We start from the raw sequence: 288,358 nt of genomic DNA on the forward strand, positions 1-288,358 counted from the left end.
AGAAGTTTGGAATGTTTGGAAGTGTCATCCCAGCCCCTGGTCTGGGAGTTGCCTTGGTTGAAGTACAACTCCTAGCCTGCCTTGCGTTGACCCCTCCCTGGGGAGGATCAGGACCACTCCCACAGGCTACTTATGCTCCCACTTGAAAAAGGAACACGTGGTTTGCCTGGGCTCTTCTCCCCACTATGCTGTTCCAGTCCACCCAGGAGTGCAGCATTTATTAAACATGGACATTTTTAATTTGGTCTAATGTGGTCTAATTGGAGTTATCTTTGCATCGGCTGAGAGGCTCTTCTTAAGAATTTTCCTAACACCACCGAGTCTGGTTCATTGACTGGTAGGGGTAAATTAATACACATACATGTAATACATGAGGAAGGAGGACCCCTGGGTCCCTATCCCCAAGAGCTGCATCTGTTACTGGCTGCTAGGACATGGAAGTTCGTTTCTCTTAGGAGTGTGGGCATGGGTGGGTTCTCAGTGCCTCAGAGGGTGACTTCAGTCCCAGTGCATGTAAATAGCATTAGTTGAATTCCGTGGGCTAAATAAATGATAAAAACCATTTGAAGTTGGAAGGGAGGTGTGGGGGGAGGAATCTTTGAGGGTGTTGATGGCTAGAGAGAAAGGAATGGATCTGATCGACATATATTGTATACAGGTATAAAAATTTCAAAAAAGAGTGATGAATTGTATATGAACTTATTCCAACAATCTTTGGGGAAAAGTAAGAACCCTAAGCAAAGCGTCTAAGAAGCACTGTTGTGTGCTCTGACCCGCCCCCAAGTGCTGATGAGGCTTCAGGTCATTTCTGAAAAGGGTCAAGGAAGCAGATAGCCCAAGACTCCTCCCAACGACTCTGGGTTTCCACTGACTTTGCACAATAAGCAGCCCTGAAAACTGGGGACCCTGGCTGCTGATCCGGGTTTGAACTCCAAGTCTGAAGAGTCACTAATGCTAGTTCCTGGTAGTCTCTGAGCTCCGGCTGCTGCTAAGTGGCCCCCGAAGGGCAGGTGGTACCCTGCTGTGGCTGGGAGGAGACTGGTTTTGCAGAGGAGCTGACAGCGTCTGTCTGCCGCCCGGGGAGAGGTGCCCAGACCTGTTCCACAGAAACCTAATAGCAGCTGCTCAGGTCTCCGCCCACTGCTACCCACTGCCGGGCTATGCAAAAGGAAGACCTGGGCGGCAGAGACTCTGCAGAAGAGCCGGTGGTGACAGGCCAGCTGGCTGATTCTGGCCCTTCTTCCTATCCCTGTGGAGGGGCGTGGCCAGGGCTGGTGCATGGGCGGGGTGAGGACTTGACTCCCTCGGGATCACCACCCCCCTCGCGCTCCGACCTGCGACCCGCCGTAAGGGGTGCAAGGCGGTACACCCGCGGGGGCGGAGACTCAGGACAAGGTGACTAGTGCCCACAAACAGGGAGACCCAGGCGCGAGCCCCTGGCGAGCTATCCCTGCCCATGGCCGAGGAGCCAGAACCAGACCTCGGGGCGGCCGAGGACGTAGTGGAGCCTGCGGTGGAGATGCCAAGCTGGAAGGCTCCAGAGGACACAGAGCCCCAGGTAGGTGTTTTCCAGAGCCTGAAGGGGTTGCTTCTGGACTACTTTATCGTGAGATCGAAGAGTGCCATCGAGTTAAGTAAAAAGTGCTATTTCATAGCCTGCATAAACCAGGCAGGAGATGCTTTGTTTATCTGACGCCTCAACCCCGCCGCCCCCCAGGTGAGAGTCAAGCCTCCACTTCCTGTCTGAGGTGGAAGAAGTGGAGAGGAACTGGTTATTATGCAGACCCAGTACTTCTATATAAGGGATGCTAGTTTCATTTAACATGGCCTTAGGGCAGTATCAGCTCCCCTATCCCATAGGGAGATCTCCAGAGAGGCCCTTCTTAAAGACTGGAATCTCAGGCTAGACCTTGAGGCCCCAGCAATTCCTTGGTCAGCAGTCTTCTGGTAGGCTGGGGATTAAGGCTGCCTGTATTGCTACCTCTCACATCCCAATGCCCAGGAGTTGCTACTGAAAGTTTTCTCCTTTCCATTTTAGCCCGGAAGTTATGAGATCCGACACTACGAACCTGCCAAGTGGGTCAGCACTTGTGTGGAGTCTATGGACTGGGATTCAGCCATCCAGACTGGCTTCACAAAACTGAATGGCTACATTCAAGGCAAAAATGAGAAAGGTGAAAGTACCCGCTGAGATCCTCAGACTATTGAGTTTAAACGTAGCGAAGAAATCCTCGTTTGTAATAGATGAATAACCAGACCATTGGAAACCTCATGTTACTGTATGCGATTGGCCTCAGGAAGCTTAGTGTAGCTAGAGGAAGGTGCTGCTTAATTCTATTCATCCCCAATTTTTGTTCGATGAAATGGTGGTGGTGGGGGGGGATTCTGTGACTAGGGAGAAATTCTTACCTATGTGGCAAGTGTCGCTAATAATTTGTGAATGCTAACTAGTGGTACCAGGGGACAGGGAGATGTACAGGAGCATGAACCGCTAGTCAGAACTCACTGTCTTCTCTCTCTTTCTCCCTCCCTCCCTCTCCCTTGCCCCCCCCATGTGTGTATTTGTGTATGTATCTGTATAACTTTGCAGGTCTCTTAGCCTATAGGACCTCATTTTCTGAGTTGTAAAGAGAAAAATGATTAATTGTCTCATGTTCTCTGTAATTTCTCTTTTATGTTTGAAAATAAAATTCATTAACCCCAGAACACAACACTACAGAAAACATTAATGTAGATTATAAATAATTGCCATTCCACCGCCACCCATTTTTAAAAGATGAGACATTATCTCAAGGGGGCATATTTATATTGGTGCTATAAAGTAAGTCAAAAATTCACATAAAGGTGGCTTTTAAAATTCAGATTAGCCGTGAACACACTGAAGGTGATTTCCTTTTTCCATGCTGCAGAGATGAAAATGAAGCTGACCGCTCCAGTGACGAGCTACGTGGAGCCCGGCTCAAGTCCTTTTAGCGAGTCTACCATTACCATCTCCCTGTGCGTCCCCTCCGAGCAGCAATCCGATCCCCCCAGGCCTTCAGAGTCAGATGTCTTCATTGAAGACAGAGCTGGGATGACTGTGTTTGTACGGTAAGCGGTCAGGGCTCGCTGGCCACCAGCCTGTTTCACCCGTGTGTGCTTGCCATTTGCCCCCTAAGCAATTTCAGCAGACTTTTTGCCCTTCCATAAGCACAGCCTAAGGCATTCATGGTGTTTTCCTACTAACTCAGTTTTAAAATGTCACTCAAATCTATTTATTGAAAAGTCTATTATATACCTTCCATATAAAACATAGCACCAATTATATCACCCAGAGTATAGGGCCACCATGACCATAATCTAGGTAGACCTGAACAATAATACCTTTTTTTAAAAAAAAGTATATAATGTTATCTTAGTCTGCTTGAGCTGCCAAAACAAATACTATAGACTCTGTAACTTATAACAAACAGACATTTGTATTTTGTAGCTCTTTCTAAAAGCTGGGTTCAAGTTCAAGGCACTGAGAGTTTTAGTGACTGGCTAGGGACCGTTCTCTGGTTTATATGAGCACCTTGGATCCCTTTGTAAGGGTCATGTTCTTTTTCATGAGGGTTCAACCCCCATGACCTAATAACCCTCCAGAAGCTCTTAAAACCATCACATTTGTGATTAGGGAGTTCAGTATGAATTTTTGAGAGATACAGACATTGAGTCCACAGCATTCTGTCCCGAGCACATGAACTTTGTGTCTTTCTCATACAAAATGCATTCAGTTCCATTCCATTAACCCAGGGTGTAGTCAGACTTTCCTTTGGGTCACCAGCTCACAAATAACATGGATACTTATTATTAATTATGAAAGCTTGGCCTTAGCAGGCTTTTCCCCAACTAGCTCTTACTACTTCAATTAACTTGTCTCTATTAATCTGAGTTCTGCCATGTGGCTCTCCTCGTTACCATATGTCCAGCTTCTTCAGTATCTTACTTGCATCTCTCCTGAAGTCCTGCCTATTCTCTCCTGCTTAGCTATTGGCGGTTTAGCTCTTTATTAAGCCCGTCACCGTGACATATCTTCACACAGTGTAAACAAATATCCTGCAACACCAGAATTTCAGCACTGACTCAGAAGACTCATTTAAATATCATCCAAATGAAATCTGGCTGAGACTCAAGGCATGATTCATCCCAAAGCAAATTCTTACCAGCTGTGGGCCTCTAAAGTCAAACAAGCTATGGGCTCCAAGGCACAACACCGTGGCACGCATGGGAGAGACATCCGCATCCCATATGGGGAACTAGTCATGGGCCCCAAGACCCAAATCTCAAGACTTTAGATTCAACTTTTTGAGTCAGGGCTTTGCTCCTCAGGTTCATTGGACTGGAGACTGGACCACCAAAGCTGTGCTGGACAGGGATTAGGCCCTTGATGCCCCCACCCAGCTGTATCCCATGAGTTTGGGTGCTCGCAAGTCCAGCAGTTATCATGGGGTAGAGCAGTGTGTCACAACCCTTTGAGATGTGTGTGTGTGGGGGGTGTCACACATCGGAAATCCTGCATATCAGATATTTACAATTCATAACAGTAGCAAAATTATAGTTTTGAAGCAGCAGCAAAATAACTTTATGGTTGGGGGTCACCTCAGTATAAGGAACTGTATTAAAGGGTCATAGCATTAGGAAGGTTGAAGACCGCTGTTTTAGAGTTACCTCCCCATAGCTTCTATCAGGCTACAATCACATACCCGTCCCTCTTCTAAGATGATGCGCTATGCCCTCTCCCACAGTTCCATTAGGTATAGCTATAATGGGGATTGGCTGTGGTGGCCCAGCCCTTGATTACCATCTGCCACTGTGCCTCTCGGTATGGGGAGACATTGTTGACTTGAATAGACATGGTCTTTGCTCTTCTTTGAAGGATTATGTTTTATCTGAGGCTGCCAGACCGGTTCTTTTGGTTTGGTTGGTTGGTTCTTGCTTTTGCATTGGCACATTTTTAAGAAAACTTATACCAGTGAAGCATATTAAAAATACTCTTTGTTTCTCATTTTTCACCTTCTAAGTAAAACCCACTGTCCCGACATGTCCTGTGTTTAAGCAGGTCAGTGTGCTGCGGTGACCTTGTCTGGGGACACTTATGTGCTTGACTAAACTTTTATCCTCTTTCCCTTCCTGTCCTTGTAGCATCTCCATCCACTAATCTGTCCTGTCTCTCGCCCTACGTTCTTACTCAGATTTCATCAGCTTCCTCTCTGCTCAGCATCGTGTAGCATAGTCCCGGAAGGTCATAGGTTAATATGCAAAGGTCTTGCTTCTGGCTTCACCTCTCCTTTTGGATCTCATTTTATGCTTTCCTATGATGGTGTTTTTACTTTATCCTTCCTTTGTTCAGGAAAACCATCCTTCATTCTAAGACCAACTCAGAAGACACCTATTGGCCTGGACTGGTCCCAATCCTTAGTATTCCTAGAGCCCTTTGGTCCTATCTCTGTTAAAATACTTTCTCGGGATGTTCGGGTAATGCGGTGAAAATGTTGATCTCTTTCATTTGACTACAGATGCATAGGCATCCAAATTATATTGTATTCATCTGTAATCCACTGTGTTCTCTTTGCCCCAGAAGAAGAAAAGGGGAAGGCATTTGACTGAGTATCTGAATTGGGTTTGTTGACACACTCTTGTAGTCCCAGGTACTTGAGAGGCAGAGGCAGGAGTTAAGTTAAACCTGAGAGTTCTGACCCAGCCTGAGCAACTAAGACTCCATCTTAGTTGCAGCAACCACAACAGAACGCAATGAAGTCCAGCGTGATGGCACACTTCATAATGCCAACATTGGGGTGGTAACATAGTGTAGTCAGATTTTTCTTTGGGCCACCCACTCACAAATAACATGGAGACATATTATTAATTATGAAAGCTTGATCTTAGCTTAGGCTTGTCCCACTAACGCTTATAACTTAAATTTACCTGATTTTATTAATCTATGTTTTACAATGTGTTTTTTTCACCTTTCTTTCTTCTGGTATCTCTTGTTTTCTGTCCATGTCTCCTGGCGTCTCCCCTGTGCCTCTGTCATCTCTTCCCCTTCCTTTCTCTCTCCCCAGAAGTCCTACCTGTCTCTCCTGCCGAGTTATTGGTTGTTCAACTCTTTATTACACCAATCATAGTGAATACATCTTCACACAGTGTACACATAACCCACAATAACGTAATGCCTCTAAGGGTTGCCTGAGCTATATAGCAAGACTCCCTGATGTATAGTGACTTTCAGGGTATATAAGAGGAAAAGAAGGAAGGGAGAGAGGGGGTTGAGAGGGAGATAAGGGACATGGAGTGTGGAAGAGGAGTGATTGTCTGGGAGAGTTTCTGTGTGGTTCTCTAAACTGAAGCGTTAGTTTGTTTCTGGGAAGTTCCTAGTAATGCACTTGGGCCCTCTCCGACACACCCTCAATGTACATTTTCATAAGGTCCTAGGGTAACTTTTGCCTATGTTAGTCCACACAAGAAGATGCGAGTTCCAAATAAGTCAGTGGATGGTACTTACGAGTGTTCCTGGGCCCCTCCTAAGGGAACTTCATGAGCCGAGCCATGAAGGTCAGTGGCTGCCTGGAAGCCACTTCCTGCGGCTTTCAGGGCACCAGACCCTGCTGTTCATCTCAGATTAGCATTGGTATCCATAGTACAGCCCCTCATGCCCAGTCCCTTTCTCCCCTCTAGGTCCTTTGACGGATTCTCCAGTGGCCAAAAGAATCAAGAACAACTTTTGACATTAGCGAACATTTTGAGGGAAGAAGGAAAGGTTTTCAATGAAAAGGTCTTTTACACTGCCAGCTACGGCAGTCCTTTCCAGACAGTTGATAGAAATCATGAGGTGTGGCTGCTTCAGAAAGATGAGCCCTCCCAGGAAAACGAGTAAGAAAATGAAGATCACCGCCAGGGGCCGAACTTCTGTCCAAGGCAGACATCAGCATCGTAAGTGAAGTAGCTAGTGTCCTCATAACGTAAATACTTGATCTACAGGATATCTGATATGTGACTCCGGCCCAAGGCGGGTCGCAGCTCACAGATTGGGAACCGCTATTCTAGGGTATCTTACCCTAAATACCATCCCGAATCATGCTTATTTCCAATGTGCCTTTTGAGAAGCTTTACTTAAGTACAGGGTATATCAAGACAGATTTGTCAATGGGTCATAGGTTAGATGGCCTCTCTCTCTATGAGGATCCAGGGCAATTCCATGCCATTTCCCTCTTATTCATGCGATCACCATCAAGTTGCCTCCTTCTGCTTGTATTTATGACATTTGAATGCTCTAACTTCCATGTAATAGAAAAAAAGGTTACAGTTTTGTCTTGTGTCGAAATAAAATTATGTTGGATACAAAAATATCTCTTTCTGCTGCCCCTATTACAATTTTCTGTTGAGTCCTTGTCCCTGTCCAGCTCCTGGCCCCTGCATAAAGAAAGCTCTGACCTTAAAGTGCTGACAAAATTTGGGGGACAGAGAATAGATAGATGGTGTGGCGAGACTTCCTCTGCTACTCGACAGGTGTGCCTTCTGAAGAAATACATACAAATACATAATTTTAGCATTCACTTGGATTTTTTTCAAGTACTTCATGTAGTCTTTCTAGAGGGTTTAAGGAAATTCTTCCTCTTTCCAATGTGGGTTGGAAATTAAGGAGGTTGGAATGTCTTGCTTCCTTGTGTTGTCGGTTCTTATTGTTGGGAAGATGAAATCACATTCCGGTTCCTGACCACTGTCTCCACTCCATTGTAGGCTCCTGGGATGCTGGCTTTCGGAGCAGGGGTAAAGTAGGTTAGATCTCGGGGATGTCCTGGTAATTGAAACGGCTCACCAGTGGCACGGCTTCTATTTCTCATTGGCTGTATAAGCAGAGTTGCTTCCTGAGAAATAGTCATAGAAGAGGCTGAGGCGCCAGTAGATTGGCTGCGGCTAAACAATGTAGGAGATCCAACTTAAATGTCAGAAGGTATCTTTGTGAAATTAAACTCTCCAGTAGAACAGTGTTCTCAACCCTCCTAATGCTGCCATGTTGTGGTGACCCCCCAACTACAAAGTTATTTTCATTGCTACCTCATAACTGTAATTTTACTACATTTAGGAATCATAATCTAAATATTTTTGGAGAGAGAGGTTTGCCAGAGTTGTCCTGACCCATAGGTTGAGAAGTGCTGCTATAGACCATGTTCTGTCCCCATAGTTGCTGGTTTTTACATAGTTTATTCTGAATGCTTCGTCTGAATCCTCATGGTCAAACTGCAGAATACATGTGAGCATCAGTATTTTATAGAAGGGGAAACTGAGGGACAGCAATCTTAGCTAAGTTTCCCCCGACAAAACTGTAGGGACACAGGTTGACCTGTTTTTTTCTGTCATTCCCTCACCTGGCCAACTGAGGCAATATATTTTCTGCACAGAAACCTTTGAGATGGTCATTTTTTATGCAAAACAAGCTACATTTCTGTTTTTCAAATGATTGCAGATATGAAAATCTTTAATTCTCGGCATTATTTCCTTGAGTTGCATGTTGGATTTACTGATTTCTTACATATCTATGCTTGCCAAAAAGAAATTATTTTTATAGCATGGAAATATATGATCACTAGCTGGGGGATGCCCTTAGTCTCTCCTATTGACGAAAGTCTACAGTACTAACTTCTGCTGTTAGGAGGCTGCAGTATTTAACCTGCAGCCCTGTCTGAAACATGCATAATTTCCATTTTAAATAAGAGGAACCCATTGCTGATGGCTAAAATGAAAAAATGTTTAAAAAAAAAACCTGTGTTTTGCTCCCATTCAAGTTCAATGTATTCCATTTTTCTCTTTTCTTCCTTTAGAAGCTAAAACCGTTTCAACCATAAATTGGTAGATCCAGACAGCGTTTGTTTTTTGCAGCAGCGAATTGGTTAATTTCGTCGCTGACCCTGACTGTGGAGCTTCCTTTGCGCTAACATTTCTTCTTGTGTCTTCTCTATGGGACTTTTTTTTTAGGTCATAGCCTTCCTCTTTGCTGTTGGTCTAGTTTTGCTCCATGAAAAGGATCCTGTCTTCTCTGCAAACTCAGTGCCCCCAATAGCTGCACCCAGAACGAACTCTGAGTTTGGAAATCTGATTCCCCCACAAGAAATCCTACTTTTTTCTTTACTCTCATGTAGGACAGTTCCCGGCTGGCTTGCTCATAGTACCCCACCACCTTGTCCCTTTATCTAGTTGCCCTGGAAAGAGTGACCAAAGGTTTCCTTGGAGCTTTGTACCATAAGGCTACACCTCAGGAATTAAGGTGGCTGGTCCCACGTACCCTTTGCCATCTGTGTCTTCACAGGTGAGGCAAGTTTTTGAGAAGATTGTTCACTGATAAGAATTCACAGAAACTCATAGTGTTCATTCATCTCTTTACAGTCATTACTTAGCTTATTAAAAATCTCTAATCTGCCTCCCCCAACACACAAGCAATTCCGCATTTATTTTCATGGTTCAGATCAGTATGGACCGCCAACTGTCCCTGGGACAATGCTCATGGCCGCTCATCATTGACTTGCTATTCATCAACATGGTTCATTTATCTACTGGGTCCAGCTGCCTGCTGAAAATACAGTAGAATTCCTGAAGGATGGGGGCCCTGCCTGAAGAGACTTTGCTTCCTAGACAGTGAGGAAGTTCTGTGAAATAAGATGACTTGAAATTATGGCATGTGCTATCAAGAAATAAGATGAGGGTTGCTTGGGAGAGAGTTCCATCAGTAAAGTGTTGGCTATAGAAACAGGAGAACCTCCATACAATGTTCACATTAAAATGAAGACAGATGAAAAAAAAAAAAACTGGATGTGGTGGTGTGCCCTTGGAAGCTCAGTGCTGGAGAACTGGAGATGGGCAGATCCATAGTGCTCTCTGGCCAGCTGTGAGGCTATTTATTTGGTGAGTTCTAAGCAGTGAGGGACCTGGTCTCAAAAACAAAACAAAACAAAACAACAACAACAACAACAAACCCACAAAAAAACAGAATACCAGAGTGAACATCCCCTGATGAAAAGACAAAGTTGTTCTATGACCTCCAAATGTAAACCATATTTATACACACTCCCATATACATATGTGCATGTTCACATATAAGTAAACACATACACACACACACACACACACACACACACACACACACACAGAGAGAGAGAGAGAGAGAGAGAGAGAGAATTGAAATGAGCCTGTGAGACATGGAAGACTATGTGGCTGTCTTACAGCATGGCCAGAGAAGGTCTTCCTGAAGGAGAGCCCTGGGAGCCAGGGACCAGAGGGTGCATCCTAAGTAGATGTGACAGTGGCAAAGGAAGAGGCTGTGTTTGGTGCCCACACTAAAATGCTGTACATGCTGCTTGCTGAATGGGACCAGCTTCTGGGGCACCAGCTCTAAGGATAAAGAAAACTGCTGACCTCATGTAGGTTTTTAGGAAACCTAGAGTCCAGGGATTAAAGGGCTTTCTAAAGCATGTATGGATTGAGCTGTGTAGCTGAAGAGGTGCAGTTCCCAGGGCTGGGACGCTGCTGAGTGGCTTGTTTTCAAAGCGGGGTACTGATGTGAGGCTGGCATCCATCCTACTTGTGCCTTGTTACTGTGACCTGAGAATGGCCACTTCTTCTCTGAAGTTTGGAGTTGTGGCAGAGATTCCCCTTCAGATGGGCCAAGGGAGGAACCCAAAGCAGGAACATGAAGCAGAAATCATGGAGGAACACTTGCTGCCACTCCTAGCTGGCTCAGTTACCATTCTTGTACAGCCCAGGCTCACCCGCCCAGAGTTGGCACTGCTCATGGTAGGCTGGGCCTTCCTATGTCAGCTCAACTAGCAACCAAGAAACTCTTCTCAGGGGTATGCCCACAGATCAATTTGAGGAAGGCAACTTTTCAATTAAGGTTCTCTCTTCCCAGGTGTGTCAAGTTGACCACCAAGATCAACATGCCCGTTATACACAAGTGCCTAGGCCCTTCCCCCAGCACCTCAAGAAACAAAGAAAGAAACAAACAAACAAAAATCCCATGGACCTGAGGTCAATTCTGAGGACCACTTACAATTTTCGGATGTGGAGCTTCACTCTTGCATGCCTACTGATGAGCAGGTGGACTCAGGAAGGTGAGATTGCCGCAGCATGACCGGCCAGCTTAGTCTACATCACAAGTTTCAGGTCAATGGAAGCCACTGTCTCAAAAGTTAAGGTGACAATACTTGAAGAACAACAAGGGCTCTGGCTTCCACATACATGTACGCACATGAACTTGCAGATGTACGCATAGGCACTGATGCTCACCCAAAATCAATGCTTACAAGTCCTTTCCCCATAGAGCCAAGTAGAAAAATCTAAAGGTCATGTGTGGACTCTGGTGGTAAAACTAGCTGACTGCCAACCAGCCATTGTCCAGCCAGGCCAGGTCTGTGAAGCCCAGATAGAATCAAACATGGGAGGCTAAAACATAGTGAGGACAGGCCGATAGATAATCACCACCACCTCCCATTGCCTCTTTTCTTAAAGGCCAGGTCTCTAACCCAGGCTGGTCTTGAATTCCTTGCTTTCATTCCTGTTCCATTGCTATGTTGAGTCACCATGGCCAAAATCAACTCACAGAAGACAGGGTTCATTTGCGCTTACATTTCCAGAAAGATAAGAACCCAACCATGGATGTAAGAGGCAGGCATTGGGGCGGGAGCAGGAAGCTGAGCGTTCACATCTTCCAAAAGGCAGGAAGCAGAGTGAACTGGAAGTGGCAAGTGGCCAAAGCCTCCCTCCAGTGACATACTTCATCCCGCAAGGCTCCTAAGCCTCCCCAAAGAGCACCACTAACTAGGGACCAAGTGAGCAGAGCTTTGAGACTAGAGGGCATTCTTGTTTAAACCACTATGCTGAACAGGACCTTGACTTTCTGATCCTCTTACCAGCTGGGTACTGAGATTTCAGCCCAGCGTCACTGTTGTACAAAGCTATCCTCTGAGACAAACTGCTGCCATCTTCAGGAGTCTTACAATTGGGCTTGTTGAACTGGTAACGAGAGGAAGGGTCATTACCCTCACCTGACTAGCCACCCCTCCCAACCAGTTGTATCCAATTCTTCCCTAATTGCTTGTGATCTGAGTCTCTGGGAGGGGCTAGAACATGTAGGTGGGGAAAGATGAGGGGAAGGGCTTCCATGGGGAAGCGGCATTATCATCCCAGCTGGGTGCAGACTTTCCAGGGTGGATACTTTAAGGTCTCCCACACTCCTGTCTGTAAGTAAGCCTAAAACAAACAAACAACAACAAAAAAAAACTATTGGCCCTCTACTGGGTGGGTAAACTTTGGCAAAACCAAAGTTGGTGCCTCAGGAGGAGAAGTAGACATTGTTTATCACTTCCCAGGGGAAGACAGCAACAACTAATCCACCTAGTGTATGAGGTACTAGGGCTCAAATCTAAGCCTTGATACACAGTAAGCAAGGATGCTAGCAGCTGACCTGCATCCTGGCCCCAGCCGCACAATTTTGCCTCCCTAGAAGATTGTGAACATCTTAAGCCTTCAGGAGGACCACTTTCAGTCATTAAGATACAGAGCTACCCAAGCCTCCATCTTCTGCCCGAGCCCAAGGAAAGTCAGTGTGAAGCTCTTTCCCACCCAGAGCAATAGGCACGCCTCAAGAACTGGCCCCGCCCCTTCTCTTGCCTTCTCGGTTTGTAACCAGACTTTAATTCCACCATAACCTGCTGAGGCTGTGCTGGCTCTGATTAAGAAATAAAGGGCTATGTGCCGAAGATGCCGCAAAGCTGGGCCACCATGTCCTGGAAGTGGCCTGCTTGGGGAATTCTCCTGGGACTACATTCTAAGGCAGCAGTTCTCAACCTGGGTGTCATGACCCCCTTGAGGGTCGGATGATCCTTTCACAGGGGTCACTTCAGACCCCTGGAGAACACAGATATCTACATTATTATTTATAACAGCAGAACAGTAGCAAAATTACAGTTATGAAGTGGTAACAAAATAATTTTATGGTTGGGGTCCCCACACCACGAGGAACTGTATTAAAGGGTCGCAGCCTTGGGAAGGTTGAAAACCACTCTTCTAATGATACTTGATTAAAGACATCAGTTTGTGACACTAAATAAGGTGGGGAGGGGACTTCTTGGGATATTTTTTCAGGAAACAGGATTTAGCACAATGAGCTACCCCAGAAGGCAGTTCAAACTCACAGCCTAGGGTGGCTCCTAAAATCTTAGAGGTGACAGAAATATTGAAAGACCAAGATGTGGTGGCCACACCCCAGAGGACGGACCAGGGAAGAAGGCGTGCTAGAAAGGGGACACCGAGCTAGATGTCCCATCAGAGGATTCTGTTTGAGGGCAGGACCTCAATATTCACTAGGACCATGGTGAGAACACTGGAAGGAAAGACTGAGATGGATCTCAGCTGACTTACAGGAGCATTATGATGAGACCATAATGGGTCCGGTATGATGGTAACTGAAGAAGGTAGGCATGGTGACCATGTAATGCTGACCTTAAAACGGTGGTCAAGGGGCCGTGATCTGTAAAGTCTTGTGGAGATTCTTAGGAGAATGGACGAAATAGGGACCTAGTCACAGAAGAAGTTATCTTACATGCCTCAGTGGAGTTAGGAATGGATGAGAGTTGGGCAAGCGAGATCATACCCATTCATCAGGCAGTTCCCAAAGTGAAGTCAGTTCTCTGGTCACAAGTTCAAGACTGAAGGGGTGATTGGATTCCAGGGGAAAGGTCATTGCAGTATTTCAGCATGTCTGTTTGTAAAAAGAACCTGCAAAGGACAAGGAGGCATCCAGGGCACCTGCATGGATGAGCACACACTCAAAACCCAGAAATCTCAAGAAGTCATTGCAGTTCTTTGTTCTCATGAAACTGGGAGAGGCATTATGGAAATTAGAACAGAAGGGTAATTCTAGACAAAGTTTAGCCTACAAAGTTTAGTCTACAAAGTTTAGACTACAATTGGGTCTATGGTCTCACCGCTGCTCCTTCCCCAGTCTTTTTTCCTTTTTTTTTTTTTTTTCTATTTTCACATGAACATACGGTGTCCATGTGAAGACCCACGGTTAATGTTGGGAGCCATCCTGAACCACTCTTCCACCTTATTCTCTGAAGTGTGGCCTCTCAGGCAAGCCTAGAATATATGATGTGGCTAATCTTGCTTGCCAGCTTGCTCTGGGGAGCTTGCCTCTGCCTTCCAAAGCTAGAATTCCAGGTGGTCGGCTACACCAAACATTTATATGGTTTCCGGGGACCCGAACTATGGTCCTTATGCTTCATAAGCATTTTAACCACTGAGCCAGCTCCTTAGCCATCTAGTCTTTGTGACAATTGACTCTGACCTGCTTGGCAGGTAAAGTAACCACATAGTGTTTTTCCTCTTGGGGAAAGTGTAGTCGTCTAAACCTACTTGACCCCAACCAAAGTAGTAAACAACAATAACAACAACAACAACAACAACAACAAACAAACAAAACAGTGTGGTCTTGAGTAGTGCCTTTTAGCTGTCTTGTGGGGCAACATCTGCTTCTGGCTATGATGGTAAAAACAAGAACGCAATTTACCCTTATATCTTAAAGGAAAATTCCAGACAAAATATGTAAAATAATTGTGTCTAGACATTGACGCTCACCAGGTATAGAATGTGATTTTTCAGAGAGGGAGGAAATGACGTCACCACGGAGGACTGCCCAGGCTCATGTTCTAGGCATCTTCTATGCAGCAAAGGAAGGATGGGGAGGCAGAAACCAGCCAAGGCAGTGAATTGAGAGACAGAAATTAGTGTCACGGGAAACCAGTGTTTGTGGAGTTTGTTTGACATAGTAAGCACAATTAAAGGGGGTGGATGGGCAGGAGTGGGGTGAAGAAGGAATGCAAAAACAAGCAAAAGAAACCCAGGGGGTAGAGCAAGATCAATAGAGAAAACTCTTCTGTGGATCTTCTTGGGTAGTAGTTGCACTTGACTATGTGGAAAAATGAAATGAAGTTACCCCAAATTAGAAGTTACCCAGACTGAAGAACTGTAAAGTAGCTCAGTAAGTAATTTACAGATCTTGGAGCTGGAAGGAGTTTGTGTCCCCACTAAGCCAGAGTGGGGATAGTATGCTTAAGACATCAGGTAGAGTCCCCACGTGAATGTTGTCAGAGTAGAGAGGTTGAGTTGTCGTTAGTTGAAAGGCTTCTTTGGAAGTGACAGATGTAAAGGAATTAGCCACCTGGGCCATATGGTTTGGTAGATCCTGTGGTGCCAGAGGTATCTTTGGTTAAGAAAACAACACATGGGGCTGGAGAGATGGCTCTGCCATTAAGTTCAATTTCCAGCAACCACATGGTGGTTCACAACCATCTATAGTGGGATCTGATGCCCTCCATTGGCATAAAGTTGCACATACAGCAACTTTACATAAAAGTTAAAGCACTCATACATAAACTTTAAAAATTGAAAGACAAGAACGCACAACCGACTGCATGTAGTGTGTACTGAGCATGAGATCAGAAGGGAGGGAGCTGAATCTGCTGGGAACATGCTTCCTACACAAGCATGAGAGCCTGGACTCAGAGCCCTGGCACCCACATAAGAAGCTGGGTATGGCACTGTGCACCTGTCATCCCAAGACTGGGGACGGAGAAACAAGCAGAGCTCTGGTGCTCGCTGACCTGACAACCTCACCCAATCAAGCCCCAGGTTCAAAGAGAGACCCTGCCTCAAAAAATAAGATGGAGAGCAACTGAAGACATTCAACATCAAACCTCTGGCCTCCACAGCCATGCACATCTGGTCCTAAAAGCAGGTTGTACTACCTATAAGACTGAACCAATGGCTTCTGGAATACCATAGGATGCTGGGGGAGATGGAAACACGGGACTGTAAGTGGTATGGTGCCCCCAACTGGTGTTACTTAGATGCTATAAGAATCATTGCATCGTAGAGTTGGCAGAACTAGCAACACCCATCATAAGATACAAATGATGGTGGGGGGGGGCTGGAGAGATGGTTCAGTGGTTAAGAGCATTGCCTGCTCTTCCAAAGGTACTGAGTTCAATTCCCAGCAACCACATGGTGGCTCACAACCATCTGTAATGAGGTCTGGTGCCCTCTTCTGGCCTGCAGACATACAGACAGAATACTGTATACATAATAAATAAATATTTTTTAAAAAGATACAAATGATGGGATGTCATCGATATAGACACTTATTTCCATGTAGGCTGACACAAATATTCATGCACAATGGGATCCATCTAATATATCCTGCTTCCCTGGATACTAGCTACAGAGTGCCAGGTATCATCATCAGTGGGTGGAGAAAATAGAGACACCAAAATTACCCCTTTTCTCTTTGTAATTTGTTCTAATTCCTAATGAACAGTTATGAAATGCCTAATATGAGACTCACTCATGAAAAGCAAGCCCAGCCCATCCTCTTCTCAGATTGTTTTGATCTGTAGTTAGTTCACTTTATGAATACAGGACTCATGGATATGGTGAACAAGTGTGTGTGTGTGTGTGTGTGTGTGTGTGTGTGTGTGTGTATTCATTCTTGTCCCTATATTTCAATTAAAATTATTCAGAAATACTGAGGATGGCATGCCACTCGTTGTTAAGACTGTTCCCAACAGACAGATCAAATACTCACTTATTTCCCTCTAATTCTTAGAAAAATGAAGTGGACAGTTAGCCCTGGTGCTTCTTTCTCTAGCTCTCGGGCATGAGAAGAGCCATTCACTCTGCTCCCATGAAGCTTGGAGTATGACCTAGGTGCAAAGCCAAGGACAGGCCTTGGAGTTATGACTAGCAGAAGTGGTCCTCACTCCAGGGAAGCAGCAAAGCTGAGGACACCACGAGTCAAGATTCTTCTGTCCCTGTCTGTTACCCACATCTGTGAAACCACATCCCTCCACAAACCACAGCAGCTAGACCACTGGTCCACCCATCACTCAACACTTTAGGATGTTCACTTCAGGAGGGTTTCCTTATGTCTTTAGAGGCGCTGCCCACAGCCTGTGATGTTCTGTCTCCTTTCTGCCCCCACCCCCTGCACCGTCTGGCTCTCACCATTTTTCACTTCATATCCAGTCAAGGACTCAATGATTCTGTAGTAGAACAGCCACAAAAAAGTAGGAATAAAAATATCCAGGGGGATCAGGAATTAGTGGGAGGGAAGTAGGGAGAAACGGGGTATAAGGAAAAATATGTTCAACTTATAATAGGTACTTCATCGAAAACTTAAAAACTTTTAAATGCACGAACAAACAAAAAAGTTTCAAATATTGACTTTACAATTGTTTTATTCAAACAAACTTAAAAACCTAATAAATATCTTTAAAATGGGGATTTTAAAATCATTTTATAATTAGTTCTAATGCTCCTCATCTTGCCTTCAAACAAATATTGATATATTAAGTTCAGGATTTCTGATAACCACATACATTCTAATTTTTTTTTAATAACACCATTTTAACTTTTATTGTATACAGCGTTCTGTCTGCATGCATGCCTGCACACCAGAAGAGGGCACCGGGTTTCATTATAGATGGCTGTGAGCCACCATGTGGTTGTTGGGAATTGAACTCAGGACCTCTGGAAGAACAGCCAGTGCCCTTAACCTCTGAGTCATCTCCCCAGCACCATTCGCATATTTTTTTAGGTATGCAGAACCCAACATACAAGCTTTCTAAGATTCACAAGAAATGATCTGTGTGCCCTGTGTAGTTGAAAATTGATCCAAAGGATTAAAAAAAAATCCCTGTGGTCATGTGTCAAGCTGTCATTGTGGCTTTGAGAGGTGCTGTTTTTCATAGAGGGTGAGAGGCATTTTCTTCCTTCTCTCAAGGATGTATGTAAAACATTACCAAGGGTTCTGCATAGGACACCTCGTGGTGCTTTGGCCTGTGTGGTTTAACTTCCACATATTGTCACAAGCTGTCAACGGTGGCTGCAGAAGCTTGGTGTAATCACTAGTTTATTCTGGATACACAACAACCTGGGACAGAACAAGGGGCACAGGGCATTATAGTAAAACAAACACTTTGCACACTTTTATCTCAGTTCTTAAGCATGCTGAAATTCTGTTGGGAAGAACCTGGAAGGGACTTAACTCATACACAAATATGAAAAAAGATAATAATAAAAAACCACACAAATCAAATGGTGCAAAAAATCTTTTTAATCTAAAAACTCATTTCCCGGGGCTAATTAATAGCCAAGCCCTACCAATTTTATCAGTTTCTTTCACTAACAAGAGTCAGCATTTTCTTCAAAGTGAGATAATATATAATAGATTTTGGTAAACCTAAGTTAGGACATGATGCTGCAAGCAGTTCAAGGGGGGGGGGGTAAAATAGCTGTATTATTTTTCTTTGGTATAACCAAAAGGAGATCCAAAAGTTAGCAAATATTGACATTTCAAGTGACAAGCTGTCACACGGAAGTTTAAAGTCTGGTTTTTAAACAAAACTCTCTGTAAAGGAAAAGTTCCACCCACAGCTCTACAGTGCACGTTTTCTGAATTAATCCTGAAAATATTTTATTTAATAAGCAGGAACCAAATCCAGCAGCATCACTCACTACCCTACCTCTCCTCTCAGAGACCCTGCTCTTCTTGGCTCTCTCACCCCATTCCGCAACTCGAGGGAATTCATGTAAAAAACAAAACGAAAAGCATCCACCATGCTTCTGACATCAGGCTAGAAGTGTGTGCAGTAGGCACAGGGCACAGCCCCAACACTTCCTCTTGAGTTATTTTTACAAAAGAAGGAGCAGGAGGAAGGAGCAGCCACAGCGGCAGCGGCAGCAACAATAGCAAAGCCCCTCCCCCGGAAAAGTACCTGAACCAATGAGTTGCTTAGCCATTTCCCAGCCTCTCCCTGGCTTCCATGTGTTCCATGTTAAGAATCAGCCCCACTGCCTCTTAGAAGTAACAGCTTCGAATCTCTCCTTAGTGAACTTACTCATTTCCATACCCATAATGCTTTGAAAACAGTTACCATCATGGTCTAGAAGTCTCCATGACGTTCTACCTTAGCTCTGACTTTTTCTTTTACTTCTATACACAATGTTAGTGTGTGTACGTGTTAGAATGAAATGTTCCAAATGCACATATCCACACACCCGGCATTTTTGAGAAAAACAAATGACAAAAATCTTCCCCAGGAAGCACTTTCAGAAGTTGAAGCTTCTACTTGCTTTTTAAGCCACGTGGCGAGTGAGTCCTAAGACCCGCAAGGCCGAGACCTCCCCAACACCAATGCTGAGTGGGGTCCCCACAAGCCAGGAAAAGGCCACATAGACTTCCAAGAGTGATACACTTCCCTCCAACCTCACTCTAGAGAGGCAGGTTCTGACCCTAACTCTTCGGTACCCCCACAGTGCTCTGAGAGACCCTTGCCCTCTGCCCTTCCTATTCCATCCACAGAGGTGGACTCCTCCCTACACAGCAGGCTGTCCCGGTCCACCTTCTGCCCCTCCAGTCTGTCCAGAGAGCATCCCCTGGCAGCATCCAGGGTCCTGTGTGGCTTGTTGTCTGCTGGCTCGGCAGGTTCTCCCTCTCCCTCGGAGATGACGGTCATCGGGCTGCTCTGGATGCGGTTCCGCATGCTGTACCTGCTGCTGGCCGCAGAGGGTGGCGTCCGGCTGCGGCTGTACCGAGGGCCTGAAAAGGACAGACTCCGAGGCATCAGGCCTTCGTTCTTGGCCCACTCCTCCTGGGCCCTCCTGTTCTTGTTGGGGGAGCAGCTAGACGGGCTGTCTGGGACGTCTGGCGCAGGCTCCGACCTGGATCTCTGGAATCGGGGGTCGGTGGACTTGAGCATCTCTGCAGCCGACATGCGGGCGCTGGTGTCCGAGCGACTCCCCTTCTTTAGGAGCAGAGCTTTGAAGTTGTCGCTGCTGGTGGCACTCTTTTTCATGCTTCTCTGGATGGAGCCGACTTGCTTCGGAGAGGCCAGGCTAGGGGCAGCGCCTGTGGGTGTCACTGGCGGGGAGGGAGAGTGATTTCGGGTGTGATCATCTTCTGAGTCTTTCCGGCCAAGGACTTTCCTTTTGGATCTACAATAAAACAAAATTGAGATTGAAAGTCGATCCTTAGCAACCCATGCGGCAATCACCTGTCATCTTCCTGTCACACCTTGTGGAAGACACACACACACACACACACACACACAAACACACACACACACTCCAACCATTAAAGAGGAGCCCAAGAGCTCCTCTGATATTATGTACCACCCATCAGGGCACCAGATGTCTCCGCCCCCATGAAGTGTGCTGAACGTTTTTTTATTCAATAGTTCTGCACAATGGCCAACAGGAGCAGCGAATGAAGTGAGAACAGCTTCAGATTTCTGGAGCCGGCAAAGGGTTCGCAAAGGGTCTAGTCTAACCGTGGATTTAAAAAGAAACTGAAATCTAGACAACGATCCCCCCCACCCACACACACATACACACACAGAGACATACTTAGTACAACTCAGTCTTGATGGACCTTCTCCGCGTGTAACTACACATCTCTGCCGCTTACACTGATTGCCACCGGAGCGCCTCTGCCTTCCTGGTCTTCTAGACACTAGCCTGTTTTGATTTGCTTTTAAGTGGTCAGAGGGTGCTGAGACACAAAAGGCCCCGGCCATACACTCTGAAATCTAGGGCCTTTAATTGTAGATAGTAGAAGTAAAAGAGATGGCGAGACTTAGAAAACAAACGAACAAAAAATGACTGCTCTTTCTCAGGGGGCAGCTGCCTCTAACAAAGTGAGTTAAATTTAAACTTCTGTTGTCTCTGCATTCTGTGTGTGTGTTGTGTTTTTTAAAGATGATGGCTATAACAGGCATTAAAATAGTTAACAGCGGCTTGAAGTCTGATTACTTCAATAAATATTAAAGTTTCACACCTCAACTGGAGTTCTACACTTCCCATCTGGCCTTAAATCTGAAGAGAATTAATTTGCATGATAAAACTTGAAAGCTATGCTCCAGTTTGGGTAGTCTTTATTTGACATTTGAATTGAGATGCTGAAGGACATGAATGTCAAGTTCTAGGTGTCCCAGGCTTCAGATGGACTTTGATTACATCTGCTAATTCGCTATTAATCCCGACAACAGAAACCAGCATATAACTGAGCTCTCTCTTTTTAATCCATTCCCGAGGCTACTTGGCCTTCACTTTTGTCCCATGTGTGCAGAGAATAATACAAAACGGGCTGATTTCTATATCTGTAATAGATGGCACTGTCCCTGAAGCAGAAGCCACACATTCTTCAGTGCCTTCTGAAGGTTGCCAAAATAAAATATAGAAAGGACCTTTGGAATATTTTTAGGAAAAAAATCTGCAGTAATTTGGCTCCACAGCAGTTGGATTTCCTTGAGACCGGGTATTTGGTGCACACAGCTACTTGGCAACACACACCCCTGCGGCTTGTGATTATAAATACAGATTCCTGTATATTTAGAAACCCGGTGCATTCCATCCTAGATGAAAGACATTCGGTCTCAGAAGAATTTCCTAACAGTTAAGTTCCAATTGGTTTCAATTAATTCAGAAGATATTTGTCGAGGGCTTATTGTGTGCCCAACACGGCTACAGTTAGAAGCATCTGTGTAAACCACTACAAATGCCACTTAATTGGCTCTCGAAAGATGCGTTTCTCATCTCCCTGTTTCAAGAAAGAACTGGGTAGCTGGCTCCTTTTTAATTTCTAATGAGATCAAAGAAACCAGAGAAGCAACGGTAAAGTGGTCTTTAGGGTCTATTAGAACAATACTACAGCTGAGAGACAAAAATAAAACCAAGAAAAGATAGACATGTGTATAATTTCTTTGTCAACTCGAGTTGATAACTCAAATCCCAGCTTGCTTCTGCTGCTCTTCTGCGTTGCACAGAGTCCCAGGGAAGGGTGGGACGTTCTTCTACCGCATGCAACAACCTTTTTATTTAAGCTCTCTGGGAGCTGTGCTGGAGAATCAAATGATTCTATAGGGTATTTGGTCTCAGAAAGAAAATAGGGACCATCACTCAGGTCAAAACAAAGTCTTGACAGCCTAGAAACATTACAAGAGTTATCAGAAACTCTGGTAGTAAGGAAAGCTAAGTTGCAAGAGCATTAAAGTGCTTGTACATATTCGATCTTAGCATTTGCTAGTATGATACTGCTATGCAAAGACTAAGTTGTATACAGACAAGCAACGTAATAAGTGAAGCTGCAGTGTGCAACCACCATTTAAACACAGGTAACAATTCCCTTTGAACAATCGACTGGCTGTACTTCTTTTAAAAGCCAGCAGGTGGCGCTAAGAGTATATAGTAACTAAAGAGTCGCCCCCCCCCCCCCCACCAAGAACCATTACTCCTTGAAAGACTCTGGAGTGCTGGGTCCTGCATCAGGACCAGCAAAGCTCTGGGATGTGGAAGAAGCAAGTGGAAAGACTATTAGATCTAGATGTGATGGACGACTTTAGGGAAACAGCATTTTCCAGACACAACAGGGCAGACCTGCGAATGAACTTAAGTCTATATAAAATGTGCATAAACTCAAGCTGGACAAAACCCAAGGAAAGAAGAGGGCAAGTGGCACCAAGTCACACAGCACATGAAGAAGCTATTCACAAATGACAGCTGCTTGGAGAGGCAAGGCCAGTTTTCTTCAATGTAGCGATACTGGGTATATCAACCACATGCCAGGGCAGCTCAAGTGGCTCAAAAAAAATTTCTTTTTTTTGAGAGAGAGAAAATATGAAAGCTGGCCAGAGGCATATCTGGGAGGAGTTGGGGACTAAAAAAAAAAAAAAGAAAGAAAGAAAGAAAAGAAACATACTCTTGACGAAACATTGAAGGAGCCAGAAAAGAAAGCACTATGAAATTATGGGTTTTCTAAAACAAACAAACAAACAAATAAGCATTCTTAGGAACATGGCTCTGTAGAACTAGTCTGTGTTCCCTAAGTTCCCAGAATGCAGTATTCCTAACACTAGTTCAGAGCCAAATCTTGTAAATAAACACTGGGTCACATGACTGACACACTAGGTGTCTTGCCACCCACAGCTGTGTCTACCAGGAGGTAACACACTGTCCTCAATGTCATCCCGGAAATCAATGGAACAAGTAAAACAGAAATCAGACTTGAAATGAAAGTATGAGAAAGACATCTAAAAATGAGTGGAGTTGAATACCTGGTTACAAAGGAAACTCAAGACAACGGAGGCGCCATCTGGAAAGAGGAAATTAGTATATTAAAGTGCACCAAAGGAGTCTGGGATACCTGTGAATGGCTGCAAACAGGTCCTCTGTGGTTCTGGGCTTAGTGGGGGTCATCACGCCATCACTCCCTTCTTCCTTAGAGAAGTCCCCGGCGACCGAGGAAGCAGCAGCTGTGTTGGGCTCCAGCAGCCCAGCTAGAGAGAAGAGAGATGGGCAAACACGAGATGTGATGACTGGCACTTGAGTCCTTGGCGGGGCTCTGAGATACGCTGCTTCCCTGCCTTTCCTGACAACGTGAGAGCCGGGTGGGTCTGCAGTTTGAGTTTTTACAGAAAGAGGGAGACACAACACTCAACTGACAGAGTCAGGGCTCAGTATTTGCTGCAACAGACTTTGAACTAAGTTGCTCTTAAATTTTGTTAGAATGTTTCTTTGTAGCGCGTCAGTAGAGAGATTACTCCTGCTACTCGGAACCCAGCCTGCTGCACGCGCGCGCGAACACACACACACACACACACACACACACACACACACACAGAGCCTTTCAACAATTTCACGAAGCAGCTTGGTGTGTCAGAAGCCCACACAGTGCTGGCTTTCGCCTATTTCTGGGCTGCTTCACCTGGCTCCACTGAGTGTTGAGCAGCCCTACTTGGCTCAGCCCCAGAGCGCCAGAGGAGTACAGCAGAGGGCAGCCAGGCTTACCTTCTCTGCCCTGTTGAGACAGGCAGCTCTCCGCATTGCCCTCATCATCCACGCTGCTCTTGGCTGACTCTTCCTGTGTGGGTCCCAGTGAGGCACTGGGCTGGACCATGGGGGCATTGATTTCCACGCTGCCAGGGGACAAGGACCCTGCAGCTCCTCTTTCCAGAACCGGACTGCTGGGGGTGGGGGCCGTAGCATGAGAACCAGCTCGGGATGCTGGACTAGCTTTCTCCTCTTGGCTCTGCACAGCCTCCCGGTCTGCCCTGGTAGGGCTGGGCACGCCTGGGAAGGCTTCGCTCCCGTTCTCTGTGGGCTCCGCTGTGAAATCTCTCTGCGGAGGTGGTACCACCAGGAACAGTTTGGGCTTCTTGGAGATGGGAGGTGGCTTCCTGCTGGGTGAAGAGTCCGGGAGCAGAGTGGTCCGGAGGCTAGGCCCGGGACACGGAGCTCCATCACTGCGGCTCAGAAGTCCCCCACACTCGGTTGCACTGTCATGGTCACCCTGACTCTGGCTCTTGGCAGGCGTCGGGAGCGAGCTCGTCACAGAAGCAGGCTGGCTTTCACTCTCCATTTCATTTATGCTATTTCGGGATTTGAGGAGAGCAGATGGCTTTAAGTGATACTGTGGAGCAGTCGGAGTTCGTTGTTCCTGAGCTGATGGTTCAGAAAACAGGGCTGCCTCGGCGCCTGAGTTCTTTCTCACTGGCCTCAAGTGCACCATCTGCAACGCTTCCGTGGTGATCAGGGGCATGGGGGGTCGGCAGCCTTCCTCCTTGTTGGCAGGCCGCCGGAGAGCCTCCCTGGGGAATTCGGACTGGCTAGAGTTTTTGAAAAAAGGCTTGCTGTCTTTCATGAATTTGGGGTCCAGGGGTGGGGCGGGAGGGGGTTCCGATGAGGGCAAGAAAGGTGGAGGAGGTGCTGGCAAAGGAGGCGAGGCTCTTGGAAGAAGGGGGCTAACAGCTGTGGGGGGAGGAGAAAGGCACCTGTCAGTGGGGGAGCAGAAGGGAACAAGGGCTTCTGGAGGTGGAGGGGGGAACACCGGAGAGGGAGGCAGAGGAGAGCCCTCTGAGCAATCTGCTAGGGGAGGAGGTGGTGGAAGAAAAGAGGACTTGTCTGCCAGACAGGGAGAAGGCAGAGGGGGGAGAGGAGGAGGCGGAGCAAGGGGTGAGGCTAGGGCTGAATCCAATTTCTTCATGGTGCTACTTCCTTCGGTAGAAGTATTAGAGGAGAGAGAAGTGGACGAGGAAGAGACGGACATGGAGGAGATTAGAGACGACTTCCTTTCTGGTACCTTGGGCTTGGCCTTTCCCTTCCCATTTGCTGGTGACATTGACTTTAAAAACACAGGCACGGGGGTGAGTGCTGTGGGTGTATTCGACTGGCTGGAATACCCACTGGATGGAGAGGTGACTCTCTGTGACTTCTCTGGTGAGGTGATCTTTGGTTTAACCGAGCCACCAGGCACTTGGGGCATTGGGACTCTGGAGCCCTCTTGGATGTGACCGACGGGCCCATTTCCAGTTGGCACCTCGCTGCTAGCTGAGCAGCCGCCTGAGGGGTTCCCTGGATCTTCCGGCAAGTTTGTGTAGTCAATGTAGTAGCCCCAAGGGTCTGTGTACTCCGACTTGACGCTGCTTGTGTCGCTCTGCGATGGCGTTGCCCCGCACAGGGCGTACACATTGGGAGCGGTGGTGGACGTCATGCTGCTCCCCTCGCTGACAACGCTCTGGCTTCGGGACCGAGGGAGCCAGGCTTCCTCGCAGTCGCTGCTGGGGCTCTGGGAAGGAGAGCTGCTGCCCTTGCCAGCGAGGCTTTGCTGCAGCGAGTGCTGGAGCGAGGCGATGAGGCTCTCATTGAGCACCTGCCCATTGGACTGACTGTTCTTCTTAGGAACCCTCCGCAGGGAGTCCGTCCGGGATGGGGGCGGAGGGGGTTTCTTTGCTTTCTTCAGAGAGATGTTTCTGGAAAGGGATTTATCCTGGGGAGGGGCCTGATCCCCTTGGCTTCTTGGAGCCCTGCCATCGAAAACATTGACCATGCTGTGCCTGGGGTTCCCAAAGCCGTCACCGATACTGTACAAGTTCCCAGTCTCGTGTCCAGCATCACTGGGGGTGGTCATATAGTAACCATCGTGGTCCTCGGAATACAGGGACCTGGCATCCTCCTTGACAGACGTTTGGTCCAAACTGCAGCTGCTCATGTTACTCGTGGGAGTAGAACAACTAGGTGTGGCCAGGTGTGGCTTCAGTGGGGATGCCCGCCCATTGCTGGAGGCTTTATAGTCCCAGGGCTCAGAGCCGCCATGCCCCCTGTCCCCTGAATAACTAGACTCGCTCTTGCCATCCACATCTTGGGGGTGGGCAGGAAAGTTCAGGCTGTTTCTACAATGATACGGTATGGCTTGAGGCCCATTCTCCCGATTGGCTGGGGCATTTAGAGAGCCCTCTGAATCGCAGAGGGCTAACAGTGTGGTGGCACTGGGGGCAGAAGAATGAATGATATGGCTCTCACTCCAGTGGTGACTGGGAGACAGGTGGCCATCTTTCACAGAACATCGGGGCGCAGGGCGGTCTCTGGGTTTTATCTTTGAGTATGTGGACGAGCCAGGCATTCTACTGTCCAGCTGCCCGGCACTCTGGGCAGTGTGAATAACAATGACCTCTGAAGAGGACAGCAGTGTGGCATTGGGGATGACGCTGGTGGAGTAGGCTGCGTGAGGGGAGACCACACAGGCTGGACTTGCGATGTTTTCACTCTCCAAGAATGTCAGTTGCTGCGATTTGGGCCGCGAAAGCATTCCAGACCGCGAGGCACCTCCCAAATGTGCAAAGTTTTCATGTCCCTGTGAGCTACCCCTCTGGTAGAGAGAAGTGTCCTCCATATCGTCAGCAGAGCCCAGGGCGCCCATCCTTGCCTCCAGTGAATAGGAGCTCGCTCTCGCGCCAGAACGTGGGAGGCTGTGGAAATCAGTATCACTATGGAGGCGAGACGGGAAGACAATACCGGCGGAGTCGCTCAGCACAGACATGTTGCCAGAGGAGCCCGAGAGGTGGCTCATCTGGGCAGCAATGCCTAGCCCTTTGTGGGCCCTGATCCTCCTCATCGATGGTGGGATGACTTTCACATCTTCGGTCTGACAGCTGGAGTCCCTGGTTTCCGAGCACTGCCCTGTAGACCGATAGCTATCAAGCCTGCCTAGTGTGGAGTAGTGGTCTGGGGTGTACTTCAAATGACCACTACCATCATCATCTTGACCAGTGACTGATGCTGGAGATAAAGCAGAAAGAGGCCTGTTATCTGAAAAGAGAAAGCCATACGTTACTATCAGGTGTACTCTCAGTACCCTCTGATTCTGTTGTAATAAAACAAAAAGAACACCATCGACAACAAAATCCCACAATCTCTTCTATTTGATTTGGTACCCAGCTGAGTTTAACTATTCCCGGTGTCTCCAAACTATTACCATCAATTTCATGTACTTTTATTTTTAATCAGCCCTGTAAATCATCCTATAACATGACTGACGCACATAGCATTCTTGTGTGCTCCTTTTGAGATCATGGTTACTGAGTACTGATGTGTGATGTCCTTCTGTATATGTGTTGCTTTTATTGGTTGATGAATAAAACTGTTTTGGCCAGGTAGGAAATCCGAACAGAGATATATAGAGGGAGTAGACAGAGTCAAGGAGATACCAAGTAGCTGCCGAAGGAAACAGACTTCAGGACCTTACCTGGTGAGCCACAGTCTCATGGCAATACACAGATTAATTGAAATGGGTTAATTTTGGTTGTAAGAGTTACTTAATAAGAAACCTGAGCTAATAAGCTAAGCAGTGTTGGAATTAATATAGTTTCTGTGGTTATTTGGGTCTGAGCGGCCAGGAGAAAATGAGCAGTCTCCGTTTACAGAGTACTATGGGAGATTTTCTTTTCAAATAAGTGGTTTTTGCAGAGTGTGGTGGTGCACACCTATAATCCCAATCCTGAGGAGGTAGAGGCAGATGATCTTGAGTTCTAGGACAATCTGAACTATACAGTGAGCGATACCTTATCCCCATAAACAAGAGCACCTAAGGAGAGAGGTCAGGAAGTAAAGCGCTTGTCACCCAAACGTGAGGATCTGACTTCAATCTTAGAAACATTCACAACAGCCCAGCATGGTGGGTAGCCACCTTGGCTAGGGAGGTAGAGTCAGTTGATCCCAGGACCTACTGGGAAACCACTCTAGCCTATTTGGTAAATTCCAGACCAGTGATTGACCCTGTCTCAAAAAGCAAAGTGGGTAGGTCCATTAGCCTCCACATGCGCACACATATGCACGGGCACTTGCCCCCCCACACACACATACCCACACCCCATATCACAAACCCTTCACACATCCACACCCCAAGCAACAAGACCCCCCCCCCCGCCAAATAACTATTAGTAAACACGTCAGTGACAGCGCAAAGCGCAGCATCCAATAAATAGAGCGGTCAGACAATGGGGCCATAGAGAAACCATTCAGATGATGTTGGTCTGAAATCAGTGTTAATTACATTGATTCTTCAAGTCAGAAGGAAGTCCTAAGAGAAAGAAAACCGATTTACGGGCCCATCTGTGTTTCAAGCATGTCATTATCCATCTTAAGCCATTATCCGCTGTCTGTTGGTGACATTCAAAATTCAACAGCAATCTGTTGTGTTCTAGGTGGGGGAAGAGCTAAGGAACCGATCCAGGGAACATTTCCTCAAATTAGGGATATTTACTTCTCAGAGTTTACAACCAACCAGAGAGTAGTATGTTCAAGAGGAAAAGAAAGAAACACAAGGAGGGATGAAACAAGAAGGAAGTGGACGGTAAAACTGTAACTATAAATAAGCAGATGTCAAGCCACATAGGAAGGAACAGAGCTTAAAAAAGAAAAATCACAAAGCCAAGAACTTATCCAAAACACCCGAGGAAATAAAACCAATTCCCAGTACGAATCAAATCCTTAAAAATGGTGGCAAAACCATGGCTTCATGTTTTTTTTTGACCAGTCCGTATGAAATATGTATGGGAAGAGAAAACAAATATAATATACATAAAATAATTCTATCAGATTGTAAAATATGAAAACTCTTAACATGATATTCACATATATTATGACATCATCTTGGGACTAAGGGTTACAGGTCATATGAAAGGGGAGCTTTAGGTAGGGAGGAGGAAAGGATAAAAACCACTCAGAATGTTTGAAAAAGTCATAGGGAATCATATTTTACATTTCCCTAAAACCGTACATAACGTTTATGTGTTGCGCACATGGGTTTAAGGAAGTTGGTTAAGTTCACAACACTTGGGGTGATAATGCTCTCCCAAGGAGTTACAGACTATATCTAACAAAAATATTAGTACCATGCATAAGAAACCTTTCAAATTGTTGGTCAGGGGAGTCCAAGCAACTCCCCAAACAATAAAGGGAGGGCATTGCTGTTGCCCTCAGTTGCCTCCCACAAGTGGAAGGTAAGATCCTATTGCTGAAGACATCACACACTTTGGACACAGGACTTGGAGGCACGGAACTGATAGCCTCCTTTAGGATGAGCCTTCACAGTACTGAAACGTGCTACGCAAGCTGCCTAGGGGAAGAGTCATCAACAGTCCTCCCCGGCTGCAGTACCTAACAAACTACAGCAGTAACTAGCATGGCAAGATATCCCCAGAATGCAACAGCGGCACTCACATCTAAGTGGAAACCACCAGCTGTTTAATCCAGCGGTTCTCAACCTTCCTAACGCTGCAGCACTTTAATACAGTCCCTGATATCGTGGTGACCCTACAACCGCAAAATTATTTTTATTGTTACTTCATAACTGTTTGCTACTGTTATGAATCATAGTGTAAAAACCTGTATTTTCTGATAGTTTTAGGCAACCCCCGTGAAAGGGTCCGTTGACTCTGAGATGGGTCACAACCCACACGCTGAGGACCACTGATTTAATTGGTCCTAAGGGCTACTCAACAGAAAGGAGATGAGGCCTGATACTGTAAACCTTCAGGTATCCAGGTCTGGGAAAGGTTTTACCCAAGAACCTAATACTTCTTCATCTCTAAACTCACGTAATTCCTAACGAGGTTCACAATGCTTATCCTTATACCCGCAGGTAAGTGTAGCTCATAGGAAAGAAGCTGCTTCTGTAGCAGGTGGAGACAACCTCAGAAACCCGCACCTGGCCAAAGTGCAGAGAACAATTAACTGTGGGGTGCCTAGACCCAGCTGATAGCACAACCAGTAACACCCAAGGCTCGGGAACATCAAGGAAAAGGGAGTGCAAAGGTTGTAAGAGCCAGAGGACCAGGAAGTCGGCTTCATGGTAATATCCTCTATCTATATACATAAGGGAAGCGTCACCCATGAAATCTGAATACTATGACGGCCTAAGCACGACACAAATGATGACAGCACCGACTGGTATGACATTGTAGGTGGGGGCAATCTCAATGGGTCATCTCTAGAGGAAGAGCTACAGGCAATTAATGCCTTCTGAGGGAGAGAGGGAGGAGAGGAGAGAGAGAGAGAGAGAGAGAGAGAGAGAGAGAGAGAGAGAGCGCTCCTGAGTGGTTATCCAACACGAAGCGGTCAGTCCTAAAAACACACAGAAGAGCAACACTAAATGAACTCAGCAGGGTGTATTAACACATTCACAAGTGTATGTGTATACACAAACACATACACACATATACATATATATGAAATTGTGAATTTGTAATGGGGCCATGGGAAGGGGGGAACAGTGTATATACAGTATACATATGAAAAAGGAAAAGAATAATGAGAAAGGTAAATCTTTTTCTACTCCAAAAAGGGAAAGCAACAAGTTATAGGTCAGCAGATATGCTCTGGACATAAATACTAAAGGAATCAAGACCCAGGCTTTGCTGAGCACTGCTGGCTACCTTCAGAAGGACAGGGGTTGGGATCCCTAAGAATTCCCCTGCCCATAAAACATAACCATCATAGTGTGTGCGTGCGTGTCTGTGTGTGTGTGTGTGTGTGTGTGTGTGTGTGTGTGTGTATTCTCATCAATCTCAGAGATGTCACAGTACAAAGAAGGCTCCCTAGCAAAAAGCCCTTTCCTTCACTGTGACAATGGAGACTCATTTTACACCTGTGTTGTTAGCAGAGATGACCTGTCACCTTTCTCTACCCTCTCCCGGGTATTCACTGAAAACAGACAGACAAACATATACATACAGGGGTCTCTCAGCAAGAGTGCGACGGGCCTGACTCAGCCTCATCAACATCCGACCCTGAGAATGAGCCTATAATAGTTAACAAATAATATGTGGCCCCTACATGCTCACCATGTGATGCTTGGCCCACAGGAGGCACTGTTAATGCTAATGCTGGGAAAGAAGCTGTTTTAGCAAAGGCTGATGGGCTATCTAGAACTACAGTGGTGTGGCGAGGCTGGGATGTTGCTGGTCCACAAGCTGCTTACCTTATTCTGAGCAAGCTTTAGACCCATCAACAGTCATTCCTTGCCTGCCTCTGTGTTGGAACTAACACCCTGTGACTAACTGATAAAAAACCTTTTGGGATCTATTAAGTTATCAGACCACTAACTTCTACCAACCCAAAGCGAAGAGTTTCATCAAGATAGCAAGTAAGGCCTATAGAAAAGCTTCCCCTACGTTGCTGTAACCACCCCAGCAGGAGGCTGGCTTGTGCGGGTACAGTTCAATTCTGAACATTCAAGGATATCTCAATTTCCTTCCATAACAGGCCCTTTTCTTTAATATCACGGAAGTCACCTGGAGATACAGTTTGGGGATAGAATTCTTTCGTGTTTAATACATGAGGCACAGGGCTTGATCCCTGCGTGTGGGGGGGGGGGGCGGTTAAAAAGTGCAATCCCCTTCCCATAAATCTGCAGAGTTTTGTGGTAGATTTTCAACAATTGTTTGAAATCTGTATCATCTACTGCTGGGCTACAGAGCTCTTCTTAAAGCAATATTTCTTAAAGATGCTATAAAAATGGATGAGACATAACTAATAGAAAACCTATCAGAAGGACCACAAAACTTCTGCTCCCAAAACAAACTCTCTCATAGTTTCAGTGCCGGGCGGTGGTGGCGCACACCTTTAATCCCAGCACTCAGGAGGCAGAGGCAGGAAGATCTCTGTGAATTTGAGGCCAGTCTGGTGTACAAGAGCTAGTTCCAGGACAGGCTCCAAAGCTACAGAGAAACCCTGTCTTGAAAAACCAACACCCTCCCCCCTGCAAAAGAATGAATTTCAGTTGTCTCAGTACAGGGCACAAGATGAACGCTATATGATTGGTAAATAAATAAATAAATAAATAAATCTAATGGCTGGGCGCTGGTAGCACATGCCTTTAAATCCCAGCATTTGGGAGGCAGAGGCAGGCGGATCTCTGTAGATCTGCCTGGTCTGAGATCAGCCTGGTCTACAGAGTGAGTTTCTGGACAGCCAGTGCTGTTACAGAGAGAAACCCAGTCTTGAAAAACCAAAACCAACCAACCAAACAAACAAACAAACAGAACAACAAAACAAAACTAAGTACAAAAGGAAGACTAGGAATAAAGGTCAGTCATTCAGGTGCCACACGAGCTCACAGAATTTATTTGAATTTAAAACATGTAAGTAGAATCTTACTCAAATGTTACTTCTCATTATACCCACCAATCCTGCTAGTCAATATTTAAAAATAGAATGTAATAAAGGCCTTTTGAAAAGCCATATGGAAACTTACTACTATAGAAGTTCAGACAGACAGACAGATAGACATAAAAGAATTTAAATGCAGTAACCATAAAATATGGAGAGAGAATTCCCCAACTAGACACTATATACTACCAATTAAAATCCCTATTACCAGATATTGGTTATTTTGTTGAGTCATTGGCCAAATGGTTCCCCCAGACCCTCTATCCTTGCTAAACGTCATAGGCTATTGCCATTACTATTAGTTACCTCCACACCCTGATGGTAAGACTCTATTGCTAAGGACGTAGCATACTTCTCTATCAAACATGGAGAGATGGAGCTGGTGCCCAACTAGACTCTTCCCCCTTGCTGAATAACATTCACAGTGCTGCAAAGCACTCTCCAAGCTAGCACAGGAGAAAGCAGTCATCAGTCTTACCCAGCGATGAACTCCTCCAGCGACATTAGCAATCTGCCTGCATGATATCCTGGTGTAACCTAACCAACCACTTGCTGATTAGATTTAAAGCCCGCTTACGGGATGGAACCCATACCCGATACGGCTAAAGTGGCCAAGTTTTCTTCTACAAAAGGAACACAGAAAAAGATCGACTCCTGATGACGTACTGCTATACCCAGAGATGAGTGCCTTGCTCAGCCCATATCAGAGGCACTTCTTGCAGTGTATGGGAATTAACACAGAGACCCACAACTGGACAATATGTGAGAGACTTTGGAAGACTCAGTCTTACATGGGATGTTTTCACCAAACCCTTCTCTCCAGACTCAGAAAAGAAAGTGGAGAGGTTGTAAGAACCAGAGGTGATGGATACCTCCAAAGAATCAGTGTCTTCTAGACAGAACACAATTGATGCACATATAAACTCACAGAGAATGTGTCAGTTCATACAAGGCCTACACAGGTCCAAGACAGACGCACAGAATCCCAGCACTGAGCGGGGGAAGTGGACAAAGGCTCCCACCCCTAGCCGAGAAGCTATGCCCAAATGATACTTGCTAGGAGAGGGAAGATGAGTTTTTTAATGGAGTAACAATGGAGCACTACACTCAGGCTCAGGAGCCATTGGCCAATACAAAATAGACTCCATGTTGGGCATAGCTGTGTGTGTGCACACGTGACTGCACACATGTGCATTTTGTTTTGTTTTGACAAAGAACATGAAGTTAGGTGGGTAGGGAGAAAGGGAAGTTCAAGGAAGAATGGGTAGGAGGGGAAGAATGAAATTTATTATATGAAAAAATTTTAAGAACTAAATTAAAGTTATTAATTAAAATTAATAAAGAATTGTTATCTAATCATTTCCTTTAAAAAAAAAAAGTTTCCTCCCATTGCAGCCCAGATGTGCCTCACACTTTCTGTGTTGCTGAGGGTGATCCTGGACTTCTGCCTGCCTGCCTCCCCTCCTCGATGCTGGCTGGGATTACAGGCATGCATCATCACCTCTGTTTTAGATAAGGGTGATGATCAAACCCAGGGCTTCATGCATACCGCACAGGCACTCTACCATCTGATCTACATCACCAGCCCCAACTGTCCTCTAGTTTGTTTTGATTTCCGCCCCAATATGGCAGATTGAGTCTAGGGCCTTGGACATGCTAGGAAAGTGCGCTACCACTGAGCTACACACAGCCCAGGCCCCCTCAGCCTTCTTCTGGATTTTTAACTTTGAGGTATTCTTGCTTAGCTACCTGCACTGACCCTGAACTCATCCTGTAGTCCCAGTGGACATTGAACTTATCATTCTCCTGCCTCGGCTCTCCTGAGCCACCTGCTCTTAGAGACACAGTGCCCCCTAGCAGTCACCCAGGTACATCGTTGGCTGTACAGTCATCCCAGTTGCCTCCTATGTGGCAAAGGCTGTAGAATAGGTAACATGGCGAAGGTGATCACTACTGGTCATCCCATGTCACATGCAAAAGAGAAAGGAACTCTTCATCAGTTAAAAAATAATGTTATAATTGCAGAATGTGCACTTGACTTTGATGGACGTGATCATTTCAAAAGAGCAAATAAGCAACTGAGCGACTGGCTGTTCCTGGTTGGTTCAATAATGCAAGCGATTGAAGACCCTAGTTCTCAGGTCGCGGAGTCGACTCAGCAGGTAAGTGCACCTGTTGATCTCACACAGTGCCCGGGTTTGATTCCCAGCACCTACATAGCTGCTCACAAGCCTCGGAAAGAACTCTAATCCCAGGGCATTAGATACTCTCTTCTGACCTCCACAGGCACCAGACATACATGTGGTCCACATCCATATACACAGATAAAACATTGATACACATAAAATAATAAGATAAATCCCCCAGAATATCCTAACTATCAAGTTTTTGGTTTCATGTAACAGCCATTGGAGGACAACTCATAGGGAATACTTGTGTGGATATGTATCTTTATCTGGGCCAAACTATTCTTACATGCTGTACAAAGTCACCTAGAATCTACTGTTTGGGTTGGAAAGGCAGCCTTGGTGGCTTACAGAGAGCTGCTTATGGCTGCTCCTCTGAAACCCATCTTCTCCAGTTCACGGAGAAGCATTGCCTAGGAATCCCAAGACCCACCAAATAACTGCTGTGCTTCTGGACACTGGTTATTTTCTCACAGGTAGGAGCTGCAGCCTCAAGAGAAGAGACGATTTGAGAGAATGAGATACAAGCAAGCTTTGGAGAAAGAACAAAGTGTGCCATTGCCACTAGTGCACAGATTGCAGACAGTTCATGAATGCTGTGCGATGCATAGATTACAGAGAGTTCACGAATACTGTGTAGTGCACAGATTACAGACAGTACACGAACACTGTGCAGTGCACAGATCACAGACAGTTCACGAATACTATGCAGTGCATAGATTACAGACAGCTCACGAACACTGTGCAGTGCACAGATTACAGACAGTTCATGAACACTGTGCAGTGCATAGATTACAGACAGTTCACGAACACTGTGCAGTGCATAGATTACAGATAGTTCACGAACACTGTGTAGTGCACAGATTACAGACAGTTCATGAACACTGTGCAGTGCATAGATTACAGACAGTTCACGAACACTGTGCAGTGCATAGATTACAGATAGTTCACGAACACTGTGCAGTGCATAGATTACAGATAGATCACGAATACTGTGCAGTGTATAGATTACAGACAGTTCACGAACACTGTGCAGTGCATAGATTACAGATAGATCACGAACACTGTGCAGTGCATAGATTACAGATAGATCACGAACACTGTGCAGTGCATAGATTACAGATAGATCACGAACACTGTGCAGTGCATAGATTACAGATAGATCACGAACACTGTGCAGTGCATAGATTACAGATAGATCACGAACACTGTGCAGTGCATAGATTACAGATAGATCACGAACACTGTGCAGTGCATAGATTACAGATAGATCACGAACACTGTGCAGTGCATAGATTACAGATAGATCACGAACACTGTGCAGTGCATAGATTACAGATAGATCACGAACACTGTGCAGTGCATAGATTACAGATAGATCACGAACACTGTGCAGTGCATAGATTACAGATAGATCACGAACACTGTGCAGTGCATAGATTACAGATAGATCACGAACACTGTGCAGTGCACAGATTACAGACAGTTCACGAATACTGTGCAGTGCTTCAACCTTTCGAGCGCTGGGATTACAGGTGTCAATCACCATGCCGAGTCCTGCCTTTGTTCTGTTTTGTTTGTTGTGGTCCTTTGTTTGTTTTATTTCCTGTGTGTGGGCACATGCATGCACATTCACAGGGGGATGTGCAAGAGATTGCAGGCGACCTTGGAGGCCAGAGCTGTGGGATCCCAGGCGGTCGTGGGACGCCTGGTGGGAGTGGGAACCAAACTCGGGTCCTCTGTAAGAGCATTGAACTCCCTTAACCTCTGGGTTATTTCTCCAGACCCTGCCTTTGCTTTGAAACCCTTGCACTGGCACAAGGTCACCGGAGCTCTGTGCAGCAGAAGCAAAACACTACCATTCTTATCCAAATGTTTCTATGGCCCAGAAGCGAGGGCGTAAACACTCTAGGACTGGATGCTGGTGAGGGGGAAAATGCCAGTTAAGGAAAAGTGGATCCATCCTTCCTCCTACAAGGTATTTAAACACCAACCCCAGAGGGAAATGAATACATGCAATCTCTATAGCCCTGGAAGCTAAAACAGGACCTCGAGCCATGTAATTAATATATATCGCTGCTGCTAGGGTAAGCTCATTTTGACTCAAAGACTTGTAAGCAATTTCAGAGATAATGACTCTTGCATTTCTCGAGTGTAACCTTCAACAGTAAATAAAAGTAAATTAAAACATCAGGCCAGGGTAACTATTATAAGTCCACAAGCTGACGAGGAATAAGAGAATTTCAGGACAGTAACATTACATCCCACAATAAGAACAGTGACCATTACAGTATACCAGGGACCAAGTACATCCTATATATAAAAATTCATTTGGTCCTCAAACAATCCAATGAGAGAGATTCTATTAAGGTCACCATCCCATGTGACCTTAGAATTAAGAAGAGGACCCAGAAAGATAGTGATGTGTCTATAGATACTCAGAGGATGAACAAAAGACAGGATTCAAATGGGAGCAACCTGGCGCTAGAGTGTGCTAAGCTGTCCCTGCTGTTGCTCCTGCTGGGCCCCACTAAAACATGAGGGGAGGAGCTGGTTCCAGGAAGTGGATGAAAGCAATATCATAGCGTATGGAAAAATAGCATGAGCGCAGTGGGCAAGCCGACAGTGAGCTAACAATTCCACCAGCCTGATTTGTTTTCAAGTTGAACAAAAGAAGCTTGTGAAACTGTTTGCTTTAAATGGAGGTAGTGCCAAACATATGTGAACATATTTTACACTTTTGTTGCATGTATTTGTTACACATGTGCACATGCCACGTGTGCCGGGGAACATATGTATTGGTCAGAGCACCAATTTTGGGAGTTGAGTCTCTCCTACTTTGTGAGTCCCAGGGACTGAATTCAGGCCATTAACCTTGGCAACAGGTGCCCTCATGACCACTCTCTACAGTATTGGCATTCACCATTAAATAACCTCAGACTGCCACTTCTTAGGACAACATGCCACCGGTATTGTCGGACAACCTAGCCAGTGTTTCTCCAAAGGCAGACTCTTAGAAAGAGGTTTCCATCCGTGAAAGCCCAAGAGCTAAATAAAAGATCTACAAAAAAAGTCAAGGTCCCCAGAGAAGATGATGGAGGCCCTAAATTTCCACGGTTCTAAGTTTCCATGGCATATCTTCCCCATCCCACTTCCCCAAAGCAGCTCCACCACACAGGGACCATTTCCCCTAAGACCTCACCCAGAAGCTGGCCACCGGAACGTGTGGCACTGACAGAACCACATGAGGTTAGTGCGGTAAATTGGAGCAGCAAGGAGGGGCAACAGAACGCAATGCTGATGAACCGTACCTAGCTCCTTCTGAATGATGTCAGGGATTCCTGAAATAGTCTTTCTCCTTTTGACTTTCTTCGGTCGTCTTACCAGAGTGTCTGTGTAAATTAGAGACCGCCGAAGGCTGGCCTGACGATCGAAATTCTCCCCTAACGTAGAATAGTAGAACAAGCAAAGCAATGTTATTGTCAAGCAAGCTGACACCATGCACGTCCTTCCAGAAGCTTGTAAAATGATAAGAAAGTATTAATAATGAGGTTAGCCAGTCACATGACGATGGAGGATGAAGGACGAATAAAGACAGGAAGCACATTATCATCAGAAGGCTGTTTCCAGGGTCTACTCTGTGTTCTCCCAAGGAGGGCCCGTCCGTCTCGCTTCCAAACGAGCTCCAAATTTGCTAACAACACACTGCCAGGATGATTGTTTGTCACTGGAGAATGAAGGGCCTGGCAAGTGAGTGCTTTATAAAGAGATCACAAGGATCACTCTACAGCAGTGTGTATGTACCGGGGGCAACAAATCCGTTGTACGCATCTGGTCATCCGATAGAGACCAGTATCATGATTGTGTGTTAGAGCAAGTGGAAGCCGGAGCTTATCAAATGTCAGTCAAGAAGGCCAACAATTTGGATGCAAGGTGAACGTCATGGAAACTAGACTGCCTTATAATGATAAAGCCCTTCCACCGTAGTGAGACCCAGCAACACTGCTGTTGTCAAAGCTCAACTCTCCCTTTATTGTTCATAATTTCGTAGGGTGCCAGGGCTTGAACCCAGGGTCTGTTACAGGCTGGGCAAGTGCTGCACCCCCACTTCCTAACTGCATCTTTGAAAGTTAATCCCATTTCAGACTGTGGCACCCCAGGACCGCATCCACAGAGCAGTTTGTCCGAGTCCAAGCAGATTAGCACACTGTGAGAAACCAGAAAGTAACAAGGTCTCTGCCGCATCAGTTACAGACTCATTTGAATGATTTGCCATTTTGGATAAAAGAGGTTTTAGGGGAATTGGGCTTTTTACACAGTTATTCTCTTAAAAATGAGACTTCTAAAAATACACACATTCATAGAAACCCCATACTTCTAGCATCATCCTGTGCATGAGAGAGGTATGAACTGGTCACTCTTGGTTAATAATATTGTCGTATCTTTAAAGTAGACACGCGGCAATCAATGAAACTTCTACTTCATAGGAATGAAGTGTGAGCCTGGCCTCATTAAAACGAGGTAGCTTTTAAACACGCACCACCCACTGAGGAACAGACTAATAAATACATATAAGCTTGCAAATCTTTGCAACTTTGCTCTGAACAGAGAAAAGCAGGAGCAAATTCAGAGCAGGGTCTGAAACAGCAGTAGGTACCATTCGGGGATAAAGAGACCACACAGACACAACAGCTTCACCAGCACTGCAAAGGGGAAGTCGCTCAGTGCTTTATTAGTTTCCTGAAGCCAAAGAAAAGATATTCCCTCTAGGGAGGCATCCAATGTGGGCAAAATAGTCTCAGAAAGTTGCGCCTAGTTTCCAGTTTTCTGGCCTTGTGGGTGGGATAGAAATAAAAAAAACAATCATCACCCAATCACTAAGAAAACTGTGTAGCAATGAGGGTGAAAATCTATCTACAACATTCTCATTGCTTTACACTGTGACCCAGAAAGGGCTCTGCCACAGGCTAGGCTCTACACATTTCCTTAAGTAGAGGCTGTGTCTTGTGGACCCTGGCATCCTCGACAGTACCATGTCGTTAGGAGATAATTATCTGTTGAATTGAATTGTTCCCCATCACTGATACCCAGCATCAGCCCAGCATCAGCACTAAACAGTTTACAAATGCTTTCAGAGCGTGTTGACCTGTACACTAATCGTTTAGGTGAAAGACTTGATCCGTGTGGCAGACGATGGAGCACACAGTCTCATGTTCTTTTTATTTAAAACATTTCCCCTGCTTAACCTTTAGAACATACCAAGTCTCTGAAAGACTGTAACTAAAGGGATTACATTCCCTTGCAGGCCAGTGGTTTGCTGCGTTGAGCCACTGGCTCACTGTTCTGTATCTCTAACCCTGCTAGGCACCACTCTGGATATGAAGCCATCGACGTATTGGCATTTGTTTATCCAAAGCCATACTGAAAAACAAAGTGAGCGGGTCAATATCACCAAAATTCAGAATCACATGGCCATTTCCTACAGGCAGTGGCTTTTTTATCTAAAGAAATCTGGAATCTTAGAAATAAATAAAGTGTAGGAGGCTGAAGAACCTGTGCCAGCCCAACCACTCGGAGTGAAAGCTTTAAACTTACTGCTTCTTTGGACCAGACTAGAGAAATGCATCCTTCAGAAACACGTGTGTCTATATGAACACACAGATGCAGACAACAGATCCATATGTATACAGCGGTTACGTTAATGCTGGCGCTCTGTGAAAATGCCAGTCACTCAATTAAAAACAGATTGTGTTTTACAGGTCTAGGCTGTCCAGTTCATTGTCAGCAGTCATTCACCTTGGGTGGGTGGCATTTGAAAGCCTCCTTGGATATCTATGTACTTCCTCTCTGTATAGCAGCCAGACAGGTAAGAATGTTCAGAGGAACACCTGGGCAAGCCATCTGCAAGGACGCCTTTCACTGCAAACACTGCTTTCTGCCTAAACCCCTCCTCCGTCTAGTTTCCTACCCCTCACTTCAAGGCAGAACCTTAAAGGGCTGTCATGCTTCACGACATAATATGCATAGCTTATCATATTATTTTGATGCTTTCTACCACCTAGTCATATTTCTTCTGCTTTTCATCCATCACATGACCCATGTTCTTGTGGAAAATATAAGCTTACGGATGCCTAATGACGTAAGGATTAAGTACCACACTGCTCTCCAGCATAGCTACTTAGAACAATAATATTTTAACGACGTGAGCTAGGTGGAAGGGAGGCACGCTCACAGACATCAACAATGCTGTTTACGAAAAAAAAAATGGATTAAAATGTCATGCTGTTTCTTTAAGGCTTAAGTTTGTAAAAATGTAAAATATGTGCATGGAATTGGAAGTAATTCATGTATTTATTAAATTTCCATGAAAATCTACACATAATTTCTAAATATACTCTATTTAAAAAAAACACATCTTATCTAAATGTTATTATGCCTTGCAAGTTTACTGGTACCATGGTAACAAGTCTTCCAACAGCAATAGCCTCAAAAGATAGAAGGATGCTATAGGCTTTCATCCTAATTGTTAATGAAAACTTCTTCCTCTCGGTCAGCCAGTTTTAAGGACATAGAGAGAAGACTTTGTGTAGATTTTGTGTATATGACACTAATCACTTATTCCTATGTAATACACCAACATAGTTGATGCCACTATGAGTTCATGCATGTGGACATACACACACACACACACACACACACACACACACACACAGAGGACTAAACTCAGAGCCTGGTCCAGCTACTATGAACTCTTTACTGCTGTAGGAAGTCTTACAGCCAGGGTTACAGGCCCACTGGGGCGTGGCTTCTTATACTACATAAGCTGATGTAGAGCATGTGTCCCCTCTCTTTCGGGTTGCTGGATTCGGTTTCTGTTCTTCATCCAAGCAGAGGATTCTGATTTATGAGTTTACCCCTAAATAAATAACCATCTATTTCTCAATTCTGAGCTAGTGTGGGATTTCTTTTACGCGTCCTTCCACACTTTACCATTTTGCATTTTTTGCTCCTTCACTCAAACTGCTTACCAGTTCTCTTGGAAGACACTGGCGGAATAAAGACAGCAAATCCGGGCTCTTTGTGAACAATTCTTCTAAAATTATGCTCGGCTTGGAGCTCTCTGTGTTCCATTACTTGTTGCCTTAATCATCTAAAGAGTCGATGATTCAACTCAACAATTAGTAGCCACAGTATGGCCAATGGGCCAATTCTTAAAATCATTCCCTTGGCAGAAATGAATCTTTACTTGAAGATTGAGACTCAGCTTTTAGAAACTGAGGGAATACTCTTATCATTCTACTGAGATTTTTTTTAAAGATATGCTTTAGTTACTAATTTAATTGATGCCTTTATCTCAAACATTTCTTCTTTTCCATTTGAACAAACAAAAGGTAAGAAAATAATCAGTATGAACAGAATGAAATATTTCCTTTTCATTTCTAGAAATATTTCTTATGATAGTATACAGCTTTTGCCGCTAAGGACCACAAAGACAGGATATTCCTACGGAACCAAAATCTTAGTTAAGAACAGTGCAATTCAAAAGCCATCCCTCCATGAATGGCTGAACCATCGAGTTCTCCCTTATTTAACAAACAACAGGGTTTTTTTTTTACATACACACATATAGTTCTAGTGTTTTCTTCATCATATAAAGAGTAGGAGGCCACCCCACAGCTCTTCACTTGGATGCATAAAGAAAACGCTGACAGCGTAGAGCAAACAAAGCCAAAGACACTCTCCCAAGGACACCCTGACTCTGTTCACCTTGCAAACATACCAGTTATGTTAATAGGAACCACATCAGCCTGGACTGCCTGGGCTTGCTGCCGCGTCTTCTCTTCTGGTGTTGGCAGCGGCAGGGACTTGGTCCAGTTTGTCTGAGTGTGAAGGTCGGAGACGTCAGCTGAGGTTGGCGTTCGAGGTCGCCTGATGCTGATAAATCTTTCTTCTTCAGATGAAGAGACAGAACACTGCCGTGGGAGAGAGAAACAGTGTATGTAATTAGCTGTTAGGGACCGCTACAAGCAGTTATTTAAAAAATGAGACTAACTTCAAGCAAGTCCCCAAATGGTTCCCCTTCCAAGAACAGAGCAATAATCTCCCGTTGCGCGTGACCTTCCACACATGATTCGCTGCGTCCTTCGTCTGGAGAATGCCAGCATAGCAGAGGTTCTGCTGACCTACAGAACCTTTACAGTTTTGCTTAACTCCACCATAGGTTAAAAGCCTATGGATTCCGTCTAACATTAGAAGCCTGGAAAAAATGTCACCGCTAAGGCCATCACTTTCTATCTGTATTAAAATTCAGTTTTGCTCAAAGTAATTTCTAGTTTCAATCCTATTTCCTTTAGGTTCCAGGAATGCTTCACACACAGAACGATGGCACCGTTGTTCAACTGTTTGGTGTTTATAAAGCTATCTATATGGGTTAAAAAAAGTCAGTGTGAAATTGTTAAGTTCTAAGAGGCAGGCTAAAGCTGCACTCTGGGCCTTATCGGAATTCCAGGACAACATTTCAGCTGTGTTTTCTTTGATATAGATTAGCATTCTCCCTGAAGAGGCCTTCTTCCATGCCCTTCCGTGCAACACCTGAAGACATGTAAGCAAGAAAGCTGTGTTGGCAAGCATTTTAAACATGACTTCACCAGAGCTCCCGGGCAGCTAGTTCTGTAATGAGGATGGCCCAAGAACTCAAAATAAATGCACCATTCTTAAAAACAAAACAACAACAACAAAGTAGCTGGCTTGTTGTGAGCCATTTAAGATATACAATAAATGTAAAAGGTCTATTCAAATTTATAGATTTAAACTGAAATACCACTATGCAAATAAGGTGTTGAAGAAGAATTCTACTGAAGAAGAAAGGGTTCTCTCTTGTCTGAGACCCCCGGAGCAAAGGTAACTGTTTTGTTATTTAGTATTGGTAAAGAAACTTACACTGTCAGCGTTCTCTCTCTCTCTCTCTCTCTCCTCACTCATGACTTGTTTGCATTTGTAAAGACTTATCTAGCTTTAAATGGCCTGTCTGGATGTCCTGTAGGATGTGAGAAACACAGGGAAGAAATAGAAATACAGAAAGACATCGGTCCGTCACGGTTGTGTGATATTTTGACTGTATTCTGACAATAAAGCTTGCTTTGAATCAGAAGGTGGAGAGAGCCAAAGCTGACCAAAATGAAACATAGAGGTTTTGGAGGACTGAGGACAGATGGAGAGACAGAAGCAGGAAGGCAGGGCTTAGAAAGGCAGCCCTTTTGGATGGAGGAACAGAAGAGAGAGGAGATCACTGATTGCTTCTCCACCTCTTCTCTGATCATTCAGGTTCTTACCCCAATATCTGACTCCCAAGTTTTTATTAATAAAGAATCATTAGATCATCATGTCACCTCAGACACAAGGCCACTGCCATCACTTGATGTGGGATGTTCCTCTGTATGCAATGAAAATGTTTTATTACTATTGGTTAATAAAGAAACTGCTTTGGCCTATAGCAGACCAGAATATAGCTAGGTGGGAAATCCAAGCAGAGAGACAGAGAGAAAGAAGGCAGAGTCAGGGAGACAACAGTAGTCACTGGGGAAGCAAGATGTGAAGTAACAAGTCACGAGCCTCATGGTAAAACATAGAATAATAGAAACGGGTTAATTTAAGTTGTAAGAGCTCGTTAATATGAGCAAATTTGAGCTAATAGGCCAAACAGTTTGTAGTTGATATTAAGCCTCAGAGTGGTTACTTGCAAAATGGTGGGCAGAAGAGAAACCTCCAGCTACAACAACCGTTTACTGCTACGAAAAAAGACTGCCTGAAAAATACCCATCCCTTCTACTGCTTGAGGGACACAAACCTGAAAAACGGTCTAGGGACAAGGCCGAATGGTACAAAGTTCCAGCCTCTCTGAAATGTTGAACTTTCCTTTGCTGGGAAGAGCTGCACAGCCCCTCTTCTGTGCCTGAGAGACTCTTAGGTCTTAATAAATGTGCATGTGTCATGACTGCTAAATGCAATGGCATGACGGACACAAAAAGCCAGGGATACACAGAGAAACCCAATCTTGAAAAACATGTGTGTGTAATTAAATATCTCAATATCTATGTTTACCATTGCTAACTTGCAAAACACAAAAAGACCATCTAGTTTCATTTTAAACTAGAACAAATGTGGATTAATATTTGTAACTAGACAAACAGACTCTCTGTATAAGCTGAGCGTGTGTCACTGACAACAGACCATGGCACTAACCTAGTATGATGATGAGATCACACACAGATCCTTACGAAATCCCCACTAAGATGACTTAGTGGGTACCGGTACTTCCCACTGCCAAGTTCAATCCCAGGAACTCATATGAGAGGGGAGAGCCAAGTCTTGCAAGTTGTCCCCTGACCTCCACTTGCCACACTGTGGCATGTGCTAGCTCACACTCGTACAAAAATAAAATAAGTAGGCCATGAAGTTGATCAAATGGATTTCTGAGGCATCAGAAACCAAGCCCACTGGTGTAAACCCATCGGTTCCAGGCTTTTTGCAGTTTCGACACTCTCGTTAACTCGGACTTTTAACACTTGTCTCTATCTGCAAGGTGCAGACACATATAAATGCATATTAAAATTGATTTCATTGGAGAATGTCATGGCAGTTTGTAAAACAGTCACGTGTCTGGGGTGGAATCTCAATCGAGTGAGTTACAAGTCTACTCCAGCAGTACAGGCAGCATAAATTTGGAAGGTAGAAAGCAACTCCTGGCAAAAAGCTGGTGGACGACACATGAGTTCCTTTCCCAGGTGACATCACCAAGGACCAGCGACAAGCACCACTCTTGTCTCCTCAGCACCCGAAGGAGGCTCTGCAGGCCCACTAACCTACTTTTCCGGATGATGTCAGAGTGGACAGCCTTCACAGAGAGGCATAACTTCCCTGCAGCTTTGGTTGCCATGGGAGGATCCCCAGGGCTGGTTACAGTGTGACAACTCACTCACAAAGCAAATCTATTTTACCAAGCTCCCGAAATCCTCTCTTCTCTGGTGAGCAGATTTCCTAGGCAAGTGGAACACGAAATCAGTATGCAAATGTGGCTGTTTCTCCGTACCACCATCCAACCCAGAAAAGGCCAGGGTGGATGACTTTCAGAAGGATCCAACTCCCAGACCCAATCTGTTTACAAACATTGCAGTGACCAGAAACCCCGCTTGGAGTCTCAGCGACAGTCTTTCCTATGGATGCTATTAAGAAAGATGTGGTCTGGATGGTACCCACCCCATGTGTTACACCTCATGTGTCAGAGGCCGCTTCCCAGCTTCATCCCACCTAACGATGTTGGGACTGTTAGGAGGTGGGGCCAAGTGAGAGGATTTGGGTTCATGGGGAAAATGCTCTCAAAGGGGAGACGGGAACTCGGGCTCCTCCTTCTGTTGATGTATTTGTCCTCTGGCTACACGTAGATGGATGGTTTTGCTTGATTCTTCATTTCTGTCATGAAATTCTGACTCTCCATGGGCCCCACAAACAAGAAGACCAACCATTTGTGGGCAGAAACCTCCAGTCTAAGAAACACTAACAACCTTCTTCTTCTTACAAAAGGTTACTTAGTATTTGTTATAGCGACCGGAGGATGACTAACAACATCTCCTACACCAGCCCAGTAGCTGGCCTCGTCTTCCTGTTTCTGCTCATCACCCATCCCCACCCCTCCCTTTCCAGCAGTATAGTCTCTTTTCACACTGCAAGTCACGCCAAGGTGCTCCTCTCTCCGAACCCTCTGGAATCCTTAACTAGGAATGCCAGACCAATCAAAGATGGAGAGAGAGAGAGAGAGAGAGAGAGAGAGAGAGAGAGAGAGAGAGAGAGAGAGAGACAGGCCAAAAACTGGCATAACGGAAGTGAAGAAACTGGGGGAGGGGGCAGGTTGGCCATGCCACCCTTTTAATAAGTAACACGGTACAGTAAAAAGAATTTGAGTCTGAGATGCCCTGGACCCATCCTCTCCCTGACGCCTTCTAGTTGTGTGGTTACGTCAAAGTGTTCCTTGTTTCTGAGTCTCAGATTCCAAACCGTTAAAACAACAGTCACAAGCATCAAAAGACCCATTTGGTAGGATTCTTAAGGAAAATGGGAGACGATGAGGGGACAAATTCTGGAGAAGTTTTAAGGTGTGCTGCTAGGGTTACAAAGTTAGAAACCGCAGGACTGCTGGGGGGAGCTGTACATACGGATGGGACGACCTGTAAAGTCAGGATAATCAGATCTTTTTTTTAGTAGCTGCCAAAAGCTCTCAAATCCATTGCTTCAGGCAGAAAACTCCATGTGGGCAGAATAAGAGACAAGATGATTGGGAGGGTGGCCAAATTTTCATAAAGCAGACATTGTCTATTGTGCCATGTTCTTTGATGTCTGGCTTGGACAGTTTAATAAAAGTAATCATCATTACGTGAGCACACAGTATGTCGTTCCGGGCACTACACACAGGGCTTTCCAGACATCCATCCGCTCACCCTTATAACGCTCTTTGGGGAGGGAGGGGGATAGAGCACAGTGAGATACCATCTACATCAAAACTCCAATACCTTTGAGAGCAAGAGCCGAGCTATTAATAATTACACAGGCGAGCAGCTGCAAACCAGGGCTGTCCCCCGCGAGCCACATGTGGCTTCATCTCTTTACAGTTAAAGAAACCAAAGCACACATAAGGAAGCAAAGGAACCGGCTAGAACAGGTGGGGAAGCTATCTCGAACCTGTGCTCTCTGCATCAGGTCCAAATGAACCTCCGGTGCACGGTTACAGCAATGAGCGAGGCCCCTGCCGCTGTCTTCAAAGTCTTTCTTTGCTTGAAGTATTTCCTTTAACGAAACCTAAAACACCCCCAGGGTGCTGGTTCAGAAAATAACAGGAACTAGAAAAGACAATTTCAGTTTCTGTTACTACCACCAAGGCCAGCCATTTATTGCCAAAATTCCAATCCAACTCATCACTCTGGGGATGTATTTTATGCAAGAGATTGAGTAACTGGCACCTGGTGCCCTTTCCCTAAGACAATGGAGCCTCTGTGCACGTTCCCAGAATCCACGAACACACCGTCCAATGCAGCCCCCCACAATGGCACCTGGAGAGCCCGCCTATCTACCTGTGGGATGCATTCTGGCACCTGCAATGGATCTCCCTACAAACCTTACATGGACTGAGCACTGAAGGGAAGAGCCAATACAGGAACGAAGAGCAGGGAGGGACTTCTGTGATTTCACAGCCGAGACACAAGGGCATTTTCTGGAATGTCTGAATACCCTCTTCTGATGGCACTTTTTGCTCACGCATGTTTGTCCGCTATTTAGATACGTGCAGCACAGACAATTGGAAATCATTTAAACGTTCTTCTTGCCACGCCACATTACTGCTTTTAATATCAAAGATGTGTGGCTCTCATTAGCAAATTATCTTTCTTCATCCCTTAAACAGATTGTCGAGCCTTACATACGGCGAGAGTTCTTGCATGGGGAATAATTAGGATAATTATTCTAGGACAATTAGCCCCAGTAAATAAGCAGAATACACACCCCTCGGGGTCTCTTTTCTAAGGGTTTGGCCATCACCCTCTGCTCTATCAACAACTTACATTTTAGGTCAGAGCCCCTACCCCAAGCACTTCAGGAAATGCAATACTTGCTGGATGCAAATCAGATGCTTTGCACTAGCCCTGTAAAGCATGTGTTAGCTCCTGCACTTCCTATATTCTTCAGCCTTCCCTCACCAGGCTGCCCCCAACCACCCTAGGAAACACAACAGGGTTTTTCCCAAAAGAATTTGCCTTGAGAGTAGCTTCTTCTGCACTTTCTAAAGTTCATTTGAGAATGAAGTGTTTTGTTTTGTTTTTTTAAACATTGTAAGAACTGAATTGCAGCCTTGGCTGTAACATGAGAGTGCAGAGATATGACATAGAGCTCCAGCTTTGTTTACAGAACTCAGTCTGATGTGAAGCATCAGCTGGATGATCTACGACACCCAGTGAAGACTTACTCCATTTCTAACTATATTCTGGTTTTGGTATCAAGTACTGTTGGCCCATGCATGCAGGGCCCACACTGCAAGATTCCCAACTGCTTACAAATCTTCACAGGCAGCTTCCCTTCCTGTTGCTCTTCTGTTTTCCAGTCACCCCAGCTACCAGGGCCTGGGCCCAGCTTCCCCATGGTTCTCTTCCAATAGCCCCAAGACAGAACAGAGCAAATCCACTTCCCTATAGAGTTAACTTAGCAGATCAACTCTGGAAGAAGTGACAGTGTTTATGCACTGAGCCCTCTGCTCTGAGAACATTTCCTCACGTCACATTTCTGCTCTTTCATACTATTCTAAAGCTTATTTGTACAGACAGCATACACTCCCAACTAAAGTTACCTTTGGTTCCTCTTGCCCTGACTATAAATAGGGAAGCTACTGGTTTCTGCATATTAACTTGATAGCTTCCTAAATCATTGCACTGCATTATTTATACTAGTTTAGAATTTGCACTTTTTTTCTAAATTTAACAAGTACACATACTTAAAATGGGCCAAGAGTAGCAATATAACCTCAAACGTTCCAAGTTGTGTGCTTGTTTCTGATATGGGATATGACGTCTGTTTTGTTTGTTTAGCAGTGCTGGGGATTGTACTCGGGATCTCACAGGAGTGCCTAGAAAGCACTCAACCACGGAGAGACAATGCCTGCTGGAGTACGGCTTTTCTAATTGTGCTGGGCAGTTCATCCCCTTCAGGGTTAAGGAGTGACCCTGGCAGTGAGCATCCTTCTCTTACGTCGCATTCTGATAGGACCAGCATACACACCACAGCATGCACAGCGAGGCCAGAGGAAAACATCTAGGATTGGGTTCTCTCCGTTCTTTTATCTTGGGTTTGGGAGATAGAATTCAGGTCATCAGGTTGGCATGGGAGGCATTTTACCCTCTTCGGCCATCTCCCTGACCCTCACTCCATTTTGGGGTTTTATTGGGAATGGTTGCTAAATTGTCGGTATCTACTATGTTGAATTACATGATTTTTATCCCAAGATTTATTAATATAGTCAGTATTAATAGTCAATTGCCATACTTTAAGTCCATACATCGTCATTAACATAAACCGCAGTTAACTGTGGAGTACTTGTCTTTTAATGAGCTCCTGGTTGTGTTTCCTAATGATCTATGATTGATAAAGCTGACCTTCATCAGCCGGACTGGCCAGTCAACCTGCTTCCTACAGTCTCTGGCAAGAGTTGGCTTTGTGTTAAACTAATCTGTTAAGAAGAACTGAGCTTGGAGCTGGAAGATGGCTGAGCCATTAAGAGTCCTTACTGCTCTTGCAGAGGACCTGGGCTTAGTTGCCAAAATCACAAGGCAGCTCACAGCTGGTGGAAACTCCAGTTCTAGAGGATTCGGTGCCCCCTTCTGGGTTCTGTAGACACTGCACTCACATAAACACACACACACACACACACACACAATGCACATACACACATGCAGGCAAAACACTCCCACACATGGAATAAAAATTAATAAATCTTAAAAAAAAAGAACTGAGATTTCCCTTTTGATTGGGAACAGTTTCAAGCCATGGAGCCCACCCTGCCCACTTTCCATAACACAGGCCTGTAAAAACATTCCCTCTCTTCTGGGGTCAGATGTGATATATCACGTAAGTTATAAAATCAAATGTGAATGATTTCCGACTATCCATGCAACAAGTCAAACTCCTTGACTCTCTCCCCATTGTTTCTGTTCCTACTGCAAGCCAACTCAGTACACAGAGAACTGACCAGCTCAAACCCGAGCGGTCCTCACTAGCTCACCTCTCCCCTGCCTCATACCTGCTCTCATGGCCCACACGCCGATTTACGCTTTTCAGGATGCCCACATTTGAGGGCTTTTATTTCATTTATTTGTTTATTTGTTTTGATTTTTTGAGACAGGTTTCTCTGTAGCTTTGGAGTCTATCCTGGAACTAGGCTGGTCTTGAACTCACACAGATCTGCCTGCCTCTGCCTCCCGAGTGCTGGGATTAAAGGTGTGTGCTACCACCGCTCAGTTTAAAAAATTTTGAGATTTTTTTTTAAAGCCAGTTTAAGAATTAGTAATTCCACAGAGTTTTGTGACAGTGGTAGACAAAGCAGTCAGATGTGCCTGAAGTTTCTAGCTGAGAATCCTGGTAAGATGGTGTGGGTTCACCGAGATGGAAAAAATTATCGTGACTGAGTTTCTTTTGGTGTGTTTTTAAGAGGGTTCTGAGAACCACATAGTTGGACTTGGATAAATCTACAGTGAGGGAAGATGGACAGTCAACAGATAAATGTTTATGTTCAGGCAAGAAATTGATATTTAAAGCTGGGCAAGAGAGCCCACATCTGTAATAGCAATATTCAGAGACTGAAGCAGTAGGGTCAAGCCACATGATGAGTGTCAAGTCAACCTGGCTATAGTGTGAGATTCTGCCTTTTAAAGAAAAAAATGAAATTTAGAAAATGTCAACACATGAGATTTAGAACTAAGGGGATCTACTGAAATCACCCAAGGCATGAATCTGTTACAGAGGAATAGAGGCATGTATTTGAGCCTACTGTATCAGTTTAGAAAGACATCTAGAAGAAAAGGAGAAGTCATGACTAGGAAGTCATACAAATGAGAGACAGGGAAACCAGGAAGGACTGTGGTGTTCTAGAAGCTTAGTAAAAACTCCAAGAAGATTCACCAATGATGTCAAACGCTGCTGACAGGAGAAGATGAGCCACTGGTGTGGAACCCCAGAAGTGCCTACTGGGCACGAGGGTAGTCTCAGTGGGGAGCTAAGGGTGGAGGTTTGGAGGGCTTCAAGGGAAACTCTGAAGACACGGAGTGGAGACAGCAAGTCTAGACAGTTCTTTGGAGAAATAAAGAGGAACGGAAAACCTGGTGGAATTGGAGGGAGATGAAAGGTTACAGGAAGTTTCCTTCAAGATGAAAGAAAGTCCGGGGTGTTCATCTAATGATGATTATGGTGCAAGCAAGTAACATGCCATCAGGCCAAAGAGGGAGGGGCACATTGCACATCTAACGTTCTCTAGAGGTTGGCCTTATTCGTTCCATTAGGAAGATGCTGAGTGCCTATTGCATGCCAAAAACTGGGCACTTGGGATACAATGGGAGAGAAAATGACTAGCAACTGCTTACCCATTGCGGTGGCAGGACAGGTGAGTGTATATAGGGACAGGTGCAAGCAGGGCTGTCACAGGATTGGGGGAAAAGCTACTTTCTGATTGCCTTGGCTTTCCAGAGACTGCACCAGCCACGGGGGTCCAGGGTTTGGAGATGTAAGAAGGCATGATGTACAACTTGAGAGAGCAGCAGCAGACGCGGATGGGTTAGCATGTTAGAGTGGCTTAGGGTCATCCGCTAACAGTGCGACTCACATGCCCTGGTGCTTCTCTCTAGCCCTGTCGAGATAATTAGGCTGGAAAGCAGGAGGAAGCCTGGGTCAAACTGGGGGTGAGATTTCGCCGGTCACGTGACAGAAGAAGAAACACCAGCACAGCTGAAAGAACACACAAAGGAGGGGCTGTGAGGACGGGCCACATGGCAGAAGCCAGGGACAGAGGGGCACAGACGTGGAAAGGGTGGGGCCAATGGGCTAGCCTCCTGTAATAACGAGAAACAAGGATAAATTCCTAATGAGCATCTCGAAGGATCAAGATGAAGAAAAAGTACAGATTCATCCTCAATTAGTTTAAATTCAGCAAGCTCCACTTTAGAAACAAGCCTAGAGCCTCTACCACTGCCACCTCTGTCCCTGTCCCCACGCATGTCTTATTCCTTGGATTACGGCAGTCGCCTACTGTCTGGTCTCTTCACATCAGTCAATTCCCTACGAGCTCATCGTCATAAACCACATTAATTAGCCATCCAGAGCACATTACCACCTTGCTCCACTCACCCGGTGACTTCTCATCGCACCCAGAATCAATCAGTCTGAGGTCACTGGCTGCCTCTCCCACAGTCCTCGTCACTTCTCTCCCCCTTGCCCAATACCCTCCTGCCCTTCTCTCCAGCTGTTCCCACAGGAACCACGCTACAGTCTCCGGACTTACTGTCTGTCCTTCTTAGAGGGGTATTCAGAGTGGGTGTTCTTATACTTCACCCCAAGCTCTGCTTTAATGACACCTTCACTGCATCCTTGGTGGATGCCTCCATCTAATACGGCAGTCTTGCTGCTCTAGAAGGATCCCAGACGTTGCTTTCTTTATCCTCACGATCTCGTCACACTGGTACTCACTATATTATACCAACTGTTCACTGCTGTTATTCCTTCAGTAGCAGGATGGAGCCTTAGGACACGGAACAATGCTTGGTGTTATTGAGCTGCCTCATAAAATATTTGCTATAAGTGAATGAACTGTCTCTTCAAAAAAAATCAATCTTATTCCACGTTCAACATTCTTAATAGGGACACGAAAGCCTTGCATGGCTAGAGAAACAGTGCAGCAGAGATGACTCCTGAAATTGCTCTCCTAATAATAAGGGAACTGTGACGCACCGCTTCTTCAACACTTCCTGGATCTAATTCCACAGTTATCTCTTCCCTGATGCAACAGCTCAGGTCAGAAGACTTTCTCTTCCAAATATTACTAAAATACCAAACACCGAGGTGCTCTAAGAGCACCAGACTGGGTATACCATACTGAGGTGCAAATGAGTGATTGAAAAAAATGTTAGTTATGTGTGTGTGTGTGTGTGTGTGTGTGTGTGTGTGTGTGTGTGTGTAAGCCAGAGAAGAACTTTTGTAGGATCCTGTTCTCTCTTTGGGTTCTGGGGGTTGAGCTCAGGTTATCAAGCTTGGTGGCAGGCACCTTCACTGCTGAACCATCTCACTGGCCCCAAGTAAGTATTTTTGTGCTGCCCAGAATCTAAAAATTACCAGAGTTAATCCAACATGGAAAGACTTAGCCCAAAGGCAAGGGTGTAAGGAGGGAAGGAAGAAGGAAGAGAGGCAAAGAAGGGAAGAAGCAGGATAATAAGAAAGCTAAAGGGTGGGCTAAGGGAGGGAAGAAAGAGAACCAAAAGTAGATGGGAAGGGACACGAGGTGAGGAGGTGGAGGGTGGAGCAAATGGGAATACGGTATAGTGTCAGCTGTGTATGATAACAAGATGAAACCTGCTACTTTCTATCCTAACCTAAAAGAAAATAATTTTTAAAACATGGGAAGAAGAGAAAGGAGGTTGAATATGTTGGTGGCATGGTTAGTTTGAGTTGTTAACGAAATCTAGACAATCTAGAAGGACCCGGGAATAGAGTCTCGATGAGGGGTTGTTAGACTAGGCTGGCCTGTGAGCTTGTCTACGAAGAGGGATTTTCCTGACTAATGGGAAGACCCACCCACTGTGGGCGGCGCCATTCTCTGGACAGGGGATTGTAAGAGAGTGAAGAAGGCAAGCGGAGCACTAGCAGGAAGGTATTCATTTATTGCCCTCAGCTGTGGACGTGATGTCACCAGCTGTTTCAAGTTCTTGTCATCCGACTTCCCAACAATGGTGGGCAGAACCTGCAATAAACCCTTTTTCCCTTGAGTTTCTTTCTCCGGGTACTGTTGTCACAGAAGCAAGAAAGGAAGTTGGCACGGTTTATTGCGATTGAATTAATATGTATCTAGCTGACACTAACACATTTTATAATACAAGACAACTTGATATTTATTTTATTCCGAAACACATGTATTATGATCTCTCTTGTGGGGGAGACGTTGGTCATGACTGGCAAGCATTCTTCCTTTAAGCTATTTCCTCAGACCTGAAGCGAACTGCTTAGCAAACTGAGATAAATTCAGACGGAACAACCAAAACTTGGTAACACTTAGCTTATACTGAAAGACAAGAACAGTTCCTTTTAAACGACAGTAACATGTATTCCAAGGATTTCAAGCCAATGAACAAACATTAACCTGGATTTTTTTCAATTGCAAAAGTAACTAAACTTTATGGGAGCAAAGAAGGAAGATTTTATGACTGTGTGCTTTCCTGAGAGCTCAAATATAGAAAGGCTGTGGTATAGACACTTTCCACGTCTGTGACACAGAGGGAGCGTCCGAAGTTCTTAGAGAACAGCTTTTCCAGCACACACGTCAGGGAGCCTATGATCCATTTGCTAAGAAAGAACATGAGAAGGTTCAGTGGGTAAGGAGCTTACTGTGCAAGCTGAGAAATTACGGTAGAAGAGGACTCCCCAAAGTTTATCTCTGACCTTTACATGTGTGCATCTACACACACACACACCATCGCACACACACTACCACATCTCACACACACACACACACACCATCACACCACCATACACATGCACACACACCATCACAGCATCACACACCATCACATGCAACAATAAATAAATATTAAATTTTTTAAAAAGGAAAGAAAAGAAAGAACATGTAGGCTTCAAGAGCTCTGTCTGTGGTCACACTTTCTGGTTCCTGGTCCAGGGGAGATAGTGCAATCAAATCTCCCTGTGTTGTCAGGGTGAGTAAGCAGCCAGTAAGAATTTAGAAATCAGGTCTCCATTCTATTAGAATCTTGAAGAGTTGCCAAGATAAACCAAGTTGCTGCCAGGGACCCTTTACGCTTGGATACTCACGGTTATACAACCGTGCCACTCTCAGACACCATTTCTGGATCATTCCTAGGCGCTATTTCTGGGCCCACCATTGGCTTTTCTTCCTGTGGGGATCAGTGGAAGGCTGGGGTCTCCCTGGATATATACAAATCTCACTGTACACTTCACCTCTACTTTTCATTTTCCTTATTCATGCCAATAAGAAGAATAAGATTCAAGAACAGATCAACTTTGAAATACCTGTTTGTCTCATTATATAATAGCAAGCAACCATTTTTGTATGCCTTAGCAAAAAGACGAACCTGATATGTCAACATACGCTTTAGGAAACACACACACACACACACACACACGCACACGCACACGCACACGCACACGCACACACACACACATCACTATCCAAGTGGGGAAGAAGGCAATGAGATCTGACGCCCTCTTCCGGCCTCTGAGGCAACAGCACGCTGTGTACTGAAATACATTCCAACCTCATACGTGCATATAAAGTAAAAATAATAAAAATAAATCTTCAAAAAGTGCTTTCTAAGCCAAACCCAATCCCCACATCTTCCTTCAATTAGTTTCACTGTCTGTCTACATCACATACTACAATGAAAATGAGACACTGAAAATAAAAATCTCCACACACTTTAATTCCCTCGTGTGTATTTAGAACCGAGGGAGCATACTCTGTGATGTCGCTTGCGCGTGCGGCAAGAGGCCGCATGAGGCAAAGGAACCCAAAGGTACACAGAGTCGCCAAGTGAACTGGCCACTGTAACAAAACTAAGTAGAGGCATTACTTCCCCACCTGGCCTATTCCCACATACCAAGTTGTGAAACACGGGTTTTTATGTCCGCTGTGGTTTGTGCCTCTACGGCACAAGTTTGCAAACTCAGTCCTAAGAGAACGGTTCCAGGGAAGGGACTGTCGAACAGCCAGACTACAGCCAGACTACTGCGAAGTCGACAGGCCGTTCAGGGTGTGCTCTGGAGAACTAATGTAGTTTTTGTTGGATCCGCCCAGCCACTCTCCTGCATCCTGTTATGAGATGTGACCTGTTCTCTGGTACCTTATTCCTGTCACTACACCCAGCGTGATGGAACAGTCTAGAGGACTCTCACCAGAACTGTGTGCCATGTCCAGAATCCCTCAGACTGTGATCTATACAGACCTATACAGACCTCCTCTGCTCAGGTATGGCTAGCTAGCACAGAGCTCTCTCAGAGGTGACTGGACTCCGGGTCATAAGAAAAAACAAAACATTTTTGCAATAGCCAGTAGATATTCAAAATGTACAAACATACAGAGTAAACGCTGCTTTTTGGATCATGGCCTTGCCTCTCTTTTGTGTAAAAAGTAGAACATTTTACACTTGAGGATAAATTTCAAGCAGAGTATTGAGAGCTCCTGGGGGGCTCTTCACCCATTGCCCCATCTGCATGAGATCACACATGAGTCAGCTGTGCTTCGTCAAAACCAAGAAATTAACCCGTGCCAACACTCAACTAGGAGGAAGGGTTTGTCCTGGGTCTTTTAGCTTTCCTCTGCTGCAGAGTGCAATGCAGACGCCCGCGCTGCAGGGGCCCATGCTGCAGGTACCCGTGCGGGTGCTAGCCTCACCTTCCGCTCTGTTTCCACATCCTCATCTTGATAATCATCGCACGGGCTGGAGCTGGCTGCAAAGGTGGGTCCCTGAGAATAGTACTGAGAACTTCGGCATCCATCCCGCCTCAGCTTGTCACATTCTGCAGAAAGAACGGGCAGCAAGGGCAAGAAGTCATTAGAAACCAGAATTTCTGGGAGTCCACGTTACTTAACTTTTCCAGTAATATTTTCCTAAGCAAAATAGAATTTCAAAGTAATGCTATAAATGATTAAGGGATATTAAGGAACTAAATAGCGCATCAATGCACTTCAAGTGGGTCTTCAGAGCGCACCACGACCCTACGCAGTAAACACTTGTCAGCACCTCTGTTCCCAGGAAACTGAAGGTTAGTGTAATTAAAACATATGATCAGTATGCTGGGCAAGGAAGGAGTAAATCAGAATGTCACCCCAGGGCCTTCTCTACTGTACTATATTTGCCACAGAACTACTGATCATATTATAACAGTTTTTCCAAACCAAAACACAAGTGACGGCCAAGCCACGCTTGTTTCCAGGACTTAGCATCTAAGGACTGTGATATTATCACTTTCCAGATAGATGGGCGGGGCAGGGGAAGGAGGGAGGAGAGTGCAGGGTCCTGGAAATGAGACTCACCGCCCTGAAGATGCTAAGCAGGTGCTGTATAACTCAGCCTGCAATTTAATTTTGATATCAAATTTGCTGCGTGGAATTTCACTGGAAGTGACGTGCTAGCCCCAGATATCTGCCAGCCCGCAGAGGAATGCCTGGCAGCAGCATGGTCTAGGTGCCCTGACAGGCAAGAGGCTGGGGTCACAGACTGAGGTCACAAGGGACACCGACGCAAGGAGTACTCTCTGGGCTAGTGTGTGGGGACGGCACCAATGGCTTCTCAAGGCACCAGGAGCTTTCCAAGTTATTAGCCAGACCCATTAAGAGGGCATTTGTCAGGCAAGAGGACTGTAGTGTCGTTCCCTTCAACTTCAGAGGCAGCAAAAAAGGTGCTTTTCTAAAGGTTTTCTTATAGAGCTTTTAAAAAACCATAAACCTAAAAGCCCAGAACCAAACTAAGACCTCTCCACAGTTCCTGTGTTAGCACAGAACCTACACAGACCCTCACTAGAGAAGGACACTCACTTCGGTAAGAGGTAAAATCATGAGGTTTTTGCTGTTGTTTACGAACAGAAAATAAAAGTCCTCTTTCTTCTTTCTTGCAAGGGGAATGGATGGAGGAAGTTCCTAATTCAGAACAAGGAAAAAAAAAAAAAAGAAAAGAAAAGTCCCTGACAACAGTCACTAAGCTCTCTGAAAATGTCAAGGTAACTGGAAGACGAACACCATGAGATAGCTAAGGAACAGCGTCAGCCACTTATGGGCTGGCAAGTATTCATAACACTTTCTGAAGCACAGTCTCCAAGTGCCTGAAGCTTCCAGAAGCCAAACTATTTTTAAAATTAGATTTATTTATATATTTATTTATCATGAGTGTATAGATGAAAATTCACTCATGCAATCTAGCCCTTTAGGCAGAGAAATATTTTCACAGCTCCCCAACAGTTATCAATTACTCTGAGATAAATACAAATGGTTTATAGCCTTCGTCTACTGAGGTGATGCTAAAGGAAACACGAAGGGTAGCTTTCAAATGGTATTCTCTGGAGATTTCTGGGACTCTTGAATATTGGATTTGGTTTTCTTTAAATACTTACCCTAAGGGAGGGACAAAAGTGGTAACACTCAGTTCAACAGTTTTACACACGATACCTTAGCACAACCCAGTGGGTTCGGCATGTAATGTGCTGCTAGGTTCACTTTGCCATGACACTAGAAATGGACCATTATAATCACCTCTGTATCACTGAGTCTTCTAAGGGCTGGGGCAAATCTTGCAAGCCCAGCCACCACAAATTATGACCATCTACAGCTACACGCCTCTGCAACGCCAAGTTTTTCAAATACCTAACAAGGAAAGGAAAATAAAAACAGACGCCGAAGCCTTTAAGCGAAACTCTTATTTGCCATCATCGTTTCTGGCCACACTAGGTAAGCAGGTGAAGAGCATGAACTGGTATGGTGGCTTATCATGTAATCCTGGCATGCAGGAGGAGGAAGTTCAAGGCCAGCCTGGGCTAACCAAGACAGACCACGCCTCAAAACAACAAACAAAACAAACCAACCAAACAAACAAAAAGACTTTAAATTTTATTTCTGTATTGATAACATGATAAGACTGTATTTGAAATATAAGATTTCTTTCCCTTGGAAGTAGGGACTCGTGGGCTAGCCCAATTCTAAGAGTGACATTAGTTCTTATCTTGGGAGAAATGCCTAAGAATACTGAACTCAGCTAAAATGACTGACACATGTTAAATCTTAAAAGTCCAAGTACTTCAGAACCACCTCCCAAACACTAAGAATCATGGGAGGTTAGCAACTATGAGTTCTGTCCATCCAATTGTGGTGCCCCAGTGCGGAAGACAGTGCAAGCTGTTCCTACCATGACATTCAACTCAGAGAAATGTGGACACTGAGGTCCAACCAACACTACTGTAGGTTTAGGGATCGGCAGATTGGTGTGGGAGAATTGTCAGTATTCTGTCAATCATGTTTTAAATAAATGTTGATTGGCCAGGCAGGAAGCAGAGGCAGGTCAACCAGACAGGAAGCAGAGGAGGGGTGATGAGAACAGGAGAAGGCTAGGAAGGAGGAAGCCCATTCCTCCATTCCTGCCCAAACCACAGAGAAGCAAGATATAACCTGCCCCCGCTGGAAAAGGTACTGAGCCACATGGCTAACACAGACAAGAATTATGGGTTACTGTAAGATGTAAGAATTAGTTAATAAGAAGACCGAGCTAATGGGCCAATCAGTTTATAACCTAATGTAGACTCTGTGTAATTTTCTTTGGGACTTGCCAGCTGTGGGGTACCAGGCGGGACAGATACCCAAACAAGCCAGCCCTCATGCTACAGCAGATGATCTTTTTTTTTCCCCCTCTCTGATCCAATTTCTGAAATAAAGTAAATTCACAAAACTCTAGTGTTACTTATTCCAACCCTAGGGGAAATTTAGGAGAATTTCTGTTATCAGCTTGCAGTAGGTCTTTGGCTCTGTTCATTAAGACTAAATGTATTGTGTGCTAATAAATGAGATGAGAGTAGACCAAACCACCATGAATAAACAAAGACCTTTCAAACACAATGAGAGTAACTTAACTGCAAGACAGCCCATAATTCACAGCCAGGTTTTACCAGCAACTACAAGACAGAAACAAGCCCTGAAGACAGGAGCAGACCCATCTTTAGCGCACACTCTTGAAATAGAAATGAAGGCTAAAACTAAGTTAATGTTCTCAAAGGACTGCTTGAATAAGTATCACTGTTGAGGCCTCTGCTTTCCCACTTATGAAATTTCCCCTCCTTCCTTTTATGAAGAAAAACAAGTTCTTTAGCATAGGGAACATGTGCAAACATTTCCAGTAAGCCAAACTTTTAAACACAGAAGGAAATAATCCTAAACAAGACAGCCGTCTAACCAACTTAAGAATTTACCTTAGAAATGCCAACAGAATCTACTGCAAGTAGGAGGCGTAACCAGAGCATGCGTCCTCAGCATAAATATTAAACGCTGAACACAGCACACACACACACACACACACACACACACACACACACACACACACACCTGCAAGCCCAGTACGGAGGAGGCAGACAGGAGGTGTCGAGTGCTTGCTGGCCAGCCAGTCATTTGGCTGGTTCAATGTGAGACTCTCTTAAAAAAAATAAGGTAGAAGGGCTGGGAAGATGGCTCAGGGGGTAAGAACTCTTTCCACACAACGGAGAAGATCTGCATTTGGATTCCTAGAACACACGTGAAGACAGGTGTGGCCATGCATGATTAGCTCCAAGTTGAGTGAGAGATCTTGTCTCAAAGAATAAGGTGGATCTCAATAAAGGAAGACATCTGGTACCCATGTCTGGCCTCCATATGTCCAGACACAGTGCACACACAGTGCACACATACAACACACACACAAGTTGGGGAAGGACTGAAGATACCTGATGTCAATCTCTGTTTTCACATGTACCTGCACAAACACGTATGGACACGCTCGCGCACACACACCACATAAAATCTGAAAACTAATCTATTATGATAAGATTCCGAGAGCTAATTTCACAATTTATTTCTCTCTGGGCACTCTTACTGACTTCCCTCTTTCTGTATTACTGCTTCTAAATGTACTTGAGCAGTCACAATGACCTAGAATACACAGCAGCGACAGATAGTCCTGGACTCTCAGTGGCTTAACACACATATTTCAAATCTCAGTGGCAGAAGGCAGTTATACTCTCCTCACAGTCAGAGCTGGCGGTGGGTCTGGTCACCATCTCTACCTCAGGGCAGGCAGGCAGAGGTCACCTCACCTGGGACTTGCAGTGAGAACCTGGTGTTGCTCACACTGGCTCTTCTGCCTGGAAGTTATAGGAGCTCCCTTGTTATTAGCTGAGTATTAGTTTAAGATGAGGTACATTCGTTTATGCTATGGAACATTTGTTTCAATGATGCAAAGATGTGGAGCATTCTTTTAGGTTGCATTTGTTTAACTCTGTGAAGCTGTGTCACTTTGCCCGTTTAAAACACCTGATTGGTCTAATAAAGAGCTGAATAGCCAATAGCTAGGCAGGAGAGGGATAGGTGGGGCTGCTAGGCAGAGGGAATAAATAGGGGGAGAAAAAGAGAAGAGGGGCTAGAAGAGAAGAAGAAGAGGATTCTGGGAGGCAGGTACCCAGCCAGAGGCGGAATAAGAAGGAAAGAAAAAGAAGGAAACAGAGAAAGGTAAAAGTCCCGAGGCAAAAGGATCTTTTAAGTTAAAAAAAAAAAAAAGCTGGCTAGGCAAGGTGGTGGTGGTGCATGCCTTCAATCCCAGCACTCAGGAGACAGAGATGGCAGACCTCTGTGAGTCTGAGGCCAGCCTGGTCTACAGAGTGATTTCCAGGACAGGCTCCAAAGCTACAAAGAAGCCCTATCTAGGAAAACAAAAACAAAAACAAAAACAAAAACAAAAACAAAACTGCACTCTACCAACTCCAATGTTGTTGGATAAAACAAACCAGACAGCTAGTCCTAACTTCAAGGAAGTTAGGGAAATGATAATATTCCAGAACAGCTCAGAAGAGTCTACTACATAGAGGAACGGCATTGACGATACTGTCCAGGTCTTTGTTACCTCGTCTCCCAGCATGTTATTTCAGTCCTTCTAAAAAGAGGCAGAGAGACTTCTGACAAGCAATCCGCAACTTCAGTGAAAATCAACCCTTCTGTTTCTGTAAAGGGGAACTGATTATTACGAAGACTGTTAGAGTCTTCAAGTAACTGTCTGGGATCCAGACAGACTTAACACGTAGCTTACTCTGTGAGAGCTAGGGGGCAGCCCCTGGGTCTCGTAGGAATGCAGATTCCAATCTGTTGAACCACAACATTAGAGTTCCATTAATGGACATTAATTTAACAAAGACTTTCCAATCCTCTGTCTGCTCGGGCACTGTGTTAGACCCTGGGGTACAAGAACTTCCACAGAGCCCACTATAAGGAGTGTGTGCAAAACAATACCCCCCAATACCCACTGCTGTTAGACTTCTCCCGTAAATCATACCTACTCTGATTCATTACTGAAAATCAGCAGGTAACTGCATAGCTAGATTGGCCTGTCTGGCTGTAAAATTATTATTATTATTATTATTATTTATTACCAATTTTAGCTACACCATCACCAAAACACCACGAAGCTGAGAGCACTTCTTTCCCTAAGAACGCAAGACACTTCTAGGAGAGTCCTCTCACTGTCAATGGCTGGAACCTTTGTAACACCCCTCAGTCCAAAACAGGGCTAAATCATTCAAACCGACATAACTTCCAAACTTATAAAAATGATTATACATCTAATCAATTTTACATGATGCAAAGATTCATACTTAAGAGTGGTTTTTCTCTAGAAGAGTGTCAGTCCGGTACCTACAAAATATACGGATACTTATCAAAGCAGAGAAGAAAAAATGGAGGTTCTCTGGTCTAAAAATATGACTTATACAGTGAACTGTGTCCTTTCAAAAAATATAGAGGAGTCTTCAGTCTGTATACCCACGTGCTTACTTGGAAATGAAATTCTTCCTGAGGTTATAATAAGGTTGTTAGAGTGGAGTCTGGTGAAATACGGCTGATGTCCTTAGAGGAAGAGGTGAAGAGACAGGAGGGCCCTCTGAAGACATAGGGAAAGCAACCATATGAGGCTAGAGGCAGAGTTTGGAGCTGGCTGGAGCCACCAGGAACTGGATGGGGCAAAGAAGGTTTCCCAGAGAGGATGGAAGGAGCAAGCCTTTGCCACCAGTTTAACTTTGAACTTTCCGTCCCTACACCTATGCGATAAAACATTTCCTTTGTCCGAAGTCACCCGGTTTTATGATAAATTGTCACAACAGCCTTGAAGTATTAAAAGAGGATAAGCCAGGGGATGCCAAGACCAGGAAGAAATGAACGAAGACTTTTCTAGAAATCTGTGTCGAGAGGTGGATTCTTGACAATAACATCAGTGCGTCACATGGAAAGACACTTCACAAGAACTGGGCACGACAGGCACCCACCTAGCTACGCAACAGCTGTGTAACCCTGCTAATGTAACTTCTGCTTTTCTACAATTTCATCTGCAGGTCCCAAGAAAAGCGATTCTTCAGAAAGGAAAGGGCTGGTGGGAGAACTCACAAAAGTTGTAAGAGTAACTGCCATGTGTTCCTTACACCCGCTTTATAAGCTTCCTGTCACTGCCCTAAGATCTCTCACTACACATAAAGTCAATTAGTCTTCACGACCCTAAGACATGTGGGCTAGAATAGTCACACTGTACACAGGAAAACTTAAAGAGACAAAAATGTAATGTGTTGTGCCGCGCATGGTGGGACCACCAAATGGGACCCAGGTGCTGCGGCCCCGGAGCTCATTTTTCTCTCCTGGGAGTAATAACATGCGTAACTGCACTGCTTAGGATGGGAGGTTACATCATCCTCATTTCTCCCTGGACCTCTGCTACGGCTTAGATGCTCCCACCAGACATGCTGAGATTTAACTGCTGCTCTGATGGTTCCTGAAGTGGGAGCTTGAAGAGGTGCATGGATGCTTTGGTTATGAAGGCTCCACTCTCACACACAAACGTCATTATCCCGGAAAGGGATAAGGCAGCAGGAATGGGTACCCTCTCTCTGTCCTTGTACCTATCACTTAGAATAGCAAGAGCCCATTATCAGATCTTGGGCTTCCCAGCCTTCAGAGCGAAGAGCAAAATGCCACCTGCCATTCTGAGGTCGTTCTCAAATCCTCAGTTGTACAGAACCCTGTCTCATGACTCCAGCCCCACCCACCCACCCCTGTGCTAGGGTGAATCTGTCAGAATCACAGCGGTGATTCTACCTTCAGGGCTTATTTCCTGGGACAGTTGCCTTCTACTCCCGAGCCACTGCAGTCACCCCATCTTCATTAATATTAATCTCCCTTCCCTTCTAGGCTTTAGGGGATTCAAAGGGAGAAGTCATAGCTCATGCCTTGTTAGGTCCTACTGTGCCCCACATGGTACAAAGGTTCAACGTATGCCTTTTGAAAGAAGAGATAGAAGCTCACGAAAGCATAACGGTGATTACTGCCAAAGAAGCCAAACCATGGCTGCAGGAAGTCATCAGCCATGGAGACAGGTTTGTGTCCTCTTAGGTATGATGACTTCAGGGCACAGCACCCCTACTTCATGTACCTACTAACTCAACAAGCAATTTTTAAGCGTCTGCCACCTGCCAAGTATTGTCTCAAGCCCAGACTTCCACAGTGAGCAGAAAGACTCAGGCCCACAGAGCCTATGTTCTGATGTGTAGACAGCAAATAAAAACAGTACTGTTACAAGGTCTGAAGTGGGAAAATGAAAACAAGGCAGGGGACAAATGGGGGGGGGGGGGGATAGGGTTGACGATACAGATGGCATCTGGGCTTTGGGGAAATGCGACATCCGAGAAAGGATGGTTTCTACGTCCTTGAGAAAGAACCAGAGGTGAGCGTGGCTAAGATTAAGTGAAGGAAAGCAAAAGGAGGGAGATGATGTTTGGCAGGGCCATGTGAGTTACCATCTGAACTCTGGCCTTGAACACAAAACTTAGGGGTAGTCTTTGGTAACTCAGGACAGAAAGGCTGTGCTTGCTGTCGCCGTCTTGTCCCCACCAAGTCTGACCTTAAAACCCTGGGATTCAGTTCAGACCACACAGAGACATGAAGTCGAGAGACATGGGGAGAGTGTGAAGGAAAAGCAGTTCCGAGTGAGAGCTGGAACAGCACATGGCATTTGTCACTAATGTTACAACTCATCGTAAGTAATTTCTTTCTCATAGTAAAAATCTGTGAACTGAGATTCAGGGCAGGAGGACCTGTGTCAGGCATTCTCGAAAGCTGACTGTGGAGAGCTAGAATATCCCCTTGGCTCATCTCCGGTGCTCTCATTAGACACATTGCCCACCTCTACGTGGGACCTAGTGGCCCAGTCACAACTCCGCACGCCCTTTTGGAATGCACAGAGTCCCCCAACTTCCACCAACCCGAAGACTGAGAGTGTCATCAGATAGCATCTCAGGCTAGGACAGGTGTCCCTAACTTGCATCACTCACCTACCTGAGGCACCAACCAATGGATGTTAAAAAAAAAAGCTTTGATTTATAACTTCCTTTGTTTTGTCACTTATGAAAATTTCAAAAAGGGCTGGCCAGATGGCTCAGAGGGTCAAGGCTCTCTCACCCAATAGTACAAGTTCAGCAACCACAGTTCAACCTGTAGAGCATATGTAAAGGTGGCAAAAGAAAGTCAGCTCCACAAAGGTCTTCCGCCCTCCACATGCAGGCTGTAGCACCCATGCCCCACCCCATATCAGTAATCATAAAGAAATTTAACTTAATTTAAAAACCTTCATGAAGTTGTTTTTCACAATGAAACATGGCGTTTGTGGTATTTGTGCCCCCGTCATGGTTATGGGCTACAGAATAGAGTCTCTCCTCCTCCTTTAATGTCAGGGCCCTGTTTCTCTGCGTCGACCAACCTCTGCTATGCATTAAACTGTTTCTAGGGTCTGGAGAGATGGCACCACAGTTAAAAGAACTGGCTACTCTCCCAGGGACCCAGGTTTGATTTCCAGCACCCATATGGCAGCTCAGAACCATCTGTAATGCCACACCTTCTCATGTACCAGGTATGCACATGGCCCACAAATATATATACAGCAAAACATCCAAGAAATTAAAAAAAAAATATGTTTCTCGAGGCTGGAGAGATGGCTCAGCAGCTAAGAGCATTAACTTTTCTTCCAGAGGAACTGGGTTCAGTTCCTAGCACCCACATGATAGCTCACAACTGTCTGTAAGTCCAAGATCTGACACCCTCACACAGATAGACGTATAATCAATGAACATAAAGTAAAAATACAGAAATTATTTTTAAAAATTAGAAAAACGTTTCTTGACACTTTACAACGACTTGGAGACAGCCTGAGAGAAAGTTTTCAACTTCAACAGACAGCAGATGCCTGTGACTTCAGACTGAAGACGTGGCTCAGGGGACAACCCCTGCCTGGTGTTCACAGGGGCAGAGGCTCAGCCTCTAGGACTGAATGGGAAAGTACACCCTCCTTCAAACAAGATGCTGGGCGCTAGAGGCAAGAAGAGGAGACAGAGAGTGAATGCGTATTGGGAATAAAATGGGAGTGCTTTTCTAGTCTCCGAGAAGATAATATTGTAATACGAGTGGGTGAGTGCTAACATACACAGACACACAGACACACACACACACACACAGACACACACACACGCACGCGCGCGCGCACGCGCTAAACCATGTGAGAGAGACAAAGGAACGATGAAGGAAGAGCTTGCAACCAAAAGGCCAAAAGGACCCAGGAAGTTTCCAAACTTACCGGTAGTTCTCAGTGGAGTAGGGACAGTTTATATGAGGATGGATGCATTCCTTGGGGATTTGGGAGAGGCTCGGGTCCAAAGCACCTAGATTCCACAGCAGCACAAGGTTCTAGACAGGCCACATTTTAACATCTGAATACGGTTTCTCTTTAATAGTATTAAATCTTTCATAGCCCTCTTACTAGGATTCAAGGTCATAAAACTTTGGGCGAACTCCAGTTCCAGAGTTAATTACAAGGATGATGGTCGTCATTCGCCGCTTCAGTGGAGATGCCCTATCAGAAGCCAGCAGCTAAAACGCTCATTGTTTTCAGATCGCTGGTTTTTAAGGCCAATAACACCTGGCATTTAAAAAAAAAAAAAAACCAGGAAGTCCTTTGCTCTCATTACTTGATATGTGTTTAAAATAACTGTGTGAGACTTAAAGGAGGGTGGGTGTGCATTTCACCGTCTCCTATCTCAGGAAATCCAGATGCAAAGTCTCTCGTAGTCCAGGGTTCTCTATCTCTATCCCAGTTATTTTCTACCAGATTTAGGATGGCAAGGTCTAGGGCCAGCACATTTTCATCCAGAGCCAGAAGAACTGAGAATGCGTAGGCTACAGGCATTTGGGTCTAGAAAAAAAAAAAATCAGTTCCAGCCCAGTGTTGTGCCAGGTATGATACAGCTAAGATAATTTAGTTTTGTGCTTTTAATGAAGCACAAAGGAAAAACTGACTGCACTTACATATCATCCTCAAAAAAACCACCACAAAATACGTTTTTAAATTGACCTCTCACTTCATTAATTTGTTGGGTTTGACGAGATTGTAAAAGAGACGGAATCTAACTGATTCCATATGCCACTTACAGATAACAAATTTGCCAAAAACACATTTGGATTTTCCAAAAATCCTTTAAAGCAGTTTACTTCAATTTATTTAAATTGTCTCCGAGCACCAACAAACTTGAAGATAATTAAGAGTCTATGGATGTGCCAGCATTTTTCAAGCGACTCACTCATTTAGCCAACTTAGTATGAGTCTTGTCCATAGGTATTTGTTTTCTAGATAATGACAGAAATTTTAAATGCTAAGAACTCAGATGAATGTACCCTTTCTGTTTACTGTGGGACTAATTAATGATTCTTCTTCTTCTCGGCTTTAAGTAAGAGTTGGTATGCAATTATACAGGCACACTCAACAGTAGCATCCAAGCACATTGCTGTGTTCCAAGTACTCAGATCAGAGCGATCCTGCAATGCAAGTATATTCAGCGCAGAGACCAGTTTCTCTCCAAGCATCATTTCATAGATCCTCAGCATCCAAAGCAACATCAAACACAAAAGGACAAAGCAAAAACCGTATGGCTTTAACAGTCTTGCCTATGTCTTGGCAAGTTTCTAAAAGTGAGGGTCTGTTCCTGGTATCCCAGCTGACAGGAGTCAGATCTGCTTAGTATTAGGTGAAGAAAGCCCAGCCAATCCGAGAGAAGGCAACTCTGGCCCAAGTGTCAAGTGGGTTGGGCACTCTGGAGAGGAATGAGTCTCACATTGTCTGAAGAGGGGAGGAGAGTTAGCCAGAGTTTTGTTTCAGAAAAGGCAGAAGGCAAGTCTCGCCATGGGGTCTGTCTGTGATTGTGTTGACAGATTCTCTCTCTCTCTCTCCCTCTCTTTCTCTGTGTGTTTGTGTGTGTGTGTGTACATGCACACACATGCGTGTATCTTCATTTATATGTAGGTGCACACACACATGGGGGCTGAAAGCTGACAAGTGCCTTCCTCAATCACTTCTCCACCTTAAAATTTTGAGACAAATCTTCCACTAAATCCATTTGGCCAGCACGGCCCATCAGCGAACTTCAGGGGCTGCTACTGCTGCCTCCCCATACTGGGATTACAGCTATGTAACCCTGAGTCTGACTACTCTCCTATGTGCTAAAGATTGGAACTCAAGTCATTTCTGTGCGACAGGCCACCCCCACAATGCCTTGACCCATATCTTAGTAAACCTCTAAATGTCCTTCTACATCGGAGGCCATGCTAACCTTAGGGGAAACCAAGGAAGCCGGCAGAGACGCAAAAGCCCAGGCTTCCAAGTCACTGCCGCAGGATTGTGGGTTTTGTTAAACTCAGTTGTTTAATTAAATTCCCCTAACTTGGACAGTATTTCTCCAGATTGAGGTACCTCGGAATCCCCAGGAGGGCTCATTAAGGCATTGTCGGGTCTATTCCCAGTGCTCAGTAGGTCTGGAGCAGGGCCCGAGAACATGCATTTCTAGCCATCCCCTGGGTGATGCTCATGCTGCCAGCCCAAAGGCCACCACACGACAGCAAGGCTCGGAGGCAGATGACGCTCTACAGAATTAAAGGTGGCTGCTGTGACACCACGTAGGGGAGGACAAAAGTCAGTGAGGTCTTCTCTACTTGGAGGAGGCATCAAGCAGGGACTCCCCAGCCAAGAGGACAACAGAATTTTTACAGTTGGAGACTTTATGCATATTTCAATGTAAGAAATTATTTTAAGGGGTGAAAAGATGGCAAGATTATTCATGTCCACGTTTGCACACACACAGAGACACACACAGAGACACACACAGACACACACCATTTTTTAAAGTTCCCAAAGGACAGAGGGCGACCTTAATGTCATTAAGCCTCTCAGTAGACAGTATCTTAGCAAGAAGACAGGATGAAGCTGAGTCTGGCTGACAGGCTACAGATCTGGGATGGAGGAAGAACGTTGTATCTGGTATCTACTTTTATCTCCTGTTTTGTTTCAGGAAAAGTTTTAATTCTTGGAGATTAAAGACATCCTTAAAATGTTTGGTGGTCTTAACTTGTATTTGGTATCCCAGTTCACCTCCAAACGCAGAGGCAGCTTCCTGCAGGCTGTTACCATCCTGTACCTGAAAACTGCCTCCCTAAACTTTCAAAAAAACTTTCAACATGGTTAAATACAGTGAGCCATTTAACGAGCCCAAGATCTCCAAATCCTAAGCAAATTCACTCAGTGTAGGTGCACAGTAGGTATCTAGGTATCCAGTGAGTTATCAAATGAAAGATTTCCTGTATTCACTTAGTAGTGTACCCTTAAAAGGGTCATGAATGCAACCCCAACAGAAGTAAGTGTTGGCTCCATCATTCATTACACATTATCCTGGGCCTTAGTTTATCCAAGGTGTATGGCCTGTCTAGTTGATAGTCTAAATCGTCAGTGTATAAGGACACTTCACATTTGAGGGGTGGTAAGGGCATAGGTTGGGATGAGGACCAATAAAGAACTGAATGAGCGCCCAGTGGATGAGGCTCAGAGTAAGAGAGGAGTAGAGAACGAGAAAGCAGGGTGAGGTGATGACATTCAAGGCCTCGTCAGGATGTCTACCCAAAGAAATGGAGCCTCGGTACAACTCCGGGAGAACTGTTATCGCTTGGAAATGAAATGCCCCCAGGGATTCATGTGTTGAAGGACTGGTCCCTAGGCAGGGTTCGAAAGTGGAACTTTAAGAAAATGGCAGGCTCGTGGGGGCTCTAAATCAATAGGTTACTAAACCATTGATGGGTTCATAGCTGAGTGGACAGTTTAGGAGGCAGAGATTATGAAAGATGGGGCCTGGCAGAAGGAGGCAGGTCACTAGAGACCTCCCTTTGAAGGGCACAGCTTGTTTCCTAGTCTTGTTCTTTCTCCCCGCTTTTCCAAACTGTGAGGTGATCAGTCTGCCCTGTCACCAAAATTCTACGCCTTACTACTTGCCTAGAAAAAATAAATAAATAAATTCAGTTATCTAGCCAAGAACTGAACCCTCTGAAATGCTGGGCTAAAATACCCCCACCCTGGTCCCTATAAAGTCTATTACTTCGTGTATTTTGTCAGTGAGGAAAAACTAACATACTAACCACCCAGATGCTAAAATTAAAAAGTTAAGTACATCATGGGTAATTCCCAGAAACTATCTGGCCAGCCAGAACAGATAGATGTCCCAGGAAAATCAAATTTCCGGAGAAAGCACCTGAGTCAGTTTTGGGGAAGAACAGAATAGGAGGAGAGGACAGAATGACACCATTCAAATAGACGGGTTTTCCTGCTAAGGGAGACAAGCCAAAACATATTTTTACCCAATTCCAAGTGACTTCTCATTTCAGTTTATACAGTTCATTCAGCAAAACGCAGACTAAGACAGGGAAGATGGAGGTCGCAGAGAGAGAATACACTGCTTGTTGGTCATCAGCTCAACCGTCAAATGGAAGTAAATCTGCTGACTAATGTGTTAGCACACTGTTTATCTTGTCTGCTAAGGCCAATATCACCCCCACTGACATTAAACACCACGGGCAATTTCAGGCATACAAATAATTGTATGTACATATATACTTATGAGTATGTACATGTGTGTATATATATATATACACATATGTAATTTTAAATTCAGATTCCATATATGAGAAAAATATGTGGCTATGAAGGAGCTTTTTAAAGTCATTTTGATTCATATCTCTTTATAATTAATGAGGTGGTCGAGGGGCCTTAGTAAGTAAATACCAGTACCTAAGCCACTAATCCTTGGCTTTTTTTTTTTTTAAACATACACCATCAAAAGCATTACTATTAAAATGTCATTTGTTGTCACAGAAATCCAACTTCCACAACCTCTTCTCTTCACATTCCCAAATTAACTTAAGTAGGCTTGCAGAGTGGACTCTTCTGACTGGCGCCCATGACGAACGCTGAGTGTGTGAAAGGTTGGCGTCCTAGCCGAGCACAACCAGAGAAGTCGCAGTGCAAGCCATCTCCCTTCACGTTAGAATCGGGACGGTCATCTAGGCAGCTGAGGAGACCAGCCAGGTCATTCAATACAGGCAGCCGCAGAGATTCTCAGGCAACCGCAGAGCCTTGGCTGAACGGGGAGCCATGGCGGCCCTTATCGAGGGACCTTCAGAGTAGCACTTTTTCTATCACAGGGACTGAGCACAGAGGCCACTTGAGTTACTTTATCAGCAGTGAAAATAGAATTGCTGAGACAGCAGACTGGCTGTGGACACAAAAACAAAACAAAAAGCCTTTGTTCAAACAATCCATGGTGCTTTGTTAAGGCCCGGATCATCTGAAGGTCTGTACTCCTGATCTGTCTTTTGTGTGTTAGTAACTCCCATTAAAATGGGAGCAGAGCGTCCTCTTTATCTGAAAAGCAAGGATGCTACACTTTCCCAGCCCCCGACGTCCCTCTCACAAGTTACACCAAGGAAAGCACCCATGGGCATCCTTGTGTATGAAATAGTTACTGGAAGACATCAAGTCCAACAGGTCACATTAACCAGACTGCTTTCTTCATAATTAACACTCTCTTAATCTCATATTTCTGTCTTTGTTCCTCTATATTTCTTAAAAAGGGATTTAAACCCCTGTTTCGAGCATTTTTCCCCCAACGATGAACACTCCAAGCCTATTGAATGCCGGACACATTAAAAAAGGAGGAATGGCTTCAGCTGTGTGACCGATGTCCTTTGAAAAGTCAGCCTAACTAAACTGACAAGCACAGGGTACAAGATTATCAGCTGAAGTCATCTTTCTCACCAAAGGGCTAACAATGCAGCGCAGCCACGTTTTCAGCAAGTCTCCAGCACCTCTGTTATGGAGCCACGTAATTTCTGACTCCAACTCAACCCATGCTTCTCCAATTCTCTAAGTTGACAGGGTCACACCTCTGGTGCTACACACTGATCCCCGATTTACTGCCTTTAACTGCCTTTAACTGCTCTTTCAAGGTCACCAATGACTTCCTAGGCCGGTCTATAAGCACCAGGGTGATCGCCCTGTTCCGGTGACTTTCTCCTTCCCCAATTTCTCTCTTACACCTTCTGCTGCTGCAGACCTCAGAAGATATAAAACAATTAGGCTTCCAGGGTAAATTGAACTCCACCGCCAGCCCTTCATTCTCTCTCTTGTTCCTACCACAGTCTCACAGTTGTTCATTGCTTTGACGCAGCTCTCTGAAGTTGTAGGTGACTGGGACTTAAACAAATGAAGGAGCATTTCTAGTCCCATGTGCCAGACTGTGGGCTGGGGATACACGGGACAAAGTCTAGCTCCTGAAAGTCTTGCTTTAGAGGGTGAATAAATGTGGAAACATAATTACACGACGGGTTTAAAGCTGTTTGAGTAGAGCGCAATAAGGTTCTGTGGGAACAGGAGGAAGAGTTGAAAAGGATTGCTGGGAAGTCCAGGAGAGTTCCAGGAGATTCAGATGCCCACGGGACTATCAAAGAGCGGGAGGCAGCCAGGTATGAGAGGCCATGGTTCAGAAGGGCAAAGAGTGCTTGGGAACACACGGTGGGGGGTGGGGAGAGCAAGAGAGCATTGGAGGAAAAGAACTTTATCAAACTTCCTTGTAAAATGATAAAGACCTTACAAGGAGGGTCAGAGGTCTGCGAAGGAGACAGGGTGATTTGGTACAGGACACAGGGGTCACTTCACACAGGCCGTGGTCTTAAAGACCTGACCGGAAGCTAGAGAAGAATTTCGAATTAAGCAGAGGAATGATTGAGTTTATGTTTTAAAGCCTACACCCCAAGGGTAGGGTGAGGCTCACTAATACTGCCATCGTCAACCTTGTACCAGTTACTCATGCAGTCTTATCTCTCTGGCTGGCTTGAAGCGGCTGGAAGAAAACAGAGTTACTCATCTCTGGCTCCAGTACAACATCCAGCCCGGTGACTCACTTGCGAGACTTGCCTAGAAAAAGCAAAAAATCTATAGCAACAGAAACTTGATTTTAAACACCCTGATTTGTCAGGGCTTAGGCTCAGCAGTCAGCATGTCTCTTTGCCAATAAGCTGCACGCATGTCACCCTTCCAGAGCTGAGGCCGATCGGAATTTTGGAGCTTAGAAAGAAACGGAGTTAAAATTGTAAGCTGTTTTCCAGAAGCCAGGAACAAAATTAAGATAAGATTCTCAAGATGTGTACTAACAACCCTGAGATCAGAACTCTGCCCCCCCACCCCATCTCGGTTTCTGGAACACTTATTGACCGCAGAGCAAGACTCTAACCCAGTGCTGCTGTGGTCGAGAGAAATAAGATCTCATGCCTCTGTTCTGTGGCTTTTTCTGACTAACATTCTGTGGTCGCCTCTTGTCAGAGGCCATCGTTAACCTCTGCCCCAACTGTATACCTATTTTTGCCTAAATTAGAATATGGGAGCCAGGCACAGTACTGTGTGCTTGAAATCCCAGCACGCTGGAGGGTGAGACCTAAGGATCACTATGACTTTGAGACCAGGCTAGGCTGTATAAACCCTATCTCAAAATAACAATTAGAAAGTGATTTTGAATAATATGTAAATAAACGTAATTTAATATTACTTGCACATAAGAATTCAACATACTTTTTCTTTAGCTAGCAATACCCTGCTTTCTTGGAAATATCAATATTCTGCAGGAAGTCAGAAGCTAGTCAGAATACCAGCTACAAGTGGTAAGTCATTTACCTATTATTTCTAAACTTTTATCATTGTTCCTCAGAACATATACTTCATATATGTTAAGTCTATTGAGGCATTAGAGCCTGGTATAACCCTAGAAACAAGCACCAGTGGCGTTAAGATGCGCAGGTCACACCTGACATCACATAGTGCTTCTTTGTTTCCCTTGCACTAATTTGAATGTCAATAACATTGGCGTGAGTGAAGAGAAGATGTAGCAACAACGATGAGGCTACCTTAGGCTACAATGAGCTCATTGAAATTGCCTTAAGGGACTGCCTCAAGAAACCAAATCCGCCTTGGACCATTAAACTCCCAGGGTGAACCCGGTCCCTGTGAGCTTGCAGGAAGTTGGCAACTGGCTAAAGACACACAAAAAGAAGTTTCCTCAGGATGCCCAAGCGGTCTGAGGTCATAATAGGCCTGCAGAATGGATATCGCTTCTCAGGGTTTTGGTTTGTCTGTCTACTGATTGTGAGGGATGGCTGACCAGAGGGCTGACAGGTTCCTCCCAGCTCTCTAGGTGTCATCCAGAGGCTGGGGAATGGGGACAAATGCATCGTACTTATGTGGATGACAAAGAACCACAGCATCATGTCTGTGGCTTTCCCTGCCATCTTCCATCTCTCCTTGGTCTACTCCTCTCTACTCCCCATCCCATAGTAGAGCTGGGAGTAGAGCATTCATGGAAAGCCCTAACTAAAACCTGGCAGCCATTTCAGAAAGAGGCCCGTGTCCTGCTAAGTTCTATCGGTGTGCCACCACACTATACTAAAATACTTTGAGATTCTTTACATACTGAAGTCCATTTTATTCTCATGAAAATATACTAAAAAGAAATTTATAGATGAAATGGAAAAAGAAAACTAACTAAGAGACAAACTCAAATACTGAATGCCTGGTATAGACATGTCAGGACTGGGTTACACATGTGACCTACACACTTTCCATTTGAACCCGCCTTCTCTTAGATAGCGAGAATAGGTGCTTCTACATTTTAGCTGGCATTCTATTTTTCTTAACTTAGGAATGGGTAGAAGAGATGTTCGCTTTAAAATTATTTGTGAAACTGTACCTGTCTTGTGTATTTTATGCTACATTATATTTTAAAAATTATTTTACCATTTTTAAAATTACGAGTATGTAAGGGGATGCATACGCGTACAGTGCTGGTGGAGGCCAGAAGAAGGTGAGGGATCCCTTGAAGTTGAAATTGCAGTCAGTTGTGGGCTACCTCATGTGGGTGACGGAAACTAAACTCAGATCCTCTTAGAAGAGCTGTGCATGGTCTAACCTGCCGAACCTTCTCGTCAGCACCTCAAGTCCTAATTTTTTTAAAATGTGAAAGAAAGATAAAAGATGAAGAACTAATGTACTTAGCACAAGTAAGTAGGCCCTCCCCTGGGGCCTGTCTGCAGTGCTAGGCACGTGTGTTATTCTAAAAGTGAAAGTGTTCAATCAAGGCCTACAAAGCCACGCCTATAAAGCCACGCCCACAAAGATGCCCGTCTCAGGATCTCCAGGACAAGAATCTACTGTCCAAGGCACAAAGTGTATCTGTGAGGTCTCAGAGACCCACCTGCCCAGAGAAGATGGTACAACAATTGATCTTTCTCATTAGATCCAGGGAAAAGACTGGACGCGGAAACCTGGTGGGCCCTACGAGAAAACTGGTCCGTAATTTGGAGAAAGCTATTCCCCGCTGAACATTAGACAGGTTGACATGTGAATACACACACTTATCTCTAGTCATCTGAGGAAAGCAGTTGCTTTCTCACATTGTAAATCTGCAGCCCTGTCCTTTCAGGTGTGATGAACATGACTCCGACCTGACAGGCACACAGGACAAACCCAACACTCCCCACCCCACACGGGGCTTGCGCTTCTGTTCCTGGTAGAAGTGCATGTCTGTACCTGTAGCCATGGAGCAAGCTGACCTGCTAAAATGAATTTCGCAGCAAGGAACTGTGACTACAAGAACATTCCTGATGCCAACAGCAGATGCTCTGTGAACTAATTCAGGCAGTAGTGTACACAGCCACAGTGACTAAATTATCTGTTAAACATACTGTGAGAAACCGTATTTATCTCTCCCAAGTTGAGCTTTTTGGAGACTTAAACAGGATGCCTTTATTTCAGTCTTTAATATGCTCATTATCGTCAAATGAAGTCTTCAAACTGTGGAGAAACAAACAAGGACCCCCCCCTCTCTCTTGGAGTTTCCGGTTCCCCCTTCCCACTCAACTAGAACTCCTTCTAGAAAGCTAAAGACAGTGCAGATAAAATGTGGTTATAAAGAAGGTATCTTTCATCAACACTGTCTCCAATAAAGCCATAAAGGTTCAAGGAGCTATGGAGATAAAAGGGTGGAATCTTCTGGAAATTAAGTGCAATGCTAAGAGAATTCTTCACGGATAATGGAGCCATCTTCAAAACCTCACTCTTCTCGGTAAGCCAGGTGCCTTGATAAACCAAACAAGGGACTGGAATAAGGGCTCCAGAGATCTGTTCCAACTACCCACATACTGACTTACAACAGTCTGCAACTCCAGCTCCAGGGAATCTAACACCCTCTCCTGGCCTCCATAGGCACCAGGCACATGTGTGGTAACATGCATTCATACATACAAAAATAAGCACGTCAAAAAAGAAAAAAAAAGGAATCCAAGAAAGAAACCAACCAAACAGCAAAATACTATTTTTGAATCCAGGTAACATGTTTTAGGTTTCCTATTGCTGTGAAGAGACACCATGATCACGGCAACTCTTACAAAGAAAGCATTTAATCATGGCAACTTGTTTACAGATCAGAGGTTCAGTCCATTATCATGATGGAGAACATGGCAGCATGCAGGCAGACATGGTGTTGGAGTATGATATCCCTACATCTTTCAAGCAACAGGAAGTTGACTGATTGTCACACTGAATGAAGCTTGAGACCTCAAAGCCCTCCCCCACAGTGATGCACTTCCTCCAACTAGACCACACATACTCCAACAAAGCCACACTCTCTAATAGTGGTACCCCCTTTATGGGCACTATTTTAAACCATCACACATGTATCTTCAGGGGTAGTAAATCAAGACCTAAATCACTAGAAACACATCAACAAAACCAGCATTTGATCTACAAATGTGGCCACTGTTTTATCAAGCAGAGCAAGACGCTATCTAAAAGAATAAGTGAACAGACACGCAAACAAACGATTAAGTACAAGACGGATGCTCAAATATCAACTAATGTTGTCTATTACCTGCCCTCGGGCATCATCTTAAGCCTAACCCTTGCATAGCACACTTTTCAATAAACATGTGCCTTCCATAGTGACTGGACTGACCACTCAACACTCCATGTTGCCTGAAGAGTAACCACTTACCAGGTATTTGTTACCCCATTAGTATGATTTCCATTTGCACTTTGTAGTCCTTACAACTAGGCAAGTCTAGCTTTCTCCCCTTTGAAGAGTGACGGAATAATTCATAAGAGTACTTGAGTCATAACGAGACAGCACTTGTCTATTTAGCAAAAAGAAATGCTGGAACTTCTTTAAGATTAAAGACAAGATCACTGTGAGATTAGGAGGCAGAACAAAATAGACTGTACACTGTAGATAATTACTTTTCTAAATTTCTGAGCAAAAGAACGTTCATGGAGAATTAACTTCAACTGGTAACTCATTCAACATCAAGTCTTAATGGTATGCATATGTGGAAATACTCAGGAACATCATTAGGGTTCCCCCCAATACCCTGAATCTTCACTTGTGTGGAGGCAATGGATGCACTTTTTGTGTTCTCTCTGTTTGCTGAGAGGATGCGGGGGAAGTAGGACACAAAATTCTGTGTGGATCAAAAGCGATCAGAAGTACATACTGAACAGAAGAGAACCCAGAAGTTTTTCTTCATTCCATCCTACCCATTAGCAGTTCACAAAGCCGTATTTTAAACCTCAAAAAGAAATTTGAAAATCCAGACTTTAAAAAGTGCAGGCCAAGAAATTTTCCAAAGTTATCAATTTTATGACAAGAATATCTCTTTGATGGAACTCTTGAGGGCATTGAAACAATTACAAAAACTATCTTGAAAGGCTCTTTTCAAAATAAAATTCAAGTTTTGGGGAAACTGGCTGTGGTGGTGATGACATCTCCTGTGGGGAACTGAAGAATCAATAGAAGATGCTCAGACTCCTAAGGGAAGGACAGTCCTGATGTGGGACTTGAAGATACATGAGCTGGAGAGTGAGGCACAGTTTCCTGGAGAGAGATCAAGGACCAGGTGGGCCCAAATCTTCAGGCTCACACATACCTTCCCAGGGGAGCTTTCTACAAGCCAGCCCATGCGATTGCTTGACTGCTCAGGAGCTGGGCAGAGCAATGTGTAAGAGGTACGAGAGAGACAGTGCCTAAGGAGCTGTCCTGGGAACCGTGCCACCTTCTCAGTAACTACCTGGGGGAGGGAGGAGAGCTAGGAAAGTAGAGATGTCACCGGCTGAAACTAACTAAAGAGGAACCGCAGGGGGCTGCACAGTCCTTGACTATGGTTAGATGTATGTTTGCTAAGCAATCAGTGTCACCAAGGTGATGAAGTTCAAAGTCCAACTCCAAGGTCATGCGAATGAACAAAACGTTCTCATTTAAGCTCCTAGTCATTAAACATAAGTTGCTCTGGCTCAATGAAAAAGAGAACCCCACAAATGCCCTAAGTTTTAGAGTCTAAAACAAGATACCCTGAGACAAACAAGATAAGGTATGCACCATAAAAATTAAAGGGGGAAGAGGGTGGGAAGATGCTTCAGCAGGGAAAGGTGCTTGTCACTAAACCTAAGGACCTGGGTTTGATCCCTAGGACCCATATGGTGGAAGGGAAGAACTGACTCCCACAAATCAGCACGTTGCCCTCTGACATACGTACATTTGCAGTGGCACATATATGTATATATGTAGGTAGATAGGTAGGTAGGTAGGTAGATAAACAGATAGACAGATAGACGACAGATGTAAAATAATTAAAGGAAAACAAAACAGCAATAATTTAACGGCAAATCTACTGACTGTTATCTGATTGTCTCCAAGCAGAAGTTATCTGGATTTTTGTTTGTTTGTTTTCATTCCCAAAGAGCAGTTTTTGGCACATCTCCTGAATACTTTCCATGGTGTGATTTGTACTACAAATTCAGGTCCATGTTTAAGTCCTGGTTGTTGTAGCTAACTTAGAAGTGCCAGGCGAGTTTACCTTAGTGAATTATTCCTTTATCTAGGTGCAGTGAGAGTGACCGTAGAATGACTCTGAAGATTAAGTGAGATGAGACATCCAGGGAGCTTAGTCTAGTCCCTGGCACTGTAATAAACTGCTCAATAGGCATGCACCTGTATCGCTGTGCTGATACATTAAATAATAAATCTCTTAGTAAATGTCTGATACAACAGTAAAAATTCACATAAAGCCAGAGGTTCCTCACGGGGCTTTCTCCTTGAGTCAGTGACAGAACTAACTGTTCAAGACTCAAGTCTTCCACAGTGGATATTAGAAACAGTTTCATTAAATTTCAAGGAAACCACAAATACTTCTTTGGGTTCATTTATGTCCCAAATGTTGCATGGTAAGACATCCAATTGGAACAGTACACCAAAGGGTAAGAACTTTGGTGTGTTGTCCAATTACCAAGTCTCTACTTCCAAGTGGACCCTTTACCTCGGAAGAATCTCCTGGCCTCCCGCTTTATCACTTTTGCGAAGATCCTTTCGCTATTTGCTTGCTATTTTCAACATCAACAATTAGTTAAAGTGAGAGTTGTGTACTAGCCGTAGGAATTCACACCTCTTACACTTCCTAGCAGACACTGCCAACAGAATCTATGGTCAGAGAGCCCTGCTGCACATTACCCAACTTTGGATACCTCAACTATTTAGCATCATGTCAAAGTCTACATAACCCCCACCCCAATTTCTAACCATGCAAAAGAACCAGCTTTAACAAAGTTGCTTTCCATACATAATGCAGCTTTAAGGGCAGGGGCAAGGGCTAGCTCCCATGTTTATTTTCTTTGGATTAGATTAATGCTGGTGGTTTGGACATTTGGAGGAGTTTCTGAACAGCATTAGGTTCATTTAAAGGCAAATGTGCAAGTCAGTAAAAAGGGTCTTCCAAGGACCAGAAGCTTTTCGCCATATGTAAGGATGTATCTATGGAGACATTCAAAGTCCACACCTCTTCTTTTACAGACCATAATTAAACTGATGCTGTCAGTTCTTAAGAATTAGCAATTAGGTCACGCAAGCCCAGAGAGATGGCTGCCTTACCTCTCAGCACTGATTTGAGGTTCAGTTTGGCTTGGCGGTGCAGGTCCTCAACACAGGGGGGTCTTGTAGCGGGAAGGAAAACATTCTCCTGCTGATGCCATGGTGCCGTGTAGTGGACAGTCCATCGGCTCTCCTCGTCTAGGTTGGAAACCGCTACAGAGACAAAGAAGAGATTCACATGTCAGCTGTTGACCCTGAATCGGTTACATTAAGATAAGGTCTCAGTCACCAGGCATGACAGCTCATGCCTTTAGTCCCAACCATTAGGACACAGGAAACTGAGTTTTCCAATGGTACAATGTGGCTGCATCATTAAGCAAACCAGAAACAAATTCCCCACCATGAGGTTGGGAACAAACATCTATCTTCTACTGCCTAACTTAAAAACACCATTGTTGCGAACACACATAAAACATTTAGGACTTAGTGTATTCAGTTTGAACAGCATCTGCACTATAAAATTCTCTCATTTATGCTTTCATGGGCTACTTCCGCTGTAATTTTTAAAATGTCTAATGCAATTGACTTTACCCAACACAAAGCAAGTCAATTAGATTTTCCCAACACAAAAGAGTCCAAAGTCTCGGTAGGAGGGGAATAAGAGGCACACTGAACTCAAGCGGGATCTCTAAGATAATTTGCTTACACCCCTACTAGGGCTTGAGATCGCTTTTACTTCCATATTTCCCAACAACACAAGTTATGCTGGTGTATGCGTAGAACGTAGTCATCAGCAACACTTTAATACTTTCTATATGACTGCCACATACTTATGCATAGAAAGGACTAGACAGACCCACGTAAAAGGAAGCCCCTGGACAGGGCATTTACCAGGGTGGTAAACCTAACTCATGTAAAGCCAGCAGACGTTAGGGCGGTGAGTCAGAAGTCAGTCTACCCTGACCGTGCCCTACAGAGAACAGTTGCCTGAAACAACAGAATGTCTGCCTGGGAACTAGATCATAAAACACAATCTCAAAGGAACATGAAAAACAGAATGAACTAATGACTCTGTCTGAACATATTTAGAATTAGCTAAATGTACCCCATACACAGTAACCAGGTCTACAGTAGAGCGCGGATGGACTAAGGTTGCTCGTGAAATAACCCGTGTAAAGCAAGACTGGGGAAGAGACAAGGAATTCTGAATGAGCCCCCAGCACTCTTCCCATGGAGAACTGCACCTTCCTTAGCCTGGCTCCCACACACCTATAACCCACGTGTCCAGTAATTTTCCTGCAGCTACCACATTTTAAAAGTCTATGGATCTGAAGATTTAAGGAGCTGCTTTCTCCACAAATTGCTAAACGGCACATTTTGCTTATAATGTTCAACAAAGGCAGCATATAAACTAGGCCCCTATTATTTTACATATTGGACAAGAGTTCTGCATGGTTCATAATGCCATCTGCCTTAACATATAAAATCTGAAAGCGTGGTCTTCACTCTGCTGTATGGTTCAGGGAGTAACACAGCTCCAAGCAGCCAGAAGTCCCTCAAAGTACACACAGAATTGATTACAATGGCTTTTGCTAATGCCTATTTATTTTTAAATTTTAATTGCCTTAGCCGGGGGAAAATGGAAACTTCCCCCTCTTCGCTCATTACAAATCAAATCCAAGTGCTGGCATCTGAGCCCCTGTAATTGTACCATCGGCCCCAGGGCACAGACAAGAACTGGTTCCTCTGAAAGAGCACTTGTCTCTTCCCCTCTACCTGCCTCCTGCCAGAGCAGATCTGTATCATCCCCTCAGCAGACAGACTTCGAGCTAGAGAGAGGTGGAAAATGGGCCCAGAGTGCTGCCCTTTGCTGTGTTCCCCAAGGTCTGTGAGCAGAGACATCCCACCCCCCACTCCCTGGTTGCACATTTATCCAGGTCATGTCACTGATCAAATGGCGACGCAAAGCCCCTCTGAAATAAGTCAATAGGGGAATAAAAAAAAAAACACCCATGTTATTGTAAAATTGAATTTTCACGGGAATGAAGAGGCACCGAGATTAAGGAAATTTAAGCTGACAGGAAGTACACAAAGAAGCCACAACGCAAGAGCTCACTGCTTTACGACAGTCACTGATCCGTCTAGACAGTGTGTCCTCCAGCTCAGAAATCCATAACCGAGAGTACCAGGGGGCTTTAGAGGATCATCCCCACCAGAACAACGTGACGCCTTACACATGGACCCCTCACCTCAGCCACTCAGCCGGCTGAATGCCCAGAAACCACACACTGTCTATCAAGGCAGAGCCAACACAAAGGCCTTCTCTTCCTTAAAGGGCTTCTTGTGAGAAACATAAAAGAGACGAAGTCACTTAAACCCCAAATATAAATAAATAAGACAGAATAAGACCGCATCATACTCCAAGGCGCTGCAGCGACCGGCATACAGTGGAGGTCAATTCATTTTCTTTCGCTGTGATTTCAGAACTCAGAAGGGCACACAAACACACACACACACACACACACACACACACACACACACATTCCCCAGAACTTACTTTTCTTCTTGAAACGTTTAAAGAAAGATTTAATCTTTGCATTAATGAAGACCACCATTTTCTGTCTGCAGCCCCTACATAGGTTCGAAATTCGAAGTCACTTTAGAAGTTGGGTCCAGCAGGTAGGTGGCAAATGGTCCTCTACAGCCCCCGATTCTAACTTTCTTCATCAGGTCTCAGCCCTTTCGACATCCGCCTCCCTAAGCTGCCTGTAACTCTGAGGTCAAGTTTATAGTCAGGTGGTTACAAACCATAAGCAGGTCCTTGAACAAGAAAAACTCCCACTGAAACCTGATCTGTAGGCTAGGAGTGGCCGGTGACAACAGGAAGAGAGAAAGCCAATCACAGCACTCATTTGCATAAGCACCGCTCGGCTCTCCGGCCCATTCATTCCATTTCCTCTGCACACATAGGCGGCAGATTTTGTTTTCTGGAAGCCTTGTCAAGATGAAACAAACGGGTCCCCCGCTTTCACGAGGCCACTGTGTACATCCAGATCGGTTTGTTTGTTTGTAAGTCTGAGCGCAAGCCCAAGTTGATTCTGCTACTTTCCTGCCCACTGGGGAGTAAGGAGTGAGGGCTGAGACAGGGGAAATGAACCAATCTTTGTTTGCCAACCACACCCCCAGGCTCCGCTTCCCAACAGAACTTCCACTAGTTTAGAAAAGAATCACCAGGGAACTCGGCCACGACTTAGTGGCATTTTTATGCAAATGAGGGTGCCCTGTCTTCTCACCGGCTGCTAGTCACAGCTCTCAGCACCAGGTCTCCGGAGACTGTGATCTCATTTGCATCTAGCTGGCACCACTCTTAAAAAAACAAACAAAACCCCTTAACTTCCCAACTCCAAAGAAGAAATTAGATAACATTACCCAAATCACTTTAATCTCTTTTAAATGCAGTAATTACCTAACAGCCTGGTTCTAGCGATTCCACCACAGTTTTACTGGGTTGTAGTTTTAAATAAACATTATTTGGATTACTCTTTAGTTCAAACGGACTTCAGTTCTGGACTGAAGAAAGACAAATGCAACCGGAGGGAAATCAAGGCACTGTTAGAAAAATACAGCCCAGGGGGAAAGAGAAAGACGTGAAAAGCTGAAGACAGATGAGGGGTGGAGGGGAGCACGGGACACACACCTTCCATTCACCCCACTGAGCACAGAAAAGAACCTCTTAGTTCATAGCTTGGGGCCAGACTTGTAACTGAATGGAAAAATGCAATAATCCTCTAATTCAAAACATTTACTTTATAACAAAGGCTCTTAAGTCAAAGAATGGCAGTTTATTTAAGGGGCTTCCCTAGGGAAAGCTTGGGGGTGGTGGCCCCTCAAAGCTTCTCTTCCCTTTAACCACAGCATCTGAATAACAAAAGTGAAGAAACAAAAACCGAAGAAACTGTAACATCACAACATCACACGTGGAGAAATTCTGCTATGCGTTCTTTCCACGACTTCCCTTAAAAGTCGGCAAAGTGCTAGACGGCAAATGAGTTACCAAGGCGGTAACTCAAACGACACGCTGTCTTACAGGGAGAGCAAAGTTCCTTTTCAGACTTATCAGTGACTGAGACCTTGCTCTGTGCGTGGCATTAGTGACAGGACGAGTTCCAGTAGGTAAAGAAACAATCTAATTCACCATCTACAAGGTTTTTGAAGTTCGATGCCACTCTGAAGTTCAGAGACAACTTTCCACCTGAAAGTAGAAACGGTTCAGGACAGGAGACCGTGAATACACTCGATCACGTACAGCGCACAGCTTCTGGCACACACAGGAACAGCATGCAAACGCAGACGCATTCGCTAACCAGGTAAGTATTGAGAGTCTACCATGGGCCTGTCTCGTCAGGCTGTGTTATTTCACAAGAAGCCAATTGTATGGCAGGCCAGAGAGTGGTACGTCCAGTGAGCAAATGAAAAGCTGGGCAAAAGTAGGCAAAAGAGGATGGGAAGGAGGTGGGTGGGTCTGGGTGGATTTTAAATAAGTCAGGGTGGTCCTCGCTGAAATAATGGGGTTTGGGTGCAGGCTTGAAGGGAAAGATGGCAATAAACAGAACATACCGGTAAATCCCACTGGCTCTCATTTTCAAAACAAGACTGTTCTTCAGGCTGGGGACCCACATCTCCAACCCTCCAGGGCTAAAGAAGTGCTCTTCCCCTTCTTAGAAGATGAGCTTCAACAAGAGAGGAGCCGTTTCCTTCTCTGTCCAGAATGCCCAAGCTAAGTCACCACAGTTAGGGAAGATAAGTCCTTATTTGGTTCACACCAGTCAATGATGAACTCAGGGACAAGAGGCAGGGCTTCCAGCTGGGAGCCAGGGGCACTTTATCCTCGGCAAGCATTTTTTTCTAGTACCATCACATGGTAATTCTCAAAAAGTTTTCAGGTTAGAGAACTGGCTTAGTCAGTAGTGTGCATGCTGCACAAGCATGAATACGTGATCAATCCCCTTGCTCCCCTGTGAAAAGAGCAAGGGCAGCAGTGGACACCTAGAATCTCAGCACCGGGGAGGCAGAGACAGGGGGATCCTTGGGACTGCAGACCATCCAGGCTAGCTTCCGGTTCAGTGGGAGATCCTACTTCACAAAAGGTAAGTGAAAAGTGATTGCAGAAGACATATAACATCGGCCTCTGACCACACACAGGAACACACACAGAGAGAAAGAGAGAGAGAGAGAGAGAGAGAGAGAGAGAGAGAGAGAGAGAGAGAGAGAGAAATTAAAAAACAAAACAAAACAAAAACTATGTTGCAACACTGGTTGAACAATCCTGGTTGAACTGCGGTGGGTGAGATGCTAAAGCACTAAGCTCCAACGGTGTCGCCTCATTCTGACACGGAATTCTGGAATTCTGTTTCCAGTACTGTGCCGTGAAATATGCATCCTTATTATAAAGCTCTAGCTGCTCTGCTTCTTCTTTCACATTAATAAAATCTTCTTAGGAATAAATGTTAAAGATTTTTCTTAGCGGAGCGGTAGGTAGTGTACAACTATATTCCCAGCAGAGGCAGGCGGGGTCTCTGTGAGTTTCAGGCAAGTCTACTCAACAGAGCGAGTTCCAGGAGAGTCAGAGCTACACAGAGAAACCCCATCTTGAAAAATCAAACTAACTAACTAACTAACTAAATAAATAAATATTTTTCCTTTTAGGCCACATATGGTGATATACGCCTCTACTTTCTGCTATCCAGGAGGCAGAAGGCTTGTGTGAACCTCTGAGTTCAAGTTCAGAACAGCCTGAGCAAAGGACTGAGAACAACTTGTAACAACATATGTTCTTCAGGGCAACATCTTAACACCTCCCTGGTGCGGGAGAATTGTCTGTATTCTGTCAATCATGTTTTAAATAAATGCTGATTGGCCAGACAGGAAGTATAGGCAGGTCAACCAGACAGGAAATAGAGATGGGGCGATGAGAAGAGGAGTATTCTGGGAAGCAGGAAACTCCCTCCGCACTCCTGCCCAGACCACTGAAGAGGCAAGATGTGACCTGCCCCGCTGTGAAAGGTACCGAGCCGTGGCTAGCATAAATAAGAACAATGGGTTAATATAAGCTACAAAGAGCTAATAAGTAGCCTGAGCTAATGGGCCAATCAGTTTTATAACTTATGGAGATCTCTGTGTAATTTTCTTTGGGGTTTGCTGGCTGTGGGGTATCGGGCAGGACAGAAACCCCAACAAGCCGGCCCTCCATGTTACACCTCCCCAGGCAGGTACCTCAAATAGATCAATTCAAAAGCTTACTTAAATGCAACAGTGGTTTATGCCCAATCTTTTAACAGTTTTATGCCAGGCACTTATGAGTTTCCTTGTGTCAGATGTCCAGGGTAAAGGATGGTCATTCATGGACTATCAAGGTGCACATGCCTATAACCTCAGCATGCATCAGGTGAAAGTGACAAACACTGAGTTCAAGGCCATCCTAGGCTACACAGGCGACACTGTCTTACAAGTTAGTATATAGCTCAGTAGTTAGGTGTGCACCTGGAATGGCTACAAGGTCTGAGATTTGATTGCCTCAGAAAAAAAAAATGGTCACAGTCCAGTGGAAAAGACAGGAAGACACACCCCAAAAGATAAAAATGGTGGCAGCAATGAGGAAGTCCAGGAGAAGAGGGAAGGACAGGAAGCTCCTATAATATGATGAAGGAGCCCTCGTTCCTCAGAAGAGTCTCAGTGGAAAAATGAAGGGAGGGCACGGTCGTCAGACTTAGGTCTGTGCGTACTGTGTGGAGGCTCTCGGGATAATGGTGAGGGAAGACCAGACTAGAGCAGGACAAGAGCATACCCAAAGGCCCTTGCTTGTCACCAGGGGCTAGGTGGCACTGAGAAAGACAGCAGGGAGGCCTATGTGTGTCACAATCCATGCTAAAAAGGTAAGGTCGAAAAGTCATCTGCAGCTAAGTTTCTTCACAATGCTTAGGTTTCTCTGCCTATGTTGGCAGTACATGCACCCTCAACATCCTTAATGCTGAACATCTCTACCATGAAGCAGCCCAAAATCTGAAGCATTTTGAGCTCCTATATGATGTCACAGTAGAAAATTTCACGCCTGACTTTAACACAAGATGGGGCACAGTCAAAACGGAGGTGAAGCAAGAGTATGATCCAGAGATGCCTTCAGATTGTGTGTAGGGGTGGACAGAAAGTGGACGCTGAATTCTAAGTGCAGACTTGGGTACCAAAGTATCTCACTGTGTATGTGTATGTATTTGGAATCTGAAACACGTTTGCCTCACAGCACTAAGAGCACTATAATATGTTTTAATCACAGATACCTAACGTATGAATTAAACAAACAAACCAACAGGGTGGTGAGGAGGTTAAGTCAGGGTTGGCATTTTAGAATAAGCAAGGCTGACTGGGTTCTACCTAAAACACCACAGTGGGTGAAGGAAGGGGACAGAGACCCCAACTAGACACTATCTGTTTATATCCCAACCATTCTTTCACCTAGGCACAACCATATCATAGACAAAAACTATATGATAAAGTTAAAAAATAAAAACAAAACTAGGAGGTGCTTAACAGCAAAGCCATGGAAGCTTCCAGAACTCCCCCACAGAGCCTCTACTGCATTGCCTCCCCATTCCCCATTTCATAAAATGTCAGCTCCTTGGTATATTAAATACAATGGGACATTAGAAGTTCTCCCAACCTCTGAACATCCAGGCTGCTAGACAGCACTGATTAAAAAGGGACATTTTCTTTTCTCTTTTTTCTCTCTTTTTTATCTATTTTATTTTATTTGAACTATATATTTTTCTCTGCTCCCCTCCCTGCCAGTCCACTCCCCTTCAACCCTTTCCCATGGTCCCCATGTTCCCAACTTACTCAGGAGATCTTGTCTTTTTCTACTTCCCATGTAGATTAGATCTATGTATGTCTTCTCTTAGGGTCCTCATTGTTGTCTAGGTTCTCTGGGATTGTGATTTGTAGGCTGGTTTTCTTTGATTTATGTTTAATAACCACTTATGAGTGAGTAAATATGATATTTGTCTTTCTGGGTCTGGACTACCTCTCTCAAAATGATGTTTTCTAGCTCCATCCATTTGCCTGCAAATTTCAAAATGTCATTATTTTTTTTCTGCTGTGTAGTACTCCATTGTGTAAATGTGTCACATTTTCCTTATCCATTCTTCAGTTAATGGGCATTTAGGTTGTTTCCAGGTTCTGGTTATGACAAACAATGCTGCTATGAACATAGTTGAGCACATGTTCTTGTGGCACAGCTGAGCAGCCTTTGGATATAATATATTTTTTTACCCAAAGGTGGTACAGCTGGGGACATTTTCAAATGTTACACACAGGAGTTACATGTAGCAATTAGACATAGCTCTCTCTCTCTCTCTCTCTCTCTCTCTCTCTCTCTCTCTCTGTCTCTCTCTCTCTGACACACACACACACACACACACACACACACGTACACACACTGAAATCTTCAACAATAAAAAATAAAATATATAATTGTCAAAGAGTACTGTGTTTGACTGGGTTGTGAAAGAAAGGAAAGGCAGATGTAAGTAAAAAATTTCATACATAACATACATTTCTGGTTAGAGTTATGTAGTACAAGAGAAATATAACACATCTCAGAGAACTTCAGCTCTGTAAAGAGCAATCTTCTCATCCCAACCCAATCTATAAGTAGTGGGTTTACTGTTTGCTTACCTTAAGCCATTTTTAAAAAGCAAGTTTAACATCTAAATTAGAAAACTAGAGACTGGAGAGATTGCTCAGTGTTAAGGGCATTGGCTGCTCTTATACAGGACCAGGATTTGATTCTCAGCACCCACAAGGCACTTCACATCTGTTGATAACTGCAATTCCAGGGATCTGCCACACTCTTTTGGCCTCTTCAGGCACTGCATGCATGTGGCACACATACATACATGTATGCAAAACACTTACCAAAAAACATTGTTTTCAAAAATAAATTAGAAGACTATATACATCTTCTTTAGATTTACTCATTCATTACCTTTATAGATAGCTAAAATATAATCTAAAATTCTTACAAATAATCACCCATTGTGTTATTCGGGAGCTCTTTGAGCAAACTGAAAATTATCATACAACATAAGCCTTCCAGGTCAATTAAATTAAATTATATGGACATACTTGGCAAGAGATTGCAGAAAATGCTAAAGCTAACATAATTTACTTTTCGCACACATACCTATAAAAGGTAATATCTCAGAGATACTGTTCCCAGAATGAAAGCATGTGGCAACCCTTCACGCACTCTCATTAATGGTATTTCACAAGGCGCATGTAAATTCATCAAGGCTCCAGAACTTCGCAGGATATGTTTCTTCTGTTTCCAAATGAATTTTTAATGGCGTGCCCATGACATGCTGCAAGGGACAAGTGGGAAGCCCCCTCTACCAGTAGACGGTGGAGGTGGTGGGCGGCAGAAAGGGAACCCGTCAGAGATGATAACACATCTGTCCTTTAGGGGGAACTTGATCCGCTATCCACTCTGCCAGCTAATGCGGATGCTGAGAAACCCCCTGCACTCTGCATGCGGAGTCTGGTTAATAATTTAACCTGATCCCACCGTTCCCATCTGCTCAGCCCATTTCACAACCCCGGCTATCTATTGCCGTAGCTAGTATAGGCAAGCCATGATATTCGTGTTACAAACAATGAGCAAAGGCAAGGCGAGGCAGTCAGAAAACATGCCGCAGGAAGAGAAAAAGAACCCCTGTGCTGACAAGGAACATTCAAAGTTCAATTGGCCTGCAAGGGTGCAAAGTCTCCCCAGCATAGGGTAGGGCCGTCCAGGGGCTATCCTCAGATGATAGAGAAGAGTGGCCCACAGGAAGCAGGTTTGTCAGCAGCAGCCTGGAGTTAATTGTGTGCAAGGACACTGTCTGGGAAGTCCAAAGGGGAGTTTTCAGGGACACCTAGAGTCAGAGTGGAGCTAGAAGGCACATCCTGTCTCCTTGCTTCTGCAATAGCAGCCGGCAGTGCAGCACGGGGCCACTCCCCACTGAACTGAATATCTTGTCTCTAGTTTGCCGTATCCCCCGTGCTGCTTGTGTTAGGAAGGGGCCATGTGGCTGTGGAATCGGCTCTCATTTTTTTCCCTCCACATCTTTAATAGGCTATTAACCTCCCTAGAAGCCTGATCCCTGGTCATGGCTCTATTCACTGTTCCAATAATGGCCAAAGCTTAATCTTCCTGAAGAGTTCCTTGACAAAACTTTAATAACTTTATTTTAATACAGCATTGTACTTAGAGTACAGCTTGAAGGAAAAGCAACCTGTGGGCTGGAGAGATGGCTCAGCGGTCAAGAGCACTTCCTGCTCTTGTAGAAGACCTGAATTTGGTTCCCAGCATCCACACGGTGCTTATAAACTATCCATAAGTCTATATCCGGGAGAGCTGATGCTCTTTTCTGACCTCTGAAAGCACAGGCAGGGCACACGTATGTGGTGCACATGCACACAAACAGGCAAAACACTCCTTCACAGAAAATAAACATAAAAACTTTCAAATAATTTTTTAAAAAACAGCAAGATGCACCTTACAGAAAGAAAATGAACCATTTTGTTAATTGTAGCCCCTTACACCTGAGTCAATTATTCTTTAGCGTGTTGTGTAGCTCATATCCTTGTATCCAAGAAGCACTGATGCGCCAATTCATTCTACCAACCTATGAGCTACATATAGGCTTCCTGAAGGAGAGAAACAGTATATATGGGCAGAGCTGCATATGAATGAACTTAATTGCAAAATTAACTCAGTTTACTGTCTGAATACATATTAAGGGGTCTCACCATTCTGGTCTATCTCAGTGAAGAGAATCATGTTCAATGATTCGAAAATTAAAAAATACTTTTTGTCCTATTTAAACCTAACGTAATTATATACTAAGAATAAAAACTAATTTAAGGGAAATGAATTCTAAAATCTAAAAGGAAAAAAATATGATGTCGTTTCTTGGTAAAATCTTTAGGGGGCAAAAAGAAAATCCCAGCATAGAATAAAAAGCCAGAGTATAATAGGGTAATCCTGGAAATCTAATTGAAAGCAGCATGTGATTAGTGAACACCAGATAATATTAAGGACCTGACTGATTGATGGTGTTACCAAACCTACAAAGAATCTATAACTGAAAAGTATTGAAAAGATTGAAAGAGAGGAAGAGCAAAAAAAGACTTCTTAAAAAAGATTAACAACAACAACAACCAAAACAAAAAAACAAAAAACAAAAAAACTACCTGAGAGAAACTGACAAATGAAGATGAGACACGGGGACATTGCCACCTACAGGGGACACCAGGAGGGTGCGGGTTAGGCTGGCAATGTGACAGTGACCTTGGGCAGCCTTTGACTCTAGCTTTCTTTTACCCTCAGAAGAATTCCTTGTCTTGGGAGGGGGTCTTCTATAATTTCTGTGCCCTGTGAGCTTGAATTTGAATAAGGTTGACACTGTACTTCCAGAGAGACGAATGGATACTCATAAACCAAATACCATCTGCAACCAAGCCCAGTTAAAGAAGTGCTTAGTGTTTATATTATATAAGTATTAGTACTTACATTATTACGAAAAGGAGATCGGGTTACAAACCCAGGTCCTCCTCATTCCTGTATCACAAGTACCCACACACTCAGCCACATTCCCAATCCTAACAATGGGGTCGCTTGGTGTTTGCTTTTCAAGTCAGGGTTTCTCTGTATAGCCCTAGCAGTCCTAGAGCTCACTCTGTAGACGAGGCTGGCCAAGATCCACCTGCCTCTGCCTCCAGAGGGCTGGGATTAACGGCGTGCACCATTACACCCAGTTTTAACAATGGGGTCTTATGTAGAGCTTTCATCTAAAGATGGCTCGGAAACACTGTTCAAAAATAGGGAGAGCAGTCAAAGTGGGAAAGGAGAAATCAGACAGCTCGCTGCCCAGTTCTTCACAATCCATGATTATTACATGTGAACATTGAAAGGACACTAGAATTGGGGTTTGAGATGCTTAGGATGGTGTTCGATGCCTCAGGCATGTGAAGTGGGGCTCTGCCCCTCAACCACTTCCCTATCTCTTTACAGCCAAGAATTTTACAAGCAGTGGCTGGGTCCCTTATGAACTTGTGTTCTGCCGAGTTACACAACCATCGAGGCTTCCTTCTCTCTTTTTCCTGTGATTTCTTATATCATCGCACATATGGTCCTGATGAATGTTACAATTAATAAGCTGGTGTGTGCAACTGCTCTTGCAGAGAGATGGGCTGCCTCACATGCTAAACGATCCTGTGGGGGGTGGTTAAAATGAGCTGTTTGGGTTTGCTGATGAACCGACAGTACTCACAGTTAAAAAGTCCCACTGTATTTGGTTTTCTAGGAATGAGAAAGGTTCATCTGGGCAAAGATAATGTCCCTCTGAGCAGTGTAGAGCTTCTTCTTCTTCTTTTTTTTTTAATTTGTATTTTCCTAAATGAGGGGAAAGACAGCAGCGAAATTCTTCAAACAGAAACCATAGTCCCTTATTACATGTAAGGGCTCCGGAAGCTTTGCAAAGCTGCTGGAGGTGAGACACAGGGCAAAGAGCGGCAGCCCAGCAGAAGCGGACATTTGGAATTCATCTGGACTGCAGAGGACATCCATCAGTGAGCCAGCCGAAGACTAAGCTAATCAAACCTTCCCAAAGTCGCACATCTTCAAAAGTCCTTCACTAATTTTTCTTTGCAATTCGTACAACTAACCATTTTGAGTAAATAAACGACAAATGAGAAGGACCAGAACCAGAACAGCATCGGGTGGCGACAGGTGGCCCAGCATCTCCGAACCTGTGTAATTTGTACTAACGCTTAACTTCAAAGGGTAACTTTTTGAGCTGACACAGGAGCAGCACTGGCTCGCTTGTTGGCCCCTCCCTGTTAGTGGAGGGCAATGCAATTAGGGCACAGCTGCAAGAAGGGGCACCCTATCAAAATGGCAATCAAAAAAGAACGGCTATGCTAGGCAACTGTCATGATTCTCAGAATGCTTATGCTTGGCCCCTTCCACTAGTATCATGGCAGCTCAAAATAAAAGGGTTATTTCCTACTTAGCTCACAAAGTAATCATAGGCAAGACTAAGAAGAACCACCTTCTTTATGTACCTAACAATATGTTTAACTTCTGGTCAAAGGGGCGCGTTCACAATTTGGATCATTGTTTTATTAATCTCTTTTCCTTTGCTCTTTTGAGACGAGGGCTCAGTAATTAGCCTCATCTGGCTGTAACTTAAGACCTTCCTGGTTCAGGCTCCCAAGCGCTAGGTTACAGAACTAAGTCACCTGCTATCTGTCTTCCATTATGAAAAACAGTGGGGAATGTGGGGAAAAAAATTACTGGAAGACCTTAGCCAACAGTAGGCCGGGGTGATGGCTCAGTTGGTAGTGCCCCCCACACACAAGATAAAGGCCTGAGTTTGGACCCCAGCACCCTTTTAGATAAAAGCTGGGCACAGCTGTGCATGCCTATAATCCCAGCCCTAGGAAGACAAGACAAAAGGATCCCTGGACCTTGATGGCCACCAGTGTAGCCAAATCAGGCCAGTGAGAGAAACTATCACTAAAAATAACAAGACAGGGTCTGGATAGATGGCTCAGCAACAAAGAACAATGGATGCTCTTCTAGGAAACCCCAGTTTTATTTCTAGCACCCACACGGTGGCTCATAATAATCTGTAACTCCAATGCCAAAGGACCTGATGCCCTATTTTGGCCTCGGTAGGTGGTACCAGGCATGCACAAGGCGCACAGACATACTTTCGAGCAAACACCCATATATATAAATATCTATATCTATAATAATTTTAAAAAAATGATCAAGTGGAATGTTCTTGCCTATAAGCACACAAATACAAAATACACACACACACACACACACACACACAGAGAGAGAGAGAGAGAGAGAGAGAGAGAGAGAGAAATACACATAATTAGAAAGGTTTAAAAAGAATTTAGCTAACAGTTAGGACAGAAATAATCAACCCTAGAACCAGAATAAAATGGAATGGAAGATATCCAGGGAGCTAGGCCTGGTGGTATTCGCCAGGAAATCCCAGTGCTTGATAAGCAAGAAGTCTGAACTACACACACAGTGAGCTCCAGGTCACCTGGGCTAATAGTGAGACCCCGCCCCACACAAAGAATCCAAAGGCAAGACATTTAGAAAGAAAATAAATAAAGTGGGATCTTACAGTACCAGATAGTTCTCCCAAATCTCTCTGATACTATATAAAGCCTCTTAAAAGGGCCAAATGGACTTAATTTTATCAGGAGGTTCGAGACACCTATCTCTTTAAATGCAGCACGCCAGAGAAATCACCACATGATAAAATTACAAAGCTCTGGGTTGGATCCTCAGCGCTAAGCTAAAATGAAATAGTTGCAAAACCGCCATCATCACTTTTCATTTGCAAAGTCTATTTAATCATCTTCTCCAGCTATCAGTGTGGTTTAAAATGCTTCTACTTTCCCACCCTTGCTAGACGTTTATACGCAATCGTTTCTAATCTGATTGACATTTAATTATTTCAGGCGGAGAGGCACATACTCACCAACGGCACCCCACTGGATAGTGGAATCAGCCACAGTCTCTGGACCATATATTACACTCATTGTTAGAACAAATTCCCAGCGTTGACGCGAATCACACTTCACCAGGACGTTCCATGTTAGGAGACTGTAAACGGGAGTTCTTCCCTGGCTAACCCCCTGTATCTCAGTTACAAACCCAACTCTTCGACAGGATCACTCTGCATTCTGAACTTTTTGCTTCATTGAGATGGCATTTTATACACATCACACATACACACACCCTCCAAAAAAAAAAAAAAAGCCTCTTCATTTTGCAGCTGCTGACCGCTACAAATAGCTTCTTGTATAATTGGACTTAGAATGCACCCCGGACCAGACATGTTGAATGGCAACCTGAATGCTTCATTCATAGAGACGACAAATGTAGAGAATGTGCTGAAAACATCACGGTGGTGAAGGGGACCATTGGGAAGTCTTGGGGCCGAAGATTGCTTTTCAGCAGCACCCTACAAATTCTTCTCAGGTCTATGCAAATGGCGCGAGAGAGGTTTAGGAAGATTCCCACAGTGATCAAAGGAGGACTAGAGAATCCCCCCTCTACCCCGCCTAGATGGGGTCTCCCTGGCCATGACCTCCGTTCTCCACAACAAACGCATACTCCTAATGAAACATGCTTGTCCTGAATCCATTCACAGCGCAGCATCCCTAAACTTGAGCATTTTTAAGCAGCTTTATTTTATGTCCTATACACGCTGCACAGGGCAGGTCATCTTGTTTAAATTCCTTAGAGGGCCGGAGTCAAATCCGCGCCATTGACTTTGCGCAGTACCAACCTCAGTGCCAGGCCCAATGGACAGAATGTGAAACAAGGGGCTGTAACAGAAATGTCTGGGATCAGAAGGAGCCTAGAGAATGCAAAAGGAATACTTGTTAGGGTGCCATGATTTTCTAACTAGTATAAAGTTGTCCCTTAAGAAACTGCTTATGTGGAGAGGGATTATGATTGGATAATAAAAATGGTGAACCTCCAAGATGGCTGGCTTCTTCTTCACCTTCCTGTCCCAAGACAAAATCCTGGAAGTTTCAAATGAAGACCTGGTGGGATTTTTCTCCTACTAGTAGAATCCCTGGGCTGTGGATCAGTCTGACAAATTCAAGACCAGACCAAGATGTGTTTACACCAAAACTTGTGGACTTATTGGCCTCCTTGGATTTCTTTGCTCAAACTGACCAATCCTAAATTGGTGTAGGAAGACCCCCTCAGAGACCCTTAAAATCTCCCAGCCTTCAAGGAGAGACCAGCTTCTCCTCCTGAGTCCCCTTGTGTTTTCCCACTGAGTTCTCTGTGCACTTACTGTTTGTGTGTGTGCTGTTCACTCAGCCCCCAATAAGAGCTTTTCATTATTGACAATCACACCAGCACAAGGCATGGCCAGCCAAGTGAGAGGACTTCGTGAGGAAGCACTCTGAGGGTGGAGGAAACCTTGGAGCACCTTTCCACAGGCTCTCTTCCTGCTGTCCTGTGGGTCTCAAGAATAGTTTATTTCGTGTGTGTGTGTGTGTGTGTGTGTGTGTGTGTATGTTTTGTGTATTGATTGGTTCTTTGCCATGGGTGTTAGATCCCCTGGAACTGGAGTTACAGACAGTTGTGAGCTGCCATGTGGGTGCTGGGAATCGAACCCGGGTCCTCTGGAAGGACAGTCAGTGCTCCTAACCACCGAGCCATCTCTCTAGCCCAGTTTGCCATTTCTTCAGACAACAAATCTCTCCTGACCCCTGAACTCTGATGAGACCTGTCATTCCTCTCAGTTATTATACCTCTCTTCTATACAGCTACCACTTGTCTTTGTTTAGTGACTAAATCCCCCAGTTACAAATGACCTTGACCATACCACAGAGGGCAGAGTTCCCTGATTCCTCAGGTCTAGAAGTATGACACCAGAGTTAACACGTGTAGGCATGTAAATAACATCATTTCACTAAACTAATAAATTCCTACAAACAAAGAACCAAGAAATTGGAGATACGACTGGATGGCTAAGAGCACTTGCTGCTCTTGCAGAAGACCTGGGTTTGATTCTCAGCACCATGTGGTAGCTCACAATCTCCTATGACTTCAGTTCTAGAAGATCTGACACTCTCTTCTAGCATCCACAGGCACTTCACACACATGGTGCACTTACGTGCATGTAGGTAAGACACTCTTACACACAAAATAAAAATAAATAAATCTTTATAAAGAAAAGAAACAACTTAAAGATAACAGCCCGAGGGGATTCACTCTGATGGCGTTACAAAAAAAAAAATAATAGCATTAAAGTACTGTGGGCTCTCAAATCAATAAAAAGCTTTTAACCAGAGGAAAAGTCAGGACAAGAAAATCATTCAATTCATTTGCAGTCCTGTAATTCATTAAGGATTCAACACACCAAGCACTGCCCCAGGCTCTGCGGATTCTTAGGGGAGGACGATTTCTTAGGAAGCTTTTCCTTGCCTCCCACCTCTGGGTCGCTTCTGGAGCGAAGCATCCACTCCTCCATCACATAGCTATGCAATTACGATGCTCCTCCAACCCAGGGCTAGGACTGTACTCCTGGAAAGCAGGAACTACCTCATACTGGCTTTGGAAATTCTCGTTAGTGTGTCCATCAGATGATACAAGAAATGAGCAGTCAATGAAGAATCCCATTGGCTGAAAGAAGACATATAAAATAAAATAGCATCTAGGCATAAATTAGAGAGTTCATAGCCTGAATAGGAGCCACGCAGAAGTAACATCAAGGAAATTTTGATGTAACTGGTGATTCATGCGCTAGAGACCCTGATGAGGAAGAGTTTGCTAGAGGGAGCATGTTATACATGCTACACAGGAAGGAGAGAAGCGCAAGCAGGAAGAAGACAGCAAGTGACTGGTGAGCTGGGAACATGGAGTCGTGGATATCCCGTGGTGCACACGCTACCTCTCATAGTCCCAGACAAGTTGCCTTGTGGAGAACGTTGCATTTTCTGGACTTTCTTGCAAGAAGCTGTCAGTGCCTAGTCTAGAATTTGCAAAGTAGACGTCCAAAATGAACTCCGTCATTTCTAGTGATAACTTGGACTGCTGAAGTCACTGAAGTCTCTGAACCTAACCTCTATGGAGGCAGAAGGTGGGCGTGTGCCCCTGAAGCTCCGTGGTCTTGGGCTCAAACACTGGACACCAGGTTTGGCAGCAGTAAGGGTCAGCTCCCGGGGCCAGTCTGCTCTGAAAGAGTCATTCCTGAAAGTTAGGCGTGGGTCTGACCCCCAGCCTCTTCTGTACATCCTGTAAGTACCACATACCCTTCTACTCACATTGCTGTCTACATCTGACCCTCCTCAGACCACGCGGTGGCCAGAAGGATGACAATGTGGGGTTCGCAGGGAGAACTCCCTAGAGTGGGATCATGAACAGTGGTGAGGAACTCTGCCGGCTGGGTTTCACTCAGCTGGAAATAGTTAAACATCAGGGGTTTTGTGACATATAGAGATCTACGTACTGAAAAAGAAATTAAGAGGGCTGGAGATATAGCTCCATTGGCAGAATGCTTGATTAGCATGCATGTATCACCGAGCAAGAAGTCAAAAGTCACTGTGTGCTCACTCGCGGTCCCAGCACGTGGGAGATAAAGGTAGGAGGGACAGAAGCTCAAGGTCATCCTTGGCTACACAAGAACTTTAAGGCCAGCCTGGGCTACCTGATATCCTGTCTTAAAAGGAAGTAGGAGAGACTGCCAGAAAAGTCTCAAACCCGAGTTCAGCCCCCAGAAACCATGGCAAGTTGGAAAGAGAGAACCAACCCACTCCCCAGAGCTGTCCCCTCTGGCCTCCTGCATCCTCATCATACACATACACACTTCAAAAAAGGAAGACTTCAGAGACGGGTGAAAGTGGTGTGGAAAAACAACCGAACAAAAGTGTGCATCCACAGTGAACTAATGCTGACGAGAAACAACAGAGCAAGGTGGGGCCCCCAATGAGCCCCCTTTCGGGTGGGGATTGCAGAAACTGCAGTCACGATCAAAGTGGCTGCCATAAAAGGTTTATTGGATCTTTATTAAAATGCTGATTCCCGGCCAACCTTAATCACATACAACTCTCGGGTACGCCAAAATTTTTGATAAAGAACATACACCCAAATCAAAGCCGTATCTGTATTCTGGGAAGAAATATCAGATCACTGACCCAAAACAGACAGCACTGCTTAAAGGCAGATATGAAGGAAAGGCTGGCGGACAACGTGACAAACAACCCAAGCCACTCTAGTAATACTGAGAATAAGACGCTGAGAATAAAAACGACATGCAAGCAAATATGCACCACAACTCATAAAGGATCTTAATCGTCTTGCCAAATCTCTAGGCAGGGCAGAGAATAAATTTACCTGATACCCAGCCAGGGCTGCTACAGCAAAATGCAGCTGCTGCCACCTTCTGGTCAGCAATGAAGTCTGAATACCACTCCTAGACTGGCAGGAGATCAGGGCTGTGCTACTTCCCAGTAGATCCTAACAGCCTGCTCAGTTACTGTCTAACACTCTTGTTATGGCATCCAAATTCAATACGTGAGCCTGTTGGGAGAGCCTTGGTTGCAAACCTGCACAGGGTTGCAAGGATGCCTGGAAGTCATGCCAGCCAGGTAGGATGCAAAATGAACTAGGCTGTGAAAGCCACCACCGCAGGCCAAGAGCTGCATCAGGAGCAACTCCTGACGTGCTCCAAAATCAACTGGGACATGGAGGTGCCCCACCCATCAAGTCTGATCTAAATCCAGTAGTACTTATCTATACTGAACCTCTTGGATCAGAAGCTAGGCAGGTTAGAGCAACCTTTTGCTCAAATTACATTAATAGCCCAACAAGAATTCACGCAACTGTGTTCAGCAACCCCAAATTCTAAGTGTGTCCACTCAACAAAGGTTTCTTCATATGAATGGCATTTTATAAAGAACTGAAAAGCAAAAAAACAAAAATCAGTTTTTAATACAAGCTCCAAACTCAAAATTTTAAGAAGGCCACAGAAGAAAGGATACATATTTCATAGAAATGACTTTCTGAACAGGAAAGCTCCCAATGGACTGCTGTACCCCACAAAGGAAACTTGTGATTCTAGCAGCCACCCTATGAAATTAAAGCCAAGAACAACTGGGAATGATAGGATAAAGGGTTGAATCTACTTTTAGGCTAAAAAGAAACTGTTAGTCTCAAATATTTCACATTGGAAAAGACTGTATACAGATACAAATTGAAGATTATTTTTGTCATCTGTATGTATGTTTCTGCTCTTGGTTAAGATATTGTACCTATGCAGCTCATTTAACAATGTAATGTATAATTAAGAAGTACAGGTTAGTAGTTAGTCATCTATAATAATCAAACTTGTAATCATGCTAGGTATGTTTTCAAGGTTGACAACAGAGATATGGCCTGGCGGTGGTGGTGCACACCCTTAATCTCAGTACTCAGGGAGGGAGAGGCAGGCAGATCTCTGTGACTTTGAGGCCAGCCTGGTCTACAAGAGCTTCCAGGACAGGCTCCAAAGCTACAGAGAAACCCTGTCTTGAGAAACAACAACAAAACAAAACAAAACAAAAACCCGAAAACAAAAAAAAGCAGAGATACGCTTTAGGTTGATTAAAAAGCAGAGATATGCTTTAGAGAGATGATTTTCAAACATTTGAGAGACCTACAAAATATGGCATTTAAGATGTTTTAATAACCTAAAGCTTTTCATGACCTTGAGGCACGACTGCTCCGGGCAGCATCAATTTACCTCAAAAAAGGATGATGGGCATTGAAGAATTTCCATATGGAGTTTACTTTCATTGTGACAAAGTTGGCCACTGGGCAAAAAACTGTCCTTGCCTCAACTGCTGACGGTATGCTGTCCTAATTGGATAAGCAAAACACACACAAGACAGTGACTGCTTTGCCAAGAACTTTGCCAAGACAAGAAATGTCAGGCCTTCAAATTTTGCTGCTTCATAAAAAGTGTGTCAGATATTATAGGCCTGTAGGCTGAAGATGGATGCCCCAACATTACAGAGGAACCGTGGGTGACTGTCCAGGAAGCCAGATGTTGCTTTAGTTTCTATAGTTTTGGAAGTTGCTTGCTCTGCAATTCCTGTTTACTCAGGCAATATTATACCCTTCTTGGGTCTCTGATGGGGTTAAAGACTAGATGGTTTTCCTTGTTACCAATTTCAGAAAAGAAATTCACAAAAGAGATGTAAAGTGTTGAAAGACATAAAAACCTGTTGTTTATCTAAGAAATATTTTGAGGTCTAAAAAGATAGTTTTAGGTTGTTAATACAAGTTAGGATAAAAAAATGATTTAGGTATAAAATGTTGTGCTCATCAAGATAGAACAGATAATAGTTTCTCCAAATTTGTCAAATACACGTGAACTGGACATTGTAAATGTAATACTTGATAATTGTTCTAACTATATAGTTTTACTGTGTTAGAATTAAAACCGTTTCTTTTTATTTAGACAAAAAGGGGTAAATATTTGCACAGAATATTTGTACACTTTAGGAAGATGTGTTGCTGTGTTTGGTGTAATAAAAAGCTGAATGGCCAATAGGAAATCAGGAGAGAATTGACGGGATTTTGGGGAAGAGAGAGGAGGAAGAGGAATCTAGGCATGGAATTTGCGGGCAGACTAGAAGGAAGTGGGACATTCTGTACTGAGAAAAGGTAAAACCTCCAAGGCAGAACATAGATAAATAGAAGCAGTTAATTTAGGTATAAGAACTAGTTGGGGATACGTCTAAGCTAAAGGCCAAGCTTTCATAATTAATAAAAAGTCTCTGTGTCATTATTTGGGGGCTGGTGATCCAAAGATAGTCTGGCAAGAAAGCTTGCTCCAGACAAATAACATAACTGCAAGTGTTTACTGTTGACTTTCTGTGTGTTCCTATGGAAAGGGGCGGGCAGCCCAAGCTTTGACACAGTAACCTTCTTAAAATGTGCACTTTTACACACACACACACACACACACACACACACACACACACACACACATGGCAAGGCCTCTCCCCCACCCCCATCCCACATCATCTTCTTCTACACCTTCCCACCAGACCCTTCCCCAGGCTCTCTCCTGCTTTCATGTCTTTGGTTACTCACTTCATCATTAGGGCTGCTGGCACCAGCATGGATCAGGGTTATTTGATTAAGTGGCTTCATCACTGAGGAATGTCGCTCCCGCCTCGCTCTGCAAACTTTTACTGTCTATAGCTCCTCTGGGAGGGGGAGGGCCTTATGAGGAGACCCTTCAGTGACATAACAACTTTAACATTCACACATACAAAAATACTAATAGAGGAAAAAACACTTCATGGCTAAGCATCTATTGAGAAAACACGTTTTTTCCTAAGTATCACTGCATAAATAGGTCTCTCTGACTAAGGCTGAAAAAATGCTTTAACATAACATATATGTTAATATATGCCACTGTAGTAACAGTGTCAACAGCAACAGTATCTTTTCCAAAGCATAATTTACCAGGAACATACTCCAAAATGATCTTGTAAAGAAAATTTTAACCACCCATCCAATATCTCGTTGGTTAAGGCAATTTTGTTGTTTAAGTTTTACTAGAAAGCTAGCCATGGTGGCACATAGCTGTCACCCCAGTACTCAGAAGGCAGGAGGATCAGAACTCCCAGCTAGCCTGGGCTACAAAGCATACTCCAGAGCAAGACCCTGCCTCAGAAACCAAACCAAATCAAAACCAAAGTGAAGGCTGGAGGTGAGACTCTGGTACAGTGCTCACCCAGCATACTCGAGGCTCTGTTAGGTGCTCAGCACCACGAAAGCAAACCAAGATGACAATACTACAAAACAAATGGATTGTTTAATGTGTCTCATAACTCAAAAATATTGGTTTCCTCATAAACATCCAAATATTATAATGAAACATTAAATATTCATACTCCTGTTTTCTTTTAAATCAGAGAAATGTCATCTTGGATGAAGAGCATGCTTTGCAGCCACCATCATCCAATCCACGATGGCTAGAATGGCATTTGCACAGCACAGATTCACCCACAGCTCAGCAGGAGAACACGATAGGTGGGGGAGATGAATCAGTGACATCTACAGACCAGCATAGGGTCGACAGGATGAACCAAGTCAGTTGTACTTCAAGACCCTTTACACCAGTAAGCGGCTCTAATGTGTCGTTAGAGAACGATCCAGAACACTCGCATGGGTGGAGCTTTGAATTCTCTCAATTTGGACTTTCAGAGTGGAGTAGCAAGTATTTGTTCCACTGCCAGATGACGACGACGATGATGATGATGATGGTGATGGTGATGATGGTGACGCAGAGCTGGGGATCATACCCAGGGCATCCTGTATGCTAGGCAAAGATCCTACCACTGAGCTATACCCCCCGTCCCTGAAACACTGTCTTACAAGGAGACAAGGAAATAACTGCAAACACTTTCAGAGCCATTCTTTGAAAAGCCAGTAGGAAGATCAATTAAATTTTCCCTATTACCTTTTAAATTTTTTTCACATTCAGTTTTTCCGAAACAAAAGGAACACTCTCGGGGCTTTCGATCATAAACTCTGACACGCGGTGTAAATTACTGCCCCAAATTCAGTTATGTCCTGTGATAGGTTTAATAACAAAGCATAATAACAATAACATAACAAGGCTCAATAGCTCATTCTAAATGAAAATAAATAAAATATTAGTCCACAGAATTTTTGCCTACAAAGAATACTGAATAAACAAACAAAAATCTTAAGAATAAATCAGTGACCTTCCAGTTAGACACAGCTTCCCTCAGCCTGGGGGCTACAGACTGCTTTAATCCTGGCGCTGCATTCGGAGGGCGCCTTGGGCAGAACCTCTGATCTCTGTGCTGGTAAACCCACAATGGTGATTCTGAAGACTGCTTTCCAAGTTCACATTGTACCTGTCCTGCCTGTGAACAGAGGCCACTTCCACCTTGACTCCTTCAGAAGCAATTGCATGAAGTGCAAAAGGCTGTAGGTATGGAGGGCTAGGGCATTCTTGATTGGCTGTGCGAATGGGAAACCATCACGACTGCTGTAGCGATGCAGACAGGCAATGTGGGGCATGAGTCTTCTGAGGATTTAAGTCTTGGAGCGCCCAAACCCAAGGAGATGGGTCTGTGCTACAGGTCTAGCCTGAGGACAGATGGCAAGATTGCTTCATGTTTGAAGAAGCACAGAATACTCTTTAGGGAAAGAAAACAAAAATAATAGCTAGAAGCCAACAGTTCTTCTTCTAAGCTGAGCATTTTGGGTGCATTATCTCACCGAGATCTCATCACACCCAGGGGTGTGCCAATTCTTCCTGGTCCCATTTTTTTTGCAATGAAGAAATGGAAAATATGTAAGAAGCTAAGTGATCTTCGAACGAACCAACTTGCAGTGGGTCAAGCAGTGGGTGAGAATTTCAACCACATCCAAGACTCTGGAAGCCATTCTTTACGACAGAATAAAATACTTACCTAGGTGACTAAGAGCCCCACTCAGACAAAGCAGGAGCTATGAAAGCTAAAAACCAAACCTAAAGGCCAAGCACACTTTACTCTAGGGGACAAAGACACACACAAGCTATGTCCAAGTCTCCATGACTCAGCACACAGCAGGGGCTGACATACTAGCTAGCACACAGGGCTCACGCTGTGGCAGTGAGTAATCTACCCCCCAACTGAACCACCATCCTGACTGAGCCAGCATGATTATCCTTGCTGGTTTTCAAGCTTGACGCCTAGAATCACACTCTTCTATGTCTGTGAAATTCAGCTGTGTGGTTGCATGAAACAGCATGACATTTATTCTTACCATCATATTGTATGAATGTGGTGTGGTGTGGTGTGATGTGGCGTGGCGTGGCGTGGCGTGGTGTGGTGTGGCGTGGTGTGGTGTGAAGACATTGCATAAACTTCCTGTTGCGCTGCTAACGGATGTTTGGTTTTAGCCAAGTTTCGGGTGTTTGGAAAAAGCGCAGCTATGGACATTCTGATACCCAGCACTTGGGCCGGCACAGGTTTGCCCTCGGGTGGGACTGCACCTGGAAGAGGATTGTCCTGGGTCAGAAGGTGAGCGCACAGCTGGCTTTCGGGGAGCCTGCCGTAGGATTTTCCAAAGAGGAAACACGCCTAGAGTGGCTCACGAGCTTTCCTCCCTAGCAGACAGGCACACAGGGGGGCAAAAAGAACTTTAAAAATTGAATATAACAAGGGCCAGTTAAGAGGGCTCTTCCAGAGAACACAAGCTCAGTCCCCAGCACCCACAGTGGGCAGCTCCAGGGCATCCGACACCCTCTTCTGTCCTCTAGGGACAGCTGCACAGTGTGGCATATATGCCGCAGGGTGGGGGTGAAAAAGGTCTCAGCGGGGTCTATGTGAAACAACAATTGGGCAAACTACAAACTCTGGTGGACAGGCGCCTTTGAATGAGCACAGAATTCCCTAGTCTCCACTGTGTTCAGCGAGACCAAAGTGGAGTCCCCGTCCTCCTGGGCCTTGGCCTTTTTCACCTCTGCAATCACTTCAGTGATGACAGGGTTGGGCTAGTAAGCTCCTCGTTCTATTTTAGGCACTACATTGTGTGGCACAGATAAGAGAGTGTGTCTGGCCTCCGAGAGAAAGAAAGGACTCCGTCTGACGAGTTCACTATAGGATTCACTCAAAGCTAAAACATAAGAACCGGGAAGGTACTTTATTGCAAAACACAAAACTAACAGTATGACAAAGAAGGTTAGCTAGCCTGATACACCAGGACACACAGGGACGTTCTAACATCAGCTCAGGACCAGATAAAGAAACTTTTAGGAGGAAAGGATTTAAAAATATTTGGCTATAATGATTATAATAATGAAAGTTAAAATGTAAATACACTCTCTAGTACTCAATCTATGATATTAAAACATATTTTCCCATATCCACTCCAATCTTCTTCTGTTACCAGGGTCATACTTCTATATTCTCTTCTACCAAGAAAATCTCCAAATAGAAGAAACAACTCAGTGTCTGCCATTTCTCCTCCTTTTTACCATAAGCTTCCCCCTCCCAATAGCTATGTTCTTGTATATTTTTTCCCAAGTTGAGACCTTATATTTTTTATTTCTTTGTTATTGTTTGAAACTACACTTTGGGTCACATGTCATTACTTCTGAAATTAAACTTTCTCTGATCATTTTGAAAAGAGCTTTTGGACTTAAATCTTTTTCCTTCTATTTTTTAACTGACATAATAATGAATTCTAAAATAAACTGACGCATGGTTGTGTGTCAAGCAAAACTCCATCCTGGGAGTATGGATACATCTCTGTTATTCTTGTTAGCATTGAAAATTCCACCGGCTTCTCTCCTGCTGCTTGGTACTTCGAGATAGTCTTTAAAGGGGACTACACCCTGTCATGCGTCTAACATTTGCTTCTTTGTCTTTGCTTTGTAGTGTTTAAACAAGAAAGCAAATCGAGCCAGCTGTATAAGCAACATGGAAATCCCTGGGGAGGCTCTTTAGCCTCCACTCTTTAACCTGTTGACACAGAAGGTCAAGACCGGAGCTGGGGGTTGGGCTGCATTCTGTACCGATCAGAACATCTTTTGTAGCTCTGGATTTTGGAAACTGAATGAAGATACAGAAGGGAAAAAAACCACCACCCAACACCAGAGCTCAGAAGATGGTTAGGTAGTCGTGTGAGCATGCTCAGAACAGGGTTCTGGGAATCTGACCAAGGAAAGGCAAAAGTGAAGGGGGGTGGTCTTTTCATTTTAAATCTAGAATGACAAAAGAATGTAGTCAGGTTTCTGAGGCTGGCAGCGGCCTCATTTACATCTGTGGATAGGGGCTGATTCATGGCTGAAGAGAAATGGCATGTCAGAGGGCAGGATTACCCTGTCCTGGCATTTGTGGGCACATTTACATATGAACAGGAGAAAGGACCGGTGCCCACTCTGCCCCATAGCAATCCACTTAGGAAACTGAACACCCAAGGTGAAAAGAGCCGTTGGTGTTACAGTGTGACAAATACTGCCAAACGTTCAGGGGCCCCTTTTAACACACACAGAACAGCAAGCAAGGTTAACAGTTACTGGGAGTAGCCAAGTCTAGACAAGCTGTGCATGCGTTACCCCATTGAAAATGGGTTACGGATCACCCATTTAAGAGATAAAAAGCGCTGAACCCCGGGAAGTAAAAAGACTTGTCCCATTTGCCATGTACTTCTACTGATGGAGTCAAAGGTATTAGTGATTAGAAAGCCCCCAGACTAGATGCTAAACCCTGTTCCCCAGCCGTACCTCTTCTAAGACCTCTGAAGTCCAAGGGCTATATTCCAGTGGGTATTCTGAAATCTACTAGAAACTAGTGAATTATACACATAAGACTCACATGTAATAATTATGCAGAGAAAACAAGCTATTTTGACATAATTATAAGGCTGTATAAGTAAACATAATTCCAGATGATTACATGATAAGCCCCAAATACCAAGCCCCGTATGTCTTACATTACTCTTTAAATATATTCACGAGACTCGGAGAACTGCTCTAGTGATGGAGAAATAAAAGAGGGTGGAAGACTAGAAGGAAGGGTGAGAAGGTTTCTATTCAGAGGGAAGATAAAAAAAAAAATGCTCTTTGGAGGGGAGAAAAACTCAAAGCCGAGCTGTGTTATCAAGGGTGCTGAGTGTTACAGCTGAGCAAGAAAGGAGCCAGAGAGTGAAAATTACCTGCCAGCGTGGCCTTCAAATCTGAATGCTCAGGAGATGTGCTGTACACTAAATAAGGGCTTCTTTCAGGGGGTGGGGGGATAAATCTGCTAAGATAGGAGAGTCTTCAAAAGGCAGGAAGAGGTATGTATACCCTACCTAAAAGACTAATGTGCAGTAACCTTTACAAGCAGGGATAAAGCTGGGCGGTGAGACACACGCTTAGCATGTGCAAAGTCCTGGGTTCAATGCCAGCACATATGCATGCACACACGCACGCACACACACACACACACACACACACCCCTCCTCTATGATAAGTTCATTTCAAAAGTGAGGATAAGTTTTCTAATTCATTATACATGTAAAATGACAAGCAAGCAAACAGCACATTTGTTTTCATAACCTTGTAGTCAGCAGCCTGTCTTGAATTTTTATTCTCTGACTGACCATTCCAACGTTTTTCTAGCCCGTGTTTTAAAAGGAGTAATTCATGATTTTTTTTCCCTCTAGGCAAATGTACTCACTAGTCACTTGATTTCTACAGAGGTGGGAGCGGGGTGGGAGTTAGCAACTCTATTCAGGTCTAGCTGCTGTCATCATCCGACACAGACATAACCGTTCTTGGCTTTGATATTAAGCCAACTGTTCCACCAACTGCCAAAGACTTGGCCTATCCTGTTTATAACAGTTACAAATGAATGGCTCTTAGAACTGCAGAAAGAAAGTTCAGTTAGAGTTTCTAAAGGGAGGTTAAAAAAAATCAAATTTGTGTCTGATTGACAAAAGATTAGTATGTTTCAAGTATCTGAGGTTTGAAGGGGACCCTTGACAAGAAAGCCCTGCTCTCACAAGGCAACATTAGAAAAACAGTGTTGCCCAGAAGGAAACATCTCAAGCATGCTTCAACAAAACATGTGGAGATGTTGAGAATGAACCTTTGATATTTTACCACCCCAAACCGTTGTGCCTCCTTTGATGTACTATTGTTAAGGTTCCTGAACAAAGTTGGCAAATAACAGCATCTAGTGTCTTTGGTTGCTTTTCCAAGGAAACCCTCAGAAGTCTGAGATGCACTCTGGAGTGAACCTTGGATGTTCCAAAGGTTATAGAAAGATCTTGGATCAGTCAGAAATAAGTGCCTCAGACAGGTGTCAGAAAAGGCATTCAATTTAACGCCTGTCAGAGATTCAATATTAAGGCCTTGTGGAAGTGAGCTCTTCTTAACAGAAAGGTTCACGTGGAGACAATCCCCTTCCCAACCCCACTTATGGTTAACTTGGTATATTCATTTTCCATAGCCTGTAAGAGAAGCCATTCTCAATCAGTGCTGTCTTTATGAAAGTCACATACTCTCAGGCCAAATTACCATGAATCTATCACCTTGAAATAATATCCCTTTATTGCCCTACATTCCTGTAAGCTGGTGATTCAATGGCTTGGCTGGGATCTGTGGGGGCAGTCTCATAAGGCTTAAATCAAGGGGTGGGAAGGACAGGCTTCAGCCTGGGTGCCACGAAGGTGGCGCTCTTCCATTGCCTATTCAGGTTGCTTTTCTTGACTTCCTGGTGCCCTGCTCCTTTGAGCCTCAGGACACAGATTCTTCCCAATGCTCAAAATCTCTCTTCCCTTCCTGTCATCAGCTGAAGGCAGCTCTACTTTGAAATGTTCCTGTGACCGCATCAGGCCAGTCTGGATAATCCAGGCTAATCACCAGCTTGTAATGTTACCCCTTTATTACAGATGCAAAGTCTCCTTTCACCATACAGCAGAACATGCTAACAGGCATGACACCAATGGATAAAGATTAGGGCGGTCCAATACTTTCCCCACTGCAACTGGCACAGTGAAATAGAGAATGCTCTGTGACTCATATCCACTGATTCCAGAGAACACACCGAGAGCCTTTGCTGTAATAATCAATTACAGATTGCAATGGAATGGAAGTTTGTCCCCTCCCAAATTTCCCCATTGAAACCTTAATCCCTAAAGTGACCAAATTTGGAAGAGGTGAGGTCAGAGGGTGGCGCCTTCATAAACAGGATTCTGGATAGTTCTCTCACTCTCTTGTCACATGGAAGTAAGAGAAGAGGCTACAACCTCAACACTGAAAACTCTGAAGACCCCTGCTGGTCCTCCATCTCAGCCTTCCACCCTCCAGAAACAGCAGAGCCGTTGGTTGTTTGTAAGCCAACCAGTGGATGATACTTTCTTATAGCAGACTGACCCAGGAAATGAGTCAATCATCCAGTTATTTACCTGCATTGCCATTCAGGACAAGAAACATTATACACCTTGCTTTGGATAATAGTATCTATTGCATTCTTTCTGAACTAGAATCTTCTCTTTTCAAGATACATAATCTTAATGGGAGATCTTTGTTTACCTGTACTTCACAAGCAATTATTTACAGACCAGAGAGAGTATATGGTGGTGCTACTCCTGGTCTGACTAGCATGTAACTTCTAGCAGGGCGTAAGCTAACGCTCTCTATTTTGCTTCTAATACTTATCCAGATGACATGCCAATATTCTCCTTTATATTTTTCATGATTTTCCAATTAATAATTAATTGATTCAGCCAATATTTGTGGGAGTCTTGGCATTGAACCCAGTCTAAAAAAAAAATCACAGACCCTGCTTTCTAGGTTCTACAGGACTGGCACAGAAGGTAGCAGAACGGATAGGAATTCAAAATGTTGTGGAAAGCATCCAAGAGGAAGAACCATCTGAAATGAGTCTTCCAAGCCCCATCAAAACACCAAGGTCCTTTTATGCTAAGACAGAAGGTTGTAGGACATGAAAAAAATGGTGGAGAGCAGGAAGGAAGATGTCAGCAGAGTAGGGGCTGGAGGAGAAAACCAGCAAACATCCTCCTACAAAAGCCCCTCCGGGTCATGGATAAACTGATACCTTATCCTGAGAGATATGGGGTGGCAGTGGTTGAGACTTGCAGACCTGCAACCAGAGAAGAAAGACACTGTGGTCTGGTGTTCCTGTCAGGATGAACTTCGCCGGAACTAGGTAATGAGTTGAGACTGTGTCGGGAATCTCGCTGTGTTGAGCAACAAAGATCTGAGCTGCTAAGGCAGTGGTGGCTTGGAGGATGGGGAGAGAGACAGGGGACTATGAATGAGGGGCCATTAGCAGAGGGTAGAGAGGAGGCCAAAAGTATTCCTAGTCTCCAACCACCTTCCAGGCACCTATCTCTTTTTATCTCCCATGAAATCACCCCATCAGGTAGGCTGGCAGAGCATTTATTTCTTCTTATTTGAAGAGAGATGCAACTGGAAGTGGTTAAATAGCTTCTTCAACACCAGCAAATGCTAGGCCAGACCCGGGGTCTGAAGCATTCTCTGATTCTTAGGTTAAGGGTCTTCCGCGTCACAGGAAAAAGTCTTGTAATATACAATATCAGAGAAGCTCTTAGGCTCATTCATCTTTAACATGTGTGTGTGTGTGTGTGTGTGTGTGTGTGTGTGTGTGTGTGTACATGAGCACGTGCACACATATATCTGGGTGTTGACACAGGACTTTCCTATATACCCCAGGATGGCTTTGAACTCATAATCTCCCTCAGTCTCTGATTACTAGGATTTTAGAAGCATCTTGTCATACAAATGACAAGTCTTTTTGACTCAGTAAGATTTCTACTTGGCATTAAAATAATGGATCCCGTTTGAAGACCAAAGTTGCAAACAGAACCTGTCAGAGGTCAGATGATCCTGTATTTGTTAATATCCATAGGAAATGGGAATAGGTGCTGTGGGAGCACATTCTGCGCCTTCAGCCAATAGCATTTAAGATACCAGCCCACTTGGGTGTGGTCTCTTATACTGTAAATACAGTTTAAAGCATGTGCTGGCCCTCTTGATTCTGGCTCTCACTCTGGCTGCTAGACTCTGTTCCTGTTCGCACAGAGGACTGTTATCTAGGACAGTGATCTATAAGTTCCCCTTAAATAAATAACCCTTTATTACTCATAATTCTGAACTGGTATGGGATTATTTTGTGACTTCCGCCTTCAGAGGAAACTTCTTAACACAAAGGGGTATGTTTGCCCTAAGTGAATAAATCCTCAGTCCTTTGGGAGGAGAAGGTACCACTTCTGAGCAGTTTGAGAGGGGCCAGGAAGCAGCCATTTCCCAGAGGGTGGCCAGGCACTTCAAAGACCAAGTGCTCACCTGGGTCATGTCTCCTCCAGCACACAAAGCCTGGGCTCCTATGCTCAAACACTGGACTTCCTAGAGACACAGTGACCTTTCTTCCCCTCCTCTATTACCAGCTCCTCTTCCTGCAACTGTGATTCCTGTAATCAGTGATTAAACTGTCTCGTTACAATTTTCTCTCATTACATTTTTCTGTTTCTTGGTGGTGGTGGCGGTAGGATTTTTTGCTTTGTTTTGAGGCTGGGTCTCATGCAGCCAACACTGGCCCCAAACTCTCTACATAGCCAAGGGTGATATTAAACTCTCCATCCTCCTGCCTCGATCTTGCAAGCCCAAGGATTACATTTGTATGCCACTATCCTAGATTTCATTGGGTTTTCCTACAGGGTTGTTCTAGTAAATAAGATTCACAAAATAACAATGTGAAATTCAGAAAAATAATAGCATTTCTTACTTTACTTAAGGCTTGTGTACTTTCGGTCCTGATGAGAATAGTCACCTCTCTTTTATATTTTAAGCTATCCTTTAAAAAGCGTGCTCACACAAAGCAATGGCTAATGTCCTTTTAAATATGCCATTAATGGCAGGTATCCAGAGACCCTTCTTGGTTAAGTTAATTAGCTAAGCCCTGGAGGGACCTACTTAAACACTGCTAGGGAAGCCACAGTGCCTCATCACGTCCACACCACATAACAGAAAGTGGTCGCTGTCCCAAAGAGCATCTAAATGCCACTCTGTGAGCCAGGGTGGAGCCTGCTACTAGTGAAGAGAAAGTCACAACAACGTTCTGCCCTGAGTAGCTTTTGTCGTCTGACCACACACCAAACTCAGCCCACCAGACATGCATAGACCTAACACCCTGGCTGTGAAGAAGCGTGTGAGCTGGGCTTTCCACTTTAGACACACTCACACCCCTACATCCCATCTGGATCATCATCAATAAAGCCATTAGAGCCAATTTTTCAGGATTCCAACAAAAATTCTATTCAACTTACTTAATAAAGCCCCAAGGGAAATCTCTATAGCTGCATTTAGACATTATTCTCAAGGATAAAATGAGATGGAGTGATTTCCCCCACACACAATGTAGGAAAGTGTGACATCACTTTAAAGACATCCCTTCCACGAGAATCAGACAAGAACATGGCTCGCTTGAGACTAGTTATGGCCGAGAAACCTTTGTCTTTTCCTCCACAGTATCAGACGCAGTGCAAGTTCTGAAGCTTAGAAAACACCGCAGGACACGTATGGCTTAGCTTTGGTCTGTGACTGACACTCTCAAAACAGAGAATATGCCAACAGGAGCCTTGAGAGTGTGTGTGTGTGTGTGTGTGTGTGTGTGTGTGTAAAGGTCTTAGGCGAAGGGGCAGCCGCAGTCCCACTGAGGCTTTAAAAGAATTATCCAGCTACTGGGTTGAGAATAGGCTGTAAAGGGAAGCTGTTCCTGTGCCCCGGGAAGACCCAGGCAGGGCGAGCAAAGGCGATGAGAGGTAGTCAGGTTTCTGAAACCATTTCATAGAAGCCAGTGGGCTGGAATGTTAGGTAATGACGAAAGGGCAGGATGTATGAGCTCAGGTTTGGGGTATAAACAACTGGTGAGATGGATTTGCTGTTGAAACAAGGAAGGCTGTGGTGGAACATGGGTGTGCTTGGGACTACGGAGGCATTATGTGGAGTTTCCATGTTCCTGATGTGTAGTCAAGGCAGCTGCGTGGAGGAGGTGGCTGGATATCTGCGTTGCAAACATCACAGACAGGGTGGACTACTGATACAAACTTTGGAGTTACACCAAATACTGAATTATCTAGCTAGAAAATACAACAGAACTCTCCGCCCTTCCTAAAACATTCTTTTTTGCGGGGAGGGGGTTTTGATTTTGGTTGTTCCCCCCCCCAAGATAAAGTTCCTCTGTAGCCCTGGCTGTTCTGGAGCTTGCTCCGTAGACCAAGCTGTCCTCAAACTCAGAAACCCGCCTGCCTCTGCCTCCCGAATGCTCAGATTAAAGGTGCACCACTGCTGGCTTGACTAGAAAATTCTAAGCATGACACTTAGAGCAAGAATCACTCCGCCTCAGCAAGGAGCCTGCCTCTCATTTCTCCGGGGAACATCTATACAATCTGACCCAATTTTAGACCACACAGAGGTACTTGCTTGCGGTCCAAGTCAAGGCAGCTAGCTGCTCATTAAAGGCCCAGAACTTGAAAGTCACCTTCCGAAACTAAGAACAAAAAAATGAAAGTAAAGGATCTCATTAAATGAGTCGGCAAGAGACTCCTTGGGTACGTTCCATACCAAAGCAACCCCATCTACTGTAAGGGCTCCAGCCTCCTCCCAGCTCACAGATATCTTTTTTTCAAAGAACATTCCAACAATGAATTCGTTCTACAGTTTCATGGAGATAAGTGAGCTCTGGGGAATAGCTAAGACACCCTCATTCTCAGGCAGATTGTTATCCTAAGTAGGAAAAAGATGTACAGCCTGTAATATTTGCCAAAGCAGCACAACTGTCTTGGCAGCAGAAAAGACAATTCTAGCATCAGAGGCAACAGAAAGACTAACAGGAAACTATCATGTAAAGAGCTGGCCTTGCAAACCTATCCCTAAAACTGGTGACAAATATCAAAGTGATATTTTATATTTGACATGCTTGAAGTCACTGAAATGTACTTACTGGTATCCAATCATTATAGCATTTATCAATGTTGTGATGAGAGAGAGAGAGAGAGAGAGAGAGAGAGAGAGAGAGAGAGAGAGTGTCATCTCTTTATGGATGCATAAGGATTTGGTCCTGAAATACTCAGGATCAAAAGCAGTTCAGAATTTTTATTTTTTTTTTTAATTTTTGGGGGCTGAGGTTGGTGGTGTAGTGAGACATGAGACGGCTTGCGGTAGGACCCAAGTCTACGCAAGAAAACTCAAGCCCTTTGTGTATAAAAGTAATTGTATAGGAGTTTTGGTGCCACCTGTGGTTTTGACTGTGACCCAGTCCATGATGGCAGGTGTGGAATTTTCCACTTAGAGCATTGCTTTGGATCTATGAGCATACATTATGGTTTGCTGATATTAACACTCTTTACTCTCAGATGCAAAGTGGGCTGTCTGTCACCGACAGAAACATACAGAGTATAACTCTCATGTCAAGAGGAGCTCATTATCAGTCCCTAAGTCCAGCTCTCAACCTCGAAAGGTAATACCGAAGCTGTCCACCCGCACATTCCTCTCATCTGGATGTGGAGAGGTTTTGTGAAAATAAAACCCTTTTATGAAAGGCACCATCTGAGCATTCCAAATCTTGCTTTAAATTTTTATCAAGTGTTTGTTCTGCCAGGAAACATTTTCAAAAGCGAAAGGTTTTGTTTCCGTTGCTGCGGCAGCAAATGCTTCCCTTGGAGCAGTCAGAGAACAAGCAGGGGGCTCCTCCAGCACTCATGGCTTTCAAAGTATCGTTCGAGTCTAACACGCCTCTGCCAGGATATTCGACTTGGGATGCTTTTCTCTTCATCTGGATGTATTTATACAACTTAGAGTCCAGAAAACTTCACGAGAGCGGTGTGAATACGCTGCCGGGGAAAACTACATCTGCTGGTGTGGAACCACAGTTCTGCACATAGACTGTGAAGCTGTCTTTATTCCACAAGGCACAAGTGTGTCTAATCAACAGCTCTTTAGAGCACCTGAATCAAGCTTAAACAAGACTGCTGCATACTTCATTCAGAAATGCTCAACTTCTATAGAGTCTGCTGTTGAATCTTCAGTGTTTTAGGTAGACAGCGGCTCAGGAGATCTTCCCCCCACCGGGTTAAACTCATCTGCTCAAAGGATAGACTTGCAATTTTCTTCACTAATGGATGTTAATCTTTTTAGATATCTGGGTCATGATTATCAAGGAACCCATTTTAAAAGACTCTGATGGGGCTAGAGAAATGGCTCAGTGGTTAAGAGCAATGTTTGTTCCTCTAAAGGACCCAGGTTCAATTCCCAGCATTCACACGGTGACTCACAATTGTCTGAAACTCCAGTTCCAGGGGATCTATGGTACCAGGCATGCTCAGGGTGCACATATATATATCTACGCAGGCAAAATACCCATACACATGAAATAAAATAAATACATCTTTTAATAAAAAAAGACTCAGGCTTTGCTTTGGTCCAAAGTCGGTCTTGGTGAAGGAAGTGTCCCCAAGAGCTGGCATGAGCAAAATCACCTGTAGGATGGACAAGAAAGCAGCCAGGAGTCTTGGGATCTAAAGAGTTTCAGGCCAGGCTGTGGAACCATCGCATCAGGGCTAAGTCAGAAGGCTTTCACGAGGAAGGGGTGGTTATGGTAGTCAGTAACAGTAAGTTAGCATCCACACCCAAATTTTATCAAAGGTTTGCACTAAACTTAATGAAATTCAGAGGTGTTTAAAATAGCAACAAATTCTGAATAAATCTAGACCTATACATTAGTTGTCCTGGGACAATGTTTGGTTTTGTTGCATAAAATAGTGGATATCCTGGATACTCTACCACATATTCAGAAAGAAAGAATGGACCAGAATGTCTGTTAAGAGTCTGCTCAGAGAAAAAAAAAAAACTTAGTAGGACAAGAAGGGACTGAGTGACAGCTGACAGTGTCCCTGGGCAAGAAGCCTCCACAGATTCCATTTTCTTCGCAATGCCTCTCCTGTAACCAGTCCCCTTTCTCAGTTAAGAATGACAGATGAGAAAAGTCACTATTGTCAGCGTTGAGTCACGTTAGGATCTAGTGTAATCTGGTTTCCCTATCATCTTCTCCCTTCTTGGCAATCTCCTGAGCACACCAGCCTGGCTCCTTGGAGGTTCCTCTGCACCCTCTGCCTTCTCTTTCTCAAGGAGACCCCTCTCAGGCTCTGACTGCATCTCCTTCCACCTGTCCTCCCTATACTTTCCTGTCACGACTTGTCGCTTGGGTTAGGTCATTCAGGCCGGCCTGGAACTCACTACACGACTCAGATCAATCTCAGAATCAAGACGGTCCTCCTGTCTCAGCCTCCCCAGTGCCAGGATCACAGTCCTGAGCCAACACACCAAGCTTTGTTTGTCGTAACTTTATTCTAATAGTTTGAGTAGCACCAAAGCTGCGATAGATTTAGCTCAGAAATGAACCAGTAAGGGACCCACACAGCTTCTTTCCATCACAAAAGAGGACGACTTTCTTATTGTTTTTAAAGCTGCCTTGCAAAACTTGACTAGAACAAGGTTGGAGTCTTTAGGAAAACAACTGCCCGTGTACATACATGTTCGGGTATATGACATCGCAGCTCATGGTTCCTAGAGCTCACTGTGTGCTGTCCATGTGTTTGTCACTAGAAAGTACTCAAAAAGTGGTAATCACTAGACAGAAAACTAAACTGATGACATCTCAAACAGTTTGTTAGGCACTGTTGCCTTTAAATAAATAGATCTTAATTTTAAGTGCTGTGTATGATCTTCTCAAAGTTTACATCTTTCAGAAATATTCCTTGTGTCCTCAAGACAACATCTTGCCCAACTATGCCAAAGCTATCGCCTAAAGACTTTTAGACTGTTCTCGGCATTCATTTCTCTGGCTGTTTAGAATAGCAAGCGACATGTCCCTGAACACCACTGTGTGCAGTCCATGGCCGTAGCATGATGGCTTTTCTCACATGCTCTAACCACCCTGGCCTCTCTCCTACCACTGTTACTAAGGCATGCTCAGACTACTACTCATGCAATTGTACTAGAGCAGAGTCGGCAGGATGTCGGTATCACTGAGAACCTCTGACAGTGTGATCACACTAATATGAAATGTCTATAGGCTCATGTGTTTGAAAACTTACGTCCCCAGCAGGTGGAACCTTTAGGAAGTAGAACCTCACTGAAGCATGTGGGTCACTTGGGAGCAGGTCTAGAGATTTTGTATCGAGGTCCCATTTCTTGCCCACTCAGTGCTTCTTAACTATGGAAACAATGTGAGTGACTAATCACCCAAATAATGACATGGAGACTTATTATTAATTATGAGAGTTTCACCTATAGCTTAGTTTTGTTCCTAACTAGCTCTTATAACTTAAATTTAACCCAATTCTATTAATCTACCTGCTGCCATGTTGCTCGGGGCTGTTCTCTCTCCTCCTGCATGCCTCTTTCTTTGTTTGCTTTTTTGTTTTTTGAGTTAGGGTTTCTTGATATAGCTCTGGATGTCCTGTAACTCACTCTGTAGACCAGGCTGGCCTTGGAGTCACAGAGATCACCAACCTGCCTCTGCCTTCCAAGTGCTGGGATTAAAGGCACGCGCCAACACTGCCTGGCCCTATGTGGTTTTTTTTTTTTTTTGTTCTAATCTCTTGGAATCTTTCACTCATGCCTTGGTTCCTCTCTCCCAGAAGTCCTGCCTATACCTCCTGCCTAGCTATTGACCGTTCAGCTCTTCACTGAACCAATCACAGGAACACGTCATCACACAGTGTACAAATAGCCCACAACAAACCACCTTGGGCTCCTGCCTCCAAGCCTTTTCCATTCACGTGGTGAGTTGCATCCCTTTTTAAACTGCAAGCCAAAAGGTGACTTTTCTTGGGCATTTTGGTACAGCAACAAGAAAAATAATTAATGCAGGCTAGTAGAGAGGAAGACAGAGAAGAGGTGAATAGAAAAACAACAGAGAGACATGGAAATCCACAAAGAAATGAAACAAGCAGAGGTTAGAAACGGAGATAAGGATATAGTTCCCATGATCACATGTTTGCAGAGCATTCACAAGGCCCTAGGTTCTATCATACCCAGTGTGGCAAAAAATGAATGGGTCTGATGGCCCACACCTATAATCCCATCACACAGGAGCCAGAATTGGGAGTTAATTCAGGGTCATCTTCCACTACACAGTTGAGTCCCTGCCCCTCGGCCACATTAAAATAGAAATCCAAGCCATCATTTCTAGGACTCTATATAGTCACTTGCTTCAGTTCCCCCAAAAGATCCACAGCTTCATCTTTGCACAGAGCAGGAGGTACAAATGGACAGATCTGAAGGCCTGTGTACTATGTGCAGCAAAGCCAGACACTGTTCTTTCTGCCCTCAGGACAGCATCTCTGGAGTACACCACAGCTCAGCAAGGTGATCTGGCTTCTGCTGTAACGGTCACACCAACAAGGACAGATCTGGCTCCTTGTAAACCACATGCTTCCCTCTGGTTTCACAAATACAAGATCTCACCAGTGTATCCATTAAAAGTGCTCATTTAGCCTGGTGGTGGTGGCACACGCCTTCAATCCCAGCACTTGGGAGGCAGAAGCAGGTGGGTCTCTGTGAGTTCAAAGCCAGTCTGGTCTACAAGAGCTAGTTCCAGGGCTCGTTCCAAAGATACAGAGAAACCCTGTCTCGGGGGTGGGGAGAGTGCTCATTTAAATTGCAGATACAAATTCCCCTTTGCACTGCAAATCGCTGCCTATCAATAATAGGCAGTTTTTAAATGAGTGGAGAGTGAAGGAATGAGGGACACTTTACGAGAAATGGTCTAAAACATCTGCTAATTTATACAACGCTCAAATCCTGAAAGCATGAAGTAAAGTAAAATGCCCAGAATTCCACAACTCTGACAGTCCTGCCTTCAAATGATGCTAAGAATCAATGGAGAAAACAGCAGGCACTCGGCTTAGGGACTGTTTGATGGCTCACTATGGAACTGAGAGAAGTGTAAGGGCTGAGTACGGGGCACACCTAAAATTCCAACACTTGAGAAGAGGCAAGACAGAAGGAGTGTGAGCTCCGGGCCATCACGGTGAGCCTGTCTCAAACAAAGCAGGTGGGGGTGGCGAGAGACCTTCCAAAGCAAATGGTGGCTTGTTAGCACACTTGAAAAATGCACTTGTTCCAGCACAGAAAAAACAAATCTGTTTCTGATTCCTGACATTGGTTTCTAAATGCTGCCAAGAAAGGAATCTAAGGAATTCTTCTGCATACACAACATACATGGAGACAACTGGAAAGAGGCCTGCGCTCCATCCCAGGGAGCGCAGCTAGGAAGGAGTGGGGGCTGTTTCCAGCATGAACTGCCCTCCGAGCACATGCCTGGAATGCTTCACAGCCATGCTCTTGCTCTCCAGCATAACTCTTCGATATTATGAGACAAGCTGGAGGCTTTCCTAAATCTGTAACTTGTGACACAAAGAGTACCTGCAAGACTTCCCTGCAGAGCAGGCAGGCGGCGGAGACACACCCCACTGCACAGAACTTACGACTTTCCCGCTCCATCAAACCTGCTTTCAAGATCTTGGAAGACACCCTTGATGCTGAGAAGGAAAAGCACCCAGCCCTGCACCAATCCCTGCTTCAAAATCCCTGCAAAAAGTGAAGAACCAGGAAAAATCTAATTTAAAATTCTTTAATTAAGGCCTACAGTACACCTTAAAGACTGAATTCATTCTTAGTCAGTAAGTAATATCCGCATTCATCCTTTCCATAGTACTATCTTTTTCTACACATCGTTTTAATTTTCTAACTTAAAAATAACACAAACAAGAGAATTCTGAAAGGTAAATCATCTAATGGCATGAACTATCTAATATGGTTGTTTAAAGTTTTGGCTCATATTGCATTGGCTGAAGCAGGCTTAAGTTCTATTCTTCCCCCCTTCTCAACAGGATAAAAGTTCATGAAGGAATCAGGATCGTGTCATGGAACTTAAGAGCAAACTTTTTATTTTGCATGGCTGGGCTTGCATAGATTTCCAATCCATCTCTGCACAAATTGGCCTTAAACATGCATTGTCAAGTTTCAAAGCCACCTTCAAAGCAGCTGTGTTGGGCTCACCGTACCCCAGCACCTCACTTCTAAAGCAAACTCAGTTCACAGATTTTATCTGTGTTCTGCTACACAGGCTTATATGGCGTCCTCCCAGAATCTATACCCACCAGAACTTCAAAATAGGGCCTTATTGGGAAACAGGGCCCCTGCAGATGTATTCATCAAAAAGAGGCTAGACATGTTAGAGTGGGCCCTGATTAACTGGTGTCCTTATGAGAAAGCCACTCAACACAGAAACGAAAGAGTAACATACAGAAAAAGTCTCGTGGAAACAAGCAGAAACTGCGGGGATGCTGCTACAATAGATGGAATACCTGGGTCCACCAAAAATAGAAGAATCGAGAAGACTCTCTTCTAGAACCATGTTCCATGACTTTTACTAGGAAGATGTTCACAACGGTCTGTTCACTCCAGAGATCACAAACTGATCCCACACGTCTAATAGTGGATCGCTGAGGTTACTGGGATTCTTTACAGAAGCACGGTGACGCAAAGGTAGCTGGATCTTTGAAATGTCCATCCAAGCATGGGTGACAGTTCACAAAAACTACGTTCTTAAAGAGCTTCTGCCCAGGGTGCATTGCAACTCTACCAGGGATCTCCTCTTTCCCAACAACTGCTACACACACACACACACACACACACACACACACACACACACATACACTGGGGAAAAGTCTTCTGAACCTTGTAGGTTTTTTTTTTGATTGTGTGTTTTATGTGGTATGTAATGTAGGAACATGTGTGACTGTGAATGTACATAACACAACACATATATGACAAAAGACAAGCTCAGTCGCTAGTCTATATATTTCACCTTGTTTGAGACAGGGTCTCTTATTGTTTCTACCCAGGCCAGACTCCCTTGCCTGCAAACCTGCAGGGATTCTCTTGGTTCCACCACCCATCATGCCTTAGGAGTGCTGGGTTTATAGACATGCGTTATGGCATCCAGATTTACAAGGGTTCTGGGATCTAAACTCAAGACCTCACATTTGCAAGGCAAATCCACTAAGCTGTCTCCTCTGCCCAAACCTTACCATTTTCTGAACTTCCTAAGCCTCGAAAGTTCCCATAGCTTCTATGATACCCCTTGCTTCTCTCCCACAGTGAATGTTTCATTTGGGTAGAAGTGTCTACATGACAAGGCAATACCCCATTTCAGATGTCTGACCTGTAGACCTCTGTAAATAATTACAGCTGCTTTAGTAAATTAATGCAAACTTTTCTGCTATCAGCACCATGGGGACAATACTTTGCTGAAGTCCAAAACTCAAGTATGATTCGTGTGTGACATCATAGTGACGTCATGCAACACATGATTTAATGTTTATGAGACACCATATGTTTATGTGATGTTTATGTGATAGATTAGAAAACCTTTAAACATCTATTCCATATGAGAAAAGCATTTAAAGAAATTACTTGTAAAATGAGGCTGATGTACTGTATTTCATAAATTTCTAGTTTTAACCATCTTAGAGATAACTGTGTTCTGTGTGCTTTTAGTGGTAAATACTTAATTGTTGCTGTTTTTTTAAAACAGTCATCTGTGACTATACACATATGTGATTAAACACATGGTAGCTTGCTATTAGTGACACTGTTTGGTGAGCCAGACAGTTCCATCTTGGGTCATGATGGATCACTGACTAGACAATGCAGGCCAGGCCTTTGTTAACCATGGGGGCCTTGGTAGAACTTCAGAAGGCATCCTCACACAGACCGGGGCTCAGGTGTTGCTCAGACAAATTCAGTTGGGTGGGGTGGATATACTGAGACACTTCAGTGGTGACAGCAAACAGCGATAGATTTACTAAAGAACCTATCAGCTTCACAGATACAGGACAACTGCAGGCTATTCGAGCAATAGCCATGGCGAGGGTAACTTCTCTACAGACAGTTACTAGCACTACAGTGACTGAAAGCCAAGAAAACATGACTTCAGAAAAAAAAAAAAGAGCCTCAATTTAAAAAAAAAGGAAAATTGCGTCAGTGTGGAAGCCTATCTGATTAGAATGCCTTTTTTCAGCAATTACGAGAAATACACAGGAACACGATTTCAACCCAAAGAAAGACAATCATGTTTCCTCTCAGGCCAATGTTATTCACAACCACATATTCAATAGCTCCCAGGACATGAGCCAGCAACAGAAATAAGCCCATTATTGAAAGCACACCCCCTTTCCCAAGTAAAAACACCACCCACCAACAAGTGGTCCTCAATATTCCTGACTTTAATCTCACTTTATCATGGGTCTGCCTCAGTAGGTCGCACACAGGGCTATCTACAATGCATTACTGTGTACCAACAGGCTTAAAGCACAGGAAGAGTGTGAATTATCAGTAGTTTGCCTGATGCTTAGAGATCCAGAGGAGGGCTTTATTTAAGTTGTTCACGTGAATTCCATGTTTAAACACATACACGTTAGCATCAAAGGACTTAGCTGTCATAGGATGTAATAGTCTTTGTTTTTAAGTTGACACAGAGACTAAGGCCATGGTGTTGGTCAATTCTCTAACAAAGTGAAATTGGTGGTAAGGGTTGGGCAGAGGAAAAAAAATACATTGTGGCTGTAGAGGTCAACCCAATGACAGTTTCGCACCATCATTCAATTAAAATTCTTAACCTTGAGCTGTCACTAGATCGGAATGACATCAACTGCACTGTGGAATCATACTAGATAGCAATAACATTGTTGATGTCCTACACCTTCATTCCACAAGAAAAAAAAATCAATTTCAAAGAAATGATTTCATAATCCCTTTCATCAAAAACTACTTTTTAGGAATATTCAAATTCATTTAGATTAAGTCTCCCAAGAAATTCATTACAAATCTCTGTTGTAAGAATTAATTGAGGCTGGGCAGTAGTGGTGCATGCCTTCAATCCCAGCACTTGAGAGGCAGAGGCAGGCGGAACTGAGAGGTTGAGGCTGGTTTGGTCTACAAGTTCTAGGACAGTCAGAGCTACACAGAGAAACCCTAGAGAAGAAAAGAAAAGAAAAGAAAAGAAAAGAAAAGAAAAGAAAAGAAAAGAAGGAAGGAAGGAAGGAAAAAAAGGAGGCAGGGAGGGAGAGAAGGAAGGAGAGGAAGGGAAAGAAAAGGAAAGAAGGGAAGAAAAAAGCCAATAATATGAATTGAATGTTTAAGAAGAAAAAAATGTGATATTCTTTTCATTCTTGTCCCCTCATTTGGCCAACTCTGTACCTGATCCATCAACAATTATCTCCACCTTAAAGCAGAACATTAAAGACTCTGATAAGTCCTAAGCTGGACTTAAACTTAGCCTTAAACTTAGGCTGGACAAGGACAGAAAGAACCCCCACGAGCCATGTCTACACCCTATTAACAGACGGAGAACAATGGAGTGATCTACACAGCAAACAAAGCAGGGACACCTTCTTTCCCCAAACTGAAAAACTGTCAAGAGTTTAACATCACCAGAATGACATAAACAGAAAGATATGAGCAACTTAGCTTGCTTCAGTTCCAAGAAAATTCATCCTTAACTCCCTCCTTTCAACAATCTCACAGAAAAAGCACAGTTTCACATGCCTCAAGTAAAGACGTTGTGACAAGACCTGGAAAAATAGTAATTCAAGGAATAGAATGATCGTCTAACAAAGAAAACCTTCAGTTACCCGTGAATCATTACAATACCCAGCTATTCCTCATGCTTGGGAACTCTTACGACTCATATGTAGCCAGAACAAGAAGAGTCTTCTACAGCACAACTGGTTTCAATCCTGAATTCACACGTTGAGGCTGAAAGTTCCCTCATACCCTGCTCTAACTTTGTGTATGAGTAACTCTTAACATGAAAACATCTCTTCCAGGACTCGCAGAACATCACTAAACAATTCTTGCATTATGGAAATTATTTAAAACAACAACAACAACAAAACTTTCATCTTCAACTTTTAACCGCTCTCGTCTATGACAGAACACACACAAAACACATTTAAACGGAGAAATCTTTCTGTCTAAAAGAATTCCAACTCTCCGGCAGGAGGTCTTTCTTCCTGTTTGCGACAAAAAAAAAAAAAAAAAAGAAAAGAAAAGGAAAGAACAATGACTTTTTTACTTTCATGCTTACTAAACTCCCTCAAATTCTAACTGCAGTGGATCCAAGCCTGTGGCTTGAATGACAGTTTTCCCAGAGAGACATAAAGCCCCCTCACCTTTCAGGCAGAACATTCTTCAGCAGTTCCATGGAGGGGCTGGTGCTGTAGGAGCCGATGTGGCCTGCAGTGCTAGGCACAGCTGTCTCCCACCCACCTCTTCAGCAGCCACCGCCAGAGAGCTCAGGCAGCCAGCCAGCCAGCGCCTGTTACTACAGGAAGCCACTACCCAATCCCAGCTTTCTGGCCCCCGCTGCTGACACCTCCCTATCTGTCCGTTATTTCACGCCAGGAACCAGCCCGGGATCTCCTGGAGAAGTGAGGGGAGCTCAGGGTCAGCAGTGGCAGTCCATCCTGTCCAAAGCCGCCTGCGACCACGGAGAGCCCATTTGTTTGTGCTTATGGCTCAGCATTTTCCACCGCAGCCGACGTGGCTCTTCCCGGGATCAACCACACAGAAATCACTGGATTCCGTGTAACTGTTTGCTATTAATTATCACTTCCCACCTTGCCGTCCCTCTTCCTCTTTTGTCATGGGCTCGCCTCTCTTCTCTGATGTGGAACAATCAAATGCTAGCATGCAATTAACATTAAACATTAGAATATTAAATGCTCCACATAGCTGAATATACATAAACCAGTGAAAATGTATGCAACCAAATAGTAAACCCCATGTACATGTGGACTCTTGTTCTTCACAGCCTACTAGTGCTATGGATAAGTGTATCAGAATAGAAATGTGAACTGTGTCATATGTCTATGACACTGCCACTTTTTCAGATACAAAAGGGAAGTTAGTATTGGAGTGTATTTCTATTACGGCACAATTGGGAGGTTCAATCTCTTCACTTACAATAGAAGGCTAAACGCACCCTGGCAAACTCTCCATCAGAGGGTTATAAACGAAAGAAAGGAAATAGTCTTACAGACACAGGCTCCAGGGCACTCTGAGAGTTCCATCTGAATCCTGAGTGGTCCTAGGGGTCCTTTCCCACATACACTGTAAAGTCCCCTGACTGCAGGAAGTGGCCATTGTTCACAGGCCCAGCTGCTGCTGGCAGGTCTTTCTCCGGACACCACAGGATGCAGCAAACTGATTCACAGACCCACTGTATCTGCCTATCTGTGTACTGGGGGCCCAGTTGCAGCCCTTGCTGCCTGTGTAGATGCTCTATGCGCCTTTGCCTTTAGGCATCGGTAGATCCCTGTTGAATTGCTCGTCGCTGTCCTGTACCACAGACAGCAGTCAGCCGATAAGTTGCCTGTCCCAGGAAAGTCATCGTACTTCCTATGATCTGAAGGGAACAGAAAATGAGGTCTCTGGCCAGAAGAAGCTAAGACACAAAGAACTTGGATGTGAAATGATAGGCTGGGGCAGCAACTCGGAACAGGACTGCAAGAGTCTTCAGGTCAGTTAGTCCAGAAAACTAGGAGACAATCTATTTACCTAAGCAGCAGCAGCAGCAGAAAATTAAAAACCACACTGGGCAGCTATAGGGTCACCCTATGACCCTTACTTAATGCGTTGGGGGGTCATTGTATCTTGAGAGGTATCTTGATGTACGGATCACAGTGATATTCCTAAAATATTCTTGTAGGTGTGAGTCAACTTTTCAAAAATATGCGTTTATTTATTTTTGCTTTATATGTATGGGTGTTTTCCCTACATGTTATGCCTGGGTAGTAGGTATGTGCTGTACCCACCAAGGTCAGAAGAGGGCATTGAATCTAATGGAACTGAAGTTACAGGCCACTGTTAATGGCTCTGGGGGTGATGGGAACCAAACCCAGGTCCTCTGGAAAAGCAGACAGTGCTGTTAATAACCAAGCCGTCTCTCTCGCCCCAGGTTCAACTTTTCAAATGGCACAGCAGAATTCTTACCTTGGAGAGTTAAGGCTCTTGAACACAGGCTCAGACAGGTGGTCAGGAAAGTGGGGTATCCTTTGTATTTAAACGTACTTTATGACTATCCACAGACACCTATATTTTAAACCTTTCTTCTATTATACATGACTTTATATACAGGAATGTATACTGTGGTAGAAAAAAGAGAACCTAATTCCAATAGTACCCACATCACTATATAGATGGTGTCTAAGCAGTTCACTGCCTGTAAACGTGAAGACTATGAAATGCACTGGCAGACTTAAAGATTCTAGCCTGCTTCAATAATCTTTGGTATAATACACAGATTATTACCGTAATAAATACTGTTATTATACGTAATAACAGTACGTATAACAGATGCGTACTGTTAGGGATGCCATGCCAGTTTGAAAGAAAGAAACAGTTTGACTTTTTGTGGTTTAGTGGAAGAGATGAGAGGAATAGAGGCAGGGCTATATTTCAGTGTTGCCCTGAACCCCAACATCGCGAAAGTTAGGGGGAGGGCAGAAAGGGGGAGATAACTTGAACAAATAATTAGGAGTCAATTCAAGTAAAACTAAGCAATAGAAGCCCAAACTCATAATGATCAATGATAGGTTCTTGCCTGTTAGCATCTAATTTACTTATTCTTGTGAGGCGCTCACAATAAAGTAGGTATAACTTGGGGTTCGATTCACAGAATGACTGTACTGGTTTGGATGCACAAAGCACTGGATTCTACCTCCAACATCACATAAGCTAGGTGTGGTGGAGCAGATAGGAGAAGCCAAAGTTCAAAGTCACCCCTAGCTACACATTCAATTTGAATGTTATCTCTAGTGCAGGATACAGGAGATTCTGTCTCAAAGAGAAAAAGGGAGGCAGTATAATTCTGTGAAACGGTTAATAGTGCCCACCCAAAATCCTCTTCTCTCTTCACGATGTGACATCACGTTCACAATGGGACCTCATTTTGAACACGGTCTTTACAGATGTGACTAGACTCAGGATTTAGATGATGTGATCGGATTGGGTAGTTGGCCCCTGTATCCAATGAGAGCATCCTCTTCAGAGAGAGAGACGTGCAGAAATGGAGAAGGGCTGTGACATCATGTCAGACAGTAGCACGATGTTCCCACAGGCAAGAAACACACCAACCACCAGAGTCTGCGGAAGGCAGGCAAAGAGCACCCCGAAACCTTCACAAACAATGTAGCCCACTCCCCCTGGTGTCTACATATGTTCTCATGAACTGTGACATCATAAGCCGCTGCATTTGGGTAACTCAGTAAAGAAGCCTTATATTTAATAAAGTACAAATCATGGAGAACGGGACATTTTTAAAAATTATCTTCAATGTATGCTTAAAGAGAGGACTAAAATGTCTTTTTTTTCAATGTCCCTTTATTTCTACACTTTTACTTGGATTTTTAAAAAGGAGGTTCCTTTTTAAATATAACACCGCAAACAACACCAACACCATCTTTTATTAAATTCGGGAAACTACAGATATCACCACTTGCACAGTGCACAGTCTTCTCAAGTCATGAGCAGCTTTCTGTTACTGAAGATTAGCATGTTCAAAATCCCTTCTTTGGAGCTTGCTGTAATTGCTCACACCTTTAATGACAGCACGCAGGAGGCAGAGGCAGGTGGATCTCTGTGAATCAGAGGCCAGCTTGGTCTACAAGAGTTAATTCTGGGTCATTCAGGGCTACAAAGAGGAGCCCTGTCTTGGAGAGAGGGAGGGAGGGAGGAAGGAGGGGAGAGGAGGGGAGGGGAGGGGAGGGGAGGGGAGGGGAGGGGAGGGGAAGGGAAGGAAAGGGAAGGATGAATCCCTTATTTCTGACTATTCAACTATAAAAGTAGCTAAGAAAAAAAGCATGATAAAATACAATGTTAAAACTTTGAAAAGAAATTAAGGACTATGAATTAAAATTATTCTGCCACTACTAGTCACTGTTCCTGAGGGAGAAAACAAATAATTGTCCAAACTCCTGCACAGAGGAACAGGCTGGAATGATGCACAAGGCACAGAATTCAGTCCTTTGGACAAAACAAAGGTCTTCCCTGCCAACACTAAAGTCAGGGCGGCAACCTCTTTGTTCCCTTGTGGGATTACAACATCCAGCCTCATGTTAAACTTCAGCGTTAGCTCCACCGGACAGAGTGGTAGCCAACACACAGCCAACCTTTTTGGAAGTTATTTTCCCAAGCACTCCAGTGATAGTTGCTTGGTTACAAGAATTTTGATTTCAACAGTATGATGAGGATAAATTAGGGATGAATTTACATAACACATAGAATCAGTGACTAAAGATTAACTCAAAACTCTTATTTCATTCCTGAAAAAACAATAAAATTATGGAAGAAAAATAGGGCTCTTCCTCTTATCAAAAAAGCCAAAGAGGGAGTTGGAAGGATGACTCAGCAGTTGGGAAAACTGGCTGCTCTTCCAGAGGACCCTGATTCAATTCCCAGCAACCATGTGGCAGCTCACAACTGTCTGCAACTCCAGTCCCAGGGAATCTGATACCCTAGCACAGACATATGTGGGAAGTCCTTCTGTATATATGTTGCTTTTATTGGTTAATGAATAAAGAAGTTGCTTTTGCCTGTGATAGGGCAGAGTGGAGCTAGGTGGGAAAACTAAACTGAATGCTGGGAGAAAGTAGACAGAGCCAATGAGACGCCATGTCGCCACCAGAAGATAAAGATGTGAGCTGCCAGCTGTAACCTTGCAGGGTAGGCCATGAGCCTCGTGGTAAAATATAGAATAATAGGAATAGGTTTATTTAAGATGTAATAGCTAGCTAGGAAAAAGCTAGAGGCAATGGCCAAGCAGTATTGTAATAAATACAGTTTCTGTGTGAATATTTAGAGTCAGGGCATCCAGGAATGAATGAACAGCCTCCGACTACAGACATATATATAGGCAAAACACCAATACATATTAAATAGACAGATACATAAAACTTTAAAAAAAAAAAGTCAAAGAGGCATGCTGACCCTAGTTAAATCCTGGACACCACCCAAAAGGTCAGTTTGTATCTGTAATCCGGGCACTTCTGCTGTAAAAACTGGAGGCAGAGAAAGTAGAATCAACAGGGAGGTCCTGTGCACAGCCTCAGAAACGATGGGAGAGACCTTGCCTCAAAAACAAGGAAGGGGATAGTGTGATTCACAAGCATGCAGAACCAAGGTCAAGCCCACCCTACCACTGTACATGTGACTTCATCAACGTTCAGACTCTGTCAGAGAGGAGCCCAGTCATGCCTTGGCCATCACCTGTTACACCCACAGACACGAGAAGAAGACATAGACACTTAGCCTCTGATGGATAGGTTAAACTAGCCCATCACTGTGGTGATCCTAGGCTGGCCACCCCTGTAGACAGAATAGATTGTTGGTCTGAAAGCCAGCTCCTCCTACCGAATCTGGATCCCCAGGCAAGTAGCCGTGGAGGACACTTTGAGGCACACATACTTGAGTCTGGTGTGTGTGTGTGGAGAGAGAACCCTGCTTCCAGGGCCAGCTTCTCAGTGCTCAGTGAACTCAAGCAACTCATGACAATTTGCCAATATAATATACATTATAGTGATTTAAAAGAAAAAAAAAAGGCTAACACAGAAACGCAGTACCAGCAAGCAGGGTCCTTGTTATGACAATATACCTGACCATGGGGTTCAGGCCTTTAGAACTGGTTTGGGCGAGCAATTTGGAAAAGTCTGGAGATGGAGATTAGAGAGTATCTGGAATGCTACACAGGTGATTGGGGTGGGAGCCCCAAAGACTAGAATGCCAATAAAAATGCCAGCAATAGTAAACCATGGTCATACAGCCTTACATGGGAACAAGAACTCTGCTGGGAATTGCACTAGCGGCCACACATGTCACATTGTGTCCTAAGACGTTTGTATTGACATCAGGCCAAATTTAAATTTGGTGGACTACTTAATCTAGGGAGGACAGCCTTCAGACTGTGGCATGAGTACTGCTGGCTACTTTTAGCCATAATTATAGTAAAAATATGAACCTAAGAACAGATCAGAGAGATTTGCAAAGCTTGGGAGTAGGCCAGAAAGGAGCGTGTTAAAGCGGCAAGTCTGGGGGTCACCGTTGCTGAAGAGACCTATGCTCTCAAAAGGGAGCTAGATGCCCCGCTGGGGTGAGGACAGTGCCTTGAGGACCCTGGGAATCAGCGCAGCCTCACCTGAGGCAGGCTAGTCAGGAAAGAACTGTGGTTCCTGTGTGAGGTGTGCCCTGCTTCACCTTCTAGAAGATGTACCAGAGAAGCTGGAGCTGCAAAAAAAGCCTCTAGAAGTTGAAGGGGTCAGCAAGGTGGAAATCTTGCCAAGGAAAGCTGCAGGACCCAAGCAGACATGGGCCAGGAAGGAAGTCACTGCAAGGATGCGGAATCTCACACCACCCCCAGCTGCCAGGCTTGGAACTGTAGTGCTGAACGTTTCCCCTGCTGGGTTTCGCTCTTGCTTAGCTATATCCTTCCTTTCTATGTCTGCATGTATTCTGCCTGAAATGGGAAAGCCTACCCTGGGCCACTGTACAGGCAACCCACTTAAGTAAAACAACAATGGCAACAACGAAAGAAAACAACAGAGACAATGGGTTCATAGCTTGAGTCTCAGAAGAGACTTTAGGTTAAAACTCTTGAATAATGTGGGGACTGTTGGGAGTTTGGCAGGAATTACGGTTCAGTAAAATGTATTTTGCATTAGGAAACAGGCACAAGGCCAGGGGCAGGATTTGTTATGGCTTGGATACCGCATCCCCAGGAAAAGGCTTGTGTGCGAAATGTCTGGTTCCCAGCTGGTGGGGCTACTGAACAGTGATTAGATCATGAGAAACGAACTCCATCAAAGGATGAGCGGGTGATGAGTTCATAGCTGAGTGCGCTCTGGGCCTAGGTGGAGGACACGGGTCTCTGGAGGAGACTCCCTAAGTCCTGGCTGCCACAAGGTGAGCAATGATGCCCTTTTCCCTATGATGCCCTTCGGCCATGGTTCTACTTTGCCATGGGCCAAAAAACATTGGAACCAGCTGATAACCTCTGTAGTCACAAGGCAGAATAAATCTTTCCTTTTTTTAAAGAGAAAACCCAGATGAGCGCCTTTGGCTATTTTGCTTCACGCTAGAGCCTCCTTCACACCTTTCCAGTCATTTAGCTTTCTTCTCTTACTAAATCTGACCTCAACCCACTTTCATTCCTACTACATCCTTTTAAAAGGACGCTAATTGTTCTTTCTCCCTTGGGGAGCAAGTTATTTCTCCACTTATGTAATATACATGCACATGCATACATACCACATATGTGCATATACACATATATCATACATGCTTATGAATGTATAGATACTGCATACACACATGTATGCACACATATATCACATACAAACAAGGGTACAAACATTCATACATGCATATGAACACAAATAGCCATACACACATATATATATAACATACACATACATGCATACACACATACATACACACACACACACACACACACACACACACACACACACACAAAGGACAAATCTCACACTCCTCATCTAGCAATAAAAGCACCTCTAGAATTAGACTCAATTCATTTTGTCAACTCTTTTGGCCACACCTCCACTTAAGTGGCCCCTTCGGTAGGCTTCACATCTGTCCACAGGGTCTCCCACCTTGGCGTCTCTGGTGAGTCTTTGCTGTGTCTGCAATGCAGCCCCACTCCCACTCAGTTTTCTCACTTCAGTAAAGACTTACGTGAGCAGCTCCCTCTCCAGAAAGAACTCATTCCCCTGGGGCTCTCAACCAACTTCACTCATCTAGCTACCCATGGCTTGCCTAAAGTCAGAGTTCCTCAAGGCAAGGCCCTGCTCCTTTGCCCATTAAGGGGGCCTGGAACACGACAGGCCGGGGGAGCAGAGCCACATATAACCCATGCTACTCTTGCTTCACGAGTCTCTGCAACAGCAAGGAATAATGGAAAGATACAAAACCCAGATGAGACATATATCCAACGCTACTGGTATTTCTATTAAAAACAAGTGTAAATATTTAATGCATTTCTTAAAAATCAAATAAACGGGAGTGATTCTCTCCCTATGCATACCTTTATTAAAACTCCTTATTAGTGGGACCTGGTGGCTCACACCTTTCATCCCAGCATTGGGAGGCAGAGGCAGGAGGGTCTCTGTGAGTTTGAGGCCAGCCTGGTCTACGTAGACCCTGTCTCAAGAACAAAGCTAAAGTTGTTATTAAATAAGCCCCTGACACTATTTACACACAAGTCACAATGTCACACCATAACCCATAAGTTCCTACAATCAAATAACAACACCCTCTTGAGGACTCAGTTGATGACTATTAATAATTTGATTTAATGATAGAATTTTTAGGGACAATCAGTTCTTCGGTCTCATTTGCTAACACAGATAGATTCTTTCCCCAGGCAAGTCCATCACAAGCTTGGAAAGCAGTTGTCCCCACCCTCCTTCTGCACTAATTAAATATCTGGAAGATGACAAAAGTGGGAAAGGAAGAAAATGATCTTTCTGGAAGTGTGTATCATAAGAATATTAAGGCTGCCATGTCCAGCTGCTGGGAGGAGGCCCAAACATGTCACAATAATGACCTCAAATCCCACTTCTTAGGAAAGTGACAATGAGATCTGTAACAGGAGACAGAAACAGAACTGCCAGCGTCTCTAATTCTTTCCTCTCTGAGCTCTGCTCCTGACAGGGTGGCTGTGACACACGCATCATATTGTGAAGGGGGCAGGTTAAAGGACAGAAAAATAAGCACAGGGCCGCCCCAGCATCCTGTGCTCTCATCTCTACACACCATCAATGCACTCCCTGGGGGGGGCTGATTTCTACAATCCACAGATCAATCCCAGTATTACCCCATCACCCTCAGAAAAACGGACCCTCCGAAATAAACCACTGAGAACATGTCCATGGAGCTTTGCCTAGGTATCTGGATAACCTGAGGAATTAAAGGTGAACTTCCAACAGCAGAAACAGAGCCTCCCTCCTCTTCCCCCTGAGAAGACACCCTCTGAAACTCAGAGACGGCCTAAGTCAGAGCTATTCCTTCATGCGGCAGCCAGTCACGAGAGCCCCAAGTTCTGCCACACCGCAAAGCAAATTCAAAATCAAAGAGAATGTACAGCTATCACTACTTACAATCAAGCAGAACAGTTAAAAAGAATAATAAACAGACACACTAAGATATTGATTAGCAGGATATAGTAAACTAAATAAAATTTCTGATGATTTTTATCTAGAGAACTAAGTATGTTGTTCTAATATTTAAGTGTCTTGTGACTTAGAAATTTAAGATAGCTTTAAATAAAAAAAACATTTATACATTTGGGAAACTCAAAGATCTAAAGAGAACTACAGGATTTCAGGGAACACAGCAGCTCACTCTTCTCATTCCAACGGTCAGGAGAGAGAGAGAGAGAGAGAGAGAGAGAGAGAGAGAGAGAGAGAGGCAGAACTGTGGGAAGGGAGAACCTGTCTCGAAAGCAAACAAAAAACAAATAAAACCTACAGAATTTCTATTAAAGGGTAGCTTATTTCTGAAATCCCCGCATTCGCCAACTTTTGACCCACTTTAACCCGAGTGACCACACTTCAAGGAAGAAACTAATCATTTCCCTTCCAGCTGCCAAGTCTCCTAAGGAGCGGGGCAGTTTGAAATGGGAAAGTTATTTCAGGACCCGTAGGATTTGGTCACGATAATGGCTTGAGGAAACCACCGCAGTTGGCCTCCTAGAGTCTTTTCCTCTGTCCTCAGGAGTTTAAAATTAGGCACAAAAATGATTCTGAAAATTGGTAGGGCGATTTCAGGGGTGGAGTTCATGCTGCGGCTGGGGATGATCACAGGGTCCCCCGGTCTGCAGAACACCCGACATCCCACAACACAGCCTTCTGCTCGGATCAGGTGGAACCCGGCCAGCGCCTCTTCACTTTTCCTTTCTGCTGTTCCCCTGCTCTCTCTGGCTTAACATGGGTAAAGTTAAATTTTAACCCAAGTGGTTTACAATTCTGTTATGGGAAAAAGGCTGAAATTGCCTTGCGCTCTATGGTTATTCTGTGTACCTACAAATGTAACTATTAACTATAATAAATCTATAATCCCTCAAGAGGAGAAAAGGTATCTGTCAAACATAGAAGGCCACACCGAAAGCTGAAGAATGTGTTTGCTCCTTCGGAGGCAGGTGCGACTCTGACAGCTCTGTGCAAGTCACTGGACGGTCTCCAGGGACTTCGGCTCAAACAAAAGAGAGGCAGCAGCTTGGGGCACATGGGTTTGCTCTCCCCACCCCTTCCCATGTTGCCACAGAATGAATGCATTTTGTCTTTGAGTGAAATGAAACTGACACTGAGAGCCTGTTTCCAGGACCAAGGCTTCTCCCACTCTGCCGTTGCAATGCTAAGTCGCTCGTCCCAGGCATGTTTGCTTAGAAAGCCTTCTGGGGGCGACACAAAATAAACTCCCAAAGCATGCCCGGGGAGGTCAGCAGAGGAATCCGTCATTTGACCTCCACACATCAGTCAGGAACGTCAAAAGCAATAGAACAGAGCACACTCTCAATAGCATTTAAGATGGGAGAAAGAATGCAAGGCCAGGGGCCCCTGCTAGTCCTGGGTCTTGAGCCATCTGATTCACCTGTCTGCTCCTGTCAGACAAGGAATAACCCAGGGCTCTAAGAGCCTCAGCCCCTATGCCTGCTGGGAAGGTAAGTCTGACAGGAGTCCCTCACGTTCCTGATTCAGTTACTACATACAACTACTTACTAAAACACTCCGAGGGAGCTGAGGAAGGGAACTAGCTGGCCACTGCTGCGATCATCTCACAAACTATTTAGGTTGCTTTTTATAATTAATAAGAGAATTATTTGAATTTTCATTTCATCGGGAAAGAGATTTTAAACATGCCATTCCCTCTACGAATCTTTACCCAGGTGGTATAAATAAGTAGGGAATGAGAGGTTTTCCTGCCAGGAGATGGTCTCATTTGATGAACTCGCCAACGTTTACGAAGCAGGAAAATTGTTAGTTTTCTCCGAGCTTCAATTCTTGTGTCACAAAGTTTTAAGTTTTGTTTTCAATTAATTTAAATCGCATTTAAACATTTTTGCATCCTTCTTATAATAAACTGGCGTACAAATGTAAATTTGACTTAAACACTTTTTGCAGTACTCTTATGAACAAACCAAAGTCCTCACTGAGCAGCCACAGTGGGTCCAAGGTAGAGCTTACATCATTTCAACAGACTATTGAAAGATCACATGAATGTTGCGTGTTGGGGTTTTTAGCAGTTCACAGAGAAAAAAATAGTAAGAATCAACTTTCTCGGTCTTATTCCATGTAATTCCCATCTGTATTCGTGAAGGTCAACTGTTATTTGAAGCTTGGGATCAAAAATGTTCATCGGAGATGTGGCTGTCAGTAACAGAAAACTACCTTTCTTCACCCTTTCTCTATTTTTAAAAATCGAATGATGGAAAGCAAGATAGGAAACAGAAATTCTGGCTAAGCACTGTGGCACTCCCTTGCAATCCCAGCCCTAGGGCAGCAGAGGCAGGATGACCACAAATGTAAACATGCCACAGAGGACACGAGTCCTCATCTCAAAAACAGGAAGAAGGAAGGGAAAAAGGAGAAGAAAGTCTGGGGAGGGATGTGGACCAGATGAACATACATGACCCAATACCAGCTGCAAGCAGAAAGAGAAAAGTCATGAGGGATAGAAAGCTCAGTGTTGTCGGGGACAGTGGTTAATGGTGAGGCCAAAGCCTGAGAAGTTAAACTTGCTTTCTAAGTAAATGATGCCGGGGACGGTGACCCAACTTAACACAGAGGGATTACAGGCATGTTTAAACTTCAGTGTTTACAAAAAGAACTGGGATGCCTACATGCAGCCATCAGATTGTACAGTGATGTAAACATACACTAATCCAACAGTACAGGAAAAGAAAGGCCAACAGCAGATAATTACGTAAAAGACAATTGCGTATTACAGGAACACTTTTCTGACAAACTCAAGCATTGGAAATGAGATCAGGAAGCCGGAATCACACTGGCCTCTGACCAGGGTACTCAGGATTGTGGCTCAGGATCTCATAAGTCTCTAGATCAATACAGTTGGGATAAACTGGACTGCCCAGACCCTCCCAAAGATCACAAATTAGAAACACCAAAGTACATGGCACGGTGACGCAAAAACGGAATCAAATACACAGGTGAAAAAAAGAAAGTCTGGCAGTGAAGGAGAAACGCGAAGTAGTTACAATACCAAGGAACAACACAGTGGAGATTCAGTTCCTGTCAAGGCAAAGATACTCCCAAGCCCAGTGCCCATCAGGACCACGCCAGATGGCGACTACTCACAGATACACTAAAGAGCCACCCCTGTGCAAAAAATTAAGCTGCATCCCTGGACTGCAGCGTTGCAGTGCCACGCAGGAAGAAGGTGGAACTGAACCGCAAGAAGTGGGTTCGAATCCCCTCTATTCTCTTCTTTCCTGGCTGGCTGTAAATCAACCATTTCATCTTCCAGGACCTGCCTTCTCACTACAGAAGGGGATAATGCCACCTGCCCTGCCCATCAGACAGGGCTGTCATCACAGTGAAATGAGAACACCTGTGTGTGGGTCCTGTGTAAACTCTGATCTGCAAACAGGTTCTACACACGGCACAATACAGAACGACGTTCGGAACCAAACATTTCAAGCGGTTTCAGCTTTCCACAAGGTAAATCCTTTCTTCCTGGCTTGGAAGAGTGCTCATAGAAATCCCAATGACAACAAAAACAGCGCTTTCCCTGACTCACGTTAGCACAGTGTCAATAGGACTATCTCCGACCAGCCATGGGCTTAATCAAATACTTGATGTTACTAAGAAAATGTTGCTTCTAGTTAAAACAATCTCTTCCCCCCAGACAGGCTAGAGTCGAACAATTCACGGGTAGATATAAGTGGCTAGGGAGATTGCTTGGTGCATAAGGTGCCCACCATACAGGCACGAGGACCTGTGCTTGATCCTTGGCAAGCATGTAAAACACTAGTGTGGCAGCTCTGTAACCCTACCACTGTGAGGGGTGGGGCTTGTGTGGCGACTAGAAGGCCTCAGGAGCTCACTGGCTGGCGATTCTAGCTAAATTGGTGACATCCAGATATGATGAGAGACACTGTCTCAAAGGGTAAAGTAGAGAGCAATAGAGTAAAACACTCAACATTGGCCTCTGGCCTGCACAAGCACACATATATACATACACGTGCATGAATATGTACACACACATACGGAAATTTAAGTGAATATAATATCTCCACTAATTCTTCCCTTCTGGGGGCTGGACAACAAGCGTAATGAATAAGGCAGACACTGGCCAGACATTGCTATTCACAGACTTCCCCTAGGGTCAGCCAGCAGGTGCAAGGAATCAGCCGGCATGATTAGCAGCCACTTCAATGTCACGCGATGTCACGCCAAGGCAGGCAATGAGGCTCACAGTGGAAAATACTCGGCCTGCTGCCATTTTTCAAGGGCTGCTTTTTGCACGCTCACTTGGTCCTGGGCTCCTGGCACCGAGGGGACCCAGAGGAGGAATTTTAGGGGTGGGAAAATGCTTTTTTCCGTATTCACCGCCACAAGCTGGTTTTCTGAGGTGCAGGCCTAATCCACACTGGACCTCAAAGTAGCTAAGGCTTTCTGGACCCTTCTGCAGCAACGGGCTGCCTGAGAGTTGTCACATCTACTTAGCAGGAAGGAGCTGTATCGGACACAGAGGAGACACCACTGAAAATTGACGCTGACACAAGGTATCATTTTACTGACTCAAGACTATGATCCAGTGAGTAATAATACAACTAACTCGATCAGGACTGACATTTCAGTCTTAATAAGAGAGAATAGGTGGAAACCAGGGGCATCCAACGCAGACAAGCAGGGCAGGTCATCAGTCTCATGAAGCCTGTATACGGGCATGCAGGTGAACCACATGAGGGCTAGGAAACTGGTTAAGGACATTAATTCAGACACATGTTAAACACCAGAACATATCTGACTGACGATCAACATTTTGGTGACTGGGAGCCAAATATTCACACCATGGCTCCATTCTAGAAGATTCTTCCCTCTTCTAAAACGAGCATTTATTTCTGGGGCAGTATGGGGGGAAGGGACAGCTTAATTTACAGAAACCAGTAAAAAAAAAAATTCTAGTCATATTTTTGTTCAGGGTATTCGTGGTTGAAACAAGCACACAAGCAGTGGTGTTTCTCCAGGAAGCGGTGCCAGCAGCCCCTGGCTGCAGTGGCACAAGGGACAACTTAATAAACCAACACAGGTATCAGACAGTGGAATGTGACCAAGGTCAGATGATCCGAAGGAATACTCAGGGCAAGACATCTCCTCAGACACTCCAAAACACTCTAACCTCACGACGAAAGAGGTATACAAAACAGGAATACCATCTCAAATCCACTTATAAGTCAGAGAGACCGAATTCTCAGATGGGGCAACACTCAGGCAAACACCCTAAGGAAGCTAAGAAAAAAAGTAAGAAGAAAAACATTTCAACCATCTTTTTTATACTAGGAGTAGAGTGTGTTAACTAAGCAATACAATTGCTTTAAAGTAGAAACCTAATCTCTTTCTCCTGGAAATCAGAGCTCTGTACTTTCTATTGCCTGGAGCAGGGTGGGAGATTATGTAAATAAGAAACCATCAGGCAAGGTGATCCCAGCAACCAAACCAAGTTCCAGCCACAACCAGCCATGAAGGTGAACTTGCCAACTCTACTGTATGCTTTGTAAAAGGATCCTGGGTCAATCAAGACTAAAGCAATACTCAATCTGTATTTGGGAAGGACTCCAGCTTATCTCAAAATGCACCCCAGGAACACTGGAAACCCAGTTTCTGCCCGAGCCGAGGAGTTTCTTGTTACAAAATGAGAGAGAACCCCAGGGGGACAAAGGCGAGGGACTAGACAAAAACCAAACGATACAGTCTACAGAAATCTCAGTTGCTTATGGTTGTACTTTAAGCTGTCCCTCAGGAAGGACAGACCATTGAACTCACACCTGCTGGCTTCCTTGCACAACTAGAATTTGTTAACCAGTGACCAGCTGAAGTCTTAATTTCCCTCCATATTCTTTTCAACCTGTTTAAGAAATGTTAAGCTGTGACTTAAAACACATCTAAAACAATTAGTAATGCAGGAAGCAAACTGAGGAATCAAACCAAGTCATCAGAGATGGGCACCCTTCTCTCTGCCAGCCACCTCTACTCACAGCCCGTGCCTTTGACTTTATGACCATCCTTCCCCGTTATCGTCCACTCATTCTGGCTCTTAGTGTAGTCTTTCAAAACTGAGAGGGCAGCAAGGTTGATACCTACCCTCCTGAGTGCCTCCTACAGGAAAACTCCAAGGGACACGCCACTCCGGGTAACCTCCCAATTCAAGGCATTCTTGTCCTGCCCCTGCTCCTGAGTGTGGCTTTCTCAGAAGCAAGCAAGAGCGACTCTTAAAACACAAGGCCCCACTATCTGCCATTCACAGGACTGTGAAGGTAAGTGGTGCGGCTCACAACCCAACTGAGAAACAGAACTAACAAACTCCCACTTCTACCGAAGACAGCGTTCAGCTGGAACCCTCTGCTGCACTGGATGGACGTTCGCCACATACCAGCCACGTTTAAACATTCAGGTGTGACTGGGAAAGAACCAAATAATTGTTTGTTTACCATCCGTCATAACTAGTCAGTTGTCTGATAGCCATGAAATGACCAGGACTGTTCTGCCAATGTCGAGTTTGACAGCATGGAGAAGAGTGGTATGGAGTGTCCAGGCCTGACCAGAGATGCCACATAGCCAGCTCCGGGTTTCTCCAGCCTCATTCCAGGCATATGCATGTGTGCAAGCAGTAGGGGAGTCAGTTATTAAAGCATTTTCCAATCCAATGCAGTAAGGCAGTGATCGCCACAAATGTCACCTGATGTGGAATTCCTTTCTGTATTCTGTGAGCAAGTTTTATTACAATTGGTTAATAAAGAAGCTGCTTTGGCCTATGATAGGGCAGAATAAAGCTAGGCGGGAAAACTAAACTGAATGCAGGGAGAAAGAAGGCAGAGTCAGGGAGGCGTCATGTAGCTGCTGAAGGAGAAAAATGCCGAAATCTTACCAGTAGGTCACAACGTCATGATGATACACAGATTAATAGAAATGGGTTAAGTTAAGATGTAAGAGCTAGCTAGGAATACACCTAAGCCATTGGCCAAACAGTGTCATAATTAATATAGTTTTGTGTGATTATTCAGGTCTAGGTGGCCAAGAAACTAAAGAGCAGCCTCCATCTATGCTTACCTTTAATGAGAAAGAGTCAAAATCTAAGGCAATGACCAACTGCCTTTCATACAGCTTAAAAGACGTTTAAAAGTATTTTTAAAAACTCAGGTGTTGGGCTGGAGAGATGGCTCAGAGGTTAAAAGCACTGCTTGCTCTTCCAGAGGTCCTGAGTTCAATTCCCAGCAACCACGTGGTGGCTCACAGCCATCTGTAATGAGATCTGGTGCCCTCTTCTGACCAGCAAGCATACAGACAGACAGAACACTGTATACATAATAAATAAATAAATCTTTTAAAAAAAAAACACAACTCAGGTGTCACTACCTCCAGGAACATGTCACTATAAATCTATGAGAAACCCTAATAAAGACAGTCTAACTGGGAAACCTGTAGTTCTGTAACTGCTTTCTCTGTGTGAGTATTTAAAAGTCTCAGCCAGTTCTTTGTCACTTCTCATGACATAGTTCCCAAACAGCCTGGTTCTAATCCTGTTCTATTTAGCCTGCCACACCCCCATGGTCTACTGATCCCATATTCCCACCATGCCTGCGCACTAGAGACAGATATTGGGGTTCAAGCTGAAGATTAAAAAAGAAAAACAGCCAGCCACTAGAGAGACCTTTTACCTTTACCAAATCTTCAGACCGAAAGGGAGATCCTGCAATGCTCTCCACTAACCTCAGATTCTACACTCCACTGAGTTCCTGTCTCTTCCCCTTTATATTCCTCTCTCCACCCAGCCATAGCCTGTCTCCACCTCCCTACTGCTGGGATTAAAGGGGCATGTGATCCCAAGGGCTGGGGCCACCTTTGTGTGAGCTCTATTTCTCTTTTAGACAGATTCAATCTTGTGTAACCCAGGATGACTTTGAACTCACAGAGAACCGTCTGCCCCTGTCTCTGAGTCCTAGGATTAAAGGTGTGCACCACTTCCTGGCCTTTATGCCTGACTAGTGTGGCTGCTTTGCCCTCTGATCTTCACAAATAATATAACAAATCAAAGTAAGTGATGCAGGGTAAGACACAGATGAAACTTCAAAGAGGTAGGAAGCACATACCCCCAAAACAAAACTTCTGAGTCCATGACCCCAAGACATTCATGGTTACTGCCGACGTCACTTCCCTGTCTGAATAAATGTCATGACCAATTTTGTTCTAATGATCTGACCCTTTTCTGATTATTAAATCAGTTGCTACTTTTAATGACCATCTGTGATACCTGGACAATATCTTTTAAATGAGTTAACTCACATAGAGTGCTGTAAGGTACTGTTTAGCCTGAGAAGCTCTCACCAGATAGCAGCTAAGGCTAATAACTGGCAGTGAACTGACCAATTATGACATGGCTTTCAATTTAATATTTTACTTTTCTCAGGATTTGACCATAATACTAAAGTATAGGTTCTTTGGAGGATTACGTAAAGGAAGGCATGGCTTACACCTGGTTATACAACCACTCGAAAGACACTTGTTTCTACACTGAAACTTCTTGCAAAGTATGTTCTAACTCACTTCACTGATGGGAGTGAAGAGATACAACCCAACTGCCAGTACCATTAAATCCAGCCACATTCAATCTCTAAGGCACCAGGTCTCAACCTATGGGTTGTGACCCTTTGGCTGTCGAATGGCCTTTTCACAGGGGTCACAAATCGTATATCCCACATATCAGATATTATATTATAATTATATTATATTATAATTCACAACAGGATCAAAATTACAGTGATGAGGTGACAATGAAATAAATTTATGGTTGGTGGTCACACAACATGAGGAACTGTATTAAAGGGTCGTAGCATTAGGAAGGATGAGAACCTCTCTCTAAGGTAATGCCATATCTAAAATTCATTAGCGCTTTCATTTTTAAAAAAAAAACCATACCTGCTACTGATCTATAAATAGATAGTATACCATTCATCATAAAGAGTTCATGTGACTTGTCCCCAATTACACAATTAGCAAGTGACACAAACAAATGTCCAGAGGTTCCGAGCGGTGGCCACCAACCTCACTTACTGCTTCAGTAAGATAACTGAACACCCCCTAAGTATCAGGCTACCAAGCTGAGACACATCTCTCCTGTTTGGGAGGCTAAATTCTACTCAGAGGAGATAGTTAACACTGAACACAAACACCTAAAATACATAATATTTTAGATAGTGGTGAGTGTTTTCAAGGTGGAAGGGATGGGGGATGTAACGGTTAGGAAGAGAGCCTACTGTGACCATCTCAAGCATCTAAAGACTGAGGTGACTGCTGAGTGAGGTCTGACAGAGGTGCCAGGGAAGGAGAAGCAGGTGCAAAGCTGCTCTAGAAAAGGGGAGGCCAAATGCCACTGCGTACTGTGAACACTGAGAAGCTTAGTGTCCGAGCAGAGGAGAGGAGGCTCAGTGACACGCAGGAAACACATGGCATGGGTCTTAGAAAATACATCAAAGACACGGTCATTAAACTGTTTGAGAGGAAAAACTACCAACAGGTTCCCTGTCGGGACTTGCACTGGATTGGATTGCTTGGAAGTACTGATGCTGTAGGAGAATAAACCCGGCCTTCACAATAGCAAAAGCAAAGGGAAAATGGTTCAGAATAGACCACAAAAACACCACATAGCCTCTCCTTACCCGATGGCCATTGCTCCTCTCAAGCCTCATCTCTGCGCACTAGAGTCAACTTTATTCATCAGTCAAAATAGTCAGATGTTTCTACAAGGTACCTGATGCGTTCATAGCCTAAGAGCAGCATCAGCAACAGCAGCCTGCTGCCAACGGTCTGTTTCTGCAAAGTCAACCTTGGCTTCTGTTGCACTCTGAGTTCAGCTACTAAACACAGAGCTACTTCTAACCTGGGGGTGCTTCAGGTTGGAAGTCACAAGCGTGCAGGACCTGGCTTATGCAAACAGCACTGTCAAAGAATCCAGATAAGTTACAGTCCTCCATTTAGCCAGAGTTTACTAAGCACCCAGCCTTGTGGGGTTGGAGAAGGGAAAAATTCTGTCCCCAAAGACTTGGCTGTCAAGTTCAAGACTCAGACAAATAAGTATACTCCACTGTATGGTGAAGGCAATTACAGGGGATGAGGAAGGCAGAGAAATAGCGGGAAAGGAAGTAATCAGCTTGGCCTGGAAGGGATTAGAGAAGACTACCCAGAGTTTAACAGTGAGTTTGGAAGGTTAAATAAGAAATTGACAGGACTCTCCCCGACCCCATAGACTCCCAGGTCAGCCTGCTCTGCTGGCTCCACCCTGCTAGCTTCCCCGCCAGCCATCCCAGCTTCCATCCAGAGGGCCTTCGGAGTGATCCTTCGTCTGGCGAAGGATGGCTATGCAGTCGGAGGCCCACATCGGAGCAACGGATTGAGCCCCCCGAGGTCCGGAGGGGGAGCGGAAGGAGGAGGAACATGAAAGACGAAATCAGTACTGCGAGGGATGCTATCACCCACTGATACAAGGGAACGGATCTGATGAGAATTTACCAGGGCCAGTCGGACTGGGACTGAACGAGGACGTGATCTAGCCAGATTCTCGGAATTTGGCCGGATTCTCTGACTGTGGCTGGCCCGGGGTCTTTCTGAAAAGCCATTGACTATGACACTGGGACCTGTTTCCTCTGCATATGCTGGATTTTGGGGATCCAGTCTGTTTGGACGCTCGCCTTCCTGGACCTGGAGGGAGGGGGAGGGAGCTGGAGCTTCCCACAGGGCAGGAAACCCTGACTGCCCTGGGGGACGGAGGGGAAGGAGGGGGGGAGTGGGGGGAGTGGGAGGGGGGGCGGAAATGGAAACTTTTATAATTTAATAAAATTTACTAAAAAAAAAAAAAAAAAAAGAAATTGACAGGCAGGGGAGGAGCCTGTGGCATTCTGGGAATGGATCCGAGAACGAGCAGTAAGTTTACACCTAGTCATGATGTAAGAGTTAGGACACACATGTGTCAGAGCACAGAGATTCTGTGCTCTGAAGCGAGAAGGCCGCTTTCTGTAGACAGTGGAGTGCCCTAAAGGCTTAATCCGAGTAAATACACATTTTAGAATAATCCCGCTGGAAGTAGTGTAGGCTCAAGGATGCATCAAAACAGAATGAGGGCAAAGAGCAGGGGTGAGGAGAGAGGCCAGGAAAGGACTGAAGATGTAGCTAGATCAGTGCAGGCAGGTTGACTGCAGCTCAAAAGACCCTTAGGAAGACCGTACTGAGCTGAATTATTTGATAGAAAATACAGTCATTAAAAAAAAAATCACTCACAGGCATGGTGGTGTACATCTTAACCTTTAATCCAGCACATGGGAGGCAGAGGCAGGCAGATCTCCACGAGTTCGAGATCAGCCTGATCTACACAGTGAGTTCCAGGACAGCCAGAGCTACACTATAGGACCCTGTCTCAAAAAAAGAAAAGAAAACAACAAAACCTTTTTAGATTGATGAAAAATATTATAGTCTAAGAAAACCCTTAGAATTACATAGAAACACAGTGTATTCTAAAGCAATAAGAAGCAATACTGAATACTAATAAATACTAGGATTTCTCAAAAAAAAAACCAACTATTTGTTTAAGAACAAAACTTTCAAAAGCTGGGTTTTAGAATGGATACACCTTTAATCCTGGCACTCCAGAAGCAGGTGAACAAGGTCGTCTAGTTTTTATAGCAAGTTCTAGGCCAGCCTGGGTTACCTAGTAGGAACCTGTCTCATGATAGACAGACAAGACAGACAGGCAGATAGATAGATAGACAATAGATAGATAATGCCATTTCAAAGATATTTCATCATTTAGTAAAGACATTTCAACAACAGAAAAAAAAAGCAAAAATTATTCACTTTCAACTGAAGTCCTGGCGGAAAGCCCCCTTTTTTGAATTCTAACACACTTCCAGTCATTTGAGGAAGTCTCTAATTCTCAAACAAGCCCACAAACTTTCTAAAGTTAATGAAGGGAGGATATTTGACCAAGAACATCATTTCAACAAAACTGTCACAATTGAATGACCAAAAGGGTCTTTTTTTCCCTTCCCCCCCCCCCAATAAAACAAGGTACTGAAGCAACAGAGGCTGCCAACCTCTGTTGGCAAAAAGAAATAATCAAAGGTCAATAAGGGGCAGTGTTAGTGGACCAGAAAAAATAACAAGAGGCTGTCTCTTCCACAGAATGTCAGCTTCAGTGGGAATTTAAGAAGGACAAGCCATCATGCACTGAGGCCATCCATCTTGGTGCTTCTGTTAAGATAAAAATCCATTTAACCAACTTCCTGATAAACAGAGTGACCCTCAGAATAAGTAATACTTGTTTAGTTCAAAGCACAAATTTGCAATGAATGTCCCTTTAACAACATTTACTAGTACCTTTTAGGCTTCCTTAACGTTTGTGCTATTCTTAAGTCTCACAATTTTAAAGGTGTTTCATTATTTTTTTTAAACAGAACCCAGATAACATTATATAAATAGGAACTCGAACTTGCTGCATTGGGTCTTGGCAAGCCATTTTTCTCCACTATGGTATCTAGTCATTACTAATCCAATTATGGCCAGTGAGGCTGTTCGACGCAACTCTCTGATGAGGAGGGGTACTGGGATGAAATAACACATCACTCCCACATACCATTTACATACAACTCCTACACTCAAGAACTGATGACCTAGGGTACAAATTGTTCCTTATCCCTGGTGTTCACAAAGGCTGCCTCTGGTTTGGGGGGGGGGGCATAGGACAGGAGGTGCCAAGGAGTGAATCCAGGACTTCACTCCTGTGAGGCAGTCTACAGGAACTGTTCCACTAGTCCTGTGTGTGATGTTACAGACCTGGTATGGGGAGAGACACTGAAACATAGACAAGTCAGATTTGGTCATGTTACTAAGCTCAGATGATGATACAATCCACAGGGGGACAAAATAAAAATGTTATTTAAAACAAGGGTTACCCTCTCTATTGGTAGACCTGTCAACTCCAGCGTCGTCAATCCGGCCTCTACCCAGCCAAAAGAGAGCTGGGGTGAAAAGAAATGTGCTCTGCCCGATGAGAAGACACCCCCATGGCCTCCGCTGTTTCCCCACCCCTTTTATTCTATTGCAGTGAGCAGGAAAGGGAAGCATGGGATGAATACGGGTCATTAGCTTTCCTTGAGAACCTTCAGTGGCAGTGGTGAGGAATCACTAATCAAATGCTGGTTAATTCCATGCTAACAGCCAGAAGAACACAGAAAACATGAAAAGGTCTCAGACAAAAATCCCTTGTCCGGGCCTTCTCTAAGCCTTCACACTGTATTTTTCCTTAGTTTTTTTTTTTTTTTTAAACTGCCCCTCAGATACTTCCCTGTGCTTTTCCACAGAAGCATACACTCCCCAGAACTCAGTAAGCAAGGTTCCTCCTACTAGCCTTCCTCCCCATCACCGCTAAGAAAGCTACACCCACGGCCCCTGTGCCAGCACACTCCCCACTTTCTCACCACACTCCCCACTTTCTCACCACACTCCCCACTTTCTCCCGTGCCTCTCACAGCTTCACGTTCTGACTTCTACAGTTAATGAAGTTGAAGCAGAGTGTGCCGAAGTGGCTCATATCACAGCGAGAACAAAAGAACCGATCACCGTGCTAAGCACTCACTCTAGCTCCCTGAACACAAATGTCAGGACGAGAGAGTTCGTACCTCCTACCGTACTGTGACAAGGTAAGTTCACATGCTCGCCCGCTGATGATGGCTTTGAGCCTATTTATCTGAATCTTCTGGTAGTGTCTCTACTGTTCAATTATGTGTATGTAGGCAAAAGAGAGACCTGCATGTGAGTGCAGATGGCCTCTAAGTGTCAGATCCCCTAGAGCTGTCGTGACAGGTCACCTGACCTGGGTCATGGGAATGGAATTCAGGCCCTTACAAGAGCAGCAGGGACTCTTAACATTCAATACACAGATACACAGGGAAAAGTCACGGAGCACAAAGATGCCTGTTGGTCACCTCTAATGCTACGAAAAGAATCCGCGGAAATCTAAAGCTATCATTTTACCTTAGTTTCTGGGGATGTAAACAATAAAATCAAAGGCTAGGGCACTGATAGTCATCTTCAAACGTAACCAGGTAAAGCCAGGCGATGGTGACGCCCATCTTTAATCCCAGCACTCAGGAGGCAGAGGCGGGCGGATCTCTGTGAGACTGAGGCCACCCCAGTCTACAAAATGAGGTCCAGAACAGCCAAGGCTATGTAGAAAGACCCTGTCTCAAGAAATATATAAGTAAATAAATAAACTCCCCTCAAAAGTAATTGTGTAAAAACTTGCGTTGTAACTGTTCCTCCTCAGCCTGGAGATTCACCATGAAAAGGCCTGCTACTTTGCAAAAGGAATGGATGTGTTCTACAGTTTACTATTCACCAAGGATCCCACGGGTTGGCTGTGCTGTAAGGTGTTACCTGGCGACAGAGGGCAGGAACAACAGTCTGGCCTTGAAGCAGCTGGGAGCAAGCCTGCAGAGGCAGTTGCAGAACCAGGCTCCCCACACCCCACAGAATGCAAGGAAGGTTGACTTCCAGGTTACCACTGCCCACCCTGCCTGTCAGGACTGAAGGTAGTGGGGGAGGGGAGGACGGAAGTTTGTCAAAAGCATATATGAATCCAAAGACTTGTTCACATTCTAGGAGTTGGATACAGAAGACGCCCATGCGCGCATCAGACCAGTAGGTCTTGGTGCTCTTTTTTTAATGTGTAACCCAATCTTAATATGGCCACTAGGCACCCTCTGTGGTGACTGGTAATCCCTGCTATATATTCATGCCCATCAGAAGAAAACTCAAAGCCTAGCCTGATTTGCCTTAAAGAAGGTTCCTCTTCTGATCTGCTAATGTAAACAAATGTCACTTCCACATCTCTGCAAAGGGAAGAATTGCGAGGAATAAAGCCCAACTGTTAGTACATGCCCCTGAGACAGTATGTCAAAGAAGAGAGCCAATTTTCTTTTGCAAGCTAAATATGGAAACAGAATGTAAGTCTATGATTTGTAATATACAGGCAGCGTTTAACAGACTTCCCTGCACCCCATATGTCAAAATGATAATATTTATTCTGGGCCAATTATTCCTAAGAACCTACAAATGCACACACTGTGGTGGACCCCATTGACACAGAGGAAGCGACAGTGCCCCCGTGACACGGAGGGATAAAAGGCACGGAGTTTTGTATTGGAAATATACAAGTCTTCCCTTCCTTCAGAACTTGCCCCTGCTCTTCACAACGACTTCTTTATATTCTACAAGTCAAGTGTACAGGATTCGCTTCGCTTTCCAAATCAATGCAACACATACAAATTCCGTCTCTCTCTCTCTCCCTTTAATGCTAATCTGGATGAACCACGGACACTGGAAGCACTAAAGCCACATGCTCAAACGTACACCATCTCCAACAGAAACTTGGCAGCGGTTGGTTTGAAGCAAAGAAAGTCCTGAGAAGCAGCTTCTGGCACAGGCCAAAGGAGTCAGAAGTGCACTCCCTTGCAACCAGAGCCCTATGGGGTCCACCCTGCAAACATGTTTGGTTCAAACACGACGGACCAGCCACTTACCAAAACCACAGCTTATTCCTGATGTAGAGAAGCAGCTCCCAGACTTAACCTGCACAGTCCCAGCCAGAAGGCAAATGCCTGTTCCGACGCTGGCGACTGCACAGTGAGAACTCAAAACTTGGGTATGAAAGCTCAGGATGGGGGACCACTGACGACCAGCTCCTTAACGCAAATGCAACCGACGTCTTAAAGAAGAGTAACCAGTCCTTCCTCTGACACCGACAAGTTCAAAGGCAGGCACAAGCAGGTTAACACCCAGTGTCCCTAGAAAGGAGCTGTGTTTAATTCCCAGAGCGCTCAGAATGATCATGGACCCAGGTTAGTTAACTCACATTTCTGCAGTTTGGAGTCCCAGAAGAGGGGCAAGAATGGGTCCCTGAGAGGTTCTAGCAAGGTTTCTCTTGGCGGAGAGAGAACCCAGTAAACAAGTCCCACACTGTCCCGGCAATGTCTGGACTCCTTTGGAACATGCATGAGTGCTTCCCTGCTGGACTTTGGACAACACCCAATGCGGAGACCATCACAGAGAGAAAACAATCCAGGTACTACAGCCCGTATCCTAATAAACAGATGCCAGGAATTCTATACAGAAAACGGGGGGGGGGATAATGAAATACCAGAATGCCCCCTGTGTTCCTTACCTTCCATGTGGGGAGGGGGGCTAACATGCTAATCCTGAGAATAGACACTCACATTGGTCTGAAAGGGACTCCCCTGTGTGTCCACGTCCCTCCACATCACACCAGCACCTGTCTAATTCAAGCACTCAGTCACAAGTCATTCATCTTCTCAGGAGACAGCTGTCAAAAGACCATCCACAGACCCCCAAGTTTCCTCAGAGCGGTTGCAGAACAGGAGCTCACGACTGGCCCAGGACCGTCAGGCTAGAAGATCCCATCTGGACTGATGTCTTCTTACTCGCTTTACCCAAGTCACAGGACAACACAGACTGGGGAGGGAAGGGGGAGCGCCCACAGCAAACAACAGCCATTTAACCTCCTCCGAAGGCTACAGTCACAAGCCGAATCTTGTTGAGGGAGTTTTTTATTTTAGACGTGTAAACAAATGAACGAGGCTGAATTCTGAATTCTAACACAAAAACAAGCAAGAAACTCCGAATTGGGGGGGGGGGGGCGCATGACAAGAAATCATTGATAGGAATAAAGCAGTCTATAGAAGAAAAAAATTTTAAAAGATGCTTAAATTGAAAATAACAAGGGCAGAAACCAAGTCACCTTTTCTGGTTCTGTATGTCCAGTTCTCGTCATCTGCTTCCACCTGCTGCCCACAAACGGACAGCTCTCCGTCACTGCGAAACAGCCTCTTTGTCTGCCTGGACAGGGAGGAGAAATTTATCCAACTCACAGCACGTGAGAGAGAGCCTGGGTTTGCCTTGAGTCTGAAGGAACCTGAGGCGCCTTCCTTTTTCATCTTCTTTCGCATCAAAATCCTCCAGAGACAAAGGGCAGCCCAACAAACAAAAAGCCGGCTTTTTAGAATTGGCCCAGGGCCTTGAGAGGAGCCTGCCCCTTCCCACTTACCCAGACAACGCTGAGAGTCGGGCAGGCATTGTGCTTCTGTGTGCCCAATTAAAAGAAAAAGGAAAATGAAGGATTAAAAATATATTTTTTAAAAAATGGTTTACTCTAGCCACACTGCAGCACCAATTTCTGGAGAGAGGTCCACAGGCAAAAAAAAATAAAAATAAAGAGAAGTACAAGCTTTTAAAAATGAAACACTGTGGTCATTTAAGACACACTTGCCACGACTTTGCAAAGAAGAGCCAAGGTACCCCGACACTTGGCTGTATGGCTAGCATCCCTAAATGTAATGCTACGCCTCTCCAGGGCATCCTTCCTTTTGAAGGCAGAAAGCCAGCTTCTGGTGGAGGCGCTAACTCCCCACCCGGCAGCAAAAGATCCAGAATCAAGCAGGTCCCCAGTTTAAAGTTCACCCACACGTTACTTGGGAGAAATCAAAGGGTTCGGCTCTGTCGTCTCGGCACAGGGCAGAATCATAAACCGCCCACTTGCCCTCCTTCCCGTCTGGGAAGCGCTCCTAGCCGCAGGACTCCACAAACAATAAAACAGGCTGCGTGGCTATCGCTGGGATTACAGAGTAAGCACTCCAGCGAAAGATGATAGGCTTGCCCGGGACTGAAGGCACCTCATTGGCGACGGAGAGCCCCGCCCCTCCACAGACCACACTTCAGTGGTAGCTCAAACTTCTGAACTCCTGCAAAGCGATGGGAATGCAAGCCTGTGACGAACGTAGTCGCCTGAAGATCACAAAAAGAACTGGCTTGCCAATTACTAGACCCACTTGTCAGAAAAGGTGTGATCACCGGAAGCCCTTTTCACGCGGCTTTGAGTCCCGCTGTTCCTTCCTATTGGGGGGTTAAAAATGCCATTCTCAAGGATAAGGTAAGTGGTTTCACTTTGTTTCCTGCTTCCAGCCAAGGTGAGAAGCAGCCACGTGTGCACCTGTCTCTGCTTCCCCTCCTGCCACCCATAGGCAGAATGTGGGGCACAGCACCCCTCTTCAGCCTGGCCCCAGGACCTTTCAATGGCCACACTATCAGAGAGAATCCGATTTAAAAACAATGCTAGAGCAATCCATTGCAAGCTAAAGCAAAGCACCTAGAAGCTACCTTGTGAGGCAGAGGAGCGTTTGTAGCCCCTCCCCTAGGTCCCTGTGATGCCTTCCTCCTGAATATCAGCATCCCCTGCCCCAGAGCTATAGTCTGAGTGTGGCAGACAGCAACAAGCAGAGAATTAGTCATATCAACACTCACAAGTTTGCTGAAAATAAACCGACTAAAAGTTCTAAAAGCAGCCAGGCGGCGGTGGCGGCAGAGGCAGCACCTGCTTTGATCCCAGCACTGAGGCAGAAGCAGAGGGATCTCTGAGTTCGAGGCCAGCCTGATCTACAGAGTAAGTACTAAGACAGCCAAATGGATACACTACACAGGGAAGCTCTGTCTGGAAAAACAAACAAAAAGTCCTAAACGCAAACTTTGCATCACAAAGTCTATTTCAGCTCTCCAAGGCTACAAGAGAGGTTCTCTTCCATACCAGGACCGAGGTGTTCGCTGAAGAAGTTACAGAGCAGAGTGTCTCTAGGACAGTTACTTCTCGTGCTATACCAGAGCAAGACACGGGGACTGAAAGGCCAAGTGACAAACCAGCCTAGTTAGCACTGATGAGGAGTTCAAAGCTAATAGGATTCTCAAGAGATCCTGTGGTGTACTGGGTCTGCTTCAGCACTTAGTTTGCTATGATCTATCTATGCTGACCATTATTACCAGTGCCGAGACAATGAATGACACCATCAGACGCAGGGGTGTGTACACCCATCCTCCCGGTACTGAAGAGGTAGAGGCAAGAGGAACAAGAGCTCAAGGCCCTCCTCCTCTAAATGAAAAGCAGTCAGCCTGGGCTACATGCTATCCTGCCTCCAGAAACCAAGAAGCGAAAAGAATTAAAGATAGAAAATAAGGAATTTTTTTATAGACAAGTGCATGCGCCCTGAATGCTGTTCAGCATCACAGAGTTTCGTGGGACCATTCCCCGGTATATACTCCTGCCCTCTAAGAACCTGTGGACCCCAAACATTGAGCACAGATCTCTCCAACTTGCTGTCCACATCTTAGGGTTGTAATTTACAGCTATCTAAGCTTTATAATAAACCCCTTGCTGTTCCCTGCACCAGAAGTACAGCTGAGTTCCCTTCAACAGGCCTCTTGGGGTATGGGCACAGTCTCGGTGCACCCGAGCCAGGAATCAGGGCCTGCTCCTCACGTATCCCCAGTCTTGCACACATCCAGCAAGAAGCTAATTCAGGGGCAAGAAGAAAACTCAGCTCAAGCAATCAAGAATAATAATTGGCCTATTTAGAACCAAGGCTCAAGACTCGCTCTTAAAGTTTCTTATATTTATACGGGCCGGAGTTATTTGAAAAATGTAATTTTACCCTAGATGTAGGTAAATGAAGAAACTGGATTTAGAGACACTGTTCCACCAAACCACAAAACAGATCTGATGAACCAATCCTCCGTGTTCTACTAGGCTATGGTCTAGATCAGCAGTTCTCAACCTGTGGGTCATGACCCCTTTGTTACATTATGATCCGTAACAGTAGCAAAATTTACAGATATGAAGCCATGAAATAATTTTATAGTTGGCAGGCAGTCACCGGAACATGAGGAACTGTAGTAAAGGGTCACAGCATTAGGAAGGTTGAGAATCACTGGCCTAGATGAATGCATATTTGCTAATACAAAGAAAGCCACATACTTTAAGTGATTTTACTTTTGGCGAATGCAACACTTCGAGTCAGCCCTGAAGGACTCAGTTTTATTCACGTGCCACGTGGGCTCCAGAAGAGCCAAGTGGGCTGTGTCAGCTACTTCGTTCATTCAAACTGCATTCACTGAGCAACTGCAAAGACACACACCTTAATCACTGGGCTCAGTCTGGGCTGTGGAGCCGGTGTGCCTAGCACCTCCCAGGAAATGCTGTACTCTTCGCAATATTGCTATTGAGGAGTAGTATGAGCTTTAGAGTATCGACGGTTTTCTCAAATAATTTCAGTCATCTTCAAAAATCCCAAAATGTCATAATTTCACCACTCCACCCCCCACGGAAAGCTACGGAGAACACACCCTTCTCAGATCTTGTCAACAGACCTGCTGAAGAAACATGAATCCGCTCCTCACTGTGCTGGGTTTTCCCCCTGTCCCCTCCTGCCATCAGGGCTGTCACACTGCAACTTCTGCTGCCATCTCGTGTGCCAACACCGCTCCCTCCTACCACGTGGCCATGGCTCTGCTTCAAGCAGGGGGAGCAGAAAAACAAGCCTGCTGAAATTACATGTTTAGCGGGATGGAGCCCGTGCGGCCTCACAGAATGAAATGCGTGGCTTTAATACAAGGGCGTTGTCACAGCTGCCTCCCACTCGTACCCTTGTCCTTTACTTGTGTGACTGCAGCCCAAGGGTCAGATGGCAGGATGATGACATCGGGATGGATCTGTGTCAGCGGATGGCCGCCTGCACCTTTTATATTAAGCCTTGGCCCTTTGGGGGTCACTTACCAATAACTACTACCAACATTAGAAGAAAATGCGTCATTTTAGGAATAATTAAAATAATAATTAAATAATAAATAAAATTAAATAATAATAAAATAACTAAAAGTTGCCTATAAAAACTGAGAGGCACTGAACTATGAGGTTAGGGAAAGTTCTAGAACCATCTTCCTGAGTCAGTGCCCATGAATTAGAAGACATTTACTTTCTATCCAAGTCAGCAGATAGATTGGATACATTGAGAAGCCTTGCATGTTGTACCAGCATCCTGAAAACCGAGAGAAGTCAAGTCAAAGTTTTCCATCTAATAAAAATTGTTAAACATGACAGGCTATACGAGGAGACAAGCCCCTCCACCAATCAGGCGTGAAATTACTCTACTTGCCATCTGTGGAAAATGCCAGCCAAGAGCAGGGATTCGTTTCAAGTGCGCTGTGAGTTCTTTTGGCCTCTACACCCTCAAATGAGCGCTGTGGCTTCTAATTTCCATGTGTACCTCATCTGCTCTTTCGAAGGAGGAAGGGAAGAGAGAAGAGGAGAGGCCAATAGAGAACAGTGCTGGACTGCGGAGTGGGTGGCCTGGTCACCCTGCGGGGTAGCAGGGAGCCAAAGTGAAGACTTTTGAACTGAGACAAAGGGGGTGGGGGCGGGAGGCACACACAGCTATTGGCAGCTTGGCCTGGGGGAGGGAGAAAGCAGTGTATTGTGGCCCTTATCACATTACCATCCAAATCTCCCAGACAACCCTCAGGGACCTTTTACTTCTGGGACAGGGTGCAGTCGGGTTCCCAACTGTCACTTCCTATGAATAATTTAAGGGCAGAGTTAAGTGGAAATCTTTCTATGTAATTTGTACACACTAATAATTAAAAGTCTCTCTCCCCATACAAAAGTAAATGGTGTGAGATCGTTACTGTTTGTCTTATTTGGGAGTGGGGGTATTGTTTTTGCTGCTTGGTTAGTTTGGTGTTTGGTTGAGGCAGGGTTCCAAATAGTTCAGGTTGGGTTCAGACTTCCTAGAAAGCCAAGAGTGACCTTGAACTTCTGATCCTCTTGTCTGGACCTCCCAGGCTCTGGGTTAGCCCAAGTTATTTGTATCTAAGAAACAAAACAAAACCCACAAAAGCAAGGCCATGTTGCTCCCATAACCACAATCAAATTCTCCTTGGTACACTAAATTCTCAGCTACCATTGCATCAATGTTCAACAGGAAGAAAAATTAGCTCAGGGAGTGGGGAGGGGGTGGTACATGCCCGTGATCCAACACTTGGAAGACACAGGCAAGGTGGATCAGAAAATCAAGGCCATCCATGGTGGTGGAAGGCTCTAGAGACAAGCCTTAGCTACAAGAGAACCTATCTGAAAAAATGCAAAGAGCCTGGCATGGGCCTGTACATTGGTAACCCTGACATTCGGGGACTGAAGTAGGATGATCATGACTTTTGTGTCAACTTGGGCTGAAAGGTCTGACTTTTTGTCATCTGTCCCTCTCCATGAATGAGTAATATTGCTCTCCTCAGATGACGAGACTAAACACACGCATTTGTCTACTGTTACACATCAGTGAGTCGGAAAAGGCCTCCATGAAGATCTGACACCCCGCGCCTTAGCCCCCGAGGGATCACTTGATACAGGAGCAATATGGCAGCAGCAGCACCCTGGGTCCCCTGAAGTGAGGCACACGGCAAGGAATATCGCCAGCAGCGGTACACAGAACGCTGGTGCCAGAGTACAGAGACCATCGGAAGATGTGGAGCAGTCCGAGGTCCAAAAGTAGAGGTCTATGCCCACTTTAACCCCCACCTAAGGGGTTCAGGTGAGAAAATTCCCTAAAACTGAGGATCAACACTACGATTTTTCAGATACAAGAGGAGCAAAGGTAAAACCCTGAAAGGAAGCGCCAAGCAATCTTCGAAAATCTTGACTTCATGGCTGTTGACACCTTTCTGGTGGCCTCCGCAGTGACTGTTATGGTTATTACTGTTTCCTCAATCAGACTTTTATAAGGCTTGTTAAACACATAAATCCCAGGGGGTCTTATTAAAACACGGAGTCTGATTCAGATCTGAGGAAGGGCCCAAAATTCTGAACTCCAAAAGCAGTCAGCTGACAGCGGTGCACGGTCCACCTCTGAGTCAACATGTCCCCCAAGGACAGGGATTCCCCGTGAAGGAGTGAACCATGGAGCCATCCGTTCATTTCCCTGTACAGTTTTCCTTTTGAGCTTATGTTTCAAGATAAGGACATAACTAGACCTTCTTCAAGGTGATCATTCCTTTATAACCAAACCCCCCAATTCAGAATTGAAGCTGATAATAGAAATGTAATCTGAATTAAGGAGTGACTAACAAAATCTCACTGCTCACACTATCATATGGCTTGGTTTTAGGAAAGACTCCGTGCCCTTCTTAATTTATTCAGACATTAATACTTGCTCTCATCTCCCAGAACTCCATAAAATCGGTGATCTACCCCACTGTTGCAGTGAGCCCTAATTCAGAATCAGAGAACAGCCCCATTCTCCTTGGTTCTCCAGAGAAATGGGCTGGGGCCCCTGAGGCCCTGTCAGGTGAACCTAACCCGTCAGAAGCAGTGTAAAGACATTTTGGTTTTCATCATTTATTTTCCTGGTAGATGTTTATGACAAAAATGTTTTCAGTCAACCTAGACGACCTCCCAAAGCATTCGTTCCGTTTTGCTCTAGCTTCCCAACTACACTCAGCTTGCCTTACACCGCACACTGGGGCGAGCTGGTTTTTTTTCCCCCAGGCTTGCTATCAAGTCAACCAGCTTTCACTACATTGCCAGTCCAAGTCAGAAGCACACGCCCATCTGAACAACACCAGCAGTGATTCTAGCGAGCTAGAGGAGCCTTTGAACAATGCCAGTTAACAGAACTGGGTACAAAGTGCTTAAAATGCTTTGGATCAGTGTCACTCGGAACCCAAATTCTTGTCAGGGGTCATGATCACAGCATTCTGGAGACTGAGGCAGAAGGACCTGGAACATGAGGCCAGCCTGAGCTACACAGTGAGACATTGACTCAAAACACACAAATGAAAAGAACGTAAATTCAAGTTCGTCTCCAAATAAGTAAATATAGGTAAATACAAATATCTATGTGTACGGGGTGGGCGGGAGAGGGCAGCTGCCTAGGCCTCAGTTTGTGTCAGTTTGCGAGTCATCTCCAAACAGGACAGGAGCCCAGATAAAGGAATCAGTTCAAATCTGTATTGATCCCCTCCTAGGAAATGAGCCAGGCTGTAAAATACAAAAGATAGCTGCTAGCTTGGGGGGAAAATAATGTTTATTGTAGGTCACAAATATCCAGTTACTTGTAACATAACAGCAAAAGAGATTGAAAAGACAGCAGTGCCTTGAGTCAGGGCTCGAGTTTAGCTATTGTGATGAGAAATACTCCAGGCTGAGATTCTCAGGATCGGAGAAACTGGATCCATGGGTGCTGTCTTGGTAAAGCCACTCCCTGACGTGGGAGTTGAGGCATGGAGAAAGCCTGGATTTGCAGTATTTGCCAGTTCTCCTGGTGGAAGGACTCCCACCAAGGCCAATTTCAAGTTGGCAGTAATTTACAACCAGCTGCTAAAACCCTGAAAATCCAAGAACTGGCTATCACGCCATTGGATTTTGCCAGCATATACTTCAGCACAAGCGGTGCCACAGTAGAACATAAACAATAGGACTGCAGCTCGGTTTTGTTGTAGTATAGGTAGGAGGCAGTGCCTGCGTGACCTCATATGCGGAGAGGGTATGCATCTGTGATTGGATTATGTAACTCCCGTTCCAGAGGCTCCAACTCCTTCCTCTGGCCTCTGCAGATACCTGTACACAATGTTATCCATATATACACCCAGGCACACATACATACCTGGTGTAGGAGGTCCTTCTGTATTTGTATTGCTTTCACTGGTTGAATAAAGAGACTGCCTTGGCCTTTTCATAGGGCAACCCTTAGGTGGGCAGAAAATACAGAACAGAATGCTGGGAAGAAGGAAAAAATGTGTTAGATGCCATGATTCTCCTGCCCGAGAAGGACGCTAGTCAGCCACAGTCAAGTGACGATACACATTAATAGAAATGGGTTAATCAAGATGTGAGAGTTAGTCAATAAGAGACTAGAAATAATGGGTCAGGCAGTGTTTAAATGAATACAATTTCTGTGTAATTATTTTGGGGGTTAAGCTAGCCCTGTGGCGGGATGCGGCAGGCTCCTTCTACTACACATACCCATGAAATAAAAGAAACAAATAGACCTTTAATAAAAAAAAAAAATTTGAGATGAGGCTATTAAGGGTCCTCTAGGAAGAGTGCTTAATGAGCTCTCGGGCATCCTTTCCACATAAGAGAGGGATATAAGAGGACTAAAGAGGAAAAGGAAGAAGCGAGGATGGAGAGTGAGATGAAGGAAATCCCTTCTGGCTGCTGGACCAGGGGTTGGAGCTTGCTGGAGCTTGCTGGAGGCAATACAGAAGGCATAGTCCTCAGATTTCCAGGACTATCAGGAAGTACAGGGCTGTGTGTTAAGCCAAGTGTGAGGGAGAATCATACAGCGATGTCAGAGAGCAATACATGGAAGTGCAGGGGAGGGGGGTGAGTCTACAACCTGTACTGTCTCTACCCATCTCTATACAAAGAAACCAGAGTTTTGTTTTGTTTTGTTTTGTTGCAGTCTTATACATTCCAAGTTTTCTAATTTCTTTTCAACAATCTACTTCAAGGTACTTGTAAAATGCAAAAAACCTTGAGAAAGTTCTCCGAAGCTGGATTTTTCAACTTTTATTTCAATTCATAAAGTTTGACAAAAAAAAAATCAAAAGTGCATGTACTAAGTGTTCTAAACCCACTTGACACTAAGCTGGTGACTTACAGAGGGACTGTAAGCACACACTTTCTGTACCTTTTCGCTTCTGTTACATATAAATGCCAGGAATAATACGGGGGGGGGGGGAGTACCTTAAAACACTTTCAGTTTGAGATTCTACTAAAAACTCAATGTTTAGTCAATAATGCCTGCTTTATAGTATTTGTGAGGTAAATCAGGACATAATTTTAAAATACCGCATTTGTAATGCAATGGTTCTAATTTGGATAGTAATTTTTAAATTGAGACTATATAGATGTAATGCAAAAAGTAATCTTTTTAAAGGCATTTATTTATCTTAAGGGTATTGGTATTTTGTTGGCATGTATCAGATGCATGGTACCTTCAGAGGCGCTGGGACTCAGCTACAGATGTTTGTGAAGCCACATGGGAGTTGAGAACTGAACCTGGATCCTCTAGAAGAGCTCTTTTCCAGGCTGTAGTAAGAAATCTTATTATTTCAGATTAAATTTCTTATAGCCCACAAAGCCTTTTCCCTCTGGAAATCATTGTTTTGATTGTTTGTTTATTTGTTTGTTTGTTTAAAAAAATCAATCCTGGAGATCAATGGGGTGACAGATGTTGCAGTCAGATCACTCTCACATCAGCTGGGCAGTGGTGGCACACACTTTAATCCCAGCATTTGGGAGGTGGTGTAGGAGTTCCTTCTATTTGTGTGTTGCTTTCATTGGGCAATGAATAAAGAAACTGCCTTGGCCTAGTTGATAGGAGAGAACTTAGAGTAGATAGAACTGAACGCTAGAAAGAAGGGCAGAGTGAATGAAGTCATGGATCTCCTGCCTGAGATGGACTCTGGTTAGAATCTGGCTGATAAGCCACACTCATGTGGCAATACACATTAATGGAGATGGGTTAAACTAATATGTAAGAGTTAGCCAATAATAAGTTAGAGCTAATGGGCCAGGCAGAGTTTAAATGAATACAGTTTCTGTGTGATTATTTTGGGTGTAAGCTAGCTGGATGACCGGAACAAAGAGTCCCTGCTCTCCTGCAACAGGGAGGCAGAGGCAGGTGTATCTCAGTAAGTTCGAGGCCAGCCTGGTCTACAAAAGCTAGTTCCAGGACAGGTTCCAAAGCCACAGAGAAACCCTGTCTCAAAAAAACCAAAAATAAATAAATAAATAAATAAAATTTTTTTAAAAAATAAAAATGAATGAGAATTTAAAGTTTGATTTATTTCTATGTGATGTGTATGAGTGTTTGCCTGTATGCATATATACACACACAGGCATCATACATACATCTGGTTCCTATGAAAACAAGACAAGAGCATCAGAGGTGAGTCGCTATGCATGTGGTACTGAACCCAGGTCCTCTATAAAAAAGCAACAAGTATTTTTAACCACTGATCTATCTCTCCAGCTCAACGAATGGAAATTAAATAAACAAACGAATGAATGAATGAATAAAGATGAGCCTAAGAAAATCAGAAATCACGACACCAGTGAACGTCAGTCATAATGACCAACATCTGGTCACACAGGTATAAGCTAACCCTTTATAACACCTTGTTAAGTACAGAGTATGAATTGAAGAAATCAAGAACTTTCTTGTTCATCCATGGCCAGCGCAAGTGCAATACTGAAATTATTTATGCTCTGAAAAAAAAAACAAACATGAATATTTTCATCAGATGCCCCATAGTAATCAGAGACATTTTAAATTGCCCTTGCTACTGTATCTTCACAGAATCATCTAGTTAAAATACTTGTCAAGACAAAAAAAATCCTTTCTGCCCTTCAAAACTTAAGCGTCTATGCAGTCAGAACATGTCACGCCGTATTTCAGAACCTCTAACAGATCACTTGAGGTTATGGAGAGGAACGGACAAGAAGGTATCTAAAAAGAGAAATCTGTATATCTGCATCTTATTTAGCACAATCTGAAAACTCACATTCAAACAGGCTTCCACGATGGGGTCCCAGCTTATGAAAGTTTCAAATTCACAACTTTTAAACTGTTAAACCATAATTTCAAGTAAATCAGCAGAGTTGAAGTCACTACTTAATAATTTCACAGATAATACACAAACTGTACATATAACCATCGGGGACATTGTGTCAAGTGAACGAAGAACGGCCTGGGATGAGACATCTCAGAGATCAGAGAGAGCACAGGATAGTGTGTGGAATGGGTGCTTATCATATTTTATTTTGTTTCTGTATTTCCGGCAAGTTTTATGGTAAACGCAGAGTATAAATACTCTAATCATCTAGCTTTTCATTTTCATTCAAAAATATACTAGTCAAAATTTCCATATTTAACACCTCACAGTTTTCTTTGTTTACTTTTCTCTATTTCGGTTTCCTCGTGTGTGTGCAGGGTATGTGTTTTTCTGGGTGCACAGATACATGTGAGTATGTCCACATGAATCCAGAGTTCTCTCTTGACTCTCGTCTCCCCCACACTAATTTTTTCTTTTTTATTTATTCTTCTCTCATACATTACATCCTGCCTGCAGTTTCCCCTTCCTCTTCTCCTCCCAGTCCCTCCTCCCCACATCCGCTTCTCCTCCTTTCCCTTCAGTAAAACAGGCCTCCCAGGGGCATCACCAAACGTGGCAAGTCAATTTAGAATAAGAGCAGGTATATAGGCATATCCCCTCATATTAACAACGGGAGAGGCAACCCAGTATCAGGAAAGGGGTCCAGCAGGGAGGTACAATCATCAGACTTGACTGTCGTTCTTCAGGACCTGTCCCCTTGATTTATGTAGAAACCGCCACTCACTGGCCTGAAGTTGGCTGAGTGGACGAGGCTGGCTGGCTAGGGAGGCCCAGAGATCCACATTTCTCTGCCTTTCCAGCACTAGAGCTACAAGCACACACCACTTCTCCACGGGTGCCGGCGCCCACACCCAGGTCCTCATGCCTGCTCAGCAAGACTGTTCCAACTGGGCGGTCCCCCAGCCCCCGCTTCAGCTTTTCATCAAGCAGAACGCGCTCCACCTCTGCATCCCGCTGCTTCCCTATCACTCTGCGGCGAGCAGTTTGCAATTTTGGTGAGTGTCATTCCCAAACACGTCCCTCCGTTCTCTTTCTACGCATCTGCATGGTTACTGAGATGAAGGAGTGGCTCGTTTGCTTGCAGTTCATACACAGAATTATACTGCCCAGATACTTGCTAGGTTATTTTTCTAAATAATACCTTAAACTGTCCACTCTACACAGAAGGGGCTCACAGACTTGACTCCTCTCATGAACCAAGCACCTGATCCTCTCCCTGCACCTTCCTTTGGATAACTAAAGGGCTACCTCACAGGCGAATATACCCAAACTTTGCCGACTGGCACGGTGTTTGTGTTTTCTCTCATGCACTAAGTCCATAAGAATTGCACTTGGTCTGGAAGAATTTGATTTTAATTTAACAACCTTAAATTGAAATGGAATTGGAAATGTGGGCACACAGAAATCCCCAAATGGGCACATGGAAACGTTGAGGGTTGGGACACACCATCCGAAACTATAAATGTGGCAGACTAGAATATGCCACTTCCAAAATACACCTCTGTGGTATACTCGAGCTGACACAGGAGTCGTTCTGAAAATCAGCCCATTTGTCACAGCGATGTGTATCTAGAAAGGAAGTTTCAGAATGTGTTTCATTTCACATTTCAGAATGTGTACCAGGCCGAAAGCTGCTCCAAAAGGCCTTTACTATCGAGACAATATGTCTATACACCACCACCATACTTGCCAGAAGCTCCTCCTGCCCATCCCAGGAGGAGTGCCACCATGCCCCTCCAAAAGCCCAAATGCTCCCTCTGCAGTTCAGGTGACCGAAGCTGCCATATTCGCCACTTCTAGGAGTCTCATTGTATATAGAATCTCTGTGCATAGCTCAATGGCTTTCCTGCTGCTAACCGTGCTGGCCGATCAACTCGATGAGTATCTCAGCCTCAGAACACAGGAAAATGAAGGGAGGCCCTTTTCTTCCCCACATACACATAGCATGAAGAACACAAAAATAACTTCCTGATTGTAGAACTTGTGGCTTTGTTTTGATGTTTTCCTCTTCACAGAACCATTCCTGTCGTCACACACACTGGCAACTTGCCTAACCCGTTTCAAAGATCTCCCAGTGAGAAAGACGATTTAGAAACGAGGATCCAAATTGATAATGACGACCTCAGTTGTCCCCTTGGTAGCCACACGCGTCCCAGCCTTAAAGTGGTAAACTCGGCCCCTGAGCCGAAAACAGAAAGGCCTAAAGAGCACTTAAGACACTCCCAACACTTGCTCCCCACGGTCAAAAATGGAGACACCAAATTGAGAGAACATCTGTTACTGGATTGCGTGGCTCCTGGACACGCTCTCAAAAAGAATGTGCGTGTTCAAAAAGAAACGTCAGGAGACAATGAGCGGCTTCCAGAGAGCAAACACCAGGGTCCCCTCCGCTGACGGCAGGTGGGGCTGGACGGAGGCAGGCAAGCAAAAGCTAAAGCAAGCCTTACAGTATTCTTCCTGGGTGATTCTCCTCACTAGCCCAGCAATGCTGTCACCTACTGAGACTCAGAAACAAGGACAGCACTGTCTCCCAAAGCCCCGACGTGAACACAGAGCTATGGAGAGCCACAAGGACACCCACATGGGTTTCCTGTCCCTACTGGGACCACTGTGCGCTAGACATTAAGGGTCCCATCGTTGCACCATGAGGAAAGCTGATGGGAACATGCCGGCCCCACAGTGCCTGAGTGTTAGCAAGTTCTTTTCAGCAGTAGAGGGAACCTGGCAGCAGGGCATCTCAAAGTACTCTAAGCAGATATGGCTACTAGACAAGAGATGGTGGCTAAGGCCAGGAGCAGGGTGCACAATTACAGCAGGCCTGTTAAAGGGTGGGGATCCGGGTGGACACTAAAGGCCTGTCGGTCACGGCCCTTGCGATCTCGCCTAGCTGTTAGAAGATGTTTTTCTTCCCCCAAAATGATGTGAAGCAATGAATGGTTTACAGAAAAGTGCAAAATCCTGGCAAATCAATAGAAATCACTACCAAAAAAAAAAAAAAAATTAAAAACTGCAAAGACCCTCATGCTACCCTGCCTAAACTGAGGAATGCCAGTTTAGCTTTTAAAAAGGAGTAAATGAAAAGAGGAGAATGTGCATCTCCTGGAGCTCGGAACTGGGGAGGCTGGGGCAAGAAGATTGCCATGAATGAGAGGCCAGTCTGGGCCACACAGCTGAGCGAGAGTCCGCCTCGAAAAGCAAACAAATATAACTAACACTGACAATAATAGGTACCAGTCCCTCCGCTCTTTCTACCTCTCCAAGATACGTAGCCTTCTAGGTTACAGTCGCTAAGAAAAACACACCTGGTTCAACATAGGCTCAAAAGGGAAAAGTTAAAGATACCAACCAAATCTGTTCAGCACTGAAACACTTGTGTCGGCACACAGGCAGTCACGGTCAAGTCAGCAGGCATGGCAGATCAGGCCAGATGTCGCTTCAGAAAATGACATTACTCACAAACCACCTAAGTGTCGCTTAAAAATTAATACGTAAGTCTATTATTTGGCCAAAGCCAGATGAGACTTCCTCTACCAAATGAGATTACATCGGAGGCTCGGAAAAGATCAGACTCGGATTTTCCTAACCAGGCTACAGCCTCTCAGGAAAGAAATCAATAGTGTAATCCAATGTTTATCCGGTAGGCTCCTAAGGGTGGGGGAGGGGTGCGGGCAGAGAGGATGATTGATGGGTGCCCACTGGTGAGTGCCCAGGGCAGCAGCAGACCCAATGCCTGATAGTCTGGCACCACTCAAAGGCTAGAGACTCAGCCGGGCCGGACCTGGCTAAGATGTATCTGTGCCTAGATCCCCCACTGTGTGGAACCCTGGAGCCATGTTTGAGGGGGATTCTTGTCCAGTAGATCCTGCGCGTTTGGAAGCTTTAGGTCTACACTTGTGTTTTCAAAGCGCTTCTCTTCCTGGGCTGTGTGGAGTATAGTTCTCATGTCTTTAACAGGTTGGTTTAACAGGTTGTTGTTGTTGCTGTTCTTTATTTGATTCAAGACAGGCGGAGGAGGAGGGAAGAAGAAGAGGAGGAGGAGGAGGAAGAAGAGGAAGCAGCTTCAACTTCAAACCTGTGTGTGCCTCACAATTAGAAAGTGAGGCACCCATGCATTTCAACAGAGCAAGGAATAAAATTCCGCAGAGTTCTGCCACACTTTGAACACAGCATGGACACCACATAATGAGCAGAACAGAAGCTGGAGAGATGGCTCAGTGGTCAAGAGTGCAGGTTGTTCCTCCAGAGGACCCAGGTTTGATTCCCTGACACACAAGGTGGCTCACGGCTGTCAATAACACCAGTTCCAGAGGGATTTTTTTCTGGCCTCTGCAGACACCAGGCATGCAACATGGTGCATAGACATTCGTTCATACGGGCAAAATACCCACGCACAGACAATTAAAAACAAAGCAATAAAAATTAAAAACAAAAATGGGCAGGAAAAAAAAGACAAGGAGGGGTGGTGGCATGTGCCTGAGACAGGCGGATCCTTCCCTAGCGTTCACTACCCAGGCAGCTTAGCTTAGGCTACTGCTAAATTCCAGGTCAGCAGAAGACCCTGCCTTGGGTGGAAAAACATACAAGGCGAATGATTCCTGGGGAATGAGGAACGTTATCCCTTTGTCCTTTGGTGTACACACACACACACACACACACACACACACACACACACACACACACACCAAAGAGCAATGTTCCAGGAGTTTATTCATTCAAAGAGTCCAGATCTGGTGTGGGAGAATTATCTGTATTCGGTCAATCGTGTATTTTAATAAAACGCTGATTGGCCAGGCAGGAAGTATAGGCGGGTCAACCAGACAGGAAGCAGAGGCAGGGCGATGAGAACAGGAGAAGGCTAGGAAGGAAGAAGCCCCCTCCTCCATTCCTGCCCAGACCACAGAGAAGCAAGATGTAACCTGCCCCGCTGGAAAAGGTACTGAGCCACATGGCTAACACAGACAAGAATTATGGGTTACCGTAAGATGTAAGAACTAGTTAATAAGAAGACTAAACTAATGGGCCAATCAGTTTATAACCTAATGTAGACTGTGTGTGATTTTCTTTGGGACTTGCCGGCTGTGGGGTACCGGGCAGGACAGAAACCCCAACAAGCCGGCCCTTCATGTTACACAGATCAGTGCTTCTCAATTGGGCCTGTCCCAAGTGACCTCTGGGAGTGTCACTCCTGGGATCCACTCCAGATGCTCAGAACCTCTGGAGGAAGGATCTGATGGTACCCAGGGAGAAGTGGGTATGCACTGCCTATAGGGCATGCAGCAATCTATGTGTGGTCAGAATATGGGCATTCACTCAATAGCCTGCCACAGATAGAAGTTGCCTTCCAGGACACACTCAGGATGAGGACCAAGTACGTCGTTCAGCAGGGACTAACCAACCGCCCCTCCCTGCTAGTCCTGCACATTAGTCAAATGACCTGTGGCAGTTTCTCCACTGACACACTCCTATACAAAACCTCACTGTGCCCACTCCTGTCTCCTGTCCCATTTCCTCTTCAGAAGCCTGAATGGATTTGCTCACCATTCTGTGATTTCGATCTCATTCCATTTTCACTCCTCCCTGATCCCTCCTGCTCGCAATGTCTCCCTGTACAGCTCTCCTGCTCATTCATCAGCAGTAAGCATCTGCCTGTGATGGGTACCATCTCAGCCTCCACTTCCTTATGCCTGCAGCGGGTGTTCCCTCGGTCTCTCCAGTTCCCAGTCACCTTACAAAGGGCAAGACGAGGCCAGTGTGCTGACTGGAGGACACCCACCCCTAAGGTCCCTTTAACAAAAGAGCAAGAGTGGTGACTTCCTGTCCTCCCTTCTTCCTTCCCTTAAGGAAAGTGCTGGGCCCCCTCTCTACCCACTCAACTTCTCTCCCGCAGCTGGCACTCGGGAGCAGCAGCTCAGCCCTCAACTCTGGCCCTGTCAAAGCCTACTTGGAGCCCTATCGCCAATCACAGCCATGCTACAACTCGGTCGTGGCAGAGTCTAGACTCTCCTATCGTCTCTTGGAAGCATAACTTCTGAGCCTCCCAAGTGGTTGTTCTCTCCATCCTCAGAAACTGCGCAGAGAAGTCCCTGGGTTTGCCTGGTCTCTTAGAATCCAGTCTCTGCATCGCCCTCTTCCTGACTCCAGCGATGAGCAAATTTTAACTTTGCGAGTTCACCATAAACAGTCGTTGGCTGACGTGGGAGGGAAGATTTTTAGTATTTTCCTTTCCACTTTCAGAAACATGCCACAGAGTGGCAGACATCACAAATATTTACATTAGGCGGAACTGGACCTTGATTTCAACATTGACGTTCATGGACAGCCGCAGCGCCGGCAGGCCTCTCTGAAGCACAGCAATGGCGCCACCTAGTGGGAGAGGTGTCAACCACACAAAACTCTGAAAGGCAATCCCTACCCAAAGAAATCACTGCCATTTTCAGAAGCATCTTTTTGAGAATCTGCAGACTATAATCAACCAGAGAAACGGGCAAGGGACTATTACTACCAGATCTCCATGGAGCAAGAGCACTGGTAGATAGTACCACGCTGCAGGCTTAAGGTGAATGGATGAAGTGATAAAAATTATGCAAACTTTCAAATACTATTTAACTTCACTTGATCTTAGCTATAAAACCAAGAAGAGATATTTAACTATTTAGCCTTATCTCCAGATAACATTTATTTGGGGCATAATTATTCAATAATTGTAGGAAATTAAAACAAATTTGCATAGAACCTTTAAGGAAACAGCATCACCCACTGACCCAAACGAAGTAATTTGGGGATGCAGCGCAGTTACTCAAGTTCTTGAGTGGCATGCACAAAGCCCTGGATTCGGGCCGCAGTACGGCATAAACAGGACCAGAAACTAGGCGTGGTGGTGCCTCCTTGCAATCCCAACACTATGAAGGCAGACACTGATCAGAGGCCACCACTGGCTATGCAACAAGTTTGGTGCAGCCCTGGATGCATGAGACAGGGTCTCGAAACAAACTAGATTACCACCTTTTGAAAAGTTTCTGTAAGTCGCTTCTAATAGGCCTGGTGCTGACATTCCAAAGTACCTGTCAATCTAGTCTGACTGAAAGGAAATAACGGGATGAAAATTATAGGACTTGAGGGTCAGTCCCTTAATACAAACAAACTGTAAAAACTATGTAACCAGAGCTAAACACTGGACAGTGGCGAGCGGGCAGATAGCTGCTTTTAAGGCAAACATGAACACATCTTAACAGGCTGGTCCAAACATTTTTCTAAATACACTATGGCATACCGAGCAAGGTAGCAAGGAGCTCTTTCCAGTTTCTAAGAGTTCTGGAGAAAAATTCAGAGTTCTGTGGACAACAATGAGCCTGTCTCCAACAGCACCGACTGAGGGCAGCATGCTCCACCCCAGGTGCCACAGTCACGGGTCACCAGCTGCCCACACCTTTCCTACCAACGGTTCCCTTGGTAAGAAGTTCACTGCCTCCCTCCCTTCTCTTATGGGCTTCCCTAACCAAATCCTTCTATTTAAGCAACCTGGTTCAAATCTTAAACCTGAGGTTTCGTGTGCCAGATGTCTAGATGAATCTCATCTGAAGGCCTGAAGAACAAACACATCTACTTCTGTACAAACAGCGAGTGCCGTCCAGGCGGGCCAAGCCTTGAAAAGGAAATCCCCCAGAGGTGATGCACATCTGACATCATGCACAGCGGAACTGGGCCCTCTCATCCTCAGAGGTGGCCAATAGCACCATAAGCCGAGGAGTGTCCTCCCTACTCCAATCCCAGCTCTTTCTTTCAACTGGGGCTCAGGACTGGCTCTGAAGCTAGTACCACCCCCACACACACACACTCCACACACACACACACACACACACCTGGACCCATAGTTCAAGTGCATCCGTGAGTCATGCTTCCACTGCCTCTCAGGGTTCCAAGTAGTCCTCGGTAGCACAGAGTTCATTCATTCACCATCGTGCAAACTCGGTCATGTTGAATACTTACACTCTGGGATAGCGACTCACCGGGCAGCGCTTACCTCGGCCTAGCTAAACCTAAAAGTAAAGAGAGCTCCAACCCTTAGCACTTTCAAAAGTACTTCCTGTCAGCCTACCCTAAAGCAACCACCTCCCTTTCATTAGCTGATGAGAAGTGAGTCACTCCTTTTGATCCAGCAGACGGACTCCCCGGGCACAAACTCACACACATTATACTTCACGGGGCCTTTTAAATATTTACTTGTTGGTAAAGTTCTTTCTTTCAGGTCAAAGATTATAGTATTTAACCTCACAAAGAAAGGAGGGGGATCCAGCCAGGAATTCGTAAACTGCCAAGACCTCCATTTGTTAATTCAGCCCAAAGGGGAGTTTGAGCCGAGCTTCAGCTGTCCAGAATGAACCTTCAGAAATGTAAAGAATCAAAAAGTGAATTGGCCGATTCTCTACCAAAACTGGTGTTAAGGGGAAACTGCTCAGCTGTAGGTAAAGGGAGAGTCTCTTCCTACGCAAAGAAGTTTTGTTTACCTCGGACAAGGTTTTGTTAAGGCCTGCTGGCCTGCTCCAACTGCGGGACCTTCCCACCCTTTGATATGCTGATTACCCCATGAGTTTCTAAAGATGTGGGGGCTATTTGATCACATTAATTATTGGGGGCGGAGGAAGTGGGTGCTGCAAGCAAGAGAAAAGGACTTCTCGAAATTGCCAGTTTGTTTGGTCGCTCATGGCACAGAACAATCAGGTTTCCATTCACAGCTATTTCAGGGCTAGCTGAGACCATGAAAGCATCTGGGAGAAAAGCTGGAGAGAGCCAAATCCTCTGACAGCCTTACTTCCCACCGCCAACAGGGATGCGAGTTTCCCTGGGCTTCTCAAACTCCCTGGCTCCCAGCAAAAACATCCCTACTTACCTGTTCTGAGGAGCGAGATGGGTGTGTGGTGCATTTTCTGAGTGCATTGCTCTGATCTGAGCGCACTAGTCTGTGTTGGTATTTTTCAACCATGGCTGAATATAGGACTTTTAACTCTACAGATGTGTGGGCTTAATGCCAAGGGCACAGAATCCAAAAGAAAAGCAGCAGGGCTGAAACCACTTCTGCTTCCCCGGACGATAGAGATAACAGACATGTAATTGATAGGGCATGTACAGCAATTGAGCCCACTGACACTAACAAGGAAAGGGCTACACAGAAAGCTTTTCGTGAGTGCCTGACACACATACAAGTGACCTTACTCGATACACAATCCTGGTCAGGCACAGACAGCTACCAGTAGGTGGCTGCTTCATCCCTGAACTAAGTCCCCGGGCCCCTACCCAAGTTCCACCTAGCAATTCAACGTTTCTTGGGCTTTGAGAGGTCAATTTACAGCTAAAATTTCACAAGTAAAAAGTTGCCCCCGGTGCCAACACCAATGCTATTGTGCAAAGTGCAATACAGGTTGAAGGCTGCTGTGGGTCTTTTTTCTTTTTTAAGATTTATGCTTTTATTATGCACACACGTGCCAGAAGAGGGCACCAGATCTCATTATAGATGGTTGTGAGTCACCACAAGGTTGCGGAGACTTGAACTCAGGACCTCTGGAAGAGCAGTCAGTGATCTTAACCTCTGAGCCATCTCTCCAGCCCCTGCTGTGGGTCTTGTAAGTAAGTCAGTCAGTCATCGATAAGTAGAAACTAGTTGCTTGCTAAACAACTACTTAGGTCATTTAATGTGCACACTTTTGGCACAGTGTTATGTCAGAAAGACTGAATTGGCACAAAACGAAGGGAAGTTAAAATTTTAAAAAATACTTAAAGTTTTAAGAATCAGCTTGAACATAGTGGGAAGAACTGGGCTAGATTATAAAAGAAGTTTCTCCTATGCCCATGTCTTGATCTTCATAAGACATGGCTATACAGAAGGAAAGAGAAAATGGTCCCGCACAAACCCGACGGCAGAGCCGAGAGACTGTTAGGGAAGGGGGAGAAGTGCCCTGACTAGAAAGTAGAAACAGAGAGTCCAATTCCTTCTCTGCACATGTGTGTTGCAGAATCTATATTCTGTAGTCACACGCAGCCTCAGTGCACAGCCTCCCGAATGGTTGGCAGCTACCGGAAACCATCGACAGTACTGAACTACTGTCCCATACATACAGACCTATGACAAAGTCTCATTCATAAATGATGCCCAGGAGTGGTCAAAGGTGATAAAGGAGCAACTATAAAGTTTACAGGAAGTAGTATATTGCAGTGATGGTCATGTGATGTCATCCTTTTTCTCCGCCCATCACTGAGGAGAATCACTTTATAGTCTCATTGTTATATCCACAACATCAGCATCCATACTCTGACGCTTTGGAGCCATTAAGTAAAATAAAAGTGGCTTAAATACATGCAACAATCAAAATGATAACTGGAGAGTCTACATGGTGGTTGACAGGGGGGTAGTACATAGGGGTGGATACACTGGGCAGACAGACAGATCAGTGTGCTATAGCGGGAATGCAGTGGCATAGTATCAGATGACATCATCCTACTGAGCAGTGCACAACGAAAAAAAAGCAAAACTTATTTTTGACATATTCTATTGGTATTTCTAGGCTACAGCTGACATCATATAACTGCCATTGTGGAAAGGAATCCCCCGGGTAAGGAAGAGAACTCTGATGGACAGGCAGAGGGAGCTCCAATACAGCCCAACTTTCTCTTTCTCCTCATGCCTGTTCGCATGGGGCTTCTGGATCCCTCCCTTTTGAGCGCTATCCTTTCCTTCACATCGAAGGAGGCGAAAGAAAGGGGGCGTCCTAAACCTGTCTTCAGAAACTGTAAAGAAATAGTATGCACAATAAAGCATCTTTTCCCTGCAGGTCCACACAATTCAACTGGAAAGGCAATTTCTTGGGACTGATCTGAATGCCATCAGGTACTGAAGGGACAGTCCTGAAGGCTTAAGAAGTCTGGGAGTCTGGACTCTCCCTGCCTGGCCAGAGGGATATGCCAGGAGCTCTTTGGGCCAGCAGGCTGGCCCAGCTGTGCTCCTTCCTGACCACCAGCACTAGACAGAATTCAAGACAATGTATTCACGGAATAAACAATGCAACCCCCCACCACTACCACCATCACTGTTAAAGCACAATGGAGGCCCCCCGGGGTCATGTGGAAATAATTTTTGAAAATCAAGGCTTTTCCATCCAGTACATGGAAGGCACTTTAAAAAAATCTAAAAATAGGCTTAAGGGGTTATGTGAACAAATCGAAATATGATTTCGATGGACAAGACGGGGTGCCAAGCTGCCGTGACATAGTCAAAACTATGCCAGGGAACTAAGCGTTTCATTTAGCGAGCCGCTTAAAATTACAAAGGGGGGATCCCGCTTGGCAAGATCACCAAAGACCCTGAAGGAATCGGCAGCACCAAAGACAGCCCAGGCTGCCTGCCACCGTGAACAGCAGGGCTGCTGCTGGGAAGTTAACAAAGCCGTGCTGAGTTTTAAATTCACACCCACTTCTCACCCACATTCAACAGAGGGCTTGCGGGGGGGGGGGGGGGGGGGGGGGGAGTTCTAGAGGCAGTAGCAGCAGGGAGTCATCCTAACTTGCCTGAGCCCCAGAAGAAAGCTAAGAGGCCAATTTGAAATGCTCAGGATTACCACCTTAGAACCCTAAAGTGACACGTGTGTTGGGGTCACACTCTTCCATTGTGCAGAGACCGCCTCACACAGGTCGGGCTGGTCTAAACCTGTTATGTAGTCAGAGATGACCTTGAAGTTTTTAATTTTTAATATTTTGGCTTTGATTTTTTTCAGATAGTCCTTTTGCTTATTCTCTCTCTCTCTCTCTCTCTCTCTCTCTCTCTCTCTCTCTCTCTCCTCTCTCTCGTGTGCATGCGTGTGTGTGCATGTTTACCTACTAAACAATCTCATTAGCCAACCTTACTTCTGATCACCCTGCCTCCACCTCCAGAGTGCTATGCCACCGTGCCCAGTTTGTGTGGCGCTGGGGATCAAAGCCAGGGCTTCACATATGCTAGGCAAGCACGCTACGACTTAAGGTGGCAGATCCCCACGGAAATACTGGGCTGAGTACAAAACGCGCTAGCATCTGTTGAATAAACACAGCTAAGGTTGCTGCTGAAATTTTCAACAGTTATCATCATAGACCATAAAGAACAACGAAATTCGGCGGTGTGAGTTATTTAATCGAAACGATCACTAGACAATTTCTCCCTCAGACAGAGTGGTTTGATTGACTGTGTGGTGCTAAGGATTCATCCCAGAGCCTTGCATGTGCTCGGCAAGCACCGTCTCACAGAGCAATGGACCCAACTCCTGGTCTTCTGAGACAAGTTCTCGCTGTTCTCAGGCTGGCCTTGAACTCACAAACTCCCCTTCTTAGCTTCCCAGTCCCGGGATTACAGATCTGTAACACTGTGTCCAGGCTCAGGTGTGCTACCAGTTATTCCAGAACTTTAATTCAAAACCAAAAAACAAACATCACTACATTTCTCACCTCTAGCAGGTCTTACCCAGATAGCATTCCAGTTGTATACAGTTATTTTAGTGCAGGCACTGCCCTTCTTACTTCTGTTTGAACACTGCAATATGATACAGGAGAAACAGGAGAAACAGGGCAAGCCAATCCACTCACCATAAAACTGTATATTCAAGGGGCCTGAACTGACTTAGCAGTTAAGAGCATTGGCTGCTTTTCCAGAGGACCCAAGTTCAATTCCCGGCACCCAAATGGCAGCTCACAACTGTTTGTAACTCCAGTCCCAAGGATCCAACACTCTTTTCTGACCTCCATAGACGCCAGGCATCTGTATGGTACACACACACACATATATAATTAAATAATAAATTTTAATTTTAAGTGGATATATGAAAAGCAAAAACAACTGAGTGCGTGCACATTCTTTAGAAGAAACAAAAATCAAGAAAATATAAAATAGTACTTTCTACGTAACATCTCAATCTGACAAAGCCACATTTAACAGCAAATAAAAAGTATCTACTAGGTTTGCCGCTAAGTTATCCTGGGTTTAATATTAGATAATGAATGGAAATTCAGTTTTGTAATTAAAAGTGACAGAGTGACACATATCATTTCTAAAAATGCAATCAATAAAAACTGCTGATTTCTTAGTTTCAACTCCAGATATAGAAATGAAGGATCTATGATAGCAAGCCAGTGAACGGATGAGGTCCCTACATCGGAAGGCCTTGATTGCCTGGCATTGCATGGAAAAGAAAAAGCACATAAGATGACCATGCGTTTAGAAAAGGCCACTGTGTACCAGGTAGAGTGGGAAATACCCAGGGCATTCGATAAAGCAAGACAACAAATAGTTTGAGCTGCCAGGGTTAGCAGTCGGGAAAGCTGGAACAGGGGTACGGGCTGACAGGCTCGCCCTCATAAATGCAAACCAAGCTTGAACTTTCACAAACTGCATAGTTTTGCTCTGCAAAATGAGATGTGCATTAGAGTTGCCCCATAGAAACCTAACTGGCAGAATTCAGCAGTCAACACACGGAGTTCTTTCTCATCTCTCTGCATAGTTTCTCTCTGGACGGGGAGAGGCCTCCTCTCTTCCTGGATTAACCTTTGACATTCTCATCACTATGATTTCAAGCTTCTCCTGCCCTCGGATTCTTGTACTCCGCTCTCAGCAAGTTACCTGTTTTACCTTAGTGCTGGCCAAACTTCAGCGACCTTATAGAAACTGCCCATCTGGCTTCTCTTGGTTCTCTTTTCCTGCCATCCTGTGAGTTAAGTTTCTGCTCATCTTTCCTGGTCCACATCTAACCCGAGACCATAAACAAGACTTCTGTTCCCCTTACAAACAGTTACGATTTTTTAACCTATTAACATTTACTTAACTCACTAATGCCCGCTGCTTGGCAAACAGACTTTTAAAACGTAAAATACACCCTGCACCCGTTCCCGCACTTTCTTGTGCTTACTGTGTTTAGCAACGCTTTTCCGTGCGGTCATACAGAGACCTCTGAGGAAGATGGGTATGAGGCTGGGTGCTTCAGAACCAGGCACACTTGAGTCCTTCACTGCATCAGCTGTGGACGAACTGTGTAGATTTAGATTCACAGAAAGATCTGAAAACTCATCTCTGTTAAAATTCACAGGCTCCCCTGGGCGGTGATGGCGCACGCCTTTAAACCCAGCACTTGGGAGGCAGAGGCAGGCGGATCTTTGTGAGTTCAAGGCCAGACTGGTCTAGAAAGCCATTTCCAGGACAGCCAGGACTGTTACACAGAGAAACCCTGTCTTAAGGAAAAAAAAAGGAAGGAAGGAAGGAAGGAAGGAAGGAAGGAAGGAAGGAAGGAAGGAAGGAAGGAAGGAAGGAAGGAAGGAAGGAATAAAGCGGTGAGGGGCAGAGCAGGACAGCCAACATCTTCCCCTGCCTTCCACATGCTTGAATGGATAGGATGTGTGTATCTGCTTATATGCATGTGCATGATGATACATATGTATACAGCTCACTTACACACACGCATACACAGATGGGAAGAGAGACATGATATTCATGAAGGATCTTTTCTATGGTTCTCTTTTTCTCTCTGGCACATTTTTTCAGCCAGCATATCTTCTACCACTGTCACTGCCCCAATTATGCCCCTGGTACCCATATTCCAGTCACTAGAGCCACTCCCACCAAGACCCTCAAACTCAGCATGTCAATCAGAACTCATGGCCTTCCCTCAAACGCAATTCTTCTGTGCAAAAGAGAGCTGAGGCTCAATATGGCAGCTCACTCTCACGGTTTCTTTACATCTCTCTCATCTATGGCATTCACGACAGCTAATTAAAGGAAGGCACCTGAGTAGTAACAGGTACTTTGAGAGGGACCATGAGCTCCATCCATCCCACCTTGCCCTGAATCTCCTTATGATGCTATGATAGTGGGTTTCTCTCCTCTGGGCCATCTAACCAAGGATGCCATCGAGTCACATGAGAGCAACGGACACAATATCTGTCACAATCCGACTCGCCAGCAGCATTCCTCAGGTAAAAATAACACCGCCAGCTTCAGCAAGTTTAGACAAAGGAAACACACTGAGAAGTCACACAGTCACTCACGGAATTCAAGAGCTGGCACACGCCTGACCCTAACTGACCTCCAGAAAATACTGGACGTGACAGCTCAAGAATCTCTCAGTTGTGTGCCTTCCTCTCTGCAGAGCATCCTCCTGTGACCCACAATTCACACCGCTAGGCGGGGAGGCTTCTTAGGAACTACATTCCCCGACTCAAGAGAAAGACAGGCAAGTAGGGCAGGGTCTTTACAGAGGTAATCAAGTTTAAATAAGGCCCTTTTCTGAGCCTGGGAGATAGTTTAGTGGGTAAAGTGCTTGCCTTGAAAACTTATGGGCCTGAGTTCAATATCAAGAACCAGTGTAGAAAAGCCAGCTGTCCTGGGACTTTGGTGAGCCCAGCATTCAAGCCTGCTAATCAATAGGACTGGTCATTCACATAGTCTCTTATTCTCCCTCCCTCCCTTCCTCTTTCCCTCTCTCCCTCCCACCCTCTCTCCCTCCCTTCCCGCGGTTCCTAGGAGGGCACTCTGCCATTGAGGATTGGTGTTTAGCCTAGTCCGGACAAACGAAGCCAAGAGGCAGGCTACCTGAGCAAACAAGGTTTTGCGGCAGGGTTAGGGACAGGCCATGCAGAGGATCACATTCTCGGGAGTGTGTTCAGAATTACATTCTTTGAAATGCAACACAAACAATACTATTTGGGCTAACATTAGAACAGATCATCAAGTTAGGCAAAGGCCGTTGCTGTCCCACTGTGTCTGCTGGCACACAGTAGTCATTACCATGCAGGTAAGTCCCTGAGTCACCCAGTGACTGATTCCTCTGTGACGGCCTAAACTTGGTGGTTGCCAAGGGGTGCAGTCAATAATATTGAACGGTTAGGTGTTCCCGAGAGAAATTTCAATAACAATCCTTTCACAAAGGTGTTTACCGTGATCTTCAAGACTATGGAAAAAGTGAGGCCACACAAATGATCAGGTAAAGGACAAGCAAGTTCTTGTCTCCCATCACACAGTGACTTTGCATTTATGAATTAATGCACATCTTTAAGACACTCCCTAGTGTCTTTGCCTAAAATCCCAGAGTACAATCTCCACCCCTCATGACCCAGTCCTCGCATACTACACCCCATGAGCTACGGAGACATCAGAAGGTAAGACGAAGCTCCCACTTTTGAAAAGCAAGTCCCCAGGATGCAGTAAGACAGGAACATGAGGTCCCAGGAGTGATGTTCCCCAGGAGGCATCCTAGAAAAGTGTGGGCATTTGGGATTGTTAGAATGATCAGGTGACAATTGGTAGCCAGGCAGCAGGGATACTGAGGTGTTGTGATCTAGACTAACTGTTACAGCTGCTTTTATAAAAATTGGGGGCTGGGTGTTCAGTCAGTAAGGTGCCTGAGGACCTGCATTCGATCCCCAGAACTACATAAAAGAGTCAGGTATGGTGCTGCAACCTTGTAACCCCAGCACCTGAGAAACAGAACCATGTAGGTCTATGAGGCTCACAAACCGGCCAAACCAGATATATGGCAAGTTCCAGGCCACTGGGAGACGCTGTCTCCAAAACCAAAGTGGAGAGCACCTGAGGAAGAAAACCAAAGGCTGCCTTCTTCCCCTCAAAACACACACACACACACACACACACACACACACACACACACGCATGCGCAACCTACGAGCACACACACACATACACATGCCTACATAGATACACAAAAAGCTTCTAACTGTTTTCATATGAGCACATTTTTGTTTTACAGAAACATTACATCTGTGCTTGCCTTTAGGGAACGTCAAAATTTCCAGAAATACACTGATGAGAAAAATAACTTTCCTGGCTGAGTTCAGAATCTTATCAGACACTCTCACTACATGTGAAAACTTCATCACTGCCTACGGCATGGCACACAGCATTCTCATCATGCTAATTACACATTCGTGTGAGTCCCTAAAGAACTGGTCACAACTCTCGAATTCGTGTGGTTTCGCCTGACCAATGAATAACGAAAATCCATAAGGGACTTTCCTGTAACATTTCCTCACCTTAGACTCAGGGCAATGGACAAAGGGCTCCAATCTGAGGGTACTGGTGTGTTACATCACTCAGAAAATCCCCATTTCAGAGGCGGCTGTGTGGCTCAGGGGTAGCACGCGTGCCTGGCGAGCGTGTAGCCCTGGGTTTGATCCCTAACAGTGAAACATTTACATCCCTCTTAACTACTTATTAAAGTCCAGGTTTGAGACAGAAAAGAACCTACAAAGTATTTACTGTGGGTGAGAACCACTGCCCTAAGGGCTGCTTATGCTTGGAGTGGAGCCGTCTGCCTGGCCTCCTTAGTCCAAATCTTGCTGAAAATTCCCAGTGGCTGGTGCATGTGAAGTGATCTTCTGTGTTCCGAAAACTTCTCTGGTGTGTGTGTGGCAGGGGGTGGGGGGCATGGACCTTCTCTCCACCGTGATTGTGGAATGATCTGTCCACCAGGCAAACAAATGATGCCTGCCTGTCTTCTCTTCCCCTCTGGAGTAGCGTGCCTGAATCATACCTACACCCCTTGCAGCAAGGCAAAGATGGAATTACAGCCAATGACTGGATATACACTTCTTTCTAATTCAGGTCATTCCTACATTCTCCACCGCTGCCTGTAAAGAACGCATCTAAGGTGTGAACTCAGGGCCTGGCCTTCCCTCCAGTGCCCTCTCAGGTCATTAGTAACTCGCCCAGAGTCTGCAGCCAACTTCAGCTGTAAAGACAAGATACAATGCCTGCCACTGTTCCACACCAGCATGGAGTACAGCCTCAGAAAACACTCCGATATGTGGAACTGTATGAATTTTATGCTTTTTCAAGACAAAGACTGAACAACATAGTATTTTATGTTCATCTATACCTGGAGCTTTTTTTTTCCTTCGATAACATATTCAGTAATTTTGGGGCTAGGGAAATTAGAATTGGCTTATCTACCCAACAGTGTAACCTAGATACTTGAGAAACCTCTAGTTCCTCACTGGCTGCCTTGAGAAGATCAAATGACAACCTTCAGCTGGCTCCAATCTGATGTCAATGGAAGGGCCCTAGCTGGCTAAGGTTAGTATCTGTGAAGGGACCAGAAAGTAAATTTCCAGTACTATCTGCCTTTCTCATCAGTCAGTGCCAAGAGCGTTCAGGATACTCGGAGAATGGAGTGAAATGAAGCAAAGGAGCGTATTTTCTTTCAGTTCAAGTCAGCATCGCCGACAGCAAGAGATGACGGGTCTATCAGCACTACACTGAACAGCCGAGTTCTTGGATGCAGAGTAACAAAAACAAAGGACTTTCCAAAGGCTTTTAAACATTTACACTTCTCTATTTGTTTCCTTTAATTACGCTTGTTTATTATGTGCATGTGTGTGCACATGTGCTAAGGCGCACATGTAGAGGTCAGAGGGCAACTTAAGAGAGCTGATTCTCTCTATCCACTAAGTCGGTCCGAGAGATTGAACTCAAGTTACTGGGCATGGAAGTGCTGGGACCATTTGGAGTCCTGGCCTCCAGCTGCTCTTCCCTGCTAGAGATCTTTACTTTCCTTCTGATTTGAGTTACTGAAAGCTGTGTCAAAGTTGTTTACCAGCTCTGCTTCATGAGCATGTGTTGCCTTGAGGATCAGAGGATAAGGTTTTCACCTGTTGGCCCACCTGACTGTGTTGGGTATATAAGCCTTCGTGGTGCTATTGAATTAGGGGCTTCTTACCAGTGACTAGAGGTCCGTGTCTCTGTCTCTCTGTCTGTGTGAGTCTCTGTGTGTTTCAATCTCCAGCCCCTTGCCCGAAGATCGTGAACTATATGGAAGTGCACTGAGCGCTGACAGGTGTTGTGCGCTGCCTGGAAGCAAACACCTTTATCCGCTGATCCACCACACCTGCCCTGTTCTTATTACCCGTGCAGATGATCTGCTCGTAGAAACGAGGCACTGTGCGTATGCATTACCCTCGGAGGCCAACAGAGGGTGAGCAGTGGATCCACTGGAATGGAAGTCAATGACATTTGTGAAAGGCCGGGAGGGTACTAGGAACAGAACCCAGGTCCTCTGGAAGAGCAGACAGGGTTCTTACCCCTGAGTTACCTCCCCAGTCCCACATTTACTTTTTTTAGGAGAGAGAGAGAAGAGAAAACACACCAGTTCTGACTGTGATGACAGGTGCCTGTAATCTTAGCATTCGGCACTCTGACACAGAAGGGCTGACAAGTTGAAGGGCCAACATGGACTATATAATAAGACTCCCTTGGTAAAAAATGGACACATCATTTTTGTATAATATGGCATACCCTACACTATCCCCGAACCCAAGCCCTAACATTAACCCTAACCCTACCCCCTAAACTAACCCTAGCCCTGACACCTAATCCTAGCCCTAACCCTTAACCCTAGCCCTGACCCCCTAGCCTAGCCCTAGGTGTACCACTGAACATCAGGATACAAACCTACTTGGAGAGGGCTGGCTACCTGGACATCTCAGTGAATCATAAATCACCATCTTCTATGTTTATGTGGCACAGCAGAAAACAAAGGGTTTGGTTTGGTTTTCGTTGTTGTTCTCGTGTGTGTGTGTGTGTGTGTGTGTGTGTGTGTGTGTGTGTGTGCGTGCGTGCGTGTTCTATGCTGCCCTTGATTACTTTTTAAAGAAACCTGTTACAAAATAGACATCAAACTAACCATAAGGAATGAATACAGAATCAGCCACTCTGGATGACATTAACCCACAGGAACACTGGCCAGGATGGTTGGGCACTCCCCCTTCCTGGGGCTGAGAGTGGAGCTGAGGACCTCTCACACCCCAGCCCTGTTAGCCACCTGCACTCCTCACCTGACTTTTAAGGAACTTGTTCTACACGGAAACCATATCCGTTGTTATTTTAAGAATCTGTTCAGTTATGTTCTCTGGGTTTATGTCCTGAATGCCAAGCTAAACCACCCTGGATCACCGGGGATATGGAGAACATTCTTGACGGTCCACAGGGAGCCCTTTAACCTTCTGTGGGCTTTCAGTACCACAAAGGGACTGGACCTGCTATTGCTCTACGGCATCTGGTGGGGAGGAATACCGATGAAATCACCCCTGGGCAAATCGGAATTGATGACTAAGATCAAGAACAGGTACCGTCTTCTTAAGGTGGGCAGCGGTACCATAGGAGCTCCAGGACAAACAGAGATGAGGGTTAGGAAGGAGATATAAATGTGTCACTTGAGAAGTGACAAGTCCCCAAAGCACAAGAAGGGAATTGCGACTTCTCAGGACTACAAAAATACACTTTGCATATACTGAAAGACGGCACCTGAGAATTAAGGGTTTTAAAAATACAATGAGAAAATAGCAAGTTTTTTTTTAATCTTGTTGCTTTGGAATAATTTATAAAGGCCAACAAGATGGCTCAGTTGGTAAACGCACTTGCTGCAAAAGCCTGACCCCAAGTTCAATACTCTTAACCCACACTGGAGGGAGAGGACCAACTCCTAAAAGTTGTCCTGACATCCACCTATGAGGTGCCTTCCCTCCCTTCTCTTTCTCCTTCCCTCCATCCCCCCCCTCACACACACACTCACAATATATAATTAAAATACATACATTTTATGTATCATCAACTTAAAAGAAATATACAGGGAAATCCCATGCATGTTTCATGCACCCTGTGACCCTGAAGAACCCAACTTAACCTGAGTATAAAGCAAAACCAGGAAATTGCCAACGGTGCAACTCATGCTTTTTATTCCGTTTACCAATTATATATAAGCGTGTGTGTGTGTGTGTGTGTGTGTGTGTGTGTGTGTGTGTAATTTCATCCTGTCACTTTTGGAACTACCACCGCCATCAACACAATCTCACAGCAAGACTCCTTCATGTCATTCTTTAGGAGCCCATAACTAACTTCCAACAAACAGGAGCTGCACCCCTACCCTGTAATTACATTAGGCCGAGAATGTCACCAAAATGAAATTCCGAGGTGCACTTTCTTTAGACACTGGCTCCTCCCTTCATCCAGCGTTCTTTCCTTAGGGTTCATCTGGCAGAGATGACAGTGTGGATACCGTTAGCTTAGCATACATTGTTGTCTTCTGGACTCAGTTTCCACTCATGGAAAGAACAGCATCAGCCATTCCCCAAACGAGAGAAGTCGCCAAGTGCCAAAGTGTTACTCATCATCAGCATTTATGCCCCGGCAATGCTGAAGTAGGCACAGGCAGCCCCTTTATGGCGGTTCTCCAGTTGTTCCTATCCTGGGCAGTCCTAGATGCTTGTGTTATTGTCATACCCAAGGTTCCACAGTCTTCCTTTATGCTGTCTATCTAGTGGCTTTTGGGGGGGGGGAGGGGGGTCTTCCTCTTCGCCTTATCCCGTGCACTCCTCCAAGCAGGGCTATCTCCAGGTATCTGCCATCTTTCATTCTTATCACATGGTCCAAGTATCTCAAGCGCTGTTGCCGTACCCTGCCGTTTACTTCCTTCCGTAGGTGATGTTTCCTAATGCCGTCATCCCGCAGCCTAGCTCTTCGTGACATCTAGAATTCTCCGAGACATCTTATTTCAAACACATTCAGCCACTGTTCTGAGGAGCGTTTCATTGTCCAGGTTTCGGAGTTGTAAAGACGGCAGCTCGAGACAAGTGTCTCATAGACTTGTAATTTTGCTGTTGTCGTTATGTCTCTTGCTGACCAAACCTTTCCTAGTGCCTGGAATGCAGCCCTCGCTGTCCCTAACTCTTGACATCTGAAAGAGTTCCACCCTTTGAACTGAGGTTTCCTCCCAGACAGACAAAGTTGACTGTTTGCTTGAGGTTCTGATTCTTTATTACAATGTTAAAATCCTTGTGCGCCCTTCCCATGTGTTGTATCTCAGTCTTCTCCATGTTTACTTTCATATCAAGGGTTTCACTGACTTCCACCTCTCTATTTACAATGGCCTGTAGCTCATTTGGACTTTCAGCAAGTAGCGAAATGCCAGTTATTGATTTGCACACCTATCTACTTTTAATCTTTTAAAATAAGGGAAGTGGGCTGGCAGTGCAGTTCCGGGGCAGAGTGCTTGCCTACTGTGTACAGGTCTTGGCTTGGACCACATCAGCACCACAAAGAAGCGGGTTGTGGGAGAAGAACACATACAGAAGAAAGAGTCTTAAGATCATAACTCATTGAGTCGATCACACAGCCTTGGAAGAGCAGACTAATGTCAGGTAGGCTGTCCTCTCAGAATGCAGAGAGCAATAAAAATGGGTTCAAACCTGGAGAGACGGCTCAGTATTTACCATACATGTGAGGACCAGAGTGCATATCCTGAGCACCCACTTAAAAGTCAAGGCCTTCGTCTCTGGAGGCAGAGCCAGGTGAGTCCAGGCAAGTTGGTCAGCTGGATTAACTGAATCAGTGAGCTCCAGGTCAGCAAGAGACCCTTCCTTGGCACATAAAGTGGACATCACTCTAGTAAGACATCAATGTAGAGTCTTCACATGCATTCACACACACATGTGCATTCACACTTACACACACGTGTAAACATACACACACACACACAATTACAAATTCAAATACCTGACTTTAACATCAATTCTAGTGACATTCTTTTCCCAAAGTTTGTGTGCTTTATTTATTGGCAGGTGGCAACTCTTCAGGAGTTGGTTCTGTCCATCTGTCAGTCGACCTCATTTTGAGGCAGTCTGTCTTGTTCTTGTTCTTTCTGAAGCTACGAAGCTACCCCAGGATGCCTGGCCCACAGCCAGTTCTCCTGTCTCACCAGAGGAGCTCTGAGATTACAGATGTGCACCACGCATTGACTTGTAACTCCAGCCATCACGAATGTAGGGCAAGCACTTTGGCCGGCAGAGTCATCTCCTCGGCCCTGATTTTCTGATTACTTCCTTCTACTTTTTCTTTGGAGACAATTATGACTTCGCAAGAACATGCCACTGTAGTGTAGGACTCCAGTACCCTTTCCCCAGGTTCCCCCAAAGGTCCTCCGACATCATCTACAATGCTTTAACACAAACATGAAATCAGCTGGCACCATACAGACTAAGGAGACCAATGACCCGACCCAAATGTCACCACTCCCCCAGGGCTCATCTAGCCTTCCTTTCCATGTAATCAAACAAAAAATAAATTCACAAGCCGGGCAGTGGTGGGGCATGCCTTTGCCCAACACTTGGGAGGCAGAGGCAGGGGGATACAGAGTGAGTTCCAGGACAGTCAGAGCTACACAGAGAAATCTTGTCTCAAAAAAACAAACAAACAAATGAATAAGTTCACAAGTCTCAAAAAAGGAATTTACCAGATGCGGAGGTAGCAGGAGGCGGGGGGTGGGGTGGGGGGGGAGCATAGTGCTCTAGAGATGGCTCAGGCGTTAGAAGCGCTGGTTGCCCTGGCAGAGAACTGGAGTTTGGCTCCCAGAAGTCGCCTATAGCTCCAGTCCAAGATATCGAATGCCCTCTTCTGGGCACTCACATGCACATATACGTAATAAATAAAATATTTTAAAAAAATAAAAAAACACATTTTCAATATGTGGCAAATTACTAATACACAGAAAAAAAATAAATAAAGACAAAGGTGGTTTTTCTTTCTTCTTCCTTTGAAGTCTGGGTCTTATTAATGTGTCCCAGCTTGGCCCCATAGTATCGGGATTACAGATGTGAGCCACACCATGTCCCTCCAGACCAATGATTATTGCCCTCTATTATCTGGTTTAAAGGAAGTTTTAGAGGCATCAGGTCCAAAATAACTTTCATTCCAGAGAGCAGGCCCAGTGTACTTCCTCTGAGGGAAGTTTCTCTGCTGAGGGACATCACCTGCCACACAGACTGGTCAGACTCTGTGGAGGCTCTGGGACCCCCATCTGGTGCAGACTGGTCAGGCTCTGTGGAGCCGGCCACAGTCTCTGAGTTCACTTGGTTCCTTGCTGTCCTCCATCCCCTCTGGCTCTTACACTCTCTCTGCCGCCTTTTGCACAGAGCTTCCTGAGTCCTGGGGAAAGGGATTTGATGGAGACATCCCTTTAAAAGCTGAGTGTTCAAGGTCTCTCACTCTCTGCATGATGTCTGGCTGTGGGTCTCTGTGTTTGTGTTTGTTCCCATCTGTTGCAAGAGGAAGCTTCTCTGATGATGGCTGAACAAGGCACAGATCTGTGAGTTTAGCAGAATATCATTAAGGGTTATTTTGTTGCTAGATTCCTTCAGCAGAACAGTAGTATTTGGTTTTCTCCTAGGTCCCAGGGCTAGCCAGTCTCTTCTTGGCCACCCAAGCAGCATTGAGTATGGGTCCCATCTCATGGAGTGAACCCGAACTGAAATCAGATATTAGTTGGTTACTCCCACAAATAACAAATCTGTGCCACCATTGTACCAGCGTATGTTGCAGGTGGGTCAGTCTTGTAGATGAAGGGGTTTTATAGCATGGTTGGTTGTTACCTCTCTCCTTTGGCAGCAAGCAGAGTAACTTCTAGTGCCATGAACACTAGTCAAAAGGGGTGAAGGCTCTAGGTAGACACCAGCTCAACTCCTGTATGTCCAAAGAGTTGTGTGGCCGCTGTCTTCAGCAATAGGGCTTTACCATTAGTTTGTGGCCAGACACATCCTGACCACTTAAACGTTTCTCCCGCAGAGAAACGGAACTGCTATCACTGCCTCATGTCCATCTGCTGCAGGCTACTGGTAATTAATTTCCTCAGCCATCTTTGTGAAATTGCAAAACAAAGGGATATGAAATCCCACAGCATCCATGGTGACTTTTTAAAATGTCTATTCATCTGGAAAGTCTACAGGTCCGCCAACTAAATCAACACACTGAGCATGCTATCCTGCATCAGTCCCGCAGCTAGGACCTGGATGGTCAGATGCTCTACAAGGCCCTCCATGTAAGAGCTTGGTCCATTTCACGGATCCCTGGACACCAACCATTTAGCCCAGCGTCCCCAGTATCTGTCTACCCCAGCTCACGTCATGCCATTTATTGCACCTATACCTTCTGTGACTAGCAGAATCCTGCCACTCTTGCATCTGGCTGAGTCACCTCACTCTTTTCATGAGCCAAGAGAGGATCTCCTCCAGGAGCACGTGCTCCAGCCTCTCCATGATGATCCATATGTTCTTATAGAGTGTACTACGCTACCTGTAGTCTCTCTTCTTTATTTCTCTCTCTCCCATCTCATTCTGCTTTGTATCTCCAAAAGCTAATACCATGCCTGACACTCAAGTAATCCATTCATTCATTCATTCACTGAGTGCAAGCCACAGCGTAACATAATGAACAAAGATGGGTCAGCCGGCGTCTCCCTCTCGCAAGTGTCTGACTCCAACGCTCTGAGGATTGTTTCTAAATATACCAGCACCTGATATAACATACCAAAGGAAAATGGAAATATCTAAGAAAGAAAGAAAATAGAATTATTTATACAGATCAGCACTAAAACAAGCCCGACGACAGGCCACTTCCCTAATCCACAAACAAAAGAGTCCACGTAAACCTAATAGCAACACAAGTCCTGGGTTTGCAAACTGTACCTTAATGGTGGGTAAGAACCTCTGAAGTGGAGCCGAAAGGGAGGTGGCAAGTGCCAGGATTAAAATGCTGGCGCTCTGAGATTTTTCTATAGTGCATCAAAGCTTGGGAACTCAGAGGGATGGAGGGTGGGAGGACCCAAGGTGCTTGGCGTGAGCGTGAAAAGAACAAAGCTAGAGGGAAGCACCTGCTGCGACAGCGCTGGACAGGCAGGGGCCACCACTGCAGGTGGAGGTTCTGGCTGAGCTCTTTCCACCCTTGTACCTTTAGAGCAAAAGGCCAAGCTGTTTCAGGATAGATACTCAAACGGGACATATTTAGGAGACCAAATGGAAACTTTGTAGCATCTTTCACAATGCTATGAAACCAGCTATAACATCACATAAGGGAGACTTCAACAATATCTGGCAAGAAGACATAGGATGCCTCCTCTCCACCTAGAAGGTACAGCCTCCCTGGTGGTCCCCTGGGAGCTATGGAGGCATTCGCAAGCATCCTAACAGAAGGACCCCTGCTCTCCTAAGGCACTGGGAAGTTGATCTTCAACCCCCTCAGCCTCCTTCCCTGTCTAGCCACGGGACCCAGCATGGCCACTCAGCAGGGCACATGGTTCTGCACCACTGAATCCCAACAAAGGAACTCCAGACAGAGAAACTGCTTTGTGTAAGCACATATTTTAGCTCAGGAGAAAAGAAAGCTTCTTAATGGGGCTTTAGACTGTTTGAAAGGCACTAACATGTCTGTCCATCAAAAAGTCATGAAAACTACTTTGAATGACATGTTTTTCCTACCAAGCAATTTCTGAGATAAAAGGCAGCCAGTTTTCAACAACAAAACAGTCTGAAGCCTTTCCATCTTAGTGCCAGAAACCCTAAACACAGAAGCTGTTAGTGCACAGATGTAGACACTTTGGACCTTAAAAGAATATCTCATTTTCAACTTCCATATGTGCCAATGGACTTACGGTCTTAAAAAGCAAGTTGAATATGCTTCAATAAAACAAACTCAGGAGAGTTGGCCTTCTCTCTGAAATAGGCATCCTTAGAAAGCAGTAGGTCCGCGGCGCAGTCATTTCTTGCATCTACTAAGCTTGATACAACTTATTCTCTATACTGACATCTCATTCGTACTTGGTCTAGCTAACGTCCCATTAGAAAACTCCTAACCTGACTCTACGTACCACAAACTGCAGTTACTACCTGGAAAGGGGTGAGTGGGCCAAAAGACAAGCAGAATCTTCCTTTAAATGCCACTGTAGTCCAAATTCTGCAATGTACTAGATAGGTAAATAGACAGACAGACAGACAAACAGACAGACAGATAGATAGACAGACAGACAATAACCCAGAACTTAATTCATCAAAATATAATACAGGTCCAGTGAGATGGCTCAGCAGATAAAGGCTGAGTCAGAAGAACCAAGTTCAATCCCCAGAATTCACATGGTAAAAAGAGAAAGTCACCTCCACAAGCTGTCCTCTGGCCTCCACACAGGCCATTGCATGCACACTTACACACATGCATGTACACACACACACACACACACACACACACAAATACATACGTGTAATAAAAACAAACTTAAAAACTACAACAAAATACAATACAGATAAATTGAGAATGTCCCTCCTTCCAAGGGAGGAAGAAACGTGGAACATGGGTAAAACATTCTCTTGACAATATTTCCTCGATGCCACAGCCTCCTAGCAGAGACTAGAAAATATTAGGCATGTAAAAAGAAACCATAGTTTTCAGAAGCCCATGAAACTATATGCAAATTGTTTCATGAACATCTGTGAACTACAGCAATGAAAAACTAAGTATGTTCCTGATATGGAAACTATACAATAAGTAAAGCATGAGCATTGATACATATACATGTGACAACATACATGTGACAACAAAGATACACATACATGTGACAACATACATGTGACAACAAAGAAATAAAGGCCGTGAATTTGAGAGAACAATATGTAAGACACATGGGAAGAACTGGATGGAAGAAAGAGAAGGGAGAATTAGACTTTAGTTTTATTTATAATATATTCTTATTTTAACAACAAAGAAAATGTTTATTAAGGAAGTATTAATGTCTTAATTTTTCATATTGATCAAAATATATAAATATAATTTTAATATATAAAATATATAAAATGCTGTAGTAAAAGTAGAAAGTTATAGCATCATAGTATCATGGGTAAATACAAATGCACAGAAAAATGTCTGGAAAGATACATGACAAAAAGAAGATGTTATCTTTGAGAAGCGGGATATGAAGGAGCCAGGACCTGCCACATGCTACCCATGGGCTCTCCCATAAAGTTACATACCTTGAAGAAGATTTTAACATGCACACATATACACACAGAGACATAGATAGGTGATAGATGGATGGATGGATAGATAGATAGATAGATAGATAGATAGATAGATAGATAGATAGATAGATAGATAGACAGACAGACAGACAGATAGATAGATAATCACATATATACACAGACAGACATAGATAGATGATAAATGGATGGATGGATGGATGGATAATCACATATCACATTTACTTTCCAATCACTGCCCCTTTTAACTAGCCTCACACAGTAGCATTTACCTTTTACAGGTGAACTTCACAACTACATTACACAGGACCAGCAAACAAGGTGGGACATGCCTGTAATCCCAGCAATTAGGAAGGCGAAGCAAGATAATGATGAGTTTGAGATCAGCCTGACTACACCGGGACACCATCTCAAAAATAAAACTCTGTACATAAACAAGCTGGTTTGTGTTGTTTAAATATCTTCCTGGCTGATTAGCTGTATTTAGAAGCCACTCGTTTGAAAGGGGGTTCTATTTTAAGGGTGGGCTCAGAGATTCCACGTTTAGCCTTAACCAAGCCAAAAGGCATTTACACCCTCACAGGGAGCTAGCCTGGGTTACACCTGCATTCATTCAGTACTGAGAGCCAAAACAGATCCAGAGAGAATCCAGAGAAGTCTCTCTAGAACCTCCCTAGCATAGAAGGGTAGGAGCCTGCTCCCAGTAAGTATAATAAGGCACATCAATGGGGCTGACACTTCCTGCTGCTGGTCTCCAGCCCACAACAAGGCCCAGCCTATGTTTCCAGTACCTGTTCCCATCCCGAGGAAGTTCTCCTTGTTTCTGGTTGAGGTGGAGTTTTAGATGATGTCATCTAGCCTCCTGGCCTTCCCCACAGTAACAGGGACTACGGAAAGCTCTGAGCACATCACTGCTGTGATGGCCACCACTGATGGGAAATACAGTGCCCGAGTCCAGGATGATGAGCTAGTTTTCCCTGCAGACAGCTCCAGGCATGGGGGCCCTTCTATCTCATTAACTCAGAATGGGGATGGAATGCCAGGAAAGCTGGGAGACATGTGGGCCTAAGAATTTCTTTAGAGGAGGAAGGACAACAAGGGGGAGGCCTGGAAACGCCAGATTCCCCCACAATCTGCCTTCCCAGCATGGATGACAGGCTGTCTTACATCTAAGCTTTAGAGTGGATGGGGCCCTCACTGTCACTGCCTGAGTGCTCCCCTAAAAACCTCGGCAGCCAGAGGAGAGGATAAAACTCTGGAAGGCAGGAGGAGGACAGAGAATGGATGAACAGAAGGTCAAGGATGGCCCAGGAAAGCGAACTGTGGCTTCCTTCTAGGAATGAGCTCCCAGCGGGGCTTCCCATTCTAGTGTCTGCTAAGTATGATCCCAAACAGCTACAGGCAAAACAGGTACAATAGGGAGCGCTATGGGTCTTACAACTAGCTGGTTTGCTAGCCAATATTTCTTTCCTAACTCTTCCTTGGTGTCGGAGTGAGTGTGTGTGTGTGTGTGTGTGTGTGTGTGTGTGTGTGTGTGTGAGAGAGAGAGAGAGAGAGAGAGAGAGGGAGAGAGAGAGAGAGAGAGAGAGAGATGATTTGCCCTCTCTAAAATTTGCAAGTCCTTTTCTCCTTTGTAGACAAGACAGTGTACCAAAGTTTGATCAACAAGACAGCAGTGGAAATGGAGGGAAGGAGATGCTTTCCAAGGGCTGAGGAGCAGCTGGTTTGCTCCTTTGACTTTCTCCTTCCTGCCTAGAAGTCAAGAGTGCTGCTTAACGTGACGAGTCCTCTTGTAACAGGAAGTGACAGAGATACATTAGTGATAACTCAGAAAATACTAGAATCTGATGATGGTGGCTTGAAACCTGAGCGCTGCCTGCTTCCGAATTTCTCAGTATATCAGGAAAGTGTGAATCAGCGGTGTTTGGGATCTAATGTGTAGTTGTAGCAGGCCAGTGACCGACTGAAACAAAGGGTGGCAAGCCTTATTCCTGGGGATTCATCTTCTGAGGCCCCTCAGCGGCCCCATCAGGTATGTCTTGATCACTCAAGAAACTGAGACACAGTAAATTCAAATACCACATCCTAGACCACCAAACTAGGCCTTCTACTGAGCTACAGCCCCAGCCTGACATATGTTTCTTGAGCATGGAGAATTCAGTGAAACACAGTGAAGCCAAGAAGCCTATCCCATCTCCTGAGAAAGGAAATTCTTAGCAGGGATAGCATGGGCTAGTGTGATGCTCCACCCCCTGATGAGAGAGTATCAGGGTGAGGGAGGGGGGTGAGGAGAAAGGTTCATTTAGTTCAACTTCCCTTCCCAAGTATTCAGGGTAAGCATTTTGCAGTTCAGGGCACTCCTGCCGTTCTGGATAAACCAGCCTATAAGGCCCACAGACAACACCAGAACCAGAGGCTAGAGGCCCCAAACAGGTCTCACTAGATCTCTGGAATGCCTGAAAGCAGCCTGCATCCCCTCCTCCCACCACTATGAGAATGGTTTAGGAAAACAACCGGGGCTGGTAGAAGCAGGTCAAAGAGACAACCCACAGCTCTCTGTGGTGAGTCAGTGGAGGGCAGAGGTTAATCTGACAGCCAGCTGTGAGGCCAGGGAAGGCGCTGGTGAAGCGCAGGGCTCTGCAGGGCTCTTTCCAGGAGCTTGCTGTGGCTACGGCAGGACCACAAGCACCAGTCCAGCTCCCCTGGGCGCAGGAGGGGCAGAAAAGCAGGGCTGCCCAGTGTGTAGCCAGCTGTTTGGGAAGACAAATGACCTCTCACACACACAAGAAAATCAATATGCAAATCATAACGAAATAGAAAAGTAGGTGGGGTAAGCTAAGTATTACAGTACCTGGGGGGAGGAGAGGCGGAAGCCTGGAGGCTGGGAAGGGTGCACAGGGCCACAGAGGTGAGCTTGGCTAACATGTCCTGGGGAATACTGGTGAATCACAGAAAGAAAAGAATGAAGCCAGCAGGGGAAAGGACACTAGAAACAGGTAATTGAAGTCAGCCACCTGGTGTTCTTGCTAGAACATCACAGGACATTAGACCAGTTACATTCTGCAACTGCTCCGGAAATCCCTTGTCCCTCCCACACTCCCTGAAACCAACCCACACACACACACTACACACATGCATGCACACACACACATACACACACTACACACACACATAGACCCAAGTCATCATTGCCATTCAAAGGCAGCAAACCTATCTCACTGGCTCAACTACCTATTATTATCCTCCCCCTTCCCTATTTAATACAGAACAAGCACTGTTTTCTAGACCCCAAGTCCTGAGTCGAGAGCAGGTGAGGGGCGGAAGACATGTTTGTGAGGCAAGCGAACTGTGGGAAACACCACACTATTAGGAGCTAAGGCTGACACCTCTGAACCTGTCAGGGGCACCACAGAGCTGCAGTGATCTGCTTCCTTTGTTCCCTAATAGTGACATAAGAAAGTGTGTGCCCTACATCGGCTCTCAGCAACTGACCTGTGGTTGGTGGAGCACAATGAAGCACACAGCAATAATGGCGGCACTCACACGTCTACAGCTATCACTAATTCTCAGGCCCTGAACCTGACCACCAGCACCTAATTTACCAGGAAGCCTTCAACCCACTCCAGGGCTGACTAAAACTATGGTGATACAGAACTGGAAAAAAAGAAAACCATCAAAAAGAGAAAAAGTACCACCAAAGATGCTGGGATAAGACAGCTGTTCTAGCTATGAGGCAAGCGGAGGCAGACAGGTAGCTGGAGCCCAGGGTCAGGCTAGACAACATAATTAAACACTGCTTGTTAAAAAGAACAAAGAGGCTCAGCTGCGGTGACGAATGTCTGTCAACTACAGTGCCTGGGAGACTGAGGCAGGAGGATTGCACATCTGAGGCCATCTTGGGCTACATAGGGAGAACTCATCTCAAAGAGAGAGAGAGAGAAAGAAAAAGAAAAAAGAGAGAGAGAAACTAGAAGAAAGGGTCTGAGAAGGGAAAGGAGGGGGAGGGAGGAAACCCCACCAGCAAATTCACCACCACTTAGGTCTACACTGATCTTGGCTTTAGACGCCACTATCTAACAATTAGTCCCTGATAAAAACGGGTGGTCTTCTATGGACATCGTCTGTAGACATCCACATGATGTAGCAAGAACACCCGATGGATCAGTTTCCCCTCACTGTACCTAAGGAGATCTACTCAAGAGTAACACGCTCAACCCCAGGCTCTGGAGGCCATTCTGACTCAGTGGGACGAGAGTCCTGCTCTGACACACAGATTTGGAAAATGTTCCCCCAGCAGGCTTCTGACACAGTCAAAAGTTGGTGAAAAGCCACGGTCTTCAATGGCCAGTGCTCCTCAGCTTTGGGAATCCACCCCCATCTATGCTGATGAGAGGGGAGGTGGGGCTGATGGAGGATTGAGATCAAGATGTGTCTGCCAAAATAACAGCATAAGGAAACACAATGCAAGTAAAAGGGATCCCTCACCATGATATAAGGGACACAAGGGCCTGAGAGCAAATCAACACAAAGGAAGTGTCATCACAGGCCCAGGACATAAGCAAACTGTGGTTTTATCGAGGACACAAGAAAAGTAATTCATGACCTAAATGACTGAAACAGATCAGATCACAAGACCAGCATAGGTGGTCACAACAAAGGCTATGAGTCCATGCCCTCCACACATGAAGTTGTTTCTGGCCCAGCAAGAAGGCTCAGTAGATGAAGGTCCTTGCTGTCACACCTGATGAGCTGAGTGTGATCCCAGCAACTTCATGGAATTATAACGGGAAGGAGCGCGTCCAAAAGGAACGAGTTCACTCATTTTCAAGTCTCACACATTGCTACAGAGAATAAGTCATCGAGTGTAAGAAAATGTCGGCAATGACGCAAAAGAGGACTGAAGACACAGGTAAAGTTGACAGTGACCTACCGCTTGTCTGCTGGGGGATTTGTGTATATTTCATTCTCAAATAAATAAAACAAAGGTAAGTCAGAATGGACCAATGGTGAACAGGGAAAATAAGACTCAGTTGCCTCTTAATAATTCCAAGAAAGAAAATCATACTTGAAGTCAGGATGAGCTGAAAAATGTGTGTCGACTATTCAGTGTAAGTACCAGACCTGTATACAGCACACTGGCTAACAGAGTTGTTAACAAAGGGATGCATGCTTCCCAGACTTGCAGAGTCACGGAGTGAGCATCCTTATAGGATGCAAAAAGGAATACAGTAGGAAAGTCAGTCTACAGTGTTGGTGTCAGCAACAGCAGGAGCTTCGGGGAGTAAAGTTGGTCATGAGAAATCACCCAAGACTTTCAGGGAAGGTGTGGTCTGGACTTACAGAGCTAAGTGTAGGTGGAACTAAGTGGCAGGTGGAGCTAGGAGCAAAGAGATGAGGATGTGGGCAAAAGGCCCACTGAAAGGCCCTGATAGTCACTTAGACTAAGAAAAGAACAGCCTAAATGGGTGTAGTGGAGGGCAAGTGGACATGGCAAGACACTCAGTCATGGCCAAGGTTAACAGGAAGGTCGATGACCAAAGGTGACGGAGGATATCAATGGTGCCTGGGCCTGCATCTGCAACAGGGCTTCTAAGTGCTTTGTTCTTCCCAAGCTTCTGCCTGGCTGGTGTTTGCTGTTCAACCTTTCATGTTTACAGTGTTAAGAACTGAACCCAGAGCCAAGCGCGTTCTTCTACTACTTACCTACAGCCAAGCCCTCCCTCATTGTAATTGACTAGTGTACAGATTTATAGTGTCACTGGGAAGTAAAACATGCAAAGGTAAGAGTTTGAGGCTAAGACAACCGTGGACCACAGGAGCTGGATGGGGAGATCGGGGATCCCTTCCTCGTGCCATTGGATAGAGTGTGATTTGTGTATATATATATACTGTGGGGATGTAGGGGACAGACTGAATAAAACAGATAATAAAACAGATTTCTAGAGAAATCATGTCACACCGGGGAAAAATAATGAGCCTCCCCTTCTTCCTAAGTGGGCAATTAATATATCATAGGACCCCATGCTAAGAGCTCACACAGCCTCTGCCTTGCTTGGAAACGGTCCCCCAAGTGTCTGGAGAGATGGCTCGGTGGTTGAGAGCACTGACTGCTCTTCCAGAGGACCCAGGTTCAATTCCCAGCACCCACACAGCCGCTCACAACTATCTGTAACTTTTCCAGGGCAATCTGACAGACACCTTTACACCAATGGACATAAAATAAAAGAAATCATCAAAAAATTCATTAAAAAAAGAAAAAGAAATGGCCTCCCCTTCCCATTTCTCTCTCCTGGACTAAATACGATCCAAACCCTGTCTAGCATTTCTCTTCTATGGAAGGAAATGGCAGGGTGAACGTCATTTCTGAGGGCCCTACACTATAGTATCTACAAAATTGTAGGTAGTATCTACAAAATTGCAACAGGTCCCTGGAAAGATTCTTCATCAGAATTGAATTTCTTTTTTTCTTATTTTTATTTTTTAAATTTATTTATTATGAATACAGCATTCTGCCTTCATGCATACCTGCAGGCCAGTAGAGGGCACCAGATCTCATTACAGATAGTTGTGAGCCACCATGTGGTTGCTGGGAATTGAACTCAGGACCTTTGGAAAAGCAGGCAGGGACCTTAACGGTTGAGCCATCTCTCCAGCCCCAGAACTGAATCTCTGACGCAGCTATACCTCCTGTTCTGCTTTGATTTCGGGTTCTCCTGTGTTCTGTCAGGTGAACACGGAGAGGGGAACTACTGCAAGCATCGTGTGTGTCCTGGGCAGTGTTTTTGTAGTTGAAGCTTTTTATGTTTCTTTCTTTTAAAGATTTAATTATCTATTTATCAAGTACACAGTATTCTGCCTGTATGTATGTCTGCAGGCCAGAAGAGGGCACCAGATCTCATTACAGATGGCTGTGAGCCACTATGTGGTTGCTGAGACTTGAACTCAGGACCTCTGGAAGAGCAGTCAGTGCTCTCAATGGCTGAGCCATCTCTCCAGCCTGGTTGGGGCTTTCCCACACTTCAGTCTAGAACTTACTTGGGCCCTTCTGACTAACTGCTCAGTATTCTTTCTAGAATGGGAACTCCCTCGGAGTCAGAGTGTTTCTCTTCTTTGCCTCCAGTTCTTTGAGAATAGGCTAGCACCATAAATTTGGTTTGGCCCAATGGTGTCTGCAGCATGAGTGTGGTTCCTGAGAGGACAACACTGTTGAGGCCTGCTCCCTTCCTCCCACCTCCAGACCTGGCCTAGCCTTTCATCCCGGCATACTTCCAGCCCTGGCCTAGCCTTCCATCCCTGCACACCTAACAGTCAGTGGCCACAACCACCCTTTGTTGGAATGGAGAACAGGTCAGAAACTGTCTTCTCAGGTTTTGACTGCTCACATGGTCCCTGGCCCCGGGGTGTCCAAATCATTTCATTTGATCCTGTAACCCACAGATAAATGCCTGTTGATCCAGGGACAAAACACCTGTACAATACCATCTAAAACCCCCCATGGGTCTGCTTAAGTTAATTCTACTCTACAGTCAGTTCTTGGAGAATGTCAGTGTAAGAATCCCTTCCCTCTCGGGGTAAAACCAAAAACCAGCTCAGTCATTTCCTCGCACTTGGTACTGGCAGATGCGCTGACTCTGTAGGCTGTAAGTCTGGCTAAGTCACAAGGCACACGTGATGTTGCTAGGTAAGGAAAAAAGGCTTTAAAGTGATGTTGCTAGGTAAGGGAAAGGCTTTAACGGAGTGTTAAAAATTTTAAACCGCCCCTCCATGCCTGTTGGGACTGATGGTCCAGCTCTGTGTGCTAAAACACTATAATCTTAAAATTGTCAGCATCATTAACATTGCTTATATAATCAAAGTTAATATGCAGAATTGATTTTTTCCTGTAAATAATTGATTTTTTTAAAAAAACATCAGATATGTTTCAGAGAAAGGCAAATACAATTATGACCTGAGAACACCAAAAGTCATTTGTTGTTCCCCAACACTGCTTAAAGAGAAGCAATCTCCAGACACACATACACACAAACACACAAGGAGTAGGGGGAGCAGGGTGCTTGCTTGCTATGAAGGTACGTGACGAGGTCAAAGGCTGGCCCTGGGATGTATTCCTCAATCTCTTCTCTACTTGTTTTGTTGTTGTTCTTCATTTGTTTGTTTGAAACAAAACGCCTCTCATTGAACTTGGAATTCATCATTTCACCTAGACTGGATGACTCGTAACTCCCTGGGGCCGCCTGTCTCTGTCTCCCAGCACTAGTTTTTCTGCGAGGGGCCAGGATGCTTGCGCGCATGCGCACAGCAACCGCTTTACTCCCCGCGCCATCTCTCCAGCCCCTGGACAGAACTATCTATGCATACTCACTTGTGGGGGTAGTTGTTTAAAAAGCCATCATGATAATAGGATTTCCTTCTAACAATGTCAAAAGCCTCAAGTCAGGCAAATAGGCCATAATAAGAAAATGATTTGTGTGAGACCCAGCTTCCTAACTACTACTACAACACGAAAAAAACCGAACATGCTCTTCGATTAGATGTTTTCCCAGTTTGCTTTAGTGGAACACAATTTCTTCGTTCCAAAACAAACAAGTTTCTGTTCAGAGATCCTAAACTGCAAACGTCCTATCAACTGCACATGCTGATTACTCTTTTCAAAGCCATCTTTCAAAGAAATAATTATAATCTTGGATGAGTATCTCGATGTGTGTTTTCAATATGCTAAAAGGGAAACAACTCATTTGAGGTTGTAACCATTTCCATTTTTTATAATCAATTTCACTTCGGCCATATTGCTGACAGAAATTCTTGAAAACAACTTAATATTTGTCCAACTGTGAAACATGCTCGAGTTAAAAAAGAAAAAAACGAGGTACTGCCGAACTTGAGCGACCATTTTCCTTTCAATGAGAAAAGCATGTGGGCTGTCAAGGAGGCAGAAAAGTTCAAGTCCAACTGAATCTACATTTTTGAAAAGGGAGAGACCGGGAAACCTACTTAAATCAGCTGAGAGCTTTAAAGTAGCCAACTGATGGACCCGGGTTCCGCTATTCCTCGGGAGACGGGCATCTCTCCCCGCAGGCCCAGGCTGGCCTTCCATTGCGCCAATCTCCACCCCTCGCTGCCGTCTCTGCCACTGTGGACCCAGCTGAATACCAATGAGCCAAAGCGGCCGGAATATAAGGAACTCAGTCAAGAATACACGGACAAACAAGAAAAGAACTCCCTATTTTCAAGAAAACATCTTTTGGAGAGTTCTGGGCTCCCAGAAGTCAGGCCAAAACAGAGACAAACTGCCTCAGCATGAGTACAAACACACTCAGGCTCGGCCCGAGGGGATGGCAAGAGGCTTCCCTTCCTCTTTTGGACCATCTGTTTTCAGAAAGCGAAATCTGGGCTAAAGCTCATTCACGCTCACATCAGAATGGCTGATCTGCCTGGAGATGCGGAGAGACTCGGGGTGGGCAATCAAGAACCTAAAGGAAATTTGTGTGTTTATTTATTTATTTATTTATTTATTTTAAGTGGCCATCTGGAAACTGCCAGATTATTCTTCTCCACCCGGGAACAATTAGGAAAATCTTAGAAAATATCTAAAAGACAAAATGCACTATCTAAAACCTTTGAAAGCAGGGGATATAGCATATCTCACTTACCACACAATAAATCCCCACGTAATGACTTAAAACACGGAGGCAGATACCCCTGAGAATAGTGGTTCACGTCCTTATAAACAGCTTTACAGACAAACTAATTGTTCTTATTAAGCAACTCGGCTTTTTGTCCAAAAGGCTACATCTCACCAGGAAAACCCGGTAGAGCTTCATCCACTTTTCCTGGTTCCTCACCAGTGGTGTGCAGACCGCAATGCCATGGAGAGCTGCCAGCAGCCCTGTGTTCCAGCTTTCTGGGCGACCATGCCAACTGCTGCAGCCCCACACACTTCACTTTCATGGTCCTCTCCTGTTCGGAACGGCCTCAGGTCGCGCCATCCAGAATGTATTATCTCCTATTTCTTCCCACTTCCCTTGCACCTTGCCCACCTCCGCTCCACCCTCCACGGCAGTCAGGGAACAGCTGAGTAAGTTCACTGGCTTACACGGTGGCAGACCTGGTACGTGGAAGGAAGTTGGCATGCTCATCTTTAGCTAAGCCAGGGCAGCCGAACTTCTTCCATAATGTCACAGGACTTCTCAGTCCTTTCACGGTACCTGTCAACATCCCTACCACGAGGGAGACACAAGTCAACTTACTGGTTGGTAAGACTGAAGGCATCTTCAATGTTGACCCCACCCATGCACACGAGCTAATGTATTATCAGATTGAATTATCCAAACTTACATAAGCTGTCTGCTTCTGCCAGGTATGGTGGCACTCGCCCGTAATAATGGCTACTGGAGAGACTGAGACAGGAGGATTGCAGGATGAAGACCAGCATGGGAAACATTTAAGAAGAGGCAGGAAGCAGACAGAAAAGAGTAGGGAGAGGGAAGCAAGGAGGAAAAGATAAACAAGGGATGAATTCCTAGAACCACCAGGGGATGCCTGAAATCACGGCAGGCACCAATTCCTGTATATATATATATATATAATTTCCCATATACACACAGTTGTGACTTATGTATTAGGCACAGCAAAAGCTAAGGACCAAAACAATCACAACAATACACTGCAGTTACGGGAATGTAGCTTCACTATATAGATCAGAAATACTTTGTGTATTCATTTATTTTTAACTTTATCTATATATAGAGATGTGTATCATGTGCATACACTGTCCCCAGAAGTCCTCAGGGTATCAGATGCCCTGAAACTGAAATTACTATTGCCATGTGGGTGCTGGGAACTGAACCTGGGTCCTCTGCAAGAGCTACAAGTGCTCTTAGCCACCGACTCATCTCTCTAGTGCTTCAGAAGAGATTTTTTAATGGAATGGATTCTCACTGCTTATCAGCTTGACCCTAAACTCCTGGGTCCAAATGCTGTTCCTTCTTCGTTCAGCATTCCAAGTAACTGGAACTACAGGTGCACCCAGCTTTCAAAACACCTACTGTACTGTCGCCACCCTTATCCTTGTGATGATGTAAGATGACACAGGACTCACCTACTTAGATAGTCCTCAGTGAATCACAGGCAACATGGCATAGTGTCAGACTCCTACATAAGGGTTACTTAAACGTAAGAACTATGACGCCATAGCAGGCAATCTAATGACCCCTGCAGGTGCGTGACTGGTGGCAGGACGGCACACAACACAGATATATACAGAGGGAGTGGCATGAGGTTCTGTCACTCAGAACAGCACACAATTGGTTGTTTGAGAATACATATTTTCTGGGGCTGGGAACTTAGTTCAGTGGTGGAGCCTGGCAAGCACAAGGGTCTGGGTTTGGTCCTCAGCTCTGGAGTGCACACTGCATGGATTCGGGACTGTCATGATCAAACAATATGAAACAGTAAGGATCCTGTAGGCAGAGTATTTTGTGGGGACCGCAGGTCAACTCTGACCCACCAGCTGCTCCCAAATAAGAGCACAGAGACTTAGAAATTACAGTGAAATTCGAAGTGGAGGCAAAGGGTTCAGATTTTACATCAACGGGGCAATAGAAAGAAATTTTACAAAGGAAAACGTGGGGTTGGAGATGTAGCTCAGCTGGTAGGATGCCCGCCTAGGAAGCGCAAAGCCCTGAGTTCAAGTCCTAGCACTGGATACACTGGGCAGGGCAGCACGCTTATAATCCCAGGACTTGGGAAGTGGGAAAGGAGAATCAAAGCTTCGAAGTCATTCTTAACCACATAGGTAGTTCCAGGTCAACTCTGGAGACACTAAACCCCGTCCATTGTACCATGGTGCTTTAGAAAGTTGAAACTGGCTACAGTGTGAAAAGCAGAACAGAAATGTGGAAGAGGGGTAATTAGTGAGGAGATGCAAAAGGAGGCTAAGACAGCAGTCTAGGCGCAAGGAGATAAAGGCTGTGGCTACAGAAGGGAAACTACAGGAAGGAAATTAAGAGTTCCGAGGAAGGCAGTGTAATGAAAGGGTACCACTCCCAAGGATTCTACTCTAAGATGGCTTGAAATGTTGGATCTGCCTCCTTAATTTGTTCATCGACATTGAAGGCTTCATTTTCAAAGGGCTCAGCCGGGAGAGTGACAAAACCAAGCAGAAGACATCAGGGACAGAAACAAACTGAGGCAAATCCATAGCCCAGAGGTAAGGTGACGGCCATCAGCAGGGACTTTGGCTAGGAAGGCTGCTGGATGCAGGCACTGCCTGCTGTACTTGGTCGGCACCAGCCGGTTCCTTGGGGTTCAAGAGACAGAAGGCAGAGCCTGTTTGAGATTCCAAGAGGTATTTCAGCTACTTTTACCTTTTTACTACGAACAAAGCTTATTTCTCAAATTTCTATTAGTCAATTTAAAACAGAAATCATAGAACAAGGAAAAGTGCAGAAAAGAGTTTCAAAATCCTTCATTGTGCAGTTAGGATATGCAATGAGCAACTTCTTCTGATACACCAAATAGTCAGTGAAAAGATTCTCTGGGGCAGGGGAGACCGCTCAGTTTAGTAGACTGTGCGCCTCACAAGCCTGAGGACCTGAATTTGATGGGGAAGTGAGGATGGGGGACTCTTGGGGACTTGCTGATCAGTCAGCCTAACTGGTGACCTCCAGGCCAGTGAGAGACCTTGTCTCAAAGGAGGTGGGTGGCATTCTTGAAGATGACACCTAAGCGTAGCATGAATTCTAACTCGTCTTAATAAAAATTCAGAGTCAGCTATCAGGGGGTGGAAGCTGAAGGATCAGAGAAGAGGCGGCCAGTCACTAGAGAGACTTTTACTTCTACCAATGCTCAGACCAAAGGGCGATCCTGTCCTCAGACTGCATCCTCAGACTACCTACCTTAGACTGCACTGCATTCCTGTCTTCTCCCGCCTTATATTCCTCTCTCCAACCAGCCATCACTCCTGTCTCCACCTCCCAAGTGCTGGGATTAAAGGCGCGTGATCCCAAGTGCTGGGATAACTTTGTGTGCGCTCTGTTTCTCTTTTAGACTGGATCAATTTCGTGTTGTCCAGGTTGGCCTTGAACTAACAGAGATCCCTCGGTCCCCCAAGTTCAGAGATTAAAGGTGTGTGCCACCACTGCCTGGCTTCTTGTGGCTTTTCACGCTGATCTTCAAGGCAAGCTTTATTTGTTAAAACCCAAGCAAAGTATCACCACACCATGATTGTCCTCTAACCCGCACAGGCAGGCAGGCAGGCACACACACACACACAAAATCTATACATGATGGGGAGATATCGTGGTGCAACAACAGAAAGGGCCTAATATGATGAAGGAAAGAAGAAAAGAAGGGAGGAAGAGAGAGAGGGAGGGAAGGAAGGAGGGAGGGAGGGAAGAAGAGAGGGAGGTGAGGAAGGGAAGAATGAATGAAGGAGGGAAGGACACAAAACATTGTTAAAAACATATTATCTCAAATTTAGTTTGATGTAAATGAATTGGGACTATAAGATACGAAACAATGATTTAAAAAAGAGAGAGAGAGAGACCATTGATGTCATACACACCTTTAATTCAGCAGTCGGACGCAGAAGCCTGCCTGCAGTGACATTCTAGTGAGAAAACACTTCTCTATAAAATGACTTTTGCACAATCATGGATTAATCCCAAGAGGGAGCAAAGGCGGGTGTGTTCCAATGAAGACTGTACTCTTCAAGAATTTTAATTAAAACCGAGCACAGTGTTTCCTGAAAGAAATAAATTATGCAACTGTTAATGCGAACGTTGCTCTCCTTGTGTCAAAATAGTGATTCCTAGCTTTACGATGCCTTTGTGACAGAAGAATAAAGCCCTGGCCGGTCGCTGGCACCCATCTGAGCACCGTCTCCAAGTGTCGGGCCCTTTTCATTAATAAACGCTTAAAAAGAGTGGGTCACCACCAGGCCAGCATTGCTTACCAAAGTGAATATATTTTGTTCTGCAGTTTCCTGTCCTGGGGACAAAAATACAAAACAAATCCCAAAAATGGAGCAACGTACAGCACAAAATATTCAGCCAGAGGCACTGTGCCAGGGAGCAACAGAGAGTTTTACACTGGAGCCAAAGGCTCCAGGGTCTCTTTTAAATTTTTAAGTCGTGACAATTATCTTGATGCTGCTTCATGAATTAGCTCTGTCTGCAGAACAAAGGCCTGCTTGGGAGTTTTGTGTACTTTGAGGAATAATTATTCCCTAAGCTTATTCACTTTTTTAAAAAAGCAGCTCACAGGCAGATTTGGGCAACGGTGTGCTTGAGGGGAAACATTTGGACCAGTGGACTTCCCCAGGCACTCTGCTGCAAACATCCAACGGGAAAGACGGAGGGAGGAACGGGTGAACGCTCAACCAACCGAAAAAGCAGTCTATTTCTTGCATGCATTTCTCTCAGCTTTCCGATTTAAACTGTCGCCTTTTCTATATTGAAACACCAACCATTATTCCTAAGAAGTCACCAGGGTTATGGTGATAACGCTGAGGCCTCATTATAATATCCAGTGACGCCCAAGCCTCTGGTGGCTAGGTCATTTCTTTCCTTGCCCTGTGAAGTAACCATGTTAGTCAACAGTGCATAATATAGTGACAGCATACTTGGACAATCTGTTGCCAAATGGCTATTTAAGTGACCATTAGTCCGGGAGAATCTTCATTTATCTGTTGCTGTATTAGCAACCCACTCTCGAGTTGAGACTTAAAAAAAACAAAAACAAAAACAGTTGTTTCCATACAATTCTGCAAACCAAGCTAGGCTCGGTTTGGTAGCTCCTTTCTCCTCTGCCCTAGCCATCATATGAGACTGCTTCACCTGGCTAGACTTATCCAGGAGACACGTGACAGGCTCCCCTCATACTCTGTACACGTAGGCCTCTCTACACACATTGTGACTGTACTTCTTATGTCACAGTGGAGGTTTCTCAAAGCGATGGCCTGCAGCTTGTTAAAGCTGAGACAACAGTTTACGCGGCAGTCAGACCACAAAGTGGAAAGAACCAACTCTGTCCTCCACATGCATGCCATGGTACACGTGTGCCTGTACACACACACACAGAGGAATGATAACAATAATAACAAATTAGATAGCTTTTTAAAGGATTAGGAAACACACAGGACAACACATATTCATTGCATTGCTTTACTCGGCCAGGGATGGAACACCCACCTCTAAAGGAACAGACAAAAGCGGGGGTAGGCTTTCTAACAGAAAGGTCATTGTTTATCCATAGGCTTCCCACTCTCGAAACAGGAACACCCGCCAGATCATTACACACCCACGTGCAGAATGTTCCCCTTTCTGAAATGTTTAATTACCACCATTTATAATAATGATCACCAACAGGTAATTTCCTAAGCAAAGTGAGTGCAGCATCACAATGGTGCTGATGTAAGAATTCCCAGCATCGGCTGCCAGATGATCAGCACCTGGCTGGCCCTGGGGAGTAACATCTGGGATCCAAGGGTTTCCACCACCCTTGCTTTCCCAAGTGTCCGCACAGAGCCAGTAGATGGCTCAGTGCAATTCTTCCTGGAGGGCAGAACTGTCACCTTTCACACTGAGTCCAGGACAACTGGGCTTTCCTGACAAGTTACAGCCCCAGGTCCAATCGGGAAACATCCATCATTAAGCACTTAAGTGTCTCTTAAAGATCATTGGTCTTGGGCCAGTGAGATGGCCCAATGGTTAGAGGCCCTTGCTACCAAGCCTGAAGTTTGACCATAGGTATCTGTGTGAGAGAAGGAAAGAACTGACTCTTGGAAGTTGTCCTGACTTCCACTTGCATGCCATGGTTCATGGAACAACCACACACATCCGTATTCACATACAAACGATACGTAAGAAAATGAATAAAATGTCATTTATAAAGAGGCCCTTTAGTTCTTAACCTTTTGCAAAGTACTGATGCTACATCGATCTACCTTTTAAATGCTATTATCAATTATCAATTGTTGCTTCTGTCAGGTCAGAAATCAAGTGTGCTACAGAGGTGCTGTGAAAGATTTCTCTGTGAGAGCATTTTCTGGGCCAGGGACACGTGTGACATCACAGTGCAGCAAGTACATACGAACATAAACACACAGGTTCAAAACAAACAGACACACAGCATCAGCAATGCGCCACTGATTTAAGGATGCACTGCTCTAGAACTCACCCAGAACTCAGTGACCACAGGCAAGGAAGCAGCTGTAGTCCAATCACATTGCATAGATATAAAAAGAATGTTTTAAAAGACCTGGTACGTCCACGGCTGCTGAAGTAGATGTGAAAGTACAATCAGAAGGTTATGTCTTCATATGCCCCCAATATACACATATCTATACATCTATCCACACTGGAGGGGATGACTCAGGGGGTCATGGCCTAAGCCTCTAAGCCTGAAGAGCTATGTCCACTCTCTGGGACTCATGTGGTAGAAGAAGAGAAGGGACTCCCGCAACTTGTCCTCCGACCTCCACATGTGTGCTGTGGCACAGTGGCACACAGACACACACAAAAAAATAAGTAAACAAATGTAAAAATAAAGTGAAAATCCTTGGAAGAGGGTGGTGCCATCCGAGATGAAAACAAAACACAATCCCTGTGTGCTGAGGAGAGAATCACAAAAATATGTTATACTGGGGGTGCCATCCCAGCTGCAGAACAAGACAGATATGATTCTAATTATGGGAGAAGAAGGAGACTACACTCTGGGCATGTGTACTAGGGGTTGGCTGAGCTGAGGGATGTTAGTAAAAAGCCCATCGGTCCCTCAGACATGAGCCTATGTTTGGGTGTGTAGTTGGAAGCCGCTTGTTTGTTTCCCGGCTACTCAGACAGGAATATATCTGTCTGATATCCACACAGAAACTATACTAATTGCAATACTGTTTGACCAAAAGCTTAAGAGTATTCATGGCTAACTCTTATATCTAACAAACTCCATAAGGAGTTATGTCTAACAAACTCCATAAGGAGTTTATTCAATACCCATCATCCTCTTGAAGTAGGTTGGTACTATCAGGACAGATGTGTCTCATTGTCATGAAAAGTCCTAAATTCTTAAAATATTTTAAATGCCATATTTTATAGTCTTTGAAAGAGTTGAAGAATAACTCTTCATCTGAAATATATCTCTGTACATGTAGAAAACGTAACTAACATGAATGCAAGTTTGGCTATTATAAATGACCATCTATTAACTCTATTTTTAACTATACATTGCATTTTTAAATGAGCTGCACAAACACAATATTTAATCAAGCATAGAAATATACATATAACAAAACTGATGTTAAATTTGTATTAATAAACCAAGATCCATACCAATGCAAAGTACTGATCTCTATATCATGGGTATTTGGTTAATAGTGGTAGGTACTGAGCCCAGGGCTATACACATGCTACACTCTACCATCTAGCTCCATTCCCAATCTATCTGATGTATTTCTTTCTGTATGAATAGTTTATAACTTTATTAAATTATTGGTATTTGATGTTACAGAAACTAAAACCCACAATATATGCACAAAGCCTAAGTGGTTATTTTGAGAACTGGGATTTGGGTATTTTTAAAAAGAAGGACTAGTCTGGAGGTATGGCGCAGTGCTAAGGTGTATGGTTAGCAGGCAAAAAAAATCTCAGCACTCAAAGCAAAACCAGAGGGAAAGAGATGCAGGAACTAACACGTTTCTAAGTGACTTGAATAATAAAGTCTTTTTCCTTCCTCATTAAAGTGATAAGATCTTCCCTGAATATACCAATTTGACATCATAAAATGTAGTCCAAAACTGGGTGGGTGGCACAACCCTCCAACCTCAGCTTTTAGAAGATCAAGAGTTCAAGGCTCTCCTCGGGTACACAGTGAGCTCTCTCACAGCTTGAGCTCACCTGTCTTTAAAAAACAAAACCAAGGGGCTGGAGAGCTCCCTCAGAGGTTAAAGTGGTTGGGGGTTCCCTGCACCCACATCAGGTGGCTTACATCAGCCTGTAACTCCAGGTCCAGGGGACACAATGAACTCTCTGTGGGCATTCGCCCCTGCTCATACAGTCACTAAAATAAATAAAAATAAATCCTGAAAACAACAACAAAACATACAATTAGAAACATGGAAATTAAACAATAACAGTGCAGGGTCCTCTCCGCTGTCACCCTCTAAGCTGAAGGCCTGGACTCCACACCCAACTCTTATTTCACGTGCCCCACTCTCCCGGCTTCTGATCTGGTCCGATAGACTGCAAGCTCCCTCACTGACCATGGTCCATTGACTACAAAAGAATCTGTGGAATGGCAGTTCTTTGTTTTGGTTTCTGGCCTTTTAATTTTATTTTTTTTTTAACCATGTGTGAAGCCAACTTAACAAGGCTTTTACCTGACTGATAACACTGAGATGAATCAGAAGATAACGGACAATACTCCACAGCAATCACTGGAAACAAAACTACAACCATTCCCTCTTTTCTCATACAATAAATACTGTTCTTTATCATCTTAATAACTGAAACTGAAAAGAATTAAGTAAGGCCAGATGGGGTACTTAGAGCTTTATGTGTCCAATTATTTCAGAAGGATTGTAACCAAAGACAGCCAGAACAGTAAGAGCCGCACTCTGATGTACTCTGTGTTGTCAAGCCAGGATGAGTCCACTCACCCTCCCGCTAACAGAGCACCAACTGTGTCCTCTAGCCACCATGTGCTCAGATGAAATCACAAGATGCTCTGGCAGACAACGGTGGCCACGCATAGATGTGGGCAGAAGGCATCAGGAAGAGATCGCCTTACCCAAAGACACGCTTGGTAGAAGAAAGCTCTCCCTTCTTTGCTTTAGCCAGCTTGAGTAAATCCTGGAGGTGTGGATCTGGGCAGAGAGTTCAGTGTTCAAGCACTGGCCTTGAGGACTTGATTTCAAGCCCCAAAACCCATGTGAAAAAAAGTTAGCTCAATGGTCCCCATTTGCAGTCCCAATGCTGAGAAGGCTGAGATGGGAGAACTGCAGAGGACCCCCATGTGGCCTAGCCTACTGGGTGGGCTCCAGAAACTGGGAGGCCCTATCTCAAGAAAACAGAGGGGCAATGGCTTCTGAGGAGTGACACCCGAATGTGGTAGATGTATACAAGAGTACCCATGAGCTCACCACACACACACACATACACATGCACACACACACGCTACAAATGCAGCAGTCAAGTTGTGACTCGGAGGAACACTTATGAGAAAGAGCCCCCCCTCCTCCACTTCACACACAAACACAAGAGAAGCCTTGGGACTAACGCAATGACCAGCTGAGTAACCGCAAACACCCGTTAGTTCTTCTGTCGGGAAGAAAAGGCGTCATCCGTCTATCTGTCTATTTATCTACCCCCAGTGTGTGTGTGTCTCTGAGCCACAGAAAGCACTCCAGATGTTGACCACCAATGAAGAGACACACTCAGCACTGGTCCTGCGGCGAAGAGGATCTGGAACAATGGAGAAACAGAAGGCCAACGAGATAGGCTCACCAGGTACGAGAAGAGACACAAGCTGCTAGCACAACGCAGCCACGTTCCACAACACATGACTTCTGCCATTCACCCCTCCAGAAAAGCTATGTTCCAGTTCCTGGCTTGGATATGCCTTGGCTCCCCTGCCTTTGGCAGCTCTCGTGGAGATGAACATTCTTTGGGTCATAACAGTAAGTATGTCCTAATTTGTCAGCTAAGGAAACATGAAGAACCTCCGGCAGGCAGGTTCTCAATGCCACCAATTTTCTTAAGACAACAACCATGAAGGAAACAAGCCTCCTTCCATGTTGCCTTTGAAATGCCCTCCTTCCTTGGTTACCAGGTATAATAATCAACAGTCATTTATAGAGGATTAAAAACTGACACAGCGCTCTTTTAATGTATCTTAGCAGTCATCCCTCCCAGAAAACATGCATGCACGCACGCACGCATGCACGCACACACACACAGGATCTCCCTGCTGACCAAGCTCATGCATAACAAGGCAATCACACACAGATGTGTCCCTCTGAGAAGGCTGCATGATTTACGGTCAAAGCAAGTTCCTTGACAGGAGGGCTGCTGCTCCAAGGAACATGAGGAATGGGCACAATGTTTGTGCAGCCGGATAGCCGAGATTTCACAGAACTGGAGTTAATGAGGGTCTGGCTTGCATTTTAATTATTTGTAATTTATGTTTGTAATTATCTAGGACTTCTTAGAGAAACTCAAACATGTTGTGAAAGGCTTTATAAGCAAGCTCCCAGTGATCTTGGGTGTCAGAAACTCGAGACCAAAGAACGCTTTTTATGAAGACAGCAAAAGGCCTCATGTGCAGCCATGCATAGGGCTTCAGGCCTGTAATCCCCAACACTCGGGAGGACTGTCTCAAACACAAATCAATAAATAAAAATAAAAAGGGGGAAAGAAAGGGAGAGGGGGCTTGTCCACGTCACTGGGGCTGAGGGTAGTCATTGCAGAGGATACAAAATTCCTAGCTGCCTGTCAGCCCTGAAGTCAACATTAATCCTTGATTAATGAATGAGCAAATTCATCCTTGATTAAAGAATGAGGATTAATGAATCCTTGAATACTGAATGAGCAAACTTGAAAATCTAAAGGGTTAATGAAACAAGCTGTAGACCTGACTACTGCCTCTGAGAAAGCATACCTTCTATTTCTACAACACAAGATGCTGCTAGAATTTTCCCAAAGCATCTGAGAAGTAACTAAACAAAAGGAAGAGAGATCAAACAATGAGAAAACAATTGTGTTAATAAAAAAAAAACTTTGGGATACAATATCTGAAAGCATTTTTAAAATCCCTGAACACATGTTCCTGATTTAAGAAAGGATATCTGATGAGAAAATCATAAACCTACCATGGGGGAAAATGAACTATCTGTAGTTATCTAAAGGTGAAGCCTCTGCTTCTCACAGAGTTTTATTACAGTCCCTGAACGAGCTAGTCTGAGTCCTTCTAACTCCCCTCCACCCCTACCCTCACTGAGGTATAACTGACAAAAAGCTGTATTTCAGTTTTCCATTACTACAACAACAACAACAAAACACCTAAGACAAGTCAGTATATAAGGAGAAGGTTTGGTTTTCTCTTGGCGTGTTAAGAGATTTCAGTGCACGATCATTTGATCCCATTGCTTTGAGGCCAGTAGCGTTTGCATGCGAGCATAAGGACCCAAGTTCGGATCCCCAGCACCCCTGTAGAAGCCACATACGGTGGTGTGCGCCTGCAAAGTGAAGCTCTGGGGAAGCAGAGCCATCAACGTGCCAGAACACAACACACTTAGCAGCCAGTCCAGCTCCGTCAGTGAGCTCCAGTTTCAGTGAGACCCGGCCTCCAAACACAAGGTAGAGGCTGATTGAAGAAGGCACCTGTTGTTGCCCTCTGGCCTCCGCATACATGCCTGTGTGTGCACATCCCTACACACACATGTGCACACACACAAAGTGAAAGGAAGGAGAAGCTAGGGCCTCACTTCACCGTTCAAAGGCAAACCTCCAAAGAACTGAAATCCTTTCTGCGAGAGCCTCTACCACCTCCGGATGGGGTCAACTGTGACCAAACCTCTATAACACATTCTAGATCCAAACTATAGCAGGTATGTAACAGGACGGCTGAATACATGTATACAGAGGAAGGCAATTATCACAATCACCCTAATTAACATATTTGCCCCTGCACTCTTCCGGGGGGCTTTGGGCTTTGTGTGACAGAAGCACTTTAGACTCACTGTCTTAGCAAATTTCACACATCATTTGCACACCGCAAACATCAGCTCTCCCTAACTTACCCTCCAAAAGTGTATGCCACTAGGTACCTTCTGACACTTCCAGTTCCCATAACCACCACTGTATCTTGTTTCAATGAAGTTAACCTTTTTAACTTCTACAGATTATATGAGTAATACCGCACAATGGCTGGTTTTTGCATAGCATATTAGCTGGCTTCACTTAGTATGTCTTTCAAGTTCATTGTGTGTCTGTGTGTGTGAGTGTGTGTCTGTGTGTCTGTGTGTGTACACATGCCACATTCTCTTTTTCCATTTTTCCTTGTCACTTGTCCTGGCCTCTGTAAATAAATACAGAAATGATTACAGACATGCGGATGAGACAGTGGCTTCATTTCCTTCACAGAGATAACCGCCATCTGGGTCCACCTAGCAGACAGCCAACTACTTCAAATTTTAAATCATTTGACCAAATCCATAATAAAAGAAACTTCTTGGAGCTTAGCAGGAGTGAGGAGGACAACTGGTTTCTTTTGAATTTCTAGTGTTTTAAAGACCCTCTCTTCCCATGCCTATTGGGTCTCCCAGCCTACCTATCTGATCTGGACCCCACGAGAGAAGACCAGAGCATCGGCCCAAGATTTACACAGAGGGACAAAGGGTGAAAGGACTAGGAAATGCTGAGATGATGCTCATGATGCTTAGCTTATGTAGTAGCCACCGCCATACTTCTCTTGGTGCGGTGGTTTGAATGGGAAAAGTTCCCCAGAGGCTCACATGTTTGAATACTTGATCCACATCTGGTGATACTGAAGGGGTTGTGGAACCTTTAAGATGTGGAGCCTAGCTGGAGGAGTGAGTCCCTGGGCCTGGGCTGGACCTTGACACTCTGTAACCCAGCCACACGTCCCTGCTTCCTGAGTGTAGACGCAATGTGACCAGACGGTCACCTGATCCTGCTCCCATGCTTTCCCTGCTTGCCACTCTTGTCTTCTCTGCCTCTATCCTTCTGGAGCTGCAAAATAAATCCTTGCTCTCTTTAGTTGCTTGCCAAAGTATTTTATCACAGCAATAAAAGAAGCGACTAAGACATTTAGCTACTAGTGAAAGGAAGAATAAATTTAAGACCTTTTGCAACGGTGGCTGTAAATAAGAATTAATATTTCCCGACAACCAAAGGAAAGCCAAGGTTAATGCTGAGCATAACATGTAACAACTGGCTCCGGAGGACTAAAATCATAGGAATTTAAACACGTGGTGGCAGATACATTATGACATTTGACTTATTACATTAATTGACCATAATGTTAAGTCAAGCAATTAAGAGAGAGAGCGTCACTTTCTCCACCACGCCCTTTCTGGAACATACAAGTCGTATGAGGTCTTCTTCCCACAACGCCTCACCCCCTCCTACTCCTCTGCCTTGAAAACACTGCATCTCTACCAGGGATTTATACAGCTGAAGACCCCTAGCAACCTGTACTCTTTCTCTGACGAGCAACAGGAGGGAGAGCACCAAGGCACTTTTCCTGCAGTATCGGCGCATGTCAGGGATTCTTTTTATTTCCTCTACTGCCAAGGGAAGCCAGGCTGTGATGGCTAAGGCTCCGATGATCATCTGTGTGGTCAGGGCACAGAAATCTTCAGGTTAACATTTCTTCCTACTTCTGAAGGTTTCAGATCATGACCTCACAAACCTCGCTACAAGGTGGAGAAAGTTACAATAAAAGTATCCCTCCCCCTGGAAATTTGGAGAGAAAAATACAGAAGTTTAATGACAGCACAGAAAACAACATTCAAGTTCCCCACAACCGTGTTTATTGGTACGGAGTTAAGTCACCACACATCTTCAAAGTTCCAACAACTAGGTAATGATGTTTAGTCAAATCAGAAAGTGTTGAGCATGAAAACATTCCAATTTCATTTCTCTAATCATGGATCTGCCTCCATTCCACTGACTGGTGGCAGAAAACAGAAATAAGAAACACTGTAACTCTGTCATAGCGGATCTTACATTTCACAAACGTCCCTGGAGCTACATGGAAAATGGAGGAAACTAGAACTAGAGGCAAAGAGCCTGGAATAATAAAAATGACACAAATGTATCCCCAGAATAAACCTGGCTTCAAAAAAAAAAAAAAACTTGGAATAAATCGTAACTCTTTAGTTAAGGAAATGTATCTTTATAAGCAACAAAAAACCTTCTCAGGGCTGAAGAGATGGCTCAGCGGGTAAAGTCTGATGACCCAAGTTTAGTCCCTAGGACCCACAGGCTAGAAGGAGGGAACCAACTCCTGCAAGTTGTCTTCTGTGTGCAGAGGACACGGACACACACACACACACACACACGAGAGAGAGAGAGAGAGAGAGAGAGAGCGAGAGAGAGAGAGAGAGAGAGAGAGAGAGATACGCTCACACACAATATAAATAGGGAGGGAAGAAAACTTCCTGAGAAAAATGAGCTGAAATAAACATGGTAGCTTTCACCAGTTCTTCCTTTTGGAGAATTCCTGACATCATCACATGGCAACTATAACTTAATCATAATCATTATAAGAAAACAATCTAACTATTGATAGCTAATCATTTCTTCCTAAAGACACACCAAGATACAAAAGGAACGGAGTCTAAGATTCTGAACTATGATAAATGACAGCACCGTTTTAGTAGGCAGCCCTGTCGTTTATCACCGTTCAGAATCTTCGGACAATACATAGGACGTGGTTTACGCCGTCTTGTCTATATCCGCCAAAAGACGGGACTGGGCACAATCTTACAGACTGCAGTACGGCCCCTTTACAGAAAATCCAATCGATTGCTTTGCCTCCTCCCACTTTCTCTCACATCAAGCAAGTAAGTGAGTCACACGTGAATGCTGCGAAACTGGCTGCTCAGGTGTTAGATCCTTAAGCTTTTTGTTCAGACAAGCACGGGTCTAGAATGCCTGTTAGCTTAGCCCAGTGGAACCACTAATAGCTGAACAGGTTGAGCAAGAGTTTCTACAGAATAGTCAACAGCTGAGAAAAAGCCACCTGGGCTTGGAGTGGATGGAGCACAGTGGTAGAGCGCTTGCCCGGCACACCTGCGGACCTCTGGAGGCGTGGACTGGTGCAGAAACCGAGGGGTTGGGTAATGAGAGATGGAAGAAAGGGAGGAGGGAGGAAAAGAGAGGGGGCAAAAGTCAGTCCTGTACTCTGTCCCTTTAAGCTGGGTATAGAGGCACATACCTGTAATCCCAGCACTCAGAGGAGAGGGGCTGAGGCAGGAGGATTGCTGGGAGTTTTAGGCCACCTTGAGCTATATAGTGAGCTCAGGGGCAACCTGAGATACATAACAAACGCCCGTCTTAAACACAGACTGTACTTCAGTTATCGCACACTGCTGGAACCAATGTACATTGAGAAACAAGCCAGGCGGTCCCTCAACGTACAGGATGCCTAGTCCCGCAGTTCACCTCTGGAGAACAACCAAGTACACAGACACCTGTTCTCACAGAACCCCTGCTCAGAATGAGAAGATTCAGTATGCATGATGAGGAAACTGATTAAATACCACGCATTTCTGTCTTGTAGAAATCTATACAGGTCTTAAAAACAAAACACGTGGAGCTGGAGAGATGACTCAGCAGTTAAGAGCGCTCACTGCTCCTACAGAGGACCCGGGTTCGAGTCCCCAACCCCACATGGTGGCTCATAATAACCTTCTGTAACTCCAGTTCCAAGAGATCCAAACCCTTCTTCTGAACTCCAAAGGGTACTAGGTATTCACATGCTGTGCATATATTCATGCAGGCAAAGCAGATACATAAAATAAAACTAAGTCAATCTGTTTTGCAATACAATGCACAGTTAATCATAGAAATGAAGCTATGAAGAAGATATACATCTACAAATAATATTCGCAGTTAACGCAGGTGAAGAGCTCACAAGAATTTCCTTTTGTTTTATCTTAAATGTCTCTAGGAATTATTTTCCAGTTTGGCTTTTTATGGGTAAAATTAAATCATAAATATTTCAAAGGTTAAAAAAAAGCAAACTCACAGTGGCTTAAAGTGAGGTTCCTGGGGGGTGTTCAAAACCCTAAGGTACATCACGCCTGCCATTCAGTGCAAGGTCTAAACCAGAAGACACTGACCCTGCCCTCGCGTCCTCCCTAGCATCTGGGTCACACATGTTCTCCAGTGCGTTTCTTCTAGTGCTTCCCCGTTTGCTTCACCCACTCCCCCACCCCCCACCTCCCCAGCCCCCACCTCCCTTACCTCCCCATCCCCCCCACACCTCCCCACCCCCCCCTCCCCCACAGACCACACTCAACAGCCAGGCCAGAGCTCAAGTCTTTCCCTCAATACAAACTCAGGGCCAAATTCGCCCAAGTGGTCCGGGAACCTGGCTCTACAAGAAAACAGGAACAAGTGCTGCTTCGTTTGAGGAAATGAGTATGAATGGTGACAAGTATAGGGATATACAGGGATTGGGGGAGCAAGCAGAATCGGTGACATTCTGGACAAGGGACAGGGTCTGTCAACTCAGAGAGTTGGAATGGGTCTGAACCCTAAAAAACAAGTTCAGTAAACAGAAAATGCAGTGTTCGCATCGGGGTCCTTTGGAGAAACAGAAACAATAGGCTGTATACATCATCATTTAGCTGGAGTCACAGAGATGATAGACACGGAGAGACAGATGATTGACAGGTAGATAGATACATAGATCGATGGCGACAGAGAGACACACAACAGAGAGAGAGAATGGACTTGTTTTGTTTGGCCATGCTGAGGAAGGAACCCAGAGTCTAACCATACTTCTCAAGTACTCTACCACTGTCTTATACCCTCAGCCCCTATTCTATAGAATTCAGCCTAGGTCTTTCCCCCTTAGTGATTAAGTTTCTCCCCAGGGCAAACCCTGACTCCCCTGAAGTTTTCTCTACTACTGTAGTTGACCACGTATTTAATAAACACCAGTGTCTGACTGGGAGTAAGGGGGGGACACAAGGCAATACCACCTACAAAGTACCACAGCAGACACATCAGATGTTGTAAGAACAGCAAATACATGGGCCACGAAGGTGAGGGAGGGGACCAAGGAATCAGAAAATAGTTCACGGTTTGATTCAAACGCTCAAATCCTTGGAGCAGGGTGGCTGGAGTGAGGCCTCAGTGGTTAAGAGCATTTGCTGCTCTTCTAGAGGACCTGGGTTTGATTCCCAGCACTCTTGGTGGCTCACAACCCATACCAAGGGACCCATTGCCCTCTTCCCGGCTCCACGAGCACTAGGCACACACATGGTGCACAAATATACATGCAGGCAAAGCACTCACACACATAGAATAAAATAAAACAAAAAACAAAATAAAAAGAAACTCATCATGTGGACCAAAACTGAGCACCATATTTCCCGTCAAGCAACCTCCTGTGCTCCCCAGTTAACCCCACCCTCATCAAAGGGCAGCTCTACAACAGTTCTAGGTGGTGGGTTTCAGAGTACACATGCAAGAATGCTCCCTGCAGCCCGACTGGAAATGGTCAGAACGGCAATGCAACCCACATGTCTACCAGCTGGAGGACGACGAAACAGACTTCTGTAAGGACTCGCGCAACGAGCAACCGGCAATCGCGAAAGAAAATGTGGCCGACGTATACGGGCATGAAAACTGCAAACCGTATTGTTGTGGAGGAGAAACCTACTCGAGCTGCACTCTGAGTGTTATACGACCCCATCGTGTTCGTAAAGAGAGACGTGTGTGAGCGTGCTGATGTTCGGGAGGGGGGGCATCCCATCTCCAGGGGAGAGGATGTATACCAAAGTGCTGACAGTGACCCGCTCTGCGGAGAGAAGTAGACCGTAACACTAGAATGTTCTCCATGGGAATCTGATCGTGCCTAACACAAGTGCAAACCAAAAATATGGTTCATAGAAGAACTAACAGATTCCAGATTCCTTTCTCTTTTTAACCCCAGGCATGTCTTTAGCAGTACTTCATTAAAGGCACACTCTCCTGGTGTGACTGGATGGTAGAGAATGCCCTCCCTGAGCTGGACAGAACAGTATTCTTGTCAAGTTCTTAAAGGTCAGACTACATCCTTGCCTCTGCAACCATGAGCATTATAAAGCTATGCTCCACAGGATTCAGGTCCTCAGTAAGGCCCTGTCAACATCCCTGTACTAGGATAATTCCCTAGAAAGGCAAAGGCCTAGGCTAGTTGGAGCTCTCAGTGGAAGACCAGGGAAACAGAATTTAACTAAAACCACGAGCAGAAGGCTAAAAACTGAAGTAGAATGTTGAAATGCCTCACCAATGTTGAGTTCGAAGTCCAATAACAAATTACATTACCTCTTCAGTTAAAGGCATTTTAGGCATATTTTTATATAATAACATCTTTGTGATTAAAAACTATTTCCCTCTATAATTGGTCAGTACAAAAAAAAAGGGAGATAAACTAATTTTTATTTTTATTTTTAGCAGGGTCTTATGTAGTCCAGGCCAGCCTCAAACTCCCTACACAGTTAAAAGAATGACCTTGAACTTCTGATCTCCGTCAATCCCTCCATTCTGATGCAGAAACTACAGGCAGGGGCCTCCAAGTCTGCTTGCTGCGGTGCTAGAGATTGAACCCAGGGATTATTGTATGCCAGGCAAGCACACTACCAAATGAGCTACATCTTCAGCCCAAGCGGGGAAAAATTAATGGAGCCACGTTGACACTGTTTAAAGCACAAAATGACAAAGTTTTGTCACTAATAACTGCTCTTTAGTTGACCCCGGAGGAGTTTTCAAATTCTACTATCATCTCAGATGATAAGAAACAAGTGAAGCTTCCATCCAGCTGTAATTATAAAAACTAAGAAGCACAGCATGAGCATCACTCAGCACAACGTAATTCCTCTCAGGAACGACTGGAAACTCACGCACTTGAGACATTGTTCTAGGGGGAGGATAGAATGTCAGGGCTCGTTCAACCACACTGTTTTCAGCTCTCTTCTTCGATTTCAATCACTTGCCAAATCCCCAGGAGTCAAAACAGGGAACTGCTGAAGGAAGGAGAGGATTCCAGACCCTTTAATTGCCTAGTCGAGGCTGAGGCAAGCCTGGGCTACAAAGGGAAACTCTGTGTCAAAGTAAGAACAGAAGAGGGGCTAAAGATGGCTCAGCAGTTAAGAGCCCTGACTGCTCCCCCAGAGGACCCAGGTTTGGCTCCTAATACCTGTACGGCAACTAAGAACCATCTGTAACTCCAGTTCCAGGAGATCTGACGACGTCCTCTGGCCTCTGCTGTGCACGTACATCGTGCCTGCGCACATAAATCATGCACAAGCAAAAACACCCAAACATATAAAAATAAATCTCAAAAAATATAAACAAGAAAAGAGGAGAAAGAGCAAAAAAGACAAAGTGAGATAGAGCAAGGAAATTGTTTTGCCAGGTTTGGTGGCACAGTTATGATCCCAATACTCAAGCAGCTAACACTGCCTGGGCTACATAGGAGCTCATATATTGAGCTTACGGCTAACCTGGGGTACATAGGAAGATCCTGTTTCAAAAAGAAAAAGAAGCTAGGCATCTTGGCACACACCTATAATCCCAACTACCCAAGAGGCTGAGACAGAGATCACAAGTTCGAGGTCAGCCTAGGAAACTTAGCAAGGCTCTGTTGCAACACACACACACACACACACACACACACACACACACACAGTTGTACTTTTTATGTGTTTGCGTGCTTTGCCAACATGCACATCTTTGAACAATGTGCATGAAGTGCCCTCCAAGGTCAGGAAAGGGCAGCAGATCCCCTGGAACTACGCGTACAGACACGTGTAAGCTGCCGTGTGGGTGTTGGGACTCAACCCCAGGTCCTCTGAAAGCAGCCAGTGCTTTTAACCACTGAGCAATCTCTCCAGCCCCATTGATAGAAAAAAAATTTACGGGTGGTAGGCAGAGCTTAGTGGTATAGAGCATTTGCCTAGAATTCAAGAGGCACTGGGCTGAACCTCCAGTAGGACACAAATAAATCAATGAATAATCATTTGAGAACCTGTTTTTCTCCAGGCATCAGCAAGCAGAGGTGAAGGAAGGTCCAGACACCAGGCCTATTACCTATTACCATGATAAACAATGTGCTCTGAAAATCACAAGCTGTTGTGAAGGGTAAACATGATATTTAAAAATATGATGTCTCAGTCCAAACTAAGAAAAGCTAATTCTTTTTTTTTTTTTTTTTGGTTTTGGTTTTTCAAGACAGGGTGTGGTAGTTTGAATGTAATTGGTCCCCATAATCTAATAAGAAGCAACATCATTAAGAGGTGTGGCTTTGTTGGAGTGGGTGTGGCCTTGTTGGATGAAGTGTGTCACTCTGGGGCTGTGGGGTATCCTATGTTAAGAACACTGCCTAATGAGTCAGTTGACTTCCTGTTGCCTGCAAGATGTACGACTCTCAGCTACTCCTCCAGCGCCACATCTGCCTGCATACAGCCATGCGCCCCACCATGATGATAATAGACTAAACTGAACCTCTGAAAATGGAAGCAAGCCACCACAATTAAATGCTTTCTTTATAAGAATTGACATGCCATGGTGTCTCTTCACAGCAATAGAAATCCTAACTAAGACACAGGGTTTCTTTATGTAGCCCTGGCTGTCCTGGAAACCAATCTGTACACCAGGCTAGCCTTCAGCCCAGAGATCCACCTGCCTCTGCCTACATAGTGCTGGGATTAAAGGCGTGTACCACCATGCCGGGCTATCTTGAATCAATTAAGTGTTAACTGTTCATTATTATCTTCGGGATAATTCCTCAAAAGGGGTTGGGTAAATACCGAAAGAGCAAGGAAGAACTGAATGAATGAGTGAATGAATAAATGATAAAAAATGAATGACAAAAATCTGATTTGATACTTTCACAACAGACACATGTATCAAAATGTCACATTGTACCTCATATTACACAGCATCATCATTTGTCAATTTAAAATAAAATTAAAGTCAAAATGGGATGAGGGCTTTTTGGCTATTCTAGAACCTATCCTGTAACCCAGGCTGATCTTGAACTCATGGTGACGCTCTTGCCTCAAGTTGCAGGATTACTGGTATGTGTTAGGATGCCTAGATGAAACTAAATATTTTCAAAGGAACAGGAAAAAAAAAATGTGTGTAAGTGAGGGGGTGGGGCATGGGAAAAGATAAACTCAGACATCCTAGAAAAGAGAAAAGGAAAGGTACGTGGTTTAGATGTCTCAAGGGTATCCCTTAGGACAGCTAGCAGACCGGTTTCATCCCTAGGGGAACGAGGAAGCTACGGAAGGCATGGGAGAAATCTGCTGTATTTGAGGAAAGAAGAAAGCAAGGGTAAGGCACATCCCCAGAGTTCTAGAGGCCTGAACTGGGTGCAGGCACCCAGTCTAGATCTCTCCGTCCCCCCAGCACCGGGGCAAGGACTGTCTTCAGAAGATGGAAGCTGAGGAACAGAAGGAATGAAGGCTTTGGGGAAGCTGGAAAACCAAAGACTGAGCAGTGACCAGCTGGATAGTCCCTTGACACAGCCGAGGTGAGCCAGCCTGGGGCCACGCTGAACTCACATACTTATATTGCTGGTTCATGGACCGCAGGTGTGGGTGCCGGTGAGACTGTTGGGAGCAGAAGTGAACTGACTGGGATGGGGGAGGAGCCTGAGTTTGACTTGATTAAAACTCACCCCAATAATGACACGGCGGTACATGGCTGTCGTTGTAACACTTGGGAGGTAGGGGCAGCATGATGAGGAATTCAAAGCCAGCTCCAGCATATAGGGTCTGAGGCTAGCTTGGTCTATACGAAACACTGTCTCAAAGAACAGCCAAGTCGCTGAAGCATTCTGGCAGAAGCTTGGACGTTGATCCTCTGAAGATGTTAAAACAGGCTTTCTGGGGTGAGACTACACAGTTGAGACATACCAAAATACAGAGATCAGATGAAGAAAGTTATGCATGCTGAGGCTCCAGCCTGCCCTCCTCACAGCTCCAAGGGAACCAACAGCTAGGTCTCGTTTTTATAGCAAAGAGATTAAAAGGGTCATTTCTGGAGAATCACTGTAGCCTATGATGACCTCATTACTAATTGCCCATCCAGAGGACCAGCCTCCATCTCACACAGCCCCTCCCCTTCCCCACTCTCAAGGGACACACAGGGAAGACGCCTAGCCATCTCAGGAAAAGTACTAAGTGTGATTCAAAATCGGGGTACAAAAAAAAAAAAGATAGAAAAAATATGAAGGGAATTAAAAAACTAACTTAGTGACTTTAGAAAAAAATAGACTCAACTCATCAGGTAACCAACAGATATTAATTAAGACATCTATGCATTCCAAAGGGTGAGAGTGTGAAAATTTTGAAAGCAGTGGGGGATCACAGAGCTGACCACAAAAGCTTTTAGTAGAGGGGAAAGGGAGCTACTCAAAGGATCAGATGCCAAAGACTGGGCTTCTCAATAGCAATGCTGGGATGGAGAAGATTAAAGAGCTTGGCAGAGGGACATCTCCGAAATACAAAGAGTGGGGGTTTCAGCCTGGCAAAATCGCTAATTACAGGAGATGGGAGACATGCAAAACTAATGCTCCAACTAACCTTTCCCAGGAGGCTTCCAGAGACAGGGATCCACTGCTGAGCTTTAGATACAAAATAGTCCCCAAAAAACGCATATAGTGAGGCTTGGTCCCCAAAGCAGTGATATGGGTTGGGCTTTGGGCCTCCAAATCAGTGGATTCATCCACTGATGAATTTATACTTGAGTGGGCTATTGAGAGGAGTAGAAGGCGTGAGAGGTGGGGCCTGACTGGGAGGAAATGGAACTTGAGAGGAATGCCTCTCAAGTCTCTCCCTCTGCCCCTCTTTCCTTCCCCTTCCTTTCCCCTTCCCTCTCCCCCTCTTTACCAGATGCCAGGAGATGAACAACTCTCTTCTATCATAAAGTTTCGGCCTTGTCTTGGCCCCAAAAATCATAGACTGATATCTCAAAAAAAAAAAAAATCGGGCATGAGGGAACGTTCTAGTATTTACTAAAATATCTGAACAAAAGGGACCAAAAGGGACTTGACAGGGAATTCAGAACAGCCCAATCCTTTCTAAAACAGGCATGGTTCTATTTTAAGCACTACTTTGGGGCTGGGGTGCAGCTAAGTGGCAGAGGGCACAACGCAGTGCAAGGCTCCCGGTTCTGTCCCCAGTGTCACCAAAATATCACAAGTACATGGGTTCACAACTGTAATCCCAGCACTCAAGGAGGCTGAGGCAAGAGGATTGCTACAAATTCAAGGCCAGCTTCAACTACGTAGTGAGTTCTATGACATCTTAAACAACAAAGTGAGATGCTATCTCAAAAAGGTAAAATAAATAAATAGTAACTCCCAAAACGTGAACTATAGTCCTTTGGTTGGTTGGTTTTGGGTTTTTTCTTGGGGGAGGGGAAGATTTTTGAGATTTTGGTTTCTCTGTATAGCCCTGGCTGTCCTGGAGCTTGCTCTGTAGACCAGGCTGGCCTTAAACTCAGCAACCCACCTGCCTCTCCCTCAAGTGCTGGGATCAAAGGTGTGCGCCACCACTGCCAGGCTAACTATATTCCTTTTTAAGGACTTAATACAGAAAAAAAATAGTTCTAGATTACTCCAATCTCCATCTTCTGTCAGATCAATTAGCAAGGAAAGGTGAGAAGACAGTTGGCATTCCACACCTAGACTCCGACTGCCTGGCTTAAATGGTACTGCAATGAGGGTGTGACACCTTCCCATGCTCTTTAAGATTCATTTTTAGCAATTCATGTTATCAGTGAGAAAGTCTGACAAATTTTCAAAGTGATACCCTGAGTCAGGGAATATTGAAACTAATTCAAAAAAACAAAAACAAAAAACCAAACAACAAAACATTATTTTGTCCCTCGCGTTAACAGACATTAATGTAGCTAAGATTCACGTGACTGGAGTAACCTCACAGAGTTTTACCATGTTTTACCTTCTCTCCCCTTTCTTTCTCCACTTTTATAGCTACAACAAGAAGACAGCGTAAGAACTGTCAAGTTCCATTTCTGGCTGCAGAGATGGGAAAACCCAGTCCTAGTTAATACAATCGCCGCCCAGTTCCCAGAGATGGGGAAGCCCAGTTCCGTTTAATACAATCGCCACACAGTTTGAAAACCCTTCATTGCAACTTTTTTCCAACTTCAACTTAAGAAACAGAAGTTCATTTTCACTTTGGAACGCCTACTTGAAAATAAACTGTGACCTTCAAGAATTTAATTCCTTCCCAGTGATCCCCCTCAAGAACATAAATTGTTGAGACACAGTCATGGGGGGAAACATTTCCAAGTCATGTTTGACAAGTAAAGCTACCTGAGACTTGACAGGGATCCTTTTTAACAAGCTCAGCATGATTTAAAGACATGTACTTTACCAAAGTTCTTTGGATTCTGTAAACAATTCAGATCCTTTTACAAAGAATGCACAGTGAAGCCAGAGGGTTCTTCAGCGTTTTGCACCCCACAGTCTCTGAACAAAAATTCATCACGAATGCATTCCCACAGAAAAACAAATGAATGTTCTCTTGTATTTCATGTGCATATTGAAAGAATTTCGAGATACTCAATCATAAACCATCAGGTATGGTCTTCAAGAAAGGGATTAACTATGTAGACACAAAAATAATTTTCATCAACAAAAATGAAATTTAAGCGGGCTTTTCTCCTGTTTGAAGTGGAGTCTCATGGCTTATTCTAGGCTCCCCTCAAAAATAACATTCTTCTGCCTCAGCCTCCCATATGCTTGCACCATGACTGGCTTAGGTGAGCTATTGAAACAGCTGTCCCTCATCTGTTTAAAGGTCCCTAGAACATATTTTTATTTAAAAAATGTATTCCATTTATGTTCATGTTGGTAATGCACACAGGGTGTGTCTGAGTGTGGGCCCACCTATGAATACCATGGTGTGCACGCAAGCTCTCAGGAGTCAGATTTCTCCCTCACCGTGTGGGATCAAGTTCAGACCATCGGGTCTGGTGGCAGACACTTGTACCCACTGAGCCATCTTGCCAGTCCTAGAAAACCACAGTCACTTTCGTAGCTAGTAGATTACAAGCACTCAGACCTGCATAGAGCTGCCCATCACTCCACACTGACTCCGCAATGCCTGGTGGCTCACTTTCCACCCCTGCCCTGGTGCTCTTATGTAATACCGGATTCAGCTGAGCACAAGGCCTATGTTCTCAATCCCATACACCCAAGCACCTTGCCAATGATCCTATCCCTGCTTCCAAAGACTTGTACCCACACATATGCTATAATCTCATGGAGACACACCCTCCCCCCACCCACACTCATATACACAAACACATCCCTGCTACCCTCTAAAATGGAACCCGGAGGCCTGATCCGAATGAGGCATCTTATAAATGAGGCCCTTAAATCACACCACTTAGTCAGGGAAGGAAGGTCACGTTTGCATCCTGCTTGTCATTTTCCCACCAGGAAATTTATTCTAATAATTCTTATTTTAACATTTATAGGTATTTTGCCTGAATGCATTGTCTGTCCATCCTGCTTGTGCAGTGTCCACAGAGGCCAGAAGAGGGCACATGATCCCTTGGAACCAGAGTTACAGAAGGCTGTGAGCTGCCATGTGAGTGCTGGGAATCTGACCTGGGTGTTTGGGAAGAGCAGTCGGTGCTCTGAAGCTGAGCCATCTCTCGGTCTCCCCAGTGCACATTCTTACATGATGACAAACAGGCTTGGGTGGAGTGGGGTGGAGTGGGTGAGGACAGAGTGATGTTACAGTTAGGATCCAGAATGTCTCTGAAAGGACAACTTGAGGAAGGCTCAGCCTACCCTGATAGTCCTTTCTGAAGGTGGTGGAATCAACAGGGGTAGGTTGCTATGTCTGTCTGTCTGTCTCTGTCTGTCTGTCTCTCTCTCTCTCCGTGTGAGTGTGTGTGTGTGTGTGTGTGTGTATCCATATGGAAACCACAGATCTATATCAGAGCCTTCCTCAAGTCGCTCTAGGTCTTATGTTTAGAAACAGGCTCTCCCAGAGAACCTGGCCCTCACTCCTTTGGTAAGCCGCACTCCCCCACTAACCTTCCCAATGCTGGGATTACAGGTGTGTTGCCTCACCCAGCTCTTACATGGTTGCTGGCGATCCAAATGCAGATACTCGTGATCACACAGCAAGCACTTGGCTGACTGAGCCACCTCCCCAACCCCAGTGGGACACCTTTTGAAGAGCCTATTTGTTCTGGACGCTTCCTCTCTCTCATCCTTATTCCTGGGCACCTTGTGGTAAGCACCTTTAAACCATCCTGTGCTCTCTCTGCTCAGCACCATCAGGGTCATCACAGGGCCAAAGAGGTGAGGCTGTGCAACTCCTGGCTGGAACCTCTGAAATTCTAAGCCCACACAAACCTGTCTTCATTACTACGCTATTTCCTTGAGAATTTTGTCACGGGGATGATAAACTGATCCGTGTGGTTTACTGAAGAAAATAGAAGCCCAGCAGCTGCTCACAAATTAAATGTTATCACTTAGCAGGTTTCTAAATTAGACATTTTCTGCAAATAATAAACCCAACTTGCTGGAGCTCCCCAAATAAAAACTCACCGATGTCACCCCAATCTGAGAAGAGGAAACGTGACATAAAATAAGCTCCTATCAGAGACATCCTCAAAATACCTTTTTGAGAACATACTCAATAGTTCAATCTAAGATTCTATATTTGCATACCAACTGCCACATTATCTTTAAAAAAATCCTTGAACCCCAAAATAATATCAAACCTATCCATCAGGTCGCTAGAAAACGCAACTAGCCAGAACATAAACATCATATTATTAAAGTCCAGTCAAACAATTAAGTCCAGTCCTTCATTCTAAAACCTCAGTCCCCTCAACCCCCAAGACAGGGTTATCCTGTAGCCCTGGCTATCCTGGAACTCACTCTGTAGACCAGGCTGGTCCACCATGCCCAGCTAAACTCAGAGATTTAAATGCCCAGAAACAGGGAAAAGCGGCTAGAGCAAAGCAACAACTGATAGTTACTACTCATCATTGGCAGTTTTATCATTTAGGCCAGGCACCTATGTAGGTTCATAATTTTATCCAAAATAACGGTCTACGGTGTTGGTGCAAGGCCTAGTTTACAAAGAAAACCCAGCACAGAGAGGCTGAGTCACTTTCTCAGGAATACCAGCTAATAAATCTCATTTCTTAGCCATTAGCCCCACGGCCCTTTGCCAAACCATTTTACTTCTCTTTAAACTCCCCTAATTGCAGTAGCTTATGCCACACTAAGAGATAATTTATAGACAGATAATAGAAATAAGAGTAAATTGAAAAGTTGAGTTATAATGGGTTAAAGTAAAACTACAAGCAATAAAGCCCCACACTAATTCACACTTATAAAATTGCCTCATGTTTATTCATATCTGGCTCATCCATATGTAAAAATTCCTCTTAAGTTTTTTACTTTTTCATAGTAGCACTAGAATATACTACCTCTACTTGACATCTCAAAATGAATTTTTATGTAACCAGTATTCAAAAACAGTAGCCCTCCCTCCTGGGGTTTTGTTCCAAAAGTCCATCCCTGCCCTGTGGTTGGAGTGAATCACCTCCCCACTCCTAGACGATGTTTGAAGTTCCTGGGAAAAGAGAAATCACCCTAGCTCCCAGACTACAGGGCAAGCCTGAGGCCAGGTTACTAATGCCCAAATAGAGAGGCCACCAGCTGCACCTCCTACTGTCCAGCAAAGCTCCCACTGTTCCTCCTCAAGCCCATATCCTGCTGACCAGGGAGCAGCGCCTTTGAGAAACCGCTGGGAATTGAGTACTGGTAGCTCCAGCCCATCCCAAGCACAGCCTCTCTGCATGCTAAGATACCTAAGCTGATTCGCTCCTCCAGTCTTGGGCCATCTGCAGACACCATTTTCAAACTCAGGATGAACTCACATCACCTGGGTGGCTGTGGGCAGGAAGAAAGCCTGCAGAGTCCAGACCTGAGATTCAGATCAGTGCCTCGGCGGTGGGTGGGGTCTAATAGATACCCAGCAGAGGCAGACACCTGCTGGCTCCAGGGTCCTGCTCGCTCGGGAACCGCTCATTCAAGGGTTATGGGTCACAGTTCTCGTAACCAAGCAGTTAATGGTATTTTTCACCAGTAAAAGAAACAGGAAACAGAATTATAGCTCGGTTAGCAGAGCACTTGCCTAGCATTCGAAAAGTCCTGGATTTGATCCCCAGCAATGCATAAAGTTGGATATGTTGGAATATACCTGTAACCCATCACTCCAGAGATAAGTGAAGAGGATCTGAAGTTCAAGGTCATCATGGCTATATAGAAAGTTTGAAGTCAGCCTGGGGTACAGGCAACACTATCTCAGAGGGGTGGAGAGAAGGAGAAGGAGGAGGAGGAAGGGAGAGAAGAGGAGAGGAGAGGAAGGAAAGGGAGGGGCTGAATGGGGGAGACACTGGGGAGCTAGATTTATCAATGTTTCTAGTCCTCCACTCACTACCAAGTAAAACCAGAACCACAGTGTACATACACCAGAACGTAGTGAGACTGGGAAGAGAGAAGAGAGAATTCTTTAACCTTAGCATATCACTTAACCAAAAACAAGCCTGAAACTGGATTTGTTCCTGTGACTCCTGTCTTCTGACCCTGACCATGAATGCCTGGCAGAGGAAAAAAGGCCAGGACGGGAAGCACTAACAAAGACTCCGTGTTCAGAGGCTAGACTGTCTTCCAGTGCAAGGCAAAGAACCAGACAAACTTGGTTCGCTCTCTGTAGATTCACAACGGCATGGTCACACGGCCTACTGATTTGTCCGAGGGCCATATGCTATTGGGCAAATGGCACAATCATTTCAAAGATTCAAAACAAAATAGAAAATACTTACTAATCCCTAGCTTAATAAGATGCTTCTCACTATCACAATGAATTGGGGAGTTTGAAAAAAAAAAAAAAAAACAGCACTTGGGAAGTTGAAGCAGAAGGCCACCAGAAGTTTAAAGCCAGCCAGAATTACACACCAAATTCAAGGCTACCCAGGCTATACAGTAAGACCCTACTTACCTGTGATCCTAACGCTTGAGAGGCAGAGGCAGGAGGATCAAAAGTTCAACCACTGAAACTAATTTTGGAGGGCAAAGTTTCATTTTGTGTTTGAGACTAAATGTTTCATTTTGTGTGTTAGACTGGAACATCTTGGGATGGAGTCAGTCTCCCACAGGTACCAATGGACACACACACATCCAAATAAAATGTCTAATTATATTACAGAGCTAAGAACTCGACTCTCCAGACAAGTCAAGTCACCTGTGGACAAACTGACACTTCTGGGCCTCCATTTCGTCATCAGTAAATGGCAGGAGGTTATTGAGTGCCTTCTTATGAAATGTTGTGAAAGCTAAATGAAATGGGGACGTAATAGATACGTTATGAATATTAGTTATAGATGCTACCTTACAAACACTAAAATACATTAACATTATAATTGGGCTTTGCACTTTGCAATTATGTTCAGATTATATAAGAAGTACCAGCAGGATAGACAGACTGGTAAGCTCTTCTGCATTTAAGAGATCTAAGGTTATCAAGAAAGCAAGACCCAAAGCTGGAGACAGGAGAGAGTTGACAGCCGTCTGTTTTACAAATCTTCTTGGACTAAATTAAAATAAACACGTACACATGTTGACCAAGGAGGCGCCCACCAAGGTGAGCAAACTGGAGACAGATGGCTAAGCGCCACTCTGCTGAAGGGAGAACGGGAATGTGCATTTGCTTTTCCTTTTCAGCCCTTTTGTTGTTGTTGTTTTGTTTCGGGCCCAGTGTCCAACAAGCACACACACACACACACACACACACACACACACACACACACACACACACTCGTGGACAGTCCCAGGAGAGTTTATTTCCTTTGTGAGGAAAAGGAGAAAGCTAACCAGAAAGAAGAGGTGACATTATAACATGTTTGTCCTATAGACACACTCCTCCATTGAGCCCCAAAGGAATGAGAAACGGCCATTAATAACCATCTCCACATGGTGACCAGCTGTAAAGAACAGTACTGTTCTTCCTAGGTGATTTCCAGAAGACAGTAATAAATTCCGAGACTTAACGAAGAGTCTACTGATGGTTCTCGAGCATACGTCCTCCTAGACACTGTATCACGAGTGCAATTTAGCGGGTTACAAAGAACCAACCACCTGGAAAAGAAACACCAGAAATCACCAGGACAGTTGCAGCTTCTCCTGAATTCCAGGACGGGCTCCCCAGAACATCAAATGTCCAGTGCAAAATAAGATTGTCAGAAACACACCCCAGAGCCTATCCTGTTTAAGACAGGCTCTGGGCGCTTGTGACATGAAGAAATTCTTACAATATAGGCTGGGGTGGATATATACAATATAGAACTGAACACTATGTACAGAGAATGTGACCAATTGGGTCACTGGTGATGTTCAGAGATAAGAGTGTCTGGCATGTGCAAGGCCATAGATGCCACAGATGACTGACAGACAGACAGACACTTCAATAAATATGAAGATACATGTATATATATGTGTGTGTGTGTGTGTGTGTGTGTGTGTGTGTGTGTGTGTGTGTGTACAAACAGCAATATTCTTCAATACAATTGTTTTTGTATTCTTTGTTTCTTCTGTTTTAACTGGTTTGAAATTTGGGATGAATATACATTAATGTTCAAATCAGAAATGTTCCTCCTAAGACCAAGAGTTTTACATTAACTTTGTCTATTTTTTTGACACATGATCGCACTATGTAGGCAAAGGTGGCCTCCAACTCATGATCCTCCTGCATCAGACTCCTGAAGGCTGGGCTGACAGACATTCCCATCATAGCTGACCTCAGTTTTTCTTTTCTTTATAAAAAGTAGTCTGTGTAACCACAAGTTGCTTCTGGGTCCACACTTATTGACAATGTTCTTGTTTGTTGTTTTGGGTTTTCAAGACAGGGTTTCTCTGTGCAGCCCTGGCTGTCCTGCAACTCACTCTGTAGACCAGGTTGGCCGCAAACTCAAGAGCTCCCCCTGCCTCTGCTTGCCAAGTGCTGGGATTAAAGCTGTGTGCTACTACTGATAATGTTTCCACCAGCCACTTCTGTACAAAATCAGCACCGCCTTTTGATCTGAGGCTGAACCTCAGGCTAACGACTAAAGAAAAGTAACTCCAACGACCACAATTTCTTCCTATGCCTGTCATGTGTCACTGTTACAGAACCACCTAAGACACTGCAGCCAACAGGCAGACCTTGGGAGCCATTGCATTTACGTTTCAAACTGTAGGTCACTATCTCATGGTAAAGCCCTCCCCACCAAATCCGAATGCACACCTTCCTAGATCACCGTTCCTCCATCCCACAGGAGATGTCCATGTTCAACATCAGGACATCCAGCTGGGAGGCATGCTGGCAAGCACTCTACCGACCCAGTTATTCCCTCAGCCCCACCCCCACATCCTTTCTTAATGCAGGAAATGCTCAATCATCTCTTGAGAAAGCGTGTGTATAAATAGACCTAAAAACAAAAGCATTAACCATTTTTAAAATTTTAATAAGGGATTTAGCAATCTATATGAATTCTATCTTTTTTTTTCTCCCAATTCAATTGACTACACTCACAACAATAAAACTGACCTGGAATTCATAAGTATGGTTTACAAGTAATTAATTTTAGAAACCAACAAAAAGACATAGAGAAGAACAGTGAAGGTGACAGACCAAACCCGAAATTCTGTTTGTGGGAAGAAATCTTGGAAAGCTACAGAAAAAGAGGAAAGAGCTGGCAAAGGGCTGGAGGGTCAAGGCAGAAGGCCATCAGCAGGAGTGATGCCTTTCTCCAAACGTCCTTTGAAGTATATATTTTGGACATTGTAAATATGTTTCCTACTCAATAAACTCAATGAAAACGCATGCTCTCTCTATCCGAGCTGCACACTGATCGCCACAGACCTCAGGACCCGTGAAGCAGGAGTAATGAACACAGCCCTGGGCTCCGGAGTCCACCAGCTGATTAATTAGTACAGCGGATATCCTGAGAAGTACAGGCTGGTTTCCTCATCTGCATATAGTCCAGCAGCCAGATCGTCAGCTGGGAGCATCCATGGGGAAAACACCGGAACACCTCAACTGTGATACTCAGCCTCGGTGTGATCACATACAATCCAATTACACAGGCCAGCGCCTGCTTAACTCAATTCCTCCAACTCTCAGTCTGTGCCCTCGGAGCATTTTTTATCAGATGCCTAACTTAGCCAGACAGAAGTGCCAGACTCATCCCGGCTCAAACTTTTGCAGGTTGCTGATAACACACCGTTTTTTGGTTTTTTTCCAGTCAAAATGGGGAAGTATGATAAACAATTTCCCCATGGGAACGACCTAAAACAGTGGCCTGTCCTCTCAAAGTAAAACATTTCTATGTCTGTGGAAGCAATCTAAACTAAGGGACAAAAATCACCACCACTCCTGGTGGGGGTGTCTCATACCAGAGAGGTTCTCTTTGTCTCCGGGTGGGTTGTCTTGTTTTAGAAAAGGTGTCCACTATTGCAGGATGTCCTTGAACCCCGATCCTCCAGCTCTACCTCCCAGATTCCAGTATTACGGGTATTTGCCAACACATCTGGCTTCTGCTTGTTTTTAAAACATCATTTTTAGAGGAAGAGAAGCTGTAAATGTTTCAAGTCACAACTTCGTATTCGCGGGCGTGCCGCCATCCCACAACCGACAACAGGTCTTTCGAGGCAAGTGTCCCTTAAAAATGGCCACTTCTAATTCGGAACAGATCTTCGAGAGCTAGTATGAGACTTGCATTTGCAGGGAGGCGGATCTTGAGTTTCTGGGAAGACTGGACTGCTTAGCCAGGTCGCAGTTCAAAACCAGAAAACAACAACAAAAGGCTACTGTCTGACTGACTTGGGGGTCAAAAAGGCACTAGCCCCACCGTGCACTCCATGAATGGGCAGCCGCTCCACCACCTGGACAGATTCCTAATACACAACAGCCTGGTATTTCCAAAACTTGGTTTATCACAGTCACCTGGGGACCTTGTTGGCCCAGGCTGTTCCTGGCTTCACACCAGCCTCTGATTCAGACTCTCCAGGGGCGGGGTCTGAGAATCCGTTTTTGTTTTTTTTTTTTTTTTTTAACAGAGCCCGGGTGATTGCTCATGACTCAGACCATGTGGGAAACAAGGAGATGAATGAAACGGCCCTCATGGTTCCAAAAGGCCCTGAAGAGCAGAGAGCTAAGCAGTCAGTGCTGAGTGTAACCTGGGAATAGGGCTTGCATAGAGGACTCAAAAAAAACCCAGGACCAGTCACCACCCAGGCAGTGGAGGCATGGCCGAGAGGGGGTGCCTCCCACTGCTACGAGGTTCAGTGAGAACTGAGCTGGCTTCCCAGTTCCCACAATGGGAGGAAACGGAGAAAGGGCCTGAGAAAGAAAAAGGACATCCACATGAGGGTCCCAGAAGGGCTGGCAGTCCCAGCCCTCAAGCTCAAGTTTGTGCAAGACAGAAAGGAAGCCCTACCCCCACTCCTGTCATGGACTACAGATGCTTCCAGAATCTGGCAGGATGTTTGGATTTCCAATCGGTAGCATTTTCACATTTATCTCTCCCACCGGTTCTCCTCTGGATTTGGTCAGCTCTCGTGTTCCGAGTGACGGTAGCCCAACCTCCTGGACCAACCATCAGTGGGACGAAGGGACACGAATGTGCACATAGGTGCTCCCTCAGTTGTCCCGTCATTAAGGCAAAAGCGGCAAATGTGGAGTATCCACTGTGTGCCAGGGAACCAGCAAACTGGTCTCGCATCTGCCCATCTGCTAGTCCTTTACTGGGTTTGGGGAGTGGGATGAGGGGGACAGCAAGATGGCTTAGCAGGTGAAAGCACTTCTACCCAAGCATCGTGACCTGAGCTCTGGAACTGGAACTCTGTGGAGGAGGAGAGAACAGGCTGCCACAGGTTGCATGTGTATGTATGTGTATGTAGGCACGGGGGTGTGTGCATTCGCGCATGCTTGGTGTGCGTGCATGCACGTGTGCCTGCACATACACACACTATAAGACATGGTCGTTCTATGTTGCTCAGACTATACCACCACATCTTTTCAGACTTTGTGATTTTTTTTTTTTTAACTTCAAAATACATGACGGACTTTTTCTTTTTTAGATAGGGTCTTTTGTAAGCCAGGCTGGCCTCTAACCCTTTCTGTAGCTGATGATGGCCTTGAATTCCTCACCTTCCTACCTCTGCCTCTCGAGTGCTGGAATATTCTGCAACACTGGGGCGGGAACTCGGGGGCTGCAGCCTGCTAAGCAAGCATGCTGATTTAGACACATTTCTCTCTCTTGTTTCTCTTCCCTGAAAAAAGGAATGTCATCATTTGCAGTTGGCTCAGGTAGTATTGGGAATGTACCACACGATGTGAGAGCAGGCTGACCCGAGATGCACCCTGCCTGAAGGGCTTGGATTTCCTGTGTCTCATATGGGTTCAGCCTCGGCCTAGGCTGCCAGTCCTCCTCATGGGGCCTCCATGGGGCTGTCCTCTTTCTTTCACAAGCCCTTTAGCCTCTATTTCCTCCTATTGTGGGAACATGTCACAATTCCACAAGGAAAGGGAATAAAGCCCAGGACCTCCATGCCCTCTCCTTGGGAGTTCACTGAAAGACAAGCTCCAGCTCCACAGTCACAGTTTTCCAAAACACTGCCACGGGGAACACTGAGAAACGTGGACCACTGGGAGCCAAGCATGGTGATGTATGCCTGAGATCCCAGCCTGTGGGAAGCGGAGGCAGGAGGAGTAAGGATTCTAGGCCAGCCAAAAACTACTTAAGACCCTGTCAAGAAAGATAGGTGTTGGCAAAGATGGAGGGAGAGACAGAGAGGGAGAGAGAACCAATACACAGAAGTGGCAGGGCCATCAGCACACTTCAGTTGATTTTGAATTTCAATTTCTGCAGAATTCATTTGTGCCAGGGTACAAAGTAATTTGAGCAGAGACAAAATTAAGTATGTTCCTCGGCCTCTGAGTTAGATGCAAGGCATCTTATATTTTACTTACAACTTGACTTTTTTTTTTCAAGGAAGGGTGATATAGTAGCTGAGATGGTAGAGGATTAGTCTGGCATGCACAAAGCCTTGGGCTCAACCCCAGTGTCAAATAAAACCATGCATAATGGCACAGGTCCGTAATTCCAGTACTTGGGAGGCAGAAGCATAGAGACCAGAAGTTCAGGGTTGTCTGCTATATACAGAGTTTGAGGTCAGCCTAAGGAAATGTGAAACTGTCTCAAAACAAAAACAAAAACAAAAACAAACAAACAAAAAATAACCCTTTTTTGAAACAGGGTCTTTTATGTAGCAAGGCTGTCCAGATATGCAGCGATCCTTGATTCGGTCTCAGTACTAGGACTGCAAGCACGCACCACCATACCCATCAAAAATTTATTTTTTTAAGGTCTTTAAAATCTGCAGAAATGGCTGTTCATCCAAAAACCTGAAGTACCATTCCCAACACCCGTGTCAGGTGGCTCACAACCACGTGTAATTCTAGTTCCAGGGCATCCAGGACTTCAGGACACTGCAGGTACCCACACATATGGAAGATAGCACCTTACTTTTCTGCTTTCTAATCTTCTTCCAAAATATTAAGGAACTCAACTATTTCCTTTTTTTATTACATTTTCCCCCTAAGGGGTTGGAGAGATGCCTCAGTTCCTAGCTTTCACGTCAGGTGGCTCACAACTCTGTAACCCCAGCCGAAGTATCTGATGCATGGGTCTCCATGGGTGCTGCACTCATGTGCGTGACACGCACACGCGCACACACACTTTATATATATTTATATAGAATTAAAAATAAATCCAGGTGATGGTGGCATATGCCTTTAATCCCAGAACTCAGGAGAAAGAGGCAGGTAGATCTCCATAAGTTTCGAGGTCGGTCTGGTCTACAGAGTGAGTTCCAGGACAGCCAGGGCTACCTGAGAAACCCTGTCTTGAAAAACAAACAAAAATAACTTTCTGAAATTAATGTTTAAAATGTCTTCATTTACTACTTCCCATCCTAAAACAATACATGCAGACGAAATGAATGTGAGATTTGTCTCTACGTTATCACATAACATCGACATACAAGGCTTTGTATACTTTCCAGGCATTGTGTCCCAAGTAGACTGCAGTCTTGTAACAAAGGATACACCCGCCTAAATTAAAACGTAACTCCCTTTTTACTAATCTGAGCATATGGCAAATGACTTTAAACACAGGTCTGTTTCCATAATGACACTGGCGCTTTTTAAGTCTGAGGAGGGGAGCGCGAGTGTGCTGTGGGCAGAGTTCACACGAACTTAAAACAAGCACCTGCCTGATGCTTGGAAAATGACTAACTCCCCGGCGTGTGAATCCACACATCCACATGCCAACGCGTCAATAAAACACATCCTGACTGTAACTTAGAAGGCCCTGGGTTTCTCATACTGAAAATAAAAACAAATGAATAAAATATTGATGGAAAAGGGCTCCTTTTAATCATAAATACTCAATTCTTTTAGCATAAGAATCTAAAAAGAGATTTCTTCCTCCTCCTCCTCTTCTCTAGTGTATGTGGCACTGTGCACACCCCTACCAGGTGGGTGCTACTAGACTAGGCCGATAATTCTTATTTATTCATTTTTGAGACAGGGTCTCTCTACATAGTTCTGGCTGTCCTGGAACTTACTCCATAGGCCAGGCTGGCCTTGAACTTGCAGAGATCTGCCAGCCTCTGCCTCCCAAATGTTAGAATTAAGGGCGTGTACCACCACACCATTGTGCGATGTTTTACTCTTTTGGCTTTTTGGGAGGCCCACCACCAAGCAATCAAATCACATATGGAGGCCTATTCTTAGTTGTGAATGCCCGGCCTTAGCTTGGCTTGTTTCTTGCCAGCTTTTCTTAAATTATTCCCACTACCTTTTGCCTCTGGACTTTTCTCTTTCTCTGTCTCTATTTACCTTTCTTTACTTCTTACTCCATGACTACGTGGTTGGCTGTGTAGTGGACCCCTGACGTTCTCCCCTCCTTGTTCTCTTGCTCTTCTCTTGCCTCGTTTCTCCTTCTATTTATCCTCTCTGCCTGCCCGCCCCACCTAGCCTTGCCTCACTATTGGCCACTCACTTCTTTATTAGGATGATCAGGTGATTTAGACAGGCACAGTAACACAGCTTCACAAAGTTAAACAAATGCAGCGTAAACAAAGGTCACACACCTGAAAATAATATTCCCCAACACCACACCAGGCATAAGCAGACAATTCTTAAGGACAGGCACATAGAAAAAAAATGAAAAAAAAATTGCTTGATCTCACACAGGCAGCTCAACCTAATGGCACTCTGCTACCACCAGTTTTTATAATAAATTTAAGAACTCTCCTGGGATAAAAGTGGGTGGAGACCCTACTTCCACCAACATCGCTCTAGCATGTGGCATGCTTCAATGAAAGCAAGTCTTATGCCAAGTTTACCGGACATACATTTAAGAGTGAGCCAGCACCTATTCTTAGAAGTTCAGTGACGTCTACATCTCTGCTATGTCTTTAGTACACTGCCACATACACTATAGCAACTCATCCTGATGAAGAAGGAAAGATATTCATCCCGACACCAGACACTCTGGTTAGGTCAGAGGACGACGGTCAGTTGAGATTGTAGGATGGCACAACTGCCACCTAGAACACGGCTCAAGTATTAGCCCACACCGTCTACCAGATTCTTTGACCTATTTTCACAAAGGCAACGCCTATACAATCTTGCCAACGAGCTACCCTTTTCAGAGGGAAGCCAACTGCTAGAGACAGGAAGAGCCTTGTGCTTGCTAAGCGCATGCTCCACCACTGAGCTACCCCTCCCACCTCGCTGTCTATCTTCAACACCATCCATCTCGGTTCGAAAAATGATACAGAGCATACCAGGTCCGCTGTGCATGCGCACACAGGCAGCACAGCGACACCCTCTCAATGAAGGTGGGGGAAGAGCTGTCACTCTAGAACCATTGCTTTAAAAAGCTAACAATTGCCTTTTCCTGTTCTCTTTAAACAGGCCTTCATATTCACCCAAGAAGTTCTTTGTTGTTGCTCAGACCGGGCTTCAGGGACTGGCCTCAAACTCACTATGTAGCCTGGAAGGTCCTTCAACTTCTGATCTTCCTCTTTCTGTCTCCCAGGGGCTGAATTTCAGGCATGTGTCACTACATTCAGTGTTAGGGACTAAACCAGTTTCATGCACGCTGGCAAGCAAGCTACCACTGAGCTACATCCCCAGTCCCAGTAAGGACTTTTAAGACAAACTGAAAAGAGCTCAGAGCAGAAATCACGAGACTCACTGTGTTCTATTTATTTGCGCCTTTTATGAGTCCTAGAACTTTCATTTCTTCATCTATAAAATGGGCTTTAAAATACAGCCTCGCCTTTCTATTTCACGTGGTTTTGGAAGCACATAAGAAATCCAAATGACAGGTTTCTAAGACACAGGCATACTCCACAGGAGGGAAGCAGCAAACGGTGAGCCTGGGCAACACTGTGCTTCTTAAAGGAGGCTGGACAAAGGCGACAGACGACGGCATGAGTCCGCTTGTCTGGAATGTTCAGAGCAATCAAATCTACAGCGGCAGAAAGTGTATTTGCAGTGGTCCGGAGGTAGGAAGGTCAAGAAGAAAGCGAGACCGGCTCCTTGTGATGGGGTTCTTTCAGGACCACGGAAATGTGAGAATACAGACTGAGGTCAGGCTGCACATCTCTGAGTGCACAAAAACCGCTGGCCTATGCCTGTCAATGGGTGAATCCAGGGAATTGTAGCCCAGTTAGACTATTTCTGAGGCAAAGCCACAGGCCTATAATTCCAGCTACTTGGGAGTCTGAGCTTTGAGAATCATGAGTTCAAAGGCTGTCTGGGCTACAAAGTGACATGGACAACCTGTAGAAATGCTGTCTCAGAATTTAAAAATAAAAAGAGGTGGTGGTCTGGGGATACAGCTCAGTGGGAGACACACTTCCTAACATGTGCTAAGTCGAATCCAAAGTTCAGGGCGTAGAGGAGACATGGCCGCTCACGGAGTACCTGTTGACCTCTGCACAGTAAAGTCTCTTGATTGCTAACAGAGCCCAGACATAACTATTCATATTTCTGCCTGTTGTTCTTATTTTCAATAAAGTCGTATTTAGTCAGCAGCAAAACTAATTAAGTTTTACTTCATAGAAACAGAACCAGTGAGAAGGTTCTTCTCACTGGTAAAGGAGACTTGCTGCCAATCCTTGAGTTTGATCCCTGGGTCCCCCACGGTGAAAGGAGAAACACTACAATAAGTTGTCCTCTGACTTCTACACATGTGCCATAGCGTGTGCACACACATGTACCCACACAAACACACACTCACACACGAAATCACAGATTCAATGTCATTTTACAAAATGTAAATATACATGCATTAATATCACATTCTAGTCACTGCGCTAAGCTCCATAAAAACAAACATGCCACCATCCTTGACTTTGAGCAACTTGTTGGATGGCTGAAGGGGGTAGGTGTAAAAGACCCAACTTCGGTCCCTTGTAAATGCAGTGTTAAGGTCTGTATTAGAATGAACACACACACACACACTCACACACACACAGGGTTTATTAGACTAGTGTGTAGGCTGTGTTTCAGCTAGTCTAACAATGACTGCTCACCCATAGAAAGTCCAGGGATCCAGTAGTTACTCAGTCCACAAGGCTGGATGTCTCAGCTGGTGTTTAGTAGATGCCAGACTCCCAAAGAAGTAGGCTCTAATGCCAGCGAAGGGATGGACTCGCCAGTGAAGAGCGCGAACAAGCAAGCAAAGAGAGTTTCCTTCTATGTCCTTTATATAAGCTGCCACCGGACGGTGTGGCCCAGATTAAAGGTGGATCTTCCCACCTCCAAAGATCTGGATTAAAAGTGGGTCTTCCCACTTCAAATGATTTAATTAAAAAAAAAAAAAGTCTCGCGGGCGTACCCAGCCACTTGGGTTTAGTCAATTGCACATGAAGTCAAGCTGACAACAAAGAGCAACCATTACGGGGGTCCATACTGGATCTGTGGGGCCCCTTCCCCAACATGGGATCATCAGGTAGCAATCAGAGGAGTCTTCACTGGCCATGGACGAGCAGGAATATGTGCTTTTCCTAACTTGAGTTTTGTAGGACCTATGACATCTGAAGAGAGACAAGCCTGAAGAAATCCTCCTCCGAACCCTTTGAGCCGGCTGATCTAGTGCTCCAAACAGTCCGTGTTGTTCAGAGTGCTCCACTGCCATCTCGTATGGTGGCAGACACCGGCAGCCATGCATGGACTGGCTCCAGGCCCTCTTAGCGTTTGTGCGCTGGGAATCTGCTACTTTCTCCACGGGAGACTCATTAACAGGTTCATCTTACCAGAGGGATGAAATTAAGATTCACAGGCAGCCCAAAGACAGTTCATGGAATGTGTCTACATGTTGATCTGTTTCCAAACACTCCTAAAGGGAAGATACATACACACACTGGACGGTAGGCAAGTCAGTCCGCGGTATGGGCTCTAGCCCTCAGCCAGGACAAATGGCTTCAAGACTTTGGGCCTGGATTTTTTCTCTGGTTATGAGTTTATGAAATCAGGGGCATCTATAGTCAATTCCCAATGGAAAGATCCACAGTGGAGGATGTGACTTGGAAGACCTGGTTTAAAATGGCCAAGACATCAGGCACACCTTTAATCCTAGCACTCAGAGTTCAAGAACAGGCATACTAGTGCACACCTTTAATCCTAGCGCCCAGAGTTCAAGGCCAGTCACTCTCCACAGGCTGTAATTGCAGGTGTGAACCACTGTGTTAGACAAGGCACTGTTTTCAAATACTCCTGTAGATACTAAATTGAATGAATAGGTGACTCGTGGCTCATTAGCATACAAAAAAGTAGTATACAAAGATGGGGCCAAATCTAATAATGTCTTTAATAACTCGTCTTTTTGTATGTATGCACACCTATGGTCTCAGGAGTACTTATTTTTGTTATGAAAATGATCATCCAGGATTACTGGTGTGAAATTAAAGCCATTTAAGATTAACATGCTCATGAACACTTTGAAGAGAGTTATTTCAGTCACTTCGAGAACAACTTTAGAGAGAATTCAGGGGACTGTTGGACTGCTTATTGGAATACACACATATTCAAAGAAAAGAGAGCTGGAGGTGACATCTTTGCATGTAACAACATTTGAGAGTTGAAGGCAGAATAATCGAGAGCTCAAGGCCCGTCTTCACTACACAGCAAGTTCAAGACCAGTCTGAACTACAGAAGACTCTGTCTAGAAGAGGAAGGAGGTGTGGAAGGAGGAAGATGAGGAGAGGGAGAAGAAAATACATTTAAAGGTAAAACAAAACTAGCAAAGAAAGTTTTAACATCAAGGAATGTTGTTTATTTTTCTTAAAAATTAGTTTAAAAATTGTAACTGGCCTTATTTAGCAACTGCAGGATGGGCCAACACTCCGTTCCATGCACCAGAGTGTGTCCCCTTTGTTTACTACCCTTAGACTTGTTCACCCAGCAGCTAGATCTGCCTCACTACATTGTGTGTCAGGGATGTAATTCTTCCCTCACCCAGGTACACACACCCTACACGGAAAGGGCACGGAAACCAACAGGATGACCAGGTATACAGTGAAGCCCCTAGGACACAATATCTGTATGCACAAGGTCCTCACTCACATGAACTAACTATATCTGATTTCGTCCCCAACAAATTATTACATCACTTTGACTCCCTGACCCCCTCAGCCCCTCCTACTCTCCTGAGTTAGAAGCTGTCCATGGATGAGTTTTTAGCACACTCTAAATAGAGCCAACCAAAGATGTAAAGCTACATATAAATGCACAGCCTGGAAAGACGCATTTCAGGGGCATGCAGTACGTTTAAGTTAGTGAAAATCTGAACTCCTAGGCTGCAAGATAGTTAAACCTGACTCAGGTTCTCTAGCAAGCTGGAAAACAAGCTACTCCGGATTACGTCTGGAGTGAGTCTAAGTGAGGCCATTTTTCATGCAGAGCTGCTGACATCTAGGCGTGGGTTGTTACACCAGTATCTCCCCTCCCACCCTGCAATCCATCAACCATCCCCAATTTACTCCTTGCACTAAGTGTTATGACCGAGGCCATGTACTGAAAAGGGAGACACCACCCAGACATCACACTGAAAGTTTCTCTGTTTGGGCCAGCAGGAAATTCCAGTCGCTTCATTCATCAGAGCCAGTTAAAGCCGCTGAAATGAAATGCGCACTTGGAGATTACTATGTCAGGACATAGGCTTAATTTGGAGGGGGCGGGGGTTGAAGAGGACCAAACAAAGACAGAATCCCAGATCAAGGTCAAGATCTTAAAAATAAGAAAGAACGAGCGGATGGTCAGTCTGGGAGGAAATAAACTTCAAGGCTAAAAGAAAAAAATCCGCAAGTTAGCACTCTTGTCTTTGTAGGTAAGGACACTTGTACAATATGCAACAGGCAGCGGTGACAAGCCACCCCAACCCTCACTGCAGTCCCTAGAGATTGACCCCAAACAGATCCTCCTAAAGTGTGAAGCAGCCCTATAACCATCCTATATCCCCTGACGTCTCTGACGGGATACCATTACGTTTTGCTATAAGTGTGGCTGCTGTCAATTTCCCACTGACAGAGCAGTGGGTTGAACCATCATCCCAAAAGCCACACTCCGCGCCCATTCCACCAAGGCAACCTCCAGGAAGCCAGAATCGGGGATCGCCACACGCTCCTGCCACCTGCATTGCCTCCCATCCAAGTCCCCAGACACCTATGGGCTCCCAAAGAGGCCGGAGAGCTGAGCCTGGGCCGCCAGGGGGCGGGAGGGCAGCAGCTGGCCAAGCGCCTCGGTGCCGCGGTGCCCTCCCCGGGGCCATCAACCACTCACGGATTTTCACTCGCCGGTGGTCCAGGCGCGCGGTGGCGGCATGCAGGGCGTCGAGGCGGCGGTGCAGCTCGGCGGTGCGGTGACCCAGCGCGGCCGCCTGGCCCTCGAGTTCCCCGAAGATGTCCCCGGCGCAGCGCGACAGGTCGGCCAGCTGGGCGAGCAGGCAGACCAGAGTGTGCGAGCTGACCTGCTCCAGCGAGCGGAAGAGCGGCGCACCCGCAGCCCGAGCCACAGCCGCGTCCTCGGGCCGGCGCAGCCGCGCGGGTTCCACGCTGCGTTGGTGGAAGGGCATGGCTGGGTACGCGGGGCGCCGGGGGGACCGGCAATCACGGCGTTCACGCCGGGCCCCGAGGGCGATGGGCGCGGGTCTGCATCCAACACAAAGGAGAGTCCCGGGGCAGTTGCTGCGGGGACGAGGCCGGGCGGCGAGGAGAAGCGGGGACAGCTCGGAGACCCTAGCCCGGTGCCGCGCGGCGACGTGCCTCCTCCAGGACTCTGGAGCAGCGCGGCCGAGGAAGTTCCCGGAGCAGTTCCCGGGCGGCCGCGGTGGGTCCCGCTGGAAGTTTGCAGGCAGGAAAGCGCCGCCGCTCCTTCCCTCCCTCCGGATTGGAGAGGGAGGAGGAAGCGGGGGAAGTGCCGCCGACACGGGCGCGAGGGAGGGCGGCGGGAGAAAGGGAAGGGGGAGGAGAAAGGCCGGCCGGGAACCACCTGCGGCTCCCGCGCCCGCCGCGCCCCGCGCCCAGGCCGGCGGCCACCCGGCGCCCCCAGCGCACTCTGCTGGGGCGATCGCGCAGTCCCTGAGCTCCCGGGACGCCGCCCACGCCCCCAGCCGAGCCCCCGGGCGCCGGGGGCCCAGTCCCCGCCCGCATCCCAGGCCCGAGTGGGGCGCAGCAGGGCGCCGCGGAGGCGGAGGCGCCGGGACAACGGGGCCAACCCGGATCAGGCTGCTCACCTGTGCTGCCGCGGTGGCGGCTGAGTCTCCGTCTTGCTATCCCGGGAACGCGGGACGGCCTGTCTGGGTTCCCCTCGTCTCACCCCTACAAGGCTGCCAAGACTTCTGGGATGCTTTGGTGGACCTAGAAGAAGACCTCAATCTGTCACCGAGTAGTCAGGAATTCGGCTGCCAACTAGGAATATGAGTACAGAGAAGGGAAAGGAAAAAACAAAAAACTCGAAGACCTCTTCAGAATGCTTCAAGAGTTTTTCTAGGTGTTTCCCTAGTGGCTTCCTGTCCTATCCTGTCAGATGGGCAGACATAGTTGCCTGTTTCATCCCTTCCCTCAAATGTTTGAGTTAGGTTACTAGAACTAGAACCCAGATTCCAGGGCCTGGAAGATTATAATCATGAGACACCCAACTAACTCAGACCTTCTGCTAAGTAGGATCTGAGGAGACTGGGTGCAATATCCTAAATATCCTAAACTCAAGACCACATTAGCCTCATCGCTGTGTTTCTGTGGCCGAGTTGACCCACATTGCAGCTTGACCTTAGGATCAGTCTCCAAAGTGGTGTTGGTCCGCCCCGCTGCAGGACAGAAGCAGAGCAAGCAGGCATCCTGAAGAGAGAGCGTCTTGGATGAAACTTACTAGACAGGCCCAGGAGGAGGTGGAAGCTCACAGTTTTAATATGAGCACTCAGGAAGCCGAGCACTCAGGAAGCCGAGCACTCAGAAAGCCGAGACAGTCGGATCCCTGAGCCAACCTGGTCTATAGAAAGATGGAGTTCCAGGACAGCCAGGGCTATACAGGGAAACCCTGTCACAAAAACCCAAAAGGAAAAAAGCAAAAGAAAAAAGCAAAACAAAATATTTAGTAGACAAACTTTTTCCACCTTTTCCGTGTTGTACAACAGCTTGTTTTGTTGATTTTTTTTTTACAATATATAACATTAATGATCTCAGACTACGTAATAGGACCATCTGCAGGGTGGAGAGCAAAGGCGACAGGTGCTGTCCTTCTTTAAAAAAAAAAATCTTGATATGAAATACTATATAAACAGCATAAAAAAAACTTCCTTTTTTATGCTGTTTGCTTGAGAAAAGTCTTGAAGTGAAAAGGCGATGTTCCCATCGGCTCTTCCCTGACATCATGAGGCCATGAATAACAGTTTAAACGTCCGTGTAAGCCAGACTGCTGGTGGCACACACCTGTAATCAGGCTAGAGCACCCATCAGGAATTCAAGGCCAGATGCAGCTGACCTATAGGGTGAGACTGCCCAAAAACAATACTAAAATTCTATACAGCATTATATCCCTACGTATAGTGAACTATTCAGTGCTTTCTAGTATACTCAAGATCCTGCAGACACACCACGCTCTATTTGGAGTAAGCAGTCACTCCTCACAAACGGTTCTCTTTGCTCCCCAAGCCCATACTAGTCGCAGGAAACCATTGCTCCTGTGTTTTTGACAGACTGACCTACTCCAGCTATTTCAGATGGAAGGAATCAGTCAATCTGTGATCTTTTGTAGCTGGCATCTTTCTCATGGTGTAATATTTTCAAGGTTTATTCATGTTATAGCCCCTCGGTTCCTTTTTATGGCTAAATAATATCCCATTGTTGCAGATAGGCTGTACTGTGTGGATCCACTCCGTTAATGAGCATCCAGGTTTCTGCTTATTGACTGCTGTGAGTAATGGCGTAAACACTCACCCCCAGCCTTCGGCGCAGAGGTCCACTTTCCTGTCTCTCAGGTATACATACCTGGGAGTGGAATTGCAGGGTCATAAGGGAGCTCTGTGTTTAGCCCTCTGAGGAATTACGGGCTGTGTTCCCAGGCGGTGGCACCATTTTGCATTCCCACCACCAGTGACTGAGGAGTCCACCTCTGCACTAACCCTTGTTATTATCGCTCATTACCATTCCAGCCATTCTACTGGATATGTCCTGGTCTGTGTTTCCCTGAGAGCCAGCGATACTGGACATCTTCTTGTGTTTATTGGCCACTTGTTTATCTCTGGGAAAAGATAGTGCTGGGGGGAAAAAAATCTGTTCAGGTTTTTACTCTGTTTTGGGGGGTTTTGCTTCTGTGGTGCTCAGAACTGAACCCAGAGATTTTCAGCGCTCCATCGCTGACCCAAATCTTTGGCTCCCACCCCTTTCTTTACTGGATGACTGTCATCATTATGATGTAACAGGTCTTTATATATATTTATATCTAAATCCCTTATAGACAACATTTACTTTATAAATTCTATTGAGACTAAATTGATCATTGTTATTTAGTTTAATTAAGCATATTGTCTTATCCCTTAATTGGAAAATATGGTTCAGCTGTGTTCCCATATAACTTAATATGAGAGCAAAGATATTTTTGTGAGTTTGTAATCCGGGAGCGATCCCAGCTTTTTTTTTTTTTTTTTTCCAGCTGAGTATCAAACCCAGAGCCTCCAATATGCTAGGCAAAATTTTCTGTCACCAAGTTAGAACCCTAGCCCCTCCAACTTTTATCAGTGATAGGGCTTGTACTCGGGGTCTCAAGAATGCCAGGCAAGCAAGCACTCTACCACTGAGTTACATGCCCTCTTGTTGCATTTAAAATCTTTTTAATTAGTTGATTAGTTACTTAGGCATGGATGTGCCACTGTGCAAGTCAGAGGGCTGCCTTTAGAGACCAGTTCTTATCTTCCATCTCGAAGATAAGAGACAGGGTCTCTCCTACTCCATCAGCTGCACTGTGTACCCTAGGCGAATTGGCCTGTGAGCTTCTGGATGAGTCTCTCCATCTTGTCGTGAGAATACCAGAATTACAGATGTGTACTGCCACCTCTGGTCTTTTACATGGGTGTAGTAGGGTTTGAACTCAGATTGCCAGTCTTAAGTAGCAAGAGGTTTTTCTGTCTGCATTATCTCTTCAGCCCTTTTGGGAGGGTGTTTTTTGCTGTTGTTTTGTTTTGTTTTGTATTTTTGAGACAGGTTTCATGCTGTAATCCAAGTTGGCTTCAAATTCACAGCAATCATGCTTCAGTTTCCTAAGTGCCAGGATTACAGGTGTAAACTCACTGTGCTCAGGGGTGTATGTGTGTGTGTGTGTATGTTTGTGTTTTGAGACAAGGTTTCTCTGTGTAGCCCTGATGTCCTGAAACTCACTTTGTAGACCACACTGGCCTTGAACTCAGAGATTCCCCTGCCTCTGCCTCCTGAGTGCTGTAATTGAAGGTGTGTGCCATTATACCCAGCCTTTAAGCAGATTTTTAAATGGGTGATGAAAAGCAACATTTAAATTACTTTATGAATATAGGCCACAAATTCTATTTATTCCACGTATCGGTTGTGTCTAGAATTTAAGTTCCACTTCTCAACCAGTGACGTCATTTTATCAGAACGGTTTTTTTCAGAAGCGAAATGTGGTAATGAAATCCCACCACTCGGGAGCGTGAGGTGCCATTGAGTTCAAGGCCAGCCTGGACTACACAGCAAAACCCTGCTTAAGAAGGAGGGAAGAAAGCAGGGAGCTGGAGGGGGCTGGGAATGAAAGGCTTGCTTTCTGTAATTAAAACCTTTCCCAATTCCCAGCAGGAGCCCTTTGTGAGCAGAATTATAGGAGCTGTGTTCCCACTCCCCCAGCCAGCTGGCAACCATGCTACAGGGTAGGAAGAGTGGTGGAGAGCAGGGGAGGCTGGGCTGCAGTCCTGGGATGGAGCTCACGTCACCCTCTGCTTAGGCGGGCACTGTTGGAATTTGCTCTTTTCTGAACATGTCTGGCTGGGCCCTCGCTGCAAGTGAGGCCATGCTACCTACATGGGCCGTGGATGGATCCTGAGAGCTTCATCTACCCCAAGCATGGCATTCCTTCCTTCCACTTCTCAAAGACTCTTGTTCAGGTCTTTTCTACCTTCACTAAGACTTTTCAGATAGGCGGGGTCAGAGAGAAGCCACATAGCTGCCTGCAGGAGACAGAAGCCTCCACTGGAGCCCACCAGAACTTTGCTGGTAGTCCACAGTCGTGGGGCGATACACAGATTAATAGAAATTGGTCAATTTCAGATAGAAGAGTTAGTCGGAAATACGCTTAAGCTATTGGTCAAGCGATATTGCAAATAATAAAGTTTCTGTGTGTTTATTGCAGGACCGGGTGGAACAGAAGCCTCCCCCAAACACTGAGATGAATTAGCTAGATTAATCCCACTGATGGCTTCTTACTGTGATGGCGTTATGGGGAGGTAGTAAAAATAGAGTTTGGGGTCTGGTTGGAGAAGTAGGTCACTGGGGGCATGGTCTGGGGGGTATGTCTGCCGTTGCCACTTCCTGTCTCTTTCCCATAGGCCATTCTTCTGCCATGCTCTCCCCCCCCCACCCCCGGCATTATGCCTCTGCCCTGCCACAGTCTAGAAGCAGTGGAGTAGAGCAGTCAAGGACAGAAAGATTCGAAACTGTGAGCCACATTAAATAAATCCTCTAAAACCAACAGAAAAAAAAAAAAAACCTACATAGTGGAGCATGCCTATACATCCCAGTTTAGGAAGGATGGAGGCAGGAGGATTCCTACAGCTGTCAGGCTAGCCAGCCCAGCCATGATCCCCAGGTTTAGTGAGAGACCTTGTCTCAAAATAATAAATAATGTATATGGTGGAAAGCCACTGAGGAAGACTTCGGTTCAGATGTCAGCTTCTAGCCAGCCACAAGCATGTGCCCACATGTGCACCAACACACATGCATGCACACACACATGAACACATACACATAACCTCTCAATCTCCAGTCACTTAACTTCTTTGTACTCTTTTTAACTCTAGTGTCTAGCTGACCTTCAGCCCCTGACTTTATATGTTATTTTTCGTGAGCATTAGTCCCAGCTTCCTACTTGGTAAGTAGTAAATACAGCAGAGGGAAACCATTCTACCAATGCATTTCTTGGATAATTTAATGTCCCTGGTGGTTAAGTGGCTGCGACACTGTAGATCTGGACTCAATAGTCATCAGAAGAAAGGACTCCTGAGGTCCTCGGACACAACATCTGTAAGAAGGTGGCTAGCACTCTTCAATGTTTGCCTCTTGCTCATCTGAAGAGAGGGGAAAGAGAAATCCCAGATGCTAGTTATAACACTGAAGTTGTAGGGGTGTGTGTGTGTGTGTGTGTGTGTGTGTGTGTGTGTGTGTATGGTGTGTGTGTGTATGGTGTGTGTATGACTAACACATATTCTGAAAGTGACTATACAGTACATATAGGCTATACGTTTTCCAGCCCTTCGATACACAGTAAACATTGGTTCTGCCATCAAATCTAACTTTTGGTGTGTTTTGAACATCATTAGCCAGAAGGAAAGCAATAAACTATCTTGTGAGAAGAAAGCTTCAACAGGCCCTTTGGGATATGGTCCATAGGATATGGTCCATGAGAGCCTGTGGCCTAGGAATGAAATTAGCTAAGAAACAGTAACCTTTGCCCCTCAGGAAACTTCAGCAAACCTGGTCACAGACACAGGCACGTGGTCATTTTCCTGCAGATAGAAATCAAGCCTGGTCTTCAATTAGCCAGAGAACTTTCTCAAGGGGCAAATGTGATTGCATCCTTCCCCAGCTGAAAGCCTTAAGGCTTTGCAATAATTATTTTAGAATTATCTCTGAGGACCACAATGAGCCCAGGGACGTAAGCCTTGCCATGCTGTCAGCCCCATTTCCTGCTTCCCTTCCTTCTCTCACGTCACCACCACTGAGTAACACAAGCCTCACAACCTCTGCTTTCTCCACTCTGACAATCCTCCCTCCTCCTTATCTTCTTTGTTCAGTTGGCGCTTTGGATCTGAGCTCAAATGTCACTTCCTTGGCAAAACATGCACGCCATCATGCTCCCAGGCAGGCCTTGCTATCGTGGGCCACTGAACTTCCCAACATGTGAGAGCTTCTTTTTGCACCTATGTGTGATTGAAGGCTAATGTCTGTATTTGAGTTATGAAAGGAAGCAAACTGCTCCGATTCAGTTGAGAGGATTTAATGCAGAACTCGCAGATGCCAGCCACAGAGGGACTAGCAATCCCAGAAGGATGTGAAAGGAGTCAGGGAGAGCCGTGTAGTCCCAGAGCCCCAGCGGCAATGCCCACCTGCTCAGCCAATAGAAATAAGGCCCATATTTTTGGGAGGGAAGAACAGATGGAAAATGCACATGGGAGAGGGATGGACAGGTGGACAGGCGGAACTCAGGAAGCAGATGAGGCTCAGAGTCAAAAAGACTGATTAGCCACACATCAGGAGACTTCCTCACAGTACCTCCCAGCTTCAAAGCCCCGCGGGGCAGCAAAGAGAATTATCTCCATACTTTTTGTTCTTTGTTTGAGACAGAGACTCATGTAGCCAAGGCTGCTGCCAACCTTGATATTTAGCTAAGGATGATATTAAATTTCTTCATCCTCCTGCCTCTGTCTCCCAAGTGCTGGGATTATAGATATGTGCAACCACATATCATGTATTTTTTGGGGGGGAGGCTTTTATTTGTTTTGAATTTTAGATTTACTTATTTTATTGTTTTATGTGCATTAGTGTTTAGCCTGCATGCATGTATATATGTGCTGGAGGAGGGCCCACTTGTTTGTCCCGGTTGGCCAGAACCAAAATAATCACACAAAAACTGTATTAATTAAAACACTGCTTGGCCCATTAGCTAGCTCTAGCTTCTTATTGGCTAACTCTTATATTAATTTAACCCATTTCTATTCATCTGCATATCATCACGTGGTAGTGGCTTACCGGGTAAAACTCCTAGCATCTGTCTCTGGCGGCTCCATAGTGTCTCTCTGACTCTGCTTTCTTCCTCCCAGAACTCAGTTCCCTCTTCCCTGCCTACCTAAGTTCTGCCCTATCAGTAGGCCAAGGTGGTTTCTTTATTAACCAATGAAAGCAACACATAGACAGAAGGACCTCCTACACCCTACACCATGTATGTGCATCTATGCGTGTCTGGTGTGCACAGAACTCAGAAGAAGGCATCAAGTCCCCTGGAGTTACAAAAGGTTGTGAGCTACTATGTGGGTGCTGGGAATTGAACCAGGATCCTCTGAAAGAGCAAGAAGTGCTCTTAACCACTAAGCCATCTCTCCAGCCCAAACGTCTCCACTCTAACATTTAACATGTACTCAAGAACTGAGAGTGTAGCTTGTTTGGTAGAGGGCATGCCTAGTACAGGTGAAGGCCTGAGTTAAATCTCCACAACCACCTAAAATCAGACTGGACTCACAGACTGGTTGCACAAACTTATACTTCACTTGGAAGGCACAGGCAGGAAGATAAGAACTTTAATTCCATTCTCAGCTACACCAAGAATTCAACCCAGTCTGGGACACGTGAGAACCTGTCTTTTAAAAGCAGTAATACACCGTGTAAGGAGTGGTGGCTCACACTTGCAACCCTAGACCTTGAGAGGCTAAGGAAAGAGAATTCTGTATTTGAAGAAAACCTGGGCTATAATAACTTAAATAGGTAAGATAGATGATACATAGATAGATAGATAGATAGATAGATAGATAGATAGATAGATAGATAGATGGATGGATAGATAGATAAAGATTATATTCGTCTTCCTCGTTAGAAGATTAAACCATGTCTTTGTCCTTGGTTATAATCATTTCCCCACTCTTCCTCTATATTTAGGCTTCTAGAGGGATTTGCTTTAGGTCTCTGGTCCACAAACCTTATCCTCAATCTGCTGTCTCACCCTCATTCCTTTGAAATGATTCTGCTGGTGTCTCAGGCATCTGCCTCTTGCTCTAGCCCTTGGGTGATTGCAACCTCACATGTTCTGACAAGTCCCAAGTTCTCCAAATTTTGTCCCCAGAATTCCGTCATATTCCTCTTCCTCCTGCTCTCCTAACTTCAGAAACTATGAAGTATAATCATCAGAAAGGGGGCGTACATCGGCAATGCTACTCTCGCACTCTGCCTCCCCCTCCCTCTCCAAGTCCGCACCATACATTCAACTGACAGGCATTCCAACTTGGAAACTTCACACACACGTGCCCTAACTAAGAACATGTACTCCTGGATCAAGAAGCTGAAACAGGGGGATTGTCAGCTTAGTGCCAGTGTGGGCTACATTAACAAGATCATGTTTTAAAACAGAACTGGAATACTAAGTCTAAACCTTTGTATGCTGACTTTAAAAGTAATAAGAAAGAAGGCAACAAAATCTCAAACATAGTAACTGAAAATAAGTTCTCCACACTCTTCAACTATCATTCATGAAGTTTGCAAAGAACAAGGCAGAGCTTGAACCAGAACAGGGGCAGAAACATCTTCCAAGTCAGAGGGACCGGGACCTTGTGCCATACAACTTTTAGTCTGTTCATTTCAGGCCTGTGCTTTGCTTAGCTGCTAGCCAACTATATCTGGATCATTTCATGGTGTCTCCCAGGAGTCACCTGAAAAACCTGCACTTGTCAATGGACAAAGCAACAAACAGCTTAGCAACCCATTACTCACCCAGCAGTGGTCACACACGCCTTTAATCCCAGCACTTGGGAGGCAGAGGCAGGCAGGTCTCTGTGAGTTTGAGGCCAGCTGATCTACATAGCAAGTTTTGGGAAGCCAGATCTGTTACACAGAGAAGCTCTGTCTCGGGGTGGGGGTGGGGGAAAGGGAAGAAAGATAAAAAGGAAAAGCCTGTTACTCTACTTGGTACAGATACTATTTACGACGATTTCATTTGAGAAATTTAATTTTAAAACAGATGTTAGGAAAGAAACAAAGTATTTTCTCTCATGATTAATTATGTATTTTTTATAAATTCTAGTTTTCTCTATATGTCAGTTGTCTGTGTGTGTGCATGTGTATGTGTGTATGTGTGTGTGTGAGAGAGAGAGAGACAGAGACAGAGACAGAGACAGAGAGCAATTTTGATACAGGGTCTCATGTGGTACAGGCCGTCCTCTCCCTCACTATAGAGCCAAGACTGAGTGCTGGGATTACAGCAATTACTACCAATCCTGGCGTATGCTGTTCTGGGACTGAACTCAGGGTTCTGAGCATGCTAGACAAGCAATCTACCAAATGAGTCACATCCCAAGCCCAGCCAGAGTTGGTTTCTGAGCTAAATCCTTGTAGAACAGCATCAGGATGGGCTGTGTGTTCTATCTGTGCCCTTTTCTCATGCACAATAGCTTCCTGTTCTATTTCTCTTTGCCACGTGCATTACAGTGTGCTTTAAAACAAGGTGAATATCAGGTGAACTGCTTCAAACCCATGATGGAAAAAGTGAGGAGTACACTAAATTTGATCAATAGTGGATTATTTAATATAAACTACATTATTCCCCATGAACCTCTCATTGCATTTCTGTGTGTTTGGGGTTTTAAGGCAGGTTTACATTGCCCAGGCTGGCCTCTTACTCCTGGCCCTCTCCCTCAGTCTCCTGAGTGCTGAGGTTACAGGCATACAACAACACACTTGTTCTTCTTTCTGCTTTTCACCATTCTAAGGCTGCACACATTCCTAATGTGACATCAAGAGAAGGCACTGAACCAGTTAAGTCCCCCTGAGGAGGGCAGTGACTACCCTGGAGCCCAGACTGAAGAGACCAAGCGAGTCCCTCAGTCACACTTCGGTTCCACCTGGCCATGTCAAATCATCTCAGGGACACAGGGGGCCTCTCTTCCTTTCCCAGGATCCATCCATGTTTCAGATGAGGGACATCCATTGAGATGTTCAGTTGGGACAGGCTAGGCCAAAGCATGGCAATCCATGCCTTTAGTCCCAGCACTCAGAAAGCAGAAGAAGGCAGATTTCTGCGAGTTCAAAACCAGTGAAATCCTGGCCAGCCACAGCTACCTAATAAGATCATTTCAGAGTGGGAGTGGAGGGTTGAGGATAGGAGGTAAAAGAGGAGGAGGCTGGACATCTGTAATCCCAGGAGTCAAGTAGTAGAAGCAAGTTCCAAGCCAGCCTGCTTACATAGTGAGATGTCTGATTCATCTGGAGCCACGTAAGCAACCCTATCGGAAGTTACTGGATCACACATCACCAAAAAAGTAGAGTCAGGGCTAGCCAGGAAGAGATGAATGGGAGGCAAGGGGGATCAGAGGACAATGCTGGGTGAATATTATCAAAATGCCTTATGTAGATACATCAGCTAGCACAAGCTAATCTGTCTTACAGAAAAGAGGCCCCATTCCACACATCACAGTATCTTCACGGACCTCTGGAAACACGCATTCTAGAATGTTCTGTAGAGATTGCTTGTCTTTTCCAGCCGCAATAGAGACTTCATTGTCTGCTTCTCTGGGTCAAAAAGCTCTAAGCATGCCTTGAAAAAAAGTTCTTTTCTAGTTATAGAGAACTTGTTTTTAAATTTAGGATCCTTACTTTCGTGTTTGTATTAACTTAGCAGTTAAACCTAATATTTGCATATAACATTCTTCAAGCACAAAAGTAAATATGAATGGGGAATAATATTCAAACTTATTAAGTTTTCAAGAGGAAAATTTCCACCGAGAAAAACTCTGGAAAACATATAATCCTTTTTTATCCATTCCTCACACCTCATGAAAGTAGCTAATTATAATTTTGGCTGTTTCTTTTGGGAAAATGCAAAATGTTAATGTTTCAAATTATCATACTCAAGTAAATAAAACCTGATGAGGGAACACTATCAGGAACAGAATAATTCATCATTCCATGCAGGTAACTGACAGCCTGCAATATTGCCCATCCCCACGGACCAGATCCAGATTTTTCATTAATTTGGGGGGCTGGAGCTTGCTCACCGATTCCCTCGTGATATATCTTAGTCAGGATTGGATTTACTGTGAATAAAGTTAAAGCCTTAGGGCCCCTCCTTTGCATTTCTTAGATTCAGTAAGGAAGTTTTACTGATGCTTTCAAAAGGTGTATTTCACGCATTTTTTTCTGCAAAATTTGCAAAAATGAACTTTATGAGTATTCCTTTTATCTGCAAGAGATGTTCCAAAATGATTCAGGCTTCTGGTTGCATAGAACCTGGATCTGTGTCTCATCTAACCAAAGAGCAGTTTATCAAAGCAGTGCTGTAACGTCAGCAAACCAGCTCTCGTATGCTCTTTCTTGCTCCCTCTCTATTTTGCATGTGCATTCACGTGTGTACATGCCTGCATACATGTGTGCGTGTATGTGTGCGCGTATGTGTGTGTGCGTACACACATGCAGAGGCCAGAGAAAAATACCTGGTATCTTCCTCTGTCATTGCCCACCTTTCTTTTTGAGACAGGGTCTTCCACTCAATTTGGAGCTCCACAATTCATCTATACTGGCTAGCCAGCAAGTTCCAAGGATCTCCCATACCTAGGGTTAGAGGAATATAACACCACAGGGGACTGTTTTCCACGGGTTTGGGGATCTAACTCAGGGCCTCACAACAAAGTATGCTAAAAAAGCAACCAATATGTTGAAACCATAAAAATTGCATGTTACGGAAACTAAGGCTTTGTCAAATAACATCTCTTAATTATCCTCAAAAAAAAAAAAAACCCACTTCCTCTGTAGTTTGAATCCAGAAATCAAAACCTAGCCATGCTTGCCAATCTTGGCTACAATGAAGCTTCCAAGAGAGAAAAGTAACTCATGAGACAGCTTCGTACTCAAAACCACCTAGACTCTGTAGCCCACAGTCAACGCGCAATTACAGTGAGATCCAATCAGGCAGCCGAGGAAAGCTGTGGAGCCTAGTTCTGAGAAGCTGTAATTCTACCCTTGTATTTCTGCCTCTCTGCAGTGCCGTGGTTTAGTTACAAGATCTGCAGGTTCCAAATTACGTCTTGGAGTGTGTAACAGACATCAGCTCCAAATTCACTTAACCACCCAGCACGGGGCTCCCAGAGCTCTCACGGAGTGCTGCCGGCTCCTAAATAACTGTGTGGTGATACCATGACAGGTATCGAGCCAGCACAGACTACACAGAGCCTGGATAGCTTTGCTCATAATGCCACCTGGACCGAATACTGTGCTCTGTCCACAAAGCTGTTTGTAGTTGAATTGCGCTCCTCCCTCCACATATATCAAGTGCCTCAAATTGGAGGGTAGGGAGAAAAAAAAAACACACCAGGAAGTGACTTCCTTTTTAAAAAAAAAAATGGTTGATGTTTTCAAGGTGTACATCCTACTGGGCCAAATGCCAAGGGCTGCACAAGATATATCTCAATATCCACAGACAGGACTGCGAGGGAGATTTTACCAATCCCGCCATCGCGCAGGCAAGAAACACATTTGAAGAGTGTAAATGAGCACGTAAGACAGACAGGCTAGGTTTCAGTGTAGTCTGTCACACTCAGGAGTCTGGACAGAGAAACAAAACATCAGCGGTTCCTAGGCTATTTAGTTCTTTGTCAGTTTGCCACAGACTAGAGTCACCTGGGGAGAGGGAGCCCCAACTGAGGAATTGCCTCCGTCAGGCTGACCTGTGAGCATGTCTGTGCAGCGTTTTCTCGATGAGTGGTTGATTTGGGAGGGTTCATCCCTCCGTAGGCAGTGCCACCTCCAGGCAGGTGCTCCTGAGTTGTATAAGGAAGGCTGGCTGTGCAAGTCACAGGAGCGAGTCGTTGGCAGTATTTCCTCCTTGGTCTCTGCTTCGGTTCCTACCTTGAGTTTTGTCTTGGCTTTTCTCACTGATTGACTGCGATTAAAAGGGTTCAGTCAAACAAACTCTTCCCCTACCCAAGTTGCTTCTGTCATTGCATTTAAGTTAATTGGGACAGTTTCTAAAATTCTAGTTAGTATACAGGTGCTGCCTGATGCATGAGAGTATCATTTATTTCTTAAGTGCTTGGTATAGAGATAGTGAATCCCAGGCCTCGGGCATACTAGTCAAATGGTTTGCCACTGAGTAACACCCCGATCCTAGAAAGAAATTTCTGTTGAACATTCTTCAACTCTCTTTGAACAAAAATAACTTATTTTTATTCTTGGCCACTCAAATGTCTTCATAAGATGAAAAGGGATTCAAATCACACAGAATGTGCTTTTAGAGTACAGTAGAACTAAATTGGAAATCAATAACAGAAGCTCTCTGAAAAAAAAACCCTCAAATATTTGGAAACAAAATACCACATTGCTCAGTAATCCATGGGCCAAGGGACAAATCAAAAGGAAAATTGGAAACTGTTTTGAGCTAAATGAAAACTGAATCACAAATTTCGAAAGAAAATTATAATATGAAGGACCTATAGTGGGAAAAAATGTTTTAATTTGGTCAAAGCTTCTACTTTAAGGAATTAGAAGAAGGAAAGCAAATTAAAATCAGAGTAAGCAGAGGAAGGAAATAATTAAAAAGAAGAGGAAAGAGAAATCAAAACAATACCAACGTGGTATAGGAGGTCCTTCTGTTTATGTGTTGCTTACATTGGTTGAATAAAGAAACTGTCTTGGTCTAATTGATAGGACAGAATTTAGGTAGGTGGAGTAGACAGAACTGAATGCTGGGAAGAAGGGCAGAGTGGCAGACGCCATGGATATCCTGCCTGAGACAGACTCTGGTTTAGAATCTTGCCGGTAAGCCACAGTCACATGGCAATACAAAAATTAATGGAGATGGATTAAACTAGTATGTAAGAGTTAGCCAATAAGAAGTTAGAGCTAATGGGTCAGGCAGTATTCAAATGAATACAGTTTCTGTGTGATTATTTCTGGGGCTAAGGTAGTCAGGTGGCCAGCTCAAACAAAGGGACCCTCTCCTTGCAACACCAAAGGGCTAAACCAATAACTCAGTGGCTTAGCATACTGGCTGCTCTTTTAGAGAAAAAGTTTGATCCCGCACCTGCTTGGTGGCTCACAAACAGCCTATACTTCCCATTCCTTTCCTGGTCTCTGCAGGCACTGTATGCAGGTAGTGTATAGACTTACATGCAGGCAAAATATCCATATATGTAAAATAAAAGTTAATTAATTTAAAATCATCAAAATCCAGTGAAAAATAAACAAAAATTTATGTCTCTATATATTAGGAATAGAGAAGAGGCTGTTAGGAAGGAAGGAAGGAAGGAAGGAAGGAAGGAAGGAAGGAAGGAAGGAAGGAAGGAAGGAAGGAAGGAAAATCCCACAAATTATGGTGACATCAAACACTTTTAGGGCTGGGTATAACTCAGCTAGCACACAGCTCTTACATCTTTCTCCACGCTACTTGGTGTAGGGCATGTAGAGGGCTCTCTTGGCACATGGGTATTGGAATTCAAATCTTATTTGTAATGTTTGTGCAACATGCACTCTTAAACATTGAGACATCTTTCCAGCATGTACAATTTCATTTATAGAAAAGCTCCAGATGAGTCAAATCCACAGACACAGAAAGGGGTCTTGTAGAGTGATGGGAGTCTAGAAAGGGACAGCTGATTGATGTTCGGGAGTGCATGCATGTGTGTGATGAAAATGCTCTGGATTAAATAATGTTGATGGTCATACAACTTTGTAAGTAAATCCACTGAACTGTGTTAAAGAAAAGCCAAATTAGCTGGGCTGGGCATGGTGGCGTACGCCTTTAATCTCAGCACTAAAGAGCAGAGGCAGGCTTGTGAGCTTGAGGCCAGCCTGGTCTACAGAGTTCCAGGACAGCCAGGGATGTTACACATAGAAATCCTATCTTGAAAAAAAAAAAAAGGAAAAAGGGCAAGAAGAGCTAAATTGTTGAATTTAACATTATGTGAAAATCTTTGGAGATGAGCTAGCCTTGACTTTACAATATCCCACCTCAGCCTCATGAGTAGATGGGATTATAGATGTGTGCCACTGAACCTGGATGTTATATAAATGTTTTCACACACACACACACACACATACACACACACACACACACACACACACACACACACACACACACACACATAAATGAGACAGGGTTTCAATTGCCTAGTTGAGCATGACTTTGAACTCCCCAAATTCTCTGGTCTTCATGCACCAGGTGCATAGATTATACATGGGCCTGTGCTACCCCTGAACTACTTCGCCTATAATTAAAAATAAAACCTGTGGTCAGTGTATGCCTGTTACTTTAGCACTTGGGAGGCTGAGGCATGGGGAGTCCAGCTTCCACATCAGCCTGGGCAATACAGTGAGACCCTGTCTCAAAACAAACAAACAAAAAGCAATCAAAAAATTCAACAGTCCTTTCGGTAGTAACTGACAAGTTGGCATGAAAATGCCATGAACTTAAATAGCTAACACAGCATTGAAAAAAAAATGCAGCAAATTGGAAGACTAACTCTACCTGATTCTGACTTACCATGGCAGAGTGGGAGTCAAGGTGGTGTGGTGTTGATGAAGATCAACAAATAAAGCAATAAAGAAGGATAAGAAATCGATCCAACTATACAAGGACAACCAGTCTTCAGAAAAGGTACAAAGGTGTCCCTGGAGAAAGGTCCTCTTTTCAAACAGGTAGTACTAGAATAACTGCATATTCGTAGGCAGATAATAACTTTTAAACTTCTGCCTACATCCTACACTGTTCTGTGGCTCACATGTGCCGGGTCCCCTGGATGGCTCACACTGAGAGGTCTTGAGAGGGTGGCCTTTTCAGCGGTAATTAGGTCATGGAGGTTGAGCCCTCCTGGCAGGATGGTTCATGAGGGAGTTGGTGATCACGCAAGACCAACGCCTCCCCTCATCCTTGTTTCTCTTCCATACATCGCAGCCTCTCCTTTTTCTTGCCACCCTGAACTGAAGCTAAAAGAGGCCCTAATCAGAGCCCAAGCAGATGTCAGAGCCAAGCTATTGAACATCCAGAACGGTAACTAAACACACCTATTTTCTTTAGCGATAACGCTGGCTTGAGAATTCTGTTATGGCAAAGGAAAATTGACTAAGAATGTACAATTTACAAAAACTATCTCAGGGTTGATTACTGGCTTTTAACTATGAAGTTTCTCAATGATAACATAAACCGAAACCTTTGAGAAGAGGTGTAATTGGGCTTTGAGAGATAGCCTTGAGCGTGCTATGCAAGAAAGCAGTCACTGGACTACATTCCAGGTCCTTTTTTTTGTTCTGAGACAAAAATCTCGCTATTCAGCCCATAGTGGCCTCAAACTCACTAACTTAGCCTTTCAAACACTGAGGGTTCAGGCATGCCCACCCAAGGAGTGTTTCATATTGATTAAGTTTAATATGTATATTTTTAGGAGTTTCTCATTTTGATTAAGTCTAATATATAAGTTTCCAGTCTGTTTTTGGTTTTGTGCATCGTGACTGTGGTCGCTGTTTCGTTGCCGAGCCAAGTAGGGTGCCACATCCCTCAGATGTTCAGCACTTGGGAGGCTAAGACTGAAGATCATGAATTTGAGGCCAAGCCGAGCTATAGTAAGACCTTTTCTCAAAACAAAAAAACGCCAAGAAAGAAAATTTAAATAAATAAAGAAATGAAGAAACAAAAAGCAGAAGGAGGAGGAGAAAAAAGAGAGAGAAATACAGACAGACAGACAGACAGACAGACAGACAGACAGAAAGAAAGAAATACAGACAGAAAGACAAAAAAGAAAAGCATATTCCCAGAGTTGTGGGAAATGGACCCACAAACTCCAGAGGTATGGAGTGTAGAGTGGTATATTATTTGTGTTTTAATAAATAAAGCTTGCCTGAAGATCAGAGGGCAAAGCAGCCATACTAGTCAGCCATACAGGCCAGTGGGTGGTGGCGCACATCCTTAATCCCAGGACTCAGGAGACAGAGGCAGACAGATCTCTGTGAGTTCAAGGTTACCCTGGGCTACACAAGATTGAATCTATCTAACAGAGAAACAGAGCTCACACAAAGGTGATTCCGGCACTAGGAAGGTGAAGACAGGAGTGATACAGCTGGATGGAGAGAGGAATATAAACAGGGAGAGACAGGAACTGAGTGGAGTGTGCGGTAAGGAATCTTCAGGATTCGCGGAGACAGGATCTCGATCTGGTTGCACCCCAATATCTGTCTCCGGTTTTTGTTTTTTGTTTTTTTTTTTTGTTTTTTTTTTTTTTTTAGAGATGGGGTCTCGCTATGTTGCCCAGGCTGGAGTGCAGTGGCTATTCACAGGCGCGATCCCACTACTGATCAGCACGGGAGTTTTGACCTGCTCCATTTCCGACCTGGGCCAGTTCACCACTCCTTAGGCAACCTGGTGGTCCCCCGCTCCCGGAAGGTCACCATATTGATGCTGAACTTAGTGCGGACACCCGATCGGCATAGCGCACTACAGCCCAGAACTCCTGGACTCAAGCGATCCTCCTGTCTCCGCCTCCGGAGTAGCTGGGACTACAGGCGTGCGCCACCGTGCCCGGCTGTCTCTGGGTTTTTAGTATTTGTGTTACAGGAGTGTGTCTGTTCCTCGGGATAGACATGTGAAGTCACCTGGAGGTCTGTTGTCCCTTCTTTGGATGGTATAGCATTAAGTGATGTGGGGAAACTGAGTCGGAAGAAGAGCAAGGACACCTCTTCACAGGTCCAGCATTCAGCTTTGCAGAGCACCTAAGACTCAGGGCTGCGTGCACTCCCTCTAAGTTGTGCGTGCTTCATGTTAAAACTGCTTGAGCCCCTCTTCCGGACACAGCTACATTCCAGTGGCTGTTTTAGTGCTTTGAGCACTTGCAGACCAGTGGGGCAGATCAGAAAGCTCAGCCTGGGACCACACTGTTCACTACCTGGACCCTCCTCACCGGGCTGCAGCTGGCTCCCCTGGGGTCCCCTCAGTGAAGTACATGCCACAGAACAGCCGAGCCACCATTATTCTGCTCTGAATACAAGTTTACAGGGGTTAAAAAGAAAAGGGGGGACAAAAACCATCAAGTTGCAAATTTAATGAAAATATTTGCATACCATATGCCTGATAAAAGACTTGCACCGGAAGATAATGACCTCTTGAAGGAAGACGTTGCCCTGCAGTGAGAGAACGAAACTGAGAAGCAGTGAGTCCCATCAGCGTTCTGACCTTACGTTCTGGTGTCTTGAGATGTGGCTAGCTGAGGGCCTTCAACCACAATATGGTCACAAGCACAATAAATTACGATTTCTGTCTAAGCTGGTTCAAGCAAATTTTCTATTATGTGCTTCAAAATTAAATCTTTTTTCAGATAAGATCTTAAAGATTTATTTTGTTTTATATGTATGAGTATTTTAGCTGTATCATTTTTGTTTCTTTGAGTTCCCTCCCTCCCTCCCTTCCTTCCTTCCTTCCTTCCTTTCTTTCTTTCTTTTTCTTTTCTGTTTTTTCTCTCTCTCTCTCTCTCTTTTTTTTCCTTTTGGTTTCTCTGTGTAGCTCTGGCTGTCCTGGAACTTGCTTTGTAGACCAGGCTAGTCTTGAACGCAGAGATCATCCTGCCTCTGCTTCCTGAGTGCTGGGATTAAAGGTGTGTGCCACTATGCCTGGTTCTTATTTTTGTTTATTTGAGAGAAAATCTCACTACGGAGCCCTGGCTAGCCTGAAACGTCCTATGTAGATCAGGCTGTTCTTGAACTCACAGAGCTTTAGTCTCCCGAGTTCTAGGATTAAAGGCATAGCCAACCACACCCAGCTTGCCTACATGTTTGAATTCACATGACCCGACCCTTACGCCCATGACCACAGAAGCAGAAGAAGGCATTAGTTCTCCTGGATCTGGAATGACGGATGGTTGTGAGCCACCATGCGAGTGCTACTCTTGGGAACAGCAAGTGCTCTTAACTGCTGAGCCATCTCTCCAGGCCCTGAAACAAGATCCTAGTCCAGGCTAGTCTCAAAGTTACTGCATAACCAAGGTGACGATCTTAGTTTTGTTTCCTGGTCCTATGATAAAATACTCTTGGTAAAAGTAACTTAGAGAAAAGAAAGAGTATCTGTTAGCTCTCAGTTACAGGACACAGTCCGTCACAGCACGGAAGTCACAGCAGCAGGAGCTAGTGGTTAGTGAGATCCTTAATAAGAAATATATAATATAGTATAATATAGAATAATATATCAATACATGCATGCTTGCTCTTCATAAGGAATATATTATAATATAATAATAGAGAGAATCCTAGAACAATGAATACATGCATGCTTGCCTTCTTCACTCTTACACAGCTCAGGTTGTCCCACATCAACTGACGTAATCAAGACAATCATCCACAGACCAACCAGAGAGACCAACCAGTCTCTCATTAAGATTCTCTTCCCATGTGAATTTAGAGTGTATCAAGATGACAGTTAAAACTAGCCACCACAATGACCTTGATTTTCCTGCCTCTTTTGTCCAAGCACCTGAATTACAAGTATACACTACCACAACCAATAGGAGTAACTGCAGAAACAAAAGGTGTGGGTGGTAGGAACTGAACTTGAGCTCCCTACAAGAGCATCGAGGACTCTTCCCCGCTGAGCATCTTGCCAAACAACAGAGAATAATTCTGCTGAGCATAAATGGGGTATTAGATATCATATGAAATGAGGGAGTTTCTTGCCAGATGTAAATGATAGAATGTACAAAAAAAAACTGTACTAAGGATATATGCACATAAAATAAAAACAAAAACAAAAATACCTGAACACTAGGAAACAGACTTTTAGACAGAGTCAAGTAAAACAGACCACAAGGAACATGCATGAATTGGATTTTTGAGTCTATCTGACTTATGAATTATTTTCAAGAGTTTCACTTGTGGCTTCCCTGTTGAGAACTCAGTACATTTTCCCACAGAAGGAGTATTACAAAATCTATTGTGTCCATGTTCTTTGGTAGGATGTACCAGAAACACTGGAAATGAAAACAGAAGAAATACGGAACCAGAGGGAGGAGCGATCTGCTTTCTGTCCCAACTTAAGCCCGTTCCACAGGAGGAAACATGTCGATGGCGGCTGCTTGTAAATATGGCCAGGAACCCACGGTGGTGGAAACTCATAGGTCCTATGGGTTGAATCTACGGCTATTATTTTGCTAAATGGACACAGCAACAAATTGCCTCTAAATTCCTATCTCCACGCCCACAGATTAGGGCAGCTCTCAGACTTCATCATAGAAGTTTCTCTGTGCACCAGGCTGTGGTTCACAAAGCTCACATCTGGCCAAAGAGCAGAGAATTAAGTATCTGCAGAGGGCTCAGGCGAAATGGGACGTTTATATCATGTCCTAGTTCCCAAGGTTCGGGGTCCATCATGGAAGAGGAAAGAGAAAAAGGCTAAAAAGCTAGAGGTCAGGGAGAACCAGTGAAACAGTCTCCTGGATAAGACAAGACCACTACCCACACAAACTCACTCACAGCAGCTGTGGCTACCTGCACAAGATCTGTACAAGAGTAAACCCACCAACATTCCAGCATGGAGGTGGGAGGGGCTCATGAAGCTCCACCTCTAGCTGAAGAGTTACTGTTAGCTGTTAGCTTCTTCAAGACAGAGAGTTGGTTTCCTTTAAAGGCATAGCCCCTCATGGGTCAACCACATCCCCATGAATGGCTCCATGCCCAAGAGTACAGAGGCAGGACCCAGTGGGTTATTAAAAAAAAAAAGAGTACACAAATTTGTGGCTTGGTTAGGGAGTAGGGGATGGATCTGGGGAGAGTTAAGTGACAGAATGGGGGTGTGAATATATATGACCAAATTACACTGAATCCATATATGAAATTCTCAAAATATATATAACAAAGAAATATTTTTTAAGCCCTGAATTGCCCAGTGGCTAAAATTAAAGAAAAATCTGCTATTCAAGTTAGGTAATTTTGTGATCAATAACGTTCAGATGTCTTTAGGAACTACCCATGAAAAATTTATACCCATGTAAATCCCCAAAATGCTTACCTCCAAAGAAATAAAGTTCTTCAACTAAAACTGAATTATTGTTCAATAAGTTCAAGTGAATTTCAGAAATGTGTATTTCATGTTTTGGTTCTTTTTTTGTCATATATCCATTATTCATGATGGTTCTGCCATAGACTTGAATAAATAAATACCAGAATATCAAAATACTCAACTGTCTGTCTTGGCAAAAAAAAAAAAAAAAAAAGCATCCCCAATGACTGAAACCCCAAAGGTCACAAGATGTTTCCCTTCATTTTGTCATTTGATCTAAGATATGCTGCTCTTAAAACACAAGCTACAAAAGTAGCTATTTAGAGACAAGACAGCCCAAATCTATCATTTCAAAGAGGAAATAAGTGGTCGGGACATTGCATTCTTAAACTAGAACTTTTTGTTTGTTTAAAACAATTCCACATGACAAGCCCTCAGTAAAAAGTCCCAGTCAGTGGTGGCAGGCCTAAAAAGCTGGCTCTGTGAGCATGTGTTTTTACCACCTCTGTAACCAGCATTCTTACGTACACAGGGCAGTGATGCTTTCTCGGGTGCACTCTGGAATGGAAGGAGGATGCCCCTCTGACCGGGTCTGGCCAATGAAGCCCAAACAGAAATGTCTGCTTGAGGCTTCCGGAAACCCTTTTTAAAATCCTCATCTAGTAGAGCATGGCCAGGGCTCAGCCAGTGAAGTACTTGCTGCTTAAGCATGAAGACCTGGGTTTGGAATCCCAGCACCCACATCGAAGTAAGATGTGCAGTCATGGCAACCTTAGGATGCTTAGACAGGTGGGTTCTGGGGCCCTGTTGATCCGCCAGGCTAACCAAATTGATGAAATCCAACGAGAGACCCTATCTTAAAAACTAAGGTAGAGATGCTGAGGAGATGGCTTAGAAGTTAAAAGCACTTGTTGCTCTTCTTGCAGAGTTGGGTTTCAATTCCCAGAACCTACATGGCAGCTCATAACCTTCCAGGGGATCCAATGCTCTCTTCTAGTCTCTCAGGGCACCAGGCACATATGTGTGGTGTGGGAAGTCCTACTGTATACATGTTGCTTTTATTGGTTAATGAATAAAGAAGCTGGTTTGGCCTGTGATAAGGCAGAGTAGAGCTAGGTAGGGTGGGGGAACTAAAGGGAATGCTGGGAGAAAGAAGGCAAAGTCGTGAGACACCATGTAACCGCCAGAGGGGAAAGACCCAAGCTGCCAGCCGGAACCTTGACGGTAGGCCACAAGCCTGGTGGTAAAATATAAAATAATGGAAATGGGTTAATTCTAGATGTAAGAGCTAGCTAGCAATATGCTTAAGCTATTGGCCAAGCAGTGATTTAATTAATACAGTTTCTGTGTGGTTATTTCGAGTCTGGGCTGCCAGGAACAAACAAGTGGTCTCTGTCAACACATGTGGTACACAGACATTAAAATTTTTTTAATAAAATAAAAAATAAGGTGGAGGGTGATCAAGCTAGCCTTCTCACACATGCGTGTACACTAGTCCACACACACATGCACACACAGAAGACTGCACTAGCAACTTCCCTTCCACTTTGTACTTCCTTCCTCTTCTGATTTGGATCAATAACACGACGGCTGAGATAAATCTGTCTTTCACCCATGTAAACACCTACGTTAAAGTATGGCTTAGCTATCATCTCGGCTCTGGGAGTTTGTCCCCAAATAATTCAGACAAACTCTTTATTTGTGGAGCCTCTCTTTCTTGGGTATTAACAGCTTGTAAGCAAGCACATTTGCAGCTGAGGGAAGGCACATTGTTCCCTGATAACAGTGATTTATTCTATAGAATTATAAAGTACCCAAAGAAAGATTTTTTTTCAAATTCAATGTGGACTGCCTGAGAAATCTGATTTACAAATATGCAATGTAAAGTGGGTGTTTTTGCTTTTTGGTTTTTTTTTAAATATTTATTTATTTATTATGTATACAATATTCTGTCTGTGCGTGTGCCTGCAGGCCAGAAGAGGGCACCAGACCCCATTACAGATGGTTGTGAGCCACCATGTGGTTGCTGGGAATTGAACTCAGGACCTTTGGAAGAGCAGGCAATGCTCTTAACCTCTGAGCCATCTCTCCAGCCCCTTTGCTTTTTGTTTTTTGTTTGCTGTGTTTATAACAAGATTTAACTCTTGTGAAAAAAACAAAACTGACATGTTTTTTTCTTTTTCATAGAAAATAAATATATTGTCTCACGAGGATTAGCAGTGAGATTGCAGCACATGGCTGTTTTAGTTCTCTTCCTGCTAGGTTTAAGCATCAAGGCACAACAAACACATACAGATTTTCTTCCAGAAGTGGGGTGGGAAGATTAAGAAAATGTGAACATATCTTAGAACAACTATAGGAAATGCCCAAGCTTTGTCGCCCACTTCCTCTTCCCTTCAACCCTGAGAGGATGGAGATTTTGGAAGAAAGCTCTTGATTATTCTAATTTTACAATGAAAGTGCCATGACTGGTTCTTAAACTGGAGGGGAAAGCCCTGCTATCTAAACTAAGTTAACTTTCTTAAAAGGAAACAGAGTTTTTAACGATTAGCAAAGCTTACCTGGCATTTAAAAACTTAATATCCACAGGTCGAATGTAGAGCCTCTGCAAGCCTGCCATACTGGAGTTCTCACCCTCTGAGTGTTGGGCTCATGGCTGGACATTATAGGTATAGTTTAGGGCACAGGGTTCCTCAGGAGTCATGCAGGAAGACCTTGAAAGACTTTCACCTCTCCTGCCCCACCCCCGTCCTCTGCACTTGAATTTCAGGTACTGGGAAGTTACAGTGAAGAGGCTCTTGGTAAGGGTTCAGTGGTAGCAACTTCCCACTGCTCCGAGGAAGAGCTGAAAAGAACTGACTATATATTAAGATCTGTCCCCATGGGCCAGCGAGACAGCACAACAGGTGAGCCCTTGGTACCAAGTTTGATTTCCCGAGTTCAATCCTTGAGACTCACAGGGCGGCAGGAGAGAACGAACTCTTGCGAGCTGTCCTCTGACCAGCCCCACACTTAGTCTGAGGGAACTCTTACACACACACACACACACACAAAAGGTAAATAAGTAAATATAATTTTAGAAGATCTCTCCTCACACCAATCATAAATACAAATACACAGCTCAGTTTGTGGTTAACTTGTTATTTATCTGTTAACATCCTCACACATATTAAAATTGACTTGGGTTAATAAATTGGAGCTGTAAATACTTGGGGAGTAAATGAGTAAATAAGAATCTAGCACTATCTGACTCTGGCTGCTGATTCTTCAAGGGCATTAACTGATAGTACAGCTCAGGAACTCACATTCATATTTCAGCAGGAGTTGCACCGATCACTCAATAGCTGCATGGATGTGAGTGCTTGTGTCGTTCATAGAAAAGGAGTCGCTACTGCCCCGGGCAGTTGTCTCCATAAACACATAGGAAGTGAGAATAGCTCAGAAAGCCGCTGGCCAGCCAGCCTAAGGCAAAAGAAGACACTCAGATTTTTCCTGAGATTCCCTTAGCGATGAGGAAGCCTTCTGGGACATCTTCAACTTTCACTGACTACTTAGTGGCCATCTGGACACTTGACAGGTCTGTTTACTCCAAAGCCTTAACCATCCACCTTTGCAATCAAAGAGCCTTCTCCAGGAAAATACGTATTTGTTTTTCCCGTGCCGGAGTTTGTGCCGAATATTCATTTCTTACTCCTCCGGCTAAAGGTGGATGTGAATAGTGGAAGAAGTCCTGAGTGAATGAAGTCCTACATGAAGGTGTCTGTTCATGTGAACACAATCAAGTCAAACACCAGAGCCTCAGACTCACAGGAAAATGCAGTCTTCCACATTTATCCACCCAAGGCTTAGAGGGTTGGCAAAGCCTTCCTCTGTGTGTACCGAGAATTTCACCATAGCTTCCTCTCCCTGGATATCCACAGCATGGAGATTGCTTCCCTACAGAGACATCTCCTGCAGAGATTAGCTAAGCCCGACTCTTTGATCCAGGGGTCTACTATCAACCATGCTTCCTTGTTTATCTGTGAGTAATAACAACACCGAGTACACAGCTGGTGAAATAACCTCTCTGTTCCATGGTATACAAAAAACACACCGAGCTCTGGGGTGCTACAGTTTCTCCATCAGAGAGCCCATTCCATCTGATCGTGGCTTTTCTGTGCGCCCGGGACTTTGTCTGTCTTTTCTTCATTCCTTCATTGTCCCAGGAACCGTGCTGAGCATGGCAGATAGACAAGGTAAAAGTCCCAAGAATGCCTTCCTGTTAGGCCCAGAGAAAGTCAAGAGTGTCTTTTCACACAAGCTCGGGAATCTGAGGATGAAGACTCAATCCCAGGAAGCAAGCTCTAGGTTCCGTGGGCACAGGGACGATGGCACAGCTCAAAGGAGAACCTTCAGGTTCGAGGACAGCCCCAAGTGTTCCTTACTTGTTTGCTATGTCGTTCAACCATGGCCAGAACGCAGTATCAGCCTGGCAGTGGTCAGCACACTTGCTAAGCCTGAACTGTTCTTCTATCCCTCAGAACCTGGGGAGCTTCCCTTCCCCTCAGGAAGCCTCCTCGCATTTGCTGGTCCCGGGCTCTGGGTGTTCCCAGCAAGAGCTTTTCTCCTTATGAAATGTCCTTAAGGGCAGGGTCGACTGCTCAGAAGTAGGATGCCAAGGCAGCAATCACTTGCTACACATTTCTGTCTGTCACCCGAGAAGAACCTCCTTTTGGAAATACTCTTGATGGAAGAGATCCTATCTGCTAGGCTTAGGAGGCATTTGGAGGCTTCTTCTAAGTCCAGAGACATCCAAGAATGAAGTCTGGAGGCGTCACAGAACAGCGAGTCTATAAAGAAAAGAAACCGTCAGGAGGAAGGGACTTCAGAGACCAAGAGCAAGGTCAGGGCTGCAGACTCTGGGAATACCCAAAAGGACTAGTTTCAGCCTCAGAGGGATCATTTGTCAACTCAGCCTCAGAGCAATTAGCAATGGATGTGAACCCAAACTACTCTCTGGGCCGTCTTAGGGAAGTAACCCACGGGAGGATTTCAGACTGCTGGATTTGTCCACTGCAAAACCTTTGTACACAGTTGTTTATTTATCTCTGAGTAAAACATGGTTTCGCCACAGTGCAATTACTGACTAGTAAGTGTAGTGGACAGTTTCTTGGTTTTGGTTTTGGTTTGTTTTCCCTGGTTTGGGCTCATCTCAAGGAATCTCACAGAGAAACTGTAACTTACATTTTCTGATTCTGTTTTCTCTTTCTGAGATGGTAATTTTTCCTCATCTTAGCACGGTTTTTTTTTTTTTAACATCTTGCCCACATAAGGTAGATAAGTCATGAGTACTGGTTCCCCTCTCCTTTTTTAATGTCTTGAAGTATATCCGGCAGGATGATAAGCCTGGATGACGAGACACTAGAACATGTCTAAGCTATACTAGATAGCTCCTGTATGGAAGCAAGGAAAGGAAGGCTATGAAGGCGCCTGCCAACGGGGGCAGGTGGGATGGAGATTTTAAGGTCATTCATCCTTAGCTGAATACTGTTAGACTTTTAAGCTGACCAGCCAGATCTCCCTGAGACCCTGTAACCCCATCCCCACCCAAATCCCGATAACTCCAAAGAAAACACTTTTACAGAAAGTCTTTTTTATTTTAACAAAGAAAAGACTGAAGAGAAAACGGAGTATAAATGCAGCCTTCAAGAACTATAGTTTTAAGCTGTGTTGTGGCACATGCCTGAAATTCCAGCACTTGGGGCAACAGAAACAAGGGGATCAAGGCCAACTCGGTCTACATAGTGAGTTCCAGCCCAGTCAATGGTACATAGTGAAAACTTGTCTCAAAAAAATTTTAATCACAACTTTGAAGACGTTTTAACACATGGAGAAATTGATGAAAACAAAACTGAAGGATGGGCAGTGTTCAAAACTTTATTGGAGCCAGGCAGTGGTGGCACACGTCGTTAATCCCAGCACTAGGGAGGCAGAGGCCAATGGAGTTCTAGGCCAGCCTGGTCTACAAGAGCTAGTTCCAGGATAGGCACCAAAGCTACAGAGAAACCCTGTCTCAAAAAAAAAAAAATTCATTGGATCCCCCCCACATACACACTCTTTTAACCAAAGTATTAGATACTTTTCTAGTTGCTGTAAAAAAAATACACTTGAAAAGGAAACTTAAAGAAAGAAGGGGTTTATTTTGGCTTAAAGTTCATAATGGTGAGGAATGCATGGTGGCAGGGATGTGAGGTGAGTGGTCCCATCGCATCAGGGTCAGGAAACGAAGAGCCAAATGTTGGTGTTCCTCTACTTTTAGTTTCTTACTGAGTCAGAAATACAGCCCATGGAATGGGTGTATTTCTAGAGTGGGTGTTCCCTCTTCAACTAAATAATCTAGAAACCCCCTTGAGGTATTCCCAAAGATTTGTCACCCAGATGTTTCTAGATCTGTCAAGATCAAAATTAGCCATTGGGGCTGGAGAAATGGCTCAGCAGTTAAGAGCTCTCTCTGCTCTTGCAGAGGACCTGGGTTAGGCCTCCAGCACCTACGTGACAGCTCCCAACTGAATGTAATTCCAGCTCCAAGGGATCCAACTGTGTCTTCTAACCTCCACCAGCACAGTGTGTGTGTGGTACAAACACACGCCTGCAGGCAAAACATTCATGTACATAAAATTAAAAACTTGATAATAAGAAAAAGATGTGCCATTACAACTAAGTATGAACTGGTCTCCTAACCACTGCCAGGCTGCCTAGAAGACCTGTTTCATGCTTCAATCCTTAGTTTAAACAACATCATCTCAGAGTATGTGGCAAACCACTATAGTCCCAGCACTTAGAAGGTGGTGAGATGGTGGTGAGGCCAACCAGGGCTGCATAATGAGACCTCATCTTTAAAAAAAAAAAAAAAGAAAAAAGAAGAGAAAAGAAAGAAGGAAGAGAGAGGGCTGGAGAAGTAGTCCAGCTGGTAAAATGCTTTCCTAGAACAAACCAAGTCTTGTCTTTGATTCCCAACACCACATAGAACCATGGTAGTGGTGAATACCTGTAATCCCACCACTTGAGGAGATCAGGAATTCAGGGTCAGCCTCAACTGCTTGATAAGTTTGAGTCAAACCTGGGCTACAGAGTAAGACAGTCTCAAAAAAAATATAGCTAGAGGAAAGAGAGAAAAATAATGGTAATAAATTTTAAAAGAAAACAAAGCATGATGTCTCATTCTAGCCTGAGCCACAGGGTAAGATGCTGTCTCAAAACAAACAAACAAACGAAAAACAAAAAACCCAGTTATTCCACCTACTGCCCAGCCCACTGCTACTAAAGTCTACTCAACAAACTATTTTTCCATTCTCTCCTGAAGGGTGAATTCATTTACCACCGAAACCAAACAAGCCAGGTATGGTGGTGGTACACTCCTGGAAAGCCCCCTTAGCCACATGGCAATTTGGAGGCCAGTTGTCCTCTCAAAACCAAAAGACAACAATTCTAAAACAAAACAATTAACAAACAGAACAAAAACAGACCAAGATTCTGTAAGGTTCCAGAATCGGTGAAGAAAGCCTCAGTGGGCAGTTAAGAGTTTGACCGTACTCTTCTAAGAAGGCCACCACAAAGAGCTCAAAACCATCTCTCGCTTGCATCCTCTTTGCTTTATGTGTTCATCACATGGACTCTCAGACGCATCTACTTCCTTTAAAGAAGGAAATATTCTTTCCAGAGACACCCAGTCACCTCCCGCCCCTGGACATCTATGTCATGCATATTTTACCTACTTACTCACCTGTTTATTGAGACAGGACTCACTGTGCTGTCTAGCTAGCCTTGGACTTGTGACCCTCTTGCCTCGGCTTCCTAAGTACTGGAACTACAGGCAGATGTAAGTCAACACAGTTCACTAGCAAATAAAATTTTATCTTTGAATGCTTTTTAAAAATAAGTTTATTTTCCCTGGGTGGCCTTGATAGCACTGAAACGCAGTAGGCTTTGTTTGGGTTGTACATGTTTCTAACCTCTCATTTAGAGACTGCCCTGGGGGACTTTCGCCAGATAGAAAGGATGGAAGGCCTCAGTGTGTCAGGAGTCACAGCTAATTTAAGAAGGATCACTGGATCCTAGAAATTCTGGATTGACCTAAACAACACTAGCTTTTACCCAAGAACGAAAATTAAGCAGCAACTTTTAAGCCAAAACTGAGGAAAAATCACTTTCCAACAAATTTTCCTTGTTGAAAAAGCATTTTACAACTTTTTTGTTCTGAAAGAGAGCATGCAGAAATAACACTCTCCGATGCATGCCGTTACAAATGGTGTAACTAACAAGATACCAACGAAGTCAGAGGATATCAATGAATATATATAGGATACATATATCCTAATTATCTTGCACTGTCAACTTGATACCGAACAAAGTCCTTCAAGAGGAAAGTTTCAATCGAAGAACGGCCTAGATCAGATCAGCCCTCAGCCGTCCATGTCTGTGGGGGTTGTCGAATAGTCCTGAATTGGGTGAGAACTTGCTGAGTATGAACTAACATGGGATCCAGCTGCAAGCAGCATTCTCCCTGAGTCCTGCTCTACTTCTTTGGCTGTCAAGTGAGTACCTTAGTCAGACCTAATGCTGGACAAAACAGCGACCAGGCTTGCCGGTGCTGCGGGAGTACCTTCCGCTCCTTCAGCCAATAGCTGCTGAAATACCAGCCCACTGGGGCGTGGTATATTTCTCTTTAAAAAAAGAGCGGCAAGCCTCGGCTCGGTCTCTTGGTTCCGGTGCATGGTTCCAGCTCCTGCTCCAGTGACTAGGCTCCTTTCCTGACGGTTTATGTGTATGTAAGTTTTACCCCCCAAAATAAATACCCCTTTAAAACCTAACTGGTGTGGGATTGATTCGCCATTATGCCTTCATATTCTTCCTTTGAGTTCCTGATTGACTTCCATCAGTGAGAACTGTGACCTGGAAGTGTAGGCCACATAGCCCTTTCCTCCCCTAAGCTGCCCTTGGTCAGGGTATTTTATTTATCGTAACAAAAGAAGCAAAACTAGAACACTATGTTATCATATTGTCAAAAGTCTGCTTGTCTCCACATTATTGTGAGCTGATCAGTTATAATTATTAGAAAATAAGAACATAATATGCTTCAATTAATGATTATTTCTTGCCTATATCATTATATTCCAGCAATGAATTAGGTCAACTAAACCTATCTATAAATAGAAGCTCTTACCTATATCACTAACGCTATAGATTTACATTAAGTATTAAATGGAGAATGATGTCTATGCACCATATCGCAACAAAATTGGTCTGGAAGTACCAATCAGTTGTAGAGCATTTCCCTGGCAGGTCTAGGCACTGAGTTTAATCCCAGCACTACAAAAACACAAAGCAAAATACATTTCAGTCTATTATTTGAGCTGAGGCTGTAACTTAGCTGTAGAGTGCTTGTCCAAGATGTAAAAGCCCTGGGTTGGCTCTCCAGCATTACTGGGGGGCAGTTCCCTAGTAAATATGTTAAAACATTAATTTTATCTTAAAAATAATAAAGAAGCCAGAAGTTGTGCCAAAATGGAAAACCAGCTATACCAGTTTCGAGATTTATGGTTGTCAAGCTACCTGGAAGTTGTCTACTTCCTCTGAGTCTTAGCTGTTATAGAAAGTATTCTCATTCCCACTGGGCATATTAGCAACAGAAACTGAGGTCAGAGGACTGGAGGGCACAGACAGAGTTTATAAAAAGTGAAGCCCTGTAGACTAGATTGGATTATTGCCTACATTTAATTTCCCCATCCCTCAGCCACATAAATCTAACAACACAAGGGTAATGTGGTATGCTTCCCCTCCACTGATGTTGACCCACATAACTTGTTCTGTGCAGGATAATATAACACACACAAAGAAAGGATTTAAAGGTCCTCTCGTCTTTGGCTCAACCTCTGACATCCTGCAATTACCCTGAAGAGAGTTCGTGCCAACCAGCAGCCATCCCTCCAGCCTGGACCTCAGATGAGACATACACAGACAGCCTTACATCCGACAAAAGACTTAAACGGAGCCAAGAAGACATGTCTCATGACACAGAGCTGACCCAGATGACTGTAGACCTGTGTTCAAAAGAACAAGTTACTCGTGTTAAAATTTACTCAGGATTTGGGGGAACTGTAAGCATGATTTGAAGGAATTAATAATTTAAATATCACATGTGTTCACATTAGTAGGTCCGGTTTATACTATACCAACCAATAAATTACAAGGACTTTATGTAATTGTACACAGAGATTCTAACCAGTTCTGCATTTTATCAGTCACTGACCTATCTACCTCCTAATCTATCGTTCTATCATCTATCTACCTACATACCTACTTATCTATTTATCTGTCTACCTACTTATCCATCTTCCTATCATCTCTCATCCTGTCAACTGTCTATCCATCTACCTACTTATCTATCTACCTACTATGTAGCTATCTAACTAACTTGGTGTGGGACAATGGTCTGCATTTTGTCAAGTATATTTTATATACTTCCTGACAGTAGGCAGGCAGGAAGTATAGGCAGGACAACCAGATAGGAAGTAGAGGTGGGTCAGTGAGAACAGGAGAATTCTGGGGAAAGGATGCAGTCCTGTCCCAGACACAGAAGAAGCAAGATGTGACTGCCCCACCAAATAAGGTACCGAGCCACAAGGCTAACATAGACAAGAATAATGGGCTAATATAAGTTATAAGAGTTAATAAGAATCCTGAGCTAATGGGCTGATCAGTTTATAACTAATGTAAACCTCTGTGTGATTTCTTTGGAACTTAATGACTGCAGGAACCAGGCAGGATCAGAAAACTCAGACAACACTGTCTATCTAACCCTACCTGCCTCCAGTGTTGAGGATTGAGCCTACAATCTGTGTATGCCAAACAGATGCTCATAGCTGAGCTACATCCTCACTCCATCCTTTTTGTGTTTAGTTTTGAAACACAGCCTCTGCTAAGGTGTTCAGACTGACTTTGAATTAGCTCTGTAACCTAGGTTGACCTTTGAGCTTTTTAACCTGCTTCAGTCTCCAGCTTAGCTAGGGTTATGGACCAATACCACCCCATCCAGTTTAGCTAAAATTCTAGCAGAAGTCTTAAGAGGTAGTTGAGAATGCTTGCTCTGTAGGCATGAGGAGCCAAAACCTGAATTAGAATCCTCCAGCAACCATGTGAAAAGTCATGCATGGCTATGCATGCTCATTACCCCAGTATTGGGAAACAGACATGGGTGGATCCTGAGAGCTCATTGCCTGACCAGCCTAGACAAAGAGGAGAGCCTCCAGGTCTGTGACAGACTGTCTCAAAGCAATCGGCATAGAGTCATGGGAGATAACTTGTTCTGTCCTCTGAATGTTCAGAGTATAGGCTCATGCACTTGCACACTCCTGTGTATGAAACACACACACACACACACACACACACAAATCTCTAATAGAAGCAATGAACCACACTATTGCATGGGTGGGAGTAGCAGAAAGTAGAGAAACAGGCTGTCACTGAATGCACAGTCTCGTCTGTCAGAGCCTTGCCCATGACACTACCAAGAGCTGGTGTGTCCCAACAGCCAATGGACAGTCATCACTCGAGAATTCTTTTCCTCTTAGGAACACTAAGCTTCTTTTTCTATTCACAGCTGAGCACATTCTCATAGACCATTTGACATGAGTCATTTAATGTAAGAGTGCCTTAGCCTGATACCAGCATAATTTGAAGGGCAAGCACAGTGATGCTCGTCTTTGGCTGAGCTGAGAAAGGTCCAGAAGAACACTTATGGCAAGCACACCCCAGGAACAAAGGAAATGTTTTCACCAGGAACACTGTGAGTAGAGGTTTTGTGACAGCTTCCAATGATGCATTAATCAGCACACAGCTCATGTGTAGGACCTAAAAGCAGAAAGAAGGACCTGCAACAGATTAGCTGCATTCACACTGGGAGAAATTTGACTTCAGGAAGTAGAACACCACCTGCTGTGTTATTATTGATTTAAACTTGTTTGATTTCATAGTTCCATTAGAATCTAAATTGTTTCGGTATTTGTATTGGGAGGTTCTCATGCAACCCAGGTCAGCCTCGAACTCTCCATATAGAGTAGAGGATGCCCTTGAAATTCTAATCCTCCTACTCCAATTTCACAAGTGATGGTATTATAGGCTTGAGTCTGGCATATGCAATCCTGGGGATCGAACCCAAACTTAGAGCTTTTATGCATGCTAGGCAATTGCTTAACCAAATGAACTACATCCCTAGCCCGAAAGTTTGTTGTTGTTTTTTTTATAAGGATTTTTCCATAATAATCTAAATTTACCAAACTACAGATGCTAAGTTAAACAACATTGCAACATTTTAATTAAGGCTTTTAGTTTACATTTGGCTACCTCAAAGTAGCTATAATATTAGGTTGGTCAATTTAAATACTGTGGCTCGTTGTTGGGCAGGCAAACAATCTTTACTCCAAAATGTTAAAGCCTACAGAGAAATAAGACATTGTTAAATAAAGCGGCAGTGGTTACTGCAATAGGGGCCTTGTGACCAATACCACAGGATCAAAAGGAATTTCCCACATGCACGTCCACAGGACTTGTCCATCATGTACCATTTCAACCATCGCATGTGTAAATTACCATAAATGGCAAAAGTCTGAAAAGCTCCATGTTTGGTATGGTAGGCACTGTGCCCCACATAAACAAGAAACCTGGGCTTTGCCTTCCCAGCAGCTTTTGAAGGAAACAACTTTAATAAAAGATATACTGAAAGGGCTGTCTGCTTTCATTTTGATGTGTTTAGTTAACTTTCTTATGTTAATGGATAAAGTACTTGAGCGTCATTGTGGCATATACATATGTGTCACATGTATGTCATTATGCCTTGCTTGCGACCATTCACTTCCCGCACTGTCCTTCCCTACCCTAAGCTGGCTCCATTTCCTCCTCCAGCTAGGCCCCCACTTCTGCCATCTATCTCCTTACTTCCTGTCTCAGGACTCTTATAATCTAAGGAGAAGATCACTGTCTTCCCAGGCTTTTGAAAATTTAAAACAAACCTGATAGCTGTGTTAATCAGATTGCTTGTTTTTGTACATTGTGGCAATAATGACCTGTATTTTGTAATCTTTTTAAATTTTTAAATTTTGTATCTTTTTAAATCCTTTATTTCTTCCTTGACCACCTCATACATAGAAACAATGTAAGCTGAGTAATTCCATCCCTTCCCTGCTCCTCTCCCTCCCTCCTGACACCCCCAACATATCTCCTCACCCTCCTGTCTTTTTGTTGTTGTTGTTGTAACATGCGGGGTCCATTTAGCGCGGCCTGCTGAAACAGTGACTGATCCCGTAGGCTTGAACTTGCGCAGGTCCCATAAGCACCGTGAATTCGTGAGTGCAGCTGCCATTGTCATATCCAGAAGATGGCATTTCACAGGTCTTACATTCGCTCTCATCTTCCCTGATATGGCTCCCTCCAGCCTTGTGAATTCATATAAATGTCCCGTTTAGGGCTGAGTGCCCACACGCTGCTTACTCTTCGTACTACTGAAGAGTTTTGGGATGAACCGCTGCCCACTGCAGAAGCTCCTCTGGCCAAGGTCAAGAGCAGCACTAACTGGTGAATTGTGGGCACTTCTGTACTGAGTTGAAAGGTGACGTTCTCAGACCTCTCTGGCTCTGGCGAGTTCCACATGGTGCTGGGCACAGATGGGTCTAAGTAGGAGCTGTTGGCATAGGTAGCCTCAGTGTTCTTGGGGTTCTGGCCGATTGGGGAGGGGCAGGTGTTAAGGATTTTTCAAGCAGTTTCCTTGGAATCCTAAACTCCATTGTGACTTCTTGGTCCTGCAGGTTGGGCATATGTGAGAAGTGTCTCCTTTGCTGTATTTTAAGACATTATACAATTTTTAAAAATAGGGTGGTGGTGGTGCATGCCTTTAATTAACCCAGCACTCAGTACGCAGAGATAGGCAGATCTCTGTGAGTTTAAGTCCAGCCTGGTCTACAAAGCAAGTTCCAGGAAAGACTCCAAAGCTACAGAGAAATCCTGTCTTGAAAAACAAATAAATAAATAGACAGATAAAAATAAAAAATTATCCAAGAAATGAAGTCATCTGGAGTAGTCTAGGTAGAAACTCTTTGGGTTTTCTTTTATTCAGCTAAATAATGGTCCTTTTAGGGCTTGCTATTTCACTTCCCAGTGCAAAGTCAGGGATATATCAGCATACACTACGCCATTTTCATCCATGTAGATTACTGAATAAAGAACGTCTCTCTGTTTTTACCGGTTGCAAACTCTAGGACTATCACATAAGTAAAAACCGCTCTTGAGAGGTTGGAAAGTGATCAGAATGTTTAAGCTAATGTTATGACTTTCATTTGCCTCTTAAAGATAACGCCACAGAAAGAGCACAAGACAACTCAACAGGTAAAGGCGCTTTATTGCCAAGTTTGAGGACCTGAGCTCCATCCCAAGAATGCACATGGTGGAACCAACTCCCGCAGTGGTCCTCTAACCTCTACATGCCCACGATAGAACACATAACATCCTCTGCCCTGGTGCTGGACAATACATGTGTTTCAAAGTTATAAGGGTAGCATCACATGAGAGATTATTTATGACCTTGGTTGGCCAAACAGAGTTAGAATGTTGGCCAAAGCTCTTCAGTTCTGGCTCAGAGCTACAAGGCATTCGTTGGCTCAGGCATACAAGACAGCTGACATGATGAGGTTTTGTGAGCCTGATGTTTTTCTCATTTGCTGTGTTAGGTCGTAAAAGGTCTCATTAATGGTTTGCATTTTGTTTTATTTTTAGAAGATTCTAAGAATGCACAGTTGCTCCATTGTCTTGCTAGACTTGGACTTTGCTCCTTTCCTACAAATTTTCCAGGTCAAGCTTACTCCCAGCTGGAACCACGGGCACATCATTAGTGTCTGTAACTGAAGACTCCGACTTCCTGTCTGTCACTAATTGTGGACTGGGCTAGGATGAAGCAAGCTAAAGTAAATTCACGTCTATTTTCACATCAAATCCCTTGTCGCTGTAAACTGTCCCCTTTTGCAGTACCCAAGATCTCAAACACACACCACTGTGCATCTATTACAACCCATGCTTGATAAGAATCTTCTGTGGGGCTGGAGAGATGGCTCAGCAGTTAAGAGCACTGGTTGCTCTTCCAAAGGACCTGGGTTCAATTCCCAGAACCCACATGGCAACTCACATATCTATAACTTCAGTTCCCGAGAATTCAACACCCTCACACAGATATGCATGCAGACAAAATGCCAACACACGTAAAATATAAATAAATAAATAAATAAATAAATAAATAAATAAATAAATAAATAAAAAAGAATCTTCTGTGATAAGATTTTTTAAGAAACGGAACTGCCAGAGCCAGCTCTCCAGAGTCCAGCTCTCCAGAGTCTACTGAGTCAAGAACAATGAACGGGCACTCACACAGGAGGTGAACTTTGAAACCTAGTTTCTCTTACCAGGCCCTTGCTGCCAGCATTGTCCTGCTCTCCCTTCAGGACGCAGCTTCTGGTGCCCAGATCCTGCCACTCTAACTTTTATAAGCGTGACTCTTGATGAAATTTTCTAAAACCCAAACTTCACCTTTTAAAGCTGTGTGTGTGTGTGTGTGTGTGTGTGTGTGTGTGTATCTGTGTGTGTGCAGGCTAGTGTAGGCAAGTGCCACTCCTCAGGTGCCAACTAGCTAGCCTGGCTGTCTCCAACCTCTGTGCTGGATTTTTTCCCCTTAGTGAATATAATCAACGTATGATGTAAGAGGTTTTGCTTCCGTTTTGTGTGACACAGAATCCAACTTAAACACATTTTTTTCTTTTTTTTTTATTAAGAATTTTTAAATACAATCTTCTCTCATTTTACATAGTTATTCCTGTTCCCATTCCCTCCCCTCCTCCGGCTTCCGCCATCTTCCCCCCACTCCACCTCCCCATCCACTCCTCAGAAAGGGTAAGGTTTCCCATAGGGAGTCAAAAAACGTCTGACACTTCACTTCCAGGCAAGAACAAGGCCCTCTCCCGCCATATCTAGGCTGAATAAGGTATCCCTCCAAAAGCTCCAAGATGCCAGGTCAAGCCCTAGGGGTAAATCCGGGTCACAGTGCCAGTGGTCCCACAGACTGCCAAGCCTCACCTGTCCCCCACATTCAGAGGGCCTAGTTTGGACCTATGCAAGTTCCCCGCTATCAGTCCAGAGTCAGTGAACGCTCACTAGCTCAGATCAGCTGTTTCTGTGGGTATCACCATCATGGTCATGACCCCTTTGCTCATATTATCGCTCCTCCGCTTCTTGAGCTGGTCTTAGGTAGCTCAGCCCAGTGCTTCTGTAGATCTCGGCATCTGCTTCCATCACTTGCTGGTTAAAGGTTCTATGATGACAATTAAGGTAGTCACCAGTCTGATCACAGGTGTGATCTGGTCTACAGAGCAAGTTTGAGGACAGCCAGGGGTACATAGAAAAACCCTGGCCCAAAAATAAATAGATAGATTGATAGATAAACAAACAAAAAACAACAACAAAACACAGAAATAAACAGTACCGACTGTGATGGCCAACAAGTATCAGTCAATGTTTACTGTAATCCTGTAATAAAAACTTCAATAAACTATTTTTTATATAGCTTTTACTTAAATAGACTGCAGGTGGACTCAGTTGTGGCTTAAGCTTTTCCCACTTCCAACCCTTTGCTCACCAATAAAGTTTTCACAAGTTTAGGTATATAATAGACTAGTTATTTTTTTCCACTTTGCTGTGTCAAAATACATACCAAAGGTAGTATAAAGAAGAAAGGATTTGCCTGTGGTCCTAGCTACTCAGGAAGCTAAGGCAGAGGATCGCTGGAGTCCAGGAGCTCTGGGCTGTAGTATGATATGCCAATGATGTGTCCACACTAAATGAGGCATCGGTGTGGTGACCTCCCGGGAGCCAGTGCCCACCAGGTTGCCTAAGGAGGTGTGAACTGACCCAAGTTGGAAGTCATTGTGATCAAGAAGGAAGGGTCCATTTTAGTTCACAGTTAGAGGCAGCATGTCAACACAGAGGGGTGTCATGGAGGGAGGTCATGTTGCATTGGCAATCAGGGAACAGAGAGAGATGAATGGTGGTGGCCATGTTCCTTGTGCCCAGTCACACCCCAGAGACTCTCATAGAGGTGGGAGTATTAGTATGCAGATTCCTAAAGTAATTATGAAAATTACAACGTGGTTTGGTTTTAACTAATTTTAAAGTCTTTTTTTAAAAAAAAACATTTCAATTGGCTTATATTTATTTTATTTTTATGCATATGGGTGTCTGGGATGTACATATGTGCTGCACCCACTGGATCTGGAGTTACAGGTGGCTGTGAGCCATCATATGGGAGCCGGTATTGAACCTGCGTCCTCTGGGACAGTAGTTAGTCATCTTGATTCTGAGCCATCTCTCCAACTCCAATTTTAAACTCTTGGTAAAAGAAAAGGATATCACATATCATCTGCCCATCACTTCAAGGACCACTATGAAAACAGAAAGAATAAAGGGACTCCCAAGTACAAGCTCTCCTCTCTCAGTTCTGGTGCTGGATCCATTGAGTATACAACATGGGACAACTCTCACCTATGTCACACCATACCACAAAGCCAACTCTAGAGAAACCCTTCATCAAAACAACAAAACTCCAAACAGAACAAAACAAAAATACACAAGGATGCTGGGCGTGGTGGGCCCACGCCTTTATCTCCAGCACTCAGGAGGCAGAGGCAGGTGGATCTCTGAGTTCAAGGCCAGCCTGGTCTACAAAGAGAGTTCCGGGACAGTCAGGGCTACACAGAGAAACCCCATCTAAAAATCAAGCAAACAGAAAAACACATTCATGACCTTTGAGCTCAAAGGAGTGTTAAGGAAAGACTAATACAGGCACTTGGAAGAAAGCACAAGGATTACAAGTTCGAGGTCAAGACCCTCTGTGTGTGTGTGTGTGTGTGTGTGTGTGTGTGTGTATGTGTGTGTGTGTGTGAGAGAGAGAGAGAGAGAGAGAGAGAGAGAAAGAGAGAGACAGAGAGAGAGGGAGAGAGAGACAGAGACAGAGACAGAGACAGAGAGAAACAGAGAGACAGAGAGATATCCATAAAGGAATGAAATTTTAAAGTTGAACCTCACTAAAATACACACAACAGGCAAAATGAGATAAAACACAGTTTAGAAACGTACCAACATTCAGAATGTTTGAAGAATTCCTACAAACCAAAGAAAAATAAACCTCATGCAACTTAATTTTTAAAAATGTCCTCCAACTCTTTTTAGTGAGGATTAAAACAATGGTGAAATGGACACAAAAAGGCAGCTTCTATTATTCATGGCATTAGTGTTCTCTAGGGGGCCGGGAGGGATTTATTAGATTGGCTTACAGATCTGGAGACTGGGTGGTCCAGAAATGGCTGTCTCCAGCGGGAGAGGCAGAGGATCTGGCAGCTTCTCAGTTCAAGGAGCTGGATGGGGACGGCTGAGCAAGAGGAACCGGTGATGCTTTCTCCATCCAAGGCTCAAGGCCTAGAAGTGCTCTGGGGAGTCGCTGGTTTGAGTCCTTTTGAGAAACACAAGAAGCTGGAATCTGGTGTCCTTGGAAGGTCACGTGGCAATGGACAAACTCATTAGGAAGAGGGCACGTGCTCGGGATGACTCCCCTTCTTCCTCTAGTGTTTTCTATCCATCCTCCAGCATGCTGGATGGTGCTCTACATATTCAGGGCAATTCCCATGCTGCCCCATGTGTCAGTCATCTCTGGAAATGCCCACAAGGGTATGTTACTAGTCTGTTAGTTGTCTCACATCCAATGAAGTTGATGATCAAAATTAAACATCACATCCTTCATAGAAATACATATTAAAATGTAGTTGGGCCTTGGTATGGTGGTATACACCTGTAGTCCAGGCACTTGGGAGGCTAGAGCAGGGAAGGTTGAAACAGGAGGATAACTACAAATTCAAGATAAGCCTGGTCTACAGACCCTGCCTTAAACAAAGAAGCAAACAAACAAAATATAAATCATGAATACTTTTAAGTTTGATGAATTTATATGATAGCATTCTAATAATTGTGCTATAGTGGTAGGAAAGGTTTACAGGGCAGGGGGCATGAAAAGCACTGTGGATTGCCAGAAGTGTTACAAGTTACATTATAAGGCACACACATGAGTGCGCATGTGTGTGCACGCACACACACACACACACACACACACACACACACATACATGCACACACACACACTGGACACCAAGTTCACATATCAACAATGGACACCGAGCTCTACATTTTTTGCACGTCAACTTTGTGTGTGTAAATTATACCTTGAAAATAAAAATAAGGAAAAAGAGAAAAAACATGAACATAAAATGAACCTAAATTTTTTAGCTGTAGAGCAAACCATGCTGGAAAATTAAGACCAGATTTTAATTTAATCTGAAGCCTCGCAAAGCTGCAAAGGAAGCACACTGTAATTAATGTGCGTTCAAAACATTTGCACACCTAAAATACCACTGGAGATATGTATGAACGTATGACCGGATGTAAGAAGTCAGGGATAACGCAGAAGGACAGATGACAGATGATAAGGTAATTATCACATGCCAAGAAATGCAGTTTACCCACATGATGTGAGGTCACGTGAGTAAACAAATAAGCAAATAAAACCCAATGATCACCAAAATTCAAGGAGAAAATTACTGAAAAAAAAACCAAAGTGTTCCTATCTCTAATATATATACACATATATATCCATTTTATATTTTTTTAAAAAAAAAAAAGCCAACAGATTTTTTCAAACAGACAAAATCCCAAAGCAGCCAATTAGTGAGAGAAGGCTTATAGAGAAGCAACAAGGAAATGTTTAAACCCACAGTTATTACAAAGTCAACATCCAGTATTGTTCAGTGAGGGAAAAGTCTGACTTCTCAAACATGGCCACTGGAGGGGGCGAGATGAGGGAGAGGTTTCTGTGGAGGAATTTGGCACATGTACAAAATGTCATGAGAAGTGTGCTCGCCCTACAAATCCTTGGCAGGCTGCCATGTCTGCAAATGCACCTTCAGGAAGTAATAGCAGCACAGAGGGGGTTAGCTACAAGGATGGTTATTGTCCCGTGCACGGCAGTTGAAAAGGGAGAGGAACGGGTGACTAGATATTAGTGAAGTAAAACATATTCATATTACATAATAGGTTCATGTTACATAATAGGATGCTGTCAGTGGGGAATTACCAAGAGCTTGCAAATATGTTTTAAATATAGTGAGGTTCACACACATAAAACATACGGACCCGAAGCCATTTTCTGATTTAACGTGGGAAAAAAGGCATTTTTAATAATAAAAGCATTACTTTCTTAAAAGAACTTGGAAAGTAAAATCAAAGTATTAAAAAGTCATGCAAAATGACATCGACATCAACCAGATATACCCATGGCTTATACTTTTTTATATGGATGAGAAACTAATGTTTAAAAGTAGAAATAAGAAGGCCAGGGATGCAGCTTAGGGCAGAGTATCTCCCTGGCCTATTGACTCAACACTGTACACAAACATGCACGCGCGCGCACACATACACACACACAATAAGTCCATATTCTTTGAGTATACAAATGCTGGTTTAAATTTTTTATTTTTCATTTTTATTATTTATTTATTTATTGGCCTTTCAAGTCAGGACTTCTCTGTGTATCTTTGGCTGTCCTGGAACTCGTTTTGTAGACCAGACTGACCTCAAACTCACAGAGGTCCACTTGCCTCTGTCTCCCAAGTACTGGGATTAAAGGCGTGCATCACCACCGCCCTGCTCAATTTCTAATCTAAATGTTCCTAAAGGAGCACCTTGAGGGGCATGTCTGCTCTCTAGAGACAAGGTCTTGTGACACAGCCCCGGGGGGCCTGGAGCTTGCAACGATGCTCCTGCCCACCTCCCCAGTTGAAAACATTTTCTAAAATCTGATCAGAAAAGAAATATGACTCAAAGAAGAAGGAAGGATGAATGAAGGGCGGCCATCTTTTACCGAAGCACCAGAGGCCTATGCTGTGAATGAGTTCATAACAAGCTCTCAGATTAAACACCATAAACTCAAAGGTTGGCACCATTCTGGAGACTGCCTTGTATAACGAGATAAGAGTTGGGAGCTGGTACAATTCACAGGCCCAGAAAAGGTAGGCCCAAAGAGAGAAGCATGGATTTCCCTGGGAAGTGGGTATAGAAGAGATCTCCTGGGCAAACTGGGGGCGAGGATGGGGGTGGTGGGACAGAGGGGGTGAAGGTAGAGGGGTGGGAACATGAGAGATCTGGCTGACCAGGTTGGGGACGGGATGGACAAGGAGAATAATGAAATAGATGTCTTGATTGGTGGGTGCATTTTGGGGTTAGCGAGAAACCTGGTACTGGGGAAAGTCCCAGGAATCCACAAGGATGACCCCAGCTAAGACTCCTAGTAATAAAGGAGAGGGTGCCTGAACTGGCCTTCTCCTGTCATCAGATTTGTGACTATTCTAATTGGCATCAGAGAGCATTCATGATGGAAGAAGATGCAGAGATCCATAGCCAACCACTGGGCCGAGGGAGGAGGAATTGTACCAGTGGCGGGGGTTGGGGGTGGGGGGACTCAAGGTCATGACAGGCGAACCCACAGAGACAGCTGACCTGAACTTCTGGGAGCTCACCAACTCTGGACCAACAGCTAGGGAACCTGTATAGGACAAACTTTAGTACCTCTGCATGTCTGTGACAATTGTATAGCTTGGTCTCTTTGTAGGGCTCCTAGTAGTAGGATCAGAACCTGTCCCTGGCTCTTGAACTGGACATCTGGGAACCCAATCCCCAAGCTGGATTGCCTTGCCCAACTTTGATGCAGGCGGGAAGGAGCTTGGTACTGCTTTAACTTGATGTGCCATGCTTTGTTGACTCTCATGGGAGGTTTTATCCCTTTCTGAGACTGAGAAGGAGTGGATGGTGGGTGGGGGTGGGTGGGTAAGAAGGGAGGTAGAGGGAGGAAACAGGAGGAGAAGAGGAAGAGAAACTGTGATCAGTTTGTAAAATCAATGAAAAAAATATTAATTAAAAAAAAGAAGCCTTTACACTTAAAAAAAAAAATGGGAGCCAGGCAGCCTGGTCTACAGAGTAAGTTCCAGGACAACCAGGATAAAAGATAGATGGATAGATGGATAGATAGATAGATAGATAGATAGATAGATAGATAGATAGATAGATAGATAGATAGATGGAAGATGAGAACTCAAAGGAAACAAGCCTTTTATAAAGAGTTAAGAGTAGAGCCACCATTCCCTTGCTTATCAGCTCTTGACACAATGGCAGCCTTATTTCTCTAATCCCAGGTGCCTCCAACTTGAGACAGTTTATGACCTGTTTTGGGGTTGTATGCTAGAATAATATGAACAACATATTTTCATGCATACACGGCTCTGAATAGGCCTGCTATCAATGCTAGCTCTTGGTTTGAAATATCAGAACCAGCCAGGCAGTGATGGTGCATGCCTTTAATCCTAGCACTTGGGAGGCAGAGGCAGCCGGATCTCTGTGAGTTTGAAGCCAGTCTGTTCTACAAAAGTTAGTTCTAGTACAGGCTCCAAGGCTACAGAGAAACCTTAATCAAAAAAGCCAAAAGAAAAGAAAGAAAGAGAAAAATATAAAGAAATATCAGAGTCCCACTAAACTACATTAAAAAAATAAACAGACTTCTGAAACCCCGGGGCATCAGTGTGTACCAAGTAGATGACAGCATGGGTTGTAGACATGTGGCCACTGTCAGAACTTCTAAGGCTAGCAATGAGTGGCCTTCTGAATAGCGGACAGTCAGTACACATGTCACTACATAACTTCTTTACTGAATTAACTCTTTCCTCTTCTCGAGTTCTTAGACTAAGATACATTTCATTGGTCAACACACTGTTATCACATTGACTTATAAAGATTTATAGGAAGCCCAGTACCCATCTTCTCAAAACTTAAAAATCTTTCTGTATACGAATATAGAATGCAGCCTATCTCTTGTTCTTCACTCTGTGGATACATTAGGTCACATGGTCAGTGGAATCTGGTTTGCAGATTAAATTAAAGTTAATAGTCAGTTTATTGTGTTTGTTTTGTTTGATGTTTTAATGAGACAAGAATCAAAATACCTAAAAGATAATGAATAATCATAGCATATTAGTTTTCTATTGTGGTTGTAACAATAGCCAAAGATTTGGCGAATTATACAATACCAATGTATCACACGTTGGGAAAACAAGGTGTAAAATTAAACTCAACAGGCTAAGTAAGTTAAAACATGAGCAGGCTTGCATGTCTTCTCAAAGTTTGAGGCGAAGTATGTGTTTCCTTTCATTTTTGAAGGTTGTGAGGCCATCGATATACCCTTGGCTGGTGGGGCTCTCCCAAGTCAACTATGTTGAGCTGAATCTTTCTCCTTGTGGCTTTAGGCTCTCCCTCTGCTGCCTTGCCCACCCCTTCACCTATTTTCCCTCCCTCACTTTGTAGCTCTGGCTGTCATAGAACTCACTGTGTAGGTAGGGCTGGCCTTGAATTTACAGAGATCTGCCTGCCTCTGCATCTCCAGTGCTGGGATTAAAGGTGTTCATTATCGTTCCCAGCCTTGTCTCTTCCACCTTTAAGGAACCCTGTGATTATACTGGGCCCACTTGAATTAAGTCACAACATTCCCGTACACCCGTCCCCTGCAAACTGTTTTGTCTTGCTTGTTATGTTTGTCAGTTTTGTTCTTTGACAATTTCATACGTGTATATAACGCATTCTCCTGTTACACACCAGCACCCCTTCTCTCCTGCATTCTTGACATATTTTTGAGAATTTTATATATGAGTATTATATATCATTCCACACTTCTCTTTCCTCCCCCTAAATCCTCCCATATCTCCCCCACTCCTTCTCAAATTCATGGCTTCTTATTCTTTAATTATTGTTGCTACATATATATTTTTTATAAATACAACCTTCCGAGTTCACAATGGTTTGTTAACCAGTGGTATCATTTTTCATGTCTGCTTGGGTAACCACTCTGTTGGGATTTCATGGGTACAGCTTCACTGTGTATATACAAGACACTACCTTTCAGTCAATGTCATGGTCCTCTGACTCTTATGACTCCTACCCCCACTCCCATAGTAGCTCAGCCTATTGCTAAGGCTATCCTGGAGCTACTGATCATTCTGATACCCCCATCCCCCAAATGCCATCACTACAGACATGCACCACTGCTGTGGAATGATTCTCTTGTACATTGTAAAGATTTGTCACTTAAATTGGTTTAATA

General features: G+C 44.7%; 2 protein-coding genes and 1 non-coding gene across 11 annotated transcripts; 1 reads left to right on the forward strand and 2 right to left on the reverse strand.

Moving 5' to 3' along the window:
• The first annotated feature begins 1,189 nt into the window (after positions 1-1,189).
• On the forward strand, positions 1,190-7,367 carry Hebp2 (heme binding protein 2). The gene is made up of 4 exons (XM_087911588.1): positions 1,190-1,558; positions 2,039-2,174; positions 2,910-3,090; positions 6,697-7,367. The coding sequence occupies exons 1-4, from the start codon at positions 1,457-1,459 to the stop codon at positions 6,893-6,895; spliced, it is 618 nt and encodes a 205-aa protein (XP_087767714.1). The 5' UTR covers positions 1,190-1,456; the 3' UTR covers positions 6,896-7,367.
• A 9,921-nt stretch (positions 7,368-17,288) lies between these two features.
• Nhsl1 (NHS like 1) lies at positions 17,289-242,675 on the reverse strand. Of its 9 annotated transcripts, none has more exons than XM_085688852.2 (8): positions 242,384-242,675; positions 80,721-80,873; positions 56,974-57,098; positions 42,538-42,730; positions 38,069-38,200; positions 23,914-27,180; positions 23,270-23,402; positions 17,289-20,064 (listed from the first exon to the last, which is right to left on the reverse strand). In XM_085688852.2, the coding sequence occupies exons 1-8, from the start codon at positions 242,673-242,675 to the stop codon at positions 19,338-19,340; spliced, it is 5,022 nt and encodes a 1,673-aa protein (XP_085544978.2). In that variant the 3' UTR covers positions 17,289-19,337. The 9 variants fall into 9 exon arrangements, with proteins under 9 accessions (XP_085544978.2, XP_085544975.2, XP_048281060.3 ...); XM_085688849.2 differs by having other exon boundaries at positions 23,914-27,210; XM_048425103.3 differs by lacking the exon at positions 242,384-242,675 and adding an exon at positions 151,049-151,854 and having other exon boundaries at positions 23,914-27,210.
• Positions 242,676-260,286: 17,611 nt separating this feature from the next.
• On the reverse strand, positions 260,287-260,586 carry LOC148123560 (signal recognition particle RNA). The gene has a single exon (XR_015734823.1).
• Positions 260,587-288,358: the final 27,772 nt, after the last annotated feature.

Source organism: Myodes glareolus, chromosome 1, assembly GCF_982192425.1.
Source record: "Myodes glareolus chromosome 1, mMyoGla1.1, whole genome shotgun sequence".
Classification (NCBI taxonomy): Eukaryota; Metazoa; Chordata; class Mammalia; order Rodentia; family Cricetidae; genus Myodes; species Myodes glareolus.

Coding starts and splice junctions, on each gene's coding strand:
- Nhsl1 (XM_085688849.2), bottom strand. CDS start 242,675: ATGCCCTTCCACCAACGCAGCGTGGAACCCGCGCGGCTGCGCCGGCCC. Junction 27,211..38,068: donor CATCATTCAGAAGGAGCTAG/GTACGGTTCATC, acceptor TTCTCTTTTCAG/ATAACAGGCCTCTTTCTGCT. Junction 20,065..23,269: donor CTGTTTGCAGCCATTCACAG/GTATCCCAGACT, acceptor GTTTTATTGTAG/ATCCAAAAGGAAAGTCCTTG.
- Hebp2 (XM_087911588.1), top strand. CDS start 1,457: ATGGCCGAGGAGCCAGAACCAGACCTCGGGGCGGCCGAGGACGTAGTG. Junction 1,559..2,038: donor CAGAGGACACAGAGCCCCAG/GTAGGTGTTTTC, acceptor TTTCCATTTTAG/CCCGGAAGTTATGAGATCCG. Junction 3,091..6,696: donor GGGATGACTGTGTTTGTACG/GTAAGCGGTCAG, acceptor TCTCCCCTCTAG/GTCCTTTGACGGATTCTCCA.